A 288,358-nucleotide genomic window follows, 5' to 3' on the forward strand; every position below is an offset into this window, starting at 1 on the left:
ATATTTGCCAGTTCATCCTCAACTGACACACATAGACTTCTATTCTAGATTTACCAGTGTAACATGCAAGCCGAGCAGGAAACAAATGCTTTTGCTTTGGAGGAGGTTTCATTTCCCATAGTTGTTTGTTTCTACTCATCTACCACTCAATTTTCTATATTAAAATACTGGCCCAAAAAGCAAAATATTACATAATGTACTTACATTTCTCTCTCTTTCCTTTGGAAAGTACATCTGACAATTTGAATTGTTTCAAAGATCTAGAACTTGACTTATGAGGCATATAAATCTTATTTATTCCAACTGGGATATCTCATTTTGCCAAGGTTTCTTCTCTTCAGTTTAGCCTGGTAACTTGGAAATGTTATATGAACCAAAACAGAATTCTACCAGCATCACACAGCATTGAAAAATATGAGCTCTGAAGTTCTAGTCTTGGTTTGAAACCTATGTCAGCTCTGAGCATGCTGGATAAATTAAACAAGCCACCCTCTTCCAGCCTTGTTGGTTTAACATGGGGATCTTCACAATGGCCTACCTCACAGGGTTGTTGAATATGGTTTTGAGATTGTACATGTGGTATGTTCTGAGCAGCTAACAGGAAAAGCATACTGTACATAAAACATATACACAGTATAATCCTTCACTGAATAATGTACATTAGTATATTTAGCTGATGACAATGAATATTCAATCGTTCAGTTGACAGCTTTCAATAACAGAAAAGGAAAATGTGGATAATGAACCTCTGGCCAAATCTTGAATGACTTTGCAGATTGGTTTCTGGGATTAATTCTTACGAAGATCTTGATCCAGCAAGTAATAGGTAACCCGGTGGCCTGTGTACGCTTTGAGCTACGAATCTCATAATCCCAGATACCATGATCATTAGTCAGGAATTATGAAGCTTGTAGTCCAGAACACTTGAGGGCAGCAAAATGTCTAAACTGTTAAAGAGATCCTTAGTGGAGAAAGATATTTTGTAAATTTCACACACACATGAACCGCTGGTTCAGCAGTTGGTGCCAGTTCATTTCTTGGCCAAACAGGTGTTCTGCAGTTCCTAGCCCTGCCTCCTCTGGCAAGTGCCCACTCAAAGGCAGTGCCCGTAGGAGGCGGGTCAGGGGAGCCAGGCTGCTGCCTCCAAGTGGGCACCTGCTAGAGGAGGCAGGGCTTTGACACTTGTTCAGCTTCAAAATAAACCAGTGGTTTGTGCCCATGTTGTAGGTTTTTCTGTCTCATGTGCTCAAATAACTTGGCTGGTTTTGAGTACTATCCACTTTGACATGAGCGGGTTAATAGGAGCCCACTTGCAGTTCTGCCTTAGGTGACAAAATGGACCAGTCTGACCTTCTTCTATTGGATATAAAAGTGGCAGAGTGGATTTACCACCTTCTTCTTTCATGCAAAATATGTATGTACATACATGACATACATCCATAAATAAATAAATACATCCATCCATCCATCCATCCATATATATATATATATTTATATATATATATATATAAATCTTCTTCTGAGATTATTAAAATACCTGAGTTTGGGGGAATGAAATGTGCATTTGAGAATAATTGTTATTATACTACAAGGCCTGTGCACTGAACTGGATAAAGGAATGGATTACTTTGGAGGATCTAAGACTCTTAAAATTGGAAGGGCATGAATTAAGATTAGGTTGGCATGCATATATATGGTAGATCAAGGCCAAAGATCAAATTCACTTTTCTGATCACATTGTAAGGAGAGCTTTATACCAGGTTTGGCAAACATTCCAGGGGCAAATATACAAAAAAAATCCTGATATGAGTAGCGCCTCTGGAAGCTTTTACACAAACTTATTTGATCTCAAAAGAAATGAGATATACATATAAAGAGCTTCTAACAAAAGATCAACAATTAAAAAATATGCAGCTGAAGGAAATGGGTCTACCAATGGACTGGAGGTCGATGCTGAAATTAGAATCAAGGTTTAAGAAAGATAAAATAATGAGTTTTTATGAGGGGAAGGTACAGGTGGATGACTTACGAATTTAAAACAGTGATAAAATTATACAAAAAAGTGTACCTTTTTGTTAGAGTATAATTTAGAAGATGAAAGGGTGAAAGAAGTGATGATTAAATGGGCACAAAATTTTGCTTATAATATAGATATAAATGGTTGGACACAAATGTGGAATGACAACTATAAATGCATTAAGCCAGCAAGAGAAAATGTCTTAAAAGATGTTTTATAGATGGCATCTCACACCTGTAGAATTGGCAAAAATGGTGTTGTGGGCTAGCAACTCCTGTTGGAAGTGTGTTAAGCAACCTGGGGCTTTTTTTGTATGTAATGGACATGCAATAAAGTAAAAAGATTTTGGAGACAGATAAAAGGTATTACACAAGAAATTATACAATTGAAAATAGCCTTTCAACCAGAAATGTTTTTACTGAACATAAAGCCAGAAATTGTTGGGGGAAAAAATAAATACATGCTGATACACATATTTACAGCTGCAAGGTTGATCTGGACTCAAAAATGGAAAAATTAGGAAAACCCAAAGGTTGAGGAGATGATTAGAAAATCAGCATCTTAGAGTCTTGATCCACCCTAGCAATGTCATAAGGCATACATTTGCAATGGTTTGTTCAAGAAATCACACCATTGATGACTTCAATTTCTGTGCAAGTATTGGAAGTAATCCCAATTTATTGCTGTGGTCTTCAACAAATCTCCGTATTTTTTATTATTTCAGTAGTTTATAAAATCAGACATTTTTACCTAATACACAAAGTTGTATAAATAAATCTACAGGCTAGCCCATTGCTGTAAATGATTTGAAAGATTATATCAAAGCATGCACAATTAAATCTCTTAACAGGAAGAGTGAAGATGGTGTATCAGCCTGTAGAACATACTGTGGCCCAGATTAGAAGTACTGTAACTAGTTACAGCTAATGCAATGTAGTGTATCTAGTAACTTTTTAGTAACAGGTAATGTAACTAGATGTTAATAAGGTCCTTTTGTGGTGCGTTATTTAGATGTAATGAGTAACACATACTTAACTTTCAAAAGTTATCTTTTAACAGTGGTTTAGGATGCTTTTAGAAATGCTGGGGATTTATCTCATTCTTTTTCATCCTTTAGTGGCAAGGAAGGTATACTTTGTTTTTGCCTTTTGTATTTTTATAATTATTTCTAGGGTGTGATATCATAATTAGCTGTTACAGAAAACAAGAAGGTATTTCCATGTATCCTTTTGGCCTTTTTGGAAACCACAAGGCAAGGCACCAGCAAGAAGTAACAGTGTGAATGCAACAAGTCCTCTGAAAACCTCATGTTCTGAGCTTGGCCAGGCAGAATCTCCCAGCAAGACAGAAGACCTTCTGCAAAGCAGTGCCCTCTCTCCCAATTCATAACATTTTTTTAAGGTACCATTTTTCAGGGCTGTAATTGGGGCAGGGCGACTGGGGCTTTGACCCAGGCCACCCAATGATAGAGGACACCAAAGTCTGGCAGTGAATCTACTGGTGGGTGTTTGAAAAGGAAACTGCAATGCCTCATGCTCCTACTCCCTTGCTTTTCTTCAGATCTAAACTCCTGCTTTCCTTTAGAGGATACCACATTGTGCCCATGCATCAGGGCAGAGTGCAGGGGGAATTATGCTACCTGAGGTAGGTGCCAACATTATTATGTTATGGTTCTTTGATTTTACAGTGGACTCTTGACTTGCACACAGCTCCACTTACGAACTTTTCGACTTACGGAGTTCTCCGGCTGCAAAATTTCACTTCGACTTGCGACCGGAGAATCGACCTATGGACCAGAAGGGGGAGGCAGGGAAAGCGCCAAATTCAAATTTGGCGCTTTCCCCGCCTACCCTTTCCAGTCCGTAGGCCACCGATCGTGCCTCCAGAGGCCTTCCAGGGCTTATCCGCCACCATGGAAGGTCTCTCAGAGGCCCCCCCCGCCCCTGATCGTGCTTCGGAGGCACGATTGGCAGTGGAGGGGACCTCCGAGAGGCCTCCTGTGGTGCTGGAGAAGCCCTCGGAGGGCTTTGGCAGCAGCGATGGCAGCAGTGAGGGACCCCTTCAGACCGGTAAGGTGCTGCTTTTTGCATTTTTTCTTTTTTTTTCTTTTTTTGGTGGGGGGGTATTTTTTTTCCCTTAGGCCAGTTACGGATTAATGGGTTTTCAATGCATTCCTATGGGAAATGGACCCTCGACCTATGGACTTTTCGACCTGCGGCCACCAGTCCAATACAGATTAATTCCATAAGTCAAGGGTCCACTGTAAATGATACCGAAAGCCACTGAGATGTTTAATACAATAAACAGGACCGTGTTTTGCCTGCCTCTGTCCTTGCCTATGGAGATGGTTACCAACAAGGATGACCAAAGCCCAGTTTGGAAACAATTTTGTTTGTCTGCTTGTGTATTTGTTTTGCGGGACTTTTTGCAACCTCACCTGCTGGTTTGACTGGGAGGATCTTTCTGGGCTAAGGTGACTGTCAAACTATCCATCACTAATCAATCATTCTTTCCATGCCTCTGAATTCATACAGAGGCCCACCTCTGTTCTCTGTCTTCTTCCTCCTGTCTAGAGTCTGCTGAAAGCAACTAGTCTGCCGAGGTCTGTTCGTGAGTCAGCCCAGTTTGTCAGTTTGCTGTTTGATCTGTTCAACTGTAAGTTACTATTAATGTCTCAGAGTGAGTTACTGAGAAGGTAAGTGCCAGTTAATGAGGAAAAGGAGTGGACTAATCTGGAGAATTTGAAGCTATTCTGATCTATAAATCCCTGCATTTCTGTTGTGCAGAACCAAAAGTTCAAAATCCTGCAACATGTTTTTGGATCTGAGCCCATAGAGTAGCCAGGCGACAAGCCCACTAACTATCCTGGGTGGCTATATATCTGTGAAGATTCTCAGACATCCAGGTGAAGTTATCTGGAAGTTAACTTCTTTCTTGTTGGGTTGAAACATTTCACTACTCATCCAAGTAGCTTCTTCAGTCTGAGGAGAGCTGGTAGGAGATCCCTGATACACCTGCCACATGTATGGGCCTAATCTTTCTGGAGACAGATGAAAGCACAGTGAAGTGAAGCCAACATGGAGGATGTATTAGGGATTTCCTACCAACACTCCTCAGTCTGAAGAAGCTACTTGGATGAGTAGCGAAACATTTCAACCTAATAAGAAAGAAGTCCAATTGCCATGTCTCAACTTCCAGATATCCTGGGTGGGTGAGTCCTGGACTAGCATCGAAAAATGGTCTACCTCCAGACCAAACCAATATGAGGCCCAAACACTGGCTGTCCTGAGATGTGTTTAGAAATGGAATGGGATTATTGTACAGGAATACAGATTCCTGAATTCTAGCAGGAGTCATTTGCAGGATGTAGAAAAAACACAAAAGAAATGGCTCCTCTTGAGAAGCCAGTTGTGACGAGCACGCTTGAGCCTCTATTGTCTCAGGCCTCCAGGAGTGCTCACTCCTCTTCTCAGGTAGCTGCCACCACTATTTCAATTTCAATATCAATTACTCAGAGAGACCAGTGTTAATTTAAAACTTAAACTTGTTTATTTGATCAGTAAAATATAATAAGTAAATCACCAGTTGATACTCAATTTCTCTCACTCACTGAACTCACTAACACACAGCTTCTAACTCTCACTGACTTTCTGGCACACTGTCTCTCAGACTCACAGAACTCTCCCTTACATACTCCATACACTCCTTTATATCCCAGCCCCTCCCCCTTTTGCACCTCCTTCCGTTCCCTCATTGGCTCCTTTTCCACTGCTCAGCTGTGACGGACAGGTGAGGGCAGGGCTGAACGTTACACCAGTCTAACTAGGTTCCCCCCCCCCCCCCATTCTGACCTTTATCTTCCACCCATGCCATCAGGCTGAGGAAACTCATATGAATGTGTTCTGCGTTTTCTTGGTTTCTGTTTCCTTTGTGTTGTGATTTGAAGGTAAACATGGAGGCAGCGATGAGCTTGGTTTCTTTTTATATCAAGCCAAACAGAGGGGGTGGATTATCATGTGCTAAAGATTGGCTCCATGTACAGTACTTGCAGGATACATACACATGGATCACAGCAATGTTGGCTTAACCGTTTGAAGATGCAGCTCCAAAGAGGGTACGAAGGAAGATCTCAGTATCCTATCTAATGAACAAGAAAAGGAAGTCATCCAATCTGGCTTTAGCTTGCTATGGGGGTGTTGGTAAGTCTTTGGGTCCAAGTCAGAGTCTTTGGTACTAAGTCCTGAGTTCCAAGCCCCAAGTTAGAGTCCTTATTTAAAACAAGTGTTTTTCCTCAGAAAAAAAGGAGAGGGGTGGCTGGCTTCTGAGTCGCGAGTCAAGTCCGAGTCATTAAAAAAAACTTCAACCAAGTTGAGTCCGAGTCAAGTTGCTGCTGTGACCTTGAAAGCCCCCCCCCCCGCGGGTCCCCATCCCTGATCACCTCTACCACTACTTTGTGTAGAATTGTCTACAGCTTTCAGACTCATCTGACACTACGTGGTGTGCTCCAGCACAGGCTGACTTGCCAATCAGTCATCTCAGTGATAGGAACTCCTGCTTAGCTATAAGAACACAAGGCAGGGCAGGGCAAAAGTTGACTCTGGGAGGCACAGCTCTGGTCTATAAATAGCCCTGGGAGAGGCTACGTCGTTCAAATCAGATTTTTGAGCCACTGAGCATGGAGGCTTCTGTGGGTCCATAAGGTGGAGTTGTGTTAAGTCAGTGGGTGTAGTATTTTAGCCACACTAGAAATGTGGGTGCCATGGGAGGCCAGGGATGGGACGGCAAGGGCTGGGCAAGCTGGATCTGGGCTGACATTTTCTGCTTGAGGACTGCAACTTGCAAACATGGCAAGGGGAAGTGAGGAGGAGGAAAAGGCAGTCTCCCCGGCAGAAGGTTCACCTGTGCAAATGTTTGCGTGCCTCGTGCCCTGCCTGACGTGATTCATCTCCTGGTATAGCAAAGCTGATATGATCTTTACTACACAAAACATGGAGCAGGCAGGAGGCGAGAGAGGCAGTTTAATAAGCTAAGAAAATGAAACATTTCAAAATATGAGCTTTATATGAAAAGGAGGAGAGGCAAAAATGAAGCAGCCCAAAACAAAATCAGGTATTTTATCTGCATCATGCTGTATTCTCCCACTGGGAAGGAAATGAAATATAAAAAGAAAAAGGAGACATGTGAGAAGGGATATGCGAGAATTTACAGAGAAATGAACAGAGAAGTTATAGGAAGTGGTATGGACAATTTGTTTCACATTACAGGATTATTGTGTTTTCACTAGCAGCACCCTTTAAAAGGTGCAGATTTTCCAGCAGGGTGATGCCGTCCTAGGATGCTTCACTTGTTGAATGTCCAGCTAGTCAATACATACTATTAGAGATGGGCATGAGCCTCCAAACTGGTGATTTGTGCTGGTTCGTTTCTTGGCTGAACAGGTGGTTCAGTGTTTGGTGGTGCTCAGCCCCGTCTTCTCGGGGGGGAGCACCCACTCAGAGGCAGCGCCCCAGCTTCCCTGCCCCACCTCTTCCAGGCACTGCCTCTGAGTGGGTGCTTGTGGGGAGGAGGCAGGGCTGGGAACCATGAAACTCCTGTGTGGACAAGAAATGAACTGGCACAAACCTCCAGTTTGGTGGTTCGTGCCCACCTCTATATACTACCCTTACCAGGAAAAAAAAATGAAAACATTCAAATGAAGTTCATAAACCACGTGGGAAGGACTGGTACCATACGCTATCTGGGCCACATATGGCTGCTTTATGATGAGGGGTTTCCTATAAGGGCCACGATAACTCCCACAGATGTGCTGGGATGTGCATTATCATGGTCTCTGGCTACAGTTGATGACCCCATCGTGCCCTACTTTGGGTGATTGATTTGATAGTGGACACTCAATACAGAAATCCACTAATGTTAATACCCCCCGCGCCTTGGCGGGACAGGTGGTTCAACCCCACCTGTTTTGCTGGGAGTTCAACACAAAAGGCTTCTGCAATAGGAAACCTTGTAGGTTTAGACACCAGTGCTTCATATGTGGGGGAGCGCACGGTTCGGCATCCTGTTTCAGAGGATGCTCTGGCGCCGGAGGAAATAAGGAGCCCACGGCAGCGGCAGGGGCCTCTGCAAAGGGCCCCAGCCCAGTTAACTTAGCTGTATTTATTATTTATTTATTTTATTTATATCCCGCCTATCTGGTCGTGTCAGGACCACTCTAGGCGGCTAACAACATTAAAAGATAATACAAAAAAATATACATATAAAGACAATTTTACATACCAGAAATACTGAACAGAATGGGAAAGCTGAAGGAGAGGGGGGGGAAAGGGCGTCAGGAATTATCTGATGGGAAGGCCTGCCTAAACATCCATGTTTTTAATTGATTCTTAAAAATACCCAGCGAGGGAGCTGCGCGAATCTCAGGAGGTAGGTTGTTCCAGAGGCGAGGAGCCACCGCCGAGAAGGCCCGGTTTCTTGTCTTCTCCTTCCAGGCCTCCCTCGGCGTTAGGCTCCTCAGCCTCACCTCCTGGTGGAATGGTTGTGTGCTTATCTTGATAGAGAGGTAGCCTGTTACTTGTTGGAGGGTTTCAAGTTTGGTCTTCTAATTCCTGTTCGGGGTGCTAGGCAGGCCACTTCAGCTAGCAACCTAAAATCTGTTAGAGGCATGGAAGTCGTCGTGAGGCAAAATATTAAAAAAAGAAGTGGCAGAAGTCAGGGTGGTTGGATCTTTCCAGGAACCTCCTGTGCCTAACTTGCATGTTTTCCACCTGGCTGTCATCCCTTAGATGGTGACAGGGGAATACCGCCTCAGACATAACCTATCATATCTGGCTGAGGAGTCTGTGAATGACAGAATTCCACCGGAGCTTTGTAGAGTCCGTTACGCATCTTTTGACACTGCCATAAGAATGGTCAGATCTTGTGCCCATGGGGCTGAAATGGGAAAAGCAGATAATAAATGTACCTTTTGTCTGCTTCCAGTTCACCCTGACAGTTTTGAGTTGTTGGGTTTCCAATTCGAGGGCTTCTTTTATATGGATAGGGCAATGTCAATGGGATGCTCATTCTTGGAATGGGCCCTCAAGCGTAGGGTGGGGCTTTCATAAGTCGTTCATTATTTGGATGGTTTTTTTTATTTTGTGAGCAGCCAGGATCTAGGCAATGTGTGTCCCTTATGGTTACTTTTCAGATTGTTGCTAAGGAGCTCGGTGTATCATTAGCAACAGAAAAGACAGAGGGCCCAGCTACGGTAATTACATTTTTAGGGACTGAATTGGACACTATCCAGCAATCTAGCAGGCTGCTGGATAGTAAGTTGATAGATCTTAGGATTCAAATTCAGAACTTGTTGCAGTGTGCCAAAATTACATTGAAGCAACTTCAGGAGGTGGTAGGCCACCTAAATTTCACATGCAAAGCCATTGCCCCTGTAGAATCTTTTTGAGATGGCTCTGTGGGGCCATGAGAGGTTTAAGGAAGCCATATCATAGGAGGAGCATTTCAGCAGGCATGAGGGATGACCTGTGAACCTGGTTATTCAATGGATGGATTCAATGGCATTTCATTCTGGAGAGATGAACTGTGCTTGGGCGCGGAGTTTCAGATTCAGTCCAATGCTGCCAGGTCAGCAGGCTATGGGATTTACTTCAGAGGCTGATGGTGTGCCAGACTGCGACCGAGGGAATGGAGTGACCCCAAAGTCACCCGTGACCTCAAATATTTCAAATTTTTTCCCAATCCTTGCAGCCCTATGGCTTGGGGTGGATTGTTGGGCCAATTCATCAGTCAACTTTTGGTGTGACAATATGGCAGTTGTCCATGCAGTGAATGCCCTCATGTCTAAATCACCGAAAGTCATGCGACTGGTAAGAGCATTTACGCCGCAATGTTTGGAATATAATATTGTTTTCCAGGCTTGCCATGTGCCTGTTGTTGAGAATGAGCTGGATGACGCCTTGTCCCATCAACAGATCAACCAGTTCAGGGCGTTGGCCCCGGAAGCTCAGTCTCGTCCAGAGACATTGCCTCAGGAGGTCTGGAGCACTGGAGGAGTGAAGCCAGCAGGGCAATCTGTTCAGTGATCACTCTCAGAACAAGGTGCAGCGACGCAGCTGCATGTGAGGAATTTTTTGCCTTTTGCAGTGGGGTAAGCATGGGACATGGTGGCGCTGTGGGCTAAACTGCAGAAGCCTGTGCTGCAGTGTCAGAAGACCAAGCAGTCATAAGATCGAATCCGCGCGACAGAGTGAGCGCCCGTCACTTGTCCCAGCTCCTGCCAACCTAGCGGTTCGAAAGCATGCAAATGCAAGTAGATAAATAGGGACCACCTCGGTGGGAAGGTAACAGCGTTCCGTGTCTAAGTCGCACTGGCCATGTGACCACGGGAGATTGTCTTCGGACAAAACGCTGGCTCTATGGCTTGGAAACGGGGATGAGCACCGCCCCCTAGAGTCGAACACGACTGGACAAAAATTGTCAAGGGGAACCTTTACCTTTACCTAGGCATGGGACGGCCTATAACAGTTGATCATTTGCAGCAATACGGAGTGTATCTCCATCGGAAAGGTTTGGCTCCCCACGCCATTCAAGGAAAGGTGCCTGCCCTCTCTTTTTATGCCAAGGCACATGGTTGTCCTGATCCTGCCAGTCATTTCAGGGTCAGTAAAATGATTGAGGGTGGGAGCAAAGAAAGAGGTAGGCAAGAGGACAAGTGCACCCCAATGTCACCCAAAATTCTGTTTCAGCTGAATAAAGCTTGGGAAAAATGTGTACAAAACAGTATGAAGTCAAATTATTTAGGGCAGCCACTCTGGGTGCTTTCTTTGGGGTTTTACGGGTTAGTGAATTGGTAAGGACATCCAAAGAGGACAATTCAAGGATGGCGTTGTAGATGGATGACTTATTGGTCTCCGAAGACAGTCTTGTTCCATCTCTGCCAATCCAAGACTGATCAGTATAAAAGGGGCCAAATTATAAGCTTGGGAATCTGTTCTGTCAACTATCGTTGCCTGGCTAGAGCATTTCTGAATTCAGGAATAGGAGATCGCCCTGCTGTGTTGAATTGTCCAGAGGTATAGACTACTCCGGTCTGCGAAGGAGATTACACTATGTTTAGGCCCCCTTGTAGTTTGGGGGATTAGTTTAAATAGTTAATAAAGTTGTGGCCCAAGTTTTAACCCAACAACCTGTGTCTCACCTCTTTATTTCCGGGCTGGGAGGGCAAAGGTAGAAAAACATTGTATGTAGCAGGGATTTGCTGAACGGCAGGGGCCAATAGCCTGACTCTCTATAAAGCAGGTTTTCAAGCAGCTATTATTAACCCAACTGGTTTAAAATAAAAGACGTGAAGCTTTTAAAAGCAAATGACCACTCCCAGCAGTATTATCAAAATGCATTTCACTGCCACGTAGTTAAATATTGATTTTCAACATGCTGTCTTGAAATGACCAGAACATAGAACAATTGCTAGACACTGTAAAACTGCAAACAAAACCTAGGTCCTTGCCTGCATGATTACAGTACACAATAAGGTTGCCAACTTGACCAAGGAAAAGGCACCTTTCTAGCTTGGTCTTGTGCTTTTAGCAGGGGCTTGATCAGTTAAAATCAGCATGGTGGAGCTTCCAGTGGCATACAGAGATCTGCTAAAGTCATTGTGCTCTGTACGTTCAGTTCTAACAAATGCAAGCTTTTCATAGTATTTGCTTTTTAACATTTGATTAATTTTTTTGCAGTGAAGTGACAATAACTTTTTCTTGGAAGAGATTTTTAGGTATACTGTAGTTGCCTCTTTGGAACAAGGATAATGCTGACATATTTCAAATGAGTATATATAAAGATTTCTATGCCTTTCAATTAGGAGAATATCTCCCAAAGACAGATTTAGTTTCCTAGGTCTCTAGTGGATTGCTCTTCTGGAAATTACAGTTAGAGATAGCAATAAGAAACAAATGTGAAATATTTCAGAAGGAACGGAGTAGCATTTTGGTTGGAAGGGGAGTCCTTCAAGTTAAAGCAGCCCATTGGCTATCGCTCTTCTTCCCTCTCCTCTTGTTTTTGGTGGCAATTGGTATGAAAATGTCACAAGTCAAAGAAGTGTCTTGAATAAGAAAGCTGACAAGATGTCGGAAGGATAGGTGCAAGACACTACATCTGAAAAGCAGTATAAAGCTTTTCAAACAGCAAGGTATGATATTGGTGTTGGAAGAGGAGCCATCTCATTGTCTCAGTCTGTCCTTGTAAAGATTAAGAAAGCTAACAAAAGCAGAAAATCCCAATATAATACTGCCTAACTCCTTAAAATCCTAAATCAAAAGCTCTGCCCATCTTTCCCAAGCAACAGTGAAGTGGGAATCCTCATGTGTTTTATCAAGGGCATAACATCTCGCCAAAAGTTTATCAGTTGGAAAGCTCCTGATACAACATGCCCTAGGATTGAAAACATGTCTGTGAGCCATTCAACTCCTCTCTCCTCCCATTGGGGAGTTCTTACAGAAAGGACATTTAAATGCTTTGCTTTTCCTCCTGCTGAATACTAAAAAAACCCTTCTCATTACATCTATTAAGTCCAGAGTCTCAGCAGACTTATCGTCACCTCTGCCTTCTGCTTGGGCTAAGTTGAAAGTATGGGTTTTGATTTGCTTGAGTCATCTGAATGCGTTGGTAACTCATGATCTGTGCCTGGGGATGCATATCGGTGTCTATAAGAAATTGAATGCCCACCTAGTAAAGATATACTACCTCTGAAAAAGAGTATAAAATATCTGATTCAGTTACAAATTGTATGTGTGTATGAGATGTGTGTATATATGTGTGTGTGTGCACACATGTGTACACACACACACACACACACACACACACACACACACACACACACACACACACACACACCACATCTTATATATAACCTAGGAAGTTTATTAATAGCTCTCTGTTTAAACACAAAAAAACTTCTCAAAGAGGATTGAACCTCAGCTAGTCCATGTAGTGAGATCTGCTCTCACAGATCCCAGCAAAAATATGTCATTCCTCTTGAGATGACACAGGAGAGGAAGGAGTTAAAAATTTCTCTGACCTGTCCGTCTGTTGTTCTGATGTACGCTTTAGACATGTGTACTTCCTCCTAGCAATAAAAAAAGCCTGAATGTTTTGCCAGATGGTATGAGAATTAGCTCAGGATGCAAAAGCACTAACTTTACCTTTATTGATGGTTCCTGAAGGAAGGCTTTTGCTATGTTTCTCTCTCATTTTTTGGGCCGATGTCTTCTGATCTTGGTTTTGGCCCTTCTATGTGATGTGGCTGGATTAGTCTTCCTCTTCATAGGGCTCTGGGGCTTACTGAGCTCATGGGATTTCTTTGTTTACTCCGGAGTTCTTCTGTTGGCGTTTAGTCTGTTATTCTGGACTCTTTGGTATATGCTGAACATTGAAGTGCCATTCAAGGAACTCGTTAGTGGTTGATCTACAGCCAGGAGAGTGAACCCAACCATCAAGCAGGAAGAGAAGCTGAATCTTTTGGATGAAAACCAACTTTTCCCTGGTAGTGGAAGGGAACTCTGGCAAGAACTGCTAACACTCACCCTTTCCAAAGCAAGGTGAGTATCAATGCGAAGGTTTTGATAGATGAACATTCTGCGTTGAACAGCATTGCTGCCTTTACAGCAGGGGGTGATCGTTGTCCAGTGGGGCCCATGGGATGGAAAATGGTCTCACGGGAAAGAAAGACAACTACGCCCTATTTGCAACCCAGTCTTTTCTTGTGCAAAATTTCAGTTATATCTCAACTAAGGAGGAGAGTTAGGTGGGTAGGGTGCCATCTGTCTGAAGAACCATAAGGCTATTGAAGTGAATCATTAAATAATGTCACAGTCATTTTTTTTATTTTAAATGGGAGAGCCGATGGGGGCAGGGGAGGCTATAGAATGCAAGAGGGTGAATAGTTTATCTAACATCTTGCATACACGGGGCCAACTCAAGACATTCTGCCACCTCAGGCAAAGACTAAGATGGCATCTTGTCTCATGCCATGTGCAAGAGCTGACTGGATTAGCAGTTGAATATTTCTTCCGATACTGGTGATGATGAGAGTCTCTTCCAACACAATTGAAGGTATCAGGCTAGCTTCAGGGTACAAAACTATTTCTTCTAATACCTTGCTTCCACTATCCGTCATCGCCTGTCTGAGAGGACTGCCTCATTTTGCCTAGGCTGGCCCTCTGTGATTCTCAACTCAGTAGAAGTTACTAGACTTGCATTACCTTGAGGGGGAGTATCATTCTGTATCTTCTTACAGCATGTCATAATAGTGAACACTAATGCTCTGAATGTGGTCCCTGTGTCATAAATGTGGTTTCTGTGTCATGGAGATCAGCTTGTAAGAATGACTGGAGGAAGTTTGACCCTTCTATGCACTTGCCTAGAAGTAGGTTAAGCCCCGTTGAACTTAAAGGCATTTGCTTCTGAGTAGGCATGACTAGGAATGCTGTGCATGTTATCCTATGCATGCATTATCATAGCTACTGGTCATTCATTCATCTCATTGCTTTACTTGCAGCCTAGAGACAAGACAAGGAGTGAAGGAAAGGAATTGCAGAAATGCTCAACATTGACAATGATGTGTTTTCCCATTATGGAGTGTTTCCCACACCCCGTGGCATCCGATCAAATACTGCCTTTTTTTGCTCAAGAGTGTCTGCACATGGGCTTTGTTTGAATTCATTGTATACTAACCTCTGATGCTTTGTTTGCCACACCACGTTGCCTAGAACCGCCTCCCTTTGCATCCAAAAGGGCAAACACTAGGCCTTCATCCTAGAGCAGCAGTGGTTTTAAACTCAGGTGAAGGTAAAGTGAGTTTTCCTCCCCACTGGATAGATTGTGCTGCTTTCCATCCAGATAACTGAAGTCACAACAACGATACAATAAAAATGCCCAGTAAAAATGGCTCTTTCTAATAGTGCCATCATTAACATTAATCTAGAAGCATATTGATTGATCCATTTAAAATGTTTATATACCTCCCTACTGGCAATGCTTTTATATCTACATATTTGTAAACCACTGATATGAATATCACCATCTTTACAACAGAAATCTGTTGGCCAAACAGTGTCTGGATCCCAAAATATTAGGTTACAAACCAGTAACTAAACCTAAACAAGAAAAAATAAGATAAAAATTGACATCAGTTTATATTAAATTTTTAATATAATTTATGTTTTATATAAATTTGTGGGTTTTTTTTCATTTATTTGTACACCATCTAGAGTAGCAATTTGCTAGATGGGTGGCATTTAAATTAAATAAATAAATCTAGAATTGAAAATCTGGCAAAAAGTGGAGGCTGGCGTGTAAATGCTGCCAACTAGGATTTGGGGGTGGGGGAGCCTCTGCTCTGACAGTATTCTGAAGATGGTGAGTCACTATCACTTCTCCAGGACCCACTTGTCATAGCTGGAAAAGGCTCGTGGAGGATTATTCTAATAATCAGGCTAAAACATTTGGAGGAATTGCTTCTTCATCTAAATTGGTCCTGAGCCTTTTGTGTTTGTTCATTTTTAAGGGTGTTTCAGGTTTAGCATCAATACTTTGGATCTGACCCAGAAACTGACTAGTAACCGGTGTAGTTTGTGCAGCGTTGGGATGGTATGTTCAAAATGCCCCATCCCAGGGAGCAGCCTTGCACCTCTGTTTTGCCCTAACTGAAGCTGCAAAACCATCTTCAACGAAAAGGGTAGCCCCACATACAACACACTGCAAAATCCAGATGGAAAGTTACCATTACCAGAAGAACTGGAGCCAGGCTCTCTCCATGCAAGCAAGGCAGCAGTTGGTTGATCAGCTAAAGCTGACAGAAACTTCTCATGCTTTCCTGAAAACTCTTGGCGACAAGATTCTGGGGACAAAGCTGGATTGCTGAGCATGCCTACAAATGTGCTCCTTGGAAGGCAGCACAACCCACACTTGAGCACAGCAACACCACTTAGCCAAGTATGTGAACTACCTACTAACACAGCCTCTCTCCTGTCCTCCTGACCGTTCATTTCCCCAAATTTAAACACTGGTTTTGAAGGACTGTCCACCACAATCACCCAATCAACAAAACCCCAATCTTTTTTGGATTAAATTCCAGGTTGTTCACCCTCATCCTGCCCAGTGTAGATGCCAGTAACAAGTTAAAGACATTTTTAGCAACCAAAAGTCTCAGCCAGATATTACTAGAGAAAGGGGGGAAATTGAATACTATTAAAGGCCATTCAAGTTGTTTTACTCAGACCAAGACAGCAATCCACAATTCGAGTAATCTTTGTGGTGCATACCTGAGCTTAGTTCTGAGTCTCTCTCTCTATAGGTTTGCTAGTGTGCAGTCCCTTGCATGCCACCATAAAGGAAAAGTCTCATTCCGTTCTGAGGTATTGGATTCACCACCACACCATGATTAAATTTAATTGGATTGGGTCCCATTGCTATCAACACCTTGACCCATGCTTGAACTTATTCCCTTCTCTAAACTTGTGTATTAAGCCAAAAAGTGGAGTCAGCTAAAACTCCCATAATTCCCACTGAAATTTAATAAAGCTGAAAAGGACCAAGTGAGAAAGGCTGCTTCATGAGGTCATTGCCATTGTGTGCAGAAAACTGATGCTATAAATATTCCCCATAGGCTTTGCCTTCTTTAAGACAAAGTCCAAAGCAGGATTTGATGGCAGACAAGCCACAGATTTATAGCGCTGAAGTATTGCCCTTAGATGCTGTCTGTAAAGTCGTATGCATTCAGAGTCAGCATGAGCACATTGGCAGCACAATCCTATGATTGTTTACTCAGAACTAAATTCTACCCTGTTCATTAGCTTTCAAGTAAGCAGTTGTAAGATCGAATCCATGTGACGGAGTGAGCTCCCGTCACTTTGTCCCAGCTCCTCGCCAACTTAGCAGTTCGAAAGCATGCAAATGTGAGTAGATAAATAGGTACCACCACGGTGGGAAGGTAAAACGGCGTTCCCTAGTCACGCTGGCCACGTGGCAAAGGAAACTGTCTTCGGACAAAACGCTGGCTCTACGGCTTGAAAATGGGATGAGCACCGCCCCCTAGAGTCGGACACCGACTGGACTAAAAATGTCAAGGGGAACCTTTACCTTTTTTTAACTGTGTGTAGGGCTGCAGCCTTGAATGCTGATTTATTGCTAATCTCTAAAGTACTACAGCACTTCGTTGCTTCAGCTACAAAGGGTATATTTGGCATTTTCACACTAAAACTATACTATGACTGCTTCTGGATCCCATCCCTTCAATTTAGGCTATCTCATTTCCCGACTTTTGCTCACTACCCTCATCCCCATGTGATCTCTGCCATCAGCAACCAACAGATAGCTGCTTGTTAGGGAAGTCTTCCGTGCATCTGTCCTTGGATGTCATTTATCTGAAATAGCAAATGAGCATCTGCCCTTCTGCAAAAGGCTGGCAAAGCAAGGCAACTTATTCAGTCATCCAGCCGAGAACTCACATAGGCACTAAGGTCCATTGTTTAATCATTTACTCTATGCCATAAAGTTTCCGGATCTGTTGTCAGTGTTACTCCCTAGCTTCCTCCTCAGAGCAGCTGACTGCCAGATAAGTGGCTCAGAATGCTTTTTCATTGGGCGTTCTCTATAAGGAGCGTTAGCTCTGGCCAAGAAGGCAATAGCCTATCAGAGGCTTCTAGCATACATACGGTATTCCACACATGTCCCAGACACTCCTCATTCACTGTTTACTCAGAATGGAAAACATCCAAGTCTGCCTGACAATCTGAAGGAGGGATTTCATGCAGCCAGATGTAATGCTTTAGAATCTCCATTGGCTGTACAGTGAAGTGGTGATGGTGGGGGCTTGTGAATGGGTTCCACATTTCCTTCTTGAATATAATGTATTGGCTTATCTCTGCAAAACAGTTTCAGGTGTCCCCCCCCCCTTTTTTTAAATGTCTGTAACACAAAAGGCATTAAGAAAGTGGCTGTGTTTTAGACAGTCATTTTGTTGTACATACCTACTCTGAAGTTAGTCCCTTTGCATTCCACAGGGCTTACTCTCGAGGAGGTATGCACAGGGACAGAACTGACTCCTAGGTGTTATTATTACTTCTTCTAACATTGTTGTTCTGTGTGCCAGAGGAGAACAAATGCAACATCATAAGATTTACATTGTTGGAACCTTGATTAATTTGCGCTTTTGTCCCACAAAGCTCTAGAAGTGTTTCTGACATGAGATTTTGACTAGAGTGATAATCTATCAAAGGTATAAACTATCAAGTATTTAAAAAAAAAAAAAAGACAGGTACACAGAATCCTATTAGGTTTGTACAATGAGAACCCCACGTTCAGTAACTGGGGTGTGTGATTGTTCTGGCTAGCTGTCATGTGCTTGGAGATACCTAGTTTACCAGCTTGGTTGTACTGTGCACTTTTTTTGTATATCCAGGTGCACAACAGACAGACAGCAAATTGTGAAAACTCTTTGAGTGATTTTCTTTATACACATGTTATTCTGGCCAATGTCATTTATTATATAAAAGAGCAAGAGCCAAAACGGTTTAGGGCCTCGATAATTGGCGGAACGCCTACTCCCACCAAGACCTACCTGTGTCACTCGTGCGAGCCAGGAGGTGAGGCTGAGGAGCCTAACGCCAAGGGAGGCCCGGATGGAAAAGACAAGAAATCGGGCCTTCTCGGCGATGGCTCCCCGCCTCTGGAACAACTTACCTCCTGAGACTCGCGGGGCTCCCTCGCTGGCTACCTTCAAGAAGCAATTAAAAACTTGGATGTTTCGGCAGGCCTTCCCATCACATAACTCATGACCTCTTTCTTTCTCCCTTACTGTGCTATGTTTTGTGTTTTCCCATCATAATGTAGTGTTTTATGGTTTAGAATTGTTATTTACATGTTTACTGTATTATTTTTTAAGATTGTTAGCCGCCTAGAGTGGTCCTTGATTGACCAGATAGTCAGGATACAAATAAAATAAATAAATAAAATAAAAATAAAACATGCAGTAACGTGAGACACACAGAGCTGCATGGCCTCTAGAAGTGGTTGGACTCTGAGTCCCATCAGCCTCAGTCACAACAGCAAATGTAAAGGAGTTATGAAAACCAGATCCTGGCAACATCTAGAGGGACACAATTTCTCTCATTCTTCAGCAAATACAGCCTCTGGAAGTCATGCCAAGATACATCCTTTGCTATCTGGAAATGCTTATGAACAGTCTATCCTGTATAGGATCCCTAAAAACAAATTAATGACAGGAAACATATTTCTGTTTGTCTCGTATCTGCTAACATCATGTGCAAGGAAGCAGGTTCCGTATTACTAACTTTGTTGTCTTTCCCTAGCAGCAGGAGAGGGAGGTGGATGCAAAATAAGTTGAAACGGCATGAAAGTAGATCAGTTTTCTCCAACGTGGTGCCCTCCTAAAGTGTTCATCTGTCCTCTGTGCTGTCCTCTGAAGATGCCGGCCACAGAGACTGGTGAAACGTCAGGAAGAACAACCTTCAGAACACGGCCAAAGAGCCCAAAAAACCCACAACAACCATTAGATCCCAGCCGTGAAAGCCTTCGCGAATACATTGTTCAGCTACAACTGAAATTGTCATTGCACTTCAATAAATCTGGAGGGCACTGGGTTGAGGAAGCAGAGCATTTCATACAGCATTGGACTGAATTCAGCTTTATTTATATATGAAATATGCAGGAGCTCTCCAAGAGAAAGAGATGTGAATTCTCCAGAAGCCTCCTGTCTGAAGAAGAAACATGACTGGCCTTGAAACCATGCAACTGGAGTAATGGAGTGAAGCCTCTCCTCCTCTCACCTCCCATTGCTAACGTGATCATTCTAGCATGTGGTTTAGGCAAGGGAGACCCTGCTTCTCACCAAACTCCCTGAAGCTTCTGCGAAGTCCTTTCTACACCGGCTGGTTCCCTTACAAGCTGAGGGCAATGACCTTTGGACCAAGACAGTTTTTCCTTGTTTGTCTTCCTGCCCCCAAGACATTCAAAAGAGAATGAAGCCGAACAGGGCACTCCAGTACATTCTGGCTTGGTGATTTTATAACCTGCCCCACAGGATTCCCTGTTCCTCAGAGCCTCATGGTCATCATAACTGGTGAGGCCATGTGTCAAAATAACCAGGCCAACCTGCGAGGTGAGCAGAACAGATCACTCAGTACAGCTGGAAGGTAGCTCAGCACAAAGGGTTTCCAAGGATGACCGAAGACACTTTTGCTCTCTTAGGAAGCACAGCAAACAGAACCAGACACCCAAATCAAGGTACACCCCAAGCTGGGCACATTATTTTGGCTCATGAGGCAGAAAATTCCACAAGCTCCTTTTTCTCCTGCCCATATCAGTAAAAAAATGCAAAATAGCTAATAGTAAAAAAACAAAAGCAAAGCGTGCTGCTTATATCCCTCCCCATAGCACTTAAAGCACTCTCTGGGTGGTTTGCAAGTTAATTACGCAAGTTACACATTGCCCCCCCCCGCCAGCAAACTGGGTACTCATTTTACCCACCTCGGAAGGACAGAAGGCTGAGTCAACCTTGAGCCGGCTACCTGGGATTGAACCCCAGGTCTTGAGCACAGTTTTGGCTGCAGTACAGCAGTTTAACCACCGCGCCACAAGGCTCTGTAAAATACTCTAGTTTGCTGACTTTTCCTAAGACCCTCAAACCTGCAGCCTGAGATAGTTGCCTCCATAGCTTAAAGGTATGGCTGGCCCCTAATGATTTCTCAATGAGAAAAACAAAAGGCTATATTCAAGCACATGTTTTTGGGAGCGGGGAAGGAGAATTTGTTGGTAGCTAAGATTTCAGTGGAATGGAGGGCAAGGGAGCTTTGAATTCCAGCTCTGAGTGAAAATGGCCACCTTCACGGAAAGTGTTGGTTAGTTAGGAGATGTGAGTGGTAGAGTTATCCTAGCAGAACTTGCAAGTAGCTAGTTGTAAGTAACGTACAGTGGGGTCTTGACTTGAGAACTTAATCTGTATTGGAAGGTGGTTCTCAAGTCAAAAAGTCTGTAGGTCAAGTCTCCATTGACCTACAGTGCATTGAAAACCGATTAATCCCATAACAGGCCGTTTTTTTTCCATTTTGGTTTTTTTCTGGTCTGTAAGTCAATTCTCAGGCTGCAAGTCAAACCTAAATTTTGCGGCCAGAGAAGTCTGTAACTCAAAAAGTCTGTAAGTCAAGCCGTCTGTAAGTCAAGGGTCCACTGTAGCTACATGTAACTAGTTATTTCAGGTGACAATGATAAACTGAGCAATGTTTCATAAGTAACATATTGGGTGAAAACCTGTTGTGCAGCTTTGTGGCATAAAAAGGCGGATGGTGGCTTCTTTTGTGTGAATTAAACTTTTCCAGCCCTTCCAAAGGTTCCAAGACTCCCTCAAGATCACCTTCATACTGAGGAGGACTTTGGAGGCAGTGGGACAAGGAATCAAAAATTAACCCACACTGGAACTGGTGGTAAGACCAGGACTAGCAGTCACAATTTCCAGACAGTAAAGACTTCTCCCCTGCATCATCTGCCCCCAAAAGGCCTCCCCAGGACAAAAGGCACCCTAAGGGAGCCTTGGAACCTTCAGTGGGGACAGGAGGGGGTATGGTGTAATTTGCTAGAAAAAGTCACAGGAAGTGATATCATCAGCCTCACATGGCAAAAAGCTGTGCAACTGGATTTCAGCCAATAAGTAGATAACTTTGGAGGGAAAGGCATGTTTTGAATATTCTGCCTTGCTCCTGTGTTCTTAACAGCACTCAGCAGCTGAGTTCAAGAGACAGTGTTTCAATGTCCCACTATGCCTACGACATTGCTTTAACATGTCAAATGACCCCAGGCATTAGGGCTGGCCCTGCTAGGCCTACCCAAGGGATCCCACTAGCTTACAGTAGGTTTGGTGGTGGCTAGAACTTTGACACAACGTTTATAATGGAAGAAGGGACTACGCCAGAGATGGGCAACTTGTGGTTCTTCAGAATGTATTGGAGCACAACCCATGCCAGCCACAGATGGCATTGTGAATGAATGGTGAGGGATGGTGGGAACATGAGTCTATCAACTTTCGGAGGGCCACACACTAACCTCCCTCCCTTATAATAAGGACAACCAGCCCATTGAGGAATATTTTTTTGTCCAGGTAGTAACCCCTAAAATTGGTCAGAAGGGCAAAACTTAGGCAGAGAGTCTCTGTTCCTAGGGATTCAAGCAATCTCATGGGACTGAAGGATCTTCACAGCGAGTCACCTTTCTACCAAACTTCAGCTGAATAGCTCGATGGTTTAGGCATATGGCTGAGGCGCCAGAGGCTGGCAGTTTGATGACCCAGTGTGCCTCCCTGATAGGGGCTGGACTCAAAAGATCTATAGGGTCCCTTCCAGCTCTGCAGTTCTAAGATGATCATTACTTTTATTAAAGAGATGTTTGTGTACCATGTTCAGTGCAAATAAACGTATGTATTCATTGTGGGTCAGGCCAGGTGTGCCTTATGATCTTTCACAATGGCTGCTCTCCATTTTGATCATCTCTGAAAAGTAAATATTAGCTTTTCATGGGAGGGGACAGAAGCCCTGGAGTGAGCAAAGAAAGGGGAACAGCAAGGCTATTCCTGAATCCGTACCTGGACAACATTGAATTTACAGGTAGGCCGGTGGCTCTCTTTCCCACTATGGTAAGAAGCACTGCATTTGTTTTTCTAGGGTTGTTTTTTCCCCTTAATTGACACCTATAAATGTAAAGCAACATACACAAATATCACACAAACTGTGTTCGTCCCTTTCTAAAGTGATAACTGAACACGCTGCCTTTGGAACACACCTCAGTGAAGCAATTGATTGTAGGTGCAGTAAGCATCATCTCCCCTTACACAATAAGCATGGTGTAGCCTGAGATTCCCAGCAACAAGGTACAGGGAGGAAGAAGTGCACAATTGTATGGGGGGTGGGGGAAGAGAAGGGTGATGCATGCAGACAACCATTCCCTCACACTCTCTGTCTTCTCCATGAAATCATGATCCATCCAGGTCATCAGCTAAGCACAGTTCATGGTTATAGCCATAGGTTATAGGAGTTTATGATTTTGTCAGAACAATAAAGATCCACCTGGGCCACTCCCTGGCCCTCACCTGAAGGCCAAAGTGGACAAAGTGTTGTGGACAATCTGTGATCAGGTGATGGAGCTGACTTGACCTCTGGCCTCTTGACTGAGGGAGAGGAATCCTCTCCCTTGCACCATTCCTGCAGCCCAAATATTCACCCATTCGCCTCTCATTTGCCAAACTGACAGGTATACAGGGAAGCACAGTAGATACGGCAACAGCTGCCTGATGAAAGCAAACAGCAACTCTGGATGGGCAACTCAGCTCACAGAAAGGGGCACAGGAGAAACTGGTGATAACCACCTTCACCTCAGCCTTTGTTTCTCTGCCACTGCCCCTTTTTGCCTGATTTGAGCTCCCACCCTATGGCTGATACTAACGTAACATTTTAGTGCAAATGCATCTTCCAGCATCATGACTAATTTGGTCCTGGGTGCCGTGAAGCATGCATTAGAAAAGAAATCCAGAGACACCCTGCTTTGCAGAGCACAGCAGGCTCTGGACATTTTCAAAGCCGCATCTGACTCCCCTCATTTCCGGGGGGGGGGAGGGAATGTACTTTGTAGCTTCCTGGCCATATGGAGAAGCCCCTCTTGCTAAAGGTAAGTGTGGGGATGTGAGTGCAGGGTGGGGGTGGGGTGAAGGGAGGAAGGAAGGACTCATTTGCAATGGTTATTGCTTTATTCTGAATCAACAGTCCCATTCCACCCACCCAGTCCAGCCACTCATTCTTTTAAATTCTTAATTAAAATTTAATTTAATTCTGGCTCCTGGTATCAAAATTGGCCAATCCCATCTGAGATAACCCAGGAGCTATCCTTTCATATCTGTTTGCCAATGGCTGATGGAATGAATGCAGTGCTTTCCACCTCAGGATGCTGCTGTCTTCCCACCCACTAGTCCTGTTGTGTGAGAAGGAAATGCACAGCATGGCATTTCAGTTAGTCTAACACACAGCATGACACTTTGTGTGTCTTGGCCCAGCTGCGCTCAGTGTGTGCTGCTGAGTTTGGGAAAGAAACAACTACGTGGGAGAAGTCAGAGCCAGAACTTTTTAAGGCTGAGCTTTCAGGTTTGGTTTAGTGCACAGGATCACAGCCTTACGCCTGTTACAGTCATCATAAAGATCAACAGTCCTCTGAACATGAACAGAGTGTGCTTCCTCCATCATGAAGCAACCCGAGACATTCCTCATATCTCTGGCATTATCATGTAGGGATCGTGTGCTAGAGAATAGTGCTCATGAGCCTCGTGGCACAGTGGTTAAACTGCTGTACTGCTGCCAAAACTGTGCTCATGACCTGGGGTTCAATCCCAGGTAGCCAGCTCAGGGTTCACTCAGCCTTCTGTCCTTCCAAGGTTGGTAAAATGAGTACCCAGCTTGCTGGGAGGGGGCAATGTGTAGCCTCCATAATTAACTTGTAAACCGCCCAGAGAGTGCTTGAAACGCTATGGGGCGGTATGTAAGCAGCACGCTTTGCTTTTTGCTTTGAAGTGTAAAAAAAAAAACCACTAGGTCCTCTTCCTGTGCATACGAATTGGCAGGAGGGAAGAGTGGCCCTTTGGCATTTAGTTTAATTGTGCTGGTTACCATTTGCTTCAAGGTGCCAAATATTCCTTCTTTGAGAACATTCTTGTTTTCTTTAGGACTGCTGCAGTTCATGGTGGCTGTCTGTTCTTGGGCCCACTCTTGAATCCCACTCTTACAGGTGGGTCAGAAGCTTCCATGACTTTTTATGACTTCATCTGCCTGCCTTCAGTAAGGACTAGAAAGAAAATACTACAAACACCTACTACTATGAAACCTACAAACAAAGCTTTAGTATCAGATCTCATTGGCAGTCTGGGAACATGCAGTTACTGAAGACATAACTTGGAGATATGGATTTTCTTGTTTCAAAAATCTAGTCGCTTAGTTTGCAAACAATCAGGAAAGGGTGTGCACAGGTGCAAAGTTTGATCCAGAGTGTATTAATTCTGTTGTGTTGATCAGGGCAGATCAAAAGATAAAAGGGACGACTATTGCTGTCATGCTTTTCACAATTACCAAAGGAATAGGTGTAAAACACTGGCACCATAAAAAAAATTAAAAAGATTTTAAAAGTATTATACTATAATAACCTTCACTAGATGCACAAACTGTTATCCAGAATTTTGGACATATATGTAGTAGACAAGGGCCATGGGGAAGTCTGTAGACAGTGACACCAAGGGGAAATTCAATTCAATTATCCTTCATTCTCTCTCTCTCTCTCATTCCCTCCCTCCCTCTCCCCCCTCTCTCACACACACATACACACAGAGAGAGAGAAACATACAACACACCATTTTAATTTGTCACCCAAATTTATTCTCACATTGTGAGACAACAAGTATTCTTTACCTATTCCTTTTGAGTATATGGTGTCCATTGGGGACAACAGTCCTCCACTTGAAGGGCCACCTGAAGACAATCCTCCTTTTGAAGGTGTCCTCCAGTTGAAGGACTGTCCAGTTCCCCACCCTGCTTCCAACTGCACCTCTCCATGTCTCTACCCAGCCATTCTCTGGTTCTCTGTCTATAATCTTTCTCTTGATTCTTGCAACATGACTGAAGGGTGCCATAGAAGCTAAGCTTGGCAAGGATGCAGTGCTTATCTTTCTTAGTTCACTCTAGGTGAAAGTGTTCCTTCTAGCTTCTTTTGTTAGAGTAAAGAGTCCTCGGGGATGCTGGAGGGTATTGTTGGTTCCTGCATGTGGCCCACAGTCTGCATGTTGCCCACCTCCTGTCCTAGACAGACGGTTTGTTGTATGTCAAATGAACAACTGTTATGTAGACTGGCACCTAAATCAGGAGACCCTCTTGAAAGATACTACTCCTGTCTTTTCTCACCATCAAGCCAACTAGACAGGCTGCGATCTGAAACCCAAGAGCATCTATAGGGCCACAAGATACTAGCAGTATGATAAAGCATGGTGGGATTGGTTTGACGACAAATTAGAAGACATATCAAAACTTTCCAGACTGGGTCCAGTGGAACCTTTCTTCCTGTGCTTTGAGGGTATTCCCAGTCTCACTCTCAAACCTCTGCATGGTTCTCTAAAGCCATGTCAGAACTCTGACAATCTCCATACAAGTTCCTTCTAGAAAGGGGGAAGCAGCAGCAAAATGTTCTCACATAGTGATTGTACCACAGCAGATGCCTAAATCAATAAATAAAAATTAAATAAATAAATAAATGGGAAGACACTATTTCTAATGTCCAGAATCTTTCCCACTGTTTTCAGCTTTATGGTGCAATTTTATTGACCCAGTGAAGGTCATTGTGCTGATGACTATGAAACGCCAGCATAACGGAGCACCACCATGGTATGCACAGACTGTACTTTGCTAGCGTCAGTCTTCCAGCAGTAATCACTGCTCTTTCATGGAGGTCATACATCTTTCATCACCAGACAGAGCCCCCAGGGAGGTGATGGGTGGGTTGTTTCTTTGCAAGAGAGCCAAGAGCAAGAGCCCTCATCCTGGCAGGGATCCAAATGGGTGCTTAGACAATAATGCCAGCAGCTAATTGCTGTTCCTACGTAAGACTCATCCCCGGATTGAAGGAAGCATAGCGGATACAGTGAGGACTGCCAGAACTGTCCAAAAGCAGGGAGTGACTGAGAGAATGTTAAGAAGATTGGTAGGCATGTGGTTCTAGTTCAAACAAGGAAAAAAGAAAAGAAGAAGAAAAAAGAAAAAGAAGGCCCTGTAGGACAACAACGACAACAAGAATGAAAAATACAGCTCTGGTCAGAACAGGACTTGTGAATCTGTGTCACCCCCTAAATAAACACCCTAAATCCCATGTTGGTTCGTCAGGAATTAAGGGTCTTTGACCCTTTGAACAGGATTGTACATCATTTCTGCCATGCCAGAGCAGTAAGTAAGGACATGTTTGGGATTGTTTTTTTTTTCCTTTCCTAAGTATACCTGTATTTTTCCTGAGTGACTCTGCTGGAATTATTGGCATCCTAGTATGATTCAGACTGCGATCCTTCCTTTTGGCGGCAATGAGATTTATATAACTCATCTCCTCCCCTTCTGCATTGTGACTGGAAAGCCCTGCATAAAATGTGCCCTTGGTTTAAAAAGTAGCCGCCGCCGCCCCCCCCAGCCTCTCTCCCTCCAATCAGCCCACCTTCAATGTTTTCATAGAAGCAGAACTTCCTTACCCTTCCTTTCCATCTGAATCCTGAACCCAGTAGACTGAGTAGAAGATTTTACACAGGCTTTAATTTCAGCTCTGATCCCTTCACATTGGGAAACGCTAGAACCAGACCAAGGGGCCCCTGACTCAGCTCAGATTGTGAGCTCTCTCTGATGCATATCCTTAGCAGAATTGCTTCCAGTGAGAGTCTATTGCTGAGAGTTGCACATGGTTGAAGTCCCATGTTCCCTCAGTGGCCACCTCGCTTTTACAGCCTTGGTGGGGCTCTTCAGGAAGCATCTCATTAGGCAGGCCGAAAAGGATTTCGTTTTAGAAGAGCCTGAGCTGCCGTGCGGTTGGCCCAGTGGGCCTGCTGAGCTCCTGCTAAATTATTAAGCACCTGAGCTGTCAGGCCGTGCAATCCAAGGGGTGCCTCTGGCGTCTCTCCAGTGTATCTCTTGCCACTGAGCAGGCAAAGAAGCTCTCCCAGAAGCTTCATGAAATCCCAGATCTTCCTGTCATTCAAAGACAAAGCAACCCCTCCTCCAGATGCTTTCGAGATGCATGAGCCAGCCCTGCTCTGAGCCTGTTCGCAACATCTTTCTTGATTTGTTGCTAATATAGGTGTGCACACAATGCTGCCCCTCGTATGCTACAGTGACTGGACTTGCACATTTTCTACACACAAAACCTCAGCCTTCCCCTATTTAGCTGCTGAATAATTAGACCATGGGAAAAATATAGACTGCAAACAAACTGATAAAAGCAAGGAAGAAGGGGCCTGAAGTTGATATATTCACGGGCCATGTGTGGAGAAACTGGAGAACAAGCAATTTTTCTCACTCATCGTACTGGAACTGCCATAATACCAATGAAACAAAACAGCAAGCTATTCAGTACATCCAGAAGGAAGCACTCATTCACCCTCTATCGAGGTAAAGCATGAAACATGCTGCCCCAAAATGGTGTGACTTCCACCAATGGTCTGGAAGGGGGATTAGAGGAATTCGTGGAAAATCCTATAGAGCTATCCTTGTCTCTATGGAGAGCCCATCAGGGGTAGCATTTAGAGTGCTGGGTTAGGATTCAAATTCCCCCTTGGCCATGAGATCCACTGGGTGACCTTGGGCCAGTCCCATTCTCTTAGCTTGACCCTACTTCACAGCCATGTTGGAGGGGAGAGCTACATGCAGTGCCTTGAAGTTATCAGAAGGAAGGTGGGATATAAATGTTATAACTGCACAGAACAACAGCAATTATAAATAGTCACACTGGCCACGTGACCACAGAGGATTGTCTGCAGACAAAACGCTAGCTCTACGGGTTGGAAACGGAGATGAGCACCGCCCCCTAGAGTCAGACACAACTGGACAGATTGTCAAGGGGAACCTTTACCTTTACCTTTATACTTCCTCAAAGGTTGAGCTATGCCTCTCTATACCTGTTGCTTGGGGATACAACTAGGGGAATACAGCGCTTGCCTGTATACACACTGCCTCCCTGAACTTTTCCAGTTCCTCTCTCATACAATGCAAGCTTGTCATTCCCTTCTTTCATCTCACTATCTCTCATGCATGCCCATCCCTCCCTTATCAGGGGCTTTCCCCTTTTCCCACAATGCATCTCCTGTTCATAAGAACAAGACAATGTAGGTGACTGACTCCTAACAGGCTCCAGTACAGGAGTGAGCAGCCTGTGGCCCTCCAGCTGTTCTCAGATGACATGTTCCATCAGACCTTCCTTTCAGCTATGCTGACTTCACCTGGTGGAGCTGCACCCCAACAATATCTGTGCCTGGTGGGATTTCCATCTTCCCTGGTAGGAGTTTCCCTGCAGCTGTTTCTGATGGGACTTTCAACATCTGGAGGGCTAGAGGTGGCCCCGCCTCCACACAAGGGCCTCCAGAGGACTGGTGCTATCCCCACACACTTACCACAACCTTCAAGACACCATATGTACAAAGAAGTCTTGCAAAAGGAACAAACCATGTCCTTGGCGTCTTATGCCATCTCACCCCACACTGCAGTTTTCATCCGACATCTCACAGGCTTGAACTGTTCAATCCTGTGGATGTTGATGGTTGTCCACAGGGTGGTTGAGGGATTCTGGGAGTTGTAGTCTTCAAAAGAAATATTTCCAACCTCTGGGCAATGAGTATCCACCACAGCAGTGGTCCCCAACCTTGGGCCTCCAGATGTTCTTGGACTACAACTCCCAGAATCCTTCACCACCACATCTGCTGGCCAGGATTTCTGGAAGTTGAAGTCCAAGAACATCTGGAGGCCCAAGGCTGGGGACCACTGTACAGTATATATTTAAACCGGCTTTTATTTGTATTGTTGTATTCCATTTATATTTTATTTATATTGATGTTCAGCATGGTTACAACCTGTTTGCCTTTCCTGTTGCTAAAAGATTTATACTCCAGATTTGAGAAGACAAATATTCACCATCCATCATTCAAGAGTCACTAGATCTTACTACTGTAGCTACAAAATACTTATTCTATATATATCAATGCTAGGCCAAAAAAAAAAAAGTCAGTAGTCAGCTTATATTAATACATATAGCAAGCTCACAGTCTTATCTGAGATATTTTCCCTTTTCTATATTACTATCCCCCATGGTGGTGACAACAACAGCAACAGCAATAATAATTCTTATTCTTATTTTCTCTATATACTTGCATTTGTATTTTCAAAAATCCAGATATCTGTCTAGGTTAGTTGGGGAAGGCATACACTCCTTTTTTTCCTAGCACATCACATGATACCACCGTTCTCCAAACTCCTTGAAAAACCCATGAGAGCAAGACTAGGAAAGTTAGGACTGTATGACGTTTGCCCTGTAAATGCAGTCTGAGAGATCCTGGACAATATGAAGTGCTTCAGGTGTGGTCTTCTAGATGTTCTTGGACTGCAGGTCCCATCATCCCCCACCACATCTCCTGCTGGCTAGGGCTGAGAGGAATTGCAGTCCACCAGCAGTGCAGGGCCACCTCTATTTTGGTTTGGTTTGCTTTTGGAGTGGGTGGGTGAGGCTTCTCTCTGAATTGCCACATGAATCTACTCTGCTTATCACTAGGAGTTAAACAATTTTTACATTAAGATAACCCACAAGATGTGGACCCTGGGATTATGCTAGACACTCCTTATCCCAGTCTGCCAAATATGTACTAAGTCTGTCTGAGCAGAAAAGTTCTAGACAGATGGGAGTGTGTCAGCACACACACAGAAAGAGAGAATCTCTTTCCCCCACCCCTACTTCACATTAAGGCAGATAACTCAATCAGCCTGACTGGGAAAGGCAATTACCAGGCAGTTAATGACTTTATCCTGTTTTTGTACATAAGCTAATATTTCATCAATTGAGTTACATGATATGAATGGGGCCTAAGAAAGCCCTAAGCCATTTCCTGGGATTAATGATCTGCTGTCAGGGCTAGAGCACTAATGCTACCCATGCTTTGTCACATACCCATGTGCATGCCTCCACAAGCACGCACACACACACACACACACAGACAAACGCTTCGGCTCATTGGCCCACTGCCACAGGATGCAGCACTAGAGTGAGAGATCTGAGAGCCTGAGGATGGGACCTAAGCTAAACTCAGAGGAGATGTGTTAGCCTTCAGAGTGCGTTGGTCTTCTAGGAAGGACTTCGGTGATCCAAGTCCCTGCCAGGTCATTAGACTCATGGGTTACTTTGACCTGCCAGTCTCAGCCGAACTGACCCCACAGGGCTGTAATGAGAATAAAATGAGGAGGAAAGGCTTATACCCCAAAGTGAATTCACTGGGGAGAAGTGAGAAATAAATGTAGCTAATACGATAAAATAATAATAGCTAAGGAAAAAATGTGTGTATGTGCTGAGGTCTCTGGTCATCCTGGGGAACAAGGATAGCTAACAACCAGCCCCTTTGCACCAGGTTTTCATACTGCAAATCAGTCCTTTCTTGCTGCTCCTGCAGAACAAAGGGTCACCCTCTGTTTGTTCTTCTCCAAGCGCCAGCTCCCCAGGATCTCGGGGTTAGCCACGCTGGTCCTGCGCAGGGAAGAACTTCCCTTAACAGGAGATGCCATCCTCATCTCCTCAAATCCCGCTCCACTGTTAAGCCACCACAGTGCTTCTTTTTGGGTTAAGAATGTTAGAGGAACCTGCAGGGAAGGTGGGCTCTCACCAATGCGCAACGCTAGCCGTGCCGTTGGGACCTTGGGTCCCGTGCCTTCACAGTCTTCCAAGGGGCAGTTTTGTAGCCAGCATTCACATCAATCACTTACATCAGTAAAAGTGGCCAGGAAGACAGCTGTGCTTTGGTAAACTAAGCAGATTATCCCAGGCTTATTAGCATCCATGTGATAATCGGTGAAAAAGCAATTATCCTACAATAGGAAATAATATTGCCGCATAAGCAAGACTTGTCTGAGCAATACCAGACTGAGAGTCAGTCTGTGAAGCTCCATAGGTTTTTCTCTTCCTGCGGTCATACCTCCAAATTCCTAGGATAATCTATATACATTCACAACAATGCTCTGCTGCTCTCTCGTGGCCATGAAGGGTACTAGGTACGTATGTGTTCCAAACAGCTGGTTGAACAAGGTTGGGTGGGAGGGACGCAGTAGAAGTGGGAAACAAGCATCATTTCTAGGTGGCCATCAGGAGATTGAAGATCATGGCCCAGAAAGGGAAGTCTTGGGTGCTACTTCAAGAAGAATAAAGCCAATGACCTACGAAAGCCATTCATGGCTGAGCAGTGGCCTGATGATGCATGGGGGTTCTGGAGCATCATCCTGTTGCTACTGTTAGGGGTTACTCGTCATTATATTCACACTTCTTAAAAGTAACTTTTCAAGGCTGGAAAGGCTATGTCCAAGGCATCACACCACTGTTGAATCTATCAAATCAGAGACTTTGGACTGCAGTCTTAAGACAAGATAGATAATAACAGCAATTGGAAGATGACTGGTGGATTGTTAAATTCCACAGGGTGTAATTCTGTGGACTAAATTGACATTGGCTCCATGCCAGTCTACAGTGGACGCCTAAGATTTGCCCACCAGAGCATGAACAACATTCTGTACCGTCGTTTCAGAGATAACAGTGGACTTCATCCTTGTCTTGTGTTAGAAACATGATAACAGAAAGCAAGTCCCATCCTTAGCTGTCAGACAGGGTGCTTTTCATACCAGCCCCGTTCTTGGTACTGAACCACAAGATTGCTTCCATATCATATACATCAGTAGATGACAAGAGTGTCCAGGGTAGAAATCTGCCTTACATAAAGTGTGAAGAGATTAAAGACTCTGGGAAGATGAAAAATGAAATGCATCTTCTTGACTTTTGTCTGTGCTTGTAAAGGGCATGGGAATATGAACTTTCTACCCTTGGCTGGTTAGCACCCCTTCCCTATCTTCTGTCCCTGTCTCTCTTGTTCAGGCTGCTGAGATCAGGAGGACTGCAAGGAGGAGATTGCCACTTTAAGCTGTATCTTTGTATATCAAAGCAGATGCCAATTGATTGTATCCAAGAGTTAGGAAATTTGCTGCACCCTTGCCCAAGGGTATGCAGATTTGGAAGCTGGCTAGGATGCACATCAGAATGATCAAAGTGGATTGTTAGTAATTACATGATGGTCAGCCCAGGTGCTAATAGGTCATTCAATTGTATAAAAAACCTTGGGAAGGTGGTTTCCTTTGTCTCACTCTTGGTCCATTGGGAGGGAGCGATTCCAGGTAAGGCTTTTCCCCGCTCAGGTATGTTCCATGACTCACATGGAGAACTTTGTAAAGCTGTGCTGGAGAAATAAAAGGGTCTCCTCAGATTAGGGCTGACTATAGTTTGTTATTTTCTGGTGTGTCCCCATTTTGCATATTGTCATCCTGTACCAATATTTGTTCTTATATGTATGACTATTTTCTCCTTTTTGAATTGTTTGGGCTTTGTTTCTTTCTCTTTTCTCCTTTTTTCTAATACATTTTACAAATCCTTTCATGGTGGTGTCTGGAAAGGTGACTGAGAGGAGAGGTGTAGTAGTAAAATATAGAGCCTTTGCGTCGATCAAGCTACTCAAATTGGTAATATTGGAAGCTGGTGGCAGCTTGTCATACTTCTCGGAACCCTTGGAGCATGCATTGCCTCACAAGCTGAAGGTGTGTTGGGGAGTCAAAGAATCCCGGCCGGGACTCATAAGAGGTACATGCTTTCTCTCAAAGTAGCCTTTCTCTAGCAGAGGCATTACTTTTTCCCTACAGGGGAAAGCTGTGATTTGAGTGCAGCAAGCTACAAATATGACATGCCTCATTCTGTTAGGAATATTAGGTGCTTCACCTTTCAAGGGAAAAAAATGTGATTCTTCCCCAGCTAAGGCTTAGAATCATTATGTGGATCAGGGCTAGGCGACTGTCACAGGCAACCTTTTGGCTACCATTTTTTAAAGTAAGTTTTTAGTTACATGGGGGGGGGGATTCATGTCCACCATAGCCATATAGTCCCTTGTGTTGGAAAGCTTCGATTGCACTCAGTTTTTGTGTTCAAGAACCAGGTGTCTGCTGGGCTTTATTATTCTTAATAATAAGGGGGTCTCACAGGGACAAGGGGCCCACCAATATTTTTATTTTATTTTATTTTTGCTGAGGCACAATTATTTTTTGCCACAGTGGGGTGGAAGATTGATGTGCCCAAAATACTTGAAAGCTTAGGGGCCCTCCCCTGCACTGCCAACCCTTTTCAATAACAGCAGCACAACATCAACTATTGCCAATATTTTGGGGCAAGTTATTTCCACTTGCTGTGTTTACTGAGACAATTTGAAGTAGCACATTAGAGACCTGGAAAGAATTTAGAAAAGGAAAAAAAAAATCTGTGAATATGCAAAAAGTTGAGTCCCAACATTTAAGTATAAATCTAACTGCTAGCGCCAACTAAAGACGACTATCCATATCAATGGCTGAATGGTGAGACAAACCCATGTACTAATCCTACTCATTCACTGGGTCTGCTCTGATTTGGACTGCCCACCGGAACGAGGCCTTTAAATTGAAGGTTTACTACGCAGCTCTCAGAACAGGGAATTCCATTGTCCCCACCCCCCCATGCCTTTTGCTTCTATGCCCTGCCTTCTGCCTGTGGACCATCTCACAGGGTGCCAAGCCAAAGTGATGCAGCTCACCCAGCCTTCCCTTTGCAGCCTGATTAATTCCCCCAAAGCAAAGCATCTCTTTAATCACGGTGAAGGAATGGAGTATTGTGTTCCTAGCAGAGAACAAAAAAAGGCCAGAAATGTTTTAACACTTGAGTTAAAGTTCATGGAGACTGGTCCTTCAAAAAATAAGAGTCTAAGCTTGCCTAGTTGCCTGCTTTCACCACTAGCCTATGCACTGGAAACAAATACTTTAGAGCCAGATTAAGGCCATTCTGGATGATACGCAGTGTGCTTGGGAGTCACCTGCTCGGACAATCAAGGGAGAAATGTGCCCCACAGGCTGACAGCGTGAACATTATTACAAGGAAGGCTTATGGGCAGACAAGGAAAGTTGGACCATGGTTGTGTCTAGAAGGAAAAGGAGACTGAGTGTAGTGAGAGCAGAGGGATAGCCTTGCGCAGAATCGCTGAAATCCTGCTGCGCAGCTCTGTGTGTGCAACATGAAGCTGGGGAACCAGATCTGAAGCTCGCTGCACATTTTTATTATTTAATTTATTTAAAATATTTATAGGCCACCTTTCTTCTAAAGGATCCAAGGTAGCTTAGAGTATTCAAAGAAAGAAAGTTAAAAGTTAACATAATAAATTATTACAATATTAAAAAAAATTAAACAGGTATCATATTAAAATGCATAAATAAGAGCAATATTAAAGTACAAGCAAAACAACAGAATACAATAATCCCCCTTTTTAAAAATCCCCTTGATCAGTACTATTGGATGTGCTAATTCATTAAGCATTTACACATGTAGGTTGCAGAACCAATTGCACAACTGAATTGCACGATTCTCATTGCCTGGGCCTAATGCCCAGGACACCTATGAAAGCATAGCTTTACCTTATGAGATGATGAAGGGGATTTCAATCATTCATTCAAAAGCCGCATAATCTGTAGATGGTGGGCTTGGCTGTGCTCTTACCCAAGGTGTGATCAAGTCATGTGAACCTGATAGAAGCCCATGGGTTATTGATTCTCTAAAAACCTGGTCCAGCCTTTTTGAAAATGTTGGGATCGCCCTATCAGAAGCCAGAACATGAAAGAGCTTAAAAACCACATAGAATTTTTGGCCCTTGTTTCTCTCTGTGTTTCTCTGTCTTGAGAGAAGATCAGTATTAGGATTGTTGGGTTTTTTGGTTTGTTTGTGTTGTTGTTTTTTGTGGTGGTTTTTTTTGCTTCCCACAAGGACATTTGATTGATTTTCACAGATGAAAGAAGACAAGCACAGGAGAGCATTAAACATCTTCTCCCAGAATGCTGCTACCTCATCTTCAGTAAAGCCCATGTGATACTGCTGATTAGTTTTAAGTATATGTTTCTAAGCACCTAAAGTAGATCGTAATTACAAACCTCCCATGTTATGTCTAGTTCGGCTTCCCATGACATGTTAACTACAATACTAAATATTCAGATCTGCCAAACCGCTTCTTGCCATCTAGCAAATAGCATCAATGTATTTAACAGCAAATTGTGCTTGGTTGCAAAATAAAATCAAAATAAAAACTTTCCGCATATTGAAATTCCTGAAAGCCCTTGCCAGAATGTCTGTGTATAAAACCCAGACCAAATGTGTAGGAAAGCAGGATCCTCTCACACTTATTCACCACACATACACACAATTCCTTTCCTTTCAATATCATACTCTGTTGCGTGAATTGCCTCCACTGATAAGTATTGTTTTTACAAAATGAGCTAAAGTGTCATGAAACCTGTGCCTGCGATATTTGGCTATAATAGCTGTTACACAGCTCTTAGTCATCCTATGTGCACCATCTGAAACCACAGAGAGAAATTACGATGGTATGTGAACTCATTTCTACTTAGTTGTATACCACCACTGCATGTCAACAGTCCTCTCCATAACTGAGCATTTATCTAGGCTGAGCTTCCTCAAATCTGTTGCCCTCTAGAAGTGCTGGGCTGCTACCTCCAGCATCCCCCAGCCATCCTCTGGAGGATGCAAGGTTGGTGATGGCTGTCCTTGGAAGGTGCAACCCTCATGTTCTCCTAAGTGGACAAGAAGGAGCTTCATATCGACACAGTGAGATACCCAAGGACCCGCTCCCCCGTCCTCCTTGAGCAAAACCAAGGAAAAATAAAGTCTGAGAACTGTTCAGCCTGGGAATGGAGAAAAGACCTTCCAGCAAACCTGCTCTTAGGATCTGACATGGACCATTTCCTAAGGGCTACAACAACAAGTTAATATTTAATTAATTTTTACTGTAGGCTGTAACAAAAGTATAAAAAGCAGCAAAAAATGTACAGAAGATCCAAAAATTTAAAACTCCTTATAAAATACCCCACCATCGATAGATACTTTTTGACACATGGATGCTGTAACATCTGAAAGAAATCAATAACAATATGGAAGGTGTGGATTCTAGACACGGAAAGTGTGGAACCAAACCACCTCTCAGCTAGAGGTCGCTAGCCCACGGCTCCTCATTAAAAAGCAAGAGTAAACCTCCATCCATAGCTGGGGCAAGGCAGGCACTTTTGATGCAGAGACTGACAGTCCTGAGTTAGCCAGGTAGAACAATGAAATAGAAGGGCTGGCGTTTGGGTGGAATTCCCTTTGGGATAATGCTCCCCATGGCAATCTACCCAGGCTGTCAACATCATCTCTCAAAGACAGTCATTTATTTTATTACCCAGGGCAAGGCAAGGCAAGAGCGTCTGTCAACACCATCCTGTCTCCATGAATTCACTTTTGCCTCCAGAGATGGCTGGTGACTTTAGATATGGAAAACGTGGTTTCATATTTTGGATCAGTTGCAGAACTCACTGGCTGGCTTTTGGAAACATTGCAATCTCTCTGTTGACACTGATCTCCGAGGGGAGCCATGAAATATGAAAAAGTTCTTCTGAGATCCTTGGAGGAAGGACAGATATCCCTTTGTAGCAAATACATGAAACAGAAAGAATAGCCTTACAAGAATGATTATACCTTTTTTTTTTCTCTGAGACCCTCTTTGCTGCTCCACATCATCCCTGGGGTAAAAAGAACATTCCTGGGATAAAGGAAGACCAACATAAAGATCATCTCCTGTAGGGGCCAGTTCCCTTCACAGATCTCTGGTCCACCTGAACTCAGGAAATATTTCAGCTTTTACCGTATTGCAGAAGCAGCCGAGGACAAACTCTCTCATGAGGTAGATCCACAGGAAAGACAGAAGGATCCTGTATATTAGGCTTGTAAAAAAAAGCCATCCACCGTCTTCATATTATACCTCTGGAGAAGTTTATCAAGCAACGTTTTTGTAGGCCCATAAGATGTTCCATCCACCATGATTATTTATTGTCTCTCACAAGTAGTAGCCAGGGAAGCACAGCCCCCAACAAAGCAACAGCAGAAATAAGGAAAATTGCCAACATAATTGGTGAATGGAAGCAGCTCTTTATTCCCAGTGAACTTGAAGACGCCACTGACCCTGGAGCCTCCACGTCATTGTTCTGAGTTACCACACTAAAGTTCTCTTCAATCAGTGGCATTCCGCACTGCGTGATAATGAAGATGTGTGGTTCCTGCTCCAAGCCACCAGGTTGCCCGATGCCGGGGCAGCCACGCACACTCTGCTGGTTGTCATAACTGCAGAACGGTGTCAGGAAACGGCTAGGCATCACTAAAGTGTTTGATGGCCCTAGCAATACTCCACAGGGCAATGAAGAGGGTGACAGTGGTAGCTCCCGAGACGGAGGGTGTAGGGCTGGCTTGGATAGCCAGCAAGCCCTCTTCCTGCAGAGGAAAGTCACAAAGCGACACACGGGGCATGTGAGAGTGTTCTGGAACCGGCCTTCATCCCGTGAGGCCAGCAGACACTTGACCAAGCAGTCGTGGCAAAAAGTGTGCCCACAGCTCAACATCCGGCGTGACACTTTTGGAGACTGAAATGACTCATAACATACAGGGCACTCCGAGGAGACGGCAGGAGGGAGTTGCTTGCTTAATTTGCTTTGAGACATCCCTTCCTTTTTGATCACACCTGTGATGGCACACTGGGAAAGGAAAGGCAGGACATAAGCATTCACAGCAAGCCTATAGCAACAAAGCAAAGAAGAGAAAGTAGATGTCTTGGCAAGGACAGCTGGGATCTCAGCCTCCAGGGAGAGGCTCCTGCCACCCTGCCCATGTATTACTTACAGTGTTGTTGTAACAACATGGGGATTGTTTTTCCCCCCATTCCTCTGTGGACAGACAGGTTGGGCCATTTAGATGAGACTGGTGGTGGCTGAACTAAAAGCCTCCATGTTAAAACACCAAGGATATTGAGAACAACTAAAAGGAAGGACATAAAAGAGAGCCCTGTTTTCTTCTTCAGAAGAGCAATGGATCATCTAGCCTAGCATTTTACTCCAGTGCTGGCCAACCAAATGTCCACGTACATTACACACCAAGGTGCCTGCCTGTTTTGTGAAGTCCACAAGCAGGACGCAAGGGCAAGAGCACCTTCACATCAATGTTTGTCAGCGTTTGAACTGGCATTCAAAAGGGCAAACTGTATGGCTCCTGATATGTACTAGAGGTAGTCTATGGCCGTGCTGATCTGTTACCATTGGCCGTTCTGTTCCTCATTAATTTGTCTAACCTCCTTTGAAATCCATCCAGGCTGATAGACATCACTGCGTCAATTTTGCACTTTATGTATTTTGTATAATCATTGATTATGGTCCCTTCCAAATTACAGACTCTGACCCATCCAGACTTTGATCCCTTTCAGATTAGAATGGCCTCTGAATTTCAGGTTTTTTGAACAGTTACGTTTTACCACAAGTAAAAATAGATTGTTGCAATATGGGATGCACCTCCCCTTCAGTACATAAAATCCTCTTTTCAGAGGTACAGCTTATCACTTCGCAGCTGATGATTTCTACATTTAGACACAAATATCTAGCTGTAATCTACCACAAAGTGACAGGACATATCTCTAAAACAGATACATCTATATCTAGATTTCTATCTCGCTCTAGATACAAAGACACATACATGCCCTTCTGGATAGAAATACTGTATGCAGGTATTCAGCTACTGGAGTGATATAACTTGTCTCAACCTGCATTCAGGGCAACTAACAATTCAAGTACACAGCAATATCAGTGCTTGAGAAAAAAAATCTCTTTGGGACTACTACTGTGCAGGCTGAAGAGTTATAGGCATTGTCCAACAAAAGCTCTTAAACTTACTATTTTCCCAAATTCTGAAAAAGGCAACACTTCTGAAACCAAAAGGAAAGTCATTTACAGTATAAAACCCAAACGTTCCACCACCACCACCACCCCTAATAGTATCACTGGCTTCTCAAGACACCAAGTATTATGCAGTGAAACATACCTGTAGGGGATCTGTAGGTATTTCTCATCCATAGAGACAATGTGAGGTTCACCTAGTTTTCTTAGTCTCCTAGACTTTCTGAGGGATGCTCTTCAAGCATCCTACCCTCTTCCTCCTAAGCACCACATTCCTCCCACAAAGCCAGTGAGCAAGGGCTTCTTCATACACTCAGAGTTTCTGGGTCTGACCTTCCATTCCAGGCACACTATGAACAAGCCCTGCCTGTATAAGAAGGGGTGTTGGAGGGGTGGCTTACACTGTCTCCATGCCTTTGCATTGCGTCAGACCTCCAGAAATACCAATAGGCAGGCGGGTGGCTCCCAAGGAGTGAATGTGGAGAAACTTGTTTCTGAAGCGAAGGTTTTTTTTTTTTCTTCCCAATTTGGGACTCAGGGAGGAGTCACTGGGACTGAAAGGTTGAATCATGTTGCCTCGTATACACAACAGGAGCCTCTTCATGTGCCATCCAATGCCATGCATGGAGATCCAGAGGTTTGCTGATGGAGTGGGCTACTGGAAATGTGATGTAGATCTGTTTGGACTGACAACTTTTCCATGTCACCCTTCCTCTTAATTCCTTGAGAACTGCCAGTGTCTCATACAAATAAGAGACAACGTAGTGGTGGCAGCAGCAGCTCCAAAGGATGTTGCAAGGATGTTCTCAGCACCAGAAAATAATTTACATTATTATAATAAATATATATTATAAATATTGCCCTTCCCCTTGAAAGCTGTCCAGTAACTTCACAACTGGTGGAAGAGAGCCGGCGTGGTGCACTGGCTGAACTGCTAGAGTAGAACTTGCACAGACGAAGTTCATATCCCAATTCAGCCAAAACCTCATTGAGTGAACTTGGGCCAGCCAAACTCTCTCAGAATTCCCACCTCAGGGACTGGTCAAACCCCAGTGATACCTCTTGGGCCATTTTTAAGATTGTTTTGTTAATTTCAGGTCACACAATGCACAGTCATTATTGACTAATTTTTCTAGACGGCTGTTTATTTCTAATTTATTTCCCCCTCACAGGAGTTATTATTATTATTATTATTATTATTATTATTATTATTATTATTATTATTATTATTATTATTATTATTATTATTATTATTATTATTATTATTATTATTATTATTATTATTATTATTATTATTATTATTATTATTATTTTGTACCAATAATGAATCACTTCATTTCTTATTATTTCAGCCTGTGCGAACGTTGCTGTCAATTTATTTCCTTTGCAAAGGGATTCGGTTTCTGGGTGTTTGGGCCACTTCATAGCCACTTTGCTTGTACCTTTTTTCCCCTTTAAAGATATATTGCCAGCATGACTATATTGCTCAAAAGGAGACAGCTTGAAGGATGCAGCCTCCCCCCACGTTTGCAGGTGAAATAGGGCTTGAGTAGAGAGATTTCCTGTTTTGAATTGTAAAGAAAGGAGTGTTGCATCTTCTGTTTCTTTTTTTAAAAACTCTCCTCTTCAGGATGCTTTGAAAAAGGGTCAAGTAAAGGAGGGAAGGAAAAGGAGAGGAGGAGAAAAGGCTCGGACCTCTCTATTGCACTGTTGAGGTAATTTTTTTGTTTTTTTTTAAAGGGCAAGCGGGGTCTGATTTCCATAAGAAACTGTATAGAAAATGAACTGATGCAAAATTAAGAGCAGTATAGCCTGCTATAATGGTTCAAATAGGAAGAAATGAATTGATATAGTTAAAAACAATGTGAATGTTTGAACTTGTATTTATACCGTATGACCACAAAAATAAACTATTTGGTGGTGGTTTGGCAGGTGAGACTAGGCCCTCAGAGGGCTGTCAGGAGGATAAAATAGGAGAAAAAGAACAATGTATGCCACCTCAGTGGGATAGCCCTTCTCCATCACTTACTAGGATATAACAAAAGGGGTACAGTTATCCTATTCCCAATTGTAATGTAGTAGAATTAACTCTTCATTGTTGGAAAAAAAATCAGTCACTAAGTCCAGAGCTTGGAGATGCTACGTTTTGGACTACAACTCCCAGAATTCTCCAGCCACTGTTGTGAGGGGCTGGTTATTTTTAACCAGTGAGTCTGAAAGGAGGGATATGTTCTGCAGCCAGGCTTCTGGAATCTGTATGGCAATAGTCTTCTTTACAGTATTGCATCATTGTCAGAACTTATGAATGTGACTCAGAAACTGATGACAGTGCCCATGAGAAAAGCAATAGATGAACAAATGCAGCAGGAGATATCAACCTTTTCTCACACTTGTCTCCACTGAGTGGAATCACTGCCCCTACATAAGCTTTTTGAGGATCACCTTGAAAAGGCACAATGTCTCTTAAGAGACACATACATATCTTGATGTCACACTGTTAAGAGCTGGAAACAAGACAAAGTCAGTATATGATGGCTTTTGGGGTAGTTTTACATGGAATAAAGACAAACTGGGAGTTAGAAAAAACACACTACAATTGTGAATTTGCACTGTTTTATGGGTAGCAAATCTGGAAAAAGATATGTGGGCTTTGTTCCATGTTGAACAGCTATCATCCCTCACACTGGGCACTCTAACCAGCATGAAGTCAAAGTGGACATCAGGTAGGATTCCACCATGACGCTGCCTGACAGTTATGGTTCTTTTACCTTGAAGGAGTCATTGGGTGGAATGGGGCCTCTGACTCTTTTGTTGATCAGAGTAGTGGCATTGGTGGAACAGATCGATGGACCTTTCCCAGTGTTATTTTGCCCCATCCCAAAGCTGCTTTAACCATGCTTGGAAAAACACCCAAGTCCCTTGTATCATGCACGGGATACTATGCAAAGCTGGTGGAGGAAGAGCCTACTGCAGCAAAAACCACAACTCTTATGGTATCTTAAAGATGAAGAATTGTTTTCGTATACATTGACTTAAGCTTTCATGGATCCACTCTTCCAGATCTATCTGATAAACTGGGACGCAGAGTCACACATGTTTGTGTCAAATAAAACTTGTTCGGTTTTAAGGTGCCAGACAATTCTTTCTCGATTTGAGCACTGTTGCATCTGCAAAGCAACTCAAGTCCCCTGGTGCAGTGGTTGTACTGTAGTCAAGCCTCTGCTCATGATTTGAGTTTGATCCTGACAGGTTCAAGGAGCTGGTTTAGAGTTCACTCGGCCTTCCTTCCTTCTGAGATCAGTAAGTGGGGCCCCCCTGATTGCTGGGGCAAAGTGTTCCTTGCCTAATTATTTGGTAAACCCCCCAGAGAGTGTTCTAGCACTATGTCGTGATATATAAGTCAAAACAACAACAATAACTTCCTCCTCACTTCCAGCGATCCTCCTTACCCAGCACCCAGAATGTATTGAAAGGTTCTATGGAGCTTTTCTTTATCTTTCATTCCATTGCTCTGGGGAAAAGCCAGAACACCTGTTCTTGTGCCAAACAATGGGCAAAAGCAATCATTTTAGAGAAAAGCATTGCGATCATAAGGGCTTGTTTCCTCCAGATTACACTGCTTTAGACATTATATGAGAAACTCAGAGTCACCCCAAGATGTTCTACTGGCTGATTGCCCAAATGGCATACCTCCGCCCCCCCGAATCCCTGTCAAGGTGCTGTCAAGCCAGCCATGCTGTTTTCCCACATGAAGCAGAGGATCTCATAATACCCCTTCCCCTCACTGATGGTGATAATAAAATAAGTCCATATGAAATAAATACCAATTTGCAGCCCTTTTATGACTGTCAGAACTGGCTACCTAAGAGATCTATTTCACTCTACCTTTTGTTTGGTCCCCCAAGAAGTCTGTTATATTTACAGATGGCCCCATATTATTAAAAAAAACCCTACACATTATATGAGGATAACTTTCTCTGGACCTGCTAACTTTCAACCTATGAGCAGTTGTGTTGTGCTAACAGGCATCCACATTTGAGTGGAACATCTCTCTGATGGAACCTGAAGAGATATATCTGTGAAGATTCTCAGTCATCCAGGTGAGGTTATCTGGAAGCTGAGTCATGGCAACTGGACATCTTTGAAATCAGGTTGAAATGTTTCGTTACTCATCCAAATACCTTCTTCACTCTGAGGAGAGTCGGTAGGAGACCCCTCTATGTTGGTTTCACTTCCCCCTGGTCTGAATAGGCTCATTAGATGGACAAAGGACAGGGGGTGAGTGAAAATCCCACGTCCGCAGTCATTCTCTGTCCCCAGAAAAATCAGGATGACATCCACCAGAAAGACCACTGTTCGTCGTTGTTTAGTTGTTTAGTCATGTCCGACTCTTCGTGACCCCATGGACCAGAGCACGCCAGGCCCGCCTGTCTTCCACTGCCTCCCAGAGTTGGGTCAAATTCATGTTGGTAGCTTCAATGACACTGTCCAACCATCTCGTCCTCTGTCATCACCTTCTCCTCTTGCCTTCACACTTTCCCAACATCAGGGTCTTTTCCAGGGAGTCTTCTCTTATGAGATGGCCAAAGTATTGGAGCCTCAGTTTCAGGATCTGTCCTTCCAGTGAGCACTCCGGGTTGATTTCCTTCAGAATGGATAGGTTTGTTCTCCTTGCAGTCCAGGGGACTCTCAAGAGCCTCCTCCAGCACCACAATTCAAAAGCATCAATTCTTTGGCAGTCAGCCTTCTTTATGGTCCAGCTCTCACTTCCATACATCGCTACAGGGAAAACCATAGCTTTGACTATGCAGACTTTTGTTGGCAAGATGATGTCTCTGCTTTTTAAGATGCTGTCAAGGTTTGTCATTGCTTTCTTCTCAAGAAGCAGGCGTCTTTTAATTCTGTGGCTGCTGTCTCCATCTGCAGTGATCATGGAGCCCAAGAAAGTAAAATCTGTCACTGCCTCCATATCTTCCCCTTCTATTTCCCAGGATGTGATGGGACCAGTGGCCATGATCTTAGTTTTTTTGATGTTGAGTTTCAGACCGTTTTTTGCACTCTCCTCTTTCAACCTCATTACAAGGTTCCTTAATTCCTCCTCACTTTCTGTCATCAGAGTGGTATCATCTGCATATCGGACCACTGTTAAAAACTGTTAAAGACCCATGGCAATAGGTGGAGAAGGACTGCAGAAGTGGGATTTTCACTCACACCCACCCCCGAGTCCTTTGTCCATCTAACAAGCCTATTCAGACCAGGGGGAAATGAAACCGGTGTGGAAGATTATCAGGGATCTCCTACCAACTGTCTTCAGACTAAAGAAGCTACTTGGATAAGTAGAGAAATGTCTCCACTTAATAAGAAAGAAGTCCAGTTGCCATGACACAACTTCCAGAAAACCTGAAGAGATTTAATCCTGGAAGAGCTGGCCCTGAACTCAATCTTGTCTCTTACAATCTGCCTTCCTTGGAATTAGTACAGACGTTGTCATCCTTGACCCCATTTACAGAAGAGGAAATTAAAATACAGAGAAGGAAGAAGTGTGTCAGGATGCTGGACTTCCTACACTGTCCTCAGCACACTGGCATCTAAGAGGGCCAGTTCGATCATTAGGCAAAGTGAGGCGGCTTCTCAGACAGCAAATCCTGCAAATTATTTAGTTAGCTATTACTGTATTGTTGCTGCTAGAAATGTGGAAGTTTGCTCGAGAGGTTCTGTCTGTCTGTCTGTCTCCTATGCCAAAGTGACTTGGTTGTACTTGGGTATTAAGAACCTGGACGTGATACGGGCATAATCTGCTCATCCATCTCAGGTAGCAAAATGTCTTGGGTCCTGGTACTTTAACCTACCAGCAAAAATCTGTGTACACCAGAGCCCACTAAAGTTCCAAATCATGTAGAAATTCATGGAGGAATCAATGACAACTGATTCTGGCCAAGCGGGGCACCTATTGATTTAAGACACACCTTCTTTCTCAGTGTGGATTTGGGACTTGAGCAGCACATTTCTCATAATCCACATTCAATTCTTTCTCTGGTTTATGATCACTATTCAATGAAACTCTAAACCTTTGTCTTAATGAACCTAAATGGGAGTTCAAACAATGAAATACTTCATCATAGGGCTGGGGAGCAGGGATTTACAATCCCTTGGGCCATTATACAATCCAGTCAAGATTAGCGAGGGGAACTCATCTCATCTCATGGTCCATTTTTGACCAGCGCAAAGAGAGCTGATGTAATTACAAGGCTGACCTGGTATTTTTCTGGTAATCCAGGTGTATGGCCCCACTGCACTTTGAAACTGACTGTGGACCATGGGCTGACCTCTCATTTTTCAGCTTGACCTATATTATAGGCTTGTTATGAGGAAAAGTGGAGAGGAAGGAGCAGAGCCATATTATGTCGCTTTGCTCTCATTGAAGGAAGCACAGGATACAAAAATAGCTAATAAATATAATGAAAGTGGGGGGGATTTAATCCTTACAACCTCTTGTCATTTCAGCCTATTAAAACATTTTTTATCACTGTTATTTATCCTACTATGGACAACACAAACAAACAGATGTTTTAAAATTAAATCTTAAAATTAAAAGGAAATCTTGGCAGTGGCTTCCCAGATCTTTTGACCTCAAAGAAAACAGGCACATCAGAAGGAAGATGTGATGAGGTCCTTTCCTCTCTTTGGTCTGTATAGAAATGGATTTCTTGCTGTTGTTGTTTTGGCTGAGTGACATTAAATAGTTTGGACTTCACCTGCGATCTGAGGTTCACTGAGAACTAGGCCAAAGAGAAACTATGAGCTCACTGTCATTGCTATATATAGGCACCGGCTGAACAGGCTGGTTCTGGCTACGATGGAAAATGAGATGTTGTGGCAGGTCAGGTGTGTTGCTTCTTGTGTCAGCTGACTCATGTGGGTGGTGTGTCCCCATTTTCCAGTGAAGCGAGTGAATGCCCCACCTCTCTTCTAGAACACACATTTAGAGATCTGAGTAAAGCAATTAAATTAAGCATGTAGGTTTGGATGCCAATTGAAAAATCCTGTGGAATTCAAGCTGGCCTCCATCTTTCTTTTGAGATATTTTACAAAGTGGCAAAATCTGGCATAGTTTTGCCTTTTTCATTTGCACCACTCCACACACTGGATCTTGTCACGGCCTTTCTTAAAGAGGAAACTCAACCTGATCTATCTCACAGGGTTGGTGTGAGCATAAAATGAAGAGAACTACAGCCAAACACATTGCCTTGAGTTCACTGGAGGAATGATGGGATACAAATATAACTAATAAGTAATTAGTTACTAACTTGTTATATAGTAACTAATAATTAGTTATTGAATAATTGGAATATAAAAGAAATAAAAATAGTTTATGCAATGCTCATGCATGACTGCTCTCTTCTGAAACAGAAGTCCTCCTTGTCTCAAGTGTCAGTGGGAGTATGAATAAGTGGCACTATCCCATGAGGTATGTACATAGAATCCATTACACCTAAAATGAAATAAAATATTTCGATTGCACCTACTGAGCTTAATGTGTGTCTTTGCTGAATCAAAAATCATTCAGGGCTTTGAAATTTGAGCAAGAAAAAAAGAACTCATTAAGTGTTGATTATGTGTTATTGTCACAGCAGGAGGCTTTTGCTGCTTTCCTAACTTGCAGATTAGTTTCGTTTTGTGGTTGGTCTTCAGGCAATAATCACTTTATTTCTTTCCAAATCTGATTCCTCTATCATGAAAAACTGCTTCAGCCCTATCTCTTGAAGACAATTGCAGCTGTACTGATGGTTATCTGTAAAGTGTAGTTTGGCCCTCAGACAGTGGCTGACACCAGATAAATTCATGATAAGGTATAGGATGATTCAAAGGGCAACAACATTGACAACTCTGATGATCTTTGATCCAGCTGGAAGTCAGTATTCTGTTGTTCCCCTTATCTACCTGAAGAGCAAGCAAGAGAACAGACACATGCTTTGCATGTTTGGGCTGTGCCAGATCTGCTGGAAGTTTCCTCAGGTGTTGTTCTTCCAAAAAGAAGTAAGTTTTAACTATCAGGTCCACAAAACACAACCCTTTCAGATGACTTCCTGTGCCTCAGGCAATCTTGGTTGTACCATCTTCCACTTTTGTCCTTCAGAGCCCAGTAGTGTCACATTTTTCAGGTAATAAGGTTAGACTAAGTTAACACAGTTACAAATGACACAATATACCTTTAACATTTGTATAAATCTAGGGATCACCCTTCTTTTCAGGTTTAACCTTCTGAAGTCTATGTCTCTGACCAGATTGATTACAGGCCCAGCTGAATTTGACTCTAAAGAGTGTTCCCCAACCTTGGGCCTCCAGATGTTCTTGGACTACAACTCCCAGAAGCCTTCACCACCACCTCTGTTGGCTAGGATTTCTGGGAGTTGAAGTCCAAGAACATCTGGAGGCCCAAGGTTGGGGACCACTGCTCTAAAGGAAAGCAGAGTGACTCAAAGTCACCATCTTTTCCCAAGGGACACTGCTGTTTGCCAAGAGTCATCTCAGTGGAACCTTGGTTCACCTCAGGCTAACTGCTTCAGCCACTACTCTACTCTGCTATTGTCTGTTTATTGTTACAGCCAACAGTAGAGACATAGGATGACTCTGACTAGAATATCTATTGTAGTAATATTCTTCCTTCTTGGTTTTTTACAGACCTTTGAGAGTAACCAAACACAAATCATTTCTTGCTTCTAATTAGTTCCTTTTCGCTGTAAGTGAGGCATAATGCTCTTGAAATTCTGGCTTACACTGTGGCTTCTCACGCAGCTGCCTGTTGCTCTGGCATTGGTACTGAGGCGACAAAAAGGTGGACAAAGAGAGGGTATGTTTCCGCATCATATTAGCAACCTTTAGTACTGATATTATTTTTTAAAATTAAAGTACCCGAAAAAGTACTTGGTTATGTATGGGAAGCACACAAGTAGAGTTCCCTTTTAAAGATTTCAGTTGTAATAATAATTACTTACCTTTGAAACTGGCTGGATGGTTCAGTGAGAGTGGTTAGGAGTTCAATTCCCCATTCTGCTTTCTGACAGAAAATGTAGCCTATGTAGTCTTGAGCAAACTGCACAGTCCCAAGACATCACCAAAAGAAGGGAAGAGTAAAACCTCTGAATGCTCGCAATACTCTATGCCTAGAAAACTCTGGAAAGGGTCGCCGCCAGTCAGAACTTCCTGGACAGCATGAAATGATTATTATCTACCTTGGGGCCTTGAAAAGATAACTAATTACATTTTGAAAGTAACATTCCAAGCTCTAGCTTCTGACTCCCCAGTCAGTTGCAGAGTGTCTTGTTTATATACCTATAACAGAATACATAAGGCATTGCAGTGTGGTGAACCATAAGAGACTATGAGAGTTGTCTTCCAAAATATTTGTAGGCCAGACATTGCTCAGCCCTGATTTAAAGCACAGGCTTAGCAGACCTGTGGGGCAGTGGTTAAACTGCAGTACTGCAGTCAAGAGTCTCTTCATGAGCTGAGTTCGATCCTGACAGGCCCCAATAGCTAGCCCAAGGTTGACTCAGCCTTCTGTCCTTCTAAGGTTGGTAAACTGAGTACCCAGCTTGCTGAGTGGTGAGGACATTTGTAAATTGCATAATTAAAATTGTAAACCACCCAGAGAGTGCTTTATGCATTAGGGCAGTGGTCCCCAACCTTGGGCCTCCAGATGTTCTTGGACTTCAACTCCCAGAAATCCTGGCCGGCAGAGGTGGTGGTGAAATTGTAGCCCAAGAACATCTGTAGTCCTAAGGTTGGGGACCACTGCATTAGGGGATGATATATAAGCAGCACACTTTGCTTTCCTGTCTCAATGATGTTTCAGGCAAACCGGGGGGGGGGGGGGCATGGGAACCTGGCCCCTTTAGAGAATATTTCAAATTCCTTTTGCCAATATTTAAGCATCTTTAAAGAAAATACATCTGCCTATAACCTTTTGATTTGCACACAATTAACAAAAAACCTGTGTACAGTATTTCACCTAACTGCTCATTAAGATATAAATTTGCCCTCATCTTCTCACATTCTGGCCAATGAGTGCAAACAAGGACTAGAGAACTAAAATATGCCTTCTTTTTTCAAATCTTATAATTTTTTTTTGATATTTGCATCTGTGTATTGGGACTCTTGTGTTTATCTGCCAGTCATTTAACTAAAATCCCCCCTTCTTTCGGCCTGTTCACCTCATAATTTTGGCTACTGGTCTGATGGGACTCCATAAAGCAAGAGTAAAGTGGAAAGCAACTAGTTAGAAAGTCTGAAGTGAAATGAATGACAAAAGAAGATTTTTGTGACGTGAAATTATGAAGCGAAATATGTCCCTAATTTCATACTTGTAAACCTAGGAACGCTTCATATTCATCAATCCAACCTTCTAAGGGATGAAGGGAACTGTTTCCTGATTGCTTTTCAAATTATTCTGTAAAGAAGGCCACATCCCAACAATGGGTGCACTCTTGCCCCCTTTTCCAAGTTCCCCATCTATTTTGAGAGACTCAAATTAGTCAAGCAACGTCCAGTGATAGGGGGAGAAGAAGAGGTTGAAATCTGCAAGTAGCACTAGAACTGAAAAGACAGGAGTTCAAATTCTTCCTTTGCTATGGAAACTCATGGGGGGTGGGGAGGCAGCACTCTTTAGATATCTCACAGTCTTGAAAAACCAAACTAAGCTCATCATAAGTTGGGTGCAACTTGACAGCACACAACAACTTTTTTTAATGTTGTTTCCATGAAGTTCATTTTGTTCAGCTATCCCTGAAGACAAAAGTGAGCTAGAAATATCAGGATATATGTGCAAACCGGCTTGGTAGAGAAGGAAGCACTTACGGGAATCTATCATTTATTCCCTTAACAACAAGACAGACTAATGGAGTAGCTAATGTACCAGGGATGCTGTATGTGTGTGACAGCTATTAAAGCTGTTTCCTTTGTGACAAGGGATGGAGGGTAGACATTGGTTATAACTTGATTTTTCCTACTCATTTGCTGAACATAAAATGCTTTTATGATGCTATTATTACTGTTTATTTGAGCATTTTATTGTTAGGATAATACTTTGCCTTGTTCCATTATTCATATTTTTTGTCTGTAAGCTGCCTCAAATGTAATTTTTGCCTCACAAAATAGCTATCCACCCTACCCACTCCTCACAGTCTCTGATATTAAGATTTGTAAACATACAAGGAGACTAAAAAAGCCACCACAAGGAACCCAGTTTTCTTTCTTGTCGCCCCTTCCTTCTTGAATAAGCTTCCTACAGAGGTCTACTAGACATCATCCCTCTCTGTTTTTAGTAAGCTAATTAAGACAGAATCTTCATTCTACTAGTGGGGAATATTAACCTGAGATGCTTAAATGGATTTTAATTTGTGCATTTCTATTTAAAGGCAGGTTTATTGTTTTAGTGACAGGGTTTATTGTACCTTGTATTCTTGAAGGCTTTCACGGCTGGGATCCGATGGCTGACATAGGTTTTTTTGACTGTTCGGCCGTGTTCTTAAGGTTTTTCTTCCTAACATTTTGCCAGTCTCTGTGGCCGGCATCTTCAGAGGACAGTAGACAGAACTCTGTCTGTGCTCTGTGCACTGGCCACAGAGACTAGCAAAACGTTAGGAAGAAAAACCTTAAGAACACGGCCGAACAGCCCAAAAAACCTACAACAATGATTTATTGTACTTTCTTGCATTTTTCTTGTTTTTATTATATAGTGCTTTAATTGTATGATTCTATTGTATGTTGTGAACCACCCAGAGAGAGATAACACTAATGGGCTGGTATAGAAGTAAAAATAACAAATGAATGAATGAAAGAACAAATGAATAGACAAACAAACGAATGAATGAATGAATGAATGAATGAATGAATGAATGAATGAATGAATGAATGAATGAATGAATGAACGAACGAACGAACGAACAAAAAAACACATAAAATTGTTCTTGCCATAGAAAGGTAGGATTGGAATATCATGGTAAACAAATAATCATTATTATTATTCAGACTCAACAGGACAGCAACATTCCTCTGTTTGACTCCAGCAGCTAATATTCAGACAAAAAGGAAGTGCCAGGGCTTGGAATTTTGTGTGTGTGAAATGTTGGAGAAATGTTGGGGGAGATGGTTAGAAAAAGCAGTTCTGAAAATGTAAGTGTGATTAAAATTAGGATGTAACAACAGTTTACTATAGTAAAGAAAAACAAGAAGCTGAATGCTGTTCATATGAAAATAGTGTTGTCTTATTTTCCAAAAATATCTTATAGTCTTATAGTACACCCTGCTGGTGATCATAACAGTTCAATTTCGCAATGGTTTAGAGTTCTGGAAACTTTTTTGTTTATATGTTATTAGGATTCTGGAGGCTTGCAAATTGAATAGTAAAAATAAAATGAAAGTCATAATAATGGAGGTTAGCCAAATATAAGTTTACAGACCTCTGGAACTACAAAATCTGCAGGTACAACAGAGAATTCCACATAAGAATTTTTCATTAGAAAACCAGACTCCTGGACCTTCATAGTCTGTAAAGAGCAATGTTGACATTTCAAGAAGGAGAAATAAGAATGTAGATACTTGCCAGGAGAGGTAATGAGAAAGAATATCAGGAGAATATAATTAAAGGAGAGAAAACTCTACTGGGGTGATTTTTCATTTATGTTGATGAGCTTTCATAACTCTAGTGCAGATCTGATATAAGCTCTCTTTAACAAAGCCTGTTACTGGTTTTGCTAGCAACATGGAGGTATTACCTGGAGGCCCAATGACTCCCAGTACCACTAGTGCTCCCCAAATGCTGTACCTATACTGTATAGACACACATATCTAGATGTGAACTGAATTTGTATGCCCAGCTTTCCCATTTCTTTTGTTGTTTAATCATTAAGTTGTGTCCAACTCTTCATGACCCCATGGACCAGAGCACGCCAGGCCCTCCTGTCTTCCACTGCCTCCCGGAGTTGGGTCAAATTCATCTTGGTAGCTTTGATGACACTGTCCAACCATCTCGTCCTCTGTCGTCCCCTTCTCCTCTTGCCTTCACACTTTCCCAACATCAGGGGCTTTTCCAGGGAGTCTTCTCTTCTCATGAGATGGCCAAAGTATTGGAGCCTCAGCTCCAGGATCTGACCTTCCAGTGAGCACTCAGGGTTGATTTAGTTTAGAATGGATAGATTTGTTCTCCTTGCAGTCCAGGGGACTCTCAAGAGCCTCCTCCAGCACCACAATTCAAAAGCATTAATTCTTTGGCAGTCAGCCTTCTTTATGGTCCAGCTCTCACTTCCATACATCACTACAGGGAAAACCATAGCTTTGACTATGCTGACTTTTGTCGGCAAGGCGATGTCTCTGCTTTTTAAGATGCTGTCAAGGTTTGTCATTGCTTTCCTCCCAAGAAGCAGGTGTCTTTTAATGTTGTGGCAGCTGTCTCCATCTACAGTGATTATGGAGCCCAAGAAAGTAAAATTTGTCACTGCCTCCGTATCTTCCCCTTCTGTTTGCCAGGAGGTGATGAGACCAGTGGCCATGATCTTAGTTTTTTTTTATGTTGAGCTTCAGACTATTTTTTGCACTCTCCTCTTTCACACTCATTAAGAGGTCCCTTAATTCCTCCTCACTTTCTGCCATCAGAGTGGTATCATCTGCATATCTGAGGTTGCTGATATTTCTTCTGGCAACCTTAATACCAGCTTGGGATTCATCCAGTCCGGCCTTTCGCATGATGTATTCTGCATATAAGTTAAATAAGCAGGGAACCAATATACAGCCTTGTCGTACTCCTTTCCCAGTTTTGAAGCAATCAGTTGTTCCATATCCAGTTCTAACTGTTGCTTCCTGTCCCACATATGGATTTCTCAGAAGATAGATAAGGTGATCAGACTGGCTCAAGGTCAGCAACCACACTATCTGGGTTGTCCAGGATATCCAAATCTTTCTGGTATAATTCCTCTGTGTATTTTTGCCACCTCTTCCCATTTCTAGCTTCCTTAAATGTCAGGTGTCATGAGGGAACCGAACTGTCTCTACAGGCCAAATTGCCCAGATGACCAACTTTTACTTGGAGTCTAAGCCATGTTACCCAGTGCTTGTTTGTTTGCACCATTATCTACTACCAGAAGCCGGCATTAATTTCTTGGTGATGGTGGCAAGTCTATGGCTCTTAGAGTGACATGTGCAGGCTCCTATTTGCCCAGTTACTTGGTGGGAAATGAGCTTGCTATTGATCTGGGCTGTATCTATTTACACTGCAGCTGTGAATTTTTGGATGTGGCTGTTGGATAATTGAAGGGAAAGGCTGTGACTCAGTAACAGAGGGCAAGCTCTGAATGCCGAAAGTCCTAAGTTCAGTTGCTGGCATCTTCAGGCAGTGCTGGCAAAATTCCGCCTCAGAAAGTTATTGCTGCCATTCCTTCTTGACCAGGCTGTGCCAGAAGAACCAATCTTGTCATTTTCCACATTCTCCACTTTCTAAATCTTGTTTGCAAGGAGATAGATGTCCAAAAGAAAACATCTTAACCTTCCTGTGAACACACTAGTTTTCTAAGTGGAGGATTTTGATTTTTTTTTTTTTAAATATTGAGACAGATTAGCGTGGAAAGATTATCATCCTCCACCCTTCGCACAATGGTCATAAGATCTGCGACAACTAGCCTCATTTGAACAAATATCATATAGAAAGCAACTCCGTGAGGAGATCCATGTAGATATATGGAAGCCCTTCTCTGACTCATTGTAAATGCTTAAGATAGTTTATTGTGAACATACTCTGTTTCCCCACAAATAAGACCTGACCTGAAAATAAGCCCTAGTAGGATTTTTCAGGATGCTCGTAATATAAGCCCTACCCCAAAAATAAGCCCTAGTTAAGCCCGCCCTCTACCATTGTGCAGCAACCAGAAGATGACAGGACTGTATTTGAATAAATGTAGATAGTTGTATACAAAAAAATTAAAACATCCCCTGAAAATAAGCCCTAATGCATTTTTGGAGCAAAAATTTACATGAGACTCTGTCTTATTTTCGGGGAAACACGGTATACATTACCATATTATTTTGCATTGTATTGACCTTTTGTCTGTCTGTTTGTTTTGTTTTGTTCTCTTGGTTCTGTTTTGCTCATTTTAAACTCTTTTTTCCTTTTTAATGTAATTTAAGTTTATATTGTTATGTTAAACATGCAAAGAAACCAAAAATAAAAAGTAATAAAAATATATTGAGACAGATTCAGATATATTTATTTAACTTATTTATTTAAAATATGTTTATATCACCTTTCTCCTTAAAAAGAATCCAAGGCCCTATCCAGAAATAGGAAGTGGAATAGCCCACCCAGGTTTCCTCTTTTGATAAGATCAAAGTCTAAAACTAACCTTTATTTAAAGGTCCTGTTCTTATGCCTTTAAATATAACTAGGCACAACGAAATTCAGCCAGTAAAGCTTTTCTTGGAATGGAGGCCACAGATCAGCAGCTGTCTTCAACTGTTAAGTTGCAATAATTTATGCTATAGTTAATGGGCAAGGAACAGGTCAGCAAAGGGTGGAGCAAAGGCTCAAATGAAAATCTTTGTAATCTTATAATCCCATGGAAAAAAAACAACCAAACTGATACATTTTAAGCAGAATGAATGTGAATATTCTTTGCATCTCTATGGATAATCAGTCTGAGTTTGTTCTTATGTGCTGTCAACCCACTTCGAAATTATGGTGAACCTATGAATGAGTGACTTCCAAAAGGTTTTATCATCAACAGCCCTGCTCAACCCTTGCAAACACAAGGTTGTGGCTTCCTTTATTAAGCCAATGTATCTTTCTCTGTGGTCTTTCTTTTTCTCTGCTTCTTTCAACTTTTCCTTGCTTTACTGTCTTTTCCAATGAGTCTTGTCTTCTTGTGATGTACCCAAATCACAGCAACCTGAGTTTCATCATTTTTGCTTCTTGGGAGAGTTCAGAGTTGATTTCTTCTAGGACCCACTTGTTTGTCTTTTGGGCATTTGTAAAACTCTCCTCCTAAACTACATTTCAAATGAATCATGGTTTCCCCATCAGATTTCTTCACTGTCCAGTTTCTGTACCTAGAAACTGGGAATACCACAGTACAGAAGAGCCTCGATACTATCATGTTAAATGTCCACAAGATGGCACTACGGAATATGATTTGCAGAACAGTCAGCCTGTGGGCCCTGACAGTGTCAAAATAAAGTTTGTCGACTGGAATGTGTCTCTCTACTATAAAACTGCTTGGTATAAAAAAGCCACTTTTCACTGACATTCCCAATATAGTTTTCAAAAATAATCCAGTGATTAAATAATAAATGCAATATGTAGGTAAAATAAAAATGTATAGCCACAAAAATCATTAAAGCAGCATAAAAGGGAATGAAGGGTTAAAATGATACCTGAAAAGGCCAAGAAAATTAAAAAAACCTTTTCACTTTCTGCCATAGAACACAAGGGCAGAGACTATCAAGAACCAGAACAGAGACAGAACCGGCAGCCTGGAGATGCAGGGGAGCTGTCCAACAGCATCTAGAGCTGGATTAGCAAGACTTCACCAGGAGCTTCCTCACTGGTTGAGCACATCAGCCACTGACAGATGAAGACGGGTGACTTTCATGGCAGATCTGGCCCTGCAAGGCTTGAATGAGACATGTGCTAGAACCTCCTTCCTTTTCTCAAGTAGGGTGAAGGGATCTGAAGCTCTGGAGCTGGGCTGGTGGCTACATTGGGATGTTACCTTTCTGGGATCCCAAACTGAGCTAGGTCCACTTCCGCTGCTCCTTTCGGAAGAAGCCTCATCAAGCTTGGTGTCTTGGCCCAGCTGCGTCCTTCTAACACATCCTATACATCTGGTTACCTTGAAATTCTGCCGGGAGATGAGATCTTTCTGGCCTCCAAGGTTGGCCTTAAAGAATACTAGCTTGCATGCTACTGAGATGGTGGGAACACCAAGCAATGCTTGACTGCTTGGTGTTTGTTGAGTTTATTCTTTGCAGCAGTCTAGGGATAAGAAGAAGAAAAAAGAAATTGTGTTTAACTCATTTCAGCATTTTCCAGATTTGATATTATCCCTAACACCACACTTTTCATCAGTCCACTTGTACATGTGCCTTTCCCATTCCCAGTTAGATATCTCTTGCTCCAGAGAGAAGCCAGCAGAATATAGCTCTGATTTGGCACTACCAAGCAGCATGAGTGCTGTAGATCCATGTAAACCCTGGAAGCACAATTTGGCTACATGACAAAATCAAATATGGGATGGGGCCTGGAAGGTATCCCTTGCCCAGAGCATTCTTTATCCCGAAACAAGGTCAGGGGCCTTGAGATATCAAATTATGCATGTGCTGATTGGCATAACTATGCATAATGGGAACTTGAACAACGTAAAGACATTGTTGCATTTCAAAATCTCTAATGCTGAAAACCTAGAATTTGAGCATATTGTCTTACAATAATCTTAGAACTGCAGAGCTGGAAGGAACCCTGTGGATCATCGAGTCCAGCCCCTGTCAAGGAGGCACGGCGGGGAATCAAACTCCCAACCAGATGCCTAAACCACTGAGCCATCCAGCAGTTTCACCTTTAAAATGTTGCATCAGGGCAGAAGGAGGATAAACAACACAGGGGGACACAATGTGCTTTTGTGTTGGTAGGTCAATACCAATGGCAGGGCTCATTCATTTAATCTGGCAGTATAAATGATTAAGTAGCCCAGTAGATAGTATAGGATAAGGAGGTGAAGGGAAAGAGCAGAGACCATTTTCCTTCTTGACACTAGGGGGTCCTGACTGTACTGTTTTTGTACTGCATGATAATGTAGATACCATGAGTGGAATGTCTGGAGTACTGTAAGTGTCAAAATGTGTGCTGCTGTATGAACATTGGAATGCATGCATTTAACTGTCTTGTTTGATCCCCATTCAGATGCCAAGAGTAGCAGAAACAACAAATTGGTTCAAGAGCTTTGGTTTTAATGTTTGTTGTGGGTTTTTGGGGCTCTTGGGCCGTGTTCTGAAGGTTGTTCTTCCTAACGTTTCGCCAGTCTCTGTGGCCGGCATCTTCAGAGGACAGCACTCTGTGCTCTCCTCTGAAATGCTGTCCTCTGGAGATGCCGGCCACAGAGACTGGCGAAACATTAGGAAGAACAACCTTTAAAACATGGCCAAAGAGCCCAAAAAACCCACAACAACCATTAGATCCTGGCTGTGAAAGCCTTCGCGAATAGCTTGGGTTTTATTGTTTTGTTATTGTTTCTCTTTTAATTTTTGCTGAACAGATTTGAATCAGTTATCAACCACTTCAGACGAAATGGACAAAGAATAATTTATGTAATACTTTACAATGTAATCTCCTATGAGAAATGGTGACTTGGGAAAGGTGTGACAGTCATACTAGGATACACCCACCCGCCCACACATACACATTTAAATTTCATTTACACAAGCACTTTGTTAGCCATATTCAACCTGAATTTCAGTCTCCAGTGTATTCTTTCTAACATAGGAGCAGTAGAAAACACCCTTTATTTTCCTTTGTACTAATACGAGGATTATTGATAAATAAAAGACCCCACCTAGAGACCTTTGGGTAGTGTGAGTGGCATATCAATCAATCAATCAATCAATCAAGCAATCAATCAATCAATCAATCAAGCAATCAATCAATCAATCAATTAATTAATTAAATTGATGAATCTTTGGTGAGTCACCATGGGTTTCACTTACAGGAGCTTGGGTCACTCTGAAGAGCAGCCCAAAATTCTCATCTAAAGTAGCCTGGCATTTCTGAATGGGATGGAGGAAGGAATTGGCCACACATTTCTTTGATCTTGGAGAAGAAGTTGGTTCATGGAACCAGAATAAATTCAGCAGACAGGAGAACAGTTCCAGAGCCCCCTGTATTTCTTCCTGTGGTTATCTGGGAAGTATAATAGTATTTTCATGCATCTGTAAAGTTGGAGTGGAGAAATAGAGGGAGATTCTTTCATGCTGCCCTCAAAACAATAATGAGTAGTAAACTAAGGTAAACCAGGAGCTGTGGGACAAACCATTAGTCAGGATGGAGCAGTAGTCTGAAAAAGACAACGGAGAAACCATGGGTCAGGTCCCAAAGAACATGCTATATTCATATTCCCGCCTTCTTTCAATGAATTCAAAGCAAAGCATGTAACTCTCCGGTTCTTAATAATCTCATAAAGTAGAAATAATTGAGAGATTGTTATTGGCCTGAAGTCACCCACTGCATTTCATTGCTTAATAGGAACAGTACACACCAGAGCTCTACAAGTCTCAGCTGGAATGAGAAGCTCTTTGTAATTCCTTCTCACCAAAAAAAGATCTGATGGATGGATGGATGGATGGATGGATGGATGGATGGATGGATGGATGGATGGATGGATGGATGGATGGATGATTCTCCCCTGACAAGCTGCTAAGAAGTTTAAGATCTATTCTTCACATGGAAAATGTGCACACAGGTCTGTCAGCACCCAATATCTTCTGAACTTCTACTTATTTTGGAATTATTGCTAGCTTTAGACATGGGCACAAACCATGGTTCGGCCCGGTTCAAGAAGGCATCCACACAGGTGTTCTGCAGTCACCGCACGCTTCCATCCCCAACCTCCTCAATGGGAAATCATCCAGCATCATCCAGTCAGATTAGCAGGTGGGGCAGGGAAGCACACAGAACACCTGTATGCATCCCACATTGAATCAAGCTGAACTGCTGAACCTCGGTTTGTGCCCATCTCTAACGAAAGCATTCAACAGAAGTTAAAGCTGAGTCAGTTCTGGTTTGCTGGTAGTAGTAGTGGGGACCCCTTGGTTTTAGAGTTCTTGTTCAGACTTGATTCAGCTTTCTGGCTGAGAACCCAATGTTCTCCCAACAAGTTGTGAGGTGAGAAGAGAAACCGTATGCCCATTTCCTGTGGGAATGCATGTTCTTCTGTAAGGATGATGAGGCTCTGGGGCAATCAGAGACATTAGAGGTATGGCTGCTGTCGCTTTACTGGCTGTGCAAACAGGATATTTTGGCAATAATGTTTTTAATGTCATAAATAATGCTGCAGCTGTAGGAAAATGCTGATTCTTTTGAATTTCTGTTTACAGGACCATTAAAAATAGAGGAACACAGTTTTCTTTCTCATGTCATGTCACTTTCCCTCAGGAGTGAAAAAGGTGCAACTCTCCAGTTAACTTCCCTCAGGCCCAATTAGCCTTGAGGATGATGGGAATTGTAGTCCAGAAATATCTGGAAGGCGATAGAGTTTCCCCACCTATCCGGTGGCTGCTCCAACATGCTTTGAGAATGACTGTTTCCATGCTGAATATATTCCAGGTTTACTGGAAGTCAGGTCGTGGTGTCCACAGGCTCACCCACCTGGAATCTCACTCAGTTCAAACCCTGTGCTATATTTGGCATGGCTGACCACACCATATTGTCTCCAGTTGTCACTCCACTGTTTGAATTTAGTGATACTTTTCACAACATCTTTTCTTCCTGCATTTGAAACATACAGTCAGCATCTGTTACTAAACAGTTCTTGACTGCTTTTCTCATTCCTGTTGGATTAAGTGTTCTGGAGTTCTCTTTTTCAGTCCTACCCTATTATTTCTTCTGACTGTCATTGAGTTCTGTGGCATCTAAAAGCATCGATATTAGGTAGCATATTCTAATACGTATCATCTAAATCAGGTGTCATATTCTGATGACACCTATATATAATCTCACTCTCCTCATGTTCTCTTCCCTTCCATCTGTACTTTCCTCTGTTGCTTTTTAGACCAAAAAGATGTATCTTATAAACAAGAAGAGGATACAGTAATGGCTTTTTTTTCCTGCCCAAAGCAAGTTGATTTTGCCTATTCAAATCTAATGTAATATTTTCCCCATACTTCTACCACTGAACACGCAGCTGGCAATTGAAGGCTGTATGCTGACAGGCTACCCAAACTCACAACATGCAGGAGTAAGTATTGCATGATGGCATGGGCATTTTCACTGCCACACTGATGACTATAATGTATCTTTCTTCTTTATAAATTTGAGGGAAGGTTTTCATCTCGCTTTCAACATGCATTGCCTTGGGATTCAAGAGAGTGTGATTATTTCCCCCCCCCCTTTTTAAAGACTTTCTTGCCAGATTATTTCATGCTTTAAATGAGATTTATACTTACACCTGGTATCTAGGTCTCAAAATGGGCTCTCAGTTGGAAAAGACAGTGAGCCGTTTGTTAGTAGATGAACTGGGCATATTCTCCAGTTGCGTCATTGTAAAGAACAAGTGACCAACACATGGCCCTCCAAATGTTGATGAACTTTTATTTCCACCATTTCCCAGGCTGGGTAGAGCCTAACAACAAGGATGGGAGGAATAATTCCTCTGCTCTGTCGTAACAAAAGATTTTGGCAATGCCACCTTCAACCAGAGCAATACATTGAGATTTTGTGCAGGGTTAGACTCCTCGTGGAAATCATGTAATGCATTTGGATTTGATAGTCAACAGCAGTATAAATTGTTATACACATTCAGGAGAGTAAGCTCACGAACACAAACTGGCTTTGTTTGTTGTTGAGTGTGGGATGTTACTAGAAAAAAATTCAGAATGAAATCTAGCATAGCTGGAAACTCCTAGGTCACTAGAGAATGAAACAGTCATCTTCTGAAACAATTAAGTATGCCGTATTCTAAAATCGAATAACTGGGACAGCAGTTTCCAAACCATGCTGAATCCTGGTGATTCTTCTATGGAACCAACATCAAGGATCAGAAGTGCTCACCTTTTTGCTATGTAAGAAATTGGTCTTCATGATATATTAAAGCAATCTCCCCAAACCATTGCCTTCCAAATGGGTTAATCTACATCATCCCCAGCCTGTGTGGTCAATAGCTATGGTGTCTGGGAATGCTAAGAGGTGCAAACCAGGACAGGTGAAGAGCATCCATTTCAGGATGCTTGTCTCAAAGCAAACAGAGGTGAATTGCTTAGGAAACAACAGTCTTATCCCGATGTGCATCTACATTCTTCCTTCCACAGCTTTATGTTGGTGCCAACTGGCACTTGGAACTGGCAAGAAGCGGGAGCCCCAGGCGATCTCCACGTTGATGCAGGTGATGAATGCACCAGTTTCTTTAGGCACCAATGATCTTTGCCTACTGTTTTTTCTTCTGTGTTCCCTAGTTTTTGCTTAGGACAGAGCAGCTCAAAAGCAACATGTCAAAGCTTGGCCTGTATCCCTGCAACACCCAGTGCAATGTTGGCACAGGCAGCATTTTGATGAGCTCACATATTGTGCATTGTATTATGTGTCCAGAGGATCCCTCACAGTGAGAACTACAAAGTAGGAATTGATATCTCACTGATGTCAACAGTTCCAAGCTGTCCTCCTTGTATATAGGCCAAATCTGTGGGGTTAACAGCTGAATTATCCACTTCTCAAAGGCTTGGAACGACTTAGTAATCAACCACAGGAGAGTTGGTGATGGGGTTGTGTTTCACAATCTCTTCAAAGCCTTCACTGAAGAACTGGTGCTTTTGCTTGTCCAAGGAAGACAGTTTCACAGTTTCCATCTAATTTGGTGTCACTTTTAAAAGACGTTCTTTGCTTGCCCATAAACCAACACAGAGGGATCCAAGAAAAGGTACAAGAGTACCTTCTAGTTCAAAAAGACATACAGAAGGTCTGCAGAAATGCAGCATGAACTTTCTGGTGGAGCTTCTGATCCTCCAAAAACAAGGAAAGGTTTAGAGTGTGTGGGAACTGCAGAAGAGTATAGAGTAAGGAGACTTTGTAGATGGTGGTAGAGGAGGGAGGCATGTCTGTTCTAAAGGAAAATTAAAGAAACAGTAAGCTGAAGATGAGCTGCATGTGGAAATTATTCCTATGAAAACCTTTCTAGAGCAGATACGGTTGACCTCCAGAGAGCCAAAGTCCTACGCCTGAGTCTTCGGGAGCTGCATCTGAACCTGCTCCCATATCTCTGCCCATTTGTCCTTGCAAAAAAAGTGAATTTCTTAAACTGAAAACATCTGGGTAATGCTGGGGCCCTTAAAACATGGAGAAATTACCCCCCAACACTACCTAAAGGGCACTAGAGAACTTTACAATTATTTTCAAAAATAAATTTTGGGAATGTAAGACTGCAGCATTAGTTTCTTAATTATATTTTACTGCACTAAAGCTGTTAAATCAGCAGCTTCTATGTCCAAAGGAGGAGCAACCCTAAAGCCCCTCCAGGTCTGAAGACGGTGGAAAAGCAAGGACAAGACAATGTAATTTGTCCAAAAGAGTTTGCTCACTCTATCTTTCTTTTGCTTTTTCTCTCTCTACAAATAACAGTCTAACATCAAAGCAAGGGAAATATGAGTTCATGATATATTTTGGAAGTTGCACAAACTAGTAGGTCTTTTCAATAAAAGACAGTGGGTGAAATCCAGCAGTAAGTTGGAACCAGAGTAGATCCATTTGTATTGGTGGAATTTACAGAAGAGTTGACTCACCAAATCTCCACTGATACAATAGGCCTACTCTAGTTGTGACTTACTACTGGGTTTCAGCCAGACAGAGGTCATGAGTGGAAGTAAGCGCTGGGCTTGTATGACTGTGGGATTTAGATGCAGCTTCCCATTCTATAATTGGGCAAAAGGCTATAGCTCAGCCGAGAGGTTATATGCCTTGCTTAGAGAAAGCTCCAGGTTCAGTCTTCTCAGGAAGAACTGGGAAAGACAGATGCTGCCAGTCAGTGGAGACAGAATTGAGTTGGATGGACCAACAATTTGACCCAATAGAAAGCGATTTCTTTGCCCTAAATTATTCCTGGGCACTACTTTCTCCATCACATGACAGCTACTGGTAGTGACACATGCTTACAATATATTCCTGGGCAGGATATTATTGCTTGGCCTCTGTTCACAGCAGAGACCCTCACCAGCAGTGTTATCAGTGGGGATGGGTCTATGTCTGCACACTGGAGAACAGCAGAGCTCAGAAGAGTGCATGTCTCTGAGAGCACTGCCATGCAGAGAGCGTGACATGAGCATGATAAGGCCACCTTTCCTATTAGTACGTCAGTTCCCCTGTTATAAACCTATCTTTTCCTCCAAAACATTCAATGTATATGTGGCACTTTTCTGCCCAGGTTTGTCTCCACAGCCATTCGGTGAGGCAGGTCTGAGAAATGGTGCTGGACCCAGGGTTACCCAGAGGGCTCCATCGTCTGCTAAAGATTCGAACCTGAATGTCCTAAGTCCAAAGCCAACTCCCTGGGTGGTTTTAGGTCAGACATTCTGTCGAAAGTAGGGAGGACAGCCGGGTATACCACCATGAGCTTACTGAAGGAGAGGTGGTATATATTGTAAATCAATTAACCAATCCAATCATGAAAGCTTCACTGGAACAGCAGAGTCTCTTCCCCGTGTTTTATTTGTTGTGGTTGTAGTCCACTGAGTTCAAGGTGAGATACATGCTTCTAATTCCCATTTTATCTGGAGAGAATATCTGCAACCCAATGAGTTGGCTTAAGGCCTGGGAAATCCAAAGTCCGGTCACCACTGGAAAATGTGTTGGGTGGGTGACTTTGGGTCAGTCACCCACTGTCAGTCGGCGCTACCTCACAACATTGCTATGCAGAAAAAGTACCCGGAGTGCTTAAAGTGGCCTATGCTCTTCTTTCTGCTTCTCTGAAGTATCCTCATCGCTACCCTGTGAAACAGGTCAGGTTGAGGGTAACTGAAGTGCCAGGATTGGCCCAGTGAGTTTCATGGTTCATGGAGAACTAGAACCTGGATCTCTCAAATCACCACATAACGCAGTAACCTCTGAACCGTAATGGCTCCTGTTCCCTGCTCCACCACACACAATTTTTTTTTCTGGATAATATTTCTTTCCCCCCAATATTCTGAAACAAGTAGACATTGACTTGTTTGCTCTGTTCTGTTCCCCCATCCCAGCATCCTCCAGCTTTTCCAAACCAGAGGAACAGGCCCAACACAGAGTGGATTGCAGAGAGTCCGCTTTGCTCACAAGCCTAGCAAACCCCCCACCAGCTGCATCTTTATCCCTCACAGCCTGCTTGTAATATCTGGGAAGGAAACACTAAGCTAACCCCCAGCTGACCTATCTTTGGCCATCTGGATAGAAATCAAGCTGCAGTTGTCTAGTGGGGACATGGATCAATTTCTGAGGCTAAGGGAACTGTAAGGGTACACAGTTTTAGCTATTATACTTTGGGACCAAAATCACCTTTCATGAAAGGCTTGAAAATCAGAGTAATGTTCACCATTACTCACAATTTCCTCTTGATGGAAAGGGAGATTTCTGCAGAGTCCAACCCCCCTCCATCCAGCTCAGCAGAGATAGATGATGATGAAACAGCTGGATTTAGGGCTACTCAGCAGATCTTCAGTAAAGGTGGAGCTGCTGTGGTGATCTTGTTTTCTGAGTGGAGAGGTCACATTCTGTAAAATTCCAGCACTTCACAGTACCATGACTAACACTGGCATCACCATTTCCTCGCACATACTCCATGGCTGTAAATTAAAAATACAGATCAGCATCTGGAGAAACAGAACTCTTGTCTGCACTACAGAAGAGTTTAAGGATAGCAAAGGAGTGCAGGCAGCCGTCTCTCTGTGTGAAGGTGAATGCTCTGTGCCAACTTTGCAAGAAATATCTTTGATGAAGTAAGAGCCCAAACTAGGTTGCTTTAATCTGGTCTTGTGGGTAAAGCAGGTGTCTACTGCTGGTATAGCTCTGTGGATTGAAGTGCCTGGCTGTGGAGAAGGGGGTTGGAATTGACATGTCCACTGAGACTAGCTGAGATCACACAGAGCATGGCTGACTGATTCAGCGAAGTCCTTTGTCACCTGTGTGGCCCTTGGCAAGTGGCATGGTTCTACGGTGGCACTAGAAGGTACAACTGATAAACCACTCCTAATACCTAACCATCCGCCCTCAGAATGGTCATCATAAGTCAGAAATTACTTGATGGTGCAGAATTATTATTATGGTTAAGACAAGCTACCATGGACATTGTTTCTAGACACACACACACACACACACACACACACACACAGAGAGAGAGAGAGAGAGAGAGAGAGAGAGAGAGAGAGAGAGAGAGAGAGAGAGAGAGAGGACACTTGGCCAAACATTGGCCAAATCTTCCTGGTTACTGCACATGCTCTGTGTGATCTCAGCTAATCCCAGTGGGCATTTCAATTTCCACCCCCTGCTCCACAGCCAGGTGCTCCAGTCCATTGAGCTATACCAACCATCGATGGTGTAATGCAGCTATCATAAATTTCAGCTGTGAATTACTGTGAGTTAAAATGTTTGGGTAGTCCTTTGTTCTTCCTGTTGAACTGTGCAACTTGGGGCTCAACAGCTGATGCCTAGACAAAACCTAAACCGACTGCGCTATAGCAGCATTAAAAAACTAAACAGGACTTTGGTCATAAACTTGCAAGAAATAATGAAAATCAGGAGTAAGAGAATCTAATTACTGAATCTATCAGTAGTTGGTGCCCTAGACCCAAAAAGAAGGCCTTCTGCCCTTATGTTATATGTGTGATGCTTGTAGCTCACCACAGGGCAACATGTCTGACTGTTACAGGAAGAAGAAGAAGAAGAAGAAGAAGAAGAAGAAGAAGAAGAAGAAGAAGAAGAAGAAGAAGAAGAAGAAGAAGAAGAAGAAGAAGAAGAAGAAGAAGAAGAAGAAGAAGAAGAAGAAGAAGAAGAAGAAGAAGAAGAAGAAGAAGAAGTGGAGGAGGAGGAGGAGAAGGAAGAAGACCTTATTTGATCTGGCTCTTGTTCTTTAAGATGAGAACACTGGGAGGGAGAAGGAAAAAAAGGCCAGCAAAGACAAGGCATGATCCTCCAAGACAGGGCTAGTCCTAGGCATGTCGCTGCCTACAGCAAAGGAGACCCACCCTTCCCCTTCATTCCACAAAGGGAGGCTGCCAGGACTGGTTGTTGAATCCTACTGCAAACTGGCAGTGGGGCAGTGCAACTGATGGCAGCAGGCTAGCTGGGGTGATGCCAGACAGATGGCATAGTGAGCATATAGCTCCGCCATCGAACACCTTGTTGCTGTTTGCTTCCCACCCCCTGCAAGAACCTGCTGCCTGAGGTAACTGTCCTCACTCTGCCTAATGCTAGACCTGGGTATGCTAAAAGACAACTATGGGCCAATAATGAAAGCATCTATTTCCTTAGGCACCCAAAGGGACACCCCCCTTCCCATCTCTGAGATTCTGGATGCAGCCTTATACTAAGCCAACCTGGATGATCTGAGAGCAAAACTATATGTTATAAAAAGCATATCAACAAAAAGGAAAATATATGGTGGAAGATATCCAACTGTAACAGCACAAGCTTTTCACGCTGCTCATGTTTTGCAAATCAGCCTGTTTTCTGATTCACCTTCAGGAGGTGAACGTGGTCACTATTTACAAGTCTGATTTCTCAAGCATGAAGCTCTGCTGGGAATCACCTCTCCAGGAACACTTTCATGATTTATATACACTTCCATATATAGTCTGGACCACAGTAGTAGCTTCTGGGAAAAATCAGCTCAGGGAGATAATGGCCTGTGAGATCAAGAGCTATCCTCTGTGCTTTGTAGCCCTGGAAGATGAGAAGGAAAGGGGCAGCCAATTCCTTTAGTTTCTCATTCAGCCTTTTCCTCTGTCTTCTCACCTCATTATTAAGCTCAGCATAAAGTCTGTTTGAATGCTTATTCAGGCTTTGATGAGACAGAGCGGAGGGGTTAAGGAAGGCATAATAAAGCCACTGCTGGTTGCAACCAGCAGTGAAGATAAGAAGGCAGCCAGCTCCCTCCCTCTTCCTCTAAAATGACAAGATAATTGAGAGTGTGTCAGGTCCTCTCTTTGGCACCTCGCACGTGCTCTCCCCTGGCAGGCAAAGCAGGTAAGGGAGTTAATTTGCTCTCATAATCTACCGCTATGTCTACGTGCCAGCTCAGCAGCAGCACCTTGGCAGCAAAAATGCTGATGGTGTTAGAAGGAGCTGGGAAAAATCAGCAGACGAGATTTCAGGACACTCCATCTTTCTTGCCTTCTCTCCCGCCTGCCCTCCTTCTCTGTGCCTTCCTGCATAGACATAATTTTTCTTGAAGATGTCCAATAAACCTAATTTCTTCCCCCAAGATTTAGGTGGCATTATCTCTGATTATAAGCACAGGAAAGGTAATTCCTACTTAAGTCAGCATCTAGTTGAACCCTGATGGGAACTCTCCTACCAGCACCAGCTCTTCAAAGCACAGGAGCAAATCGGATTATTCTTGCTGGCCAGGGAAGAGCTGTCTGCACAGAAGGCAGCCTTTAGAAGCCCTGCATTCTTGCTTCCATCCTTTTTTTAAGACTCAGAAGCACAATAGGTGTTTCTTCTCATTCCTTCTACTCTGATAGGTGGGTTGTACACATATGTGTTGCTTCATAGCTGTGTCCGTGTCCAGCATCCCTCCTCACAGTAACACCGAGGGGAGGATATTTTATTAATTTTACTGCTCATTAACTATGCATATAGCCTTTATTCTGAGGATCCCAAGGTGTCTCTTTTCCTCTGAACTTTCATTCTCATGCAAGATCCCCAGTACAGATTATATAAAGCTAGCTGGAGTAACAAGCTAAGAGATTCAGCCAAACTTTTTAAAGAACTTCACGTGATTAAGCACTAGCGGGATAGCCACAGATGACTAGGAGATGTGTAAAATTTCATATTGGCAAGTGACTGGGCTGGTAGAAAAGGAATGGGGTACTTCTCTATGTTCAGCAGAGCAGCTCTGTAGCTTCTGAGAGTCGCAGAACTCTTCTTTGGGAAGAAGTGAGATTGCAAAAGTCTTCTGCTTCTCCTCAATATTGCTTCCCTCCCACACTACTTTGCTTGGAAGGGAAGCTACAAGAGGCCTCTGAAGAACCCTGCTCAGAATTCCCAACATGGCACCTTCTAAATGTTTTGGATGACTACTTCCCCAGTCTCTAGCAATCCTGGTCCTCAGCTGTTCTAGCTGGTAGCCTTGAGTTTACAAAAGTTGAGCAGGGCTGTTGAGGACAGGCCATCTTGGAGATCGCTCATTTATAGGGTCACCATGAGTCAGATGGAGACAGCAGTCACGAAATTAAAAGACGCCTGCTTCTTGGGAGGAAAGTGATGACAAACCTTGACAGCATCCTAAAAAGCAGGGACATCACCTTGCCAACAAAAGTCCACATAGTCAAAGCTATGGTTTTCCCTGTAGTGATGTATGGAAATGAGAGCTGGAAATAAAGCTGACTGCCGAAGAATTGATGCTTTTGAATTGTGGTGCTGGAGGAGGCTCTTGAGAGCCCCCTGGACTGCAAGGAGAACAAACCTATCCATTCTGAAGGAAATCAACCCTGAGTGCTCACTGGAAGGACAGATCCTGAAGCTGAGGCTCCAATACTTTCGCCATCTCATGAGAAGAGAAGACTCCCTGGAAAAAACCTTGATGTTAGGAAAGTGTGACGGCAAGAGGAGAAGGGGACGACAGAGGATGAAATGGTTGGATAGTGTCATCGAAGCAACCAGAATGACTTTGACCCAACTCCGGGAGGCAGTGGAAGATAGGAGGGCCTGGCGTGCTCTGGTCCATGGGGTCATGAAGAGTCGGAAACGACTAAATGACTAAATGACGACGATGAGTCAGAGGCAACTTGACAGCATGTAACAACAGTTTTGTGTGGAGGGAGACCCAGATGAAAAAACGCTTACTCAGATGGCACATCTAACCAGAGAAGACAAACCTACAGAAGCAGACAGGGACACATCCACAGTGGCGCAAGGACAATGTTCCTCTTCAAAAATAGCTTTGGCAGCATTTAATTGCTACTGGAGAGGTTACCTGCTTACTAATGATACATACATCTTATGCATGAACATTTATGCTATAGGCTTAAAGCTATTTTAGATAAGTTTGTTGTATTGTCCATCAACACCCCACTCTCCACAAAGAGCCCTGGGATATATAGCTTAATGGAGTGTTTTCCATTTCACCATTATTTTGAGAGAAATAATGCAGTCAACAATTCAGATTATTATTTTTAAGTATTTCTCAGGAGCTTGAAAATATTACTTTTTTTTTCAACCACAGCTTCCACAACCAGCACACCCAGCAGTCATTTAATCTGGAGGAGGCTGTGGGGATTGCAGTTCAGAAGAAGTAATTTTTCTGGCTTGACCATGTATGATGATGACTAAAGCTGTTGCTTATCCCATTCCTTGCATCCATTAGGTCATTTGGGCCAATATATGTAGTATATGAGAGCATGGGGGCATGTTCATGCTGAAAGGAGCGGATGTAGGGAGACAGAGGTGTCAATGGAAAATGAAAGACCATGTGAAAAGGTGCAGACCACATGAAAAGTTGCCACTGAAACTGTCTTTCAAACAGATTCCTAAACAGAAATTATGAAATCTCTGTGCAGACGTTTCCACTCTTGCTCATGTCCTAAGATCTTGCTATATCCACTTTTGTACAAGCAAAAGCCCCTCAACGGGATACCTTGCTCCCAGCTGTGAAGCTATTTCAGTTTCTTTCACCATGGGCTTAGCCTTTCCCCCATGTCATCTTCTGCACATGTTTACACCTCAACTCCCATCATCCACAGATAGCACAGTCAATGATCAGGACGGCTGGGGATTAAGGAGATGCACTCCAAAACATTTAGAGGGGGACAAGTTGGGAAGTCTGAGCAGGATTCTACCCAGATCTGTTGTGAGCTTGTGTTTGATTGCTGGCCCCCACTGATGCAGAAAGCCACCCGCTTCTCTTAAAAGAAAATTGTTACCCAGCAACAGGGAGGCTCATCTCTTTGGCAAAATCCCACGATCACTCCTATAGGGAGAATTTGCATGTGAAAAGTGAGCTTCCTTTCCTTTCACTGCTGTATTATCAATGGCTTTGAATCTCTTATGTGGAGACCTTTTGTGAAGCCAGTGCCTGGGAACTGGCATACTGCAAACCTGAACCAGCCCATTCTCTAGCCTTATAAGCCAGCAGCACCCCTACCATATGGTGGCACCGGAACCCACACCAGAGGGTACACAATGAAATGTGGGCTTTCCCCTTATAGCATAGCAATGCATGAGGGAGGTTGTATGCACTGGTTTCCTCTCTTTTTTGGCTGCACATGCAGGCACTAAGCACACATCCAGCTGGCACGAAGCCAAGGGCACTGAGAAATCTGCAGCTTTCCTCCTCTATTGTAAAGCACTGTCTGAAGACACATGAGACAAGTGGCTATGGCAGAAGCAGGGCATGCTGTGTGAAATTGGCCATCATCCTTAATTAGCAGAGTAATCCTGCACATGTCTACTCAGACATAAATTACACTGAGCTCAAAGCAGCTTACTCTCTGGTAAGAGAATACAGAATTACTTCTTAAATGTGTCCAATAACTGCTCTTTATGATGCGACAAGCCGGTACAGGCATGCCGGTACAAAACACATAGTACAGTACATCATTATGCATTTTGAACACCTGCGGACTGTAATATATGCAATCTGTAAGAGAAAGGACAGGATCAGTTAATTTTGTTTTAAAGAGAAGGCTAGCAATTGATACACATCACACACTTTCATCATCTCCATAAATGGTGGCTAATGCCTTGGGATGAATCAATAATACATGTGTCATCAGGTCAGTTCTGACTTATGGCAACACTTCCCAGGGTTTTCTAGGTACAGAGTGCTCAAAGGTTATCTGAGACTGTGCAGCTTGCTCAAGGCTACACAGAGTGGCTCTTGTCTTGGGGAGGCACAACGGGGAACTTAACTCCTATCAAACAAATACCAAACTCAAGGCGCAACTACAGTGGGCAGTCTGTATTACGGCTGACCCTGTGATCAATCCAAAGGGTCTGTGGATTGATTTGGGAGTTCACAGTCAATGTGAGGCACTTCACATTTCAGCCCACACCACCACCCCCTCATCCACCCGCCTGCCTGCTACTATATCTTGACTTCAACAAAGCTTTTTGTCCCATGATATTCTGATTAGCAAGTTAACTAGGTGTGGGCTGGATAGAACAACTGTCAGGTGGATACACAGAGGACTACAGAATCGTACTCAGAGGGTGATGATTAATGACTCCTTCTCAAACTGGGAGGACGTAACAAGTGGGGTACTTCAGGGCTCAGTCCTGGGCCCTGTGATCTTCAACATTTTTATTAATGGCCTGGATCAGGGGATCAACATCTCACTAATCCACATGCCAATAATTTTAAATTTTAAACTGGACTGGGCTACTATATTTCAGAATACGCAGAAAAAAATCAATTGTTTCTTATACATGGATGACCTAAAACTATATGCAAAAAGTTTGACAGAGATAGAATCACTGCTAAACATAGTGCAAATATTTAGTGAAGATATCCAAATGAAATTTGGAATTGACAAATGTGTAGCTCTGTCTATACACCATGGCAAGATCCAAAATCTAGATGGAATAGAGTTAAAAAAATGGCAATATTATAAAATCACTATCAAGTGATGAAAATTATAAATACCTTGGAATACTAGCCTGCTTGATACCATCATACATTCACTTGATGTTACCTGTGTCCGCTGCTATCTGTATGTGAGAGCAGAGCTGAAGCCAATAATCGTTAGAACATCTCCTGGCAGCTTCTTGGACTTTGCTATGAGCAACTCGAAGAGCCTGCAAGTTGTACTCACTGGGACAGGCTTAGTATGCTGCTAGAGCTCTCCTCTTTTCTTCGAAGGCTGGCATTAACTCCTCCAAATGGGCTTCGAACCAGTCAGCCGTGTTTTTGGTCTTCTTGCAAAATGTGGACAAGGTGGTGTTATAAACAGGGTTCTTGAAATGTTCCCATCATTCAGGTGCATTTACATCTACCAAGCCTGGAAGGATTTCCTCAAGCACTTGGGCAAATTCCTCTACTTTTCTTTGATCGCGAGTCTTGCTGATGTTAATATGTGGTCTTCCTTCCTTTTTGTTCACAGTTTTATTCTACTACACACCAGGGAGTGATCAGTATCTCAATCAGCACCCTGATAACTGCATGTGATCGTAATACTAGGAAGGCTAGAGCGTCTAGTGAGGATCAAATCGGGCTGATGCCAATGCTTGGATCTTGGATGTCTCCAGGAAACTCTGTGTTGAAGCTTTGTATTAAAGAACATGTTGCTGACACAAAGACCATAGAAACATCAAAACACCAGCAAGAGTTGGACATTTTTGTTCATCTTCCCAGTGCCAAAACAGCCTAGACAAGTGAGCCAAGAACTGTGATCAGCACCAACTCCACTGTTAAAGTCTCCGAGAATGAGCAGCGACTCTCTCCAAGAAATTGTTTTGATAATGGCTGCCAGATCACCATAGAATTTGTCTTTGACTTCTGTTGTAGATGACAGTGTTAGTGCATATGCACTAATGAGGGTGACCATTCCTGCTGATGAGTGGAGCTACAGAGACAGGATTCTTTCACTCCCCATAGTAGGTGGAACAATAGATCTCAGCAGAGTATTTCTGACTGCAAAGCCAAAACCATATTCCCTGATCTCATTCAATGGTTTTCCCTGCCAGAAGAATGAGAATTTTTTTCTTTGACAGATCCCATGTCTGGCAATCTTGTCTCTTGCAGGGCAACAATGTCCATCTACAGTCTACTCAGTTCCATGTCGATGACAGCTATCTATTTCCTGCAGGTCATCAGAAAAGCCAGGGGTTATTGTTCAAACATCCCAGGTGCCCAACATTAGGGCAGAAGTTTTCTTATGAATGTTGTATGGTCCAGGGTTATCGATCTGCTTGTTCGCTTTCACCCTAAACCCCATGCACCCTGTGAGGTTAACAGACCGTGAAGAGGTAGCACCTTACTGTCTGGGGGCTGCCCAGCTTAAGGTGGGCAGTAGCTACCTAGTGAGGTGGAATGCCCTGTCCCACTGTCAGAGGTAGCCCCTAGCATCATGCTCTACGCCAATCAAGTAAAGACTTATAACTGGTAACTGCAACTTCTCATGTTATCTCAACATTGTATGTGAAGCTGGAATGTCCTCTCCAGAGCACGAAGCCTGGGTAAAATAATAAGGAGGATAGCTGTTACCCAAGCAGCAAATCCCCCCTCTCCACATCACTGAAATAGTCCAATGGAAAAGCAAGATCCATCAACGCTGCAGGAACTGCCAGAATGGCACAAACTGCCTCTGGGACTCTGGCGGCAGATTTTGCCTCAAGGTTAACTCCTGAAGCCTTTTCCATCAGCAGATATAGCCATTAGGCAGTGGAGGTTTGAAATTGGAGTTTTCCTTCTCCTAGATGGGCTGCCTTCCAAGGCTGACAAACCTACAGGCATGATCATCCAGGACCGAGCACAGCAGATGGAACACTGGGTGCAGCACTATTCTGAGCTATATTCTAGAGAGAATGTAGTAACCAAAGAGGCATTAAATAACATAGAGTGCCTGCCTGTCTTGAAAGAGTTGGACAGCGAAACAACTTTAGCAGAAATAAAAACAGCCTTCGATTCCCTTGTAGCATTCTCTATTTATTAGGTCTATGGTTCATGTTATATTACGTAATGGTTTATGATTGTTATGTAATGGAATGGTTCATGCATATTAATGTTGCTGAGAGGCGGAGCCGAGAGAGATGCTATAAGAGGCGGTGCCTGAGTCAGTCAAGGGGAGTAAGTAAGAGAAATGTAAGAGTCAGGCAGTAGAGAAAAAAAGAGAGAGTAATAGAGTGTGTAGTCTGGGAAATTCTGAGGTGTGATTAGTTACTGAAGATATTCATGAATCAATCTCTATAATCAATAAACCAAAGTTTTATTTAAAGGAACTTGAAGTGTGGACCTGAATCTTTCTGAGGTAATGGTGATTAGTGATCACCTTGTGGCAGCAGTGAAAAGAGGGATTGTTTGCCTTCGTGTGCTCTGAGGCTTGACAGTCAAGCAAGGGGCACGAGGGTGAACACCACATCCCTCGCCTCTGGCAAGGCACCTGGAAAGGATAACACCCATGCTTAAGTGCTGTAAAGAGATCATAACCACCAAGCAGTATGAAGTCTTTTGTCTTTGCTGGAGAGACGGTGGAGTACCACAGGACATGAAGGATGCAAACATCATCACATTGTATAAGAACAAAGGAGACAGGGGCAACTGCAATAACTACCGTGGCATCTCTCTTCTCAGCGTTGTAGGGAAGCTGCTTGCCTGTGTTGTGCTTAAGAGACTCCAGGTGCTTTCAGAGAGAGTCTATCCAGAATCACAGTGTGGATTTCGAGCTAATAGATCCACCACTGACATGGTATTTTCCCTCAGACAGTTGTAGGAGAAATGTAGGGAACAGCAACAGCCACTCTTTGTGGCCTTCATAGATCTTACAAAGGCCTATGATGTGGTTATCAGGGATGACCTTTTTAAAATACTTCCCAAGACTGGATGTCCACTTCATCATGAAGTGGACATGAAGGGCACTGTACTTTTGGTGGCTCAACATCAGATCCCTTTGACATCAAAAGCGGAGTGAAACAGGGCTGTGTCCTCGTGTCGACCCTGTTTGGGATATATTTTGCTGTCATGTATGGAGAATTAGTGCAGGGAAGGCACCCCAGAGGGAGACCACAACTGCGATACAAGGATATTTGCAAGTGAGATCTGAAGGCTTTAGAAATGGGCCTCAACAGATGGGAAACTTTGACCTCTGAGCTTTCAGCCTGGAGACAGGCGGTGCATCATGGCCTCTCCCATTTTGAAGAGACCCTTGTCCAGCAGGCCGAGGCAAAGAGGCAGTCCCGAAACCAGCAAAATCAGGGAGCTGGACAGGGGACAGATTGAATTTTTCTTCAACATGGAAGGGATTGTCACTCTTGAATTGGCCTTCTCAGCCACACAAGACACTGTTCCAAGTACTCTATTCAGAGCACGTTACCATAGTCTCTCGAGACTGAAGGATGCCTAATCTAATCTTGGAATACTAGAAGCAGATATCATTGAGCACACAAAAGTTAAAGAACTGACAGAAAGTCTGTGGAAAATTAGGCAATATTAGGAGTAGTATAAATACTGTGCTGATATTTAACAGATATGTAGGTTTTTGGTTAAAACTTGTATCTGTTATATAATAACAGTCAGTTTTTATAATTTTGATTGACTTTACCTGGTGTTTTTGAATCATCATCATTATCAAATATCAGCACAGTATGTATGCTGTTCCTAATATTGTCTGTTCCTAACATAGCGTCTTATACACGAAAAAATACAGTATTGCTCTGACTGTGAAGCCTCACAAGCCTCACTCACCTTGGAGTGAGTGAGGCTTGTGTCTGGGATTTATATCTTGGGAACTACAAGTTAGCTCCAGGGAATTTTTAGACGTCAGGGGAACTATGCAGTCACACCCCAGGATTCTGTCCTTTTATTTTCCCTGAAATCTATTCCTATCCAAAGCCAGTCCCTACCACTGTAAGCATGTTACTCCCTATCTGGCTTATTCACATTCCCTTATAGTCTGGCAGAGAAATTAATTCACTTGTTTCACTTTGTGAAGAACAGGTTAGTGTGAGGACAAGAAAGTTATAGCTATAACTCCCAGGAATTTGGATGGTCTGTGCAAGGGCAAATAAAGAATCTTACAAACTTTAAGTTCAAAACATAGTTTGCAACCTATGAATCACTCTTTGTTATGGTTACTATGGCTAACATCTTGAAGATTCCAATTCTCAAATGCCAACATATTCAGCTACATAGTTTAGAATTATTATTATTTTACGAGTACTATCACCAGAATCCTTACCAATTGGGGAGCTTGAGAACTGCCATCTGAAAATATAACATTTAAGAGCTCCATGACAGAGTGGGATAAATTGCCCTCATGGAAATACTAGCAGCTTCTTAAAGACATCTGGCGTGACCTTCCCAAATCCACCTCTTCATGTACAATAACCACCCCATGTGCATTCCCATGTGACCAAAACAGAGAGAATGAATGTCTTGTGAGACTTCCTGACCCCAGATTTCATGAGACACTCCTTATGCTCTGCTCTCAGGCCCCTCCACGCTCCTGTCTCCCCACCCCCTGAGAAGGATCTCTCTTCAATAGAATCCATTATCTCTCTCTTTTCTTTGGCCTGCTTTTTGAATGGTCAACTTGGTCCTGCCTGGGAAGTGCAGCCCTATCACAGCTCAAGGGGAACACAGGCTGCTGGGTGGGGGAAAGAAGAATTAATGCTAAGTGACTGTGCCTTTGTGAATCGAAGGACTCTGAGCCTGTCGAGAATGCATGGGAACAACTGTGGATTACAACAGAATGCACGCAAAAGCCCCTCAAAACAAACATCGACTTTAAATCAGGGTTAACCAGACAAACCCTATAATGCAAGTTTGGAAACAGGGGCCCCAACACTGCCTTTGTTAATTCTCTGAAAGCCCTGTGAGTGTCGGACAAAGGCAGATTTGCAAGGGATGTTGCCATGTGTCAGGTGCAGCAGCTAAGAAGGGGGAATGCAGGGGAAATGAAGGCATAGAGGCTTACTGGATGGAGGCACATGCCATTGGTCCATCCATCCTTTACACACAGCTCATTCTACACCCACATTCTTTGAGAGTGAGATTACGATACAGCCAGCTCTGGCCAGAGGGAATGGTTAAGTGGAGGAATGTGCTAAGGAGAATGCAAGAATGCTGCTGTGATTTTTACAAGCATCATTAACAATTCACTTCTGTCCTCTTGGCTACTTGGCATCGTGGAGACCTTGTGGCCCTCCAAATTTTTTAAACCAACCCCCACCAGCCCCAGCCAGCGTAGCAAATGCTTTGGAATGACAGGAGCTGTGGAGTCTGATTTGAATGCAACACAATAGTCTTATCTAAAGCTGGGCATCCAGAGTCAAGACAGTAATGCTAATGTCTGACTTTCAGTAGAAGAGGGACAAGACGATAAATTTGATATGTAGGAAAGCACTGTTTTTTCTTATTTATTCTATTTGTATCCCGCTCCGATTAGTGTTGAGGCACTACTCTGGGTGGTTACAACAACACATATAATGGGGGCGGGGGCCGCGTGGGAGAGAAGGTAGAAACCTTAAAAGCAGGAACAATAATCCTAAAAGCAGATGGCACCGACTAATCATATAATTTAGGAAGCAGATTAGGAATTAGACTATCAAGATGATAATTTGTGTATGGCCAAACAAAGCATGTTGCATCACACATTAATAAAAAAGCCCCAAGACTTTGTGCTATCATGAGGACCACTATCATGTCAGATCAGATCTTGAGTTAGGTGCAGTTAGCCCCTAATGATATAACTTGGATTTGAATACCTTTTCACATTAATTTCAATGCAATCCAAGTGCAACTAATTTAGTCTGGATTAAATCTTTTTTAAATGGGGAGGGACTCAATCAAAATATTTGGAAAGTATATAGATAAAGCCAGGTGGGAACTGCATGACCTTGCCGATGTGTTTGGACTCCATCACTGTTTGGGGTTGGTGTGTGTTAAGAGTCCAACAATATATGGAAGGTCATAGGTTGTTGTTGTTTAGTCATTTAGTCATGTCCAACTCTTCATGAGCCCATGGACTAGACCATGCCAGGCCCTCTTGTCTAGTTAAGGTCATAGGTATCCCTGAACTAAAGGAACAAAATGCCCCCAATTTATTGATGTTTTCCATCTGCTTAATGCTGATTACATTCTGTGAGGGCAGGGTCCACACTGCAATAGCCAATAAAATGTCTGCACCGGTTGAATATGACAGGAATGTTGAAGAGGACTGGGAATTGGTGAGTGGTGGATATGGAGTAAAAGAGGAGCACAAGGTAATGCAACAGAACAGGCAAGGCAATGAGAATTTTGTTATGAAAGTAGGTCACAAGGTGGAAGGAAGGAAAAGTATTTACAAACAGGGAGATATAGAAGAACTGGCACTATAGAAGGCACAGAGGTCAGGCCACGAGAAAGCAAAGCATGGACAGAAGTTATGGGTGGTGGGGGAGATGAGAGAACTCAAATATCAGGAGAGGTCACACAGAAAGCTTTGAGCTTTAAGGATTTAGAACACTGAGGTTTGTGTGTTGCTCTGGAATCTTAAGATGGATCTATGTTTAACAGTTCAGAGAAGTTCAGATAAGCTCTCCTCCAACACCATATTTCAAATGAATCAATTTTTTCCTATGAGCTTTCTTTACCGGCCAGCTTTCACATCCACACATAATGATCTAAAATACAAGACTATGGATGATTATGGTCTTGATGTCCAGTGACATATCCATAGTCTTGATATTTCTAATTCCTTTATTGCTGCTCTTTTGAGTCTCAGTCTTCTTCTGATTTCTTGGCTGCAGTCTCCATTTGGATTGATGATTGAACTAAAATTGTATAAAGCTTTCACTATTTCAGTTTCTTCATTGTCAACATTAAAGCTGTGTACTGTAGTTATTTTCTTCAGGTTAAGGTGCAGTTCTGCTTTTGCACTTTCTCCTTTCACTCTCACAGAAAGTCATTTCAAATAATTGCCGCTTTATTCAAGTAAGATGGTGTCATCTGGATATCTTAGATGACTGACATTTCTTCCACCAGTTTTCACTCCTCCTTCATCTTAATCTAGTGTGGCTTTCTATATCATAAGTTCTGCATACAGATTGTACAAATAAAGGGATAAAATGCACCCTCGTCTGTCACTTTTTTCTATAGGAAACCATCCTGCCACTCCATATTCTGTTCATAAAAGTAGTTTTTTTGTCCACAATACAGGTTACACATCAGGATAAACAAATGCTGAAGCACACCAATTTCTTTCAGAACAACCCACAGTTCCTAATGCTCCACACAAAAAAGTTTAGCTGTAGTCTATAGAGCATAGACTGATCTTCTGAATTTTGGGGGTGCACTCCAGTAGCTAGCAGATACTGTACTTGCAATATGATTTCAAGTGCCTCTTCCTTTTTGGAATTCAGCGTGAACATCAAGCATTTCTCTCTCCATAAAGGAAAAGCCTTTGTTGCATACCTTTGGCATCACTTGGCTTGCATCATTATCATTTCCTTTCTTCGCTATTGGAATGTGTATTGAATGTTTGCAGTTTGTGGGACATTTTTTCATTTTCCATATTTGCTGGCATATGCTCGTTTGGATTCTCACAGATTCAGTCTCTGTGGCTTAAAACAGTATTCTTTCTACAGATAGTATGTACAATTCATTTCTTCCCAGTGCTCTCACAGAAGCTTTCACTTCACTTTCAAGAACTGAAAGTTCTTCATCCTAGGATTCCTCTCAAAGGAGTCCATTGTCTTTTTATTTCTCCTGTAAAGGTCTTCAGTACACAGTTTCCAATCACTCTTTATCTCTTTCAGATTGTGAGTTTCCCTGTTGATCTTTCAGCATTCCTAATCTAGTCTGAAAATTCTCTTTAATTTTTTTTATCTTTTGGAAGAGATCTATTGTTTTTCCCTTTGTATTGTTATTCTTTATTTCTTTCCATTAGTTACTATAATAGTTCTCTTTGTCTCTATGTAACAGTCTTTGAAAAGCTGCATTCAAGGTTCTGACCCTATTTCTGTCATCTTTTATGTTTCCTTCTCACGCATCCTTTATAATTTTTTCTTCCATGATCAAAACGGTCAGTGATGGGGCTGGATCAAGAGCTGGTAAAAGAAAGCAAAACAAAACATTGGATTTTTAAAGCACAAAGCAGATTTTTGGTTGCAGAAGCAAAGACAAAAAGTATGGATACTGACAACTTCGGGAACAGTTGTGACACAACTCTGTCTCTGAGATCTTTATTATGTTCTGGTTCCTCACAAAGACGCAAGCTGCATCTATCTTCCTCACACTGCCACCAGATGTTTTCTTTTAAACATCAATCAATTCAAGGACACACCATTTAACAAATACATTAAGTTTATTTATCAGGTTGGGGTTAATGATTGGTTGAAAATAACAGAGTTAATCACAGGAAGCAAATCACTTAAACAAGTATGTATTTAACTCCTTCTATTACTTCACTATACTGTTTTTCCCAATCTCTGATTTCAATCTACCTCAATCAATCCCTTTTGAACCTCTGATCTCAATCCTTATGTTTGTCCTCTCACTCTACTCTGCCTGTCTCACTCCTCCTATCTATCTCACACTCCACCAAAACTTATCTCCACAGAACTCTCTCTGTCCTCCAGACTCCTCCTTTTGTACCCCTCCTTCTCTCCTGCTCCCGCCTTCCGTCCTCCTTATTGGCTCTCCTGCCAAGGTTCCATTGTGACAGGCAGGTGCTGACTGGGGTACCCGCTACAACAGTGTTCCAATTATGCAGGCAAAATGTATGCGTATGTCACGGAGTAAACGCTTCCTTGACTCCTCAAGTTTAGTTAAGTCACTTCTTCCAACCTTCTAGCAAGAGTAGCTAAGACAAGCAGCACAAAAACTAAGGCGGTTGAGTTCAGCCGCCCATCATTTAATCTCAGCCACTGAATGGGGATGGGGAAGCAGTTGGGTTTTTGGAATCCTAAGAGATAAACAGATAGGAAGTTTTCAAAAGCACAACTATACAAAGAAATGAGGAATATCAGATTAGAGCAGACCATAAGCCTGTCTTATTTTCCACTTCCTTTCAGTCGCCTCCTGAAGTTCTACACACACCCTTTACATTGCTATTTCTGAAGCATACAAACAGTTTATCTCTGAAAGATCTAGACGTAGCAAAGAACTGAGGAGACAGAGAAGCACGGGTATGAAGTCACTCTGTTTCTCAGCTTCCTTCCTGCTCTCCATTTCCTGTGAACAAATCAGGTTACTCAGCCTGAGTCACAATGTTTTCGAACTACTGTAATCAGTGTGTTTTTAATGATGCAGTCTCTTAACTCAGAATACTTTCTCCGCAAATCCTCAGACTTGTGCAGGAAGACAACATATTTTTGCCCCTAGCTCCTACAGCTGAAGGAAATCACTTAGCATGAGGCAGTGCCTGAGGAGGGGGAAATGACAAACCTAGAAACTGCGTGTAGAAGGGCAGTGGTGCATCTTTAATAGGAAGCCCCCCTCCACTGAGCTCAGCAGGGCTTTCTTCCAAGTCCATTTTTTGTTTGCTACATGTGTAGGTTGCCTTTCCTCCCACAAACTCATATATGGGAAATATGATTCGCCTCCATTTTATCCTCAAAACAATTTCCATGAGGACAATGGACTCAAACCCGAGTTTCCCAGTCAGCACTCTCAAATCGGGGTCCCACCACCCCTTCCCCTTGGCTATCCTGACTCGGAGCCTCAAGTCCAGAACCGGACAGCCCCAAAGTCCCCATCCTTTCTCCAACCCTTGCCCCATACTGATCCACATGCAGTAAAACCGTCCCCAAACGGTGCCCCTCTCTCTGTAGTTCCAACCCAGCATCCTCCAGTCCACTTTCGGACAGTTGAGCATTTAGGAAAAGTATGCAGAATGGACAAGCAGGTATTGTCTATCTCTAGACAAGTGACCATAACATTTCTAGTCGCATCAAGCCCTCAAAGGGACCATGCAGTATCTTCTTAAAAGGGTGTGGCACGTGACAAACCGGAAAAAAAAACCCGAAAGCCCTTTACTTTGCGAATCTGATTGTTCTCCAGTGAACTGCACTGTACCAACACTATGTTCTTCCAGGAAATCTTTGCCATCAAGACTCTTTGTCATTCCGATTTAAATTCATCACCCAGGACACTCGTGGCCCTGATCTCGTCACTGTGACTCATAATGGCCAGACCGTGGGATTCCTGCGCACAAATACAGAATGTGGCACTACAGCGGGAATGTCCGGGGGCAACTCAAGGAACTTCGCAACCGCAGAAACAAAGAAGCTTTCGGCACCTTGAGGACTGACAGAGTTATTGAGCCACTTATATCTGGTAAATGGCACCTCGACGTAGCCACCTCGCCACGTGCTCGCTTGAGCAAAAGGGGCTGCAGTCGCCGGGCAGGCACGCGATTGGAATGCGGCTTTACCGCCTCTTTATGAAATCCCAACATGGACCTGGCGGCCCTCGCTCTCGAGCCCGCAACCAATCCTGCCCAAGCCGTGGTCAGAGGAGGACGGGGATTAAGCTGTCCAGACACGGAACCCGCCGCCTAATCTGCATAGCCCCACCCCCTACTCGTGGCACGTCGTTCAAGCGCCGCCGTAGCTCTGCCCCCTCCACAGGGGCTGAGCTTGGCCTGGTTGGGCCCCTCCCTTTCTGTGACGTAGCCTTGACGGCAATCACCCGGATGATTCGGAGCTGTGTCAGCGGCTGAGGAGGGCGATGTGGCGGCGCTGGTGGCCCAAGCATTAGCGGCCGTGACAGACGCCGAGCGCCGGGACTGGTAAGGACCGCGAGGAATGCGTGTGTGTGTGTCTGGGGGGGCTGTCGCTGCTGTGGTGGTGAAGGGAGGAGGTGCGCGCGAAGACCTTTGGGAGGGCAAGTGGGGCGGAGAGGCTCTAGGGTGCCGGATGTGCCTTCCCCAGCCCCCCCCCCCCCATATTCCTCCCTCGGTGGCGGTGGGGGGAAAACACTCCCGTTCCACTCCGTCCCTCCACGCTCGTGCCGATTGGTTCCGAACTGACAACGGGGCAGATTCCGCCTCCCTGCCGCCTCATGTGAGCCATGGCTGGCTGTGACTGGCTGAGGAGGTGCCACTCATCGAGTAGGGCGGTGGCGGGGCGGGGCCGTCCGGGCCCGACCGGGCTGGGCTCCCCCTCTGCGAGCGAGCGAAGAGGGCTCCTTGCCCGCCCTTTCCCGTGACCGTTAGGCCGGGTGGGAAGAAGGCCGGCGCCTGCCACTTTCTCCTTCGGGCCAGGGCTCTCTACGCCGTTTGGGGTCGACGACGCCGGTTTCTCTCAAGTCACGTCCTATCGCTCGGTGGTGGTTCTCTTTCGACCGGCGATGCCCCCTCTGGGCTCCGTTAATGGCCAAAGGCTTCCCTGAGGAGGACTTGCCTCAGGGCCCACAGGCTAGCTGCACGTTCCCTCCCTTAGGCTTCTGGTGGGCGGTAAGTGCTGCCTTGGGCTTTGCCCCGTTTCCTACCACCCGGTGCCTGGGCTTGGGCACCTTCTTTAGCTCGCCTCGCGTCTCTCTTTAGCCTCTCAGTCCCCAGCCTGGGCGAGGATCTCCCTTGCCCGTTCCGCCGCCAGTCGGTGTTGCCTCAGGGCTGGACCGAGAATAAATTAAGTTGATAATATTTGTAGTAGTGTACAGTACTTGATAATGTTGATTCAAAGTGAAATTCCTGTCTGCTGGTTTATAAGCAGAACAAATAACATCAAGTGGGAAATTTGAAAGGGGGTAGCCTTCGAACTAGCCGGAAGTTTATTTTTTGTAGGTAGTACCCAAACGACCTGTAAAATTTTGAAAAGTTGGTTGAAGACATGTACTGCTCTTTAGCTCATATTATTACTGTAGCAAACAATCAGCAGACATTGAACTACCGATCTCATTTGGCAGCCATGACATCTCAGTTCCCAGATTGACTGCTCAGTTTATCCTACCCTGGGGGCCAGCTTTCTAGCTATTCAAGATAGCTTTCTCTCCCTAGCAAGCTGTGCAAGAACATCATAGCCACACTCAAAGTTCTGATCCCAGAATGGCCAACCAGATGCAGATGGAAAGTCCATAGGTTGGGCTTTCCAGTAATTAAAATACAGGAACCAGCTCTGATATTGGAGGGTAATACATATAAGTACAGTATTAGATATCATGAATAGTAGCCACTCTTAATCTTATCCTTCACTGATTTTTCTAACCTTATTCTAAAGTAGTTCCAGTTGATGTCCAAAACGACATCTTTGGTTAGCAAATTCATAGTTTAACTGTGTGTTACATGAAGAAAATGTTCATTTCTATAGCTGCAGCATGTAAACCCTTAGATGATTTGGAATCCTGTCAGTGTTGAAGGCTGTCTGTATGAGTAGCTCTAGACATTCCTTGGATCATTTACTTACATTATTATGTTTTGGATAATATGTCATTAAACTCTTAGCATCAAAGAAGACCTGATGGGGATAGCCACGTTTATTTATTTACATTTTGCCTTGTTTATGTATCAGTGTTGTATGTGTTCCTAATATTTATAATTGTTAAGGAGTTCAGGAGAGGTGAGGTGACATTCATACTGATGTTTGCCTGCTAACAATGACTAGACTTAATGCTGATGTTTGATGCAGGGGTGTGCAGAGAGAGCCAACAATGATGGCGCATGAGTAGGGGGGCTGGAGGGGGAAAAGGATTTAGCTCTTCTCTCACCTGTACTACCCTTCTATGTCAAACTTATATTTCATTGTCATGCTCTGCTTTTTCTTTCAATGGGGCAGAGGACACCAGATGTTACTGTTCTCATCAAATGCTACTGAACTGAATATTTATTCTTCCTCATAACTTTTGTGTACGTGCTTCTCCACCTCCTCTGTAGCTCCCTCCTGCATTGATTTTTTAGATAAGAAGTTCCTTGGGTCAGGGGTTTGTTCTCTTGTTTATTAGCCTGTAAAGTACCAGATATATGCTTATTATTTTTATATTAAAGAAAAATAAGTATGGCAGCAGCACCTCATTTGTTAATGTTTATGTTTTGCTGTAGAACTTCTTTAGCTGCTACTGTTTTATGTTTGGAAAAATATATTTGGCTGTCAGACGGTTTCTAGGATACAAAATATACTGATGATGTCAGAGTACTGAGTTCCCATGAGTCACTAAAAGTATTCTCAGTGGAGAAATTGACAGGTGTGAGAATAGATTGCTGTGTTCTGAAATGGAGCTGTGAATTAAATGTGATAGATCTTGCAAAAAAAAAGTATTTGAAACAAAACCAAAATATTTGGGGCAAAGTTTTGGAGAAATACTTCCTCCAAAGGGTCTGTAGATTTGGAAAATTAACTTTCTGTTAGCAGTACTTGCTTTGAGAAGGGAAAATGTTGAGTAAAATCCATAATTGGTGCCATTCACATTGCACATTGTCTTGCAAGGACTAAACGTAGATAGCATGTGTAGCAGCATCTTTTACCTGATTAAATGTTAGGCATACTGAATTATCAAACTATGATGATTTAACAAAAGTTATGGTATTAGTCTTTGCAAGGACATCATCTGAATATGTACTTTGTCTGGTACATGTAGGATTCACAGCCAGAAAAGCACTCCTCACTGAGAGTTCATTTCTGAAACAGAACAATTGAGGGGGGCACAGGACTGTGGTTGCACTTTAGAAAGGATAGTTTTGGTATAGATTTCTCAAAACGGCTTGATAGGTTAAAGGCTGAAGGGATAAGAGTAAAACCCTTGATTCCATGTAATGAAGTGGCCTGTGGTCCATGAAGTGTATGCCAAAATAAATTTGTTATTCTTCAAGGTGAGACAACTCTCTGTGTTTTTATTCTTGAACCACATGCTTCCTCCAAAATTTTAAACATCAAGCAGGGCGTGATCTCCATTGTATTTTCAACCAAAGCCTTGTTTGGTTAGAACAGGATATCTTAGTCCTTGACTTCATGGATAGAACAATATTGTGTATGCTTTCTTGGAAAGTGGAGATGTGGCTGGTTTGGAAAGAGGGAAAATCCAGGCAATACTAGGACAGTTTCTGTTGCTTCTCTAGTTTTACAGAAAACTTGAGGCTGATACCTAAAATGCAGGGCTGGAGATGCTTTTTATCACTGTAAAATATCATGGATGGTCTACTTTCCCCTCCTTCTGTTGGTGCTTTGGGATCATGCAGTGTCCAAAGCTGCGCAGGCTGAATTTTTTCCCCAGGAGACACAGTGAATTGAACTTCTGACCACTAGTTTATTCATTCCTTATTACAAAGCAAAGTATGCTGCTCACATACCTCCCCACAGTGCTTAAAGGAGTCTCTGGGCATTTAATTATGTAGACTACATAGCCCTCCCTGCTCTCTAGTAAGCTGGATACTCAATTTACTGACCTCTGAGGGGGGTAAGTCAACCTTGAGCCAGCTATGTGAGCCTGTTAGGATTGAACTCTAGTTGAGCAGAGTTTTGACTGCAGTACTGTGGTTTAACCACTGCCGCAAGGCTCTTACAACCTCCAGTGGTTCACTGCTCCTCAATTAAAAAAGAAAGTAGAAAGGTTACACTTAATTTTGCCCTCAGTGTGCTGTTAGGGCTTGAATTAGGATACATTTTCTTTAAAAGTGTAGTCATTTGTAATGCATACCTGGGTGTAACCCAAGAACTGTGCCCAGATTTTCAGTTTGGAAACAATTAGAGGGAAGGGGAGGGAGTAGTCTGACTCACATCTGATGTATACCCTGAGGAAAACGAGATACAGCAGCTCTGAGGACATGTGAACTCAGTCTGAAGTTGCGTCATGAATAAAACACATGCTTTGTTAGCTGTGTATACGCTTTGGTGTATGGCAACAACAAGAACAGTTTATATTGATTTGTAAGTTAATGATAGGATGATTTCACTGGATTTACAGTAGTTCTTTTGTCCAATATTACTTTCCCAAGTAAAGAAGCAACAACAGACTTTATAACTTGGATATTAAAGGTAAAGGTTCCCCTTGACAATTTTTGTCCAGTCGTGTTCGACTCTAGGGGGTGGTGCTCATCCCCGTTTCCAAGCCATAGAGCCAGCGTTTGTCCGAAGACAATCTTCCGTGGTCACATGGCCAGTGCGACTTAGACACGGAATACTGTTACCTTCCCACCGAGGTGGTCCCTATTTATCTACTTGCATTTGCATGCTTTTGAACCGCTAGGTTGGCGGGAGCTGGGACAAGCGATAGCGCTCACTCCATCGCGTGGATTCGATCTTACGACTGCTTGGTCTTCTGACTTTGCAGCACAGGCTTCTGCGGTTTAGCCCGCAGCGCCACCGTGTCCCTAAACTTGGATATTAGGCTGAAGTATATGATAGAGATGGTTGTGTATAAATGCCAAGTTATTCTTAGAAAACTTCCGATTTTTAAAAAAATGGGGTGGAGGGGTACTTTATCTCCCAGAATTCTGCAAGAATTCCCCAGACAGAATTCTGGGAGTTCCAGCCCATAGAGTCACATCTATGGATGCCTATATTTTGCTTACTTGGAGAAGGGCCTAGTTCCAAGGCTGTATGACCTAGCTCTGGCCTAGCATCTTGTTGTTAAAGAAAAAAAGTAATCTGCCACAGTGTTTACCAGTAATTCTTTGGGAGGTATGGAATCTAAAGGGTAGTGATACTATGGATCCCAAGAAATACCCAGCTTCCCTTTTTATACCTAAGACCATGCAGCCTGATTGTTGAGTCATTCTTCAGGAAAGTGAAATATAGGTGTCCATAGTGTGGGTCAGCTGGAACTCCCAAAGTGCTCCCTAGAGAATTATTGGAGAATTTGGGGAGTTGGAGTAAAAAATAAAAGGCACATCCTTATTATTTTCTGCTGACTTCCTACACATAGGGGATTAAATGGTTAACAAACTGTTTTGGAAACACCATGTTCATGGTTTTATTTGTATTTCTATGGGGTAATTTGTAGTACAGGAAAATACCTCATATTTGCATTATTTATTTGTATTATATTGGGTAATTTCAGAAAATGGAACTTGCTACTGTTTATGAGTGACATACCAGAAGATGATTAAATAATATCCTGCCAGATAAATGATAAGGAATGAGTAAATTAAGTTTGGAAAACTCAGCAGTGGCCAGAGGATTGGAAGAGATCAGTCTACATCCCAATCCCAAAGAAAGGCAGGGCCAAAGAATGCTCCAACTACCGTATAATTGCACTCATTTCACACGCTAGCAAGGTTATGCTCAAAATCCTAAAAGGTTGACTTCAGCAGAATGTGGGCTGAGAGCTCCCGGAAGTACAAGCTGGATTTCAAAGGGGCAGAGGAACTAGAGACCAGATTGCTAACATGCGCTGGATTATGGAGAAAGCCAGAGAGTTCCAGAAAAACATCTACTTCTGCTTCATTGACTTTGTAAAAACTATGGCAAGTCCTTAAAGAAATGAGAGTGCCTGACCACCTTATCTCCTGAGAAATCTATATGTGGGACAGGAAACACCAGTTAGAACTGGATGTGGAACAACTGATTGGTTCAAAATTGGGAAAGGAGTACGACAAGGCTGTATATTGTCTCCCTGCTTATTTAACTTATATGTAGAGTACATCATGCGGAAAGCTGGACTGGAGGAATCCCAAGCCAGAATTAAAATTTCCAGAAGAAATATCAATCATCTCAGATATGCAGATTATACCACTCTGATGGCAGAAAGTGAGGAGGACTTAAAGAACCTATTAATGAGGGTGAAAGAGGAGAATGCTAAAAATGGTCTGAAGCTCAACATTAAAAAAACAAACACTAAAATCATGGCCACTGGTCCCATCACCTCCTGGCAAATAGAAGGGGAAGATATGGAGGCAGTGACAGATTTTACTTCCTTGGGCTCCATGCTCACTGCAGATGGTGACAGCAGCCACAAAATTAAAATAATTCTGCTTCTTGGGAGGAAAGTGATGACAAACCTCAACAGCATCTTAAAAAGCAGAGGCATCATCTTGCCGACAAAGGTCCGCATAGTCAAAGCTGTGGCTTTTCTAGTAGTGTTGTATGGAAGTGAGAGCTGGACCATAAAGAAAGCTGACCATCAAAGAATTGATACTTTTGAATTGTGGTGCTGGAGGAGACTCTTGAGAGTCCCCTGGACTTCAAGGAGAACAAACCTATCCATCTTGCAGGAAATCAATCCAGAGTGCTCACTGGAAGGACAGATCCTGAAGCTGAGGCTCCAATACTTTGGCCATCTCATGAGAAGAGAAGATTCCCTGGAAAAGACCCTGATGTTGAGAAAGTGTGAAGGCAAGAGGAGAAGGGGACGACAGAGGATGAGATGGTTGGACAGTGTCATCAAAGCTACCAACATGAATTTGGTACAAACTCCGAGAGGCAGTGGAAGGCAGGAGGGCCTGGTGCACTCTGGTCCATGGGGTCACGAAGAGTCGGGCATGATTTAACGACTAAAGAACAACAAAATTGATATTATACTTAAATGTAATATTGGTGCTAAATGTAGTAAATCACATTTAGAGTAGGCCTATTGGATCAGTGGAATTTGTGGACCAGTTAACTCACCAAATCCCTGCTGATTTAATAGGCATACTCTAATTGTGACTTACTAATGAGAAGCAACAGGACTTCAGACTTAGTTTAGGATCACTAAGAATATAGTTGCATCCTTTTAAACTAATAAAACACATCAAGAATCTTTCTCCAGAATTTGTTTTACTTGCGCTTCCTGATTGCATTTTAAAGTTATCATTATAAATAGAGTGTGATTACTGTGCCGTATGTCTTTACCAGTCTTAATGCATTCCTATGGGCTCTTTTATTTCGCATAGCGACAAATCCACATAGCAACGATTTTTCTGGAACAGATTATCGTCGCTATGCGGGGCACCACTCTGTCTGTCTGTCTGTCTGTCTGTCTGTCTGTCTGTCTGTCTGTCTGTCTATCTATCTATCTATCTATCTATCTATCTATCTATCTATCTATCTATCTATCTATCTATCTATCTATCTATCTATCTATCTATCTATCTATCTATCTATCAGTACTATTCTACAGCTTCTTCCTTGGACACATTGTGGAAATGCAACTAGGAAGCCATAGAAACAAAAGCAACTCTTCAAAATCAATATACTGCCTTCATTCATAAGCATCTATGCATAGTTTGATTTTTAAAAAAGAAATGGAGGACAAAAGCCTGAAAAAGAGGGAAGTATAGTTTATTTTGCCTTTCTGTTCTGCTAGAGGCATTTCAAATCAAGTTGATATAAATAACTGAGGGTAGAAAGACCATTTAAATTTCCAATTTAACTCAGATTTTCTGCTTTGAACACCATGTTTTACTGAATTAACATTACAGTATAGTTGCTATAATAATTAAAACACAGTTTGCAGCTAAGTAGGTTTTTTATTAATAGCATTAGTAATAATATATTGTCTAAATAATTAAAGTATATTGCTTGCACAACGTGCATTCACAAAAGACTTATAAATGTTTAGATACTAGAGTTAAATCTGTTTCATTCTTTCTACACCTTGCAAGAAGAGAAAGATTACTGTACAACCTTTTGCAAGCCTATTTGGAAGTACTGTACTGTAATTTGAACTGAACAAAGTGAGACATCATCTTAAGTAAAAGCATGCAGATTTTTGAGGTATGCCTGTACAGAGAAGTTTACATTTTGGCTTTTACTGTCTACTTTGTATTTCTCGGCTCATTTTACATGCTTCTGATGTTACCCTTGGGTCCTGTTCAGACACCGTGCTGGGCCATAACTAACATCTTATCCCACTTTACACATTCTTTTCCTCTTTTTAATTAATGTTAAGTAGGTTTGAGCATTCAAAACAAGAGATTGGAACTATGATTAGAAGCTGGAGTTATTAGTTGCTATGATGAGCTGGCTCAGTCATAAAAGGGGAACGGATGTTGCATTTGTAGAGCTTGTAAACCTATTGGCTGTTCCTGATTACTTTTAGTGTTTCACTCAGTGTAATGCCTAAACTAGCCCTTGATCATAGGGAGTTAATGATGTGTAATAAAGAAGAAGTGCTTCCAGACCAGGCTTCTACTATGCAACCTCACTGCCAGGTTTATGGGAAGTCCAAGCATCACTCCTTTGATTTGCAGCCCACTTCTTTTTCTTCATTATTTGTTTCATATTTTTTCTTACCTGAGAAATTCTGTTTAGCAAAACAGAAAAGAATTACAATGCATTTTAGTTGTGAGCAGTAGCAGTCATCTGTCTTCACATGCTCTAAGAAGGCGTAATAACGGACAGTGTAAAGTGCTATCCTTACCTCTGATATACTAGTTTTCAGTATTTCAGTGAAGAGAGCTTATTTTAGATTAATGACAACCCATATGAAAGTGTAATGTAAAAGACACTGTGTGCAGAATTTAATATTTCAAAAATAAGCATGAGAATTGGCACTGAAAATGTTATGTCCTGCAGTCACTACTTTAACACTTGTCCTACTTTCCAATTGAAAAACATTGCCATTCTTTGTTTCTGAACAAACCTAGACTGTTTAATATGACAGTAATTTGCACATGCTTTCTTTGTTTAGGAAAATTTGCACCATTTGCTGCATCCTATTCTGACTAGAAGAGAAAACAGTTTCCTAGACTTAGAGATAAGATATGTTGAGCAAATGTGAAAGTTTCAACAAGGAAAGCCTGATCTAGGACCTTAAATTTTGCCTTCTTGTGGAATAAGGCATCTCTTTCTGTTTGATAATGGAAAATAGAAAGTGGATATTAAATGTGCTCTGAGTAGCACAGAGTACTGACTCAGACTCTATGAATCAGCTAATTCTCGTCTTCTGCTATTTTAAGTCTTTTGGTCTGGTCAGCTTTTTGCATTCAGGAAGTGAATTCTTGCCCTCAAAATACACTGTCATCATTGGCCAAGACTATTTGCTAATATGAACAAAAGTCTGGAGGATCAAATAATGAATCTGATGTATATGTTTCTTTTAAGAGAGATAATCGGTTCTGTCTTGTGGTTTGAGAGTTTTTATGTTCTTCAAAAATAGGTATCAGAAGTTATATAGAAAGTGTAGTATGGCTATGGGTGGGGGATGGCTGAACAAGAAGACCCACGAGTAAGGGAGAAAGTGAATGCCGTCACTCTACTTTTAAGATGTGTTTTGATTTGCTATACAAACTTTTTAGGCATAAAGGCAGCATATACTTAGAACAGACAACTTCAGAGTTTGTTGATATAGGTAGATCTATAACTTTTCTTTGAGTTTAACAGTGGACTATGTTATGTTGGAACAGCATGTAGTTGGCCGGTACACTTAAGTATTGGCCTTTGGTGACTATGTGGTGAAACTGGGGAACAGTTTGAACCACAGGGAGTGTTACTATAAGCAACACTTCTTTAGATTTCATCTCTTCAAGGTTGACAGGAAATGAAGTGATGCCTCCTGGTTCATGAATGATGTACTGTATATGCAGCCTTATGTACAATTAAAAAAACCTTATATCAGAATTCATTGCTTCAGCACTTCAAAAACTAGAGCCTAACCAGTATGGAGTAGCCAACCAACATATTGCATTCAATAGTTAATCTACCCATTCTTAGGTTGTTTAGATCATGAAAACATTGAAAATTCAATCACCATTTTCAATAATGCAGTTGTACCAATTTCATTAGTTTCCCACCCCCTGCGACCATGTACACTGTGTATATAAACCTGTGGCCTCAATATTGTACTCCATGTGTTTGAAGAATTGGATTATAACCCATAAAAGGCCACACTGAAATAAATCTGGTAGTGTTAAAGGTGTTACAAGTGTTTCTCATTTTTTTTAATTGCATGTCAATCATTATTGAAAAGTTTGGGTTTGTGGTAATACCTGTGACTCCTTTTTGTTATTCTTTTCATTCATCTTATGTTTTTAACTTATTTTTGTTGCACTTCTGTGGCTTTTTGCCAAGCCTGGTTTGCAAAACCTTAGCCAGGGTGCTTGATGTGTGAAAAGTTATACTGCCTTTAAAGTACCTGCAAAACAATGATTGTTAATTCTTCTCATTTTTTGAAATCAGAGCATACTATGTGTGTTCAGATATCTCCTGATAAAGTTATTGAAACTAGTTTTATTTTGTCAAATGTGTTAGGTTTGTGCTTGAAGACAAACTCATGTTGTAGTACTTTGATCATGACACGTTGCAGTTTGCACATTATTATCAGCAGATTTCACCTTTCAGATGTAAATCTGTGTAATTTCTGTGGGAGATGTCCACAGGTAGTTCATACTTGAAATGGCCCAGAATGTTTTAAGTAGTGTTTTGTCACAAACACTAATGTTACCACATAAATAGGGAGAGAGGCAAGACTTCCAGAATCCAAATATGATACTCAGCCATTACATGTGTTCACTTCTCATGGTACTTGTTTATGTATGAAGGCTCTGGTCCTGATTCATGAATCCAATTTGTTGTATTAGTTGAACTGGTCATATGGCCAATGGGTTGAACCATATATGTGTGTGGTGGTGGGTGAGAGGGATCTAAGAACAGTGGACTCTAAGAAAAGATAGGTCTGTATTATTTTTGCTAGTACTGCTATCCTTCATCATACAGTCATTTTTCTGAGCAAGCCTAGCCTTTTAGAGTTACACCCTTTTAGATTTATAATTCTGGATTTTCGTGGCATTTTCTTTATCATTTTTTCAGTAGAGAAAGGCATGTGCATTAGAGTGCTTGGTATGTGTGCTTTGAATGGTCAAATCAGAAATGTGGGTCACAGAATTGTGTCAGTTTTTGTGCCTGGAGGGACAAAAATGGCTATTGATATTAATCTGAAATCTGCAGTCTTCTCTAATTGTGGCAAGTAAGGGACTTCACAAAAGGCTATGGTGAGTACAGTTTATTCCTCCTTGCATCCAAAATAAACTTTGAAAGAGCACCCAAAGTCAGGAAAATATGTCAATGATGTAGTAGAACCACAATATTGACCCAAATTATAGTTTTTCATAGGGTGGTTGGTTGGAGGAAACCTCTGGAAAGAGGCAATTGGCTTCTTTTGTTTGTTTATATTATTTATATGCCACCTTTCTCTCCATATGAGACACACAAGGCAGCTCATAGCACAGTAAAATTGTACTATCATGATTTTACCACAGTTTTAAAAATATTTTAAAAAACAGAACAGTTTGTTTTATTCTTGCAGTGTGCTCTGGAAATATGATTGTTTAAAATAATAAAATTAAGAAAGGGAAATTAAGAAAGTGAGAATCAGGCTAGGTGTGGTGTGCATGTTTTACGAATAGGGTCTTCCGAGTTAATTATTTTCAATATGCTAAAACAGAAAGAGTGGTGATGGTGATTTGAAATGTAGCACTTGAGGATGCTGGAAGATTTTCACTTCCCTGACTTCTTTATTTTTAAAGGATAAAAACAAAAATAAAAACAAAAGTAAGGGATTTATTCCCGTGTGACCTTTTGCGGATTATAATCTCCTTCCTCATTAATCTACAATACCCACAATGAAATAATTTTTTAAAATTTAATTTGGATTTTTATACATATGAAACAGAATGACATACCCTGTTTCCCCCAAAATAGACCTAACCTGAAAATAAGCCCTAGTATGATCTTTCAGGATGCTCATAATATATACACTACCCCAAAAATAAGCCCCCGTTAAGTGAAGCCCCGCCTTCCACCATTGTGCAGCAACCAGAAGATGACATGACTGTATTTGAATAAATGTAGATTGTTGTACATGGGGAAGGAAAAAAATCCCCTGAAAATAAGCCCCAATGCATTTTTGGAGCAAAAATTAATATCAGATCCTGTCTTATTTTCGGGGACACACAGTACCTCTGAAAGCTGATGCAATGGAAGGCATTTGAATTAAATTATCTCCCATCAGCTGTCAATCGACCTGTGTAGGAAATCACAGTTTTGAAACAGTGAGTTAACAGAGGAGCCTGGAGGGAAGGATTTACACACTTGCCTGTTTATTAATGGCTTTAATTCTTTCTCTGTCTTTCTCATACACTGTTTTTAAATTTGTCTCAAAGAGAGAAAGAAAATGTAGTAGAGACCTGGCCTTCAGTAACAAATATGTTGCTTTTTAACTTAGAGCATCCTTGGGGTGTTACTCTCTGTTTTCATAGGTATGCTAAAGTAGTTCAGGGTGTTTTGGAACCGATAATGTGGTCCTGTTATACTCACTGTGCTCTTTAACTACAGGAAAAGAGACAGTTTGAAAGGTGGAGCTAATGAAGCTATGTTAGCAAGTTCTTCCTTTTTATAGAGAAAAGATAAAACCTTGTGTAACTAAAATTGCTTTCAAAATGTGATCTTTACTTCTGTTCTGTTTAGTGAATTCTAGGAGTATTAATCTCAATAGTTGCAAGTTCCTCTTGGTAGAGATGCCTTCTAACGACCATCTTGCAAATTCCAGAGCCAGGTTTGCTGCAACTTTGCTGTTGTATGGAACATTTGTGGTATTTGTGTTTCTTCTTAAAAAAATAAGATGGAATTCAAAGTAAATGGAAGAGTAATTTAATTTATGTCTAGAATACTCTTGAGACTTTGATCCAATTCAGGATAAGATCCCTGGCTTCCTGACAGCCTTTAGTAGCTAATAAAAATAGGTCACAACAGTTTCTTTCAGGAATAGACTAGAAGGTGAGATGAAGGTCTACTAGGCTAGTACTTGCTTGTAGAAAAGCTGGTAGATTTAGGGTTTGCTTTACTGGAAATACATGGACATCTCAGAGACATCCTGTTAAGTTTTGTGGCCTTACATGTTCTAATTCGAATTTTGCAGGTGATCCTGATCATGGCATCTGAAGAAATTCCTGAGTTTTTAAGTCCAGAAGAGGAAGCTGCATACTGGAAGGGTCTCTCTTTGAAATACAAACAAAGGTATGCTGCTGGTAGTGCCCTGTGGAAAATATTATTTTGGTATATCATAAATGCATTGACATTGCTTTATTTGAGATAGCCATTTGTAGATGAAAGCCACATGTCTCCAGCATAGTTATGAGCTATGCTTGCTAGGAAGCGGTTATTCAATTTTATTTATTTTTAAATTTTTTTTAGGGTAACCTTGCATTGTTTGAAAAGTGTCTTTGTAAACAATGGGCCTTTTATCATCTCACGGATGCTGCTAATATTTGCCCTTGGCTGGTTCTGTCTCATTGCTTCCTGTTGATTTAATACTATATTTAACTTAGTTGCAGGATCTCTTTAAATTTTGTTTCACTGAAGTTTACTGATTACGTAATTTTAATGCCTATGTCCAGCTAAATGATGACTTGGATGCCATTTAAGCCTTCCATCTTTGAGTGCATCTAATCATATACATTATCTGAATAAACTAGTTGGCTACTTGAATGCAGAGTATGGCTTGTGTGGGCTGAAAGACAAAAATGACCCTTATGGGTCAGGAGAAGGCGCACCCCCTTGTGTTTCAGATAGTAGTTTCATTGTCTGTACTTGTGTACTTTTTATATAATCTCTTAACTGCTGCTTTTTTAAAATGCCAAAGTACAAAGCACTGCCAACATACGACGCAAAAAAAATTATCCACAAGAAACAGTGTTTTTCAAAAGCTATCAGGAACTAGTTAGAGCATACCTCTAACTGCTAAGAACTACAGCCTCCACCCTTGTACTACTTTGAAGGCAAATACACCAGCCTGGGGTGACATAGTTCAGACTATGCAAAATAGTAAGACATTGCACTCAGTGAAAGTTGTAGAATCATGTCTAGATGCTGAAAGCCAAACCATGTGCTAAAATCAGTTACCTACCAGGCATTGTACCCAGTGACATTTTGGGGATAGAGAGCAACTAACAGTGTAAATGACTCAAAGCATCTACATGACATGCACACCCATTGTTTGGCTAAATAGGCGAAGTACTATAAACACTATGGTTGTTTTTCTTTACAGTTTAATATGTTTCAGGGCCTGTGAATAAATGTGAACCTTATTCCCCTAGGTTGCCAACAGGCTGTAAAGCATGAATGCTTAGTTTAAAGCCTAGCTGTACTCTCTTCTAAGTATATTGGTATATAAAATGCAAATATGAATTAAAAGTCACCCTGTAAATAGATGGCTATTTATCCCACAGCAGTTTTTCGGTTGTGCTTTCAGAGGTTTGCCTAACAAATAGGATCTGATCTCCCCCTAGGGCAGCCCCTTAACTCCCTACTAGAGATGGGCACAAACTGCCTGGCTTCCCCACACCTCCTCCTCTGAGTGCTGCCTCTGAGTGGACACCTGCTAGAGGAGGTAGGGCTTTAAAGTGCCAAACACCTGTTCTGAACTGGCATGAATCACCAGAGCAGCGGTTTGTGCCCACTACATAGACCTGTATCAGGATGACTGTACTTGAAGATGATGTGCAACTGCTATTCTCTTTGCTCCTTTCCTACTGCAGTTAAAGATATATAAGAAAAGGAGGTAGCCTTTTTATTTTCAGTGTCTCTGTTACGATGTTTTCTTCCAAAGGAGAATTGCCTTCTGTTACATTAATAGCTTCTGTGTGCCAGGCAAAAGCATTTTTATTTACTCATACATTTTAACTATTGTGAGTTGAGATAAGTATGTTTTATTGTTTTATCTGTGATTTAATACATTAAAACATAAAGTAAAAACATGTAGGGAGATGTGACAGTATATTTCAGTTAAGGTTAAGGTAAAGGTTCCCCTTGACAATTTTTGTCCAGTCGTGTTCGACTCTAGGGGCGCGGTGCTCATCCCCGTTTCCAAGCCATAGAGCCAGCGTTTGTCCGAAGACAATCTTCCGTGGTCACATGGCCAGTGCGACTTAGACATGGAACACTGTTACCTTCCCACCAAGGTGGTCCCTATTTATCTACTCGCATTTGCATGCTTTCAAACCACTAGGTTGGCGGGAGCTGGGACAAGTGACGTGCGCTCACTCCGTCACGTGGATTCGATCTTATGAGTGCTTGGTCTTCTGACCCTGCAGCACAGGTTTCTGCGGTTTAGCCCGCAGCGCCACCACATCCCTGTTATTTCAGTAAAGTATTGAAAACAACTGGAAAGATCAGAGGGGCTATATTTCCTGTTATGGTCACCAGTTGAGCATCAGCTTCTATGCCAAAATATTGTATGTCATCAGACAGCAAGTCTTAATGGACATTGTTTCAAAACATCCCTTCATTTTAGCTTTGCAGAGTACAGTATTGGATTTGTTTCTCATAGGAACTTGAATATCTTTCTGTTCAACTTTGACAGTACAGCATCACAGTGACCATCATTTTGGATACACGTTTTCAAATGATAGATTTTAGTCTTTACTTTTGTCTCAAACAAGAAATGCATACTGACAACATGTAACAGTTTTATCAGCATATTTTCAGTTCTGTTGAAAGTTGGTCTAGCAGTGACGGGTCATGCATTTGCTAAGTACATTGAAAAGACAGAAATGTAAGCAGACCAATGCCCCTCTCATCACCACAACCCCTCATTCAGTTTTCAGGAGGCCCGTGAAGAGCTGGCAGAATTTCAAGAGGGCAGCAGAGAACTGGAAGCAGAGTTAGAGGCTCAGTTGGTACAGGCTGAACAGAGGAATCGGGATTTGCAAGCGGACAACCAAAGATTGAAACAGGAAGTGGAAACTTTAAAGGTACAGCAGTGTCAGTTATGGTGTTGGTGCAGATAAACCCGGGGTGGCATATATCTTGCTGATTAGCCTCAACATCGTCAGCTCAGCATTACATATTAGTCCTGAATGTAGCCCTGCTGAGTTCCCAGAGGCCATGCCTCATCCCCCCTCTTTTTTTTTTTTTTTTTGGAGTGGTTTCTCACCTTTTGTGTGGATGTTGAACCCATTTTACAGTCTGAACTACCTCTCAAAGGTTTAGTCAATGGCAATAAGAGCTTTTAAGTTGAAATATGTTGGTTATTAGGCCCCAGCTTTTGTTTTTAGTTCTGTCTGTCATTGGAATGCATCCCTTAGGAAGTTCTCTGAAGTTGAATTTGGCCTTTATGTTCTCCACCTTTGCTCTAAAGCCTACATTTCGGTTGCAAAGCTAGTTAATTGTGAACTATTTGCCCTTTGTTTGTTTTTACATTCTGAGCCTACTAGATGGTCAACCGCCACTTGCCTCCTCCACTTTATCAGAAGCCAAGATAATCACACAGAAGTAGCTTAGAACTGAGATAACAATATGTGTTAAAGGCTTTTAACAGTGAATTCTAGTGGCTTTTAAGTGAGGAGGGAACTCAGCACAGTGTATTTTAAGGTGAGAAGATATATTGGCATCCCTGTTTTGAAAAACTACTGGATATTATATCTGGCCAATTTTTGAACTATTTTCCTTAAACTGGAATTTCTTACCATCTTTGCCTGATGAGAGCTCTGGAGAATGTGAATGCTCCTCTCATTTGTAGCTTTTAGCCATCACATAATTATCCAAGTCAGAACTCGTTTTGAAAAGTGCTTGTACTGATCTTTGTTTAGACTGAGTATTAGATTGAAGTGGGCTTTTAAAACAAGGAAATCTATCAAATACATATTTACTTTGAACTGTGTATGCCTTTGAAAAATGGTATTTTGGAAGAAAACAAGTGGTACCATTATCTGGACTTTCTGTAGCGATGGCACTTTTGTTGGTGACTGATAACTATCTGGTATAATGAGAGTCAAATGTTTTATTGTGTGAGACAAGGCATACTTTATAAAAGACTGGTTTTATTAAAAGGCAAAATATGTATATAATCTGAGGAGAAATTGAAGTGTGTGTTTAAAAAGTCTTACTTCAGAGCCTTTTTTTTGACCATATGCTAATGTGAATTAAGAAATAAAATATGGCTGAGAAGAAAAATGTTTGAGGCATACAGGATGCCACTGTGTCTATTTAGTAGGGTTTCGATTGTGAAAGGTGATTGGGTCTGGATACTTCCTTTGCCAGCTGTCTGGGGGCTGGATGGTGTTGTGTGGCAAGGCTGTGCTTCCTGACATTTTTGTGTACCCATCCATAATACTGGTAAATTGAGCTTTTTCATCTGTAATTGAGCTCTCCGTTTCCTGTGTGTAAAACAGTTAAGAGGAGCAAAATGCAGTCAAGTAGTGCTTGCCAGTGCTGACTGACAAGACAGTCGACTCTGCTGCTGTTCCCCTCACTCACTATGTAAGAAATGGGGAGGAAAAGCAAGACCAAAAAAAGGATTCCTCAATATTCACAGAAGCCTCCAAGAATGGTGCTTGAGATGGGGCCTATCTGGAGACCATTACAGGCCTGATGGGGGGACCTCTGTAAGATGCAGTTTCTTTTGGTTTAGTTAGTCATGAAATGGAAGCAGAATTATGAATGATGATTGACGTACATCCTGAGTCAAATTGACAAAGTTCTTCACTGGTTTTTGTGTGTGTGTGCTTTCAGGAGAAGCTTGAGCTCCAATATGCACAGAACTACAAGCAAGTGTCAATGTTAGAAGATGACTTGAGCCAAACCCGAGCAATTAAAGACCAGCTGCATAAATATGTGAGAGAGCTAGAGCAAGCCAATGATGACCTTGAGCGTGCTAAGAGGTAAAGTGCTGGTGATAGTCACATCCCTGTTTGATGCAAGTGCTTCACTAGATACTTCCTTGTCATTCAGCTTGTTATTCCAGTAACTGCTAAAGAATTCTGTATGTCATAAACAGAAACATGATAATGATGCATTGGTGTATTAAAAGAACTGCCGTCCTTATCAGATTTCCAAAACCTCTTTCACTGGTAGTCTCAAAACTCAGCAGGATATATACCATAACTGTATTTTGAGCCAATTCCAGAAAGTATGTTTTAATATGAGGATAAGAATCACATTACCCTTTTGACAACATTTGACCAGTCTTCACACCCAAAAAACTCTTCTGTATAGTCTCTGCTAAACAAAGTCTGATCTCTCCTGTATATGTGTAGTAGCATCTGTGGTTAATGTTGTATTGATGCTCCCTGACAACTAGCATTCAGAATGTGTTGTGGACAAATTAATCAAAAGATTCTGTGTTTCTGAAGTTCTCAGGAGCATATTGGCCATGACCACACTCTTGTATGTTTCATTACTAAACAGATTGAAGCAAGGTGAATATTTTTCAGTGGGCTCTTACTCTAAGCAAATTAAAATATTATTTCCAGGTCAGCACAAAAAAGTTGCTCATCCCATTTAATAGGTAACTGTAAGAGGCAATGATGCCCTCTAAACATGAGCCTTATTTACGTCTGTATAGTGTGGAAATGGAGAGGAGTGAGCCTATATTAAGAGTGGTCTTAATCGACTAGATAGGCGGGATATAAATAAAATTAAATAAATAAATATATTATGTTGCATGTCTCTTTTGCTGCCTGGTCTCCTGTAAAGAGTCCAGATTTCCAGGAGGTCTTGCAGCATAACTGCCATTCTACTTTGCTGCAAGAAATTTTCTGAGTAGACCTGATTGGTGAAGTTTCCTGACTAGGAAAAATTAAATAAACTAACTATATTGTGGCATTTCTGATTTTTGCCAGCTTTGGTAGGCCATTTCCCACAAAGGGAAATATTTTTTCTAGTGTAGTGGTGTGCACCTTTTTGGCACCAAGTATGACATACTGATAAAGGGCTTGCATGCAGGACAGAATTTTAGATTTGACTGTGCCTGTTTATTGTAGCCCAAAAAGTATGGGGTAGGATTCATTTCAAGGTGTAGGGGTTTTAGGGCACCTGCTTCCCAAATGGTCTTCTGTTGAATCATAGGTGATGGGGTCTAGCTCAGTGGTTGAGTTGCTTGCTTCATATCCAAGTCACAGAGCGGGCCCATGTATTTCACTGAGTGCTGTAAAATTAGTCCCCCCCCCCCAAAATGTCCAACAGTAGCCACATTGTAGCATGTCTAATCAGTCAACAAGGGGCTGACTAATAGCTGTGTCCTTGCTCTCTGCTACACCCAAACCCTGTAAAGTATAGCCAGTTAAAATATTGTAGTCTGTTTCTACCTTTAATGAAACTGTTGTGTAATAATTTTGCCATTCTTCTCCCTGCATCATTGCTGCTGTGGGTGCAAGTGGATGTGATAAACTACTTGCTTGTAAGAACATTTTGGTTTTATATTGTAATTGCATTGCTGGATTTGGGGCCATGTGAATTTACTGTCCATTATTACTACTGTGGAGATCTGTAATCTTTTTGCTGTGAGCTGGTCAGCGTCCACTGCTAGCTCCTGAAGCCTTCATGAACACTTTTTTTTTCATTTGTTCTCTCTTGCTCTGAAATACTGGGACCTTTGTAACTGCCTAAATGTATACTGAGGAGCTACGTCCACTGTCTTTTTGTCTAGGGCAACCATTGTTTCCTTAGAAGACTTTGAACAAAGGCTGAATCAGGCCATAGAGAGGAATGCCTTTTTGGAAAGTGAGCTGGATGACAAGGAATCACTGCTTGTTTCTGTACAGAGGCTGAAGGATGAAGCAAGAGGTACTGCTTATTCTACAATGGTTGGTTATGTTCTTAATGAAGATGGTGTGGATGTCGGAAGTTGCAGGTTCACTTTTGGTGGTGAGATAAATAAGGCTGTATGGCACATCTATAAGCAAGCATAAATGCAATAATATATTTAGTCTTTGTATTTTTGTAAATGTGTCGTAGAAACAGCCAAACCAGAGTTGCAAAAATCATTTTCAGAGAAGTTTAGGTAAGCTTCTCTCCAAATTGCTTTATGTGGAAGACATGGTGCTCAAATTAGGTGTGGATGTGACCATCAGAACAAATATAATAAATTTCACTATTCAAATTGACATGTTCTGAATGATAAAGCAATAGATGGCTTGATGTGGAAATAATTTTGAGACTTCAGTGTACTTCTGTGGTCTTGGGGAATCCCTCACTTACGAAGTATTTCTGAGATTGAGTTGTATCAGTGTAGAGATTAGTAAAAGCAGAAGGCAGTATTTTGAAATGGTGTCCAATGTGTTCAGTGTCCATTCTTTGTGCAGTTTCCCTTACAAATTGAACTTGACATATTCTTCAGAGAGATATACACCCACAGGTAAAAACATCTCATCTCTGTCCCTTAGGGTGGCCTGTCAAAATGTGGAGGGGAAAGTGCAAGGCTCTGATGAAGGAACACTGGGAAGAGACTTCTCTCCCTACTTTGAGAGTCTGTATTCTGTGCTGTGTACCTGTTCCTAGGAAGACATGTTTGTATCAAGCAGCTGACAAGGCTCTAAAGGGATCTTACCATAGCTTCCTGTTTCTGTTTGAGTATGATTCTTGCCCCTACAGTGTGGAAAGTGTATACGCATAGACACAAACACACACACAGAGTGTCTTTCACTCAGAACACACTGGACTGTAACGGAGTGTGCAGATGCTTGATTGCCAGGGGATTCATATAGGCTTGTTTGTTGTCAAAGCTGCTAGCCAGATGCAACTATTCTTTCTTAAGGTAGCGTGGGGACAGAAGGACTGGTGATTTTACCTCATGGATACTTTGTCTATATTTAAGGGCTGCTAAATATGCTCTGTACTTTGCTTTGACGCAAAAATAGAGGCTTTACTATGGAGGATATATGTCTTGTTTTGGCTTTGAGGTGGAGACATGCCATTTCAGCCAGTGTTATATTTATGTCTCATTTGGCTTTGGAGACCTCATATGATGTGTGGAAATATGTACAGAACAAGTAATCATAAGGGTGCAGATGGAGGAGCTTGTTTAATGTGTTAAGATAGACATATTCACAATACTTTATCCTTCTGGCTTACAGATTTAAGGCAAGAACTAGCGGTACGTGAAAGGCAACAGGAAGTAACAAGGAAGTCAGCTCCTAGCTCACCAACCTTAGACTGTGAAAAGATGGATTCAGCTGTCCAGGCTTCACTTTCACTGCCAGCAACACCTGTTGGGAAAGGCTGTGAAAACAGCTTTCCCTCTCCTAAAGGTAGAACATACATGTGTGCATGTCACTGAGAAAAAAATTTAGGACTATAAAGCCAAATTAGATAATTCGGATTGGTGGTATATTATAAGTCCTGAAACATTTTGCACAGCTGTGGCTTTGTGTGTGTTTAGTCGTTTAGTCGTGTCCGACTCTTCGTGACCCCATGGACCAGAGCACGCCAGGCCCTCCTGTCTTCTACTGCCTCCCGGAGTTGTGTCAGGTTCATGTTGGTTGCTTCGCAGACACTGTCCAGCCATCTCATCCTTGGTCGTCCCCTTCTCCTCTTGCCATCACACCTTCCTAACATCAAGGTTTTTTCCAAGGACTCTTTTCTTCTCATGAGATGGCCAAAGTACTGGAGCCTCAGCTTCAGGATCTGTCCTTCAAGTGAGCATTCAGGGTTGATTTCCTTTAGAACTGATAGGTTTGTTCTCCTTGCAGTCCAGGGGATTCTCAAGAGCCTCCTCCAGCACCACAATTCAAAGGCATCAATTCTTCGGCGGTCTGCTTTCTTTATGGTCCAGCTCTCGCTTCCATACATCACGACAGGAAAAACCATAGCTTTGACTATTCGGACTTTTGTTGGCAAGGTGATGTCTCTGCTTTTCAAGATGCTGTCAAGATTTGTCATCGCTTTCCTCCCAAGAAGAAGGCGCCTTTTAATTTCGTGGCTGCTGTCCTCATCTGCAGTGATCATGGAGCCCAGGAAGATAAAATCTGACACTGCCTCCATATCTTCCCCTTCTATTTCCCAGGAGGTGATGGGACCAGTGGCCATGATCTTAGTTTTTTTGATGTTGAGTTTCAGACCGTTTTTTGCACTCTCCTCTTTCACTCTCATTACAAGGTTCTTTAATTCCTCCTCACTTTCTGCCATCAGAGTGGTATCATCTGCATATCGGAGGTTGTTGATATTTCTTCCGGCAATCTTAATTCCGGCTTGGGTTTCTTCCAGTCCAGCCTTCCGCATGATGTATTCTGCATATAAGTTAAATAAGCTGGGGGACAATATACAGCCTTGCCGTACTCCTTTCCCAATTTTGAACCACTCAGTTGTTCCATGACCAGTTCTAACTGTTGCTTCCTGTCCCACATATAGGTTTCTCAGGAGACAGATAAAGTGGTCAGGCACTCCCATTTCTTTAAGAACTTGCCATAGTTTGCTGTGGTCCACACAGTCAAAGGCTTTCGCATAGTCAATGATGCAGAAGTAGATATTTTTCTGGAACTCTCTGGCTTTCTCCATAATCCAGCGCAAGTTAGCAATTTGGTCTCGAGTTCCTCTGCCTCTTCGGAATCCAGCTTGTACTTCTGGGAGTTCTCGGTCCACATACTGCTGAAGCCTACCTTGGAGGATTTTGAGCATAACCTTGCTAGCGTGCGAAATGAGTGCAATTGTACGGTAGTTGGAGCATTCTTTGGCACTGCCTTTCTTTGGGATTGGGATGTAGACTGATCTTTTCCAATCCTCTGGCCACTGTTGAGTTTTCCAAACTTGCTGGCATATTGAATGTAGCACCTTAACAGCATCATCTTTCAAGATTTTAAATAGTTCAACTGGAATGCCATCACCTCCACTGGCCTTGTTGTTAGCCAGGCTTTCTAAGGCCCACTTGACTTCGCTCTCCAGGATGTCTGGCTCAAGGTCAGCAACTACATTGTCTGGGTTGTCCAGGATATCCAAATCTTTCTGATATAATTCCTCTGTGTATTCTTGCCACCTCTTCTTGACGTCTTCTGCTTCTGTTAGGTCCCTCCCATTTTTGTCTTTTATCATGTTCATCTTTGCGCAAAATGTTCCTCTAATATGTCCAATTTTCCTGAACAGATCTCTGGTCTTTCCTTTTCTGTTATCTTCCTCTATTTCTTTGCATTGTTCATTTAAGAAGGCCCTCTTGTCTCTCCTTGCTATTCTTTGGAAGTCTGAATTCAAGTTTCTGTAACTTTCCCTATCTCCCTTGCATTTTGCTTCCCTTCTCCTCTCTGCTATTTCTAAGGCCTCGTTGGACAGCCACTTTGCTTTCTTGCATTTCCTTTTCTTTGGGATGGTTTTCGTTGCTGCCTCCTGGACAATGTTACGAGCCTCTATCCAAAGTTCTTCAGGCACTCTGTCCACCAAATCTAGTTCCTTAAATCTGTTCTTTACTTCCACTGTGTATTCATAAGGGATTTGGTTTAGATTATATCTGAGTGGCCCAGTGGTTTTTCCTAATCTCTTCAGTCTAAGCTTGAATTTTGCTATGAGAAGCTGATGATCAGAACCGCAGTCAGCTCCAGGTCTTGTTTTTGCTGACTGTATAGAGCTTCTCCATCTTTGGCTGCAGAGAATATAATCAATCTGATTTCGATATTGCCCATCTGGTGATTTCCATGTATAGAGTCGCCTCTTCTGTTGTTGGAAAAGAGTGTTTGTGATGACCAGCTTATTCTCTTGACAAAACTCTATTAGCCTTTGTCCTGCTTCGTTCTGAACTCCAAGGCCAAACTTCCCTGTTGTTCCTTTTATCTCTTGGCTCCCTACTTTAGCATTCCAGTCCCCTAGAATGAGAAGAACATCTTTCTTTGGTGTCAGTTCTAGAAGGTGTTGTAAATCTTCATAGAATTGTTCAATTTCAGTCTCCTCAGCAATGCTGGTTGGTGCATAAACTTGGATTATTGTGATGTTGAATGGTCTGCCTTGGATTCGTATTGACATCATTCTATCATTTTTGAGATTGTATCCCATTACAGCTTTTCCCACTCTTTTGTTGACTATGAGGGCTACTCCATTCCTTCTACGGGATTCTTGCCCACAATAGTAGATATGATAATCATCTGAGCTGAATTCGCCCATTCCTGTCCATTTTAGTTCACTGATGCCCAGGATGTCGATGTTTATTCTTGCCATCTCCTGTTTGACCACCTCCAGCTTCCCAAGGTTCATAGATCTTACATTCCAGGTTCCTATGCAGTATTTTTCTTTGCAGCATTGGATTTTCCTTTCACTTCCAGGCACGTCCACAGCTGAGCGTCCTTTCGGCTTTGGCCCAACCACTTCATTAGCTCTGGAGCTACTTGTACTTGTCCTCCGCTCTTCCTCAGTAGCATGTTGGACGCCTTCCGACCTGAGGGGCCCATCTTCCAGCGTCATATCTTTTAGCCTTTTGTTTCTGATCATGGGGCGTTCTTGGCAAAGATACTGGAGTGGCATTGCCATTTCCTACTCCAGGTGGATTGCGTTTAGTCGGAACTCTCCACTATGTCCTGTCCGTCTTGGGTGTCCCTGCACGGCATAGCCCATAGTTTCTCTGAGTTACTCAAGCCCCTTCGCCACGACAAGGCAGCAATCCATGAAGGAGGCTGTGGCTTTGCTCTCCTAGAAATGTCAGACCAGTCTCATCCAGCACAGAAACTAGAGAACAGTTTTTTTGAGTCACATAAGAAAATAAAACCTCACCAGGCCTAATTTCTTCTTTGGCCCACTTTTGTGTACAAAAGAATGTATATAATGACAAGATAGAGACTGGGAGAATGTGAGATAAAGGTTTTGAAAGTTATTTGCTTTAAATATGAATATGGTGGTGAGAGATGTCCCAGAGGGGGCCCCTCTTAGAGAAGCTGGATTGGATAATATGCATGGAACTGCATACTTACTGGCACTCACCCATGTTCCTCCTTTTTTACAGCTATTCCCAATGGCTTTGGTACAAGCCCACTTACTCCGTCCGCCAGGATATCTGCTCTCAACATTGTGGGTGATCTCCTTAGGAAAGTGGGGGTAAGAACTTTGGCAACTTAAAGGGATGCTGCAATTTTTCCTACTGTTCTGTAGGTTTAGAAGAACTGCCACTGACTGGGTGCTATTTAGGGAATTTCTGTTTTATAGAACATTGGTCCGTCTTTATATTTGAAAACTGATTATTGCTCAAAGACATTATTTCTGAACTAAATAGCTATTATTTAGAATGTTGTAAAGTGTCAGATGATATTTAGATTTGCAATTAGTTTTGCCCAGAGCCACTCCTCAGACTTTTTATTGCATTGATTCTGCCTAATTACTTTATTGAAAAGCTTTACTATTTATTATTTTCTCAGGCCTTGGAATCCAAACTAGCTGCTTGTAGAAACTTTGCCAAGGACCAGGCGTCACGGAAATCTTACGTTTCAGGGAACATAAACAGCAGCATGATCAACAGTAATGGCATGAAGTTTTGTCATTCAGGGCATACAACATTCTACGACAAAGCGTAAGTTTGGGTTATGCTTGAGGTTTCAGGAACATCATTTGTAAAGATGTATTCTCATGAGTAATAGTTGTGCACCTTTGGCCCACACACATTATTCCTTTGAATGTAGGCTACAGTTTAGTGAAGCACATCACCCTCACACCTCTAATAAGCCAGCTAATAAGATATTTGTTTCTTCCAGGGTGGGAATTTAGCATAACAAATTATATTGTATCATTCAAAGAAATGAATCTGTTCAAACTAGGGAACGTGTTCATAGCAAATAGGGTCAGATCACCCCAGAATTCCTTGGTTTCCTCTTAAGAGAACCATCAGTGAAACTTGTGAAGTATTCAGTCCTTGTCTTCTTGGACTTCACATGGAGCATTCAGTTTGATACTGCTGGACTGGAGAGATTTAGGGCCTGTGCCAGTCTTTATTTGTAAGTTTCTGAGTAGAATATTGTTAGCTGTATTCCTACTTCTTTTCGTTTTCTGTCACTCATAATCGCAAGGAACAAGGTGAACATCTCCATGGAGGTTGTTCCACAGTTTTGATGCCACCTCAAAGAAAACTCCTGCGCTAACTCTCTTAACCATACTGAAGAGAAAAATTACCCCACTGTCGTAAAAACATAGAAGTGGTTCTTAAACTGTCTCAAGCTGGGTCTGCATAGATCCATTTCCCCTAATCTGATACCTCTAGATGCTTGTAGTACAGCTCCTAACACCTCCATTATGGACTCTGCTGATGGGTTCTAATGAGAATTGAAATCCAAAACACCTGGGGGGCACCAGCTTGGAGAGGCTCATTTAGTGCTTGAATATCAAAATTTCCTCCAGGGATGAATTGAGAGTGAATCAATTAAGTCCCTTCAAAATTGGTGCAGTTTATTCTATTCAGTTTAAAGTGGCATTTTGGATTCTGTTAGGGTTTCTTCTCAAACTCATGTAACATCTACTCTCAATGTGACTAAGGTATGACTATCCATAGGTAGGACATGTGAAGTAAAGTCCACAATAGAACTTTTACCTTTGAGAAACCAGGTGTAGAAGCTCAGTTGACTGTCTCTGTGTGTGGCTGAATGTTATTTTCTGTATAAAAAGTAGAGCAGCTTGCATCCTGGCAATTTGCATGGATAGAGTAGGGTATGAGACAGCTTGCAGAAGCAGTTAATAACAATGACAATACTTGCCTTTGTGTGACTTGCAGTAGAGCACTGTAGCGGGCAGGCGGGGGACCTGGCATAGCTGCTGCTTGTTCATGGCCTCCATGAGTCAAGCTTCTTAAAACCCACACTTTCTATCTTGAGCCATGCTGTGAACATGGAACAGATTTTAAGATGAAAATTGTTTCTCTTGTTCAGGTCCCAGGACAGTTGCTTCCTGGGGTTCTTTGTGTGATGCATGGTATCACCGAACAACCAGCATTATTGCTGCTTTGTATCATGTCCTTTCTGTTCTCCATAAACTCATCTTATACTGACCCAATTTCTGTTGCACTTTCCATTGCTTTCCACTTCTCTTCAGTGCAGCTTTTCCCAGTGCATTCTCACTTACCTGACCTGTGCTTTTGTACTTATATGAAATCCTCCTACAATGGCGCTCCGCTTGACGAAGATAATACGTTCCAGCAAAATCGCTGTACAGCGAAATTGTCGTCAAGCGGGAAAAAACCCATTGGAATGCATTGAAAACCAGTCAATGCGTTCCAATGGGGGAAATACCTGATCGTCCTGCGAAGATCCTCCATAGGGCGGCCATTTTCCGATGCCTGTAAAGCGAAAATAGGTCAGCAAAACAGTGGGGAGCCATTTTGCAAGCTGCCGATCAGCTGTTTTTAGAGTGTCGTTAAGCGAAAAATTGGTTCCCGAAGCAGGGAACTGATCGTCATGAAGCGAAAAAAACCCATTGAATCATCGTTTTGCGATCGCTATAGCGATCGCAAAAAACTCATCGTTAAGCTATTTCCTCGTCAAGTGGGGTAATCGTCAAGCGGGGCACCACTGTATTTGATTCTCATTATTCATGACCTCTCTACTTATTTTGCCACATCCTACATAATGTCAGTTACAGCAATGTGTAGTAACAAGCACACATTTGGTGCAATGTCAAATGTGAAAATGGCAGCATTAGGCCCATCTCTAGTGTAGTATTAAGGTAGGCAGAAGACTGTCAAGAGGTAGAATAGTTATTTTTTGTGAAACAAAACAGGTATGTAGATTGTTTGGGGTCTGTAAGGGCATTTAAGTGACTAGGAACTTCAAAGACTGTTTTTTTCTCATTTGCTTTTGCTTTTGGCTCTAGTGCTGATACTGTGCTATCATCCTCCTCCTCTTGTACTGCTTCCTCTTGTCTCCTCCTCATCCCTTCCCACCAGTTATATTCAAATATGAGCTATCGTCATACAGCTGAGCATCCAGTTATGAACTGCCTGTGGCCCTCTCATGGCCATGTTGCCTGGGGCTGGGCTGTAGTTCATCCTGGCATGGAAAATGAGCTCAGCCATGCCCTTTCTTCTCCTCCCCTGTCTTTCTCTTTCTCTCTCTCTCTCTCTTTAGCCCCTGTAGTCTTCTCCCTGCCCCAAATTGTCGCTGGATCCTGAAACAGCCACGTATGCTTATGGACCCAACCCAATCTGCTGCTGCTGCTGCCTTGTGAACGGCCTGTGGTTGGGTGGTGGGACTGATTGAGGTAACTCACTGCTGTATTGCTGGCTTTCCTGCTATTCTACTAGCTGCATTATATGCACTGTTGTCTCTCTAAGGTGCACTAAATCTGAGTGGCTGCTAAATTGGTCTGATGGGAAACAAAGTGTGCTGCTGCGTTGCAAGAACCCTCTTAGGAGTGGTTATTGTATGTGAAGCCTAACGAAGTCAGTGTAATGTCAAAACTACTGAGAGTTGGAGCAGACAGAACTTAAGTAGTTTTGGTAACTCTGGGCTGGATCCAGAGTAAATTTATTAAGTGAAATGATGTCTTCAAGGCTAAAATCTTCTCTGCTGGAGGAACAGGGAATGGCTACAATGACACTGATATCTTCTTTTAAATGTTGTTGCCAAAAAGAGCACATTTGAGTGTGTTCCAGGGCAAATGTAAGTGCTTGCAGTTCTGTTGCAGAATTACAGGGCCATCAGCCAAGTTAGAAGTGCATGGTTTCTGTTTTGGCCTTTGTATTAGTCTGGCATTAATGTACCACTTTCTCAAATACCACGAGATACCAGAACCAGGGGACACCCACTCAAATTGAGTGTTGGGAGAGTGAGAACAGACAAAAGAAAATACTTCTTTACCCAGTGTGTTGTTAGTCTGTGGAACCCCTTGCCACAGGATGTGGTGATTGGACAGATTCCTGAAGGAAAAGTCCATCGGAGGTTACAAGCCATGAGGGGGATGTATAATCTCCAGGCTTAAAAGGAAGGTCCTTCAAAATGGCAGATGTAGGGGAGGGGTATCAGGAGACAGGGATCTAGTGGTCTGTTGTGCTCCCAGAGGCATCTGGTGGGGCCACTGTGAGATACAGGGAACTGGACTAGATGGGCCCTTGGCCTGAATCAGCAGGGCTTTTACTTATGTTCTTATATAAATATGAAACTCAGCAGTCATGTTGACTTTATACTAACTGGTGCTAGTTTCTGATAAGCCTGTTCCAGACCAGTAATATAAGGCAAGTAACATTTAGGAGCAGTTCTTCCCTGTGCATCTACCCCAATAAGTCTGCACTTGTGCAGAGCCACCCCTTTGAAAAGTTCTAGATGCAGGGAGCGTGCATTGGAATGCAACTTATCAATTCTGTTCTGTTCACCATGGCAAAATATCTTCTGTGTGAGGAAGAGGCAGAAACGATTCAAAACACTAGTTGTTTTGCTTTCCATGCCTGATGTTTTATTTTAATTGTACAATTTTAAAAATAATTATTGCACTTTTAGTTTTTTTAATCTGATTTCTTCTGGAGGGCAGATTGCTATGCATTTTCCTACTCAAGGCTATTTGCCTGAAGGAGGCCTTTTTCAAATATTATGTCAAATGTAAAAGTAACGTTGTCCTTCCTGACCACCACAAGTGTCTCTTTTGTTTGGAGGAAGACCATGTAACTTCCTCCTTCTCCACCAGTCCACCATACCCTCTAATTTTCAGCCCTGCTGGGCAGGGCTCTGCCCCTCTCTTGCGTGGCTTTGCCTCTGTATGTGTGCATGGCTTCACCCCCGCATGCTGGGTTCCGTCACTACCAGAACCTAACATGATCCCTGCGCAGAGGAAGAAGACAGCTGCATGGAGGGAAGCAGAATCGGGCATGCGCACGCCCAGCTTAGCGGGAACCTTGCTCCTGTCACTTCTGCCATGACTGCCACTAATGCATTGCAGTCATGTGAACTAATTCAGCAGACTCAGCTTCACTTCCAGTGCCTTTGCCATCTGCCTCAGCTCAGCCTAGTAAGGTATCCTCAGAACTAAACCCATCAGAGGTTTCTTCCCTCCATCTCATGGCACTGACAAACTACTTTGACCAGATACTATATTCTCCATGGATATCAGCAAGGCGGCATCACCTCCTGCAGATCCCAGCAATTGTCTTCAAAATGTCCACCCTTCTAGAGAGTGCTTTTGCTTATTGACTGTGGCATTCTCCCTTTTCAGAGAAACAGCTGGTTCACAACAGTCCGCCTGAAGGATACTTAACGTCACAGAGCTGCTCAGGTTGAAAATATGTCCCATTCTGGCTTTTGAAAATATGTCCCATTCTGGTCTCTCTGTAGTCCTGAGGGTCCTCACCAAGAGTGTGGAGATGATTTCAGCTCACTTGAGGAAGCAAAACATAGGCCTTTACACTGATGATTGACAAATAGTTACCAACACCAGATCTTGACTTCAGTGTTATCTTACTACAGTACTATCTCTCCCACAGGATTTAGACCTATGTATTGATGTTAAATTTATCTGACTCCAATACAAAGCATTGTATTCATGTGTCTCAGGTTGCTCTCTATATAGGCGAAAGCTTGAAGAAAGAGCTCACTGTATCATAGCCATGTCTCATAACATCATGGACTACTTGATGGATGGCCAGGGAAGCAAAATGTCACATCATCTTTCTGAAACTGTTAGCAGTATTCTAGGTTTCCAACGGAAATAGCCTCTTTAATAGCTCCACCATGGAATGGTACATGAATAGAATGGCACAGTCCACTGATGGACTGTGTTCTTTCCCTGTGGCACTGGTGCATCCACCACAAGATATTCCTTATTTCAGTGCATGTTCTAGGACATGCCAATGACTTATTCGATCTGTTAAGCAAAGGACATAGATGTGGATGAATGGGGACTATACCCTTGTCTCCTTGAGAGACAATCTGTATGTGAGTTTGGTCACAAATTCAAAAGCACAGGTCATTTCTTTTCAGCGACTTGCTAAGTGGGGCATGAAATCAATTACCAGATGGCCAGGAGACCTTTGCCTACTACCCCTAAAAAGCCATTTCGCTAGGGCTATGCTTACTTCCTTTTAAAAAACAAACAAACAAGGAGTCTCCTTACCTGAATTGTGCTGAATTGCAAAGTAGTCTGAATTGTCCACTTCGTGTAGCATTACTGCCTGGTCACAAGGTCATGGGCGGATTCTGGTTTTTGAGGGGTTTTTTTCTTTTCTCTCTGCTGTGTTACAATGATTGTAGGTGCCTTCCCTCCTGCCTCTTGTTTTTAGTTTCTGGAGGCAAGCTCACTAGTCTCACCTCTCAGTGTGGATGCATAAAGACCATTACAAAAAAACAGAATAGATTGCTTTTTGCAATGTTTGTTTTTTTAGTGGTCATTTGTGTGTTCACACAACCTGCCCTTCTTCCCTCTTTTGGTACCTACCTGCTGGTTAACTGAACATATGTGGCCATGTCCTCAGATTTTTATGGAACTGAAGTCTTGCCGGGTACTGTGTGCATTGGAGATGGGAGGGGTGGCGCTGCTGTCATTCTCTCCATCCGCAAGATTTGAAAGGGGTGATTCTGCACAGGCACAAACCTATTAATGTGAGCACATTGATGGTCACTTGAAGGCCATTGAAAGCTACCTGGTTTTCTGGATTGGTTCCACACATTCACTGGTCGCTTCAGTTTCATTTTTAACTTTAAAAGATGCTTCTAAAGCAACTGATGGATTTTATATAAATTGTTTTCTTTTCTCCTCCCTGAATAGGTCAGATTCTCTGCGTATCTCATGGGTAATTGCAACTGTTTGATGTGATAAATTTGCTTGATGCTTAGGGATGTCTGTGTTGCCCATTATGGGTATGGGGCTGAGATACTAATCTTGTGGCTCTTTTGTGATGATTTTTCTGTCATGTAACTAGATTCATAGATTTTATATAGCAGGGACATCATACTTCCACTGGTCATAGTCCTCTTCCTTCATGGCACTTGAGTGGCCAAATGACATATATGACATATGTCATATCTGAGACATGTGGTAAATAGAGATCTACAGTTTAGAAACTGTGGGAGAAAGCTTCTCTATCCTTTTTTTCCCATCATGGGAAAATGGAAACATGGGACAAATAGAAGCACATACAATACACTTTTGATTAGTTCTAATCTCAATTTAATAACATGAAATGAATTAAAACCATACTATTCAATATTTCTATGGAACATAAAGGTACAAATTCCTGACTTACATATAAGCAGAAATTGCAAATTTACCCAGTGATGGAGTGAACAATCTTTGATAGTATTATTTAAGAATATATTTGTTTTGTGATTTGTAAATACAGGAGAACAATAACTTATACAGGAATTACCAACTTGGTAATAACCAAAGGAAGCTTATATTATTTGGGCTGTGAAACTATTTCTTGTTAATCATCCAGAAACTGTACATATCGTCATCAGTATCATGAAGCGACACTGGAATGACTAAGCACACCACAACCAGTGGTCCTTTCTTCAATTTCCTTTTTAAAAAAAAGGAACAAAGTATTCCTAGCCTTAAAAAATCAGTGTTAAGGATCATCCATAAATTTGAACACTGAGTTGTTTAGTTATTATCATATACTGTACATAGTAAGCACAGTTCTCAGGATATGACTGAATCCTGTGGAAACTGGCGTAGAGATATAGTAAGATAACACATCAGATACAATTTGCACAGTAAAAATATCACTATTAGAAGTGATTTCTTTAAGATTGCTAGATTGAGATTCTGAAAGTTCTTTTGTCTTCTTCAGTGAACTAGAGATATGCATGAATTGAAACAAAATGTATGTGTTCCTTTGCATGTTAGCATGTTTCTTGATTTGATGTGCACATTTTCTACATACCACAGATCGGCATTTGCTTAAGACGGAGGACTCTGCAATGGGCTTCAGAAGTTGTACATGTCTGCAGAATAGGAATTGTGGCTGCCTAATAGATTAAAAAGTATATTTAGGGAGTGAAGTACAAGTCAAATAAAACTTTAGAGTATTTCTTTCTGAAAGAAATCATTCATAAGAGTTGTCTTCAGTTTTTTGTTGTTTTTTTTTTTGAAATGCCCCCCTCCCTCCAGAGGAAGAAATGAATAGGGAGGAGAGAAGCTTGGAAAGGGGTATTTCCATCCCCCCCCCATCATTCTGCCTTCTTTGTCCCTTTAAATTTCAGAACATGGGCAGGTACTTAGAACATCCTGCATGTTGCTATTTTGACATTTTCAGTAAAAGAAGTATATCACAGCTGATAAGTGCCCAGCCTTCCCTTATTGATAGAGGACTTACCTCAATCATTTTACTACAGCATTAGGAAGACAGGGTTTTTAAAAAAATGATCATTCTACAAGAAAGCAGCTGCAAAGGTTTTCATGAAGCCACACACAGCCTAAGACATGGCTGGAGTCAGCAGCTGGGTGCATGCGGATGAGCTACTTAGACTGGGGTGAGCATTTCCTGTCCCTGTGCAACCCTTGGAGGGGGATGGACTATAAAGAAGTTTCCCAAGACCCCTGAGATCACCCTTCAGTCATAGGACGCTGTTCTCATAGAAACCTTCCTTTGAAAGAGCAGTTTGTGCCTCAGTTCTTGGCTGTTCATGGTAGCAACCTTCCTATGTTTCAGCAAGAGTAAGTCAGCCTAGTTGCTTTAGGCCTGCGGTGAAGGACCAGTGTTCTTTGGGTCTGTCATATTTATCTAACTGTCACTGAAAAGTCAACTGTACAATTAACCAGCATAGGCTAACTATATTAATTGTAGTCCGCAGTGACAGCAGAGCTTTCAAAATAGTGGAGCCACTAGATGCAGTGTGAACAGGCATAGCTTATATCTGACAGGCAGCTAGAATAATATTTGAGCAAAGCCCAAAGTTTCACTTAAACAGCAAAGTTCCATGTTTTGTTTCTGGCCAAGCCCCATACAGCAGATGTGTGCATCACAACAAGCCTGCAGGGCTGCATATACTACTGCTTATAGGGTTGTGAGCTTAGAACTATGCTTGACTTTGTTCATGCTGCAGCACTGGAGTCTAGCTCTTCTTTGTCTCTCAATGTCCAAAGTTCTAATGGCGCACATTTATGCAAGTGGAAGCCACTAATGTCATTATCTGGCACCAGTAAAATTTATTTTAAAAGAATTGAAAGCTTTCTATCCCTCTGCTTCAGGTTCTGAGGCTCTCTTGGGCTATCTTTTACCTCAGAATTGGAAGGGGAGATATTTTAGTAGCCAGACATAGCCACCAGATCACCATCGGCTATTTTTTTCCCCAACAGCAGCAATCTGATGGCTCCCCCGTCCATTGTGAGGCTCCCAAAGGCTTCCCCAGGGCAATTTATTTAAATTTTATAAGCACCAGATTATGATGGCACCAGCTTCTGCCAGTGTAAATGTGCAGAACAGGATTTTGCCTCAAATTCACAAGAATCCTTCAATCCCGACAAATTCTACAGATGATCTGTACAGATGTATACTGACCAGGCATTGCAGCTTGCTTTCTCAGCATTTCTCTGTTGCTTTTCCAGTCCGTTTTACTAACTTAGTTTGCAATCCACTACCATCACACAGATCATTCTGTCTCTGTCCCAGTAAAGAAAGGGGGAATGAATTGGGGGGAAAATAGAATAAAATACCCAATTAATTGCATGTTCTTCACTATGTAGTACTTATTCATTTGCCACATTTTATAGCCTGAATGAACCCCTTGAACAGCTCACAAAATACAGCAAGAAAAGAACAGTGTCTCTCTGTGGGTCATCTAGGTAGTCCTTTTGTATAATTTACCTTTGCTTTCCTTCTGGGATGCAGCAGGAGAATGTGACACGCTGCCACATACCCTAGAACTAGACTTCAGGGGAATCATAGTGTCAGACAGTGCAAGAGAAATTCATCTTGATTTGGTGTATGTGCATGTACAACAAGCAGTTGTGGGGAGTAAATGGCACTCTCCCCTCTGGATGGAGTACCACTTGCTCTGGATGGAGTACCACTTGCTCTGATTTCATAGTACTTCTTGCAGTGTCCAACATAGGAGGATATTAGAGTCAACATTTAGTTTGTGTTTGGTTGTGTGGTAATGCCAGTGTTTGACTAATGCATTTATATGACAATTGTGGATCAGCTGACCTGTCACCTGGTGACAGGCCTCTGTTATTTAATACAGTGGTCCCTCACTAGACGATTACCTTGTCAAAACGAGGAATTTGTTAGACGATGACTTTTTTGAGCGATGTTATGCTTCACATATGCTAATACCTTATGCTAATTACGGGAGGAACACCTATCATTAGCTAGGTGTTCCTTCCACAATCCTCTATCTAGTACACAGCATATGCTAATACCTTATGCTAATACCTGTGCACTAGACTAGAGGATTATGGGAGGAACACCTAGCCCCTGATCGGGGTCCCGCAAGGTACCCCAAAATACTCTTGGCCTCTGGCAGGACTGGGGCTGTGCAGCCCTGTACTGAGTGGGAGGTTCAGCCAGGGGGTCACAATTCAGGGAACAGAAGGGGGTAGGAGGTGAAAGGGCCATTCCAACTCATACCTTGCAGGGGAAATACCATGTCATAAAAGTGGTTTTCCCAGGGGGGAGGCTCATCCATTGCACTTAGGTGTTCTGCTGATCCCTATGATTTCCCCAAATATGGGAACTCATTTGCATAATTTGTGTTAATGGGGGATTGCCCTTGTGATTTCCCTAGTTTTTCTAGACTCCTTTTCATCTCTTTTTCTCCTCATCAGGACCTATTGCAAAGGCAGCAAGTCCTGGTGATGTCTTGTATTGCTTTCTCCCTCTTTTTCTCCTCTGTGGTAAAGGATCAGGGCAAAAGGAGTCACCATTATCAGGAACCAGGGGGCTGCTTTGACTCCTTTCACCCTCTTTCTTTGCTAGAGAAAGAGGGGGATGGCCATCAGAGACCCACTGCATTTCCAAAGGCATTGCAGGTGAGGGGATTGCTTTTCCCCAATATGGTATGGGGAACTGTGTTTTGCAAGATGATGTCTTCTATGGACAATTTTCGCAAGACAGTGATTTTCCCCCCCATAGATTTCAGTGCATTTCAATAGGGAACTGGGTTTCGCAAGACAATGTTTTTGCAAGACAGCGATTTCCATGGAACGAATTAAAATAATCTTGCGAGGCACCACTTGTATATTATATGCCTTTCTGCCACTGCCAGGTGCAGTTTGGCTTGTCAGTGCTACTTTCGCTTGTTAACTATTCGGATTTTTTTTCCCTATAGGGCAGTCAACGGCTTTGACCAAGGCCCACCACCAGGTCTAGGAGGGTCCAGACCATCATCGGCACCAGGCATGCTCCCTCTAAGTGTATGAACGGGTTGCAAGGCCACAATGAGACTGCAAATTAGTTCTCGAAAGAACAAGAAGAGCTGCTTGTGATACTTCCTGTTAGTGCCCCTTGCTGGAGACGAGTAGGTGCTGCAGCATCCAAATGCTGCCTGGAGAAGAACCCAGCACATACAGAGCACTCCTTATGTCAATACAGTCTATTTTCTTCTATTTCTGTCGTGGGCGTTCTTTAACGTGGTCACCGCTGATGTCTGCCTCACAGGATGCTGAAGTTGCACTTATCCAAACCACCTTCCTTCCCCACTCCACCATTGCTAGAGACTTTCCCAGGACTCATTGGCTTTGATGCTGGATGACCTCTTGGTAACTCCCTACATTTTTGCACTCTTCCCATTTCTCCAAAACACCCAATTAAGCACACAAGATCCCTGTGCTTTTTCTTTTCTAGATGAGTCCATTTATGTACAAGGAAGGGCCAAGTATGCTCTGGCTAGCCACTGGACTGGGGATACAAGTTGACCTTGTAGGAACCTTCCATACTCTTGCTTGAGGGGTCATGGTATGTAACACAGCACCCCTGCTAAAGATCTGGGAATTGGGCCATGGAAAATACCTAGATGTTGCCTCTCTTCTACTGAGCACAAGAACAGTTTGTGTTGTGCGATTGGGTCCGTTCACCAAAGCTGTCTGTTTCTAACTGGAGATTCACCCCAGTTTAGCAGTTTCTTTCCATTCAGTTTAATTCTGTGTAGCTGGTTTGGCCAGTTTAAACTGAATAAAGCTGTGGTTTGGGCTCTGTCTGCTTAGTGAAAACTGCCCAAGACTAAGAAAAGAGGGGAAGGGAAGAAAGACCATGGCTGGGGCTTATTTCCACCCACAGCTTGAATTTTGTTAGCCCTTTTCCAGTGTGTCCTTTGCTGCATTGACTGTTTACATTTGTTTTACTGTACATAATAAGTTTGTAAACATAATATCTTTGCCTAAGATATTTGTACATAACTTGGGCTTTGTAGCTTTATTTATTCAGAATCCCAGAGGCATGTTTTCCCTAGGACTGTGTATCAGATTTCTGTGGTGACTGCCATCCTGTGGTTTAATAAGACAGGTGGTCCAAAAATAAAGATCTTTTAATGTGGACACATTTGCTTTTGCAGAAAAGATGTTTCTGCCTCTGCTTTACACATGGTTTTGTGCTTTAGTTCCTACGTTTTCACTGGTGGTGCTGCCACTTACAAAAGAATTCAACAGTTCACACTATATTGGGCGAATGAATATGTAGCAAATGTACAGCAGGAACTCCTTTCAGTGATCTGGTTTTGCTTAGTGGAGCAAGCTCTTCATGTTGTGAAGGAAAGGAAAGCAAGTTTCTCTTCCAGATGTCACTGTTTCCTGATGGATAATTCAGAAATGGTTACTTGTTCTGCTAGTCAAATAGTTCTTGGAAAGCTGTGCTATTTTTGACACATTGAGAGGAAGAGTAGCAGGTGACAGGACAGTTGTTTCCAATGTGAACCTTGTTGGAGCACTAGTAAGACTAAGTTTCATTTGAGTAATCAAGAGCATTTGCATCTACAGCCTGTTCTTGGGTCACCTGAACCATCATGCTTTAGAGTGGAAGACCCAAGACTTTACACTTCAAGTGGCAAACATCTATGGTAGTATGATTTGCAAAATTGAGTTTCAGCATTTAAAACTTTATTGCAAGGCCCTTCAGCCACCATGTTCATCTACAGAATCTGAGTGTACCACCAGGTTGTTTCTCCCATTTTCAATAAGAAATCTGAAGAGAGCTGCATACCTTGAACATCAAGGGCACACGTCAAATGTAACTAAGCCACTACTTTTGTTCCACCTGCAAAGTAAATTGGTGCCTTTGACAGCAAGGCTAAAGGCACACAAGCTGAGTCAGTACTTTTAATGAACCACTTCCCATGGAAAAAACATCTGGAAATACACATGTTTACATCTGTTCATTATGTACTCTAATGTTACAAATGGTTTAAGTAGCTTTTGTATAAATTATAGCTGAATTCAAAGCAGCCACTTTTGAAGTGGATCCTAAGTGGTTCACTTTTTTTGTTGTATGAGTAGTTCTATAGCTGGTTCACCATAGCACTTTTTGCCTTGTCTGGAATAAAAGGGTGTGGGTAAGCTAACAGCCTGGCTATTTCTTCAAATGTGCTCCAGTTAGGATGACAAATGTGGGAAGTCTCAAACAGTACCTTGGGAAGGTGGATCAGAGAAAGTGGCCCTGTAATAATAAAGCCAGCTTGCCAACACTTCTGCCTCCTCCTAGGATAAAACTATCATCTGCTGTTAAAATGCCCCCAGGAGAAATCCTTGTGTAGGTCTGCTCAGTTTTAAGGGACTGAACCATATGCCTCTCTTCCCAATAAATAAGAAGTGACTAAATAAAAATACTTGGGCTACAGTTGTACTTTTTGACCAAAGCAAAGGGAAAAAATGAGGGTAATATGGGAAAATGACATTCTGGAAACTACACCATCTACATGAAACAGATGATCTACACTCTCAAAAGGCTATCGTAAAAATAAACATGAGGAGAACCTCTTTAGCCTGGGTTTTGTTCCTAGTGAAAACCAAAAAAGGTCAGTATCTCTCCCCCAGTTTGTATTACTCGAGACTGATTTAAGAATTTTCGTATTACAAGGGAGTGACAGGCCTCATAGATCATGCCATTCCAAAAACGATCTACAATACCACATGTATTGTGTCTACCAGGAAGAGTAAAAAGCATTACTTAATGATTTGCTAAGTGATATTTCTTTCACAGTTGTGCACACAATGGATGTGATTGTACAGTGAAACTGCATTTTTTTTGCTTCAGTTAGTTTGTCTAGACAGTTAAATCCCATACCGATGGTGTACCTGGATATTGGAAGCAAGGAAGCTTGAAAATCTCATTTGTACTTTAAGCTCTATCAATCAAGCTAGTTTTGAGGTTCACAAACCAACTAGTGCCCTCACTTGCCCCTCAACTGCCACTACCCTGGGCCCTCTGGCAAGTTACTTCTGTTTTATTCGTATCAAGGTGTGTGTGTGGGGGGGGGGTATGTCTGTCACACAAATTCAAAGCTATTGTTTACTCACAGTATACCCTACAAAAGTAAACAGAATCCATTCCAATTTGTATTTGATAGACAAATTGGATCTACATAAATTAGAATATATGAAATAAGTCTGTTCACTTGAGATGTTTCTGTATACCTCATTCACTAAACCATTTTAGGCAAATACCCTACATGATCATAGCAGTTCATTCTCCAAATGCTAGGGCTTGCCAGAATTGTGCAATCCATAAACAGAAAGGCACTGCTAGGCTTGAAGGAAACCTGAAGATTACAAAAACAGAAGTCTGAAGAGCAGGGACCTGTACAGTCTGAAGACGTTTTGAGTGCAGTGCCTGGTGGGGTGGTTAGATGCAAAAGTGAGCAAAGGAGAATGAAATGATGCATGTACTTCAGGAGGCCATGTCTGGCAGCTTGATCAAGAGTGTTCAACACTGGAACATTTTGTTGTAAGATATACTAATGTAAACAATTTGCTATTCCAGGCATCCGAAGCTCAAATCGTGCTTGCTGATCAGACAAAAGGAGTCTGTACTCCATTTTACCTTTGGTTTATTTTACTGTAAGGCAAAACACACACCTACCTATCTCCATGGATAGTATCTAGGAAAAAGTGTTTGGGCCATATTTCATTGCAGTCTTGAGAAAGTGGACGTAATAGCTTTATAGACCTCTTCCAACGCACTTACGCTATGAAACTTGAATAGACTGGTTTTACCTAGCATATGCTGATGTACTGAAACTTTCAAAATACTTATAACACAGCCAGATACCTTTTCTCACAAAATGGTGCAAATGATTAAAGCATTATTTTTTCTTTATCAGTCACTTGATGCCTGGTGGTCAACAACCAATTATGACTAAGGATGGAAAATGTCAACCCCACTGCCCAGGCCTGGTACTGATGTTTTTTCTTCATAAGCTATTTGCTTCGTTCTCATCAGTTACTTAGTTAAACATACTATTAGGGCAGAGGCATAGGGCAAAGATGTATGAGTCAATAGTTGCACTCCTGTTTGAGAAATGCACAGACAAATGTTTGCTAACCCACGGCTCTAGTAAGAATGCTGGGGAAGGAGAGACTCAGTAATCCTGAGACTAGCATTTAAAAAGAAAGATTTTACTTCAGTAGACTAACTACCATAAAATGTAAACTACTGCAGCCTCCGCTGTGAATTGTAGTTTTCTAATTAAGAACAGATGCAAGTGAAAACATAATTGTTGATTACCCTCCCATGTGTTTACCATACATTCTCTTACATTTTTAACCTTAGTAAGATAGTGTAGTAAAGAAATCTGACCGCACTTCAATGCATACTTAAACCTCATGTTCAAGTTCACTTAATCCTAGCCATGTTCCTCGCTTTGTCTTCCTGATGGTTTCAGGCCCAGTTTGGATCTGAACAACGAAATGGGTTGATATTATTAGTAAGGAGGGGTAACTTTGCTTCTCCTGATTTACATGTAAGACTGAACAAGTCTTTGTTTGGAATAATGGACATTATGCAAATTTGGGTTTTCCTATAACTCATCAACAGTTCTAGGAATTTTTAAAATTGGCTGTCCTGTCTAATAATGGCATAGAGAAGAAACGGGGGGGGGGATGTTTTAACCATGTACTGACTCAATCTAGAGGCCTATTTAGCTTCATAGGCTATATACCTGGAGTAACCCCACAATAAGAAGTTTCAAAAGTTTTTAAACATATTGTTCATTAAGTATTCTTTAGTGAAGAATACCATCCCCTTATCTTCCTGGCTACACCACTAATACGTACACCTTGTGATTGACAGAGTATGACATGAAAACGTGTTTCATTCTTCTTCGTGGCCTCTGTGAATACACACAAATGGGTTTAGTCTGCGCCTGCGCTGACATTCTCGGAGCATTCCAGAGCTAAAAGTAACAATTTTATGGTATGATTCCCCATGAGGCACAAGCTCCTCCCACCCAAGATTCCCCTCAGTTCCTTTTTTCCACCGTGCTGTAAAGTTCTACAGAGCATAGAGCTATTTCCACAGGGGTTTTTCCCCTTAGCTTATTGATCAATTCCCTCTAAATTGGATTCTTTCCCTTCTCAATTATCTAATCTATGATCCCCCGTGAGTTGTTTTCTTTTTTGCTTGCCAGCTACTTGGCTTACCCCCTCCCCCCACACACACTTCAACTGTTTACTTCTTTCTCCTTTCCTGCCTTTTTCGGCCTACTCATTTTGACTCTCAGGCACATTAATGATTTCCTGCCTAAGTAAGCTACATCTTACCCAGATAGGTGCAGGCCGCAGTAGGGGACCCGACAATGCCAAGGAGTCCTTAAAATCTAAGTCTACATCAACAGAGGAACCCTCAACGGAGGCTAGCGAATTTGCCTCTGAGGAGATGACGTGCCAGCTCTACCTGCACAGACTCCGGGATCTCCTGATAGCCTCTCTGCTCCAACTGGCCATTTAGTGACTGTGCTACTGTCCAGTCCGGCCGTGGCCCTTTTAGCCCTACATGAGGGCGGGCATTTAACGTTCCAGAGTTGGAGCTTAAGTCTCTCTATCTCATGAGGAGAAGAGAGTGAAAAGGAGGCATGTCTCACCACACCCTCTCTATGAGCAACCATGAGAGAGACTGGTGAATCATTGATGGATGATTGTTTCAAGGGACCCTGCAGGAGTTAGGGCTCTGTCGCCCTGTCCCTAGGAGAAGAAGGGCCTTCTGTTGCCCCGGTCACCTTCCCTGACTGTCAGTGATTCCTCCTGACATGGGAAGCGCCTCTGTGTGTGAGTGCCGCACACCAACCCTCCTTCGTGCGCCTGCTCATGTAGCTGTGACTTCTGGAGGGAGCTGCACACCGAGGTTGTAGATGTGCCAGCAACATATGGTAAGGCTTGGGTTTTCCCTTTGGGGATACAATGGGCCCCTTCAGCTCCTGCGGCTAGCCCTGCATGTCACTGCTTTGCCTGTCTGGGGTAACGCCCTTGGGTGTTTGGTGTATTGGGCCTGATTTATCAGAGGCCTTGTTCACGTGGCTGCTATTTCCAAAACCAGGTGCCAAGGCGAAAGCTTTCTGGCAGCATTTGACAGCCCTAGTTTGCCTCTGAAAGGGGGGAGCTGCAGCAACGCCCACCACTAGCCCTGCTAGTCGGTGATATTCCTGCCTGGGGTAGCACCTGCAGGTGGCTGTTAATTTGGCACAAAACAGCCCTCTTTATCAATGGGCTGGCTCACAAAGTAGCCTGCGGCCCTGTCTCAGCTGCCGGTGCCCGCATAGGCTCATAGGGAAAGGACTCACAAGGGTCCACCCAAGAACCCTGCCGCTGTCAGGTAAGTCTGGAGAATTTTCCTCAGGTAGGTCCTGTCACGCTGACAAGGTTGCGTAGGACCAGTCCCTTTTGTTTGGGATAGGAGCTATAAGCTCTTGGCCACCATCACCATCCCGCTCTACCTGGCATCGTTCTGACCCATGGGATATGGAGTGCTTTATGCCTCCACATAGGCTTCACAGGTGTAGTGCTCCCTCGAACTCGGTAGCACAATGTTCGCAGCTTTGACCGAACCTGCTGTTAATCCATTCGGCCTTCTCCGTTCTATGACTGTTGAGCCTGTGCTTGGTCAGGCTTGTGCTAGGTCAGTCTTCTCCCCTGTTCATCAGGAGGGTTTTCCTTATCCAGGATTGGGACTTACATAAGTCACGGGGGGGTGGAAGAGTTTCCAACCAATCTTCCTATACCCCTCTTGGTTGTCGCAGATGGTCGCACTCTTTTACTGTTAACAGATGAGGAGTTCTTTAATTGGCGTTGTTACTTGTTTTGGGGTGCCATTTAGCCATTTACTCCTCTGCCATGGGGGATTATCATCACCACTTATGGAGTTTGGTGGTGCCAACCCTGTGGGTAGCTCCTGTGCACCCTTACAATTCAGGCTTCCCACATCACTAGGAGGCACTGTTGCAGGTGCATCACGAGTGCACTGCTGCTCAATATGCCTGAAAACCAGTGTCTAAGCAACTGACAGGTTAGGACCTGCCATTTGTTGGTGTATGGCTTTTTAGCCAGAAAAAAAGTTGTTATTCTTTATAACCTGCTCAGGCTCTAGAAGGCGACACAGTCATTGCGCTGTAACATCTGCAAGAGCCTGAAGATGTTCCCATCCACCTACAGCATTCTGGGAACATTAAAAGCCTCAACCCCAAAGTTACCAGCCGCCGCCCCTAGACATGTGGGAGGCAGTGCCTTGACCGGCAGAACTGCAGGTAGGACTGCAAAACTGAGCGGTCTTTTTACTTCTCTGTTGTTGACTAATCAATCTGTTTGACTCATTTCTATTATAGCTACCAGCTTTGCCACGATCTTCGATTTATGTTGAATCCATTAGGATCGACCTCAACATGGAGAAGATTTTTGTTCTTGTTTTTTCTCTACCATATCTACACTTCGGCAGGAAAAGATGCTTTCCAAATTCCAATCCATCTCATGTCGAGGCCCATTATGATCGAGCACGACCTGTCCCGGCTTCGAATTGACTATCTGCCAATTCTGGGCATAAGCTCGGATCTCACTCCTTGAACGAATCTCCATCCAATATGATGTGATCCATTATCATCCTCTGTCACCTTCAGTGTGGTTCTTTTCATTTGCACAGGTCACTTCTCGGTTCACCGCATCCCGTCGATTGGGAATGTAGGAACCGCCTTTTCCAGACCCGGCCATCACTTAGCTGAGCACTTACACTTCAATCACTTCTGCTCCATGTGGCCAACTATCAATCACGATAGGCGCCTACCTAGAGCAATTATGGTCTAAGATTCTACCTCACTTGGAATCCATTAAAACAGCTTAGAAATTCTCACTCTGAGACCATGACTCTAGCAAAGCAACACAGGATTGCTGCTAGACACGCAAAGAGCTTCAGTTGCTGTCGCATCCTTAGTATCTATAGAAGGCTCGCCTAGTCAGGATCCACTGGCTCATCAAGAAGGCAAAGGACAGAATTGAATGTCTTCCATTACATGGTACCAGTCTCTTCAGTCTTAGACTGGTGACACTAGAATTTTTTTTTACACAGAATAGGAAAACAGCTAAATTATATACGGGCCAACAGCCCTTTCGTCCTTCTTTCGGTTCTACCCATAGTCCATTCAACTATATCTGGAGTTTCAGCCTCCCAGACATTTCGGTTCATAAAAAATGTTACCACATCTCTCAAGGTTACATTATATAATTGTCTTTGTTCCTCTTTGAGTAACGTTAGACTTACTCTTTTGTCTATATCCTCCAGGAAGAGACCTCTGCCTCCTGAACAAACATGCCATATTCCAAGTTCCTACATCTGGCTTATGCAATGGCTTCTACTTCTATGCTATTATATACATAGAAAGGACAGAGGCATCTGTCCCGTCCTTGGTCTCAGAAATCTTTTCATGTGTATTCTACCGTAGGTTTCATATTCCACCCTCAACACTATTATCTAATCAGTAATTCCTAAGGTTTCACTACCATTTGATTTTTCAACATCTGCAAGGTCTTTCAGATGGTACAGGGCATCAGTTTGATAATAACCTTCCCCTGCAAAATATGGACATCTACCTGTACTGGTACTATGGCATATATTTTTCTTTAAAAAAAAAAAAAAAGAACTAGCAAACATCTCCCCAGATTTATGACCTCCACGGCTTCAGTGCTAAAGCAATACAGACTCAGCCTTGAACCACTCCAATAGTGGTATCTTTTGCTGTTTGACCAAGTAGAGGATCCTTAATCCAAGTAACTGCAAGTTCGGTTCTGTCACCGTTGGGAAGTACCGACCTTCGATGTATTCACTGGGGTCCGTATGCCGACTACAGGTTTTATTGCTCCTGTGCAGGTGCGGATGGAAACACTGTCGGGGACATTTTCATATGGCAGTGGACAGGGAATCTGCCATAACTCTTCCCTCCGATACCTTTTATTCTACGGATTTTCCATCACCATAATTCCTAATCAAACATGATCCAAATATCTTTGATGACCAAGGTAGTCCTAGTTCGCCTGTCTCAGATTGATATAGACAGGCACATGTGAGTTCCCTCTGGTGACTTACCTCCTATCTTTGGAGGGAAGGATGATCTACCATCCGCATCTATTGGCCATGAACTTGCCAACCTGGAAAATACTCCCACTTTGGCATCAGTGCTCGATCAAGCTCGAAAACCATAAACTCGATGTCGATTTGTAAATAAATGAAATCTTTATTAAATATAATGAAACAAAGAACTACCTTACCAACTTTCTTTGAAACTGTTGCCTACTTGGCTTTCTATTTATGCTTTAACATGTTATATATCTGCTACTGCTGCCCATTAACCAGATGATTCTGGTACGTAGGACTTTTGTCTCATTCTAGGGTCAAACATCTTTTCACAGGACTCAGTACCACCTGTCCTCCATGTAAACACATTGTTCCTCAATGGTCTATAGATCATTCTAAATTCACTCATGTGCCCGCCATTCGAACCCATTTTCTCTTCAAATGCGAAATTACTTACTTTGAACAGCCTTCCTAGTGGCTGTCATATCTGCCAAGGGAACATGGGAAATAGCTGGATTGTGATTCGATCCACCTTTTATTCAATTTCCTGATAACGTGACTTCCTACCTTAATGTCTCATTTCTGACCTATTCGACTAGTTTTCATGTTTATCTGTGCTTCATCTTACCATCATTCTTCAGATCACCATCATCTCCTCTAGAGCACATGCTCCACAATAATTATGTAAGACGCTCACCAGCATTTTGTCTGGACACTGCCAGAGCTTCTAAACAGATGACAGGCTTTTTATGCTTTCATTCTTTTCATTTCGAAAGTCCAGTTTCAACCTATCCATCTCTAGATCGATGGTCCACACTGTATCTATGGCTTGCCAGTGGTCAGACGAGTCACCGTCTAATCAGCTTTAGCCTCGCTCCATGGAGTGCTGTCTACCTTGGCTGCATCCAGAGTAGAATCGAGATTGTTGACATTACCGTGCAGCAATATGATCCATGCCATCTACCTTTGTGGGGCACTACTGGCTACATGTAGGTACACGCAGTAACACTGGATTTGGCAGAAATGTGTTGACATCCTTCCTACCGTGACGTCCCACCTGCCAATAAGTAAGCTTGCCAGTCACCCATCTGTGTGTATTCACAGAGGCCACGAAGAAGAAAGAAAGGTTACTTACCTGTAACCATGGTTCTTCGAGTGGACCTCTGTGAATTCACACTACCCGCCCATCCTCCCCTCTGTCCGTCATGGGTATCTTATTGTTGTATAACTCTCGTGCCCGGCGGACAAATTGCAGGAACTGAGGGGAATCTTGGGTGGGAGGAGCTTGTGCCTCATGGGGGATCATACCATAAAATTGTTACTTTTAGCTCTGGAATGCTCCGAGAATGTCAGCGCAGGCGCAGACTAAACCCATATGTGTGAATTCACAGAGGTCCACTCGAAGAACCATGGTTACAGGTAAGTAACCTTTCTTTTCCCAAGATGAACGGAGTCCTTTATGTGTTACTTCTATTTTCCAAATCACAAATACATTCTCAGCAGCTCAGTCCCTCTGTTTTGATTAAATGGCAATAAATATACTAGCCAGTAAAATGATTCAAATAGTCCCTAAAAGCCTTTCACGTAAAAATAAGACTCCACTGGAACTTTATGTTGAGTAACTCAACATAAAGTTAGGTTCACACTCACTCTGTGTATAGAGGGAGTGTGAACCCATGAGCTCACCAAGCACAAACTTGGATATTTCATTGGTAATTTATACTTGAACATAAGAAGGAGAGAGCACATCTCTTTCCAAGTAAGCAGTGTAAGCATGAATGAGTCTCTAGAATGAATAAATTTATTGTCTTACAAAAATCATTGTCTAGAAATACGGGTACAAGGAAAAAAGGTATTTGCAGTCTGATGCCTGGTGGTCAACAGCCAGTTATGATTAAGAAATACCCAAATGCACAAAAACAAAAGCTTTGTAACATATGTTAAAGCTTTTAACCAAAGGGGAAAAAATACTTTTTCAAGCATGTTGCAAGAGATCAAGATTTCATACTTAACACTGATTCATCCTTATCACTGAATACCAATAATACCACTTGGACTAGAAGAGGTGTAACATGATATGAAAAACAAAAATTATTACATTAAATCATTGTTATAGGCAAATATATGTAACATTGTCTTAGTACTGTAGTGTCTAAGGCACTTTCTGTAAATGTCAGTTCCTAGCTACGAAAACAAGATACTAGCTAGATGCAATTAACACTGTCCAAATGAAGCTGAAAAGAGGGAGAGGGTAACTCCATTGGTGTGTTCATTTTACAGGCAGTATGAACGTGCTACCCTCTGACAGATACACAGATGGACACCAAGATAGCAGGCAAGAGTTTCAGCTCTCGAATGTTAACACTCCCGTCCCCAGTAATTCAGAAAGAAAAAAAGTCAATGCTGGTGCAAGAGGAGAGGGTAATCTAATTTCCATGCTGAGGCTATCCAGTTTCCACTGAGCATTGTGAGCAGGTAGAAAGTAGTTAGAAACCTAATTGGCCTCTCTGTCAGGACTTAGTAATCACCAAGTCAAGGAGCAGAAGAACAGAGGATTGTCTGAGGGTGGGATAGGATGCGAAGGGTTCAATAAGTATCATCAAAAATTGGCTGGTATGATACTAGTAGTTTTGCTCCTCTAATCCACAGGTTTTACCCCAGAAGCCCCCAGGGCATTTTCACAGTCAGTGAGCTGATTTAAAGTCGGTCACAGAATGATAGGAAAAGGGAGCAGCCAGGCCCTGCAAAGGAGCAGGAACAAGGCGAAAAAAGAAATGGAGTGCCATGGCTGTACAAGTAAGCATGCATAGAAAAAAGTCAGAGCCAGCTGCCAGGAACGTCTGTCCGGCACAGCATATTAGAAGGGGGGGGGAAGAAGCACCCTCCTGTCACCCAGGGTCTTAGAAAGTTGATTTACAATGGATACCTCAAAACAAAAAGCACTGAACAGAGACATTTTAATATATGTAAGAAGCAGTGGTACCTATTTCCCATACCGGGTACAACATGGCAAAGCCAGTCAGCAATATTCTGAAGCTGACCTGCAACGTATGACTTAGTACTGTGCCCATTTTGCCAAAGGCAAGTCTGCAGCCACAAGGCAATTTGGTGGCCAATAAGGTTATCATCCTCCCTTCCAAATGCATATAAGGAAAGGCCAGCTATACAACATGATGGAGCACTCTCTACTCTGTCTGCACAACCTGAGGCTCGGCGATATCACTGCCTTTACTCTCTGCGTCGTCATCTGAAAGCTCCAGGGAAGCTCCTTCAATGTGCAGTTGGCGCCTTCCAGATCGGCTGGATGAGAAGGTGATTGGCCCGCCCCTCCTGTAAAAGCATGAAAGAAGTGACTCCTGGAGTACTTCGTCCTTTATGCAGCGTCAAGTTTCATTCAGTAACCCACTCTTGTGCAGCAACAACAACATGAAGTAAAACTCCTGACCCAGCTGCCACAATGTTTCTGTTTGGTTCCTCCCCTCAATTTCTGAAGCACATTAGGGCAAACTGTCAGGGACCAGGGAAGAGAGAGAGAGGAGTAACTAGAACATATGGATCCAATAAATCCCACTAGGCTCCTACTCTTGATTTGGCTGTCCTCAAGGCACTTGCCCACACTCTCCTCTCTTCTGACTCACCTTAACCTGTTTTTCAGAGTGCTGACCTCCCTGCTAAGGCCCTCATTGGCTTCAGTGGCATCATCCAGTTCACGCTGGAGCTTACGGCGTGAGGCATTAGCACGTGTGGCTTCCTCCTCTGCCTCTTCCAGTTGGCGTTTCAGCTGTTTCATTCTAGCATTGGCCTTCTCCATCTAAGGAACACCACCAGAAACAAGGCCTCAATAAGAAAGCATCATTAAGACATACCAGGCAAGCTTAGAGCTTTGGTCAGCCTTCTGCCCCAATCTAAGCAATGCAGGGGCGTGTCTCTTCCTCAAGACATGGGACATTCAAGCTATATCTACCAAGGCATGCATGCCAAGCTGTTTTCAAGGATTTGTCTACCTTCATGAGACAACTAGTACTGACGAACTAGGCTGCCTGGGCATCTCATCTCAGTGAAGACAGAACAAAACCTGTGTGGGACACTTCTCAGGAAAACAAAGAGATAGCCCTGCTTCAAGCCAATGGGTAGGAGACGTCGCATGCTGCAGAAATGCTCACCATTCAGAATGCTTGTCATTTGCAAGTGATGTAGACATAGTCAAGTACAATTAACAGCAATACTGACAGTCATTAGTTTACACAGGCTTCTATGGCTCTAGGTATAACTGAATGTAAATCGCAGCAACAGAACAGCTGCACAGCATTCCCATAACTGATACTTGTGGCAGACTGCTTCAAGAACCACAGGGCAATGATGTGCACTAGCAATTACTGCATTTACTAGCTGGGTATGTAAATCACATGCAAGTTTATCAATGAATTAGGGAAACAGAGCAGCTAGTTCCTCACCTGTTCCTTGTATTGGTCTGCATGTCGGCGTTCATCTTCCACCTGCATGAATACTTCCTTGAGCTTCTTCTCTGTGCGGCGTACCAGCTTATTGGCTGCTGCTCTCTCTCTAAGGAAATTCAACAGAGACAACTCACTCACCCCAACATCAGAAAGAGGCCAGATTCTGTAGCAGGGGTGGGAAATATGTGAGCTTCCAGATCTTTTCACTAGAATTCCAAATGATGTTCTATCGCTAACTCTTCCTGCTATAGCTGATGTAAGCTGTTGTGAAACAACATCTAGAGGGCCACATGATCTCACACCCTGCTGTATGCATTCGCGCAGCCTGAATCCACATGTATGTCTATTGAAGCTGGAGTGCATATAGGATATCAGCCCTGGTAAAGTACTTGATACTCTGGTCTGGTAGGACACAACATCAAAAATAATTTCTAGCCAAGAGCAAAGAAAAATTACTAGGAGAATCCAGTGTCTTTGGGAATCTATAGGATCAAGTTACACACAAATCAGTGCCAGAACAGTAAACCATGCTGTCAAAAATTAACACCTGCACTCAGGAATGAAACCTTGCACTTTATTCTGATTGATGTGAAGTACACAGGTTTGGCTTTACCTCTTCATACTTGCTGAAGAAGCAGAGAATCTTCTAATATGTTTGCACACCCACCCACTTTTCTCTCCCCAGTTTTGAACCATGAACATTCTTAAGACAGAAGACCAGTTACCCAGAAAAACAGGTAAGAACAACAGCAGGGAAGTTCCTCGGCTATTTGGTGTTTATGGACTGTGATACAGGTAGGCATGTGCAGTCCACAAAGAGACTGTAGATGCCAAACTAAAAGAGGGGAAGGGGGCCACTAAACTACCAGATGCTTTGGACTTTAATTCCCACCAGAACCATTTGGCATGCTGGAAGCTTCCCCCTCACCTCTGAGTAAAGGACATTTCTGAGGTAAGTACCCATGTTTCTTTTCAGAGGCATTCAGCTTGAAATGTGAAAAAGCAAAATTATGGCCTGGGTAACATGAGTGCATGTTTCCTGACATGAGTTCTGAAACACTCTCCTTCCATGAAATGCTTCTACAGAGGTGTAACTGTCTAGCCTGCAATGTTCTTCAGCTTTGCTTGCTCAGGTACGAAACAGAACCTTTTTTGACACTTCACTGAACGAGCCACTGCTCAGGTGGAATATATTATAACGATGAGGGGACCAGACATACGCTGCCCTCCCTATGTGACAGCTGTCTTCCCCAACACAGTTGCTCTCCAAATGTTTTGGCCTTTAATTACCAGGATTCCTCGCCGTTGGGCAAATTCAGTGGAGGTGATGGAGAGGTTCCAGTCCAAAAAACTATTAGGTTAGGAAAACCTATGCTACAGTACAGAGACATTTTGCAACATGCTGTAAAATGATGTTTATTGTTTAAAACAACCCTTATACTATAGCAGTGCAAGCCTTGACCCACTGAGCAATGGCAAAAGTAGAAACCCTTTTCCCAGTGAAAGCAGGGTGAAGGCAGACAGAAAGGCTATCTGATTGTCTGATTATGGTTTTGTACTGAGTGCATAATTAGAGAGGGCTAGACATATTTAATCTGTGCTAGATGGGTTTGGAAGCTTTGAGAATTTGGAACAGAAGAAAGGAAAAATGAGTTTCTGAAATCAATGGCATTAATGAGTTAAACCTCAATGAAGAGTGTGGTCTAAAGATCATAATGTTCTAATGGAAAATATATAGCTGGGTCTTTGACAGTACAAGAGCTGGTCTTTTTTACGTTCTGAACTATTGGTATTGTCACTAGAAAACCACCTTGAGGGACAGTACTATTGACACCATCGGTTTTAGCAGCTTCAAAGGAGGCTTTGTTGGGTCTTAAGAAACTGGAAAGTAGCGCACATCTCCCCAATACATAAAGCAGGGATGGAAAGGACACAGATTAAGAACTACAGACCGATCTCTCTTCTGAATGTTGATTATAAGATATATCTGACCATCTGAGCAACTAGATTAAAGAAGGTACAGTGGTGCCTCGCACAACGAGTGCCTCACACAACGATGAATTCACACAACGATGCCTTTTTCTGTTAAATTTGCTGCCTCACACAGCGATGTTTCCTATGGGGGATTTTCACACAACGATCTCCCTTTTCGCTCCTGTAAAAGTGTCTTACAATGTTTGGACGCTGTTTTAAATGATTGCAATGGTTAGTCCACCTCCTGAAACCTATGCAAACTGATTTTGGTGTTGTTCTGACACTTCGTTAATTTATGATGATTTTTTGTTTTTTCTCCATAGGAAACCATTGGATGGTCTGTCTAATGGTTTCCAATGGAAAAAACAAAAAATCATCATAAATTAACGAAGTGTCAGAACAACACCAAAATCAGTTTGCATAGGTTTCAGGAGGTGGACTAACCATTGCAATCATTTAAAACAGCTTCCAAACATTGTAAGACACTTTTACAGGAGCGAAAAGGGAGGTCGGGAAAGGGCTCTTTGATCTCCGTTTGCCTTTTAAAGTTCTTCCCGACCTCCCTTTTCGCTCCTGTAAAAGTGTCTTACAATGTTTGGAAGCTGTTTTAAATGATTGCAATGGTTAGTCCACCTCCTGAAACCTATGCAAACTGATTTTGGTGTTGTTCTGACACTTCGTTAATTTATGATGATTTTTTGTTTTTTCCATTGGAAACCATTAGACAGACCATCCAACGGTTTCCTATGGAGAAAAAACAAAAAATCATCATAAATTAACGAAGTGTCAGAACAACACCAAAATCAGTTTGCATAGGTTTCAGGAGGTGGACTAACCATTGCAATCATTTAAAACAGCGTCCAAACATTGTAAGACACTTTTACAGGAGCGAAAAAGGACTTCGCAAAGGCATTGAAATGTATTGAGTCGGCTTCAATACATTCCAATATAGGAAACATTGTTTCACTCAACGATGTTTCCTATGGGGATTTTTACTGAACGATGGCAATCCGTTCCAATTGGAACGGATTAACTGGTTTTCAATGCATTCCTATGAGAAATGGTGTTTCACAGAACGATGTTTCACACAACGTTGATTTTTTTGGAACCAATTAACATCGTTGTGTGAGGCACCACTGTACTTACTGAAATGATACATAGGGATCAAACAAACTTCATTCCCAAATGGGAACTTACATCAAATATAAGATCAATAATAGACATTTTGGAATATTGTGAAACACATCCAGAAAAACAAATCATGCTGACCTTCCTAGATGGGGAAAAAGCATTTGATAATGTGAACTGCTAGTTTATGCTACTGCAATTAAAGAAGATGGGGGTAGGAGGAAATTTTCTACAAGCAATTAAAGCAATATACACAAAACAGAAGGCTAAGATCAAAGTCAATTGTCAAATAACTGAAGATATGCAAATCGAACAAGGCATGAGGCAGGGCTACCCTCTCTGTTGCTATTTATTCTAACCTTAGAAATTCTGAATAGACAAATAAGAGGAAATAATGGAATTAGAGGCCTCAGAATCAGGGAAGAAGAATATAAGTTACAAGCATATACTGATAACTTAAGCACTGATATTAGAAAATCCCCTGGACAGTATGGAAGAACTATTGGGAACAATATAAGAGTTTGGAGCTGTTGCAGGACTTAAAATAAACTACCAAAAAAACTAAATTTCTGACTAAAATGTAAATAGAGAGGATGTGGACAAATTGATAATGAAAACTGGTTTTGAGGAGGTACAAAAGGTTAATATTTAGGTGTCATTATTACAAAAAAAAACAAAACCCTTCACGGATTGCTGCCTTGTCGTGGCGAAGGGGCTTGAGTAACTCAGGGAAGCTATGGGCTAATCCGTGCAGGGACACCCAAGACGGACAGGACATAGTGGAGAGTTCTGACTAAACGCAATCCACCTTGAGTAGGAAATGGCAATGCCACTCCAGTATCTTTGCCAAGAATGCCCCATGATCAGAAACAAAAGGCTAAAAGATATGATGCTGGAAGATGGGCCCCTCAGGTCGGAAGGCGTCCAACATGCTACTAAGGAAGAGTGGAGGACAAGTACAAGTAGCTCCAGAGCTAATGAAGTGGTTGGGCCAAAGCCGAAAGGACGCTCAGCTGTGGACGCGCCTGGAAGTGAAAGGAACGTCCGATGCTGCAAAGAAAAATACTGCACAGGAACCTGGAATGAAGACAGAAGGGCTTGGCGTGCTCTGGTCCATGGGGTCATGAAGAGTCGGACACGACTTAATGATCAAACAACAACAACAACATATCTCCCCTTAGTCTTCTTTTCTCAAGGCTTTAAGAAGCTCTGTTGTACAGTTTTCATGCAGCTATACCTTCTGCTGAAGAGGAATAATGGTTGCGCTGAAGTTAAATATATTAACTCTGCGAATAGGGACATCTTGGCCAAAACAAAATAACAAGGCTGAAAAATAAGGGCTTTTCCTAGTGATTAGTTGTCTGAGAGGGATTTTTAAATGAAGTGTTGTGCCATGTTGCTTTATATGTGTTTTTGGTGCTGATTTTATCTACCACTTTTAATGTGATGTTTGTTTGGTTCTTTCTTAACATTTGTATAATACTGCTTTTAGCTTTTAAACACTGTCTTTTAACAGTGTAAGCAGCTTTGGTTCCTTTTTAAGCAAAAAGGAAGGACAGAATATAACAAACAAACAAACATTATGCTTCAGATCTTATGCAAGAGCTCTGCTAGACAGTTGGCAGAAAGGCCTGGGAATAGACTACTGTCACCAGATCTGCCACTTCTCTTCATTTTTGCTGGAAACCTAGGAAAGAACCTTGGAGTTTTGCCTTCATGCAAATAGTGAAGGGGTCAATGCTAAGGTAAAGGGGTGAAGTATTCTAACATAACTTTAAATGTAAACTGATGAACCTAGGAATATAAACAGTATTAAAAATTCTAATTGTAAGATTCCCCTGTCTCTTGAACACATAAGAAGAAACTACATCTACCCAGAATGTCTTGAACAACAGAAAAGAAATGGCAATTACCTCAAGATCATGCTAACCTCTACATTGGATCTTAACTTCTTGTGTTCACAGGCCCTTACTGAATGTCTATTTAGCTTTATTAATAGCTGCCAGAAAAGAAAATCTATTATCATTTCCACAAATTAGAAAGCTACTATTCCAGAACTGAATCACAATTCCCCCTCCTGAAAGCACTGTTTTCTGTGAGACTTGCTTACTTTGCCTCCTGTTCCAGCTGTTCTTCCAGCTGTCCAATCTTGGCCTCCAGTGCCGAAATAGTTGCCTTGAACTTGGATTTTACTGAACCTTCCAGTTCTTGCAGCTTGGCTTTCAACTCTTTGTTGTGCCGCTCTAGCTGCTGGCGTGCATTCTCACTCTTCTGGGCAGCACTTCGCTCTGCAGCCAGCTCAGAGTTCAGCGTGTCAACCTATAAGAAGGAAAAAACAATTATTTAGAAGATAACCTCTATTTACTTAGTTGTGTAAACAAAAGTTCAGAGCATGCCCAATGGGTTACCTGCAAAGTGGTTTTGCGAAAACGGTCATTGAGGAGCTCCATGTTGCTCTGCTCTTCCTCAAGTTCCTCCTCCAGCTGTGCAATGCGGGCTTCCAGGCGGCGTTTCTCGTCAAGCAAGGCAGATCTACAGAAAAAGATGTCACTGAAGATCACTACAAATTCAAGCCAAGAACTTCTGATGAACAGGGACAAGCCCCACAACATCTGGAGACACAGAATTCTTACACTGCACAATGGCTGCTCTAAAGACCATCTCATGCAACTTACTTTCCAGAGGCACTGTTGGCAATTTCATCAGCCAGCTCATCCCGCTCCTGTTCTGCGTGACGTCTTGCTCTTTCAGAGGCAGCAAGCTCCTGAAAATATATTTATTAGCATCTCACTGGTCTGGGCAAGCAAGAACATTTTCAAACATTTGATAAAAAGCTACCCCATCATTCTCAGTGATTACTCCATTACTACATGAACTAATTCTTCCCAGGGTATATTCACTGCTCCCCTTCCTGAGTGCACTTCCATCTCCTGGACCAAACTATCCTTTTCTTCCACAATGGGAGAGGGGTTGGGGAAGGGATTTGTTGTTCACACTTGATTGTATCAATTCCTTGAAGAGTGTTCCAATTAAAATAACTACTTCTTTAACTAACGTTTTCAATAGTTGAAGATTAAAATGTTCTTACCTCCAAAGTTCTGACTTTAAATTTAAGTATATCACATTAAATTGGTATTAGTATGAACATCCATGAGGTTCATTACACCATACCTCTTGCAGTTGAAGAATTTCTGCTTCTAAACTTTTGAGCTTCTTTTCATTTTCTTTTGACTGAGCAAAAATTTCATCTCTAGATGCCCGGGCCTCTTCTAGTTCACGCTGATAATCTTTCATCTGAGCCTATAATTTAAAGATAATAGAGATACATTTAAAAAACAAACCTGACATCAGCCATAGTACATTCCACAAATTCTGGAATCTGCTTTCATGAAATGCTATTCCCATATCCTACAACAGTAAGAAGTGGGAACCAATTCTCTTCTTTCCGTCTGTCTGAAGATAACACAAAGCTATTAGGAAAAATAGTTTAATACAAATGGTGTGGAGTTTTTAATACAGTATCTATCAAGATTTATAAAATGTTGCACACCTGCAGCTTGCGCAACTGCTTGATTGCCTCATCGCGAGCCTTGTTTGCAGCTTCAATCTGAGCTTCCAGATCTTTCAGATCTGCCTCCATTTTCTTCTTGGATGCCACAGCCAAAGCCCGCTGCTTCCTCTCGTCTTCCAATTCAGCTTCTAGCTCCCGAACCTACAGAGTTAAAAAAACCAAAAAACAAGCAAGACAGTAAGACATCGGAAAATGCCTCTAGCAAACCATGGAAGTGGCTGAAGTGAGGGATGCTTCATTTCCTACTTGATACATTCTAGCAATTTTTCTGAACAAAAACAAATATTATAGGCTGTTTTCCTTATCTGGAAGCCATAAGGAAAACTCTGTGACAACGCTCATTAGCAGTTCCAGAGACTGTGCTAAACGAAAAGCCAAGTACAAATAACATAAGGTACAATACTATACAATGGTGTAGGATAAAATGTTTTCACCTACTCGGGCATTTTATGAGCAGTTTTTCATTGAGAACTAGTTCTCCCTTGATCCATAACTCCTGTACATAAGCTAATCTTGCAGTTTATTAAATTGTTCTATGGCAAAAGCTATTAACCATAATTATTAACCTCATACTGAGATTAACAAATGGCACTCTTGTTCATGGTGCATGTGTTCGCCAAATGAAGACAATAAGGCCTTGTATCATCTCATTAGTTCTTCAAACAAAAATGAAAAGTAATTTACAAACTGCTATGCAAAAAAAAAAAAAAAAGCTAAGAGCTATAATGACTTAATAATGTGTTTTGCCACACAGTACAGATCAAAAAGCATCCAAGACTTTGGTGTATTTATTGAACTGGAACTCACAAGCCAGGTTTTTAAAAAAATTCTATGGGAAATAAAGCCTGTCTGTGTATCCATCCTTAGTTCTCACTTATATGAGATTTTGGTTTGGAAAGGGGGTTCAGAACACAATTAGAAATGGGCACCAACCTTGATTCGGAGGTTTGTTGACACAGCACCCCAGCCAGTTCCCCTACTCACCAGGTGGCATGTGCTGCTTTTCCCTCCAATTTTCACTACTGTTCAGTCGCAGCAGGAGTGCATGCTTCCTTCCTCCACATCCTCCACCAGCTGCCCACTCAGACAAGGAGGCAGGGCAGGGATTCCTACAGCACTGCCTTTGAGTGAGCAGCTGCTGGAGGAGGCAGAGAAGGAAAGTGCACACTCCTACTGTGACTGGACAATAGCACAAAGAGGAAGGAAAGAGCAGCAGACATCAGCTGGTGAGTGGGAGAGCAGGCTGGAGGGGTGGGTGAAGGCACCTGTGGTGCCGCACTGATGAATCAGCACAAACCTCGAAACTGAGGTTTGTGCCCATCTCTAAACACAGTTCTTAATGTCCTTTGTTAAATAATAAAGCCCCAATCTTGAATTGAATCCACAGAGAGATTGTTTACCTGCTGCTGGTAGTGTTTATGATTCAATCTGACCGCTCCCGTCAAAACCAAGCAGTGAAATTCAGAACCAACTAACATTTCTACGACTTCTTGAACTAAGATCTAGCCAGGGGGCCCTTTTGAAAGAGCCGTCCCTCAAGGAGGTAAGAGGGACGGCTTGTAGACAAAGGGCCTTTTCGGCAGCTGCCCCCAGACGATGGAATGCCCTCCCGACTGAGATTCGTCTGGCGCCGACACTGATGACATTTCGGCACCAGGTCAAAACCTTCCTGTTCCAGAAGGCGTTGAACTGAAATAATATTAGCTGTGGGTCCGATGGCAATTTTATATATATTTTAATTGTATTTTAATTGTTACAAATCTTTATTGTATTTTAAATGCTGTAAGCCACCCAGAGACCTTTGGGTAGTGTGGGCGGCATATAAATTAAATAAATAAATAAATAAATAATAAAATAAACTAAACACCATTAAAGCAAATTAAACTACAGACCATCTGAAGCATATTAAAGAGTCATGCAAAGATAGATTAAACTTGGTAACATAAGATAAAGCTGGTGAGAGGATATCCTAGACCACTTGGAGATCCAAAATCAGAGCTAGATCCAGAAATATCCCCAAACTAAGTTGCACACTTGAAAGGAAGCAAAACACTTCAAAGGAAGTGAAACAAAGCAGGATACACACCTAGTCTGAGTTCACTAGATTCCCTGACCAAGACAACCGTCATTTGGTATGGCTTAAGCTTTAGTCTGCTTGTCTCTTTTAATTCAAAGCAGTTTCTAAGTATCAGAACTTCCACTGCCTCCACCAATTGTATACATGGGACTGGCCTGGGATTCTCTTAGTTTCCATCTCATGTATTCATGCAACTGCAGATACACACTCGAGAAATGATAAGATTAGTGAACCAGAAGCCTGAAGAGGGAGTTGCAAACCAACAGTCTAATGCAACTTGCCCCTCACACCTATTAGGTCTAGGCTGCTACAGCACAAAAATGTCTCCTGGGCATAGCTGGGTGATCTACTTGGCAACTGTCCAATGAACGGAGCTCCTGCAACCTAGAATGATCACCAGTCATTTTGTTTCCACAGCTGTTACTGCAGCACGTTGCTCTGCCACTGCTTCCAAATCCTTGGTTTTCCCCACTTCTTTATCACAACCACACCACCAGAAGGAAAGCAATCTATCTGGTGACCCTGGCTCTCTTCTCTGCTTGCCACAGAGTTCTGGTATTGTAAGGCCCATCAACAGCTTTCTGATATCTCTTTCTTTGCATAAGACAAGATATACACTTGTCACAATCTGATGTTTGGAGAGGATTTCAGTTACTGCTGCTTCAAAAGAATAATCAGGCAGCAAATGTGCATGGAAAACATTAAATTGTAATGACTGGAGACCTATTTTAATATGGATCCTGGAAAGGAAAAAAATTGCATCACACAACCTTTGATGGATAATATTCCAGCTTAAGGGTTAATGGCACTGAACAACATATCCTTTGTTTGAAGAATGACAACCTTACTGGAACTTTTTAAGTGGCATGACTATATTTTGTTATTAAAAGCTGTTTATACCTGTTTTACCAAAAGCCTCTTCTTCTCTTCATTCTGTTCCTCCTTGGCCTGCAGATCTCTCTCAAACTGTGCTTTCATGGCTTGCATATTTACTTCTAGGCGTAATTTGGCATCTTCTGTGGCTTGCAGCTCATCTTCTAGTTCTTCTAACTGTGTTCGCATCTCCTCGACTTGCTGCTCCAATGTGCGCTTGGATTTTTCCAGCTCATGAACCTACAGCCACAATGAAAGGAAGACATTCCACCCTTGTAGTTATCCTGATAATAGCGACAGAAAGGGTGCAAGACATATGTGCAGTTCCTACAACCAAAACTGTGGGCATATAAATGAGGGAGTGTACACCAGGAACACATATGCTACACCAGTGACTCACGCCACATTTCCTTTTGTCTTTGAAAAGCATCCCAACGAACAATGCCATGAATATAAGAGAAGGTAAAGCCATATATACCCCACTGAATATAAGATATATCAAATACAGCAATGAGCCTGTGCAAGTTTAGCCTTAGGATTGCAAGGACTTATTTTACAGGCAACTTACAATACACACAGATATTAAAACATGTAGAATTCAGAGAACTGTTTACAATATTAGAAGAATGTTTTCCCCCAACTCTTCAAAGTTCCGTATAGAAAATAAAAGTGTTCTTTAAAATTATACTGCATTATTCCCAACCACAGGAACAGCAGAACTCACATTTTTCCCAACATCATCTTTTGAACTCATCAGGTCCTCCATGTCTGTCCGGAGCTGCTTGTTCTGCCTCTCAAATTCTTCCTTGGCCTCCAAAGCTTCTTCCAAGGCTCGTGCCAGGGAGAGTGCTTTGGTCTCTTTTTCCCGTGCCTCAGCCTCTGCACGGTCTCTTTCCTCTGCATAACGAGCAGATATATTCTTCTCTTCTGCCAGCATCTGCACAGTGCGACATGGGGATAGGGAACAGGATTTATAGCATCTACATATCAGGATTGCAATCTTGTTATATCCTCACTGGGCTTCATATTCACCACTTCAACCCCATCAAGTGATTGCCTTTGGGGCAACCACAGTGGGTGTACCCACGTCTCATGAAATGGGACATACCTAGTCTTACTCTTCAGTATCACAAAAAACCAAAAAAAACAAACAAAAAACACCAGGATCTTCTCTAGGCTTGTTAAGTAGCCAGATGAGATTTCGATACACACTTCAGCTGATACATTCCAACTGTTAACAGACTATGAAAAAAAAACCCTTATATGCAGGTCATAGGAGCCCACTGTTAAAGTAACTTACATGGAGGCTTGTGTGTCAACATTTTCTACAGTGGAAATAACTGTGATACTGTGTTGTATCACAAATTTCAATAGTTGCATACCTGATCAAATTTCTTCTGCTTCTTCTCTAAGTTGGAAACAATCTGGCGCTGATGATCAAGGTCCACCATTAAATCATCCAGCTCTTGCTGAAGTCGGTTCTTGGTCTTCTCAAGTTTATCATAAGCCATTGCCTTTTCTTCAAGACGCTGGTTCAGAATTTCCATGTCTTTCAATAATTTCTTCTTACTCTCCTCCAACCCTTCAATTGTCCCCAAGTCATCATCAATTTTCTTTTTGGCATCAGCCAGCTGAGTTTCAGAACAGAAAATATGTTAAATAATTTCCATGGCTGGCAAGACACAGTTGTCATGCTTTATGCATGTATATAACTGTCTAATTCCCACTGCAGTGGTAACAGGGGACAGAACTGACAGAAACACCCATGTTTGGACTGCTTCTTTCAAGCTATAAGTTGGGGCTCATATTACCTGTATGTAGAAACCCATCAGTATTTAATATACACATGTATGTATGTATGTATGTATGTATGTATGTATGTATGTATGTATGTATGTATGTATGTATGTATGTATGTATGTATGTATGTATGTATGTATGTATGTATGTATGTATGTATGTATGCATGCATGCATGCATGCATGCATGCATGCATGCATGCATTAGATTTCTATCCTGCACATCTAGGCCAAAGGTCTACTCTGGGTGGTTAAGGCGATGACTTCTGTAGTCCTGAAAGTGCTCATTCACAGTCTGCAGTACAGTCTACATGACAGTGCAAGGTAGCACCATTGTACAGTACTTGTAGAGGTTGATCTGCATTGCTGGTGGGTATCTCTTACTACAACACTTTGTGATGAAAAGACAAGCTGCTCTAAGGTGTTGTTGTTTTTCCAATTAACACTGTCTTTGTCCAAAATTCTCAGCTATTTTTCTCTGCTACTGTACTGGAGGAACAGCAAAAGCAGATCAGAAAACCCAACAGTTTTTAGGTGAACTTGGCTAGGGATGAGAAAAATGTATACAGTGAGGTAGCATTCAGCATATGCCATGGCCTCTCACCTGAGACTGAAGAGTTATCATATGTTTCTCCAAATTCTTTCTGGCCTCTTCCTCTTCTTCCTGCTGCTCTTGGAGATTGTTCTTTTCTTCCTCCAACTGCCGAATCCTGCTACTCAAGTTCAGTTTCTGGCGGGTCTCTTCCTGCAACAGCTCCTGTTCAGGGAATGAAAGATGCACTGGTATTTTATCACTCAGCCTAAAAAAAAGCTGAGACTTAACCAGATACTTAAAAGTTAAATTTGACATTCTTCAGGAATATTCAATAACATGGATATTTTTTCACTGAACAACAGTTTGGGCTAGGTAAGCACACAGATCAACTGCTGGTTGAACTGAACAGATCAGTTCATCATACTGTAATTTGATGAGGCAGCATCCCAGACATGAAAGCAGTTCATTAAATGAAAACACCACATTTAAAATGGTCATCTAAGAGATAAAAAAATCCCAGTAACTGACCACTAATTAACAGTATGAGATTAATTTCTCTAAGAGCAATGATCACACAAAAGATAAAAAGGTAATTTAAAATATAGTCTCTGTTGGTACACTACAGCAGAAATTAGGCATTATATTCACCGAATAAGCTGCTTGGATGAGTAGCGAAATATTTCAACCCAACAAGAAAGAAGTCCAGTTGCCATGACTCAACTTCCAGTTAACGACACCTGAACGACTAAGAATCTTCACAAATTCACTATACTACTATCTAAGATTCAGCAGTTCTTTAAAGCAGTCAGTTAACTATAAGCATAAAAATTGATATACAGATTTTGCGAGCAAGATCTTACAGTATCAGGCGTTTTTGCTAAAGATTGAAGCAAACCACTACAAGAGAGAAACCAAATCCTTTATTTTACACATATGCATACAACTGAAACCCTAATCTGTTTATCTTCAGAAGTACTCTGAACTGGGTTGCCTTTATTCCAACAGATCAATGTGTTTGTGCTGCTGCTTCACATTCCTATCTTAAAAGCACAGGTTATGCTATTGGTATACTATGGCTAAGTGATGCTTTTGAGATTAAGAGTTCTTGCTAAATTCTTTCAGAAACAATATCACATACAAGTAAGGTGTTGCTGGTATATCAGCAGGGACATGTACAGCGTTATGTTTATTGTAGTGCTTAGTCAAAACTAAACTTCTGTCAGACCAGAGGAAAGAAAACTAGCATGTGCATGTTTTGTGAAGGTGTTGTTTTGGAAAGCAGCACATGAGAAGCAGCCCTGAAACCACACACAGACCTCCACGACATCAACTGTAATAAGAGAAAAAACAGGACATTCCTCAAAGCCACCTTGAGGCCTGCCTGGCTCCAGTATTTTTAGATTCCTTCTGACACCCTGAGAAGACCTCTTTTTTCTGGTCCTTTTATCTAATTTTCTGCCCTTCTCTACTGATTTCATAAATCATGGGTCTGATTTAAGCTCAAAGCTTCTGACTGTAATTACATTTGTCTTTCACCAGGATGTTGTTTTGGAAGATAGATTGTTGGCTGTCAGGGCAGGGGTTCCTCATGGGTCTAGCAGAATAATATAAATGCTTTAAACAAGCAAACATGCATTCTAAACGTTTAGTTGTACCTGTGTATCTTGTAGCTGAGACTCCAAACTGGCAGCATCTTTGGCAAATTTTATGCCTTTTTTCTCTGCTTCTTCCAGGAGACTTGAGACATTGTCCAGCTCATTCTACAAAACAAATAATTTAGATGTAGCATATTGGCATCTTACTTGCAAGGGACAAGTGCTCAGCCCAAGTAACCCACAATGGCAGGAATCTAAGAGAAACTCAGAATTATTCACTTTATCCCCTAATGTTTCACTGTAACATTCATGGTCATTTACACTGGGCTCAAGACTAAAATTTGCAAACTTGAAAACTAACCTGTGAAAAAGGAACCTTTTGCTATTTACAGTTTCTCTCTTGAGATTTCTAAGTAATCTGATCATTATATTTCCTTCATCCTTTTGCTCTTTTTATGGTTCTTGTAAAACCATGTGCATTACCTGGTGTCATGTTGCCTCCAACCTGTGATGAAATTCATATGGTTTGCAAAATATTTAACAAAAGGCTCTAGTGAGTTTCTAGGATCAAGCAAGGTTTTCAACCCAGGCTCCCTGAGCCCTAGTATGAGTCTTACAGTTATCCAGTTAGAATGCAGCGGGGACACCACTCACCTTTTTTGAAACAACTATTTCATGTACGATTTCCCCCTGACACCACAGCTCAATGTAGTGTCATCTTATCTTTACACATATCAGTTCTGTGACTCTAGCTCTCCTGTCTAAATAAATTATGGTAACACAAAATTGGCCAGAACGCAGTATTTCAAGCACTCTATGAAGACTAGATGGTTGTGCATTTATACGGTGGCAGATTGAAACTGAAATTTCAAGTTGATTTTTTTTAAAGCTAATTAAACTAGAAAAGGATTGCCTGTTGACAGGATTCTCCTGTGTCTTCAGGCAACCCTCTAACACAAACTATTATAATCTGCACTACTTATGAACGTGCTTAATTTCCAAGAATAAAGCAAGAAACTAATTCACTCATCAAACTGTTATTATGTTAAGATGCTTTTATCATGTTAAATTTAAATAAAATATTCCACAAGTTAATTCTAGAGGCATCTGCAGGCACCAAAATAAAGCATTGTTCTCACTTCAGTGGCATTTGAAATTATTCTCTGAAAACTCTTGATTGTTTCTTTGGTGCAGAAATAGAAACAGTATGATGCTCAAATGAGGACAATTAGGACACAGCATTTGAGCTACACAGATAGCCTTATATAAGGTATGAAGGACAGATATTTCAAAAGAGTACATACAGAACCACATTCCACCCAGTGCATTAGATTATCTTAATTGCAAATTCACATCTTACCTGTAGTTTGTTGGCTTTTTCTGCCAGTTCTGTTCTCAATCTGTCTCCTTCTACAACCTTGGCCTGTAGTTCCTGCACCTGAGCATCAAGCTTCTTCCTCTTGTGTTCTGACTCAGATCTAACCTGCTGCAACACCTTCACCTCACAGGCCAGCTCTTTGTTATCCGTTTCCAAACACTGCTTGTTCTTTTCAAGATTTGCTTTGAACTAGAGAGAAGCAAGAAAAACAGATTACCGCTCTTCATTGGAAGTTCATCTGAAACAAGGTAAGTAAAGGTTCCCCTTGACAATTTGTCCAGTCGTGTCCTACTCTAGGGGGTGGTGCTCATCTCTGTTTCCAACCCATAGAGCTAGCGTTTGTCTGAAGACAATCGTCCGTGGTCACATGGCCAGCGCAACTAGACACAGAACCTTCCCACCGTGGTGGTACCTATTTATCTACTCGTATTTTGCATTTTGCATGCTTTCAAACCGCTAGGTTGGCGGGAGCTGGGACAAGCAACAGGCGCTCACTCCATTGCGTGGATTCGATCTTATGACTGCAAGTCTTCTGACCTTGCAGCACAGAGGCTTCTGCAGTTTAACCCTCAGCACCACCACGTCCCTTCCAAGAGTTGTGACCAATTGCTGGAAAATTCTCTTTGTACAATTTAAGCCAAAATTAAACAGTTTAGTCTAAGGTAACACAGGATTTATTTGACTGGTTCCCATATGATTTTATTCACCAGGAATTTGTATTTGTTTTACAAGTTGAACAAGGAGACTCATTATTACACTGCATAAAATGTAAACTTGTCCAGGTATTTGTCAGTAGGAGTTATGAATCTCATACTTCAGCAAGATGCAGTCTAACTGTTGCCAGCACTATGTAATTGACAAAATGGAGGGCAAAATGTTCATCTAAGCAATCAAAACAGAAAATAAGTGTCTCTAGTGTTATCCCATTTGCTTGATATTCTCAGATACACATCCAAGATGCAGAAATCATGCTCTTAAAAACCTGGTTTCTAAGCAAGCAGCCATGTTAGTCTATGCCAGCCTGTTGGCAAAATTAAAGAGATGGGAAGAGAGAAAGGCAAAGTACTGTGGCACTATGAAGGCTAGCAGTTTTATTTATAAGCTTTTGTGGATCAAAATCAATTTCTTCAGACACAAAGAGAGCAAATATATCCTCTGTACATATCCCTGTGATTGTGACCATCATGACAGTAAAGATACAAGTAAAAGAAAAATGACAATGCTTCATTAACAGAAGAACAGAGCTTATTAATGAAATTGTCACTTTAACTGTTATCTATATCTGCACCTGGTCATAACTCTCACCATGACAGAAGTATGTATAAATATAATGAACATTTGTACTTCTTATGTCTGAAGGTGATTTTGATCCACAAATGCTAACACAAAAATAAATCTGTCTTCAAAGTGCCACAGTATTTTGCCTTCTCTCTCTCTCTTTCTTCCTTCTTTTAAGTTTTCCTAACATTAGAGATCTTAAGTGTTCAACTACAAAGTAAAGAATGTGAAAGTGGCAAATGACATTTTGTGCAGGCACATTCTTTATGTATCCAACACAGACTGCTACTGCACATAAGATGTGTGCTCAACTGCCAATGTATTATTTTCACACAATTTAATATGTGAAATGGCCCCTCGTCAAAACAAATTGCAAGACAAATGTTTAATAGACTGTCAACTAACAGTGAAGTCAAATATATATACAGAGTTATACAGTGGTGCCTCGCATTACGACATTAATTCGTTCCAGTGAAATCACTGTAGAACGAAAACGTAATGCGAAATTAAAAAGCCCATAGAAACGCGTAAAACCCGATTAATGTGTTCCTAGGGGCTTGAAACTCACCGTCCAGCGAAGATCCTCCATAGCGCGGCCATTTTCGCTGCCTGTGCAGCGAAGAATCCGTCCCAGAAAAGAGCGGGGAGCCATGTTTTTTTACCTGGCGGCCATTTTGAAACCGCCAATCAGCTGGCCGAAAATCATCGCTTTGCGAGAATCGGTTCCCGAAGCAGGGAACCGATCATCGCAAAGCGAAATTCCCCCATAGGAAACATTGTTTTGTGATCGCTTTTGCAATCGCAAAACCTTCAACGTAAAGCGATTTCGTCGTAAAACGGAGCGCTCGTAATGCGAGGCACCACTGTATAGTGATTATATTTGTTGAATCTATGTATTATTTTAAATTTTATTGTGTTTTGATATTGTATGGTTTATCTTGTTGTTAGCTGCCCAAAGTGGCCTGGTTGCCAGATGGTGCAGGGTTATTTTTTATTTTTATTCTTATTTTTATTATTTTTATTATTATTATTGAGTTCTGTAGCACGTAGAAGGAAAATACTATTGCGTTCTGAGAAACTGGTAGAGAGACTGATACCTGCTCCATTCCAAAACAGGTAATTCATTTGCCTAAAGAAATGCTGGATTAACAGACTGGATCTAAGCAGATGTGCACTGCAATCTCATTAAGAAACGGTTTGTGATGACATGTTAATCTATTGCAAGAGAAACAAAAAAGAATTTTCTGGTATGTTAAGGACTAACTTTTTTTTTTCAGTATAAACTCTTGTGGACTGTAGCCCACATCACCCATGTATCACTAGGAAAGTACATATTATCATCACAACATTTTTCCAATGATAATCTGGCTTCAGAAGAACTCAACCTGAGGCATGCAAGGCTTCCAGAGAGTTTTCCATCCATATGAAATCCTCTCCTACTCTAACTGCATTTTTCACTCACTCTTTTGGCCTGTTCAAGTTGTTCTGAGAGCTCTTCCAAGGCAGTTGCATGCCTCTGCCTGATCTCCTGAATCTGAGCTTCATGATTCTTTGTTTCTTCTTCAAGTGCTTTTTTCAGCTCAGCAACCTCCTGCTCACGCTTTGTCCTAAAAAAACAGTCAGGAATGCAACATTTGTTAAGTGCTCAGTTTCCACAATTGGTTTTTTTTGGGTGAGTGGGGGTTGAGCAGGGTTGTTTTGTTATTTATGTAAGATCACCTTTTAAATAGTTAACAGCACAGCTCAATGGTTGAGATACCTCGTTGCAGGGCCAGAGGTTCAATTCCCCACTGTGCCTCCTTAACAGGGAATGGACTCAGTGGTCCCCATGGTCCCTTTCAGCTCTACAGATTTTAAGATAATGACGACGACGATGATGACCACCACCACCACCACCACCACCACCAATAATAATAATAATAATAATAATAATAATAATAATAATAATAATAATAATAATAATAATAATAATAATAATAATAATAATAATAATAATACAGTGGTGCCTCGCATAACGTTTTTAATTGGTTCCAAAAAAAAAACCTTATGCGAAAAAAACTTTATGCGAAACACCATTTCCCATAGGAATGCATTGGAAACCGGTTAATCCGTTCCAATAGGCACAGATTGGCGTCCTTAAGTGAAAAAACCCATAGGAAACATTGTTAAACGATACAATGTTTCCTCCATTGGAATGTATTGAAGCCGACTCAATACATTTCAATGGCTTTGCGAAGTCAATTTTTGCAAATTTAAGTGTGTCATAAAAGGGTCAAAAATGGTTTTAAATGCTTGGATTAGCTTCTGCACCCTCTAAAACGGATGCAAAAGTTAATTTGGCTTTGATCTGACTTTTCGTTAATTTATGGTGAATTTTTTCCCCCCAACTTTTGACAGCTGTCAAAATCTGACAGCTCCATTGTTTCCTATGGGGGAGAAAAAAATTCACAAAAAATTAACGAAAAGTCAGATCAACGCCAAATTAAGTATGCACACATTTTAGAAGGTGCACTAACGATTCCAAGCATTTAAAACTGTTTTTCAACATGTTAAGACACTTTTGTAATTGAAAAAATGAACATCGTTAAGTGAAGCAGGGGACCTAAAACAAAAAACGTTAAGCGAAGCATGGTCCCAAAATCGCTATGTGAAAATCGCCCATAGGGAAAAACGTTATACGAAGCACAATCTGACTCTGAAAAAATAAACGTTAAGCGAAAAAAACGTTAAACGAAGCAAACGTTATGCGAGGCACCACTGTAATAATAATAATAATAATAATAATAATAATAATAATAATAATAATAATAAATTGTTGTTGTTGTTGTTGTTGTAGGTTTTTTGGGCTGTCTGGCTGTGTTCTTGATCCAACCATTGGATCCCGGCCGTGAAAACCTCAAGAATACAACAACAACAGCAGCAGCAGCAACAGCAACAACAACAACAACAGCAACAACAACAACAAGAATGTGAAACAGGAGAGAACATTTATTTTGCTTATATAGAACCATTACATTGCAACTAATATATTTTTCCTAATGCTTTACTCACCTGAGTTCCTGCTGAGCTGCAGTGGTATCCAAGGTATCTTCCAGCTCTGTCTTCAATGCCTCTAGCTCCTCACTCAGGTCTCTCTTCTGCTTTTCTGCCTTGTTGCGTGATGCTTTTTCTGATTCAAGGTCCTCTTGTAGCTCTGCAATTTGAGCTTGTAGTTCTCGTATTAGTTTTAGTGCATTATTCTTTTGCACAGTTTCCTCATCCCCTCTGGAAACAAAATACAAAGAGAAACACTTCATTACAATAACCTATTCTTTGAACAGAGGAAGAAAGATTCTTGATTTCCGAAATTCTGCAAGAGTCACCATTATTGCTACCAATAATCTGACTTCAAACCAACAATGTGATACAAAAGGGAAATTGAAGTATGAACAGCTTGTGATTAGGTGTGGTGTTTAACTTCAGTGTGCCACTGTACCCATTCCAAGACATTTACCTAGGCCTGTCACAGCAAATCAAGTGCAGCTGGATGCAACATAAGCTACCGTGTTTCCCCCCAAAAAAGACAGGGTCTTATCTTAATTTTTTGCTCCAAAAATGCATTAGGGTTCATTTTCAGGGGATGTTTTATTTATTTTCATGTACAACAATCTACATCTATTCAAATACAGCCATGTTATTTTCTTCTTGTTGCTGCACAATGGTGGAGGGCGGGGTTTCACTTAACTAGGGCTTATTTTTGGGGTAGGGCTTTTATTACGAACATCCTGAAAAATCATACTAGGTCTTATTTTCAGGCTAGGACGAGGTCTTATTTTTGGGGAAACAGAGTAGATTGGGGTAAGAACTGTAGTTCTCCAGAAGTTTTTTTTTTGTCTGTAACTCACATCAAACATACAGAAACACACAGAAGGCCACAACTGTCCATCTCGAGCCTAAATAATTCTTTTGTATTCTACAGAGATGAATCTGCAAGAAATAAAGTAACCCAAAGACTTGAATAGTCCTAAGCATAGGGACAACTTGCAAAGATCAAAACACAAAGACATCCATATATCTCTATTAGCAATCTGTCATTTCTCCATTCCATATTCACATCCCCCATAATATGATCTACCATCTTCAAGCGCAATTTAACAGTTCATTCACAAATAACAAAACAGGGACAAAAAGCAGGGAAAGTAAAGGCAATTGAACTGTGCACCTACAGATTTTAGGATGTCAAAATAGTGATGTAAAGACCATGAAGGACTTCACTGAAGTGCCTTCCAAAATAACTGCCAGTAGAATATATGTTGTTTGTAACTGAACTCCAAATACACCTGGGTTTTCAAAAATTAGAACTATGAGCTGTCACTGTAACTGGTAAGTATCAGGGACTACATGAACAGGTGACATCTTCCTCAGTTACACAGCTGAGCCAACTATTCTGGAGATAAACATAAGCAGGCTTCTGGTAATTGATTGGCTGCTTAGGAAAAGAGCTCAATTAAAATGCGCATGGCCTTGGCTGCTACTCTGGCTGACCTAAACAAATTTCACAATACAATATGTTAATTTTGCAATTAAGGAGCTTATTTCATTCAAAGGTGGATGGAATGCCCCAAGAAAGTAAACAGTCACATATCTTAAAATCATTCTATAATGCCATTTCAATAACCAGTCGTTTCTTACCTGGCAAGGGCAGCTTGCAACTCTTCCTCCTTTTTGGCAAGCTGGATTTTTAATTCTTCAATCTGGGCTTGAAGCTCTGCAATTTGATCCTGCAGATCAGTGGTTTCACCATCAAGTTTCCTTTTGGCTTTTTCCAACTCTTGACGAGTTTTTTCTTCTTTTTTCAAGCGTTCTTAAGAGAAAAAGTAATAGTAAGAATTTTGCTTACTGATTGTTACATGACATGGAAAACACAGTACAAGCTGGCCAAAAATGAAAGAAGGTCCAAAATCTTGTTGCGCATCATCTGCCTGCACAATGGGAATGACGTTACTTGCAACAGCAGATTGCTGCTAAATAAAGGTGTCCTGCTGAGATTTCAGGATGCAGATTCATGGCACTGTGTGCAAGCCATGTGCACTCCAAAATCATGAAAGGAAACCTTTGACTGACCACAATTTGCTGCTACTGACAGTGTAATTTCTGTTGCAGAGACAGGACTGTGCAGAAGAATTTGGATCAAGGTGACCAGATAGTTAACTCAATATTGGGGGCAAAAAGTTAAATCAAAACAAATTATAAGGTTCTTATTAATGTGCAACATCAGCTGTAACTCTAAGTACACCACTTTAGGCAGCACATTAAAAAGGAAGCAAATTGTAAATGTTTTAGCTTGTTAGTTTTGACTTTTTAAAAAAATATATAATAAACAATGATCAACAATATGGCTTTTTGTGAAAGGCACTAAGTTGTTTTACCATGTCCTTAGAACCTAGCAGAGAGAGATTGGCTTAACATTGCTAAGAAGGTTTAATGCCCATCACAACTTGGAGACAGCTTGCAAAACAACATTCCGACATGGAATAATGGGAAATATAGAACAGAGTACAGTGGTGCCTCGACTTACGAACGTCCCTGTCACGCACCCCCAGTTCCCGTTTGTTTTTCTACACACCTAGGTTTCCTTTCAAGCATAACATGTACTTTTCACCACTTTTCGCTGCCACCAGAGGATATGTTCCTCTCTGTACCAAATATGACTATTAGATCAGTGTTGTCCGACATAACAATGTTTATTTATGGGTTAGTAGGTAAATCATATAAAGAAAATCATGGATGGTCTTTTATTATTCATTCAGTAAACGTTGCTTTGGTTACATTTATGTTTGCTTATGTAGATTCACTTTAATCATGGTATTACTATATTCACCTATTTATTTCTTAGCACTTTTAACTCTTTCCAATCTTAATCACACCAACTTTCCAAGTTCTTGTTTTCAATCTTTCCTTAACTTTTAACTCTTTCAATCCCTCTATATATCTCTGTCTCTTCTTCTCTCTAACTCTCTAACTGCCCTAACTATCCCAAACTGTCTTTTTTTCTCTTTAGTTCCGTTGATTCCGCCCCTCCTGTCCTGTCATAGGCTCCCACACCAGAGCTCTAAACTGATGAACAGGAGTGACGTGTGAGCTGTCCATCACAGTCCTGACTTACGACCATTTCCGGTCGCAAAATTTTGCTTCTACTTGCGATCGGAGCTTCAAGTTACAATTGCTTCTTTGTAGCTCTTTCACTCCAACAGTTAGATATTGTTCATCAGAGGAGGCTTTGGACTGCCTGGTGCTGCTTTCTGCTTCCGGGTAAGTACATTTCCAGGGTTTTGCAGGGTGGGTTTGAGCTAGGGGGGTTATGTTTCTATGTTGTGTTTGTTTATTTGTTTTTGTTTTTTGGCCCCAGCACCTCCGATGGGGCTTACTGTGTTGTTGGTTTTTTTTTGTGATTTTTTAAAAGCCCCATTGTGTTCCAATGGGGCTTTTTTGTTTTGTCTTTTGTTTTGGCGTGTGTGTTTGTTTTTTGGCCCCAGCCCATTCCAATGGGGTTTGCATTTGTATGGGGGGGGGCTTGCAGTGGTTTTTTTTGGGGTTTTGGTGTGCTTGTTTTTCGGTCCCAGCATGTTCTGATGGGGCTTACGGTGTTTTTTGGGGTGGTGGTGGTGATTTTTCCCCCCGGCCCCGATGCGTTCCAATGGGGCTTGCAGTGCTTTTTGTTTTGTTTTGTATAATTTTTTTTTTCCAGCCAGAACAGATTAATCACATTCCAATGCATTTTTATGGGAAATGGTGCTTCAACTTATGACCACTTTGAGTTATGACCATCATTCCAGAGTGGATTAAGGTGGTAAGTCGTGGTACCACTGTACAGAGAACTCAGAAGGGATCTGATTGTCTGGATCCCTCTGTCAAGAGCATGTGAACAGTCTTCTGAGAACAGATGTTTATCAAGTAACAACAAGAATTTGACTAACTGTGGGACAGCAGCACAAGCACAGCCATCTCATACTGAGATTTCCTTCTCAAATGAAGTCCAGCACACTTATAAAAACTAGCCTTCTCCACAGCAGGAGGAGAGCTGAAAGAAAGCTCTTAGTTGGAGCTATCTCTGACTTTTTGTAACAATAAGACAACTTAACTGATTTCATTTTATCATTTTTCCTAGAAACTAGACTGATCTTTAAAACCTAATGGGTAAACAGTGGTTTACTGATAATCTGACGTTATTTCAGTTGAAAATTTTTCCTAATGAACTGTTTTTCAAAGCAAATTTGCAGTTTAAAACAAGATAACATATTTTTGCTGTTTCTATCTGGAGCGATAGAAGCAAATCCTGTAAGTAGCTAAAGATTCCGTTGCAACACCATATACTGTATTCAAAAGAACCAGCACTCCACTTGGAACTACTACACAAGTACTTCTAGCTGTAGATTACTGCCTGGACATCCTGAAGAAAACAGAAGTATTAATGGAACTTTTTAGTACCGCCAGTATGAATCATTCTAGCATCAATGGTGAAAAGAGGTTTTATGGGGAGCTTGTCACATATAGGCAATCTACAGATTACTATCAGAGAGAAAAATGGGGTGAAAGGTGTGTTACCTTCTATTGGGATTACTTATTCCTCCAGATGTCACTGTGATACAGCATCTTTCATAACTAAACATGCTGGAGAGTGTGGAGAGCCACAAGACTCTCCCAACTGCCTAGTACAAACATGACTGCCTGTTCTCTCCCCTTGGCTGCTCCCAATAGACACATAGCATTTAGTTCCCTAGCAGATGGTGGGAACAGAGAGATGATGTTTCCCAACATGGGAGTTGTGACTCCCAAGGGAGTCACAAAGTGTTTTCAGAGGGGAGGTGTCCATGGGTCACCTTATGTGCTTTAGTCCTTGTTAAATCATTTCTTCATTTACCTTTCAGAGCAAAGTAGTCAAGTTAGTGTTTATGTGTATGTATGAGAAACACTGGGGGAGAAATAAGTCTTACTTTCAGAGAAGGGATGACTTTACTCCATTAAAAAAGTGTTGTTGTTTTTTAAATATAAATGTGGCGGGGGGCTCACAAGTTACTTGACTATTATAAAAGGGGGTCATGACTTGAAAAAGTTTGGGAACCACTGGAACAGAGATGCCAAAAGGTTAGACTAAATAGTACAGTACCAGGAAGACTGATGTCATCAACACTTCAGTTTTTTACTCTTTTGGTGGTTCTCAACATGAAAATGAATAGGAACATGCATTGGGCAACTGTGCAAAGTGTGGATTCTCTTTATTTTAGCATCCTACTGTTGACTAAGAAGGACTGACTGTCAACTTACATGCCTTCCATAATTAAGTTAATCACATTCATTCCTCCATTTCAGCCTATCTGGTTAGAAGTCAGGAATACCAATAACTCCATAAGCAAGACAGCAGCCACAGTTTTGTAGGTAAGGAACAATTCCCAAATTAGGACACAAACAACATTAACTGTGTAAAATTAGGAGTCAGCCAAGTCTGAATTCTACAAGACATTACATATTCAAGCCAAAAGCCAACACTGATGATGTATCTAAAACCAAGAAAGAGATTACAAATAATAGTTCTATGACAAGCAGAACACTGTAAACATTGCATGGTATTTCTTCTCAAAACATGATCTATCAGTGAGTGCCAAGATCAGAAGAAATGTTATAAACAGAACATTAAAACCAAGAAAAATAACTATTCAGGCATATATTAGGATAGCAAAACCAAATACTTTTCTGAGAAGAATTCTCAGGACTGAAACCCTGTTGTTTAGAGTAGTCAGTTGTGCTAGAGTAGGCCTACTGAAACAACAGGGATTTGGTGAGTCAACTCCTCTGAAAGTTCCATTGATGCAAATGAACCTACCCTAGTTTCAACTTATTTAGTATAGTAAGTCACAGTTACAATAGGCCCATTTGAATCAATGGAACTTATGGAGAAGTTGATTCACTAAATCCCCATTGATTCAATGGGCCTATTCTAGTGAAATTGGCTATGCTAAGCAACAGGACTTTTGCCATTATATATTCTTACATTATGGAAATGAGATTATTTTAAATTAATTAATTAATTTGGGATCTAAGCAGTGAATATTTTCCAAGCCAACCAGGAGATGGGAAAATGAAGATATAGAGCTTCTTTTAAAATCTAATAATAATAATAATTTATTGTCATTGTAAGTATATACACATACAACGAAATTCACAGACACCCAGAGACCAGACACATGCACACACATAAAATTCCCAAACACTCCCCACCCACTAAAAGTCCCCCACTAAAAATACAAACATCTACACCGCAGGCCAAGTTACACAGTCCAACTAATTATTCACTACTGGTGGTCTTTAAGCTCATTATTAATTGCAATTATAGCTCTGGGATAAAAACTATTGAGAAAACGTGTGGTCCGAGTCTTAATTGTTCTATATCTTCTGCCAGATGGTAACAGTTCAAAAAAGTTATAAGCAGGATGGGAAGAGTCTCTCAGGATGCTATGTGATTTCCTTAGACAGCGGGATGTGAAGATGTCATCCAGGGTTGGTAGCTGGAGCCCGATGATATTCTGGGCAATTTTAATGGTTCTCTGTAGAGCTTTTTTGTCCGCTACAGAGCTACTCCCAAACCATGCCAGAATGCCATAGGTTAGGACACTCTCAATGGTGCTACGATAGTATGACAGAAGTAAATGCTGAGATAAATTTAACTTGCCGAGCATTCTCAGGAAATACAGCCTCTTCTGTGCCTTCTTCATTAGCATGTTGGCATTTATAGTCCATGAGAGGTCCTCTGAGATGTAAGTACCCAGAAATTTAAAACTACCAACTCTCTCCACTTCCTCACCGTTTATGTACAGTGGTAAATGTACATTTCTCTTCCTCCTAAAATCAATTATGAGTTCTTTAGTTTTTTTTATGTTAAGTGTGAGATGATTTTCTTTACACCAAAGTATCAACCTTTGTACTTCCTTTCTATAAGCAGACTCATTGTTCTTATTTATGAGCCCCACCACTGTCGTATCATCCGCAAATTTAATAATTGCATTGGTGTTATACAGTGGGGTGCAATCATGTGTGTACAGGGAATAGAGGAAGGGACTTAGCACACAGCCCTGGGGAGCTCCTGTACTTAGTACCAGGGTAGAAGAATGGTGAGATCCCATCCTTACTGACTGTGGCCTATCTGTCAGAAAATACTTTATCCACATGCAGATCTCCTGAAGTAATCCCAGGTTGATCATTTTAAAAAACAACCTATTTGGTAGAATGGTATTAAAAGCAGAGCTATAATCCACAAACAACAGCCTCGCATAAGTTCCCTGATGTTCTAAGTGGCTCAATACAGTATGGAGTACAATGGACACAGCATCATCAGTAGATCTATTTTTCCTGTATGCAAATTGCCATGGGTCCAAAGAAGGTGGAAGACTAGCCTTAATGTAATACCCAGAAAGTTGTGAGGGTTCTCAAGTTACAAGTTACACTGAAGGCAATAATGAGTTGGATCAGGAATAATAAACTGAAGCATAATGTAAACAAGATACGTTTTTGATTAGGAGAGAGCTGAACCTTGGAATTAGAGGCTCTTCTCCAATGTTCTTCACTGGATGCTCTTTTTCAGAGTGAGAAGTTAAGCAGTTGCCAACTAGAATAATAGAAAAGTGAAGTTGGAAGGGACCTACAAGGCCATGAAGTCCAATCCCCTGCTCAATTCAGGAATACAATCAAAGCATATCTGCCTGGTGATTATCTAAGTTTTTCTTGAATACCTCCAGTGTTGGAGCACTCACCAACTCCCGAGGTAAGTGGTTCCACTGTTGTACTGCTCTAACAGTTAGGACATTTTTCCTGATATTCAACCGAAATCTGGTTTCCTTTAACATGAGCCCACTGTTGCATGTCCTGCCCTCTGGGATGATTGAGAACAGATCCTGTCCCTCCTCTGTATGACAGCCTTTCAAATATTTGAAAAGTGCTATCATATCACCCCTCAGTCTTCTTTTCTCAAGGCTAAACATGCCCAATTCTTTTGGCCTTTCCTCATAAGGCTTGGTTTCCAGCCCCCTGATCATCCTTGTCGCCCTCTAGAAAAAGAGAACTAGAAAAGACCAAATCTCATGTGAAGAACTTCATAAATGGAGTATCCTTCCCAAATAAGTTCACCCAGTACAAAACATAATGTCTTCTTCAAAAGGAGGGCGGGTCGGTGTTTTGCTGCTGTTTTTTGGATGGGTGTTTGACACAGGGTTAACAATTTTGGTGGGCTTGGAGGTCAAATTTTTCCTGATCTTCACTGGTGAATGCTGATTTTTGATTTTGTCCTAAACTGTGCTCTATTTGTTTCTTTGTATTATTTGAGTGTTTATGCTGTCCAGAGAAAAAGAAGGGAAGATAACAAATTATTTTTTAAAAAATTGTATCAAATCTCTTGATTACAATATCTGTGTTGTTCTAATACAGCCAACACTTTAAAACAAGCCTTTGAGAATACTTTAAAAACACTTAACCAAATTCTTTTTCGTGCCCAGTCCTAACAGCTGCTAGCCTGTCATTGTTATCAAATATTATTATATTCTTTGTCTTAGAAAATGATACATATTAGAACCGTAAAGATAAGCTTATTTCTAATATTCAGTATTAGCATACTTTTGGCTTATGGATAGTGCTTCTTCATTTGATAAATCCTAAAACTGCTAACCTTCCAGATCTGTGATCATCATTTCCTGCTTGTTCTTGAGTTTAGCTAAGTTTTTGGCCTTTTCTTCTTCTTCAGCCAGTTGTGAAGTACATTCTGCAATTCTATCCTCCAATAATTTCTTCTCCTAGTTGAGTAAGAGAAAGCAGAAATTAATATATATATATGGCCCCACAGCACTAGACTGTGGTCCGACACATATGAGTTCACACAATAAATGGTGACTATGATAAAGCAAGACACTCTTTTGCCCCTCATTTTACTGACCTTCTAAACTATTTCTAGAACAACTGCCCAGGGCTGGATGCGAAATGCTATACAGTTTGCAAACTGTCAATGTTTGTTGTTGTTGTTCAGTCGTTAAGTCGTGTCCGACTCTTCGTGACCCCATGGACCAGAGCATGCCAGGCCCTCCTGTCTTCAGGAGTTTACAGTAGTCAAATTCATGTTGGTAGTTTTGATGACACTACCCATCCATCTCATCAATGTTTATATATAGCTAATATATATTTAAACAACCTATGTATTTAGCAGGAAACCCTGCCCTCCAAAAAAAGGATGGCACTATACATTTATCTACAGATGTTTACAAAAACGCATAGCTTCCTAAACTACATTTCACCCATAGATGTTACAAGTCCTCAATCAAATGAACAATGCAGCACAGTTCAAAGAAAGGGCAGATAATCTGAAATGCTTCCAGATCTCCCCCAATAGAGGAATTCCAAGCAGATCAGGTGAAAATCTGAGGGTCCAAGATCTTTATGTATCTTTGATTAATATGGACAATTTACGGGTGACTAATTGCTTTTTCATTAAAAGATGCCTGCTTCTTGGGAGGAAAGTGATGACGAACCTAGACAACATCTTAAAAGCAGAGACATCACCTTGCCAACAAAGGTCCGCATAGTCAAAGCTATGGTTTTTCCAGTAGTGTTGTATGGAAGTAAGAGCTGGACCATAAAGAAGGCTGACTGCCGAAGAATTGATGCTTTTGAATTGTGGTGCTGTAGGACTCTTGAGAATCCCCTGGACTGCAAGGAGATCAAACCTATCAGTTCTGAAGGAAATCAACCCTGAGTGCTCACTGGAAGGACAGATCATGAAGCTGAAGCTCCAATACTTTGGCCATCTCATGAGAAGAGAAGATTCCCTGGAAAAGTCAGTGAGAGTAGGGTTCTGTGTGTCAGTGAGTTCAGTGAGTGAGAGAAATTGATTATTAACTTGTGATTTATATATTTTATTTTACTGATCAAATAAGCAAGTTTAAGTTTTAAAGTAACACTGGTCTCACTGAGTAATTGGTATTGAAATTGAAATACTGGTGGCAGCAACTGAGAAGAGTGAGCACCTCCTGGAGGCCTGTGATAATAGAGGCTTCAGCGTGCCCACTACATAAACTACATAAAGCTCTATATATCCTTTTCACCAACAGCAGGTGATGCCGTCCTGTCCCTCCAGCGCTGCCTGGGGGCTGTACAGCAATGGATGCAGGAGTACGGGCTGAGGCTGAACCCGGACAAGACGGAAGTTCTGAGGGTGGGTGGCCCTGTGGATGGTGGCTTGGGAAACTCCCTCATGTTTGGGGGGGTGGCCCTAGCCGCGAAGAGTGGGGTCCGCAGCCTGGGGGTACACCTGGACCCGATGCTCACCATGGAAACGCTGGTGGTGTCGGTAGTCTGCACTGCCTTTTTCCACCTTAGGCGGCTTGCCCAGCTGCGACCTTACCTAGACACGGGGGTGCTCACTACCTTAGTACATGCGCTCGTAATTTCTAGATTAGACTACTGTAACAGGCTCTACATGGGGCTTCCTTTGAAGCTGATGCGGGAACTTCAAGTGCTGCAGAATGTGGCGGCCAGATTCCTTACTGGAGTGAGAAAATACCAACATATCTCTCCTACTCTGGCCATGCTGCACTGGCTGCCCATCCGTTTCCACATTGACCTCAAAGTGTTAATGCTTACATATAAAGCCCTAAACAGTTTAGGACCTCGATACTTGGCGGAACGCTTACTCCCAACTAGTTCTACCCGTGTCACCCGCGCGAGCCAGGAGGTGAGGCTGAGGAGCCTGACACCGAGGGAGGCCCGGAAGGAAAGAACTAGAAACCGGGCCTTCTCAGCGGTGGCTCCTCGCCTCTGGAATAACCTACCTCCGGAGATTCGCGCTGCACCCTCGCTGGGTACTTTTAAGAACCAACTAAAAACGTGAATGTATAGGCCGGCCTTCCCTTCCAGTTAATTCCTGTCCTCTTTCCTTTTTTATTCTTTTTCTCTTTATTTGATTTATTTTGTATTTTTCCCATCTTGCAGAATCATTTAATTAATTAATTGTTAGAATTTTTTCTTGAACTTTTTATCCTTCATGTTGTAAGCCGCCTAGAGTGGTCGAAATGACTAGATAGGTGGGGTATAAATACAATAAATAAATAAGAAAATAAAAAAATAAAAGACCCTGATGTTGGGAAAATGTGAAGGCAAGAGAAGAAGGAGACAACAGAGGATGAGATGGATAGACAGTGTCATCGAAGCTACCAACATGAATTTGACCAAACTCCAGAAGGCAGTTGAAGACAGGAGGGCCTGGTGTGCTCTGGTCCATGGGGTCATGAAGAGTCAGACACAACTTAATGACTAAACAACAAATTGCTCTTTCAAGACCGTTCACAAGACTATTATACCTACCATTAAAAGCAATTGTACATGTCAAGAACTCAGCATGAAATTGTATATTTTGTGTATGTCTTAACATAAATTTATATGATAGTATCACATGATAAAGATTTGCAAAGATCATAGTACTGAATATGAACTGCAAAAAACACAGCCAGTTTACTCATTCTCCCTGTGTTTTACAATCAATGCACAGTTGATTGCCTATTGTGTACTCTTTTAATTGCATTTTGTGTGTTTTGACCATGTAGTGTGTTTTATGGATTGGCTATACACTTTTGAATTGCATTTTGTGTATTCTGGCCACATGGTTTTTTTGGTGAATTATTTGTATATTTTTAACTGTATTTTGTATGGTTTAGCCACGGATATGTTTCGTGGGTTGGTCACCTGACCGTAATAAATAAATTATGTTCTATTCTATTCTATTCTACAGCCAGTTTTCTCTTTGGGCAGCAGGTCAATGTATTTGGTGATTACAGCGATGATCTGTAGGTGGCAGACCCAGAGCACTAATGGGTTTTCACTTGGACAGCATAAATAACACATGGTAAACAAACTGTCAGTAGGTGAATGGATGCCAAATGAAATAAAAAAGCCAAGGTAAACCCTGGGTTTATCTAGCTACCACTTTGAAAACTATCAGATGCTGATTTCTGGATTTCTGGTCAAATGGAAAAATACACATTTTTTTTAATTGAGTGCATGCTCATTATTCAATTAATATAAAGCACTGAAATCGCTCTTTAGCTGTGACTGAATGCCATAATAAAGATTTCTCTTCCTAAATACCTAACGCTTGTTGCATGTTGTCAAATCAATTCTGACTTATGTTGATCCTTTTCAGGGGTTTCTAGGTAGAGAATATTCAGAAGTGGTTTACCATTCCCCTTTTCTGGGGGCATCCTGGGACTGTGCAGCTTGCCCAAGGCCATATAACCTGGATCTTCTCACAGGAGGAACAGTTGGGAATCAAACTCTGAACCTCTGGCTAGCATATATTTTTATCTGTAGATTTGAAATTTCCTCTAAGATAATCACTACAGTGAATACATCTGAACATTGGGCCTGAGCCAGAAGATGTTGATGCAGAAAACCCAATACTTCACCTCCTGTCTCTGCCAGCTGTTATTCTTTACCTTTAAAAATAATTCAGGGCAAGCATGAGTCCAATAGTGGTTGTTGTTCACATACAGTTCTCTACTGCTGACATGTTCGGTAGTACCAGTCGAATGTCACACAATCAGTTCTCACCTTAAGAAATTTAGAATTCTGGTCCTCTAACAATAAAATCTCTTCTTCCATCTTCTTTATTTTGGCTTCTGCTGTGACTTTTTCAAGTTGTAGCTTCTGCCGAGCCCCTTCTTCCTCATCAAGCTGCTCCTCTAGGTCCTGAATGAGAGAGTTCAATTTAACTAATTGGTAGTTTTACAGTTTTCGTGCTTTCACTCAGTTTTACTGAAGAGAAAAGTGCAGAGATCAGTAGACTGAAATATACCTGTATGTGAGCCTGCATTTTTTTCTTTTCATTTTGTAGGACTTGGTTCCTTTCTTCCTCCTCCTCTACTCTGGACTCTAAATCATGAAGAATTTCTTCTAACTCTTGCTTCTTGGCAGCCAGGCGAGCTCTCATCTCCTCAGCTTCTGCAAAAAGTTCTGTTTCTGCTTGCAACTGCTCTGCAAGAATGTTTTTCTCTTCTAACAGCTGCAAACATGACAAGAAAAGCTTGTGTCCACCAACCTTTTCTAATCAGGAGTCAAGAAACTACAATCCATAGGTAGCTACTTAGTTATGGAACAGTTTGATAGTTTAGCATACTGCAAAGATATGCTAAGAAAGTAGCAGACATTAATAATTATAATTATCTAGCACTAGCAGAGACTTTAAGGTGAATTACTAGAAGAGTGAATTTGTTGTGGCAGTGCCCTGTCTTGCTCTTTTAACTCTTCTTGCTTTTAATGGTAGAAGAACGAGTAAATCTGGGAAAAAGTGGTTGAGAAGAAAAAACTGAACTGAAACAAATGTAGTCTTCATCTATTTCAGACTCCTGCTGCAAAGCTTGTGTTCCTTTTATCATGGCCCAGCTTGTTTTTGCAATCAGAAGCCACAAGTAAAGAGAACATAAGGTACAGTATTACATATAAATGCTTATAAGAAGAGTGGAACATGTATCAAGTATTTAGAAATGACTGAGTTACGTTATAATGCATGCACAGGGAAACGCTTCAGCCTGTTTTCCAAATTAACACCACAAAAATAAGTTTGCTACCGTTATGTTTGTTTAACTCTACACATTTTGTTTACACATTCCATAGACACATCTAAGTAAGCCAAAAAGCTAGAACAGCCTTTCTTGGATAGAAAATCAAGTTATAAACCCAAGTAAAATTAGATAACATATTTTTAATCCCAATACTGATAAGGTCAACAAGTCATCTCTGTACACAGGTCAATAGCTATCCCATAATACTGAGAGTGTCTACAGACCTGCTGATGCTTTCTTTCCATCTCTTCAAGTTCTGCTTCCACCTTTATCTGCTTCTCCTTCACCTTTAGCAGCTCCTCATCCTTAGCCTGAAGTTCTTCCTCCTGACGAGTAACCTGAAGGAGAGGCTTCACCTGCAAAGTGTGGCATACGGAACAAGGTGGTAACAAAGCATGTCACTTTCTAAGTGTTGAGTATTCCAGCATATAGTGCAAATGGGAGGGGAACAATGGCAACATACCTTTGTGAACACTCTCCACCACTGCCAGTGCCTTAATTTCAGATAAGCAGCACAATTTCTCTGCAGAACTTTCAGTGCACTCAACTGCTGCTGCTTCTTAGCAAAGGCCCTATGCACAATCACAAATTAAAAGTTTGAGAATATTTGCACTTTAGCAGCTACATCAAAACATTTTATATACCCATAATGAAGCTAGTTTAGTTGCAAGGACAAATGACCATGGCTCCAACTCTGGCAGTAAGGAATCACCTCCATGATCCAGCTTCCGATCAGATATAAAACAATTTCAGAAATGTTAACAGTTTAAAAACTCACCAAGTTTGCTATGAACTAAGAAACCATGCATCCTATTCTGGATGCAGTCCTTCCAATTAAACTAAGCTCTTTGCAGATTCCCACTAAATCTTAGCTGTAAAGATTAAGGAGACATTTTTGACAAGGCTACTGTATTTACTTACTTTCTGGCAAGGTACCCCCTACAGACTGCCTGGAAGAAGATAATGATGTCTGTTATCTTCAGATCCCTTTCCTCCTCTAGATGTGCCAATACACCAGCTCGGAAAAAAATCTTGCTCTGTCCAATCCTGTACAAGTTGGGATCAAGCTCCAATGCTCTGATCTATGCAAAAGTCAAACCCATTTGTTTCACATAGGAAATACAAGCAAGCAAGTAGTTTTTAGCAACATTGGACTGCTTGTGAATGCCTCGTTTATTTCTTTAATTCCTATCCCCCCCACACACACTTGAGGGACTCAAGGTGCCTCACAAAGGATGTAAGAACAAATATGAATCCAATTACATATATAAAAATTGCGTTATTAACAAATTAACATATTATTTATAAAAAGCACTAGTTTAAACCCTGTTTTAAAACATTTTAAAAATATAAAATGCTTCACAATGAATTTGCATTAATTTGCTTACCATCCTTTCACATGCTTGCTTCCCATCCATAAAACCCTTAGGAATTGCATTAGGAGTCAGAATCTCATACCTACAAATTAATCAGAAATGAACAGTTAGCAAGATGGAAAGATAGCAATTTTCATTTTTCCTAAACCAAACCAATTTTGACTAAGTTACAGAAGACTTAGAAGAGGTGAGAAGTAATTAGTTTCAATTATGTGAAGAGACAGACCTCCCACAAATTCAATTTCAGTAACAACAAATCTGATTATTACAGTACCTCTGCCTAAATTCCTGGAATACTATTCTGTTTGGAAATCCTTGTCGACAAATCCTTATTCCTTCTAGAACACCATTACAGCGAAGCTGATCCAGAACTAAATGTGGATCCAGTTTTCCAGCCTAATTATTGAGGGAGAAAAAACCATATTGAAGGAAAATTATAGAAGCTGTTTGCAATTAGCCTATTACTTTTAGCATGAACCACTGATAAGGACCAAGAGTTCTACAATGTAGGACCAGCATTTTAGTATATCAGCAAATAAAGAAACACCAAATTTCTTAAACTGACCAAAAAGAAATCAGAAGCATCTTTTGTAAGTCAAATTAGAATACGCAGTTATTTAAATAGCACATACCCTTTTTTCATGGTTTGGAATGATACAGCGAACAAAATTTGGGTTAGTGTTTCGAAGTGTGGCCATCAATTTTGTGAGCGACTCTTTGTATAGCTGCCCCACTGTACGAAACATGCCCTTCTTGGTCTTGTAGGCTGAGCCAAATGCAGTCTCTGTTATCCCAGTGACTTGATCTAGACCCACAATACGGTCCACTGCAAAAATCAAGAACATAAAATTAAGTGTAACTCCTGTTTCAGTAACAGAGGCAATTTGAAAGAAGAAATAAAGGGCGCAGCCAATGCTTTTTGTGACAAATGGTAGGTGTTGTCTGTAGCAAAGCAACTGGCATGTATGGAAGCAGCACAGTTGAAAGCAACACACCAGGCAGAATATTATAGCTTTGGCATTTATACAGTAGGGAGCATAAAGTTGACAATTTTACTAAGTGCACCAAAGGCATTCCCTCTTCATATGTTAACAGAAGGTTTTGACCAAGAACCATGAGGAACCAAGTTTGGACATAGCATGAGCTATATGGAAGAACTTTCAATATAGTAAAGCACTTACCACTTACATTAGTAAATGTTCTAAAACTTTGCACTAGAAACCAGCCTTTACAGCCCTTACACAATTTGGTTGTTGTGGGTTTTTTCGGCTCTTTTTAACTTGATGTAAATATGGAATAGTTTCAAATAAAACTACAAGATTAAAACAAAATAATTTACCTTCTTCACTAAAATTTTCTCCAGTACATCATACTGAGTTCAAGTAGTGCATGCCTCTACGGTTTGTTGCACATAGTCATGGAGTTGAAATTTCTCTCCATATTTGACACTGATCAATTCCTGATCAGTTCCTTAGATCAGGGGGCCCAAAAATTGGGTAACACAGGTGTTCTTGGACTGCATCTCTCAGAAACCCCAACCAGCACAGTCCAAAAACACCTGGGTTACCCAAGGTTGGGAACCAATGTCTTAGAAAAGTGCTAATTTTAGTAAACTACTTTCTACAGATGATATAAATCAAATTCTAAAAAGCATCTTTGACAATTATGGAAAATAATCAAGTAATTGGGAGGTTGTGCTTTGGCCTGAAAGTGAGTCAGAAATGCAAATAAATAAACAGGTTTTAGGACAGTTGTTACGCTGGGTATTCCAAGAAACTAAACACATTAAAATCTGCAACTCATTTTCTTACTAATTAGCTCAGCCATTGCACAAGAGATCTTTAATACTCCTTCCCAGGAAGGCAAATCTGTGCCAACTCCTGAAATTCTTTAGCCCAAACATATTCCATATCTATCCTTTGAGTGAAATCTGAATAAAATATTTTAGTGTATTCTCGAAGGCTTTCACAGCCGGGATCTGATGGTTGTTGTGGGTTTTTCGGGCTCCTTGGACGTGTTCTGAAGGTTGTTCTTCCCAACGTTTCACCAGTCTCTGTGGCTGGCATCTTCAGAAGACTGGAGTAGGACCTCTGTCCATGCTCTGTGGACCATGCTCCTCTGAAGATACCGGCCACAGAGACTGGCCAAATGTCAGGAAGAACCTTCAGAACACGGCCAGAGAGCCCGAAAAACCCACAACAACCATCAAAATATTTTAGCTTTAATCAGTATAGTCTGTAACAGGCATAGAATTAAGGGACATTTGAAAAAGGTACAGACAGTACTTTTCCCCAAGCCTAAGACATATACAAATACAAAATGAAACTAGCTGACACAATACCACTTCATATGACTAAATTTTGTAGTATTTCCCATTTTAAATAAATTTTATTCTATCAAAATCCTTACTAATGCAAAATATATATATAAATTTATTCCTTATCTGTCAATGAAAAATGAATCAAGCTGTAACCATTTCCTCCAAATTAAGTGAACATTTGATAATGTAATGGGCGACTTGTTTAAATGTAAGTGTGATGATGCTCAGTTCCACATGAGACACAATTTCTATTAAGAGTAGACCAGAGGCTTATACCAGTTTCAAGGATGCAAAGCACGCAAGCAGATCCAATCATAAAAAGCAACAAGAAGGAGACACATGGCCATGCTTGGCTTTGCAACAATTCCAACACATTCACTCTGAAACATTCTACATTTGCAGATAAATTTACAACAAGAAAATTGTAAAATGTGCAATATTCTACCTTGGGGTCTTGAAAAACTACTATACTGCCTAGATTTTAAATGCTAGCCCAATTTGCTACAATGCTCAGTGTGACAGCACATCAAAGCATTCCAGAAAATGTAAGCTTGCCAGTAATTTCATTAACCATGAAATCTGTTACATGTTTACTCAGAAGTCATTCTTCTTATGTTCAACTAGGCTTAATTTCTAGGAGGGGGATTTTATAATTATAGTACAAGTGCAATTAATTAAAGTCCAGAGGTACTCTTAACAGAGAAAACATTAGCAGCTAAATGAACCTATCTACTTGGTCCAAGTACTGAAGAACCTCTCCCACAAATTATTTAAAATTCATTGATGGTAACAATTTAATTAAGCAGGTTATAAAATAAAAATCATTCAGCATGCTATTTAATATCAAATTCTAAAGATGCAATTTATTATATGTAGGCCACCAGCTTTGCATGTATTTTGTATACAGACAAGGTGAATATCTACAAAACATAATAAATCCACAACCCTTCTACTTTCAAATACCCCAAAGTAATCAGGGTATTGTGGAGAAGGAAGCCTGTATTTCAAAATGCAGCTACTCACTTGCAAAGCAGTGGCAGTGCAGTACATAAAATGAGACACTAGATGTATGCAGTAGCAACTGAATAATATGCACACAAGAAGGCGTGCCTTGTGGAGGTAAAGCTAAGGTCAGAATGAAATGTAAAGGGTTCATGCTGGCCTATAAGCAATAAATAAATAAGTAAATTGGAAATAAAAATTAAAAAATGGTTTTCCTGCAGGTTCAAGTCCTGTTTTAGGAGACCTATTCATTTTTTTCATTCATTCACCTGGTGCATCAGGAAGACCAGTAACATTGTCATAGAAAGAAGCTCTCTGAATAATGTGAATCTCTAGGGCACAGAAACAGCAAGAATAAAGAGCAGATATACAAGACAGTCCAGTTAGTAAAAAGAACACCACTTAGAATTGCAAGCAAGCTTTAACCAAGTACATGGGCCACTGTGGACCACAGTGCATTCAATCATGGACTCAAAGACTGAACAAAAAAGTTGATGGCTGACTCAATTTAGAAGTAAACTCTATATAAAACAGGAATTTCATGTCTTATAAGAAAATTTTACTGAAAAACATTTTAATATACAAGATTAGCAGTATTAACATATATTTAGGGCTGATTCATAACATCTTAGATATGAAACCGTTGTAGGACAGCAAAGCAACAAGCCCATGTGCACCTTCTGCTGTGTTTACACTATGGCATGGGCATACATGAATTTGTCCAGTCTTTATGATTATTCCACTGAGGAATAGAGAGACTGCAAAAATTTGGACACCAGGTAAGATGCCGTATACTCTCGGTAGGCACACATACCCTTGCTGCTCCACAGGATATACAATATTTCACAAAGGCTGGTCATTGCATAACCACTACATGTTCTGAATCTGGCTTTACAAATTTGCAAGTGTACCAAACTACTCTTCATCTGATTTATTTTCATTTATTAAAGCTGCCATTATAAAAATGATCCAAAGTAAAATTGCCAATATCACCCAGACTTAGAGTAACACTAGCACCACCACAAAAATATTAATATTAATACAACGTAATATTACAAAAGCAGGAAAGGGGGGTGAAAAGGCCAAGCAAATTGACCAGGGGAAAAGAGCAACTTTGCTACAACAAAAGGTTATAATTTGAGGACTTTACAATTTAGAAGAGAGCTAAGTAAAGGAAAACAATAGTAGTTTATAAAAATATACATCATTTGGAAAGGTATTTTTCTTCCTCTCTCATAGTACTAGAGCTTGCATAATGGGGGATTCAGGACAGACAAAACTACCTCACATAGCACATGGGAAAAATTATGGAATTCCCTACTATAGAATGTGGTGATGGCCATTAGCATAGGTGGTTTTAAAAGGACAAAAGATAAAAGCATGAAAGAGAAAGCTACCAATAGGAAGTAGTGAAGATGGGCATATGGAGTGGTCACAGCTTGCCTCTAATACCATATGAGGAAGAACAGCAGGACAGAGTAACAGCCCTCATGCCCTGCTTGTTGGCTGGCTTCTCAAGCGCTCTCTAGGGAGTTACTGTCGGAAATGGAGTATGTGCCTAGCTAGGTCTTTAGTATGATCCAGCAACACTTTTCTTGTATCATTTTCTGTGTGAAACTAAACAACAGAGGAAATACTAAAGGATATTAAATTACTGTATATATCTTGGGAACAAACTAAAAAAAGTAACTATACTTAGAAATGATTAAGCAAACCTATGGCCTATTATACCTGACAAACACAATACTGATACAAGAAAAAACTCACTATTGTAATATGTTATACTGACAACACTATGGAGAGCTGATCATGCTGGCCAGAAAGAATCCTACTGGTGTTCACATAAGTTTGCCGCTGCTAACTGATATGGTGGCAAGGATCGTCTTGGTTGCATGCCTGGTCATGAATCGAATATACAGCCAAGATGTAATCCAGCACCCCATCAATTAGCTGGAGTGCTAAATATGAACTCACACAGAGAAAATTGCAGCTTGCCTTATAAAATTTAGAGCAGATTCTTACCATCCTTCCAAAGCTCTGCAACAAATTTGTCAGATGACTGGTGCAGAAGAGTGGCTACATTGTCATTTAAAGGGTCCATATTCTTCATAAGCCACTCATCTGCTTTGTAGTCCACCTAGAATGCAGCAAATAGATGATATGGAATATACAGCCAACATTTAGAAATATGAACAGTTATTTTAGTCATTCTGTAAGCATTTACTGAATACCTGTTAGGCTAACATAGAATTATGGCATGAATACATGGAACAGTGATTTTGATCGGGTTTTGCAACTGTAAATGTATGCACTCAAAACAGTGAATCATTTCATAAGGTGCAGAAACTTTAGCAGTTACTTATTTTTACAAATATGTCTTTCTCCAAAAAAAAGTTCTGTTTTAGGGATTTCATCAAAGCCTACATCACAATATGTTATTCCTAAGAAAGTATCACTTATTTCACAGATGGTGGGGTCATTATAATTTGGGGCAGCGACATATTTGACAGAGACTATTTTCCTTCTAAGCCTGTGCAATTCTGAGCCAGAACAGAAGTTGCAAAAGAACAGGAGTTGACACTAACTAGTCTACATAATGTTTGAAAACAGACTTTGTGGGTTTCACTTCTGGCAACAAGCAGCAAATACATAACAGTGAACAAAAATGGCAAGGCTTTCTTGACTAAAAAGGTTGATTTATTCTATTCTATTTTAGATCTTTATTCAAAAAGCCCACAAAACAATGAATGGCAAGATGATTCCCCTGACCCAATAATTCCTTATCTGTAACAGATTTCTACTGAGATTTCCATTGGAATAAAGATTTACAGAAATACTCTGCAAAGACTGAAGGTACAGACACTTCTAACTTTCCTAGATACACCTGTGTACAAAGAGGGCTGTCTATTTAACATTTTGTTGCCTCAAATAATCAATCAATTAGTTACATTTATCCTTGGAATACTGATACACTGACTGTGCTTTGCAAAGCATCAAATGAACTATAGTTTGGAAAAAATATATATGCTATTTAGGGATGGGACTTATTATCAAATCACCTTACATTTTTTTATCCAACAGTGTTGCGAGGACTATCCCTATCAAACAGAATGCCTAGGGGATGGGGAAAAATTGCATCTGTGGAAGAGCCTGGAAACCAGCAAGGAGGTTCTTAAAGTTTATTTTGCTTTACAGGCTTTTGCTGTCTTTTTTTCTTGATTTTTTTGGGGGGGGATTATTTTTGCTATTGCCAGGCAACCTACTTGTGCCAGTATGTCTCCTTAGGATCACTGTCCAGATGCTGCCACCACCTCTGATCTCTTTAGGGATTTTTTTTTGGGGGGGAGGGGCTTTCTTTTCTTAAATTATTTTTGCTGCTGCTGCCTATTGGACTCACAGAAGAGATAAGACATCAAGTGGAGTTGGGGAAAGAGAAAGAAATCTTCTCATAGTTTAGTGATTTTTTTTTGCCAGGGCTCCGATTGTATTTTTTGTCTTTATTTTCTTGTTTCCTTTTCCTGGTTTTGGGAGAGGGGTTATGTGTGTGAGTTTTTTTATTTTGCTATTTTTCCCTCGGTGTGTGGTTGGGTGTTTTCCCTGTCTGACTGATTTTTAAATCATTTGATTATTTTAAATCTGTTTTTCTATACTGTTGCTTGCTTTTGGAGATGACTGATTTTCTGTTGCTTTGCCTCTCTAGGGTTTTTTTTTTTTGAGGGGGGGTAATTTTTAAGGATTCTTTAGGGCTCCTGCAGCACCAAAAACACAAATGGAAAATCCAAAACAAACACAAGAAGATCTGTGCATAAAAATATGAAAATGAGTCTTCCCCTACAAAAGAACATGAAATGAAACAAACAAAAATATTCACTGTGCAAACTCTAACGCTTCCCTCCAGTCATAACAAGTGATCAGAATCTCACAGGTAGTAATAGTTACTCTGAACCACAAAGTACATAGGTTCCTATGCACTCTGAACATTTCATTTAATGGGACGTTCTGAAAGATTTTTTAAAATGTAGGGTGCATAATTCTTACCCTCCCTGCATAATGAATGATGCAGAAATCTGCTTTGTCCTTCAGCTGCCGTGGCTTTTGGAATTTGGAATGAGTACCTTGTTCTTGGACCAGCTTTTCCACAAAAGTCTTGTCAGTCGCTTTAGGGAACCAACATTCTTCATCCAACAAAGCCAGTACACCAGGAGGATTTGCCTAGAAAGGATTTTTTATTATAATGATGATGATGATGCCACTACTAATTTCCATTTTGGTTTTACATTCTCCTTTCCAATATTTCTTTCACCCTATAATTGTTTCTTAAAACTGTACCTTAAGCAGGACAAGTATGGAGAAGTTGTAGTATATACAAGAGTAAGGGAGCCATGTCCATATTTCAACAAAAGATAAAGGAGAATATACGATTACCAAGTAATAAGCGTTGATTTCAAGTTACTCATAAACAGTTCCTGTTTCACAACATGTAACTATCTACCACATACATTAATTGTAATCAAAGCCACCTAAGCAGAACGTATTTAATAAGTATTACTTGAGACGAGAGCCATGTGATGTATTAGACCCTAAAGACCAGGATTCAAATATCCTATTTGGTCATGGAAACTCAGTGTAATCAGTGGGGGAGACGTGGCAATGATAAACTACTCTATAAACATCTCACATACTTGAAAGCCCTATTAGAGCTATTTTAAATCAGATGCAATTTAACAGCACATAATGCACACATGTAAGATAATGGGGGAGGGGGGACTCACTGACTCAAAAATTCATGGTTCCTCACAATTTCTTTTGTCTACAAAATGGGCTTTGACACATAAGTTTAAACACACCATGGGCATATTTCAGGATGCTAGTATTGTATATTATCTCCATAAATTAAGCTTAAGACCTAGCATACTTTCCACAGGTTCTGATTGTTTAAAATTTGCTATGTTAGTCATCTTGAGTAGCTCAATTTTGAATGAGAAAAGCACAATAATAAAAGCACAACTACGTATCAAAAAGGTAAGACTGCAAGATCTGAACAGAGAAAGAATAGCCAAACGAGTTGTAGTGTAGCAAAAATTTTACTTGATAGGGTATTCTGCTCAGTAAGCTTTATGGAATGACTTATACTGAGAAAATCCTGATTTAGAATGCTTTCAGCTGTTACAAGGTCATTATGAACTTACAGGTCTTTCAATTAAATCAATACAAGGTTGTAGATCCAATCCGAAGTCAATAAAGTTCCACTCTATACCCTCTCTTTGATATTCTTCTTGCTCCAAAATAAACATGGTATGATTGAATAATTGCTGCAGCTTCTCATTAGTGTAGTTGATGCAAAGTTGTTCAAAGGAGTTTAACTGTGGAAAACATCAAGAAAAAAGAGTCTGACCAAACATGAAAAAAGGTGTAAGTATCAAGTGAGACATACTACAACACAGAAAATACATCTAATTGTTTGAAAAGACTACTAAGGGCAGGACCAGCTTTTGGGGAATGTGACCATCTCTGCAACAGACTCTGTTAATGGCACATTTTCAGCACTACAACTTGGGAGTTTCCAGATTTGTCTCAAACTCACGTGCATCATGATTTAAATGATTACTCTCTGTGTGTGTGTGTGCCTATATATATACAGTGGTACCTTGACTTACGAACTTAATCCATTTTGGAACAGCGTTCATGCGTTGAAAAGTTCGTAAGTCGAAGTACCATTTTCCATTGAAATGCATGGGAACGAAATAAATCAGTTCCAGCATTTCAAAAAATTAGCTTCGGAGGTCTCAAAGGGCTTTCCCCCCAACATCGGAGAAAGGGCTGGAAATTCGAATTTCCTGCTCTTTCTCCCTGCCTTTTTGCCTTTGGAGGTCTCAAAGGGCTTCCTCAGATGTCAGGGGGAAGCCCTTTGAGACCTCCAAAGGTGGCGATCGCGGCGGTGGAGACCCCCAGGGAGGTCTCCCAGGCCTTGCCTGCCACTATGGGAGACCTTTGGAGGAAAAACATGATTAAAATTATGTGTGGGTATATATGTGTGTACACACTCTCTCTCTCTCTCTCTCTCTCTCTCTCTCTCTCTGTCCTGGAACAATTTACTAGCTGGGTGGTTTAGAGGCTGACATGCCATTAACGATGAACGCTATAAGCCAGATTCCTTTAAATGAAGAAGAAATCTAAGTACTCTATGGAGTTCCATTGCTTGAGCATGAGCCTGAATAGATTCTGTGAACTAAAAAACATTTTCTATTTCTAAATATAGAAATGCCTAGTGGATGGTTTCTTGGAGGATAGCAAAATTATCTCAAAGGAGAGTAAATCCTCCATGCCATCAGTTTTAACTTGTCCATGTCTGGATGTCAATCTCAATGCTCATGAAGCATTAATAAATCAACCCACATTGGAAGTACAAAACATTCAGATGCCATCAGCCCTAGGGTTGCAAACTAAAGTTACCAAGGCCACCATGGGTTTAAAAGAATTGCATTGGTCTCATCCTGAGTTATCTACATGATTACCCAATGAATGGGTGGGAACAGGGAAAACAAATACAACCAACTCCTATTCCAAATCTGGGTGAATGTATCCCTCATGGATGAATTCCTTTTCTGGTCCTGGATCAAGAGTTATGGCATTCCAATTGATCTTTGAAGCAAATATATCAAGAGTTATGGCATTCCCCTCCAGTGAGTTAGCTCCAGATGTTTTCAACATGATTTCTCCCATTCATGAGACCAAGGCTCCCTCTAAGCCAGGGGTCCCCAACCTTGGGCCTCCAGATGTTCTTGGGCTACGACTCCCAGAAGCTTTCACCACCACCTCTGCTGGCCAGGATTTCTGGGAGTTGAGGTCCAAGAACATCTGGGGGCCCAAGGTTGGGCTCTAAGCCATGCATGCAGGCACACGCAACTCCACCTCACTCTGAGCAGTGATCACATTCAAGCCCTTTAGTTCTGGGTCATTACGGAACCCTGCATGTAGAGGGAGGAGTTGCACATACATGCAGAGGTGAAGTCGTGCACACAAGAGGGAGAGCCCCGCCCAGCAGGGCTGAAAATTAGAGGGTATGCTGCATGAGACTGGGAGGTTTTACTGCTGAGACAATCCACTTTCTGGTTGTTGTATCCTGCTATGTCATCTCTATGATGTCCATGTGTCTGCATATGCACCAATCCCACATGAGACATGTAAGATGGAGAAGAGAACGGAATAAGTTCTCCCTTGCTTGTTTATGTAGAGAAGGGCTGCAGCATTTAGTCATAATCCGTACCACCTGACCTCTCACCAGAAGCTAATAAGCTTTCAAAATTTGAAGATGTCTAGGAGTATGAGATAACTGATGTAATTTTCCTTCTCTTGAGGAGACCACTTTGTATGAATGGAGGCGTTCAGGCAAGGGGCTCCCCAACCTAAATTGCTGCTATCCATGGTAAGTAGGATCAACAGCTGCAGCTGCTTAAAGAATTCCTACTGATAGACTGGATGGATACATCTATCACTGCAATTGCAAAATTAGTTCTGAAAGCAGTGCAAGTCTCTTGAGAGCACTATCTCTATTGATGTCGAAGTAGAGAAGTACCAAGTCTGCACATGTCCTCTGAGGAGCATGAGTTTCACTTGTATTTTTGTTGGCCAGCATACTGGAGGATGAAACCCAGTCTCTTTGTCGGTCAACAGAGTTCACAGCCTAAATATACTTTTGCCAAAGATACAATTTTAATTATGATTGCTGATTTTTTGGAGTGATCTTGATGAATGCCTTTCAAATTGAGCAGTTCTGGGATAAATGTGTCTTGCACACACACAGTAGACCGTCAGTGACTATAGGGAGTTTTCACCCCATGATCAATGCACTTCTCAAATGGTGCCAGAGAGACCATATATTTTGGTGAGGGAAATATATGGTGATTTGGTGATTTTTTATAATTAAAGACTACCCTCTTCCATCCCACAGTCCCCATATGTTCCCAACAATGGAAGGGATTACTTAGGACCATGAAGGCCTTCGGTTGGGAGGAGGAAATGTTTAATTTCTTTAAAAATGCTCTGCAGAATGTAGACATGATTTCAGTCCTTGTCTTACAATACAGAATTAGAATTTATAATTCTAGTCCATTATTACATATTTTAGCTATAATTTGAAATTAAAAGTACTGTCACAGAAAAACTACTGGGAGCTACATACAAACAATTCAGCCAGTTAAGTATAGTGGTACCTCAATTTACGAACTTAATTCGTATTGGAATTAACTTTGCACGTCGAAAAGTTCGTAAGTCGATGCAAGATTTCCCACAGGAATGCAATGAAAACCATTTAATCCGTATCTGCTGTTTTTCGTCCATACGTCGAGGCGCTATTCGTAGGTAGAGGCATTAATTCCATAGGAACTAATGCAAAGCTGGTTAATCCGTACTCTACCACTAGGGGGGGAATTTTTATTTTTATTTTTTCTTCTTCTGACCTAAGGTGAACTTAGGTAAAAAAAAGGGCAGGAAAGGGTTTTTTTTTGGGGGGGGGGGGGCGTTGTAAGTCGAGACTCCATTCGCAGGTCGAAGCAACCTTTTGAGAACGGAGCCATTTGTAACTTGAATCGTTCGCAAGTAGGGACATTCGTAAGTTGAGGTACCACTGTATTGGGAGGTTTGCTTGGTTGCTGCTTTTAATACCTCAAAGATTTCAAATCCAGCAATATCCAGGATGCCAATGAAGGAAGCTCCCTGTCGTTTGGTCCTATCCAGAGCTTTGTTAATACGATGAACAAGCCAGCGGAAAAGGCGCTCATAAGTAGCCTTTGCCAATGCCTCCACTGCAAAGTCTGCCTGAAAATTAAACAAGCAAAAGGATTATACAAAAAAAATAGGAAAAATGGAGTTATGACATATTGGCAGCCCTTTTCAGTCAAGCTGCACAGCCCAATGTCTGTTTACCTATCCAATTTTCATCACTGTTCAAACACTTCATTCCCTACCCAGCGCAATGGCATTCAGGCTCAAAGCAGCTGACCTGACCACCTACGCCAAAGTGGAAGTTCAGTTGGGAGACAATGATCCCTGCAGCAGCTACTTCTGAAACAGTAAATTAATGTGCCAGCAGCTCCAAGGAGTTTCAGATCAGATTCCTCACATACAGTTTTAGAATCACACAAAAGGTGCTCAATGACCTCCCAAGGTAAAGAGGTGTAAAATTTGCAGGCTGGAAGTTGATGGCTACGTTAATTACAGAAAACATCACCCTTGTGCTTGTGAGAACGTACCTGTTCTTTTGTTTGTGCTTTCTGTACATAGTCCCTGCCAACTTTAATACGTGGAGTGAGTATTGCTCGAGTAAATTCCATTACATTCATTCCCAACAGGTGGCAGAGTTTCTGTGCAACTATAAAAACAAACAGTGCTGTCGGTTACCAGAGCCTCTTTCAGCAAGGACTCCAACAATTCTCTTTTTTCCCAAGCTCCTAGCATCAAGGAGCCCTTTTCATGTAAACTTGTTTGCCAATAAACCTCAGCAAATATCTGCTACAGAACAATGAGTGCTGCTCATTTAACATTGTTAACTCAGGGCTCTTGGAAAAAACAAGCCTCCTCTGTCCGTAAAGCTAATTTTATTTATTTATTTATTTATTTGATTTATATCCCGCTCATCCGGTCATACGACCAATCACATCCCACTCTGAGCATTAGTTTTTAAAAATCTGGGCAGATGATGATATCTGCCTCTCTTCAGAAGACTCAGAGCAAGAAAGCAACTTAGCTTTGCAGAATTTTAAACTGTGTAGATGTCCTTGCCAGACAAAATCAAAATAATATCTAGATTTTTTTTTTTACTGATGTCAGAGGATTTTCCCTTCTTGATTAAATAGGGCAACAGGACAGATATTACTAAATGATAATGTCGGTCCTATGCATACCACCCTGTCATTTCAATAACTGGATTGTCTAAATATAGCACCTATAGTCTCCTCTTTCCAGAAAGCTGTGCTTGGCTCCAGAACTGATGTCCCTGGCAGCATAAACATTATATAGACCCAAGATAAATAAACTGTTTGAATTACACATACCATTTCTACTTGGGGCTTTAGAGACTTTGCTGATAAGCCCTTAATGAGGTTATAGTTCAAATACTTTCCCCAAAAAAATAAATACTTTGATACAGAGATTCTGCAAGCAGGCGTTTTTAGTAGCTCCACAGACAATAGCGAACAATACAAGTTTCACAGCACTTAAGTGATTATGTTATGCTTGCGACTAATTAATCTCCGACAAACAGTTATACAAAGGAATTTCAGTAAACTGTTTCAGTACTAAGTATTAAAAACCAGTAAGTAAGATCTACAGAGTAAGTACAGTTCTACTGCAATTGAAAATATATTTACCTGTATTTTCTGGCATAGATGCCTGGTCAGTATTTCGTTCTTTCTTGAAGGAAATGTTACCAAACTGTAACACTGAGGATACCACTTTCAACATAGCTATGCAAAACATAAGAGAAGCTGATAAGATTCATTTGCCTCCACATGCCATTATTCAAATTTATGATTATTTTGTATTATTAATTTTGCCACTGCAGGGAAAGTTAGTAAGATATGCATGCTAAGGAAGCTCTACCACAGATGCCTGCTTAGGACTTCTCTTAGCTTTTGACATTACACATATACACAGATGCACACTCAAATCATTTTTATTAATCCAAATTATCCAGGACACTATATTCACGTGGAATATCACACATTCCTAGACATACTACAAGACTCGCGTTCTGCTTTCAGTAAGACTGACAGGTCTTACAGGTAACAATGAAAAATCTCCAGCTGCAAAATTGAAACTTTTCAAACATACCTAAAATTTCATCATGAGAAAAGCCCATTATATGCATTGCTTCCATAGTCTCCTGGAAGTTGTCCTTATCTTGTTGGCCAGGAATGGGTATGTAGCCATTGGACAGGAATCTGTAGTTATTAAAGCCTTCAAGGAGTAAGTCAGCTGTAATGAGCAAGAAAGAGGAAACAGATTTTTTTCTCTTTCTCTCAGAATATAGGAAACAAGTTAGACCACTGTTTTATCTACCCTGATATTGTCAACTTTGCACTGATAGTGGCTCTTCAGGGCTTCCAACAGGATCCCTTGCTAGTAATATCAAGTTTAAATGATTCAGAAGAAGCTATGTTAGGACAGCACTTTATTTGTTAACAATGACATCATTTAAAACTTGACAATTTTCTTAGAATTAATCACTATTTGAAAAAAATAAAAAATAAAACAAAGCAGACAACACAATCCTGAAAACCAGACTCATTTTTGCACAGTGAGGTTGGAGGGAAAACCTTTAAGAGAAAATTATAGACAACACTCCAAGACAGACATATGGGTGTATCTATCAAAGGGCATCAAATGTATAATGGCAGTGATACTGAGAGGAGGTGAGACTGTTCTGGAAATAATTAGTACTTGTTCTAAAGTACAAACAACAAACTGCAATTCGGGAACAGAGCTATCTTTTTTCCATGGCATACATAAAGAAATACTAAACAATGGTGTCATTTCAGCTTCTGTTTAAGTTCTATTAATTTATGAATTAAGAATACTAATATTTGTGGACTTACCCTTCAAATGTTCACCTGCTCCTGCTAGAAGCTGATAGAAGATATGAAAAGTCCGTTCATCTTTGGCTTGACGAACTGCACGTGACTTTTCTAATAAGTCTGAACCAGGGTAGTTAAGGAATTTATTGAGCAAATGTGCATCTTGTCATGAAAAGAAAACAAACTAATCTTAAAATAACATCTTACCATTTTCTTCCTCTTCATATGCATCTTATGTTTATTATGTTTTTATTAGCACTAATTCTAAGAAGAGAACTTCTTTAAGCTACTGTTACTGTTGTCAGTTGTTGTTTAGTCGTTAAGCCATGTCCGACTCTTCATGACCCCATCGAGCAAAGCATGCCACACCCTCCTGTCTTCCACTGCCTCCCAGAGCTGGGTCAAAGAAGCAGCCTCTTCACCACCAACAGTTTGAATTTCCCGCCCTTTTCCCCCTGCCTCTTTCTGTTCTTAACTTGACGCTCTGGCCGCAAGTCGAAGCAAAATTTTGCAGCCGGAGCTTTTCGTAACTCGACATTTTCATAAGTAGGGACATTCATATGTCGAGGCCCCACTGTATTCCAAAACACATTTACTGTAGTTTGCTTCCTGCTACTGTACTCTTGTTCCAATGGAAATCCCAATTTCCGTATCGTTACCCTTAAATCTGGACACCTTCCCGTTTTATATAATGTACACTATACACTGCTACAGAGCTCTAAATATTATAGTTCTAAATAAACTCTGTTATGCCTTATCAAGTTGATCTGTTGCTCCTAAAGAAGACCAACTGAAATCATTACGGAAGTTAGTCCTGACTAACCTAAACCTCACTGATTTCAGTGCATCTGACTGTCTCTAGATAAATTCCTCAGCAACACTGCCCATAAATGCAACTGTCTACTGCATTTTAATGTAGTCATCAATATCAAATCATGGTTGAATTCATCAAATGAGTTCTAAAATAGGATACATGTTTCAATGTTGGCTCCAACAATGTAGCCAGTAACATCAAAATTTATTCTGATGAACTTGCCCTGCAGGGAAATAGAGGTGAAAAACCACCATATTTACTCATTTTCAGTGTTTATAGACTTAAGTCTCTACTCAAAACAGTGTTTCACATATATGCTGAATGGGGATTGAACACATTTCACTAAATGCTTACAAGGACAACAACAATAATAAAAACCTGAACAGCAATACAATAAAATTGGAAGGCAGAAGAACAGTATCAACCAGCTAAAAAGCCAAATTAAATTTTAAAATGTTTTAACGTAAGGCTATAATGTTAGTACTTAATATACCTCTTGCAGGAGGATATTCCAAAATATGGGCACCACTGCACAAAATAACTTCTCTTTTGCAGATAAAATTATATTACACATGGAATACAGAGAAAGACCTCCTCTGACTGTCTTACTATACAGACAGGTTGACATTTTCTCAATTGCATATAGGCTCCATTCAATCAAATACAAAGGCAAATTGTCAAACCTACATTCAGAATTTATCAGCACCATAGATGTTTCTCAGCAATAATGTTTTGCTGCATTCTTAGCATATCAATACAACATTTCAACAAAATGAAAAATTAGGGAAATAATTATTTCATTTCAAGTCAGAATTTAAAAATTTCACAGGATGGCAGTTATTTTTACACATAAATAAAACACAATTTAGTACGCATTAAGCTACTCATTAAAAAAATAATGCCAGAAACACTGCTCCGATTATGTTCACAACATCAATGCAGACTTGGGGGGGGAGGGATAACAGGAAACAGATGGCAAAATGTTTCACAGAAAAAGATCTTTCTTTGCATGCATGTAATTTTCAAGGCTTCCATAAAACTGAACAAAACAGAATATTGAGCAGCGGAATTTGTAAAGTTAATTGCTAATGGGATAGAGCTAGACCTAGATCTGGGCAGGTATAAGTGGGCTAGCAGGTGCAGACTTCTACAACATTTCCTGCTTTATAGCAATCCTTCCAAAAATGTCACAGAGCATCATGCTGAGCAGAGAATGAATACGTTCCACAAAAAATCAGATGAAGGCATATAAGATGTGCCTCAACTTGACCTGAGGATCCCATTCACACAGCCTTTGCTGTTCATGAGGACTCTTAAGCCCTCTGTGTAGCAATTCTGGGGATGCTGAATTGGGCCCTACAGGCAAACAGCTATCCCAAGAATGAAATCACAAGAGTAATCAAACCAAGAAAACAACACTGAACTAAAGAAGAAAAACAGCCACCCACAAGCATTTCTGGCATACATCAAAGGGGTCACAGACCACATGGGGAAACTTTTGAAAAAATACAACCTATGAATAGTATTCAGCAAAGGACCAAAGAGACACCCCTCACCACTGCAGGAGTATACTGGATACCTTGCAGCTGAGGCCAGGTATATGTTGGAACCACAAAACGAAGCATCCACACCAGAATCAAAGAACATGAGAGACACTGCAGACTAAAACAGCTGAGAAAATCGGCAGTAGTTGAACATGCCCTGAAAAAAGCTGGAAATGAAATCCTATTTCAAAATACAGAAGCACTGGACAACACCAGCGATCATTATGTTAGACTACACAGGGAAGTAACTGAAATCCACAAACAGCAGCAGAGCTTCAACAAAAAAGAAGAATGTCCAAAACTCAACAAAGCCTGGCTCATAGCACTGAAAAATACAGCCTGCAAAAAGGTCAACAAAATCTACCCAGCCACAAGGACCGGTGATCACTGCACACAAAAGACTAACTAACAACACGCATCAACCACAGTGACAGATCATCTCCTCCTTATCGCAACAATATACCCATAACAAAAAACACCCTGACCACCACAATCACCCAATCTCCTGAAAAGAACAAAAAGCTGATCCCACAGCTACAAATACTCAACTATCCCACACACTACACCAGAACACAGACAGAGTTCTAACTCCTGTCCTCTGAAAATGCCGGCCACAGAGGCGGGCGAAACATTAGGAAGAAAAACCTCCAGAACACGGCCAAACAAAAACCTACAACAACCATAGGATTCCAGCCATGAAAGCCTTCGAGAATGCAACTCTCCCCTTATTGAACACTTCTGTTGTTGTGTGACTAACAATACATCCAGGTTAAAACAGAACAGGCTGTGCTCCAGCACACATCTTGTTAATATAAATGTAATCACAAATTTAATAAACACCCTCAGCATGTATTTAAAAGCATATTTGATTTCATTTTAATCACATGAAACCTATGATCTGAATAGCACAGAAAAACACCCTCCTCAGAAGCACAACATTAAAATTGGCTGGAAGGAAGACAGGCATACACAACCTAGAGACCATTTCTGATCTGTTAATGTTAATTCCACTGTATTTCCAAACCAGAAAGTCAAAAGAGTTACTTTTTTGATATAGTTCCAGCCAACAAAGATTATGCATACAACCAAACACCTTATTCCTATGATAACATTTTAAAACTAAAACATATTTTATAATTACTTCTACTGTGGAGGGGAATGTTGCAGGTAAATATCAACAATAAATAGTATGAAGTAGATGTAGAATAAAAAAATAAATGGGAGTGTATATTGAAAATAACTTGCAAGTATATTTTTTATTATTTGCTATACAAACCACATGACAATATATTTTGTACATTACATGACTGAGTTACATTAATCACGACTGTTTGTATTTTTAGAGCATAAAAATTAGACGCAAAGCCCTTTTAATATTCTCTAGTACTTTAAAGTCATTTGAACTGTTTTGGATACATGAATGAAACATGTCCTATGTCTCTTACATGTATATCTATATCACCGGATACATGCTGCATGTTCATTAAGTGTTTCCTTGGGGGCAGGGGAGTTGAGTTGTCAGGCTTAAGCAAAGCAGGCGTGTCTATCCATATCCCTATTATGAAGCTAATAGGTTACTAGTTGCTGTGATTTCTCAAGAAGGGTTAAGGCAATGAATTGGGTTCCTAGAGAGGAAGGGTGCCAGGAGATGGGTAGGTAGACTGGGATGTGAAGTCAAAAAAAGTCCCTTCCTGTTTTTTCTTCCTTCAGAGAAACATGGGGTTTCTTCTCCCCTAAGAGCTGCCTCTCCCTTCTAGGATCTAGGGATTCCCTCCTCATTTGTCTCTGGGAGTGATGTTGGTGAGTCTGTACCAGCTGGGCTAGAAAGGAGGCTAAGAAAATCTGGGAGGGCAAAGTGGAAGCAGGCAGAAGCCAAACTGCAAGCCTAGCTATGCAGAGGGGAAAGCAAGTAGATGTATGTTGCTGCTGCTTTGAGGGGATTATGAATTGATGCTTTCCCACCCCTAAAAACCTCACTCCCCCTGGTGCAGTCTTATAAAATAAAAGCCATGGTTTCTCCATCTCAAGTTCTAACTTCCTCTTTTCCTAGCATTGTTGTCTTTTCCAGGGAAGTTTGTCTTCTCACAATAGTTTGCTCGATTAAAAATGCTTTTTATGCAGTGGTGTGTGTTGTCACAGGTTACTTAGCTATTACAAAAAAACTTTTAAAAGGTTTGGAAACACCGCTCTATATGCTATAACCTGTACATTAACCAAACACCATTATATAAGGTATGTCTGTCTCTAGTTCAACCCGTGACATCTGCATCCTTGATAAGGCAGAAAACTATAGGCTTATAAATATTCAAAATATATCAGTCCTCCCAAACAATAGTTTAATTTTATGTGCTCATTCTGACTGTAGTTGTGCAGGAACAATTGAATGTACCATATCCGGTACTTTGTTGTTTAAACTAACTCTTTCTGTAAACCAATAACATAATTTTTTTTCCAGTTTAGATTCAACAAAAATGAACTAATAGACTTTTGATGAAGTCTGAAAGATAAAGAGTTACTTATTCTTGTACTGTAAGTTTGGGTTATTTCCATTATGATTTACCCGTTAAGTGTAGAATTAAGTTTCAAAGATGAACCATGTATTAATCAACTTCTTAAAAGGGAGTTTGCTTTAGAAGAATTGCCAAGCATTTTATTAAGGATTTGGAGAAAAAAGACTTACAAAACGAGAAGAATTATCGTTTTTTACAGTCTTTGCATTCCCAAATGATTCCAGAATAGGATTGGCTTGTAGGAGCTGACGTTCCAGTTCACCCTGAAAACACACACAGAAACAGAAAATTATGCAAAACCAATCCAAAAGAAGCATACTTTCACAGGTGTGGTTTCCTTTTCCAACTGTCTTGATCCCATCTGTCTTCTCAATATACCATCTTCAAAATAGGCATAATGCTATTAACAGCTGAGAATGACTTATTAAAAAATAAGTAGTTGAACAGTATGGCATTACACTAAACACAGAAAAATATCAATTTAAAGTTAGGGCTAATGAATAACGCACAGGTTGACAAACTCTGGCATATTTCAGACAAAAAAAGTATTTAGAAATTGCATGCTCACCCTTTTACTGCAATCATAGCAATCTGGGTGGCTAAATGGTTTGATAAAAAAAAATAGGATAGTACAAAGGTCATCAGCAACATTTTACAAAGTGGGCACTGAACATTTTTATTTAGCACCTGTACAGAGCAACGTATGTCTGTTACTGTCACATGCAACTTAGATAGACCTGCTCATGAAACAGAGCTTGGCCTTCTGCCATCAGATTGGGCTAGAGCTGATACTCACTACGGAATATTATTTTAACTTTGCTCATTGCCTTAGCTCCAACCATTCTCATACTTGAAGTCAGAATGTTCTCACAAGAACATGGATGGAACAGAGATCTAATTTCATACATTGTTTTAAAAGCCATCCAAAATTTTTAAAAAGAGTCTGCTTTAGTAGAATAGGCATTTCTGGATAAAATCCCATGGCACATCTGGCCCGTGCTATCACCTGTGTGTATCCATCAGCCCAGTGAAGAGACAAATTAGTGGAAGATGTGCTATTGCTGACTTGTCTTATATACCCAAGGGTACAAAAGAGAAGAAGAATTATATCTGTGATATAATCGCAACATTACTATTAGCTCCACTAACGGGCCTGCTTTTTCCAGTCAATCTTTGTTTCTTATAGAACACAAATAACTCTCAAATACTTTCCATTTATTGAACTGAACTGACATTAAATACTGATTATGATTTACATTATGGTTGGTCATTCATTACAGAGGTATTACACAGTTTTGCCTATGTGTTTTTCATGTTCTCACATATGTTTCTGAATATAATTCTTGCTCAATCTATTGATGGAATATTCTTTCTTTACTAGCCAAGTTCCCCTGATTCATACTGGGAGAAGCTTCAATAGTTTAATTTTCTCAAATTTATTCATTTTTCTCAGAATATCCAATGGAACTTTAATCTGTTTAACAGTCATAATGTCTTAAGTGCAGCAGTTTTATGTTTGACTAAGATACTAACTAGTGTATCTTCAATATTAAAATAATTTGAGTTTGCCCAATACTTTATTAACATCCATGATCCAAACTTTCACACAGAGATAACATGTCATTTACTGCACTGTAACTCTGTGTGTCATATTCCTGTTAGCCCTGCTTCTATAAGAGATCATTGGCCTAATTTGCAGAGGAAAAAAGCCTTCCAAGTGAAAAAGCACAAAAATTAAAATACAACATAGAATCCAGTTAGAAGTCCAAACAAATAGTCCATTCATATGTGAACCAAATTTAAGAGATCAGCTCACATAGCAGCAGATCTGGACTGGATAGTAAAAGCATCTCAAAGTATAAACAGCATGAACTGTAATAATGGTCTTTTAAGTCTGGGTTGGAGAGTCTGAGGAAAAGGGGTTGATGTCCCTGGACAGTTCTAAAAACCTTGAGTAGAGCAAGTAAAATTATTCCATGGAATGCTGATGCTATCTCCTAATACAGAACAAGCCCAATAGCAAAACATGCCTTCAGTTGTCTTGAACAAGGAAATTCACATTTCAAACAAGTGAAATAGGAAACTCCTTCAGTACAACAAAAGGTCTGAACAACATGAAAGATTTAATCTATTTGTTATTTAATTGCCATGAGACAAAAGCCTGGGGCATGTGTAATTAATACTAACAATTTTGTGGTGTCATTAAGTTGGAGTGTCTGGAGCTAAAGAGTTCAGTCCCTGCACAGTTCCAGAGCACCACCAGAAGAAGTAACCTGTAAGCTACATTTAAGTATCTCGTGTCTAGAAATACCTGAAAAGTTCATATATAAACACAATTAAATATATTTCTCATGTGATTCCTATTTCATGAGCATCTATGGTGCCTGGTATACCCCCTTATTGTCGTAATTATGACAATCAAGACTAGATAATCTTAAGATCATCATTTTTGCAGGATTTCACAGAAGCACTAAACTAAACACAAGATTTGCACAATCTTCACAGTATAGATTCAGGGAAATCTTGGAAAAAGCATCCAAATATTGTGACTGTGTGATAACATGCAATATATTCATGCAAATCAACAGTGTAAATACAGGTAAAGAAGAGAGACATTGCTCTCAGCATCCCTGTAATTTGGATCATTGTGAGAGCGAGGTGAAGAGCTAAAAGAGCTACATGCTACTCACATACAATAGGGATCCACTCTGCAGTTTAAAATGACAATGAAACAGAATGTTAATGGTTATGAACTTATGACTGCTACAGAAACACATTGGGATTAAGAATTAAAAACAATTTTTGGGTTCTTATAGGACAACTTGCTTATTACTTTTTTTTAGAAATCCAGGTGCGAGCGTCTGACTCTCTCGGCTTTCGCTGTCGATGAACGACAGCAGTTTGAATTTCCCGCTTTCCCCGCCTCTTCCGCCCCTTTCCCCCCCACTTTTTGGTTCGTACGTCAATTCTCCGTTTGCAAGTCAAAATGGATTTTTGCGGACGGAGAAGTACGCAACTCAAAAAGTACGCAACTCAGGCCATTCGCAAGTCAAAGCCCCACTGTATGTCTTTACTACTCTGGCTATGTCACCATGAAAATCCAACTTCTCTGCTCTATACCAAGAATTCATTCTAGCAAGTTCCAGATGTTTTAGGCTGCAACTCAAATTACCCCCAGCAAGCATAATAAATGAAAAGGGGTTATAGGAGTTGTACTCCAAAAGATACATGGAAAAGTAGTCAGCCAGATGTCATATTGGCCAACATTAATCCATCAAAATTATGGAGAAAAGGTATTAAAAGTAATCAGTTGCTTCCTTGCTTCTTCACAGTAAATAAGTTACAATCAGCAGGTTTCCCCATTGCAGCCTGATAAACATATACTAGACCAAACAGTTTACCAATCTATCACCAAGCAAACCATGGCTGGTTCCACAGATGAATCCCCAATGTATATTCCCAGGAGTCACCAGACAGACTCCGATCCATTCTGACAGCAGCTCTTTCAGTTCCAGGTTCACAGTTTCTGCTGCATCTCATCATTTCAAGTAATTATACAGAATATTAATAGGGAGGTCTCATTTGTCTGATGAGACCTACCACAGTGGGGTAGGGATTATGAGGAGAGAAGGAAAAAGAATCAAGAAGGTTCTACGCAAGAAGTTATCCAACAGCCATGACTAACCAAAACATCTAGAAAAGCCACTGCAGTTACACTTCACTGGGCCTCATCCCAGCTTTACTCTGATATCACCTTTACCCAGGATCACAGGAAATCCTTAGGTGCTCTTGCACTAAACATTCCACTTTCCCAACAAAATTCAGAAATATTGAACAAGCATGCCAAGTAAGATTGGAAATTCACAGCTCACTGTTTTGTCACTTATATTGCAGTGACATGCTCTCTGAAGAGTAGTTATATCTTTGTGTTTCTGTACATATGCAATAATGAAATTTACTATCAGCTGCATGCCTGTACCAGAAATTACTTGTATATTTATACTGGATGTTGACAGGTAGTCTCCTAAAAATGTAAAATGAGAGAGCAAGATTAAGCCTATGTAAAGTTTAGAAGCATAAAAAAGACACTTGCCTGGTGCTTCACTGGCTTAGGTGACTCGGGCTGTTTGTTGCAAATAAACAAATTCACATGTTAGCAAGTCCGACCTTCCCTTCCCTCTCCCCATTCTGCAAGATTTCACTGTGTTCAATTTCATAACAAGAACTAAACTTTAGCCAGATAATAAAATGTTAATTTTTTTGTTCCAAGACAAAATAGCATCCCATGAAATACCTAAAAGTGCTCTTTACTATTAATTCATAGTTTAGGCATTACATTTATTAAAAGGTCTGACACTAGTTTCTTCAGCCTTAAATATTCTTAGTATTTCCAAGAGACCCTTATCAATCTGTTAAACTACAATATTCACTTTCTAGACTACAAAGAAGGTTTGGGTCTATTTTTTGTGAATGCCTGTAGCAGGATGTAGCAGATGCATACAACTGTAAGGTGCTCAGAAGCTACTCAGATATCTTTTATGAGACAGAAGATTGCAAAAGCGAGTGTGCTCCACACACAGATGAATCTCTAATTCTCCGTAGAAAATATAATACCAATATGCAGAGCTACAAATGTACTGGAGCTCTGAAGCATTCTGGATTTTTTCTTAAACCTGCTTACTATACGTAATTCATCATTTGCCAAAATAATGCTCCCTACTCCCCCCCCAGAAAAAAAAATCTCTGCCAGAAGCCTAGCAGTCACACTTAGCATTTTTCTCTGCTCTTCTAAAACAAACTTAATTATGTAGACTAGAGATACTGGAAATAAAAGGTAACTACCATAAAGAGTCACATGTCATAAAAAACAACCAAACATAATTTATGATGCAAATTTAAGCCCACATTTTGAGCATCTGAAATGGATGCCATTATTATATGGTTACTAAATGCACAAAAAAGTGTGGGGAAAGACCATACGCAGCAAATTCCAAAAAATAACAAGTCAACTGAAATAACATGTGGATTTTAATATTATAACCAAAAAGCAATTTTAAAAAGGCTGCACTCTTAATTATACCCTCTACTGCAAAAGGTACAGCTTCATGTATTTCCCATAGGCAGCAGAACTATATAAAACTATAGCAAAATCCTCTTAGTTATGACTACAAGTATAATTTAAATGGTGTAAACTTTGGAGACTAACTTATTTCTTAACCCGAGTCAATGTTTACTCCAAAAGTTAAGCCATTTGTGTTATGCCAATGTGAATTTTCGCCTAGGCTGAAATACAGCATGCAGGCTCTATCTCCAATGTACATGTGCCCAAACTATGAAGTATCACCAACAGAGAGCAAGCAGTTAGCTGCCAGTAACTGGTGGGTTTTGCCCTCAACTACACCACTGTCCCAAATATACAACTATATCCTGTCTTAAAACTTGATTCATAATCAGTTACTCAATTGCATTTTAAAAGTAACTGAAGCAGGACACTCATAGATACCATTCTGGTATGAAACTAAACTATTAGCGGAGAGTAAAGAGCTGTTTTGCACCCTCTTATCTACTGTGGATGCTGTGATGAACTCACAGAACTCAGATGAAAGCCTTCAGGATCTGGGATTCCATGCACAGCCCCTCCTTCAATCCCATTTTTGATGCAAGAATACAAAAGAATCTTAAGAACTAGCATTTATATTTATAAAAATTATGACAATAATTATTGCAATGAAGACATAGGAAGGCAAATGCCTCAAAGATTTTTTTTTATCTTCCCACTACAAATCACCTAACTGCATACAGTAGCAGCATAAACCACATGGCACGAGGTTATCAAGATCTGACTTAAATGAGTGAGGTTTTTTAAAGAAAAACTTAATAATAACAATACCATAGTCTCTCGAGACTGAAGGATGCCTAACTCAACCAAAAGGTACTACAGAAGTATATTAACTAAGTATCTGTAACACTTCAGTTGAGGTCTTATTATTACATTCTGAAGCATTATATTAAATTTGATTAGAGTACTTATATTTTCTATTCAGCTTATTAAACTCTATTATATTTCTAAAACATTGCATTAGATTTTGTAGTTACAATTTTTTAATATTCAATACATAGAGAACAATATTACACACATATATCTGCTTACATATGCTTGTTCAATAAACAAAGAAAGAAAAACTAGAGATTTTTCTGGATGCTCAGTTTAACTGACTTCCATGGAGCAAAGAACTTTTATAATGTCTAAAAGAAGAGAGTAAATTGTATAGGGTACAAATTTTCTTCTGGTTCATACCAGAATTAACCCTTTCTGGAATAAATGCTTGCTGTGATGAACACAGGCTGGACAGGGTTACATAAAACTTGCTTGTATCTTAAATATGCATCACAAGAATGCTTATGTCAACAGCAAAAGCATCAAGATATATTTTAACATCCAAGATCATTCAGAAGTAGAGAACTGGGCCTACAAAGAAATGTTATTCAATAATATTTAGAACCAATGATATATACAGACTAAGAATTCACCAAATTAGAAAACACTGTTAAATTTCAAATACATTTTCTATCATATTGGCATCAACTCATTTATGACTATTAGCTGCTATGAGATGTAACTATAAAAAAAATGGGGAAACATGTCATGTCATATTTCTTCCCACCCCCTGTATTCCTCCCAGTTCAGACTGCTCTTACCTCAACAGATAATGCTTGCAACAGCAAAGACCAACACAATGCTGGGAGTTTAATGTATTTTTTGCTCCATAAGACACACCTTTCCCCCCAAAAAAAGTGTGGTGAAAAGTGTGTGCGTCTTATGGAGCAAATACACTTCTGCAAGTGCTCCCTCTGATGTCGGGGAAAAGCCCTTGGAGACCTCCTGGGGGTCAGATTGCAGCGGTGGGGGACCCCCCAGGAGGTCTCCAAGGGCTTCCTCCAAGCCAGTGGAGACCTCCTGGGGGTCCCCTGCTGTCGCGATCCAACCCCCAATATTGGAGGGAGCCCTTGCAGACCTCCGAAAGCAAAAAGGCAGGGGAAAAGGGCTGGAAATTCACATTTCCCGCCCTGTCCCCCTGCCTTTTTGCCTTCAGAGGTCTCAAAGGGCTTCCTCCAATGTCGATAATTAGCTGCGTCTTATCCTCAGGTGCATCTTATGGAGCGAAAAATACGGTATGTATGTCAGGCATAGTTCAGATAGGGAACTCTCCTTTCCATATCCATCTCCCCTCTCACTCAAAAGCCCTGACCCTTGGAAACCAACACACACTATTGTTTGGCTCCCAGAGTCTTCTCAATTTTTCTCACACCTTAGTACTCTCAGAATGTTGGTTGTGCTACAATATGGATTTCCAAAATTCTTTCACAAGGCTTGGTGTATCTGGGCAAACTGAACTGGGACCCATCCTTGTTTCAAGCACTAAATGGCTTGTTTTTTCAAATGGTAGTTCTCAAGGAAGGAGGCAGGGAGGAGTTAGAAGTTAATCTCTCAACAGAATAACAAACTTAATTACATACAGTAAGTATTCAATAAACACAAATAATTAACCAAGAAATGCCAGTTAAAACTTACAGGAATGTTGTGGTCCTTTCTTCCTTTATGAGAAGAAGCAACATGTGCAAGATACTGAATGACTTTCTTGGTGTTTTCTGTTTTCCCAGCACCTGATTCACCTCTGCAAAAATATATATAATTAAAAGCCAGTTTTATAGAAATGAAATAGTCAAGCCTTCACAATAGTGTAACTTCAAAGGTCACATTTGAATACATATTGCCGCACAACAGATACTGATGGCATTCAAAAGTACTTTTCATTACTGTACTTTTGAATAAGAAGTCTCAAAAGCAGTTTTTTACAGTTAATTCAAGTAGCAAAATGTAGTTTAGCCAACTCTTAGCTTGCTCAGTAGTTTAAAATCTTCATCTGGTTTACCTTCATTACTGCTCTGTTGGGCACCTTACTGGAGGTATATACCACATGGAATACAGCGGAATGCAGAAAATGGCTAAATAAGGATTATTTGTCCACACTTATCTATTTCAACTAGTGGCTGCAGCAGAACTGTTCACTCCAAGATCTAAATGTGACATACTGTATATACAATCTGATCTATAAATCCAGACACATTGTTCTATTCTACCTAATCCATCCTTTGCACTGTATCTATTACACTGAGTCTGCAGAAAGGGACTCTTGTTTAAATTATCTGTAGTACTCAGGAAAAACTTAGGTGCTTTATTTAAAAAGATCCATTACCTCCCAGATGCAAGTACAGTGGTGCCTCGCTTAGCAATGTTAATCCGTGCAGGAAAAACGTTGCTAAGCGATTTCATCGCTAAACAGAATTAAAAAGCCCATAGAAACACATTAAAACACCATTAATGTGTTCCTATGGGCTTCAAAACTAACCTTAAGCGAAAATCTTCCATAGGGGTGGCCATTTTCGGTGCCTCTAAAGTGAGGACACACAGCAGACGGCCATTTTGTTTACCCGGTGGCCATTTTGAAACCACCGATCAGCTGGCCGAAAATGGGGGCTCTGTGATGATTGCTTCCCCGCGATCATCGCAAAGCGAATTTTCCCCATAGGGATCATCGCTAAGCGATCGCTTTTGCGATCGCTTAAACTCTGTCGCTAAGCGATTTCGTCGCTCAACAGAGCAATCGCTAAGCGAGGCACCTCTGTACATGAGAGCCATTCAGGAGGGCTCAGGCACATAACCTTTATGCAATCCTACTGTGATATACCTTGCTCAATCAACACACACAATATTCATGGTGTATTAAAATAGTCTTCTGGTGTCGCTACTGCTCGTGCTAAAAGGATTATTTTCACAAAGATAAATTTGTTTAGAGATTCTGCTACACCACAGAAGTATTCAGTAAGAACAAAGACTGACTGTATCTGGTAGGTATGGCATGCTATGTTCTCTTGTTTCACACACCACACCTCCTACCAGCTCTGGAACTGAAAAGGAGTCAAATTTACTACAATGGATAATCCCCTTTGGGTAAACTGTATTCTGTCAGTCAAAACCACCTTGTCATAAGAGCAACAGCTATTTAATAATTTTCAAAATCGTAGCTATGTTAGTCTATCCAAGCATTTCAACAAGAAATGGAAAACGAAAAAGAAAGAAAGAAAGATACACACTGTGAAACCGTAAAGACTAACTGCTATATGTTAATGTAACAGATGTAGTGACATCTGGGAGATAATGTTTAAATAAATATATCCATTTAACAGGATATGTAATAATAATAATAATAATAATAATAATAATAATAATAATAATAATAATAATAATAATAATAATAATAATAATAATAATAATAATAATAATAATAATAATAAATAATAATAATAATAATAATAATAATAATAATTTATTGTCATTGTAAGTATATACACATACAACGAAATTCACAGACACCCAGAGACCAGACACATGCACACACATAAAATTCCCCAAACACTCCCCACCCACTAAAAGTCCCCCACTAAAAATACAAACATCTACACCGCAGGCCAAGTTACACAGTCCAACTAATTATTCACTATTGGTGGTCTTTAAGCTCATTATTAATTGCAATTATAGCTCTGGGATAAAAACTATTGAGAAAACGTGTGGTCCGAGTCTTAATTGTTCTATATCTTCTGCCAGATGGTAACAGTTCAAAAAAGTTATAAGCAGGATGGGAAGAGTCTCTCAGGATGCTATGTGATTTCCTTAGACAGCGGGATGTGAAGATGTCATCCAGGGTTGGTAGCTGGAGCCCGATGATATTCTGGGCAATTTTAATGGTTCTCTGTAGAGCTTTTTTGTCCGCTACAGAGCTACTCCCAAACCATGCCAGAATGCCATAGGTTAGGACACTCTCAATGGTGCTACGATAGTATGACAGAAGCAAATGCTGAGATAAATTTAACTTGCCGAGCATTCTCAGGAAATACAGCCTCTTCTGTGCCTTCTTCATTAGCATGTTGGCATTTATAGTCCATGAGAGGTCCTCTGAGATGTAAGTACCCAGAAATTTAAAACTACCAACTCTCTCCACTTCCTCACCGTTTATGTACAGTGGTAAATGTACATATCTCTTCCTCCTAAAATCAATTATGAGTTCTTTAGTTTTTTGATGTTAAGTGTGAGATGATTTTCTTTACACCAAAGTATCAACCTTTGTACTTCCTTTCTATAAGCAGACTCATTGTTCTTATTTATGAGCCCCACCACTGTCGTATCATCCGCAAATTTAATAATTGCATTGGTGTTATACAGTGGGGTGCAATCATGTGTGTACAGGGAATAGAGGAAGGGACTTAGCACGCAGCCCTGGGGAGCTCCTGTACTTAGTACCAGGGTAGAAGAATGGTGAGATCCCATCCTTACTGACTGTGGCCTATCTGTCAGAAAATCCTTTATCCACATGCAAATCTCCTGAGGTAATCCCAGGTTGATCATTTTAAAAAACAACCTATTTGGTAGAATGGTATTAAAAGCAGAGCTATAATCCACAAACAACAGCCTCGCATAAGTTCCCTGATGTTCTAAGTGGCTCAATACAGTATGGAGTACAATGGACACAGCATCATCAGTAGATCTATTTTTCCTGTATGCAAATTGACATGGGTCCAAAGAAGGTGGAAGACTAGCCTTAATGTAATCCAGCACCAATCTCTCAAAACATTTCATAACAACAAATGTTAAAGCTACTGGTCTGTAATCATTGAGAGATACCACAGCTGACTGCTTGGGGACTGGCACTATAATAGATGTCTTCAGGCAAGTGGGGACTGAACACTGCAACAAGGATAGATTGAAAATATCCGTAAAAACTCCAGCTAATTCTGCAGCACAGCCCCTAATAACTCGTCCCATGATTCCATCTGGTCCAGCTGCCTTTCGAACATTAATATTCTGGAAAGCGCGTCTCACATCTGAAATCTGCAGTACTAGTGGTTGTCTGTTGATGGTAGATTCTAGTGATGTATTATAGACAGGAGGTGCTGTAATAATGGTTGTTCCTGTTTCCACCTCAAAACGGCTGAAAAATTGATTTAACTGCTCAGCCAAAAAATCACTGCTGCTACACAGACTGTTTTTGTTACTCTGACCAGTGATTTGTCTTAGGCCGTGCCACACTCGGCGAGTGTCAGAACTTTCAAGGTGTTGTTCAATTCTCTGGTTGTACATAGCTTTGGCATCCTTAATGCCCCTTTTCAGTTTAGCTCTAGCCTCTCTGTACTGTAGTTCATCACCAGAATGAAAAGCAGCATTTCTGGCTTTTAATAAAAGGCGCACTTCTCTATTTAGCCAAGGCTTGTTATTAGAAAACACTCGTACTTGTCTGGTAGTAGTAACAGCATTGATGCAGCTTTTGATATAAAACAGTACTGTTGAGGCATAAGTATCAACATTGTCCTCCTCAAACAGTGCCCAATCAGTGCTCCTAAAGCAATCTTGAAGTTGCTCAGATGCATCCACTGGCCACACTTGTATTTCTCTAATTGATGGTCTGATTCTTTTAACAAGAGGTCTGTATGATGGAATCAAAAAAAGAGATATATGATCTGACTGTCCCAAGCTAGGCAATGGCTTCGTCTTATATCCATGTATGATGTTACTATATACCTGATCCAAGGTATTTTCCCCTCTAGTGGGACAGTCCACGTACTGATGTAAGACACTCAACTAAAATCACATGGGAACAAATGAAGCACCACTAATTCTCTTTACTCTACTGCCTTAGTTCTAAATCAGAGAGCCTAATAAGGCATCTCATTGTCTCTAATAAATAAAAATATGTTCTTCAAGCTTCTTAGTTGTGTCCCAACTATGGAGTAATATCAGAAAAAGCCTATCCAAAAAAGGGTGTATTTTAGGCATCCTAAGACTAAATCATAGAAGAGTCTGTGATTGCCTTTGGTGAGCATCACCACCATGCACCACAACCACATGGTGATAATTAACTAGCTCAGCCCTTGGAAATGTCTATGGCTTTCAGCAACTCTTGAAAGAGTCAAGAGCTTGGCAAGAAAGCCCATGAAGCTTTGAAGAATTAAGCCACGCCTAACACGATCCAACCTTGGGTAGCAGCAATGTCAAAGACAAAGGATGTTGCTTGGTTTTTAATATGGAAAACTAAGGCATGATGGTAGTGATAATAAGAGACTGCAACACCAGCATGAGGAATGCAAGAGCAACCTGCTACGTACCTTCCACATATTCTTCTCAAGGCTAGACAGAAATGTGAAAAGGCCCTCATGGCCAGATCATGTTAAGAATCTCTGAATAAAATTTAGATGAGCAACTTCAAATGTACAGAATACGTTTGTGGAGGGGGAAATTCATGATAATGTAAAACAAATGAAAAAGATGAATGCTCTGATCCTTTGATCTGGCCAGCTACAGACTGATGGCATACTATGTTTTATTTGGGCTGTAATGGTGTATCACATGCCTTCCAGTTAATTGTGACTTTAAAACTTTTCAAGGTTTTCCAGGTAGAGAATATTCAGAAACAGTTTACCATTCCCTTCTTCTGGGCACGCCCTGGGACCGTGCAGCTTGCCCAACAACACAGGTTGACTCTTCCTCTGGAAAGCACAGTGGGGACTCAAACTCCCAACCTCTAGCTCCGCAGACAGATACCTAAACTGATAGCTCAGTGGTCTAGGTACAGTATCTGGTTGAGAGTTCAATTCCCTAATGTGCCTCCTAGAAGAAGAGGCAGCTTGTGTGGCCTTGGGTAAACAGCACAGTTCCAGGGCACTCCAAGATGAGGAGAATAGAACACCACTTCAGAATATTCTCTACCTAGAAGTCCCTGGAAAGGGTCGCCATAAGTCAGAATTAACTTAACAGCACACTATTATTATTAATTGCACATTGCATCATTATGGAGTTACAATCATCATCATAAAAATACGTTAAAAAGTTTGTTCCATTTACAGACCAGGTAATGCTTATCTAAATAAAAATAAATCCCACATATGTCAAAATCATGCAAGAACACACCGAACAGTTGAGAAAATATAAGAAAATGGAAAAAAAACTATAAAGAATTCAAAGTCACTATAAAACATACAAAAAGTATGATCTAAATCATATAACAAAGCAGTTTAATTTTTTAAAAAAGGCAAAAGAACCTGCCGATTTTGTACAAACCTAGAGAGGCTAGGAATACAAAATAAATCTGGAGAATAAACAATACAATTTTGTGGAGAAGAATTTACAGTTACCAATATCACATTCAAACTATCACCAAGGAGACTGTATACACAGACATGACAAAGTAAATATTAGAGCTAATGGAAGAAAGATGAAAATAGGGGAAAAAGATACCAAACACAGAGAATTATACAAAAACACTGAAAACAAAATTAGGAATGCAAGAGTGGTTCCAACAGAAGCAGAAAACTTGGAGATCTAATTCACTTTATGTGCATATAAAGATGGAGTTAGTAAGCAACAACATCCAAAACTGATGGATGAGAATAACTCCTTGATACTCAACATCAAAAAGTAAAATCATAACAAAGGGTGACTGCATTAATAAGTTGGTTGATGGTAACAATCCACAACAAACTATCATACTAAGTATTGATAAAGTATTGGAAATAAGTAAATCTGAAATCTGGACAAAATCTTGACAAAAATTGGCAGAACTCCTGGGTTTGATGCTTTCAGAGAATTTTTAACAGTAGAATCTAGCCAAGACAGACCAAAGAAGGAAATTTTAAACCTTAGAGTTACTGTGAAACAATAAGCTTAATTAGGCATTTGCTCAATTTTTTAAAAGATAATGTACATGGTAACTGTACTGTCTGTAGCTACTTGGGCCTTCCTCTCAGAAAGATCACAAATGTGAGATACTGTACTCCAATAAACTGAAGTGAGAGTGACATGCTGCTAAGGACAAAGTGTTATGAATTTGGTGACTGCAGCAATACATTCCTGAACAAATCAAATTAAATTAAAAATCAAAGAAGCATTCATTATAAGTCCAGGTGTGCAGAACTCTCCAAACCCACTTTGTAGCCAAAAAAAAGTAAAGACTGAAACTGGGCCACCATAAGCTCTCTGTTTAAAACACACACACAAGGGGGCGGGGGTTGTTACAAACTGTTATAAGTTAGGAGGTTACACAGTGTCTTAATTGTGAGACCTACCCACTCAAAGGCTATACAAATACCATCCTTCTACAATCACACACACAAAAACTCAATCCTGAAAAGGCTTTGCTTTCAGAAATATATTCAGAAAATATAACAAATCAAAAGAAAAAAGAAAATTCCAGAAAACAAAATTTCCACCGAAACAGAGGTGCAAGTCTTTCGTACTGTTCTACAAAACAGACAGAATATTAACTGCAAAGGAATATACATACTTTGCACAGACCTCAGTCTGAACTCTTTTTAGTGCCCCAGAGTGTTCAGGGGAGATCTCGGGTTTTATTATAGGGTTCAAACTGTCACTTGCTTTCCCCTTTGGCACTACTTTAATCTACTGTATTATCTTTAATTTCACCTTTCCTTAATTCAAACTGGTGAGCATCTCTTTAATCTTAAAAATGCCAAGTGGAGTGCAAAGGTTCCATTGAGATTAGGTTCCTTTCCAAGGGTAAACAGTTCCGCCCCATAGGTATCCAAGAACTGATCTCTTCCATTTCTGCACACATGTCCAAAGACCATGTAGATTTCTAGTTGTGATCATCATCAATAACAGGGAAGTTCGAATGGCACACTCAAACGTAAACTGACTTCTGATGCCTACCACAGCAAGTCCAATTGAAATGAATGAGGTAAGGCAAGTAGTCTGCATAGAACATGAAATAGAACATAGAACATAGAAATAAATAAATGGGTGCCATGAACTACAACTGGAAGACCATCATGTGAAGAGAAGCACATGGAGCTACTGCACTGTTGGAAGTTACAAGACCAAGTAGGCATTGAATGGTAAGTGCTGTAGAAAGAGATCGACCTGCCACCTAAAAGAGCAAGGAAGAAAGTACTTGTGTGCCTTTCTTGGGTAGGAACTCAGAAGTCATATCTGAACTGAGAACTGCTCCTAAGAACTGAATCGGGAGAGCAAGGGCAAACTGAAATTTTTGGTGTGAGTTTGCTACGTATCGGTTATCAATATTCAGCTGACAGTGTAGTGAAAGATTGTTAGGCTATAAATGCACTGGCAGGTTGCCACCAGTGCCATGCATTTGATGAATACTCAGGACAACTGTCAAACCAAAAGAAGCAATGAAATATTTTTTGTTCTATCATGAACCAGAGAAACCAGTAATGACTTGGCCTTTATGGAAATATGAAAATATGTATTCTTCAGGTATATAACTGCAAAACCATCTTCTCTCTTTTTTTGGCGGGGGGGAATCAAAGCCAACATTACCATCCAAAATTTCTTCTTTTTGGTATATTTATTGAATCTTCTGAGACAGGGAGACCACCATCTTCCTTTGAAACTGTGAAGTATTGGAAGCAATATAACTGTACCTCTATCAACAATGAACAATCTACACAGCAGTCTTCTGAAGACGAGTGGAAATCTTATATTCAAGAACTTTCAACAATGCAGTGGTTTGAAATGAAACTGTCCTGCTGAAGGAAGAGAAGCAAACTATCACATATCCATGGGTTATGATGACCAGTACCCATGAGTCAGCGTGATGATATGCCAGGTAAGGTGCTCATATCTCCCACTGACATGGGAAACATCTTGGAGTGTACTAGAAAATCTTCATGTCACAAAAAGCAAACATTTTGCTTGGAACTGTGCTTTCTCTGAAGAAGGAATGAAGGGTCAATGTTTTTACTTAGTTGTCTATTGATGTTGGTATTGTAACATGGAATGTCCAGATTAGTAAGATTGCTTCTGATGCTTACAACAATGATTCAGTACAAAGCAATGGTTTCTGCCAACTAGTTTTAAATTGTTTTGTTTGTTGCTGCTGTTATGAACCTATTCCAGCTTTCTGTTCTAAACTACTGGTTAAATCTAAAGGAGCTGGCCTTATCAATGTGTGCATTAAAGAAGTTTGCGGCCTCAAAATTAAGTTATTCGAGTTCTTGTGTCCTTAATCACTCCTCTTGACTTTAGTTACACACAGTGCCACAAGGCAATATCTGCAAAGATTACTTTCAAAGTACAATCTGCAACAGGGGATGCTGAATGTTATTTGCTGTGCTGCTAGGAAGTGTGGCTCCTGGATGAAAGAGAGAACTGGAACTTTCTGGTCTTCTACTAGAGCTGCTAGGAAATACCTTAATTTCACTCAGAGGAATTTTTATTGATATGCTGTCTTGGCAACTTGGAAATTGCTTATGAGAATGCCCAAGGCAAAGGAAGATTAGAACCATCATTTAATTCAGTCAAATTTCTTCCCCTCATTGTTAAGAAGGTGGTCTGCACTCTATCCAAGAATGGGTGAGGACTCTGAGGAGGGTGAGGAGATTGCTTGTTAATTTCAAGTTGACTTGGACATTCAAATGATCTGGTCACTATATGACATAATATCCTCCAAAGCAGATAGTGGTATTGAGACATTCAGATGTGAGATTCATACAAGAGCTGAAGGAGAATCTGGTATTGAAACCGAGTCATCAAGATGGATGCAGGAATAGTCAGAGAATTGGTCCACATCCCAAGTTAGCAGTGAAGGACCAGAATCAAACTGTAGTGCAGAGTACTTCAGTGTAAAAAGCAAAGTACGAAGATCTGAAAGCAGGTGTACCAATGCAGGAAGTGCCACCACTGTAAGACAAGCTGAGATAGCTCTGACTTAAAGACTGGAAGGAATCAGTGTAGATGGCTCAACAGTTGAAGGAAGATAAGATGGAAGTAAATTCTTTCAGACTAATACTGCTGAAGAGTCCGCTGAGGGGAAAAAACATGAACTGTCAAAACTGATCCTTATGTCAGCACTGAAATCACTGATTTAGAGATGGTAACAGATAGAAGTGGTTGAGCCTGTTCATAGAATCACAGAGTGGGAAGGGACCACAGGGGCCATCAAGTCCAACCCTCTGTCATGCAGGAACTCCATCAAAGCACTCCCGACAGATGGCCATCCAGCCTCTGCTTAAAAACCTCCAAAGGAGACTCCACCACATTCGAGGCAGCATATTCCACTAACTAGGGTATTTCGATGTTGGCTAGGGTATTTTTAGCAGCTCCAACAGCAAGCAGCATGCCTGCTTATTGAAGCGCAAAATTCACAATAATCTCCCCTTAATGAACTAAGCAATAACCAACTACTGTACAATACTTCAGAAAACAGTAACAAGACAAGACATCAAAGTGAGGTGTAGCAAGGTGTGATATGTACTCATATGGTAAGCTCAAGTAGGACTGAAACCAACAAGGTGTTCTGGATTGGATTCTTTGACAATCTTTCTGAATAGATTTCCTCAGACTGCTTGGACTCAGATGAATATCTCTGTTGAATTCAAAAATGACTCTTGAACGTAGCCTCAGTCTGTGCTGTGCACCGAAGACCTTTAAAATTCACCTTCCGAAGAACCACTAGAGACTAGAAGGTTCTGTGGCCCTCTTGCTGCTAAATCACAGTAGTGATTGGGATGATTGTAGAATATCACCCTATAGTGAAATCTGCCTCAGTCTTGAATTGAAAAGGAAGGCAATGAAGGAGTCTGAACTGATGAAGTCAACCTGATCCAAGGAAACATATCTCAAAGGCCAGACTGTAATAAAATTAGAACCTACCAAGGATACCTGTGACTATGGCAAAATTTTAAAGGACTGATACAAAAACTCAGGGGAGGAAATGGGAAAATTCAGAAAAACATTTTTAGTCTGTATTTTATTTTGCAAACAATAAAATTAGACATGGGGATGTTCGTATAAGAATATGAATACCCCAGCGCAGGTGGAGATAACAAGGGTCCAGCCAGATTGTCCACTCACCCTTCCACTGCTGCCGCAGGCTCCGCACTCCCTTCCTATCAATCCAGCGCTCACAGTTGGCTAGTCACTCCTGGCAGGAGGCGGGACGACAAGCCTCCCTGCCAGGTCGAAGAGTAGATCACAGACGTGGCGCTCCAGAGCAATTGGAAGGAAGCGTGGAGCTCCCGGCAGCAGATAGCGAACCCCCTCATTATCTCCACCTGTGAGGGGGTATTCATATACGAATATCCCCATATCTAAATAAAATGTTTAAAACATTGCACCGGCAGAATAATTCTGAAGAATAGTTCTAAAGTACAATAAGGTCCAGGAACAGAGTATGGGATGTCTGCATTCTTTTCCATAGTTATAATGGAGAAGTCTACAAATTTGGAATGGAACATAAAACCTAGAGAACTACAGTCATACTAGTCTTACTTGAGTATCAATTATTTTGCTTTCATCTAGCCATCAACCATAGCATGTCAATTACCACTGAAGCTAGAGAAGATGGCAGTTTATAGTTAAGATAACAGAGCTTATCAGCTGTATGGAGGAAAACAGAAGTATGGAAAACAGCTGAAGATCTCCAGAGAGATAGCTATGTTAGTCTGTTGCTGCAGAAACAATGAATCTTAAAGACTAGGCAGTGTATTATGGCATTAGTACCAGTTCATAAAATCTGTTAAACTTTAACTTGTCACAAGACTTTTTGTTGTTGTTCTAACTGAATAGTAGTGCACTAGGTATCTTGCTGTCTTCCTCTCCTCCCGCAAAAGTTTACTCTTCTACTCCATGCCTTACTTCTTAAAGAAATTCAGGCACAGTTCTTTGTTAGATTATGATAATATTCAAAACACCACTGCTGCTCTAAAGGGGGGGGGAAGGCTCTCACTAAATTAGATTTTTAAAAACTGGTTTCTTCTGAACCAGGACCATAAGTCAAATTCAGTGGTGCCTCGCATAGCGATCACTTGGTTTTATGATGAAATCGCTTTGTGACGCATTTTTTGCGATCGCAAAAGTGATCACTTTGCGATGTTCTCTATGGGGGAATTTCGCTTTGTGATGATCGGTTCCCTGTTTCGGGCACCGATCATTGCAAAGCGATGATTTTTTAATAGTTGATTGGCGGTTTCAAAATGGCCACCGGGTTAAAAAAAATGGCCACCCGCTGTTTTTTGGGACGGATTCCTCGCTTAAGAGGCACCAGAAATGACCACACTATGGAGGATCTTCGCAGAATGGTGAGTTTTAAGCCCGTAGGAACGCATTAATCACATTTTAATGTGTTTCTATGGGCTTTTTAATATCGCATAGCGACGTTTTCATTCTGCAGCGATTTTTGCAGAACGAATTAACGTCACTATGCAAGGCACCACTGTATTAAAGAGTTTTTACACCAGACCTGAGCAGGAGATATATGTTTATTTCTAAGAGTAAGTGGTTGATTTATAGAAGGGGGAACCAACACACCACATCAACTCAAAAAGCAGACTCCATGCCCCTGTACATGGAGAAGAGAGGCTACTGGGGCAAGGGTGGGATCATGGGATTTATCCCAGTTGAAGCTGGGTCCACTGGCAAGTGCAATATAATGGACAATACTGATTAGGAGTATGCCATTTCGTTTTCTTGGACTCCAAATTTGGGGATTTTCTTAAGAATGCTCCAAGCACAATTGTTGGCATTTCTGCCAACAGACACACACCTACAGGTTCTGTCTTCTAGGCTGCCTCTGACTTATCTCCTATACAAAAAGAAAACTGCCCCAGCATTTCCTGGGAGGCCTAGGTCTTTGTGCCAGACACTGTTTTTAGAGCGTGCTCTAATGGTCAACAAAGCTACACCTCCCACAAAGACCTTGTCTTCTCAGGAAGCACTACGCAATTTCCTTTTTCTTTCCATAAGGGTTAGGCCCAAGACATGGCAAACGCTATTTTTATTTCTACAGTGTTCAGCCTTTGTACGATCTAGAACTTTCCTGTTTGTTTCAACAGTCCAAGGTGCTTTTAAAGTTCTCCTCCTGCACCATATTTCAAATGAATCAAAAAAAATTCTCTGTTGCATTTCTTCACCATCCAGTTTTTATATCCATATACAGCAACCAGGAAAACTACAGCATGGTTGATCTTAGCCTTCATCCTCAGTGACACATCCTTACACTTGATAATCCTCTCTGTTACCTTCATACAGTAGTTACCTTTGCAAGTCTCAGTCATCTTTTGATTTCTCAGAGATACACAAAGTATAAAAACCTCAATTTCCTTGAGGTTTATCCATCTGCAGAAATCTGAAGTTTATGGACTACATATCCCAGAAGTCTGCAGGAATTCCCCCAGATAGATCTCTAGTGGCTTTAATAAAGAAAACATATTTCTGACAGGTAATTTTAAGTTCCTAAGCTAATGAACTCAGACTGCAGAAGCCATTTTCCTCTTGTGGAAGAGACAGAGGAAATGTGCAGGCGGGGGCTAAAATCTTTGGGAGTTGCAAGGGGTTATGGGTGGAGTAATCACTGCCTATTAAGCTCTGTACAGGCAACTTCTATTTAAAAAGAAACCCTACCAGATCCTTAATGCTTTATAGTCTCGTCAGACCATCCACAGTGGCCAACTGGCTAGTGGTATTCCTACAGACACCTTCTGCCCTTTTTCCAGCTTCATTAGGAGTTGTTTCAAGACATTTATAATCCGCCACTTAGACACCTTTTCCTATGGGAATCCATTCTGTTTCTCCTTATTCTGTTATTAGCATTTTCTCCACAATATAGGTTACACATTAGGACAATCAAGGCATGCTCATTTCATTTAGAATAATCCATTGCATTTCCATAGAAATGCAGCATACAATTTGGTACCATGTTTCCCCGAAAATAAGACAGGGCCTTATATTAATTTTTGCTCCAAAAACACATTAGAGCTTCTTTTCAGGGGATGTCAATCTACATTTATTCAAATACAGTCATGTCATCTTCTTCCGGTTGCTGCACAATACTGCACAATGATGGAGGGCAGGATTTTACTTAACTAGGGCTTATTTTTGGGGTAGGGCTTATATTACGAGAATCCTGAAAAATCACACTAGGGCTTATTTTCAGGCTAGGTCTTATTTTTGGGGAAACAGGGTAGTAATTATCTCTATTCTCCATAAAATCATTGAGTTTGTTTAATGAGAAGTTAACTATTTTGGGAAGTGTACAAGTTGATCTATAATACAATAGTCCTCTTCAAAATATAATCATACAGAAAAGGTGAGCACTAAAATATATTTACTTACGTGCAAAGAATTGATTGATCCTCACGATCTGTAAAAGGAAAAAAATAACATTTTCCACATATCATTCAAGAATATTTAAGTACATAATGAGCATGTTCACAGTTCATGACATTAAAAGGATTCTAGACCACGATATAAATTTTCTGAAAACGGTTATGGATTGTTCTATTACAATATTTAAATATGTTTTAATACAGATAATGTCTAGATGGGCGGCATATAAATGCAATAAATAAATAAATAAATAAATAAATAATGATAGGGACTCCTATGCACTTATACTTTGATAAGTTTTAAAAGGTGTTTTGCTTATAAGTTACCTAGAGACAGAAGATCTGCAGATTTTTCAAAGTTAAATCATGACCTCTTTCTACTTTATCAAATCTACTTTTTCCACATATTTTCTGTGATGCATGCAGAGAAAGCAAATTAAAGAAAATTCTCATTATCTTGTTGAATTCTATACTGGAAGTTAAAAACTAATGCTACATTTAAAAGGCCCTAAGATAGCTCCCATCTTCAACTTTTTCTTTTTATGGATATAAACACTGCATACTACACTCAATTCAAAAATATGCTAAAAGGCTCCAAAAACAATTACGGAATTCAACTGTGAACTAACACATCCACAACTACACAGTCACAATTCCCTCTGCCAACTAATACGAGTTTGTGACCCGATAGCACCCTCTATTGCAACCGTTTTCATTTTCAGATGTGAAAACTATATGTACTTTCAAACGTTCAAACTTCACCCAATTCCCCCAAGATTTTTTAAAAATATGTAGCCATTTTCTTTACTACAACAAAAAAAAACCCTCACAAAAAGCACAGCTACTCATTCTGATTTTGACAGACTCCATCAACTCGAAGGGGCAACTATGCTACTAAACTTCATGTAATTCTATCAAAAACAGAATAGCTGCTTATTCATTTCCTTTAGTTTTCAAAAGTAAGGCTCTGCTTTTAACCAAAGGCAAACCCAGTCAAGCCTGAAGTAGCCCAAGTTAAACACATTCACTTTACAAAGCTGGTCAGTCTTACAAAGGCAATCTGAATCCGTCTGTGTTGCAGACTCTTAATCCTGTTAGTGCAACTATGGTTGTGGAAGGCTGGTGACATAATCAGAGAGGGTGATTTATGGAAATTGAACACTTCCTACTTCTGAGCTGTGGCTCCCATTGCTCCTGTGTAATCCCTTTCATCATGTGGAAGCCATGGGAGCCAAGGTAAAAGAAGAAACATGAGAATAGTCATAGACACAATGAGAATCAAACACCCATGGAAAATAAAGACAAAAGATGAGGAGCAAGGAGATTTCTTTTTTTTTCTGCCACAGAGGAAAATGAACTGAGCTAAAGTAAATAAGGCGGACCTAGTAATGTGCGTGGAAGAGAGCTGGGCTACCACCAGAATGCTTATATTCAGCCCTAGAAATTTCCAGAGTGTTTTGCATAGGCAAAGAACAAGTCAATGTGTGTGAATCGCAGAGACCACAAAATATAAACACTTTGGGAGACTGATCGTTCATGATGTCTAAGCAAATGGGTACATTAACAGAATCCAGATGTTTATTCTCCATGCTAAATGTACAGTAAATTTATGGCCATCATCTTTCAGGTTCTGAATGTGTGGTATAGTGGTGCCTCGACTTACGACCTTAATCCGTTCCAGAAGATGGGCGTAACTCAAAATGGTCGTAAGTCGAAGCACCATTTCCCACAGGAATGCATTGAAACCCCATTAATCCGTTCTGGATGATGATGATGATGATGATGACGACAACAACCACCACCACCACACAGCCAGCTCCATTCAAACGTGCAATGGGGCTGGGAAAATAATAATACAGTAGGGTCTTGACTTGAGAACTTAATCCGTATTGGAAGGCGGTTCTCAAGTCAAAAAGTCTGTAAGTCAAGTCTCCATTGACCTACAGTGCATTGAAAACCGATTAATCCCGTAACAGGCCGTTTTTGTTCCATTTTGGTTTTTTTCTGGTCTGTAAGCCAAATCTCAGTCTGCAAGTCAAACCTAAATTTTGCGGCCAGAGAAGTCTGTAACTCAAAAAGTCTGTAAGTCAAGTCGTCTGTAAGTCAAGGGTCCACTGTAATAATTAAAAAACCCACACAGAGAGCCAGCCCCACCCGAATGCGCAATGGGGCTGGGGAAAAAGTAACACACACACACACACACACACACACAGAGCCCCATCCAAACGTGCGGTGGGGCTGGGGAAAAAAAAAAAAAAAAAAACCCCACAGCCAGCCCCACCCAAAAGCATGATGGGGCTGGGGGAAAAACACACCAAAACACAAAAAAACTTAAAGAGCACAGAAACATAACCCCCCCAACCCAAACCCACCCTGCAAAACAAAGTAAATGTACTTACTCAGGAGCAGAAAGCAGCTCCATGCAGTCTGAAGCCTCCTCCAATCGCACTCACTCTAACCACTTAACTACAAAGAAGCAGCCCCTTCGCCTACCAACAGTTAGCAAATTTAAATTTCCCGCTTTTTCCCCTGCCCTTTTCTGGTCGCAACTCAAAACTCCGGCTGCAAGTCGAAGCAAAATTTTGCGGCCGGAGCTGGTTATAACTTGGAATGGTTGTAAATAGGGATGTTCATAAGTTGAGGCACTACTGTATATATCTTACTCATTGAAATTTGTTGGTGTGGGTGGACAATTTATGATTTGTTGCTTATCACTTATTGCATTTTAGTCTAACTGTTGAGAGTAGTGTTCAGCATTAAACAGGGAGGATTTGATTTAAATGAAATTGATATAAGTTTTAAAAATTTGAAATTTTTGACAATTTAAATCAACAAATCAGTTCTTTAAATTTAACTTGTGATCTGAGCAATAACAAGTTTTTAGTTATGTAAATCTGCCATAAACATGTGAAAGGTTCTAATACGGAAGGAGAAAAGCAAAATAATAGGCTACACTTAGGCCACAAAGAGCAAGTGCAAACAAATTTAGTTATTTATTTATCTCAAATAGTTTTACCCCACCTCTCTCCTAAAAAGGACCCATGGCAGCTTACATAACTACAAACACAACATTAAAAGCTAAAAACAGTAAATTATTCAAATATTAAAGAAGAATTAATAACATATTTTAAATGTTAAGTTAAAATGTTACAAACAATAGATTTAGAAGCAACAAAATATAAACCATCCTGTTCATTGTCTCCTAGACCAGTGGCCCCCAACCTTTTAGGGACCGCGGACCATTTGGGGGCCCCTCCGCGAGCGTGACGCACCCACCATGCATGTGGTGGGGCGGAGATCCATCTCTGCAGCCCAGTTCAAGGAAGCCCAGACTGGCACCGGGCCGTGGACCGGGGGTTGGGGACCTCTGTCCTAGACAGTCAGTTACTAAGGAAAACCCTGCCTGAAGAGAAAGATCTTCGCCTGCTTACAGAAGGAGAGTGAAGATGGGACCAGCCTGCCCTTCTGTGGAAGGAGTTCCAGAGTCTGGGAGCAGTGACAGAAGAGGCCCTCTCCCACGTCCCACACCTGTGAGGGTGGTCAAATTGAGAGAAATGCCAGCAAGGCTCATTGAGAGAAATACAGGAAGGCTTCTTACAAAAAGCGTGAGGTGCAGCACAGTGTCAAATGACAAATACGGACTGCACCTGACCTTTTGCGTGCACTGGCACAGACAATACTCTTCTTTTTGTTCATTTTTACTGCTAAACTCCACTCATTTCATATTCCTAACACTCTTAAGTCATACTACCTCAAATACATACTTCAAAATACGTAACAAAATGTTGAGATTCTTAACAATCCAACACAGGAAACAAACTGCTTTTCGAACATTAGTCTAACGGTGATGGTATTGGAACAAGGACATGTCGACAGCCCTATTCAGGAGTTCAGGAAAGGGTTAATCCAAATGTGTGAGGAAGATGTCCTGCCAAGATGATCCTAGGCCAGGCACTAACTCCTACCCTAACTACTTCATAGTAAATATTGGGAAGAGGAAGTGGAAAAACCTCATATATATTTGACCTGAGCTCTTTGCATATGGGCAGTACCTATCCAAACTATTATGTCATTAAGCAAAACTGTATGCATGTATTTTTGGCTATAGTCACTGACAACTATATATCAAAGAGCAAAAGATAACAATGATGCATTTTAAATTATTTATGAGCCCAATCTGATGATGTGGTTTATAGGAAACTAATTCAATATTAACATATTTCTGTAATAATTAAGACTTTGAGCATGCCCAAGAAACATATACAAATTCCTGCAAAATTATGCCACTGTTTACAGAAAGGCAACTATTACTACTAAATCTAAAAAAGTTATCAAACTGGTTATAGAGGTAGAGGTTGGGAGTGAGTATCCGCTGTGCCTCCTTCACACGACTCAATTATGAGAATGATTATCATCATCTACTTCACCGAGACAGACATTCAATCATGAGTAAGACTGCAATTTTCACACTGAAGCAATTTTTCAAGATGCAACTCTAGGATCTGATACATACTATTCCATATTCTGCTTCTCAATTTTCATGCATCTAGAAACACACTCACATGAAGCACTAGAAAGCTACAAGTCATCAGCTACACACTTAGGACCTTCCCTACATAAGGAGTATGACTAAAGTTCAAAAATGCTTCAAATCCAGCTCTTTATGGACACAGACCCCATACGTGGAACTGTACAAAGACCAGAAAGGCACATTTTCGATTTCTTTCAACTGAACATTCTATATTAGAAACAGTTGACATACCAGCCAGGAGAACAGCCAAACTCTTGTTCTAGTTGCTCCATACTACAAAGACATGACTCATTTGGCATTTTCCAGCTCTTCCATACATATTTGAGAATCTAGTCTAATTCTAATTCACAAGTACTCTATCATTAAATTTTAAAGAAGCAGACTTTGGTTATTAATTCCTATACACTGGTGCATACATGAAATTGCTTAGCGATGCTGTTTTTGCAATTGCAAAAGTGATTGCTTTGCGATGGTCCCTACAGGGAAATTTCGCTTTGTGATGATCGCAGGGAAGCGATCATCGCAAAGCTCCCATTTTTGGCCAGCTGATTGGCGGTTTCAAAATGGCCGCCGGCTGTTTTCAGGCATGGATTCCTCGCTTTAGAAGCACCGAAAATGGCAGCGCTATGGAGGATCTTCGCTTAAAGGTGAGTTTTAAGCCCATAGGAACGCATTAATCGCGTTTTAATGCATTTCTATGGGCTTATTTTCGCTTAGCAGCGATTTTTTCTGCACAAATTAACATTGCTAAGCGAGGCACCACTGTATTCACTGACGTTTCAATAACTGAAGAGGTAAATGAGGCTTCAACGAGGCTGGAAGTCTAACAGCAGCCAACTGAAACTTACTCTCATGTATGGAAAATAACATGGAAGAATGGAGAAAGCTTGTAAAAACAGCTTTTAAAAGAGATTTTTAAAGAGATCCTTTCCCTGTGGTAGATGTTTTTTATGTTACCAGCCTTAGGCTGTTATTTTGTTTGGTCATTGCTATCAAGGTTTTCCTTTTGGTTTGGATTATATCTCTCTTCAGGGGGTCAGGAGTTTTTTATTTGTTGTGAACTGACCAGAATACTGAATTGCCACTTGATGGCTGGTATATAAATGTGAGAAATAATTTTTAAAAAAAACACCCTCAGGTTGGTCTGAGAATTTTTAGGTTTCTGAAAAGTAAAATGTTAGAAGAAGCACTACTAGTTGATTTCAAAGAAGCAATATATAAATATAATATGCAGAATATGTGCAGCCCCAACTCATAGAAGGAAGCAACAAATTTAGTTAATTTAACCAGTCTGTGGGATTAGTAACTCTATTTAAATGTCAGTACTGCTAAATTCTTCAAAAAACTGAATTTGATAGCAAGCTTACAAATCCAGTCAGAACTTTATAAGGAATCCAAGAAGCAAGAACTTAGCTTACTGAATGGTGATTCTGTGTCAGTGTAGCTTAAGTAAGGTAAAGGTTCCCCTTGACATTTAGTCCAGTCGTGTCTGACTCTAGGGAGCAGTGTTCAGCCCCGTTTCGAAGCCATAAAGCCAGAGTTTGTTCGGAGACAGTTTCTGTGGTCATGTGGCCAGTGCAACTAGACACGGAATGCTGTTACTTTCCCACCATGGTGGTACCTATTTATCTACTCATATTTTTACATGCTTTCGAACTACAGTGGTGCCTCGTATAACGAGTGCCCCGTTTAACGACGAATTCGCATAGCGATGGCATTTTTGCCATCGCTTTTGCGATCGTATAACGAAGGTGCCTATGGGGAAAAATCGCTTTGCGATGTTTTCCCCGTAAGCACCATTTTCCCCCAGCTGAGCGGCGGGAGCCTCCAAAGGAGCACTCCCGCCACTCAGCTGGGGGAAAATGCCTGCGGTGGCCTTAGAAGGACCCTTCCGAAGGGTCCTTTTGAGGCCACCACGGGGGGAGGGCGGGGGGATCCGATGCCTGTCAGGCATCCCGGGCTTGTATCCCACCCGCCGCCGGTTACCCAGCCTTGGGTAACCGGCGGCGGGTGGGATACAAGCCCGGGATGCCTGAAAGGCATCCGGATCCCCCCGCTCTCCCACTCTCCCCCCGCCGCCTTGGATCGGACCCGCGGGGGCTAGCCCTGCCATGGCTGGACTCCCAAGAGTCCAGCCATGCCCGGGGTAGCCCCCGCGGGTCGGATCCAAGCCGGATCCAAGCCGCGGGGGGAAGGTGGGGAGACCCGATGCCTGTCAGGCATCCTGGGCTGGGCAGCGCGGGGCGGCAGGGACAGCGTGGAGGGGTCCCGAAGGTTTCCAGGCTTTTGCCTGGAAGCCTGCGGGATCCCTCCCCCACCCTGTCCCCTTCGCTGGCAGCCACCCCTCGCTGCTTTCCCCAGGCTGGATCGGGCTCCTGGGAGTCCAATCTGGGCTAGGAAAGGCAGCGCGGGGCGGCGGGGACAGGGAGGAGGAGTCCTGAAGCCTTCGGGATCCCTCCCCCACCCTGTCCCCTTCGCTGGCAGCCACCCCTCGCTGCTTTCCCCAGCCTGGATCGGGCTCCTGGGAGTCCAATCTGGGCTAGGAAAGGCAGCGCGGGGCGGCGGGGACAGGGAGGAGGAGTCCTGAAGCCTTCGGGATCCCTCCCCCACCCTGTCCCCTTCGCTGGCAGCCACCCCTCGCTGCTTTCCCCAGCCTGGATCGGGCTCCTGGGAGTCCGATCTGGGCTAGGAAAGGCAGCGCGGGGCGGCGGGGACAGGGAGGAGGAGTCCTGAAGCCTTCGGGATCCCTCCCCCACCCTGTCCCCTTCGCTGGCAGCCACCCCTCGCTGCTTTCCCCAGCCTGGATCGGGCTCCTGGGAGTCCAATCTGGGCTAGGAAAGGCAGCGCGGGGCGGCGGGGACAGGGAGGAGGAGTCCTGAAGCCTTCGGGATCCCTCCCCCACCCTGTCCCCTTCGCTGGCAGCCACCCCTCGCTGCTTTCCCCAGCCTGGATCGGGCTCCTGGGAGTCCAATCTGGGCTAGGAAAGGCAGCGCGGGGCGGCGGGGACAGGGAGGAGGAGTCCTGAAGCCTTCGGGATTCACCCTCCTCCCTGTCCCCTTAGCTGGCAGCCACCCCTCGCTGCTTTCCCCAGCCTGGATCGGGCTCCTGGGAGTCCGATCTGGGCTAGGAAAGGCAGCGCGGGGCAGCGGGGACAGGGTGGAGGGGTCCTGAAGGCTTCCAGGCTTTTGCCTGGAAGCCTTCGGGATCCCCCACCCACCCTGTCCCTGCCAGTTTTTAGTCAATTGGAACGCATTAACCAGGTTTTAATGCGTTTCAATGGGCTTTTTAATTTCGCTGTACGATGTTTCCGTACAGTGGGGTACCACTGTACTAGGTTGGCAGGACCTGGGACAAGCGATGTGAGCTCACTCCATCACGTGGATTCTATCTTACGACTGCTGGTCTTCCGACCTTGCAGCACCGAGGTTTCTGCAGTTTAACCCGCAGCACCACCATGTCCCAGTGTAGTTTAAGTCCCATTCTACTGGGCCACAGACATTAGCTCGGAGGTATCCAGGCTGTGGTGTATTACCTACCACACAGCTAGGCAACATTAGTGGGCCAGAGCCACACAAATAAATACCCACAAAAAACAAAACAACCCCATCCCCATAAAATTCCAAATTAGATGTCAGTAGAAGTCCACTGAAAACCGGAAGAGCTGGAAGACACTCTATAGATCATCAAGCCCAGCTCCTATCAAGGAGGCTCAGAGGGAAATTGAACTCCCAACCTCTAGCTCTGCAGCCAGACGCAATCCTCAGAATAGTTTAGGTTTCTCAATTTTTTTTTTTCTAAGTGCATGCTCCTCTGAGCTCAAGGGTTAAGCTACACAGAGCACAGCCGCCCTCCTTCCCTTCTCTGTGCACGAGTGCCCAATAATAACCACAGGCAGATGCAGAGGGAGCACTGCTTTTCAGTGCTCTTCCTTTCATCTGCCAGAAACAACAACTGCAGTTAAAATAATGCCAAACTCTTAAGTAGAGCAACTGCCAATGAGTTCATTCTGTAGCTCTTTATTCACTTGGCAAATTGAAGAACATTTATTCATTGAAAGCCCATTGTCCAAAAATATATTCTTATTTCTATACAAAAATCCAAAAGTCAAGGACCCAATTAGTTTAGTTTAGTTGATTTATAATTAATGTCAAGCATTATTTATTTAACACAAAATTTAGTATACCCATGCAGTCATTCTTAATGTGGCACAATCACTGTTCTGGATTACAGCTTCCATCAACCATAATCAATGAAAATCCTAGCTTCTCATTTTACATGGATGAGGCCACTAACATCTTATGAGACTTTTTGTGGATTACCTAGCTTTTAAATAGTTTTCTGAGGACATGAATAACTCAGGATTGCCCTGAGCTTGCTTATACTTCTATGGATGGACAGTGCAGTCTTTACCACATTTATGCTGAAGTATGACAAGAATATAATATATATTTAAATAGAACATATTAGGTCCTGCAATAAAATGTTGTTGTGTGGATTTTTTTTTCTGTTTTAGATTCCAGCCACTATTTCTTTGTTTGGTTATGGATGAAGGTAGATACATTCATATCCAACCTCAGTAACAATAAATTCCCAATTACTCCACTGAGGTCTACAGGCATCACACCTAGACCTTCAGGGCGCGCCGTCCATCCTTCTGTGTATCTGTCCCTTCTTCCCTCTTATTTGCCAAGCCAATTCATTTAATTTCTCCTCCCTCTTGGTCATCAGCTCTTTCTCTCTTGTTCTGTCAACATTTCATGGTTTTAAAATAAGCAGAGCTTCTTTTGAGACCAAAGTACTTGGGTTTTGGAGTGAAATGGCAATGTAACCTGCAGCTGCAGCAGAGTCAAAAACCATACGTAAAAGCGACCTCAAAGACTGCTTGTGCCTTCCCCATTTTCTCATGATGATGTTAAACACACTACAGAAAGAAAAGGAAAAAAGAGGAAAGGAGTGGAGAGGGAAGGAAAGATTTGAGGGCAAGCAAGAGATGCATCCATCCCTTAAGACAGTGATACGTCTTGCACCTCAGAGAGTATTTGTAAGTGACAAAGAACAGAGGAATGGAATACATTATTTCTCTTTTCTTTAGTTTTAATAAAGTCAGCTAATGCACAGGGAAAAATCAACCTAAATAGTAGGTAACGTGATATTCATTTTCAATAAAAAAATCTTCAGGTTTGCCTTGTGTTAAGAGCTTTCTATGTTCACTCAAACTCCAAAATGCCACAGCATTGAAGTTGTTAAAGGCCATGCATATAACAGTTGCATTATTTAAGCCATATGCATAGCTCATAGCATTCTGTACTATGATTTGAGCTAGACAGCTAACAATAACTGAATGGTGAGCATATGTGTCAGATTTATCTGTTCATAAAAACAAATGTACAGTGTTACCCAACTGAAGCTGTTATAGAACATAAGCTGACACTCACGTTATCAGTACTTAATTGGCAACCGGTATCTGTGATATACAACAAAAAGTTTGAGAAAAGTGAGTGTAGGGCAGTTTCTTCTATATGTTTCTAGATGGGACACTGGATTCCAAGGTATCTGACAAAATATAAGAAATACTGGGCTCAAAACTTTATCGTGGTGCCCTCTCTGTCTGGAAACACTGGAAAGACACTTTGCCATGCTCAGAAACATTCTTCTAGCAATTTTCAAAGACTGACAGGCAGTAGAGAGAAAGGGAGATAAATGCTTATATTTGAAGCAATCGACAGAGAGGGCAAAAAGAAGAATAATGTCCCAGCCTAATTTTGGCATCATTAGCACCATACTCTCAACCAGACATTCTCTAATGTCTGGTTGAGAGTATGGTGCACAGAGTGCTGTCCTCTGAAGATGCCGGCCACAGAGACTGGCGAAACGTTAGGAAGAATTTATTTATTTATATTTTATTTATTTGATTTATATCCCGCCTATCTGGTCCAAACGGACCACTCTAGGCGGCTAACAACCATAAAGATAATATAAACAACGAAAACAGACAATTCTAAAAAAAGAAGGCACTACATTACATCATATAATATACAAAACAGAAAACAAAAACAAAAAAAAGGGGGGTCAAGAGGAGTATGATGGAAAGGCCTGCCGGAACAACCAAGTCTTCAATTGCTTCTTAAAGGCACCCAGCGAGGGAGACCTGCGGATCACAGGAGGTAAGTTGTTCCAGAGGCGAGGAGCCACCGCCGAGAAGGCCCGATTTCTTGTCTTCTCCTTCCGGGCCTCCCTCGGCGTTAGGCTCCTCAACCTCACCTCCTGGCTCGCGCGAGTGACACGGGTAGATCTTGGCGGGAGAAGGCGTTCCGCCAAGTATCGAGGCCCTAAACCGTTTAGGGCTTTGTACGTGAGCATCAACACTTTGAAGTCGATGCGGAAACGGATGGGCAGCCAATGCAAGGCGGCCAGAGTGGGTGAAATATGTTGGTATTTTTTCACACCACTGATTAATCTGGCCGCCGCATTCTGCACCACCTGTAGTTTCCGCAGCAACCCCAAAGGTAGCCCCACGTAGAGCGCATTACAGTGGTCTAATCTGGAGATTACGAGCGCATGTACCAAGGTAGTGAGCGCCCTCAGAACATGGCCAAAGAGCCCGAAAAACCCACAACAACCATCAGACATTCTCTAAGTTTGTACCACCAAGCCCTCCCCGCTGAGGGAGCTGAAAATGATTTTGAGACCCCAAAACTTCTAAATAATCTTCTAAGTCACAGAACCTGATGGTCTGCCCCTACCTTAGATTTCTTGTTGTAAGGGCAGAATCACAGTTCCTCTAAATCCCCCTTAACACTGGCCTGCAACTGTAGCCCTATAATGACTCCCACAGCATAGTGCAAAGAGCCTGAATGTTTGTGTTTGAGTCTTAATACATGTATCTCAGTTTTCATTTTTTTTCTACAACTAGCTGGGATAATAATGGCATTCTTCACAGGATTTTACGGCCTGCAAATAGACACCACATACTGTATGAAGCACTCCACATACTTGAAACTCAGAAATGTAGATCATAATTAGATATCTTATGAATAGGAGAGTGCAGGACTGTTCAATATGATTCTCACAGAAATAGATAAGAAATCCATAATCATTTTATGTTTACTAGAAACTCTAAAATGGAAGACAAAGTGAGTAATAGAACATATATATCTGTGTCTTACCTTGCAACATGCATCTATATGCCGATTCAGATATTGCATAAATGTGTGGAGGCATCTCGTGACGTTTTTTCCCCCTGTACATTTCAATAATATTCTCAGAGTAAATTGGGAGATTCTTGTAAGGATTTATCACCACACAGAAGAGTCCAGAGTATGTCTATAGGGAGGAGTGGGAAAAAGGAAGGTTAGCCTCTTTCACTGCATTCAGAAATACATACACTATTAGCCCACATGATACTGGAGTGGTTCTTGAACATAATCCTGGAAATAAAATGCCTCTTCAGTTGGAAGCATAATAGATTCTAAAGTAGAAAAAAAAGGCTTATTAATTGCTCATTGAAAGCCAGCTCCAAGAGGAATTCTAGAGCAGAATTCCCTGTTCAGTGCAGTAGCACAAATCAAAGGATATCTGCCAGGTGGTTGCCTAAATTCTTCTTCAATGCCTCCAGTGTTGCAGCACTCTCTACCTCTTGGGGTAAGTGGTTCCATTGTCGTACTGCTCTAACAGTTAAGAAATTTTTCCTGATATTCAACTAAAATCTGGCTTCCTGTAACTTGAGCTCATTGTTATGTGGGATGATTGAGAACAGATCCTGCCCCTCCTTTGTATGAAAGCCTTTCAAATATCTGTAAAGTGCTATCATACCTTTCCTCAGTCTTCTTTTCTAAAGGCTAAACATGCCCAGTTCATTCAGACTTTACCCATAAGGCTTGGTTTCCAGCTGCCAATCCTTGTTGCCCTAATCTGAACTTGTTCCAACTTGACTGGTAACTTGACTTTAATTTCCTATTACCAAGATGTAGTTGTTTTGTACCGTATTAAATTTAAATTGATTATATATAAGAGGAAAAGCAACTGAAAACTGCTGACATTAATTTTAGTAAATGCAGTAAACTGTATAGGACATGCAGCTATTATGTACTCATTTACATTCAACAGTTTAACTGTCTTCCTCAGAAATCACTGGATCACCTCTATTTTCACAGTCAGTGTCTGCAGAACTACTAATTCTATGTACTTCAGTTTCAGACTAGCATAGAACTGTTTTAAAACAACTAGAATGGATTACAGTGATGCCTTGACTTACGAACTTAATTCGTTCCACAAGATGGTCGTAACTCGAAATGGTCTTAAGTCAAAGCACCATATCCCATAAGAATGCACTGAAATGCTATTAATCCATTCCCGGGGGGGGGGGGAATCACCAACAAAACAAACAAACAAAAAACACTGCAAGACCCATTGTAAACACAATGAATCCATTCCGGCCAAAGGGGGAAAAAACCCAAAAAGCAAACAGAGACAGCAAGATCCATTGGAAATGCAATAAATAAATAAATAAATAAATAAATAAATAAATAAATAAATAAATAAATAAATAAATAAATAAATAAAATAAAAAAGCAAACAAAGACTGCAAGATCCATCGGAAATGCAAAAAACAAACAAAAAAGCCAAAAAGCAAACAAACCCTGCAAGACCCACGGTCTGCGGCCTCGGCAGGACCAGGCCGCAGACACAGATCTCCTGCCCCCCCCACAAGCACACCACCCTGCGAGTGTGCTGCACGCATGCAGAGTGCCCCCCACAAGCACCGTCACGTCCATGCGTTCCAGCACACCACACCCCTGTGAGCATGCCACCCCCCCAAAGCAGTCCACCGTTGGGAAAAGGTTGGGGACCACTGGTTTAAAGGATAAGGCCGGAAAAGCAGAGGAGTAGAGAGAGGAGGAGGGGGAGTTGAAGGAGAAAGGACATGAAGATGAAATAAAAAGGAGAGATAAGCAGAAGAGTCAGAGTGGACTGAGAGAAGAAAATTAAAACGGTCTTGCTAGAGGGTTGGGAGTGGATTGAACTTGAAAACCCTTGGACAGGAGAATGGGAAAAGATGATGGTGACCAGGGAGAAAACCAAGTGGAGGAGGAGAGAGAAGGTTCCTTGGAAGCCCTCTTATGGGGGTGAGGGGGAAAGAGAAGCCAAAGGAGGAAGAGACAGCAAGACTTGGCACAGAAAGAAATAAGGAGAAGGACTGTGAGCCAGAGAATAGATTGAGATCAACCACGAGGGTCCAGGAGAATTATGAGAAATACCAGGAGATGATGAGTGGCGGAGAAAGGAACCAATGCAATCAATGCTACTGCCACTAGAATCAACACCTGGAACGATACCCCAGGCAGAGGAATCTTGGACTGTTAAAGAGGGAGAGAATGTAAAGTAGGAACTAAGGTCTTGGGGCCTTTCTTTCCCAGCTGGAGGGTTAGGGGGTTACAAGTAGACAAGATAGCTATTGCCCTGCTGAGCCGTTTTAAATAAATGCTGATTGTTATAAGCAAGAAAACAGTATTGGAGTGATTACATGAGGGGAGGGGAGAGACCGAAGGGAGGCCACTCATATACCACTTCACAACAGCACACAATTATTATCATCTGTGGACAAGGGAAATGGTGCTTTGCAAGCTTCTTCAGAAGGAAGAGATTTGAAAAGAAAAATAAACTTAGGGTTATAGTCGTTTGTTAGCTTCCCTAGTATTAGACAAATTCTAGTAGTGAGTCACAGCTAGAACACACCTGCAGAATTAGTGGGGATTTGGTAAGTCAGCTCCTCTATAAATTCCACTGATTCAACAGGCTTACTCTAATTATGATTTACTACTAGTTTTCAGGCACTGTATTGCCATCCATTCACTATTACTAATCAATGTTATGAAAAAATATTTCTGTTTTTTTTGGGGGGGGGCGAAAATTTTTCCAAGTACATTTTCTTCAGAAAAAAATTCAACCTTGTGACCAGCCCCTACCCAGGCTTGTCACTTTTTAAAAAACAACCTTCCTTTAAAGCAGGCTTGTCCAACCTGCGGCCTGAGGGCCGCATGCAGCCCAGGTCAGCTCATAATGCGGCCCAGTGGAATTTTTTATTTTTAAAGAAATTCCAAAGTTTTAAGTTACACTGCTGCCGCTTGCGGCCAGAATGCGGCTGGGGCATGTTGCAACAGTAGAGGGGGAGAGAGGGAAGGAAGGAAGGAGCGGGAGGGGAGGGGACAGGGGGGCTGCGTGACTGCATTGCGCCATCCCTGTCAATAGGTGGACCCCCTCTCAGCCCCATAAAGCCACCGGAGTTGAAGCTGGCAGCCTCTGCTGTCTGAGATTGCAGCTGCTGGTAAGCGCGCTTGGAGCGGAGCCGCGGAGGACGGCTAGGGCTGCCCCCCCCATGCGGCCCAAACCAAATTTTCATCTTCTAATGTGGCCCAGGGAAGGTGAAAGGTTGGACATCCCTGCTTTAAAGGGCTTGACTTCAGCCATATTAGACCAAGCAATTAAAGAATGAAACAAATGATATTACCTTTATTACAAAGTAACCAAGTACAGTATAGGGAAACCGATTTCAAGGTCAACTTTTCTTCGGTTACAGCCCAACTGCCCAAAACACAACCTCCCCTCTTCAGGTACATTCTAACTCCTCTTCACACCTTCCAGCTCTCCAGGCTCCTCCTCCTCCTTCAGGCTCTCCTGGACAGGAAGGGTACCTGCACACACACCTAGACAACCACCTTGTTTCCCCTTGTTATCATGCAGATTGGGCAAAGTTCTGTCACAAACCCACATCATTAAGCCAGGGAGGGGGGGGGAACACAAGGATGTCATCTGTCGTAAAAATATTTGCTGGAAAACCACGTAGAGATGAAGTTTTTAAGAGTTCAAAAATTGAATTTATGGGGTGTCCACCCTCTTCTTAAAGCAACCCTCTTTAAAAATAAATTGTTTATCAGAGGTAAGGATGGGGGTGGGGAAAATGACTAGCAGCAACTAAATTTCTACAGCCCAATATACAACAGCAACCACATATCCCATATCTAAATCCATTCTAGGAACTTTATGTTGCCCAGGAAAGCACAAGCCTAAACATCCCTCTCAGCGAGGAAACTATATTTTATGTGTCTGTAACAGCAGGAGTGTATTACCATCAGCGGTGCAATACAGGAATACTTTTATTCACCTCTTGTAAGCTTCTGATGAATTAAGCTCTTTTCATAGTATGTAGGCCCATAACTTCAACTGTCACTCAGTGAAGAAAGGTACTTTGCTGAGTGACAGTTGAAGCTATGAGTGTAAAAACTCAATTTTAGGTAATACTTCTGGAACCAATCAGACTCTTAACTGGTTCTTCCACTTGGTGAGAGAAAAGCAAGCTCATATAACCATAGCATTATATCAGAAATTGGAACCGTATAAGAAATTTTATTGTGTAGTATTCTACAAGTTAGGTCATTGTAATAATTTAGTCTTAAAGGACCAAGAAACATTAAGAGAAGAACATATCAAAGTACATATCGAAAAAGTGAATTTGCATAATAAGATATGAGAAAGACATTTTTTTGAAATGTAACTCAGAATTTAGCCAACTCCTGCCGGCATTAGAATAAAACACTACTGGACAGATTTGCTTAGTAATCTGAAGTTTCTGTGTTTTCAAGCCCAGAAAGCATCTGGAAGCATTCAGGCAGGACACTGTTAGTGTCCTGAAGGAAACAACTGTATAATTTATCACAGTATCACTTGAGTGTGTTTGTGGAACCTTATCCAGAGCACATTCCAGCATTCCTTAGCTCCCTTTGAGCAACAAGGCCTATGACCTATTCTTCAGGCAATAGGAACTATCAACCAATTAAGTTTTGCAGAGTTCTGTACTTGCTATCATAAAGGCAGGGAAAAGATCCAAGTATAATTTTGAAACAATTTAATAATTTCAGAACACAATGTTGTTATAGAAAATTATAGCATTATAACTGCATATCTATCCTAGCAGCAGCTGTACTTAAAGACTATATTCAAGCTTGCTCAAGTTAATGAATTTAGTGACTGCTTCTAGGAGAGGATTTCTACAACATTTCACATTTTCACTGCAACCTACATTTGAACCCATAAACAAGTTCTAACATGTTTCTGAATAATAGCCTTTCTTACCAAATGTCATAGAAATCCTCTTCCTACTGCAATGGAATCAATAACCCTTTTTTAAAAAGCAACTTTTTATATCATAAAGTTTATTTTCCCTACATAATTTCACTAATTTCCTAAAAGATATCCTCTAACCCACTATGTACATACCCATTAGCTTACAAAGGACATTCGGTTCTGGACAAATAAAACCAGAAGAGTATAATATAAATAAACCCCTTTTTGATTCCACAGTTTATTCTGAAAAAACTTTCCCAGTGCAGAATTTTGATTCTTCACTTCATTTTGATTCTTGTATTCACTTCATTTTGATTCTTGTGTTTCTCCTATAACTCCACTTTCAAACACAACTTTATGTGCTAAGCACATGGTTTCTCATTAACATTAAAATTTAAATTTCAAGTTCTCATGTGCTTAAAATGTTTCCAAAACTGAAGACTGCTTGGATTGCTAGAAATTTATCTTTTAGGTGCTATTTGTGTTGCTTAACTTCTCAATCCTTAACTTCTACACCAGTATACTACACAACAACTACAGTACTTTGTATAAGATGATAATTCACTCTGAATTAGACTCCAAGCACAAGTTTTGTATACAGCACAGAACATGCATATTTTGCAAATATTTACTCCTTTTGAAAAAGTAATAGTGAGAAACCTTTTTAAAAACTAAACTGTCTTTGTTTTCAAAAGATTCCCATTCCGGAATAATTTAAATTAAGAAGGCAATAGAATTCCAGGAATTCTTTTTAACTGTAATATTACTATCTCTAGAGTATTGATAAAAGTGCTGATTTATGTATCACCACAGACTCAAGCAAACATGTTTTAAACAAGGATCTCTGCATCTGAAGTTAGCTTAATAGGATGAGAGTAGGGGTAGGGAGAGAGCAAAAGACTCTCATCTGCCAGCAGGGTCAAATGAATTTTATTTAATCAAATCCACCCTGTTTGCCAGGGAACTTTTACTGTGGTGGACCTTAAAATGCCATGTGTTTCTCCCAAACCTTACAAACAGTAAATTTTGTAGCTGACCTGTATGGAAGCTAGTGTCTAAGATGAATATTTAAATTAAAAAGGCAATAGAAATTTTGAAGGAAATGACCAGAACACAGTCTTCTTAGAATTAAGACAGTCCTGTTACCACTCAGACCTTATGTCTCAGCTGCCTCTGCCTGTATAATACAACATACATATAACCCAGAACCTTGATGTCAAGGAAGGATCATATAACTCGTTTCCTACTTGCTGCTACTTCATCACGAATCATTCCCTTGTCAACCTACTTTGCAGCTCTCCAATAGAGACATGGCTATCAGAGCACTGTCTGCCATGGAGCATGAAGTTTTGATGTAATACAATACAAAGTACAGTGGGGTCTTGACTTAAGAACGGCTCGAGTTAAGAACATTTTGACTTAAGAACCACTCTCATAGGAAAATATTGACTTGACTTAAGTACTTAGATTTGAGTTACAAACTGAAAAAAACCCATGTGGGAGGCAGGGAAAGTGCAAAATGTGAACTTTCAGTTAACTGTTGGCCAGTGAAAAGGGTGCCTGTCTGCTTCCTCACTCCTCCCAGCGTTTAGAGAGTGGATTGGGAGACAGTCTTCAGACTGCGTGGTACTGCCTGGACTGTATTTTCCCTGCCTTCCCTGAACCTTTCTTGACCTAAGGAAAAAAAGAAACAAAATATCCCCCTCTAGTGGGCGAAGGCGGAATAGCAGCTTCCCATGAGTTTCTATGGACGGAAAAGAGCAGATACGGATCAAATGGTTGTCAATGCATTCCTATGGGAAATGCAGATTTGACCTGAGAACTTTTTGACTTGAGAGCCGCCTTCCAATACGGATTAAGTTCTCAAGTCAAGACCCCACTGTACACATACCCAGAAGTAACTTACTGCAAGACAGACGCAGAAGACAAAATAGTAGAACACTGCTAGTTGTCACTTAGTGTCCACAACTAAGACCACTCACATGTATTTTTAGTGGTTCCCAACCCATCCTTGCTTAGAACACTTCACTCTCCAAAGCCCTTGGTGGGAGACCCATACTTGCCTAGACAACAGCAACATGGACAAGGGGACTAAACTCTGCCACAGACCCAGATGCCAACTCTGTCAGGGGAAGTTTCCTGTGAATTTGGTGTCTCCACATATTTGGAGGGCAGTTTTATAGGGTTTTAAAGTAAAAAAAAAGTAATTAATTAGATTACTTTTTTTACAATTAGAAAAAATTGTTAAATTGTAGTTCGTGATTTGGTGACCTTGATAAATCACAAATCAAAACGAATCACCATTTTTCTGATTCATGCCATCTCTAATCATTACCAAGTGTAATCATTCACCTGTTATCTATTGCCATTGTTGCTTTCTTCATAAGTACTAAGCCCATCTCTCACTGCAAGGTAAAAACTGTCACTATTACCTACATTAACATGCGTGATTCCTCTGGTATCTTTTTTCACTTTCATATGTACTTTTATATAGTGGTGCCCTGCATGACGACGATAATCCATTCCGGGAAAATTGCTGTTAAGTGAAATTGTAGTCATGCGAAAAACAATTCCCCATTGGAATACACTGAAACCCATTTAATGCGTTCCAGTGGGGAAATTACCTTGTCATCCAGCGAAGATCACCCATAAGGGAAGCCATTTTCCGAGTGCCAATCAGCTGTTCAAATGGCTGACCTGCGAAGCATGGGTCCGGAAAACACAGGGCAGCTATTTTAGGAACCCAACGATCAGCTGTAAAGATCATAATCTTGCGAATAAACGGTCCGCGAAGCACAGCCCTAATCGACGTCCAGCAGAATTCCCTCACAGGAATGACTGTTTTGCGAATTGCTATAGCGATCACAAAAAGCCACCAACCTGTGTATTTGTTGTACAGCGGGGTCATCATCTAGTGAGGTACCACTGTATTCTTTTTCTCATCTCTTGAGTTTTAACTGAGTCTCCAGTCTTTCAAATCTAAATACACCCCTCCTCCCTCTGCTCTCTTTCCCCTCATCTTTGCTCAGGCCTGGTGTTTGTTTTCTGTCTCCTGGAGGAATATGTTTACAACAGTACTCTAAAACAGTGGTTCTTAACCTTGGGTTACTCATGTGTTTTTGAACTGCAACTCCCAGAAGCCCCAGCCAGCACAGCTGGTGGTGAAGGCTTCTGGGAGCTGCAGTCCAAAAACACCTGAGTAACCCAAAGTTAAGAACCACTGCTCTAAAACAACATAGGTTAAATTATTGCATGTAGATATATCACATTTTTCTGTTTAAGACAACCCAATGTATAAGACGACCCCCACTTTTCCAACCCCAGATAAGAAAATTTGATCGCTGCTTTCCCCCTCTATTTCCTAATCCCCACGAAAGCAGGATCAAACGGCAGCAGAAGTAGAGCGGGAAAGCAGCGATCTTAGGAAGTGGAAGGGTAAAGCAGCAATGAAAGGGCTGCAGGATCACAGCCCTTTGATCCTGCAGCCCTTTCATTGCTGCTTTAGCCACCCCCCATTTCCTAAGCCCCGCAGTGTGCATACGCACCTCACTCTGGATTGATTTGCAGGCGAGGAGGAACAGCACCTGCTGCTTCAGATCTGTGGAGCAGCAGCAGCCACAGAAATGGAAGGGGTGAAACCCGGCACGGAGATGCCTCCAGCCCCCAATGATGAGCATAGGGTAGGCAGTTTTGTTACCACACAGTTTTCTCCTTGACTTACTTCCCTGTAAAAGACTCTCAATTTTTCCTCCAATGATTTTAGGGAAAAATACTGTCTTTTACACTGAAAAATAGGGTACCATACACTCAAGAGCTAATGATTATTTAGAATGTTCTAGTCATGGCCATAAATATTGGCACCCTTGCAATTCTGTCAGAAAATGCAACCCTTCTTTCAGAAAAGTGTTGCAGTTGCAAATGTTTTGGTATTCACATGTTCATATTTTTTGGGGTTGTATTTGAACAACAGAAAAAACCGCTTGCGGCCATTGTCCTTTGCACCATGCCAATCACTGAAGCAGCCCAGCTGGGGCTTCCCTGCCTTCCTCCATTGCTGACCAATCAGCAGCTGAGCATGGAGGCTTGTCATCCTGCCTCCTCACAGGATTGGTCAGCAGTGCAGGGAAGCAGGGAAGCCCCAGCTGGGCTACTTCTGCAATTGGTGCGGGACAAAGGATGCCGACCTCGCATGCCACAAGTGGGAAGTGGACACCCAGTTTGGGGGGGGGAAGTATCCAATCAGACTGGCCACCTGGGGTGGCGAGCTTCGTATTCATCCCAGGAGATGACTATGAAGCTCCCAACTCTATTCCCAATGCCCAGCTCTTAGGTTCTTAAGCAAAATAATGAAAGCTCAATTGGAATGAATGCTGCTGGGGTTTGGGGAAAAGCAGTGACATAAGCATGGTTAATAATGCATTTGTTGTTTTTAAAAAGGTGAATTCTATTTTGGGATTTACGAAAGGGACAAAAAAAGACCACTAATGAATACATAATGCAGCCACATTTGGAATACTGTTTATAGCTGTGAAATACATCTTTCTATATATCTCAGAAAGGGTATCACACAGTAGGAAAAGTACAAAAGGGGGCCACAAAATGATCAAGGAGGTTGAAGCAAGCTCCTCTGCGCAGAACAGTTGCAACATCTGGATCTTTCTTGCTTAGAAAGATATAATTATGGAGACATAATACAGACATATAGAATTATTAATGGTAAAAAAATTGACAAAGAGAAGTTGTTATCCTCTCCAAACATATATTTCTTATAGCACTTTTGAACTGTTGAATTTACTAGCAAAAGATGGCTGTAAACTTGGGTGGCTCTAAAAAGAGATTAGAGAAATTCATGGCAGACATAGCTATTAATGGTTACCAGATATGATGACTATGTATCACCTCCAAAACAGTAGCATTATGTATCTGAATAAGAACAGAATGAAATTTAACAGGAATAAGTATAAGATTCTACACCTGGGGGGGGGACCCAAATGCACAGTTACGAATGGTGGATACTTGGGTCATTAATACAAGGGAAAAGGCTCTTGGAATTGTTGTAGACCACAAACTGAATATGTGGTGCAATGTTGTTGCAAAAAAAAGGCACATGCTATTTTAGGATGCATCAACAGATGGATAGTCTCCCAATCATGTGAAGTACTAGTCCCCCTCTATTTGGCACTGGTTAGACCTCATCTAGCAGACTGGAAACCAAGCCTATGAAGAAAGACTAAAAGAAGTGGGTATTTTTAGCCTTGACAAAAGAAGGTTGAGGGGAGATATGATAACACTTTTCAAATATTTTAGATGTAGTCACACAGAGGGGGGACAGGATCTGTTCTCAATCATCCCTGAGTGCAGGACATGTAACAATGAGCTCAAGTTGCAGCAAGCCAGATTTCAGTTGAATATCAGGAAAAATACCACAGGATATATAACTGAAAACACTGCTACAACACAACTACCATGCACATCCCAGTACTTCAAAAATTCCACATAATAAACTTGGAACTGCAGAACTGGAAGGGACTCTATGGATCATCAAGTCCAGCCCCTGTCAAGGAGGCACAGTGGGGAATTTAACCTCTGACTTCACAGCTAGATGCCTAAATCACTGAGCTATCCAGCAGTTAAGCAATCAGAAAATCCCCTATGTATTTCTCACCAGCTGGATAGTTCAGTGAGACGTTGGTATCTACCTGCAGAGTCACAGGCTGAGAGTTTGTTTGCCCACTATGCCTTGGAGGAGAACAGTTAGCCTGCATACTCTTGGTCAACTTGCAAAGTCACCCTTAGATGAAAGGAGCAGTAAACATATTGCTGAGTACTCTACACCTAGAAAACCCTGGAAAGGATAACAGTAAATCTGAATTGACTTAATGATACATAATTATACATTCTATTTCTCATCAGATTTTTTTTTCTGGCAACAGAAAATTCACATTATGAGAGATAACACAAAACAAGCATTATATTGTTTGACAAAAGAAAATTTAAAAATGTGTTCACGAACCAACTTCTACAGCACAAGTATGTAACTTTCAAGGGTTAAAGAACCATTTGTGTCTTCCTCTAGACCAGTGGTTCTCAAACATGGGTCCCCTGATGTTCTTGGACTGCAATTCCCAGAAATCCTGGCCAGCACAGCAAGTGGTGAAAGCTTCTGGGAATTGCAGTCCAAAAACATCTGGAGACCTTAGTTTGAGAACCAGTGCTCTAGACTAGTCATTCCAACCTAGGCTACCTGTACTCTCAGGGGTACAAACCAGGACATTGAGAAAAGCCACATTCCCTCCATTTGCTATTTTGATGAATGATGGGGAGTCCATCCATAACCAATATATTGCAAACATGCCACTTGAGCGCTCCTGGTCAGTGACACAGCCCTTACAGATTGAGCTTTCATTCTCTACTTTGCAAACATTCAAATGGTGTTCCACCAGCTCTGGAATATGTATAAGAAGACATTTCAACCAATTTTGTGAGTCCAGCACAACATAAAGGGTACAATTTATCAACATGGGCTGCCAAAGGGTACACAAGTGAAATAAGGGTGGGAACCACTGCTCTAGAGCTTGAGGAGCTATATATCCCCAATGACCATCCCAGTCCACCAGAACATGTCTCCCTCCACATTTTTGTTCCAAAATGAAAATTATGCCCCTACAAACAGGGGGAAATGTGCATTTTAAATCCTATTTTGCCCAATTTTAAGCTTCAACACGCCTTTGAAAAAAACAGGAAGCTACTAGGTGGCCATTTCTAATTTTTCAAAAAAATTGCTATCTCCTTTCGCTTTGGAATAATGGTGTCAAAATGGTGAGAAGCAAGAATATTTGTGTATTAGCAGAGCAGATGCAGGATGGTTGAAGAAGCTCCCATTTTCAATCAGGTTGGTTAGGGCACCCCAACAAAAGACTGAAGTTTGCTTCCATGTTTTCAGGAATACTGTCATTTGAACAAAACCACTTGGCACCAGTTGCTGTAGCAGAAAAAGGAAACCCCAAAGCCGAAAGAAATTGACAGCCGCGACTCCTAACTATTGAGCTTTGGAAAGAGCTCAGATCAACCACATCTTCAGCTGGTATACCTATATGCAGTTACTACCCTGATGTGGAAACATTGAAAACACATCCTGCTGATCCCAGTTTGGAGGGAAAAGGTAACACTGTAACACCAGGACATTGGTGACATCGACCACTTATCTGAGCAGTCCTGGCTAGTCACCTCAAACAATCCACAGGGGTCATGAAAATAACAACAGTATCACTGACAGGGTAGTACTGAAAAGGTTTCAGGCACACAACCAATAAACACCCTGGCTTTCAAAACCTGCATTAAATGTATTTTTACATCAATTTCTACACAATCCAAAGTCATAGTTAAGCATTGTACCCCAATAAAAAGGTACTATGGGGCAGAGAAAAAAAATCTAATAAAGGGAAACATACAATAATCATTACAAGAAAGACACTCAAACTTTGAATGTCAGCCAGATCTGAAGCTCACACAGGCACTTCCTTTTTCACATTTTAGCTTTGTCTACTGCTCTACAAAGTAAAACAAACACCAGTCAAGTAATTGTTACTTACATATATGAGTCCAGAGTAGTATCGATCCTTCAGGTTATGCAGAACTGAAGCCTCATTTAAGCAGGTTAATTCTGCCATATCTTCCACTTTGGAAAATTTGGGCGGATTCATCTTCTGAATATCATCTTTGCTGACAACTGCTTTCTTTCCATTCTCAGCCAGTTCAACCAGCACTTCATCTCCCCTCTCCTCTTTGATGCTGGCAGCCTCAAAACCATGGCGTTCTGAAGGAATCCACACCAACTTTTTAGCAGTCCAATCAGCCTGGGTAGCTGGATTGTAAATTACTGCCCTGTCCACAAAGAGGTATCTCTCAGGGTCTTCCTGTCCTGTCCTCTGTGCCATCATTTGGGAAATGTTCAACAACTGTCACCTAATAAAATGAAAGCAAAATTGTTATCAGAAATAATGACCCAAAAACACAAATAGTTTAGCCTCTCATTCAGGATGGATTTGATTTAAATCATTCTTCCTGGTATTTATAATCTTTAATATTTACAACCAGATGATGTCATATTTAGAATAATAACGTGTCAGATTAGTAAAACAGATTAGAACTGATTTTAGTTTAATAAATTAATCACTCATATTTGGACAGCTACTTAAATTGTTTTATTCCACTACAACAATAACATTAGATAGGATACATATTCTTGTATTTGCTTAACCATCAATATTTATAAACTGAAGTGTTTAAACAAATATTTTTTTAAAATGATCTTCCAAACAATACTGAAACCTAGCATTTAAGGTACAGTAGGACCCTCCCTATCTGTGGGATCCCAATCTGCTGATACACATCTGTTGCGGAAAATACCGAATTCCACCCTATCCCACCGCCGCAAAATATGTATTTATATGTAGTTCCAGGGTGCATTTATCAGAACTGGCCACTAAACACCATGTCATGTACAATGGTGCCTCGACTTATGACCATCCTGGCATACGACCATTTGGAGTTGCGACCAGCTCCGGCTGCAAAATTATGCTTCAACTTATAGCCGGAGCTTTGAGCTGCGATCAAAAGAGGCAGGGGAAAAAGGTTGGGAATTGAAATTAGAGGGCTAACTGTTGGTCGGCGAAGAGCTTCTTTGTAGCTCTTTCACCTCAATGGTTAGAGTGTGTGCGTCGGAGGAGGCTTCAGAGTGCCTGGTGCTGCTTTCTGGTTCTGAATAAGTACATTTACAGGGTTTTGCAGGGTGGGTTTGGGCTGGGGGGTTATGTTTCTGTGCTGTGATTTTTTGTGTGTTTTTGTGTGTTTATTTTTTCAGCACCTGCGCCTTCCCATGGGGCTTGCTGTGTTGTTTATTTTTGGTTATTTTTTTAAGCCCCAGCGCCTTCCCATGGGGCTTGCTTTTGGGGGGGGATGGTTTTTGTTTTTGTTTTCCATTGCATTTCAATGGGAAATGGTGCTTCGACTTACGACTATTTCAAGTTACGTCCATCTTCTGGAACGGATTATGGTCGTAAGTCGAGGCACCACTGTATAGCATTCACTACAGCAGCATTTTTCAGCATCTGCAGGGATGCTTGGAACCAATCCCCCATGGATACCACAGCCCTACTGTAATGTGTTCATTGTTTGTACATAGATCTGAAGAACAACAATAGGTTTAAGGACTTTTCCTGAACGTTATTTATTCTATACCATTTTTATTGTGGGGAAAAAAGCAGGTTATCTTTGCTTGGATAACATGGATTAACTGAATTACGTTACCAAAAATGTAAATATTGCTTGAATAACTAAGCTCTATTTCATACTGAATAACATTTGAACTACAATGTATTTTAAATAGATTTTTGCTCCAAAAGCATTTCATTAAAATAAATCTGATTTAAATTTTAAAAATCTAATTTAAATAAAAAATCATTAAATTTTTTTAAAATACTCCATTTTAATCCACCCCACTCTCGATACTCCATATATTATAGATAAACTAGCTATTGTAATGTGATGTTGAAAATAATCCAATGGGAAAAATTCAGCATTATCTACTATAGTTTACCACTTTGAAAGCAGATCATACTATGAAAGCAGATAGGTTATGAAGTTTACACGTCAACACTACAGCAAACGTAACTACTGCAACACACGGCTTACTAAGAATCCAATCTGTAGAGCACAAAATGCTTGCACATCAAGCCTGTTCTGTCTCACGTTTTTCCACTATGTTAATATTCTCCCTCTACAAGTTTAGTCAAAAGCCAGTTTCAGTAGATCCAGTGTTGCTCTCTAATGCACAGGAACACAGCTAAATCTCTCATGTCAAAATACTTATGCAGAATGCATAGATGTGTTTAACTTTATATTAGACACATCCACAGCTGGACAATTTGTTTTAATGCAAGAAGAGAAAAATAATAATTCCACAACTTCCTCTCCAGTTCACAATATATAGGACACTTCATCAAAAAGCACTTTCTGTGCTTCTGACTTTCACAAACTTTATTATATGGTATGTATTTGATACATCATAATATTTATGTGTCAACAAGATTATTCTAATTTAAATATTCATTCCCCCACAAAAAATATACAGTGGTGCCTCGCTTAGCGATTGCCTTGTTTAACGATGTATTTGCTTAGCGATAATGTTTTTGGAGCGATTTTGCGCTCCGTTTAATGATGTTTCCTATGGGGAAAATTCGCATAGCGATGTTCAGGACTTTGCCTCGCTTAGCGATGAGTTTTAGGTCCCGTTTCACTTAGCGATGTTCCATTTTCGCTATTTTTAAAGTGTCTTAAAAGGTTCAAAAACGGTTTTAAATGTTTGGGACCGTTAGTGCACCTTCTAAAACGTGTGCAAACTTAATTTGGCTTTGTCCTGACTCTTCATTAATTTTTGGTGAATTTCCCCCCCCCTGAAATGTACTGAACCCGATTTTGACAGCTGTCAAAACCGGGTTCAATGCATTCCAATGGGGGGGGGGGGAATTCACCAAAAATTAATGAAGAGTCAGAACAAAGCCAAATTAAGTTTGCACATGTTTTAGAAGGTGCTCTAACGAATCCAAGCATTTAAAACAGTTTCTGAGTCTTCGTTAATTTTTGGTGAATTTTTTCTCCCCCATTGGAAAGCACTGAAGTGCCTGTTTGACAGCTGTCAAAATCGGGTTCAATGCTTTCCAATGGGGGAGAAAAAAAATTCACCAAAAATTAACGAAGAGTCAGAACAAAGCCAAATTAAGTTTGCACAAGTTTTAGAAGGTGCACTAACAATCCCAAGCATTTACAACCGTTTTTGAACCTTTTAAGACACACTTAAAATTGCAAAAATGGACATTGCAAAATCATTGAAATGCATTGAATAGGCTTCAATGCATTCCAATGGGGGATACATTGTTTCGCTTAGCGATGTTTCCTATGGCCATTTTCGCTTAAGGACGGTAATCCGTTCCCATTGGAACGGATTAACCGGTTTTCAATGCATCTCTATGGGAAAACATGTTTCGCTTAGCGATGTTTTCCCATAGCGATGTTTTTTGGAACTAATTAACATCGTTAAGCGAGGCACCACTGTATATTTCATAACACTGATTAATGAATGCCAGTACAGTGCCTGAAATCCAGTAGTAAATCATAATTAGGGCAAGCCCATTGAATTACAGTGGTGCCCTGCTTGACGACGATAATCCGTTCCATTAAAATCACTGTTAAGCGAAATCGTCGTCAAGCGAAAGTAAAAAACTCATTGGAATGCATTAAAAACCGGTTAATGAGTTCCAATGGGGGAAATACCTGCTCGTTTTGCAAAGATCCTCCATAGGGGAAGCCATTTTCAATTGCTGTCTTCCAGAAATAGGTCCAGAAAACAGCGGGAGGCCATTTTGAAAACCCGACGATCAACTGGAAAGATTGTCGTGAAGCGAAAAATCAGTTTCCGAAGCAGGGGCCGAATCCACGTTAAGAGAAAAAAACCCATAGAAACATTGTTTTGCAATCGCTACAGCGATCACAAAATAATCATTGTAAAGCAATTTCGTCGTCTAATGGGGTAGTTGTCAACCGGGGCACCATTGTAATGAAATTTATAGAGGAGCTGACTTACCAGATCCCCACTGATTCCATGGATGTTCTCTAGCTGTGAGTTACTACTGGAATTTGGCCAATATACTAGGCAAGCTAACAAATGACTATACAGTAACCCTAAGTTTTATTTCTTTGCAAATCTCTACCTTCTCAAAAACCTCGCAAAGCAGAATTTCCTGGCCACAGATGATTATGACAATCATGTACCATCAAGTCAATTTTGACTCACAACAACACTTTTCAGGGTTTTCTAGGTAGACAATATTCAGAAATTATTCCCTTATTCTGTGGATATCCTGGAACTATGCAGCTTGTCCAAGGCCACATAGGCTTGCTCTTCTCCCTAGCAGCACAGTGGAGAATCGAACTCCCAACTTCTGGCTCCACAGCCAGATACCTAACTCACTGAGCTATGTGATTTATAAACAATCCCTCTGGGGAGAAAAGCACAAAAATCAGATTTTGCCTGGACTGAGGTATGCTAAGAGCTTATCAAGAAATGGAACCATCTTCTGTGTTATAAAGGGAAGAATTGGGGAAGACTTTTCAAGCAATTTTTTGAGGAAGGAGAAGCTGTTTGCCTTTTGAAGAGCAATCTATAACTTCTCAGTTAGGTCTTGCTAAAAATAATGAAATGAAAGAGTTTCACTATTCTGATCAAGGGTTAATTCAAGAACAAAAAAGAAAACCATATGAATAACAATTTCATAGTGTTTCCAGGTGGGAAGGGTGAGAACATATATTCTCCAGTATCACTTACACCTAGAAAAAGATGGAACTGTAGTCTGTTAAAACTGGAATTCCATTCTTTGAAATCTTCACAGCCTTTCTTCAATTTACTTTTCCCCACTGCTAAGTATGTATTGCTCTGTTTTCAGCTGTATCCTGAATGGGACAGGTAAGGAAAACTGAGACTTCATCGCTCAAAGATGTTAAATGGAATTCCTGTACAACACAGATCACACATCTTCTCAGTTCAAGCCCCTTCCCCTCTAAATAGAAAACGCGCAAATGACCTTTTTAATAAATTCTTCTTCTGATAGCACTGCTCACTATCACTACTTCTTAAACATCAAGTCAATGTCTCAAATAAAATCCCTGTAAGAGCTGTTTAACTGTAAATTTTACAGTGTGAAAAAAGTGCTGAAATAAACGCAGATCACCAGTTATTACTACAACCCAGTGCAGTCTTGTGGATAGAGTTTCAGGTTAGGAATCAGGAGACCTGGAGACTTTTGGGGGTAAGCAACAGTAAACCAATCCTTCAACATCTCATAGACCTCAAAAACCCTAAGTATAGTTGCCATAAATCAGAACTTATTTAATGGCACATTAGAACAACAGCTATTACTGTAAAATGAACCCTACGGTATGAGGCACTGAAATGTAGAAACAAAGGAATATTAACCTATAGCAAAACATTATTTTTGAAAAGAATACATAATTTTCAAATGACTACTGAAGAAATATTAATGATGTTTATACATTCCAAGATTAATCACATCAAGAAATGTAATCTGACAAAAAACCCTCATAGTCCAGAATAATTAAAGTAATTTTAATGAAAAAGGATATTTTTCAATAATATAACCAAGACAGATACCACTTTAGAAGTTTATCACTGTCAGCATGGCATCAACTTCAGTGAAATTTAACACATAATCAAGCCAAGTTTTGCTGATCTTGAACAGTAAATTCTGTCTGCACAAAAGATCAGGTCTGAGAACTCTGTTATGAAATCAAATTTAACAGTACAGAGGACATTATCTAAACTTACTAGCAAAAGCACTGCTTAATTTAATTTGTGCATTGCACAACTATGATATCTAACCATGTGTTCAAAAACACAATTAATGATAACATGGAAAAACAATCCTCTGTGAAAGAGATCACGAGTGGAAGGTTTACTAATCATGCAACTTTGTTTTGCTGGTTATGTCTAGTTGGGACAACCTCCGAATGCAGCAATTTGCTAAGCTGTTCTTTTCATATAAGATCCATCTACAGAAGTACACTCACTAGAACCAAACGGTAAAATTTCATATTAAAAACTGTTCTCCACAACATTCATTTTACATATCTGTCATGTATTCTAACAGGCAATTAGCTGTAAGATAACTACAGTATCTACATAGTGTGCCACATTCCCTGCAGAATTTCCTCCACTATCTGCTTAATCTTCAACAGAAACAGGTACAAACTCAAAATCTATGCCGTGCAGGTAATTTATGGCAAACTGATTAGCTAAACAAAGTCTAGCCCCTTAACATGAATAGGGAACAACAGTCTTTTAAGGAGGAAAAGGTACGTTAATTATTTAATAGATGAGACAACGACATAGGAAAAGTTAAGGCTGATTAACTGAAACAACATTCAATGCATTCCTTCTCAGGTGAGCATTCAGTAACATATATTACTAGCATCTACACTGATAGCACATCAGCCTGATAAGCCACTAAAGTTTAACAAATGCAAAGCAAGCATGAAGTCATTCAATCCACCAGGGGGCCGTGAAGTCGCCATCCTCACTTGCTGCAAAACCGGTTGAATTCACATCATTAGACCAAAAACCGATTACAGTAAGATGGCACAGGGCTTTAAGAGATACTGTCTACAAAGCCAGACCCAGAGAGGAAATGAAGCATTTGGTGATATTGCTATGGCTGCCACCTGAACCCAAAGTAATGTACAAAGCATGAGCCATTTACTTCGAGATGGAAACAAAAATGGATGAAAATATACCTGAGAGCAATTTAAAGAAATTGATAAACATTTCTACAACAGAAATGTCTTTACAACAAGACTTTGTACATCTGGCTGCCCTTCATTAATCTGCTCTTTATAATACACACTGGTTAGCATCTTTTTCTCCTCTCTGTCTAAACACCGTATCACTAAGACAGGTCCAGGTGTCTTTTTAGTCTCAGAATGCCACATCTGCAGTGAAAAACAACTTTCTTTCTCTAAGGGTCCCATCGCTTTTAGTTTCTTGCAAACAACAAACAAACAAACAAGAAGCCACCACCAAGGCCTACAAGAGCATACAGTACACAGCCACATCCTGGTTTCTTGCTCTCCGGATTACCTGGCAATCTTATTTGAGTGCAATTCAGAAAAGCCCCCTATCATACAGAAAACGTATCAGAAAGCATTCTCCTCAGTTAAACAAAGAAGTGTTTAACTGAGTTGTTTGGCACACTTCTCAGTTCTGGAACAAAAGTGTCTAGAATAAGGAGAGCGCAGAAGTGGCGATGGGAGGACACTAAGGAGCTGCTCCTCCAAAGAGATAAGCATGCCCCCTCATACATCTGAAAACATGCCACGTACACAGGCAGCACAAGGCTATGCCAAGACATTCGACAGATTAAGCAGTTTTGCTGGTTTGAGATGAACCGGCTAGTCTCGGAAGGAATCGGCTAGACGCAAGCTCCAACTTTAGGGCCAGCTCTGACCATCGCCCGCCTTTTGAAGGGCAAGAGAGCGGCGGTGCGACAACTTCCCAGTCTCCACTGCGGAACAGACGGGAGAGAAGCAGAAACCGCGAAAGGGCAGGGAAACCAGGGAAATAATCGGGGGGAAAGAGAGGGATACGGCAAACCCACAACAAGCCGAGATCCCCGATAGCTCCATAAAGGGCGAGCGGGCAGCAGCACCTCCGGCCCCAAACCTCACCCTGCCGTGAAAGAACAATGACCTCATTCGGGTGCAAACCCAGGGAGCGAGAGAGGATCTGGTCACTACCACCGGCCCCTGATCCATCAGACAATCCCACCCACCACCCCCTCCCTTAAACAAAGGGACACGTGCAGTTTTCTTTTTTCCCCTGCGACCTGGCCAGGGCGGCCAGACAGCCCTTTGATAGACACACATTGGCTCTAACCGGCGGGGGGGGGGGGGAGAGAAGAGGGGGGGGGAAAGGAGCCACCATTACAACCAACGCCATTCAGCACAATTCCAAGAGGGAGAGAAGGCCCATTCATTTCCCTCAGTCTCAAACGACCCCTTCCAAGGAGAAAAGGAGGAGGGTGTGAACCATGGGGGCGGGGAGAGGAAGGGGGGGTCGCACTAAGAGAGAAGTTAAAAGACAGAAGGCGACGATCAAGGGGCAGGGAAACCACGGCACAAGACGAGGCTCCCGACTGGGCGGGAAATGGTGGGAACAGAGGAGGCGGAGGGGAGGCTCACAGAACGACCGTTAACGGCGACCCTCCCTCATCCATCCATTCATTTCCCCCCCCACACCCCCGACGCACAGACACAGCTTATGGCTTTCTCTCCTCATCTCTCACCTGCACCCTGCGCGAGCGAGCGCGCGCACTCCGTCTCAGGCACCCGCCGGGTTCGGCTCTTGCACGGAGAACCCCCTTTCTCCAGCGCGCGCTCGAACCGACTCGGCACTAACCGCCCCGCCCCCCCTCCGGGCGCCTTTAGCGCCACACAGAGCAATTCCCCACCTCCTCTCCGGGCCCGCCTTCTCCAGGCGCTCCTGAGCTTCCTACTGGTCGCTTCGCCCACCCATCGACCTCCCCCCCCCCACTTACCTCCTATTGGCCTCTTCGCAGCTCCGCCCCAAGCCAGGATCATAGCAACCTTCGCAAACTACTCCGTTGCTCCGCCTCCGTCTTTTCTACAGAAAGCTCCGGTTGGCTGCCTTTTCATGCCTATCAAGAGGATACTAGTCTCCCAATGGCGGGCCCCTACTCTCGTCCCTACTGCTGGGAGAGAGAGGCGGGAACAGCTGCGGTCTTCTTTCCATTTCTCCCCCCCACACACACTCTCAAAGGTACTGTCCTGGTCAGGATCAAGGGTAGCCCAGACCTGGATCGTGCCACGTGAGGGCAAGGGCAGCATGGCGCAAGCTAGAAATCCATGTATGTGGACTTTCACCTCGCGAGGAGATGCATGCCGTACCCCGCCCACTTGCAGCGCAATGGGAGCTGCAGCTGCCGCACCCGAACGCCCCCCCTCCCTGCTTTCTGCATCATTAGGGACGAGACCACCGACTCTTGTGCTATACCTATGGTGTAAATCTGCATTGAGCAAGGCGTGAGAACAGCCGTTGCCAAGTGCTTTCTCCCCGGGGAGGAGAGGAGGGTGGTGGTGGGGTGAGGAATAGACCACCCTTCCCACCACAGAAAGGCTGTGGCGCTGCAGTTGGTCAGATCCTGCTTTGGCCACACCCTTATGTACAGCTCCCCTCGTTGACGCACTATCTGCACTGGCCCCCTTCCTTGTATCCCGTCAAAGCGCCTTCCAGAACCTTACTCGGTGTCTTAAAATAGCATCCCACCTCCAGTTTTACCTTGGGGAAGAGCACCTCATTTCGTTGCACCCACTTGTGAGCGCAATGACAAATAAATTTCTTATGTCTTATGTCTTATGTCTTTATCTTGGGTAACTATGCCTTGCAGCTCACAGGTACTACGGAGGACTTCAGGTAAATGTCACGCGGGCACCATCATTTCCTCTGCGACATTTTTCCCCCCTCTTAGCGTCGGGACCTACGCCGAGTTATACAGGACGTTGCACCTGCATTTGGAACCGTCTGCACACCTCAGATGTCTTTTGACGGCTGACTTCTCGCTCGCTCTGTGCCAAGTGGGCAATGCATACACATCATCTATGTTCTGTGGCTGAATGCTGGCGTTTTGGTTTGAAGTGATCGAAGACGATTGATTCTAACACTTTAAAAAGACTGTTCTGCTTTCAAGACACACTGCGAACTGAAATAGGTTGCAAAAGTAACTGATCTTTAAATAGAGAGAAAACAAAAACATAGGCAAATGCCAGGGAAAAAAATACTGTGCACGAAGCACTGAGCAAGAGTATGTTCTTAAAACGTAATGATCATAACATTGTGACTAGTAGACTGGCAATGTGATTGGCTTGTGTGAATGTCTGTTTAGAAAGGACTTGAGCTCACTGTGAGAGTTCACAGGGCTAATTGGATCTGGCTGTAAGAAGACAGATCAGATGATACCTATTAGCAGAATTATATGTACACAGAACTAAAACAAAAATCCAACTTATCCATATTCTGCATCTACAAACATCCAAATACTATAATATCTATAGATTATACCAATATGTGTATATTTGCAAGTATATATATATAATTACACACCTGTGTAATATGCATGCTTCTAAGTAACAGAAAAGACAAGAAACTATACAGGACACTGTGAAGTCCCAGCCCTTAGAAAGCTCCCAACCATTTTCTAAAATGTGCTATTTAAAACAGCCACGGTACTTTCTGCCTTGATAAATATAGATGCTAATTTAGGGGAAAGGAATAAATTCATCTTTCATTTGAGTATTAAACATTTGTTGCTAAAGAAACAACCTGGCAGGGGGAGGGGGTGGGTGGGAATGGAGTAGCATTGAGAAAGGCAAAGGGGACTACTTCAATGAAACAGATCTGGTGGCACATAAAACCTACCCCATTACTTCCTAGCTTTGGAGCTACGATAAAATGCTAACTCTGTCTGCAGCCGGAACTACATTTATGTGGGAGTAAGTAACATTGAACATGCAAAAGAGAAGGGATACAAACTACTGTTTTCATGTAGCTGTCTGATAGGCCATGCAAAGGGTTATAGGTCCTGCTCCCCCCAGCAGAGAAGGAGATCCACTGATGCCACTTCTGATGCTCAGGCCCCTGTCTCCACTGATATCAACCTGCAGCACAGACTAAAACAGAGAAGCATTTTAGTTTGGTCAAGGATTCTTACAAGAGCTGAATAAAAAGCAAAAAACAAAGTGTGCTGCTTATATACCGCCCCACAGCGCTTCAAGCACTCTCTGGGTGGTTTACAAGTTAATTATGCAGGCTACACATTGCCCCTCCAGAAAGCTGAGTACTCATTTTACCAACCTTAGAAAGATGGAAGGCTAAGTCAACCTTGAGTTGACTACCTAGGATTGAACCCCAGGTTGTGAGCACAGTTTTGGCTGCAGTACAGCAGTTTAACCACTGCACTATGAGGCTCTTAGAATACCCCCTCATTTTCCAACATGTTTCCCTCAAAACCTCACCGGTCCTGGAGCTGGTGTCATATTTTATCTCCCTTTGGAATCTGAAGCAAGGAAAACAAAAACATCTGGCAGGGCTTTAGGTATAGCAGCTGCTCCACCACAGATTTCCTCCTAACACCACCCTCAACACTCACATCACACACTAGTGTGTCAGAGACTGGGCTGCAAATAAGGAAATCCCTGGTTTGAACTCACTGGGTGGTCTTAGACTCATATTCTCCACTTAAATGTATAAATGACAATACTGCTGCCCTACCTTACAGGCTGGTTGTAAGGTTCAATTAATAGTTACATGCTGTCAAACCAACTCTGACTCATGCAACCAAAGTGTTGAAATATAGGCAAGGACTGTTTTATTATTCACTTATAAGACATTAAACAACCAATATATACATTAAACAAAGATGCATTTAAAATACAATGGCTTAATTATATATTAAAAGAAGTAAATGCATGTGGACCAAAATTATGCTGTGTCAATTGCATTATCTCTTCCCCTGAAAAGATTTTCTTCCATTCACATTGCAGGACTGACAGAGTTGTTGTGTGGTTTGGTTTTCTCCACATTCACATGTCGTTACTACAGCTGATGAATATCTTCATTTATCTAAATTGTCCTTGGATCACCAAAGACTTCTTCATAATCTGTCCAGAGACGTCCACAAATCCCATCTAGCATTATATGCTGGCACTGGCTGCTCAGCTGGTTGCATCCTTTCCATTAAATGGGTAGTTCTAGCTCTCTGTAGACTGAGTCTGGCCTCCTCAGGTCCAGTGGTTAGTAGCGTAGAATTTAAGAAGCCCTTTCTAGACTTCAATCTTCTTATTGGAAGATGAGCTGCATTTTTTGCTACCTCGCTTCTGTCAATATTTGCTTTCACTTCCTGATGTATTTAGTCAGCAACAGTACCCATCAGATAATATACTTTATAAATAGGGGTTGCGTTCATACACCCAGTAATAATACATATCTTATTTAGTCTTGTATCTACATGATTAGCATATGCAAATTTGTACCACACCCGGATGAGCATATTTAGCAGCAAATATTTGCAATATATATAATATTGCTGCCAAATATATGTATATATATATAGTTTAAGAGACTATATAGTTTAGGTGCAAGCCTCCCTGTTAATTCCAGAAAAAGTTCTTGATAGGCTATTTCTGGCAGTGATTGGATGCTTGATGTTCAAGCAATGTTTTTTATATGTCAATATTTGGTCTAAATGAATGCCTAAATATTTCAAAGAGTAACCATGCTGTTCTTATATACCAAATGACTTCCAATTTCCTTTCTGCTTTTTTATTTCTGAAGTAGAAAAAAAACTGGTTTATCTTTCCATTCTTCTGGGGGGCTCTCCATGAGTCTGCGGCTCACCTATGGCTACACAGACTGGTGAGGTATTCCAACGCACTAAGCTTTCCAGCCAAGACAATATATGTGGAGCTAATATTCATCATTAGTAGTTGACTCTTGGTCGAAGCATAATTTTGCGGAATCTTTGTTTTTACAACCTCCCACACTTGACCTGTTGATGATATTTTGGACTAGAACAATTGAGACTAACAAAAATGAAAGAAATGAAGAACAGAGCTTTTTTGAATGAAACATTCCTGAGAGGGTATGAAGTGACACAACAGCTTTCTTTTTCCATTTTTGTGCGCCCATAAATGCTAAGGTGTTGGGGTTTTTTTTAATACAATGTTGATTTCAGCAGGAGTTTTCTGTTTCCAGTTGGAATGACAGCTACCTAGATTTATCAACCAGAAAAAGCAAGAATGATAGAGGAAATCATTGCAAGTTGTGTCACTTTCTTGTAGAAAGAGATCTGTTTATCTATACTAGGGTACAAGGTGAGGGGTTGCAGGGCCACCCGTGCTAGCAGGCAAAATAAGTTGGCTTCTTCAGGCAACTGATGTTGAGTTTCTTGAGAGGGCTGCACATTTATTATTATTGTAATTTACTGTTATGTTGGGCCGGATTAGTAGAAGAGCTTGTGGCGTTCTCTGCTTCAAGAGCTAAAAGAGCATGTCTGTGAGTACTCTGTACTTGCAGGGTGGGGGCATTTGCTTCTCTACTGTCTAAAGCCAGTCATAGGTGAAGAAGCAGTTGTGCTTGATGCAGAAGCTGACGGGAAAAACTCTTGCAGCTCCCTGATTGAACTAGGGTTTCCTTCTCGTCACATTCCAGTGCTGGCACCATCATGCAGACCCTGGAGACCAGTAGTGTGATCCCTTTGGATTATGATTAAATTGGAGACTAACTTACAGGAAGTTTATTAGAGATAAAGGGCTTAGAAAAGCAGAAGGGATCTAAGCTTTGTTAAATTCCCTGTGCAGTATACACGTTTGTTTTGTGGGACAGCCAGAGATGAATCCATGAACTGAGAAGATACAAAGTAGACCCAACTGGATGCACTGTGTTTTCATTTGTCCAAAACAGTTATATTCTCATAATATTCTTAATCAAGTTTCGATCAATGTGTCTTCCTCTATAAGAGTGTAACAGGAGAGAGTGGTAGTCCCATAACTGTCCATTTCCCCAGGTTTTCCCAGTCATATTGACTAGTACCCTTGCCAGAAAGCTACTTTGTTAAAATAGAATAAAACTATTGAGAAGCATGTCTGGCACCCACATTCATCTGTGCTTTTCATATGGTTCTGGAAATCGCCACTACCCCTACATTAAGGCCACTAAAAATATGCTTACTCTTTCTAGGAAAAAAAGAGAAAGTAGTTAAAATGCTTTTTGAAGGAGAGTCCTTACAGACTAAGTTCAGTGAAAAGGCTATCTCTTTAACTTGCCAAGTTTGATATATTCCTGTTCTAATACATGGCTCATCACATCAAAGGTACTTATAACCTCATACACACAGAAATGCAGACTCTCAGTCTTCAGTTATTGAACTACTGTAGTTATAATAACCGAGTTGAAATCATTCTGGAACTAAACAGGAACGGCCTGTCCTCAGTATGTTGTGAAGAATTAAGCAGAGGTTACAAAGCGATCGAGGGGATCAGGATTCGTGGCTTTGTCATGACTTGGTGTATAAGCCCACGTGAGTCACTTTACTTTTTGCTCCACCAATAGTTTCTTTTCCTAGAATGTTGAATCACAAGTATTAATTCAAGATTATGGTGCAAACTATTGGAATGTTTTTATGCTATTTGTGTCTCGCAAGTGATCAGGTCAGGATGGGGCTTGCCCAAGAGAAGATTTGGATGGCCATTTTTGGCTTTGGAGTAAGACACATTGCTAAAGCAGGTGGGCAAAGTGCACCTTTCCAGAGGCTGCTGGCCTGCAACTCTAACTGTTTTTCACTTATTAGGAACATCAGATAGGATTTTCAGACCATTGTACCTACAGAACTACAATTTGCCCAATCCTGCACCAAAATATTATAAAAATACGAGGCAATAGGATTTCACATTACAGACTGGGAAGGACTGGAATTTATACATCCTCTCTCCCTGTACACCTGAATGTCCGACTTGACATCTCTCTTCAGGATAACTTAGATATCATCAACTTTATTTCAGGACTTTAAGCCTGTTCAATTTATCTTTGCCCTATTGTATCAAATGGGAAATATTTGAGACACCCTCCTCCTGGTACATTCCCCGAAAGTTTGCATAACAACTAAAACAGGAGTGGAAAGGTTGCTTCTTGTTCAAGCCGGGGATTGCACAATAGCAGTGGGACATACTTCTGCAAAACTGAGGTCAGATTGGCAAAAATAGCACACAGGGCAAGCAGGCAGTGAGTCAGGGTAAAAGCAGCAGGGGCCAGAGCATGGAATTTCACCGGAGTTATTCGTCAGTGGCAGCAGTTGCCCATTGTTGGATGTCAGCTGCCCAGATCTGAACATAAATGTCCAGGCTAGGGCATTTCCTGGTCATACCCTTGAGTTGCATCTTGCTAATGATATGCATCCCTAGCATGCCAAGCCTACATGCACTCTGAGCCACTCTCTTTTCCATGTTTTGGAAGGGACAGATTAAGTGGCCACTGGCCAGCTCTTTGACTGTGCTGGGCTTTTTTCCAGGCAGGAGGTGCTCCAAGACCAAGGCTTTTACTATGCAATTGCCCTCTTTCATTCATGGAAAGTTAAAGGCATTCCAGCCCTCATCTTCTGCTTCCAAGTCTCCTTTGTTTTCTTGCTGTTTCTTCTGCCTCTTTTTCTGTTTCCACAAGAAGGCCCAATTCCTCTTGCCTCTGATGGATTGTGCTGGGAGCTGTCTATCTAGAAGCACCCTAGATTGTGCATTTTGCCAACAGCATGACGAAAGGACCAGAGGCTGCTCCCCAATACCAGTGTAGATTTAATCTGGAGTAAATACTTAATTTGCATATGGTAAATTGCCCAGCAAATTTATTAATGGGTTGGGTGTGGCTCATTTGTCCCCAAAGTACTGACAGATGCTAGCTTTGATCACTAGAATCTCAGCAGATGCCTCTCTTGGAAATAAACAACCGAATAAGAAGGCAGCTGCTGTCCCCAGACTCTGGAACTCCCTTCCACAGGATGCCAGGATGGCCTCATCGTTGCTGCCCTTCTGGAAGCAGGTGAAGGTCTTTCTCTTCAGGAAGTCTTTTCCTTATTTGTTTCCTTATTGTAATGCTTTACCTAACATTTTTAATATAATGTTATGAATCCATTTAATATTTGAATAATTCACTGTATTTAGCTGTAATGATGTAAGCTGTCTTAAGTCCTTTCTTGGGAGAATGGTGGCAGGCAGGCAGGCAGGCAAGGCAGGCAGGCAGACAGACAGACAGACAGATGTATTGTTTTCCAAAGTGGAAATCAGTATCCTTGATCATTTGATTAACTGTTGCCATGTACATAAATGGCAGTGACAAATAGGGCTGGATCATTTGTCAGGCATAATAAGTAGTGTCAAAGGCTGATGAAGTGCCCCAGTGCCTATCAAAAATCAATTCAGTTGATATGTTGTTTGAATAAAGTTTACATTATTGCTACTCAGATTATAGGTATTGTGATCTAAATCCAATCACAGCTTCCAACTGGAATCCATTCATTGAATCAGTGGGGTTTTCACCAGTGTTGACTTACCATTCAACGCAGAACTCAATAGATCTATCTGAGACTGATAATTTAGGGTTTGTTGTTATTATGTGCCATCAAGTTCCCTCCAACTTGTGGATATACAAGAGGGTGAATTATTGTGGCCTCGGACACATCCTTATACTTTATCGTTTCTAGTTCGATAACTGCCGCCTTTTTGTGTCTTCTAGTTCCTTCTAGTCTCCCTTTGAATTCATCATTGAACCAATGTACCCAAAGTCTTTAACAATGTCAGTTTCTTCATAAAGTGGTGTCGTTCTTCAGTAGTCATGATTTTGCTCCTCTTAATGTTCAACTGGAGTCCTGCTTTGGTAGTTTCATTTTAATTTGTTTCTGCTTTCTAAACATCTTGAATTATTGATTAATCCACCATTTCCTTCTACCACTCCTGCTTCATCTGACTCTAGTCCTATTTCTCATATATGTTCTACATACAGATTAGGCAGTTAAGGGGATGAAATGCACCCTTGTCTGATACCTTTGTAAACACCATTCTTACCATTACTGTAAATTGTTGTTTTTGTTGGTGTTTAGTCTTTGTTAAGTCATGTCCAACTTTTCGTGACCCCATGGACCTGAGCACGCCAGGCCCTCCTGTCTTCCACTGCCTCCCGGAGTTGGGTCAAATTCATGTTGGTAGCTTTGATGACACTGTCCAACCATCTCATCCTCTGTCGTGCCCTTCTCCTCTTGCCCTCACACTTTCCCAGCATCAGAGTCTTTTCCAGGGAGTCTTCTCTTCTCATGAGATGGGCAAAGTACTGGAGCCTCAGCTTCAGGATCTGTCCTTCCAGTGAACACTCAGTACAAATGCTCAAATATATGAAAATGGAACTTCAAGCTAAAATTGAGTCATATCTGTGGCGATCCCCTCTGAAGCCCCTATTCCCTCAGGTCTTCATGAGGTTCTCGCTCTTCTTCTTTCTTCGCTGCACCAGGTATTGCTGCTTCAATATGATTTAATCAAGGAGACGTGTGCTTTTAAAACTTAACTCATTCATTAGATCAGGGAAGTTAACATATGATTTATATTCAATAGGTAAATCACAGGTTGCTAATCACTTGTATTTGAATCAGTTCTATTTTAACTTTAAAACTTCTACTAACACTCTCTTTCATTCAGAGTTCTTACAGATCTCTAACTCACTCTAAGTTCACTTTTAAGTTTCACGTTGTCTCTCACTCACAGAATCTCTCTCTCAGACTCCATACACCAGCCTTTATATCCAGCCCCCTCCCCCCTTGGCTCCACCTTCCATCCACTCATTGGCTCCTTCTCCACTGCTCAGCTGTGACGGACAGGTTGAGGGCGGGGCTGATCGCTACAATATCCAAATCCAAAATATAGGCAAAATATAGTACAGTCAAATTCCGATTTGAATTCTTGAATCATTTGGAAGAGATATCTTGTTTTAAAGTTTTCGTTGTGCTCTTCTATTTCTTTGCACTGGTTATTGTAATACTGTAGTTCTCTTTGTACATGAAAGTTGCTGAAAAGCTGCATTCAAGATTCTGACCCTATTTCTGCCAGCTTTTATATTAACTTCACCTGTCCTTAAAAATTTTAAGTGTTTTTTCCAGGGTCTTTTTTCTTCTTTTTACTACAAGAATTGTCTTTTTGTATTCTTCCCTAATAAGAGTTCTTGTTTCAATCCCCAGTTCTTCTGGTTCTCAGTCAATTTAATTGAGTGATGCAAATCTCTACTCTTATGTGGACTTTAAATTCATCAGGATTGTTGTTTAAATTATATTTTGACATTAGGATTCTTTTAGTGTTCTTTTTCAGCTTTGCTCTAATATTTGATATTAAAAATTCATGATCAGTATCACAATCTGGCCTTATTTCGGCAGAGAGAATACAGCTTCTCCAATTCCTACTTCTATTTGATTTCTATATTGGCCATTTAGAGATGTCCATGTCTATAGTCAGTTGCTTGAAGCATGTATTTGTGATAAACAGATTGCTGGCTTCACAGACCTCTACATTCTCCTGTTCATATCTGACCTCTCAACCAAATTTTCCAATGGCATTTGGTTCTCCTTTATTTCCTACTTCTGCATTCCAGTCATCTATGATTATAATCATATCTTGTTTTGGTCTGTGATCAATTTTCATCTGGATTCTTGCACAAAAGTGTTCAGTTTCATCTTCTTCAGCATCTGTAGCTGGAGCATAGACTTGAATGATGGTTATATTAATAGGTTTTCCATGGAGTCTTATCAATACTGTTCAGTCAGATCTTACACGATAGCCTCTAACTGCCTGTGCTGCATCTTTCCTCAGTATTAGAGCCACTCTAATTTAAATTTATTTACACTCAAACTTATTCTGAGTTTGTCATGTCCTGAGTAAAGCACTTTGTAGTTGTGTGACTGAAAATGTCCTATTCCAGTCCACTTTAGTTCACTGACACTAAGCTCAATATATAAACATTCCACCTAGAGTGGTCTTAAGTGACTAGATAGGCGGGATATAAATAAAATAAATAAATAAATAAATAAAATAAATCTTTCATTCCTGTTTCCAGTTTCCTTTGATTCATATTTCCCAGGTTCCATCTTCCAATTATATTTGTTGTGCAGCTTCAGAGTCTCCTTTCACCTCTGTGCACATCAGCCAGTAGATGTCCTTTTGGTTTTAATCTGGTTTTGTCATTACCAGTAGTGTTATTTGTACTTGTCCTTTGCTCTTTTGCAGTAGCTGATTGAGTGTTTTCTGACCTGGGAGTCTCACCTTCCAGCACTATCTCTTGTTTCATTTTGGACTATCTCATGATAGAACTTTTGAGGTAAAAAAAAGGCTTGTCAGGGGTTTAGCATTGCCTTCTTCTACGCAGTTCTAACAAACGTTAGTCTGAGTGACACTGACGTCATCTGTGAAAGAGCTTCTGCTAGAATCATCTTCAGGTACGCTGCATGTGTTCAGCACTAGCAACCCAGCTTTGAGGAGGCTTCTGGTGGGGAAAGTAAGGCTTCTCCTTCTCCTTTCACCCTTTATTTATCTGGCGGCGGTAGGAGGAGCCAGAAAGGGCCACTTGGACTCTCTGAGTTTCTCCTTCTCCACCTCCAGGGCTCTAGCCACTGCCATGGGCAAGACGGTTTACATCGGCAGATACATTCACTTGCCACAATTATTAGAAATAATGTGGTTCTACATCCACAGCAAAACGAACTCCCCTCTGCTGGCATGGTAAAATACCACCATTCAGATCCAAATACAGTGGGGTCTTGACTTAAGAACGTCTTGAGTTAAGAACATTTTGACTTAAGAACCGCTCTCATAGGAAAATATTGACCTGACTTACGTACTTAGATTTGAGTTAAGAACTGAAAAAAACCCACATGGGAGGCAGGGAAAGTGCAAAAAGTGAACTTTCCGTTAACTGTTGGCCAGTGAAAAGGGTGCCTGTCTGCTTCCTCACTCCTCCCAGCGTTTAGAGAGTGGATTGGGAGACAGTCTTCGGACTGCCTGGTACTGTACTGCCTGGACTGTATTTTCCCTGCCTTCCCTGAACCTTTCTTGACCTAAGAAAAAAAGAAACAAAATATCCCCCTCTAGTGGTCGAAGGCGGAATAGCAGCTTCCCATTAGTTTCTATGGACGGAAAAGAGCAGATACGGATCAAATGGTTTTCAATGCATTCCTATGGGAAATGCAGATTTGACCTGAGAACTTTTTGACTTGAGAACCGCCTTCCAATACGGGTTAAGTTCTCAAGTCAAGACCCCACTGTAACACAATTTCCAGGCAAATAATCTGCCTGTCCATTTGCAACATGTAGTTCAGGATTTTTAAAATCGATTTTTTAAAAGATAAATCTGAGTCAACAGCATTTCTTACTGTCATTGGAAACAGGCTCTCTCCTAGGAGCCCAGGCTGGTTATGGGAGTCTAGCCCCAGATGGCATGGCTCTCAGCTTTTCTGATACGTTCAAACCCCGTCACCACATTAAGGTGTGCATTCAAGAAGGGGGATATCTCTTTATGTAATGGTGAATTCACCTTTAACCTGAGAGGCAGAATAGCAGCACCTGTGAATAATGGCTATCATGAAATAGTTGACAAAAGCATTCCCCCCCCCAACCATTCATTTCTATGGTGGAAATAACATGGAAACCAGTCACACAGCAGCTAGGGCCATTATAGGATTTGCTTAGGGTACTCTAAGAAGTACTTTAGTCGTATAACATCTTGAAAGGAACATACATGGTTTGTTGTAGTAAAAATGGAAAAATCCCACAGGCCTGGTTTTGAAATATTTAGCCAACGAAATTATCCTGACAAAGACCCTTGCCTTTATTGGAATGAATTTTTGTTCTTTCACTCCTACCACTATCACATTTTTGGCAGGAATGAAGCATTATTTTTTTTTCCTACTTGGAAATCAAAGGCAGAATACACACACTTCAATGTGCAATGGATTCTTTAACAATGAAAATGTCATTGTAATGCATCTTTGAAGCCAGCCAGAACAAAATATTATACATATTCTAAGTCATTTCATTTAAAAAAAATATTTGTAAAGGTCAAAATATTTTATCTCAGTGTTTTCCCATCAGAAACTTTTTGGAATCTTCCGTTCCACAGAAAGACTGTCTTCCTCTCAAACATGTTCTCATAATATTGTGCTTCTCTAGAATATCATTATTTCACCATCTGCTCTATTTTAAAGAGTCCTACACAGTTTATGATAACATTGAAAACAGCCATTCCACACTGCTTCCCACAAAAGGCTCAGAGTAAACTAAGGTGTTGTGTTCTGGTCTTATGATATAAAGGTACTTTGTGGTCTGTACTCATGAAAAGAGTACATATTAAACTTTACAAATCAAATTTTCCAGACTATGGCCACTTATGATAAGGACCAGTTTAACAAGCTATAAACCCTGGTGTCCTTATAACCACAGATCCTTTAGAAAAATCTACCAATCCATGTCAGTCATGGAGAAAATATGATCACTTACACTCAACTGAGAATGACCTTTTGCAATAACTAAATTGGAAGATGTAATCCCTGATTTTGTTAACCCTTATCTTTAAGACTTAGCTAGCAAACTTTGTCCTTTTTGAGTGGATGTAATTTCCTTTGGTGGGGACATGGTGGTACTGTGGGCTAAACCGCAGAAGTCTGTGCTGCAGGGTCAGAAGACCAAGCAGTCATAAGATCGAATCCACGTGACAGAGTGAGCGCCCGTCACTTGTCCCAGCTCCCGCCAACCTAGCGGTTCAAAAACATGCAAATGCTAGTAGATAAATAGGGACCACTTCAGTGGGAAGTTAAAAGTGTTCCGTGTCTAAGTCGCACTGGCCATGTGACCATGGAAGATTGTCTTCGGACAAAAATGCTGGCTCTATGGCTTGGAAACGGGGATGAGCACTGCCCCCTAGAGTCAAACACGACTGGACAAAAATTGTCAAGGGGAACCTTTACCTTTACCTTTAATTTCCTTTGAGATCCAGATAGAATTGGCCTGAAGAATAGGGTGTGTATGGTAAATTCAAGGTGAAAAATGTTAGCATTGACTGCTAGTTATTTATACAGCAGCCTCTATTTTCTTCCTCTTATTTATTACACTACCCAAAGGTCTCTGGGCGGCATATAAGTTAAATAAAAAATTCTTCTTATAAAAAGTTATTCAGTAAAGGCAGACTTGTATTTCACAACATTGATCTCTGTATGTTCCTATATTTTTCAAAGCAGAGGAATTCTAAAAGAAGGAGGGGAGGCTTAAAGCAAAGAAGTTATGGTGAAATTATAGCTCAAGAGTTGAGAAATACGGGCCACAAGATCAACACCTACCCCCTTAATAAATGCTTTTAGTACTTTAACTTTTACCCCAAGTAACCGCTAAAGGTGAGCTCTGATTCCCCAAATAGAAAAAAAGGTTTCCTATTTACTTAGAACTAAGCCATTGAGACTAAGCCAATGAGACTCCTAAACCTAAGTAAGGATAAATTGAAGTGGGGTAATAAAGATCATATAACTGTGGATAGGACTGTGCTGCAAAGCTGTGACTTTTGGATGTTGGTGCTATCTGTTATTTTTGTGGGCATCAAGTGCTGGGCTGTGTTCTGAAGCCAGTCCAATTAGAAAAGAGAGCTCATCAGCATTGGTCAAGTCGAAAAGTCTTTTGCAAGTAATTCATTGCTTTAAATTGTAGGGAGTGAGCAAAAGCAGGTCGCTAGACAGTCCAGGTCCTAAATCATTTAAAGGAATATAGGTAAAACAAACAAACAAAAATGGTACAAGTGACAGGATGTTAATGAGCTGTTTCCTACAAACTAACCGATCTAGCTCACAGAATGTAAAGCTCTCAACATGACTCTCCCAGACATCCAGCCATTTCAGTTCGTTATCAAGAGACATAGAGATGCTGATGCTGCTTTTGCTAAGCCTTTGTCTTTCTCTTGGCCAAATGTCAGGGAGCTGAAGAGAAATCCCCCAGTACCAACTTTGTAAGAATGAACAGAACCACAGTACCATCTGCCATCCTCTTCTCATCATCTGATGTCTGACCAGGAGAACTGACCTCAGCCCTTCTCTCCAATGCTTCCTTGGGGATGCTGTCAGCTGGGGGCCACTAAGTTCCTCCTATTCACTGGCCCTCTCTGACTGCAAGATAACCTCTCCCCTTTCTAAAGCTGACTAATCAAGGTAAGGCATGTTGCTAACATTTTCTTTCAGTTCTTCCACACCAGAAGGAATGCCCTATGTATATGGAAGAGGGGCAGCAAGAGAGATTGTGCTTTAGTGTTTACCCGGGATGGAAGTTATGGTACAAAAGAATTGAATCAGTTCGCCAATTTTTTGACTGTGTATTTGGAGAGCGGTAGATTTGTAGCTTGAATTGATTTACTTTGAGGGTCATAACTTTTTGCTTTAAACAGAAGCTTTTTCCTCTCCCTTTGAGAATAACATTTATGTTTGCTGCCCAAGTGTGGGAATGAAAAATGATTTTCCCCAAGAAGATTTATCAGTGAGGTTTCATACAATCCTTAGAAAAGGGACCATTTAAGGACTGTGCTTATTTATGCTATCTAAGCTGTTGTGCCATATTCTAATCCACTAGTGGTGAAGTGTCCATATAAGTGTGTTCCATAATAAGAACAACAAATCCACTCAACTGATTTTAGAATGATATGTAATGACGCGCTACCATGTGGTTTGTTATTGTGATGGATCTTCGCTATGACAGTGTTGCTATAATCACAATGGAATCTGGATTGATTCAGATGAGTCTATGTAGATGCTGAACTCAGTACAGTAGTGGACTGGATGATAGCCGAAACTGCAGCTGAATCCCAACAAACTGGAAATACTGAGGAGCAGGCAATGCCTACCTCTAACAAGGCAGATTGCTATTTTGGTTTGTATAAAATAGCATTCCCCCCCCCCCCAAAAAAGCAATTTCACAGCTTGGGAATATGCATGGATCCAAATTCCAATCAGCCTATTTCCATCTTAGACAGATAGAACAGCTGTATCCTTACTTTGACAGCATGTTCCTAACCACATTGGTCCATGCACTGTTAGTCTCCAGGACTGACTACAGTAATGTGCTCTGTGTGGGGCTGCCCTTGAGATGGATCCAGAAACTTCAACAGGTCCAGAACAAAGTGACCATGTTAGTTAGGGGAGCAAATAAATATCAACATACCTCCTGGATTCTGGCTGCTTTACACTGGTTACCTATCCATTTCCATATCAGGTCCAAGGTGCTGGTTCTGAACTAAATGGTTTGGGACCTCCATACATGGCAGAACGTGCCCATCCTGTGCATCTCAGGCCTCGCTGCTGAGGGTGTTTATCCTTAGCCTGGGAGGAGGAAACAAGGAACTATGGTTTCTCAGCAGTTGCTCTGGAATGAATTGCTCCGTGAGATCCATCTGACCCCCTCTCTGGAGAGTTTTAAGAACAATTTAAAAACATTCTTATTTTGCGGGCTTTTAAAATTATTCCATCATTTAAACACTCTGCTTTGAGTTGAATTTAACTTCTACAGCAACTCGATTAATTCTGGAATTTGGTGTTATATGGGTTATTCTATGCTGCATGTTGTATGGTTTTCATACCTATATGTTTTGAGATATTGTTTCTATTGCTGTATACTACCCAGAGTGATCATGGGTCCGATGGGCAGTCTAGAAGTCTAAAAGAATCAAATCAAATCAGAAGTGGTCATCATGGCTTAGAGAAGCTTTTGCCAAGTTTGGCTGATGTCCCAGTTGCAAATTTTCCTGAATAGAGACAGCCTGACTTTGGTAATACATCATTTTCAGATTGCATTCTACAGGAAACAGGGCCAGCCCATTCCCTTCTGTCCTTCCATCAGCAGGCAAAGACCTTTCTTTTTAAGGCAGGCTTTTAATAAGGCAGTTGCTTCTAAGGAAGTGGTTTCATTGGAAGAATTATCTTTTTTAACTTTTAAAGTGTGTTTCCAAATTGTTTCAATTAGGCTTTATTTAGTCATCTTTTCTGACCTATATGTTGGTGGGGTTGGGGTTGGCGGTTGGATTGATACTGTATTGTATTGCATTTTAATTGTTTTAATCATCCTTTTGTAAAAATTCTTTATAAGCTGCCCTGGGTCCCTCTGCTGGAAAAAGGGTGGGGTGTAAGTTAATAAAGAAAAATCAAACATTATTGAAATTATTATAAGTTGAGGTGTCCTGAAGATGACTCTGAAGCAGCAAGTGGTACAGAATTTGACTATTAAATTTTGGACTGTTACAATCATATGGCAACAGTTCATACTGATCTTTAAAGGCTTACATTTGAGGCTCCTTCATTTCCAAGCCCAACTCAAGAAGTTGGTGTTTACCTGTAAACTCTAGATGGCTCGGGGACCAAGTACAGTATCCATGGAAGCCTCTCTTCCCACATCAACATGACGTTTGGCAGAAGCACATTTTGCATTTCCAGAAGACTAGGCCTTCACTGTGGTTGTGTGGTGATTCGGAATGCCCGTCTCAAGAAAGCAGCAGAAGAAGAAAACATTGTTTTTATCTCATGTTTGCCTTGGTATCTTAAAGTGATTTCAACATTTTTAGCTAGTTCAATAACCATTTTAAAATGCCTCTCCCTTATACTGGATGATAATCCCATTTGTCTTAAGCGAGGGATCTGAAATATTTCCCATTCTTTTCACGAGAAGGCAAAGCTATCCAAGTGGGTGGAACTTCAGGTTCTTGAGTTTTCCATTTGAAATATGAGCTGACAGCAACAATTTAATTCAATTTAGCTATTGACTGAATCACATCAGTTTAATTAGCAAGCCAATATTTAGCTCTGGGCTGCGCACTGTCTCTACAACGGTTTTAGAACAATGGTGGAGTGTGACAGGGAAGTGGATCAAACAGTACCAGGCCAAAAGTTATTTTATTACTGCAGAATTATTAGATTGTGTTTGACCTTTAAAATCTTTCACTGCTTTCTCCCCCCCCCCCCTTTTTTTTTTATTTTCATATGAAACTATTAAAGGTTTGGCTTAAGGTAATAACTCTGCAGAGCCAGAGATTGGAGCTTGATTCCCCCACTGTTCCTGCTGGGAAAAGAAACAGCCTGTGTTACTCCCAGAACAAAGAAATGGTGAAACACCTCTGGATATTGTATACCTGAAAAACTCTGGAAGGGGTCACCATAGGTCAGAATTGACTTAACAATAATTACCTGAATGTAGGTACCCAGTGTGGTGTAGTGCAGTGGTCCCCAACCTTGGGCCTCCAGATGTTCTTGGACTTCAATTCCCAGAAATCCTGGCCAGCAGAGGTGGTGCTGAAGGCTTCTGGGAGTTGTAGTCCAAGAACATCTGGTGGCCCAAGGTTGGGGACAACTGGTGTAGTGGGTAGAATGGTGGACTAAAATTCAAGGTTTTCTGAGCTGCAGGAGAGGGTAGAACTGGTAAAACTATATTTTAAATATCTCACTTACTTTGGAAACTCTGTTAGAGTCACTGTAAGTTGGTTCCAGCTTAATGGCACATAAGACACACAATGATAGAAATCCTGTTGGTTAGCATAATAAGTAACGACAAGAGAAGGCTCACTGAATTAGTGAAACTTATGGGGGAGCTGACTGATTCAATGGACCTACTCTTGTTGAAACTTTCTAGGTTAAACAACAGAATGTCATCTAATAATTCTCATATTAGATCAGGACCTCCAGTGGTTAGAAGGCAGAATGACAACGTCCTGTCAGTCAGAATTAAGCAACAGCCTACTGAGGCGATTTCTAGATGGAAAATACAACACAGTCTTGCCTCAAACTTATCTTTATCATGATGTCTTCTTAGCCAACATTTTAGGATGTCTTGTGTTCGGAAAGGTGGAAAGACCTAAATTTCTTGATAATAGTTCATAGTTTTACTGTCTGTGCTGTGCTCGCCTTACCTTTCCTTACTTGTGCTTACCAGCGTCTTGCAATGCCAGTTAGGCCACTTACCAGGATTTCCTTTCAGTGCACCAAGTGGGTGAGAAGACAAAGTATGTAGATGTGAGGATGCCAATAGCGACCCTGTGCTCTGTCTGTGAGATATCTACCAGGCAACTGTGGTATTCTCGATGCCCATAATAGATTTTTGTCCGTTGCCTGATGCTGCAAACCAAAGACGGACCTAGAATCAAAGAAGGCCAATGTTGTTATGTTTAGAATACTGGAAACACTTGATGGAACATGTGAACTACATCTGTGGCAGTGAAATGGTCCAATGGCAGTTCCTCAGCGAAATGGTTATCCTTGTGGTCCGTGTGATGAAGAAAGTGGCCATTGATCTGCATTAGGGGAAATGAGTGGCATTTTTTAATATCCACATACATGTCAAGAATTTTATTTTTCCAGTTCTGTTATTTTTAATTTAACTTCCCTGTCAGGGTCCCAAAGAGGCTGTTTGCCATCCCTAGCTGAATGTATATGGGATCTGCAATGAATTACTGCTGAATCCCTGCCAGCCCCTTTCTGGTAACATTTAAGACAACATTTGGCTGTGGCCCAAACCTCGACTGCTAGAAATGCACGGTTAAGCTCTGACAGGAGTTAAGATACAGCAGGATGTGTCTGAGACTGAAACATGCTTGGGGAGAAAGAGCAGCAGTAAGCAATGTCTGTGCCCAGGAGTCAGGTAATCCTGTAATGGAAAAGAGACTTGTGAACAAAACACCTTGCCAAATATATCATTTAAGGTAGCCGTAAGGCAGGGCCTGGCTTATACCCCTCCAGTTGTTGAAGCCTCAGTTGTGCCAGCTAAAATTATCCACACAATACCTTCAACCTAACTTTTCTTCTGAATATTTATGTCCAAAGGTTCTAGAAAACAGCTGTTCTCCCACAGACTAGAAATGATTACAAGGGAGTGTGAAGGGGCTAGCAGTTGCTCTTTACTTTAGAAGTCAACTACCTTTTACTGCTAATAATTATGTGCCGTCAAGTTTATTATAAATTATAGCAATCTGTGCCAAGAGTTTTCTGAGGTGTACTCAGAAGTGGTGTACCTGGCTCTGGAGCCAAGAGTTGTCCGTTCACTTCCTCATTGTGTCTTGTGGGAGAAGAGCCAGTCTGTAGGATGTAAGGTGAGCAACGCAGTCTAGAGTATTTCCTGAAGGTGGGAGTGGTAAACTACTTGTGAGTACTTTATACCTAGAAGCCCTTAACAGACTGATGATTAAATTAAGAGGATAGGTGTAGGCTGCAACCACATGGTCAAATATTGTAAGATTTGCTCTGTTTGTAATTTGAATTCAAACTATTTCCCCCTGATCATATGACACAAAGGGCAATTGAATTGATCCAGCCCTTGTTGATCCCAATGTGACTTTGTTTCTTCTTTCTGTCACAGGGTGGAGGGGTGGGGTCCTACTTTTTTCAAGCCAGAACAATTCAGACAGATGTGATCCTGTGTGATCAGTTGATTAGTTCTTTTAAAGACAAAAATCATATTTCTGGATGGTGTTTTAGTAATGTAGGCAGTTTAGGCCTGGTGTTCAGGACTGCAGGAACATCTGTGTCCCCCCCCCACCATTCTTTCCCCCCAAACATTCTCTGAATTTTTAAAAAAGTGTGTGTATGTGTGCGTGCGTGCGTGCGTGCATGCGTGCAAATCTCATAACTCTCAAATGAATCCACAGCTCCCATGCAATCACTTACTGCAAATTCAACCATAATACAGGCTGCAAATGAAACTAGTGTCATTGCTGCCTTACACAGTTAAATGAAGGGTCTTCCAGAGAGACCATTTATGTTGCTTTGTTCTTCTCTTCTTCATGTTGTTCAGTTTTGAAAGAGCACAGGATTGACTGGGATTTGCATCCAGATTATTGTGTAGCATTAAATTGCTTCACCACACAATGCATGAACTGGGGTGGCTGGCTTGAAGTTGAGAAAAGTGGAGGAGAGGCAGCAGCGACTGTACCTGTTCTGGGCAAAAGCCACATTTCCGGAGAAAGCAAACGGACAAGAGGGTGAGCCAGAGGAAGCAGCTTCTACCCATCTCCTCCTCATCATTGCCTTGCAGCCAAACATCCAGCATCTGCCCTGATATTGTTTTACCTTTGTCATCAGCTGGCATTCATCTCAGAATGATTTCCTGCCGGTTCCATCTCAGTTGATCCATGTCTTTTCGTCTCCCATCCAGTTTTGTTTTTAATTGGGGACTGCCTGAGCCAACTCTCTTTCTCATTATACTTAGGTCCTGCCTCCCTGGGATAGGCCATAAGTGCTAGACATCTCCCCCTCCCACTGCACTGCATATATATTGTTTATATATATATATAAACAGACCAAAGGTTTGGGGTGCGTCCAAAAGTTCCAAAACTCTTTTTTAAAAAACAAAGTGGTACAAAGTTCGATAAGAAGAACATAATCAGGAAGGGGGGGCTTCAGTTTAAAAATTGGTACGTAGAAGGATACAAATATTCCATTTGGAAGAGCCCCGAGATACTAAAGTTCTGAACAAGAAGAGATAAGTTCTCAAAGTGCGGTGCTTTGCAGAGTTTTGCAGAGCCTTGACTGCTGCCTACCCACCCCCACCCCACCCTCAGAGTGGGGATGACTGAGTGGGTCTCCTGAACCATCGGCTCCATGAATTCTTGTTGCTGTTGAAGCTTGTCTTTATTAGGGTAGGGGAAGAGTTTGATTGGGCACCTTGTACTTTCCACCCTGACGATCCACAGGAGTGGGTCAGTGACCTTCATGTATTCCCCCATTGCTCTCTGTCTTCCATCGGGCCCCAGTTCTGCTCACTGGGCCACCCGTATCTCTAGTCTGGGGCAGGGGTCCAGTTCCCGACACTGATCCCAGCCAACTAATGCTCTTTAGGGAGCGAAGGTAATGCCAAGCTGATGCTCCTCCCCCATTTCCTTTACCTGAGGTGAAGAGGACCCACTTGCCTGTTCATAGGTCCTGGAGCAGCAGCAGCAGCAGCTGGTACTCACCAGGGGCGCAGAAGGTCGGAAGGGGCTCCTCAGAGGCTTCAGCCCAGCCTTCTGACTCTAAGTCTGAGGAGCATGACAAGCCCTCTCTCTCTTTTTTTTTCTCTCCTCCCCCTTTAAATCTGTCTCCCACTAACCATCCTGGCTCCAACCGCACCCTCCAAGGGTGGCTCATCCAGCTTTGTACAGCCACCTGGGGCCCTTCCCTTGGTTTCCACGTCCTCAGGCCACCCTGCTGCCCAGGGGGGCTCTGGGAAGTGCACCAGGGAGCACAGTGTTACATACAGCACTGATGTTACCTGTCTGTCATGGGTTTGGAGGGAAAGTTCCATCCTATGGGGAGTGGAAGGCGGGACATCAGGAGGAGGGGCTGTACTGTATATATATGTGATGCGTGTGTGGAGATGCTAAGAGACACACTGCGAGACACTGGGTTGTGACGAAGCAGCAGCTGGGAAGGAGAAGCTGTTGTGGGAGTCCGTGTGTCAGACAGGGTACTTCTGTGTGTCAGAGTACCAACCTGATAGGTTCAGGTGTCTGTTGGTTAGCCAGAACTGATAGGTTCAGGGTCTGTGCTTCAAGTTAAGGGTTCTGTGTGAACCAAACTGTATGCTTGTATGAGTGAGAATAAGCCACGTTACTTTATATTATTCACCTGATTGTTTATTTTTCCCTGTGTGTATTTAAAATAAACCTTATTCTTTTTATTGTTTGAAAATCCATCCCTGGTCTGTGTGACTTCTTAAAGGGAATGGTTGGTGGCAGCTTAGTGTAACTGTGTGACATATCCCAGTAGGTCTGGGTTTGTCACATTGATTGGTGTCCAGCGTGTGGGATACGACTGGTCCAGTTGTCCAGCGGTCCAGCAAAGCCTTGGCAAGTGTGCCCAGAGCAAGGGGGGTCTAGTCAGGGACAGTCTGAGGCGCGTAGGTAATCTTCTAGGTGTACCTCACGGGGAGGTGCGCTAGTAGAAGAACGTGCCAACTGGGGAGACTTAGATTAAGGTGCTCTGAGGCAGCCTAGTTTTGGCGGGAAAAAGCTGAGGCAAAACTGCGTAGTAACAGTGATCTAGCTTGCCAGCTGAGAGGCCCAGCAGAGGGGGGTAGGCTCTGACTCGATACTGTTGCAAGTTAGTGCTGAAGAACAGCAGCAATCTCTAGGGAGAGCTGGTTCTGAGGCAAGAAGGAAAAAAGTGGTCGTTTTATTTTGAGGCTTGACTTTTTAAAGCAGCCTGTTCTGAGGGGGGATTATGCCCTTGACTCGAAGCCAGATGGCCGAAATGAGTGAAGTGAAAGACCCCCAGATTGACCAAGGTTCTGAGGATGAATTTGGCTCAGTGCAGGGTGACAGCACAGGAGAGCAGAACCCAGAACTTAGAAAATTGCTCATAGCCCAACAGCATGAACTGAGGATGAGGCAATTTGAAATGGAGGAAAGGGAAAGAGAAGAAAGGGAAAGAGAGAAACAGAGACAATTTGAATTGACATTGGAGAGAGAGAAAATGGCGTTTGAATTAAGAAAACTGGAACTGATGAACCAGAACAATAATAACAATAGGGATTCTGAGGGAGGCCAATTGTCTAAAGCTGACCTGAAGAAATTCCCTGTGTACCACAAGGGAGATTGTCCTGAGGTGTTCTTTTCCTTAGTGGAAAGAGCGTTTGTGGACTTCTCAGTGAGGGAAACTGAGAAGATGACCATCATGCGATCTTTAATCAGTGGTAGCCTAGCTGAGGTTTATGCCGAGATGCCTGAGGAACTGATGAAAGATTTTGCAGAGTTTAAAAAACTGGTGTTTGCCAGACATGGGATAAATGCAGAGCAGCTGAGACAAAGATTCAGGTCCCTCACCAAAAAACCAGAGCAGACTTTTACCCAAGTGGGGGCCCAATTGGTGAGGCTGCTTGGGAAATGGCTATCTCAGGAGGGGACAGAGACCTATGAGCAGCTTAAAGATTTGATAGCACTGGAACAGTTCTATTCAGTCCTGCATGGGGAATTGAAATTCCAGGTGAGGGAAAGGAAACCTAAATCTGTGGCAGCAGCCGCAGAGATCGCAGATTTTATTTCCCAAATAAGAAAGCCCTTGGGTGAGGGGAAATCTGTAGGTAAACCCAAAGAAACCTACAGCAAGTACTCTCAGGGACCAGGGAAAAGCCAGCAAGGGGGAGGGGCCCATGGTGAAGGGAAGCCCTCAGACATGAAACCAAGACCTCAGATTTTGGAGGGAAAACCAAAACAAGATGAGAGAGAATCAAAATACACCAGAAAATGTTATTTCTGTCAGGGAAAGGGTCATCTAATCTCAGAATGTGAGAAATTAAAGCAGCTAAAAGGAATGGTGCCTCAGAATGCTAGTGGGACCAAGCCAAAAGCTGTGTTCTGTGTCCAGAAAGAGCAAGGCTCAGTGTCACTGAGGGAGCCTGTTGCCATGGCTACTCAGTCTGGAACAGCTACCTCTGCTGATCAGGCTGAGGAAAATGGTCCTCTTGTGGAGGTGAAGCGCTGCTTGCTGGTGAAAACAGATTCTCAGTTGTTTGAGACAGCAGGAGTGGACGTAGGAATACTTGACCGTCAGTATAGGGGGCTGCGGGACACTTGTTCCCAGGTAACCCTGTGCCATCCAGATATTATTCCTAGGGAGTTTATAATCCCAAATGGGAGCATAAAGGTGGCAGGGATTGAGGGGCAGGTAATCTCTCTGCCAGTAGCAGAGGTACCTGTCAATTTTCAAGGCTGGAGGGGAGCTTGGCGGCTAGCAATTTCATCGACTCTGCCAGCAGCCGTGCTCGTGGGAAATGACCTGGCTGAACATGTGAAACGGGTGCTAGTGATTACACGCTCACAAGCCACCACAGGGACAGTTCAGGGGGGTAATGATGAGCCAGAGACGGAAGCAGAGGGGAGTTCAGAAGCTGTGGTGGAAACCTTAACCACAGACAGCAGATTTGGACAGGAGCAAAAGGCAGACGCCACTCTCCAAAAGTGTTTTGAACAGGTGACTGACGCCCAGCTAACACCTGAAACCCCAGTGAGATTTATGGAGAAAAAGGGGATTTTATATAGAGAAACCCTGAGGAATATCTCAAAAGGGGGAGATGGGATCAGAAGTCAGCTGGTGGTACCTGAAACGTATCGCCCCAGGATCTTACAAAGGGGTCACTCTGACATGTTTGCTGCACACTTAGGGGTGAAAGGGCCCCTTGATTTGATCAAACAAAATTGGGAGCAGATCACCCAGGATGACCCACAAGACGTTGTGACTTACATAGACACCTTGATGAATGACCTAAGGAGAAATCTAGAGCTGGCAGCAGAAAACCTGCAAGCTCAGAAGGTCAGACAGAAAACATGGTATGACCACAAAGCTAGAGAGAGGCACTTTGACCCAGGGGAGGAAGTGCTTTGGCTTAGGCCCTGCAGAGAGAATAAACTGCAGCTCAAATGGGCAGGACCATATAGGGTCATTTCCAAGATGTCAGACCTGAACTACCTAATAGAGCAGGAGGAGAACCAAGCAAGGGGGGTGGTTCATGTGAATGCCCTAAAACCCTACTACAGAGGGGAACAGAGGGTTTTATTCGCGATAAAAGCAGCTGAGAGTGAGGAAGCTGAATTACCCTTCTGGGAGGGTAGAGGGGAAGTAAAATACAACCCAGAGGAGGTAAAGATCAGTCCTGCACTCACCCAAGACCAGCAGCAAGAACTAAAAATGCTGCTTAGTAAATATCAACAGGTGTTTTCCAACAAACCGGGGATAGTGAAGGGAGTGATGCATCGGATCCACACAGGGGATGCACCCCCGCAGGCAGTATCCCCATACCGAGTAACGGGACCCTATAGGGACAAGGTGCGGAAGGAGCTGGACGAGATGCTGAGGGAGAACATAATCGTCCCCTCTTCTAGTCCTTGGTCCTCTCCGATAGTCCTTGTGGACAAGCCTGATGGGAGCATTAGGTTTTGTGTCGATTACAGGAAATTAAACCGTGTAACCACTCCTGATGCCTACCCAATGCCCAGGCTAGACAACCTGATTGAAACCATAGGGGGTTGTCGGTTCATCTCATCATTGGACCTGGTAAAGGGATATTGGCAATTAAGAATTGATCCCAGGGATCAAGAAAAGACTGCCTTTTGCAGCCCTTTTGGTCTCTATGAGTTTCGAGTCCTGAGCTTTGGTCTCAGAAATGCACCAGCCACATTCCAAAGGCTGATGGACCAGACCTTGGCAGGGCTCAGTGACTTTACAGTGGCCTACATTGACGACATAGGGATCTTCAGTAATACCTGGGAAGATCACCTGTTACACCTGGAGTTAGTGCTGCAGAGGTTAAGTGCAGCAGGGCTAACAGTAAAGGCCAGCAAGTGTCAGCTGGGTAGCCCAGAAATAAAATACTTGGGTCACATGGTAGGGGGAGGAGTGATAAAACCCCTGGAGGCCAAAATAGAAGCTGTTCGTAATTGGCCTAGACCCAACACCAAGAAAAAAGTCAAATCATTTCTTGGGTTGGTGGGCTACTACAGAAAGTTCATCCCGAGGTTTAGCGAGATTGCGGCTCCGCTGACCGATCTGACGAGGAAGACGGCTGATGACCGCATCCCGTGGACCAGCGACTGTGAGGAGGCGTTCCAGAGGTTGAAGGAGGCGTTAATCAACTATCCTGTCCTGCGTGCTCCAGACTTCGACCGGGAGTTCATCATCTACACCGATGCGTCTAACAGCGGGGTAGGAGCAGTTCTGTGCCAGGAGGATGAGAATGGTGACCAGCATCCAGTGTCCTACCTGAGTAGGAAACTTCAAAAAGGTGAGAGACATTTGGCAACCGTGGAGAAGGAGTGTTTGGCCATAGTCTACGCGATCCAGAAGGCCAAGCCTTACATCTGGGGAAGACATTTTATTCTGTGTACTGACCATTCACCATTGCAATGGTTAAAGACAATGAAATCCCACAATAGTAAACTTATGAGGTGGGCTTTAAACCTACAGGACTATGACTTTGAAGTGAAGGTGGTCAGAGGGTCAGTGAACTGTGTTGCTGACGCCTTATCAAGAAGACCTGAAGAATGAAGACGGCGAAAGAAACATGGACTATGTGTATATAATGATGACAAAAGTAAAATGTACCTGGTTTTGAATTTGGTTTGTATGAATAAAGGTAAATTGATGTAATGTTAATGGTAAATGTTTAAATGCATAATTGCTATGGTTAACTTAGAGTGTAAGGATAAGTAAGTATTATATGGTATGTATAACTGGTTTTGTGTATTTTATACAGGTTGTTTTTTGGTGAAAAGCACGTTAGCTTTCCCCCTACAAAACAACTTATAAAGAGGGGAGGTGTTACATACAGCACTGATGTTACCTGTCTGTCATGGGTTTGGAGGGAAAGTTCCATCCTATGGGGAGTGGAAGGCGGGACATCAGGAGGAGGGGCTGTACTGTATATATATGTGATGCGTGTGTGGAGATGCTAAGAGACACACTGCGAGACACTGGGTTGTGACGAAGCAGCAGCTGGGAAGGAGAAGCTGTTGTGGGAGTCCGTGTGTCAGACAGGGTACTTCTGTGTGTCAGAGTACCAACCTGATAGGTTCAGGTGTCTGTTGGTTAGCCAGAACTGATAGGTTCAGGGTCTGTGCTTCAAGTTAAGGGTTCTGTGTGAACCAAACTGTATGCTTGTATGAGTGAGAATAAGCCACGTTACTTTATATTATTCACCTGATTGTTTATTTTTCCCTGTGTGTATTTAAAATAAACCTTATTCTTTTTATTGTTTGAAAATCCATCCCTGGTCTGTGTGACTTCTTAAAGGGAATGGTTGGTGGCAGCTTAGTGTAACTGTGTGACATATCCCAGTAGGTCTGGGTTTGTCACACACAGGTCCAAGAGGGAGGGGTGGTCTGCCAGTGACAGCCGGAGCATCTTCCTCTCAAATCAATATCTATTCCAGGCCCCGCCATATTTGCAGAATGACCCCTTGCTGTTTGCCCTGGGGGGGAAACAGTTTCACTGTCCCTTTCACAAAATCATTCCATACAGGTATGTCAATGTATTCATAGCATTCCTGTCCTGTTCCTCTGCCAAAATGTATCTTGGAGCTGCATGTGTACAGCCCTTTAAAAAAGGACAGCCCTTGCCCTCAGGCTTACAATTTGAAAGGGTAAGGGTGGCAATCAAGGCAAGAGTCCCCCATTGCCTCCCTTTTTTGACATCATCCCTTTGCTTTGAAGCATCCTTCCCACAGCTGTTTCAGTTGCAGTGTGATCTCTTTGCTCTCCCTTCTCCCAGTGCTAGTCAGGATGGTGCTGAAGAAGCCATGCCCTCTCCTCCTGGCTTTCTAGAGCCTGGCTGGAGAGGGCCAGGTCTGCTGCCATGTGAATAAATATTTGCTGTTTCACATCCCTGCTCAAGGTCAGCTGCCATCAAGCACTCCGGTTCATCGGTGCAATTCTACCAAATTCCAGCCTGATCAAATGTTATGCTTCTCTGTCTTGGAAAAAGCCAGCAGCTTAACCATTCTGATGCCAGCTCCATGCAAATGTACAGGTTAAAGCAATGCCATGCTTATGCCTGTGTGTTGCGAAGGGGTTAATAGCCTGGGTGATCCTACGAAGGCAACTTGTCACTAGGAATAAATCAAGCACTGCCTATTTAACATAGGGAATCACTGAAGGGCCAGGCACAGCACAAGCCCAGTGCAGAGCTGAAAGAAAGATCTCTGGGGTGGGTGTGAGCGATCCTGTCCAGCGGCTTGCTAGGGCATGATGGTGACATTATTTGGCTCTCTGGGGTCACAGAAAGGCCCCTTCCTCTTATCAATGAAATTGTGATACTTAGCCTGATGAAATGGAATATTCTCCACAAAAGCTTGCACTTCATTTGATTTCTTAGTGGTCAAATAAAAAGTATCACCCACTCTTATATTTGTGTAGTCTTAAGGACCACCCAGCACTTTCCTAATTCTCAATAATTAGGTGTATCCAGACAGAGTATTTGCTCCTGTAAACATACCTGGTTCATCATTGGTGGTTTCAGTGTTTTCCCCACCATACTGACAACATGTATGTCTCAATCAAAATCGTGACAAATCCATGCCTTCCTGTGCCTTTTTCTCCTCCCCCAGAGGAAGCCATATGTTCCTGCAGTCACAGCCTCTGGTGGGAAGGAACAAGGAAAAGGATGTGTTTTCCCTAAGATTACAAATGTATGAGTGGGTGATACTTTTTATTTTTAAAACAATTTAAAAAGGATGGGGTTAGCACTAAACCATTTCCTTATACACTAACGACAGGGGGGGGACTGAGCAGTGGTGGGATTCAGCAGGTTCGCACCAGTTCTACAGAACCGGTAGCTAATGTATTATTGGTTCTGCAGAACCGTTTGTTGGCCTGCTGAATCCCACCACTGGGACTGAGGATGCAATCCTCATCTACCTAGCTGAATTTTTCTCTGGCTCTTGCTGCTAGGAGGCCAACATAAATTCTTAAGAATGACCCCCCTTCCTGAATGTTTCAGATGGTCCTGAGGAGAAGCAATGACTTTCTACAATACAATATGGATGTTAATCCCAGTCTTTCTTTCTTTATCCATATTAGAGTGTAGCACAATTTAAAATTATGGACATACATATATGAAATATAGATTAAAATTTTAAAAATTAAAATATTAAAATAATTAAACTATTTTTGACCAGAAACAGACTACTTCAATAGCTTTCTCTTGGCCATTTACTAGGTCTTTTTTTGTACATGTGATGAGACATAAATTGGACTCACATAAATGCTGCATTGACTTAATTTCGCCACAGTCACAGAAAATTTGTCCTGTACCTCAAGTAGCCCTATTTTACTTGATTTATCATTGGTCTTCCTACTTCTCTTTGAAATCTGTTAAGTGACTTCCAAACAGTCCAGCCAGAGTCTTGTCCTGGTGGGAGACACTCTTCAGTATTCATCCATTTTGCTTTCTTCCATGTTGGACAACTATCGGTAGTGTCAAATGAGGGTGGAACTTTTGCCCCATCTGGAAAAGCCCTCAGCTATTTAATTCACTTTTGCTTAAGCATCTGGTAATTGCAGCCTGTTGGATCAGTATAGACCCAATCATCATTAGTTGCCATCAGCAGATGGTCGTCTACCAGAAATTGGCTGAGTGCCATGATCTACCTTCATTCTGCTCATCTCTATTGTAAAGAAGACCCACATATCTTGAACATAAGGGCTTGGGCAGCATCAAGCAACCATCAGGCCAAAGGATTAAACTAGACACTACATGAGTGATGTGGCATGCAGAGGAGCTTCCCATGTTTTGTTTATTGCCAAGTAAGTATTGATCTGCTTTATGTCCTGCCACCAGCAGGTAAAGGAAGCTTTAATTTTCCTCCCCAGAAACTCCAGCTCCCCCAATTCTGTCCTGTGTCTAGCTTACCCAGCTGAGATTGGAAAAGTAACCAGTGACTATGCTGGGTATAGGAGTCTGTGGACGTTGAGCCAAAAAGTCATTTTTCCATGCTTTGTGGGTGAGCCCATGGCACACTTATATGGGATTTATGAAGCAGACAAGGATCTCTTGCATGCTGCTGCAGCATAGTTAAGTAGCATCCAGTTTGCCTTGAAGAGAAGTCTACCTTGTATTCGTAGTGCTTTGCATTGAATGTCAAGGTAAGGCTTTTTTGTTGTTGTTCTCCCAAGACTTTTAAAACCAAGGATTAGCTATTTGTAGCTTGATTATGTACCTATGTTGTTACACAATCTTGGTTTAATTAATTTAGTAATGAAGTGCCATCAAGTCAGTTCTGACTGATAGAAGTTCAGGAGTCTAATAAGTGTTTGAAAACAAAAATATTGACCTGCTTATGTGTCCTGACCTAGCCATCCACAGAAACAGAGTACTAGAAGTCAGAATACATGCATTGGTGTTGTCCAGGTTCATCTGGCACACTGGCTATGGCTGTTCCCAAACACGGGTAGTTTGGCCATGGTCTGGTAATCTCTTGTTGGGTTTATTACAATGTGAAGCTGCTCTTAAATATTGGAAATCAACAGCTGTTTAATGGGGCCGCCATGCCTGAAATCCCATAACACCTGAAAAAAAGTGCCTGTTTCCAGGCTGAATTCAAGGGGCAACAAAGTCCTGAATAATGTTGTAAATGATCGGGGAATGCCTCTCTTTCTGTCTGACCTTCCCTGCCTGGGCTCTCAGATTTTGGCTGAGAACTTAAGTGTTCTATCTTTATGGGAAGGACATCAGGTGGTGACATGACCTCCTCCATGAGAGTGGCGTGTCTTTGGAGGGATGCCTGGCACCAAATTTGTTGACATTTTGGCAGCAGGCTGAGGTTCAAGCAGGCATTTATGAACTGTTAATTGCCACAGTAACTGAGTAAGCCTGGAAAGACTGTTCATCATTTTCTCCTCTCTACCGATTGGTGCTGCTTCCTTTTGTTTTGTTTTATTACATGCCTGTTCAGTATATTTTATTGCTTTCTTTGTTTATTTTATCACTTGTTATCTCTCCTGGGATACTGATGTAACGCGAAATATAAATAGAATGAATAAAACAAACACATACATTAAGAGTAACTATCTGCTTGGTATTTGCATCTTGTGTATTGTGTCCAGTTCCGAACACGGCACTTTTAAGGATGCCAAGAAACTACAACAAGTTCAGAAGAGGGCAGCAAGCATGATGATCAGGAAACTGGAAACCGAGCCCTATGAAGAAAGATCTGAGCATGTTTAGCCCTGAGAAAAGACTGAAGGTAGATATGACAGGATTCTTCAGGGATTTGAAGAGGGACAGAATCTGTTCTCAATCATCCCAGAGTGCAGAACATGTAATAATGCCTCTTTGCGCATGCATGTGAGTGCACATGCGCCCACATGAGCACCCCACCCCTTTGTTCATGTGCACAAATGCCCCCGAGTGCCCCCGTGCAAGCACCCCCCGCTCCTTCGCACATGCTCATGAGTGCACATGAGCACAGAGGTGCCCCGCTTTCCTCAACCAGTCCACAGTGTTAAAAAAGTTGGGGACCACTGCTGTAGAGGACCCTGGGATTGAAACCTATCTGTTGGAACTAGTGCTCAGGGAAGAGACTGAACCCCCAAAGGAACTGGCATTTGTGATTAAGGAGGACCCATGGGTCCCCTTAAAAGAAGCAGAAAGGCTATGTAAAGCCCAGATTCCTCAGAAGCCTTCCTTCCGAGGAGAAAGGAAGATGAAAGAGAGAAGATGCCAAGCTCAAGAAGTAACAGCCAGAAAAAAAGCTTGGTGCTCGGAGTAGACCATGGACGGATATCAAAAAGAAAGCCTGCCAGACCCCTTAGGAACAGCCACACTGGAAGAGTTGTCATAAGGAACCAAAGGTCTGTATGCAGTGAGGGCATGTAAGCCATCACCCCATCTCACTTCCAAATGAGGGGAGCATTGATAAAACTTGGGGGTGCCAAGCCTGTAGAGGATCCTAAGATCAAAGCCCTCCTGTTGAAGGAACAGGAAGGTGAAATATATACTCAGGGCTTACTTATTGCTGGTTCATTGAAAGTTCAAGTTGGTGCTACTACTGATGTTCCTGTTTATTCAATAAAACCTATTTGTTTGAATGAGCTCAAGTCTCTTTTTATGGAGCAAGTAATGGAAGAAGAAAACGCAGCAGCCCCTCCCCCCCAGTCATGCTATGGTTTCCTGGTTTCCAAAGTCCTTGCCAATGAATACAGCTGTTCTTTGCAATGTAAGGGCTGTCTGCCACCCAAGAGATTTACCCACTTCTGTGCATGGACTGACATTGCCATACCAGGCACTTTGTAAAATGATACCTGAGCATATCAGTCTCTCCTGTCTTACACAAGATGTGCTCACCAACATTCTTATATATGACAGTGAGCAGATATAGTGCATGAATATTTTATTATGGCACACACATCTAGAAATGTATTTACTCTTTACATGTGTTGCAGTTTTGTAGTCACACTGTTCTTTTTAAATGCATATTAATAAAAGGAATTCCTCAAGTGCTTGGGCAAATTTCTCCACTTTTCTTTGATCACGAGTCTTGCTGATGTCAATACGTGGTCTTCCTTCCTTTTTTGTGTGGTACAGTCTCTTTGTTCGCTATTTTACTCTACTGCACATCAGGGAGTGATCAGTATCAGAATCAGCACTCTGGTAGTTGCGTGTGATTTTAATGCTGGGAAGGCTTGAACGTCTAGTGAGGATCAAATCAAGCTGATGCCAATGCTTGGATCCTGGATGTCTCCATGAAACTCTGTGTTGAAGCTTCATTTTAAAGAACGTGTTGCTGACACAAAGAACATAATAACAGCAAAACTCCAGCAAGTGTTGGACATTTTTGTTCATCTTCCCAATGCCAAAATGGCCTAGACAAGTGGGCTAAGAATTGTGGTCAGCACCAACTCTAGCATTAAAGTCTCCAAGAATGAACAGTGGCTGTCTCTCAGGGACTTCTGTTGTGGATGACAGTGTTGGTGCATATGCGCTAATGAGGGTGATCAGTCCCGCTGATGAGTGGAGCTGCAGAGACAGGATTCTTTCACTCCCCATAGTAGGTGGGACAATGGATCTCAGCAGGGTATTTCTGACTGCAAAGCCAACACCATATTCCCTGGTCTCATTCGGTGGTTTTCCCTGCCAGAAGAATGTGAAGTTTTTTTCTTTGACAGATCCCTTCCAGGCCCAGCTGAGGCAAATGCACCTGATCATTGGGAACATTTCAAGAATGCTGTTTATAACACTGCCTTGTCCACATTTGGCAAGAAGACCCAAAAGATGGCCGACTGGTTTGAAGCCCACTCAGAGGAGTTGATTCCAGCCATCGAGAATAAGAGGAGAGCTCTAGCAGCATACAAAGCCTGTCCTAGTGTGTACAACTTGCAAGCTCTTCGAGCTGCTCGTAGCCAAGTCCAACAGACTGCCAGGAGATGCACCAATGATTATTGGCTTCAGCTCTGCTCTCAGATACAGTTAGCAGCGACACAGGTAACATCAAGGGAATGTATGATGGGATCAAGCAGGCTTTAGGTCCAGTACAGAAGAAATCTGCTCCCCTGAAGTCTGCTACAGGCATGTTCATCCAGGACCGAGAAAAGCAGATGGACCACTGGGTGCAAGACTACTCTAAGCTGTATTCCAGAGAGAATGTAGTAACTGAAGAAGCATTAAATAACATTGAGTGCCTCCCTGTCCTGGAAGAGTTGGACAGTGAACCAACCTTCACAGAAATTAAAGTGGCCTTGGACTCCCTTGCTCCCAGCAAGGCACCTGGAAGGGACAACATCCCTGTTGAAGTGCTGAAGTGCTGCAAAGAGACCATCACCATCGAACTGTATGAAATCTTTCATCTTTGCTGGAGCAAAGTTAGAGTACCACAGGACATGAAGGATGCAAATATCATCACATTGTATAAGAACAAAGGAGACAGGGGTGACTGTAATAACTACCGTGGCATCTCTCTTCTTAGCATTGTAGGGAAGCTGCTTGCCCGTGTTGTGCTGAAGAGGCTCCAGGTGCTTGCAGACAGAGTCTATCCAGAATCACAGTGTGGATGAGGGAATGAAAGGCACTGTAGTTTTTGATGGCTCAACATCAGATCCCTTTGACATCCGAAGTGGAGTAAAGCAAGGCTGTGTCCTCGCCCCGACCCTGTTTGGGATCTTTTTTGCTGTCATGCTGAAGCATGCCTTTGGAACTGCAACAGAAGGTGTCTATCTCCGGACTAGATCAGATGGAAAGCTCTTTAATCTCTCTAGATTGAGAGCAAAGACCAAAGTTCAGCTGAAATGCATGCGGGACTTCCTCTTCGTCGATGATGCAGCCATTGTTGTCCACTCTGCCAAAGACCTCCAACAACTCATGAATCGTTTCAGCAGGGCCTGCCAAGACTTTGGACTATCAGCCTGAAGAAAACACAAGTCATGGGCCAGGACGTGGACTCACCTCCCTCTATTACCATCTCCATGCAAGAATTGGAGGTTGTCCGTGAATTTGTGTACCTTGGCTCAACGATCTCTGACACTCTGTCCCTAGATGTCGAGCTGGATAGATGCATTGGCAAAGCAGCTACCATGTTCTCTAGATGCACAAAAAGAGTATGGCTCAATAAGAAGCTGACAGCATACACCAAGATCCAGGCCTATACAGCCTGTGTCCTGAGCACACTCCTGTACTGCAGTAAGTCCTGGACCCTTCATGCATGGCAGAAGAGAAAGCTGAACACATTCCATATGCGTTGTCTCCGACACATTTTTGGTATCACCTGGCAGGACAAAGTTCCAAATAGAGTAGTCCTAGATGGAGCTGGAATTTTTAGCATGTATACACTACAAAGGACCCTCTACTTATGGAATTAATCTGTATTGAAACGGTGGCTGCAGGTCGAAAAGTCTGTAGGTCGAGTCTCCATTGACATACAGTGCACTGAAAACCGATTAATGCCGTAACTGGCCATTTTTGTTCCATTTTTGTTCCATTTTGTTTGGGTATTTTTTTTTCCTGGTCTGTAGGTCGATTCTCTGGCTGCAAGTCGAACCTAAATTTTGCGGCCAGAGAAGTCTGTAACTCGAAAAGTCTGTAAGTCGAGCCGTCTGTAAGTCGAGGGTCCACTGTACTGAAACAGCGACGCCTACGTTGGCTCGGGCATGTTGCAAGAATGGCTGATGGTCGGATTCCAAAGGATCTCCTGTATGGAGAATTAGTGCAGGGAAATCGCCCCCGAGGGAGACCACAGCTGCGATACAAGGATATCTGCAAGCGGGATTTGAAGGCCTTGGAAATGAATCTCAACAGATGGGAAACCCTGACATCTGAGCGTTCAGCCTGGAGGCATGCGGTGCATCACGGCCTCTCCCAATTTGAAGAGACCCTCGCCCAGCAGGCTGAGACAAAGAGGCAATCATGAAAGCAGCAAAATCAAGGAGCTAGACGGGGCACAGAGTGTATTTGTCCTAAGTGTGGAAGGGATTGTCACTCTCGAATTGGCCTTCTCAGCCACACTAGACGCTGTTCCAAGTCCTCCATGCAGAGCACGATACCATAGTCTCTCGAGACTGAAGGATGCCTATGAATAAAAGGCATGCTTTTTTTTTTTTTTTTGCAAAAACCAATAAGCCATGTTTTTCAGGCCTGTTATTTATACATAGCTCAGATCCATAAGCAGGAGGATAATAGTAAGAAATTCTCAAAGTGCATATGTTATATCCCTCTTCTTGCTTGGAGATATACTTTTATTTATTTATTTATTGCACTTATATGCCGCCCATCTAGATATTGTCTACTCTGGGCGGCTCTCACAACAGACAAGATAAAAACAGTTACTATATAGTAACAGTTTTACAACAGTATACAATGAAAACAATAGTTCAAGACGGGAAGAAGAAATTTAAGTAGTGCCAGAAGGGAAGGTCTGTTTGAATAACCAGGTCTTAAATTGTTTTTTAAAAATGCCCAGCTGTATTTGCAATACAGCATTGTGTTGCAAATTTCTTCATTTCCTCAAATTCCACTGTTAAGTAATGAACGACCATCAGACCACATCCTTCAGTACTAGTTCTTTCTTTCTTTCTTTCTTTCTTTCTTTCTTTCTTTCTTTCTTTCTTTCTTTCTTTCTTTCTTTCTTTCTTTCTTTCTTTCTTTCTTTCTTTCTTTCTTTCTTTCTTTCTTTCCTCTCCTCTCCTCTTTCTGTAGTCTGTTTAACATCATCATGAGAAAATGGGGAAGGCACAGGCAGTCTTTGAAGTCACTTTTACCTATGGTTTTCGACTCTGCTGCAGCCAAGCAGAAAGCTTGTGGGTTGCATTGCCATTTCACTCCGAAGCTCAAGTGCTTTGGTCTCAAAAGAAGCCCTGCTTATTTTAATGCCACAAAATGTTGACAGAAGGATGGATGGTGTACCCTGAAGGTCTAGTAATTGGGAATTTATTGTTACTGATGTTGGACAAGTATATCTACCTTCATCCAAACGCAAACAAAAAAATAGTGGCTGGAATCTAAAACAGGAAAAAAATCCACATGACAACATTTTGTTGCAGGACCTCATGTGTTCTATTTAAATATGTACTATATTCTTGTAGTAAAAAGATAAAGGTTCCCCTTGACAATTTTTGTCCAGTCGTGTTAGACTCTAGGGGGCGGTGCTCATCCCCGTTTCCAAGCCATAGTGCCAGCATTTTTGTCCGAAGACAATCTTCCGTGGTCACATGGCCAGTGCGACTTAGACACGGAACGCTGTTACCTTCCCATCGAAGTGGTCCCTATTTATCTACTTGCATTTGCATGCTTTAGAACCGCTAGGTTGGCGGGAGCTGGGACAAGTGACGGGCGCTCACTCCGTCATGTGGATTCGATCTTACGACTGCTTGGTCTTCTGACCCTGCAGCACAGGCTGTGGCGGTCTCCTCTGAAGCCCCTATTCCCCAGGCCTTCACAAGGTTCTCGCCTTTCTTCCTGCTTCCCTGCCACCAAGTATTGCTGTCTCAATACCATTCACTCAAGGAGATGTGTGTACTTTTGAAACTTAACTTATTTATTTGATCAGGGAGGGTAACATCTGATTAATATACATTAGGTAAATCACAGGTTGATAATCACTTGAATCTGAATCAGTACTACCATTCAGCGTTCTCACAGATCTCCCAATCACTCTTAGTTCACTCTTAAGTTTCACACAGTCTCTCAATACCAGAATCTCTCTCACTCACAGAAACTCTCTCACTCACTCACTGAACTCTCTCATACCCCATACACCAGCCTTTATATCCAAACCCCTCCCCCCTTGGCACCGCCTTCCGTCCACTCATTGGCTCCTTCTCCACTGCTCAGCTGTGACGGACAGGTGAGGGCAGGGCTGTTCGCTACATAGTAGGCTTCTGCGGTTTAGCCCACAGTGCCACCCACGTCGCCATATTCTTGTAGTATTTCTGCTTAAATGTAGCCAAGACTGCACCGTCCATCCATAGAAGTATAAGCAAGCTCAGGGCAATCCTAAATTCTTCATGTCCTCAGAAAACTATTTAAAAGCTAGGTAATCCACAAAACAGTCCCATAAGGTGTTAGTGGTCTCATCTGTGTAAAATGAGAAGCTAGGATTTTCATTGATAATGGATTTCCTTCCTTCCTTCCTTCCTTCCTTCCTTCCTTCCTTCCTTCCTTCCTTCCTTCCTTCCTTCCTTCTTCAATTTTCAATTGAAAATAACTGTGCAAGGGGTAAGGAAGTAATCCCCAAACACAGCTAGCTCCATGGTTAATATCTCCCTCTCCTAGTATTAGCTGTTGGAAGCCCTAATAGCTACATTTCAAAAGTGGTCCCTTGAGGATAATTTTCATCTCTTGAACAGAGATTGTTCTGTTCAAGAGATGAAAATATGGAGACATTCATGACATGACATGGATCATGTCATGAATGTCTCCATATTTTTCCCCGTGAGTCAGAACTTTGGGAGGGGAGAGAAAGTGGGCGGGTATAGGGTTTCCGTGTCCCTTCCCCTCAACTCTAGCACAGAGTTTCAAATCAAACCTTTCTGACACTGTCTCCTCTCAAGCCTGCCTCCTCTCACACTGATTTTACCTGATACACAGCTGGTGAACTATTGTGACCATGCTATACTTATAATATATTTCTGATACAAAAGAGTAATTAATGTTTTTAATTATTTTCATTTACCCATCAGCCCTCAATATCAGAGGTGTGCAGAATTCTGAAACTGGACATAAAACTCGATGGGCATTAAGTATCCCGGAGGAAGAAGGCTTCTTTTTGCTCGGGTCTCCCCTACACTAGTTCCTTATGCACAGGATATGGGGATTTATTTATTTAAAATATTTTTACCCTATCTTTCCCCTTTAAAAAGGACCCAAGGCAGCTTACATCACTAAAAGACAATACTGTATTAAAGCTAACAACAGTAGGTATATAAGTATTTAAAAGGATCAAACAAATGCCATGCTAAAAAAAGAGAGTATAAACATAAATTTTATGCCAACCTTAATATTTCTTTAAAAACAAAAAGTAACAATTGAAAGAGTAATGACCAATAACTATAAATTATCTGCCCTGCACTTTAATGAGTAACTCAAAACAAATTATTTTTTAAAGTAACTGGTTACGTTCTGACTGCTGAAATTCTGTTGCTGCTTAAGTCTGAGGACATCAGCAGTGCTGGTGATTATTTTCTTTTCTTTTATTTTATTGAAATCAAACCTTTCTTATGTCTCTTCTAAACCTCCCAACATCAGGAAGTGGTGGGAGCTGAGCGATGGGGGATGTGGGGGGGGGGGGCGGCAGCAGGGAGAAGTCCTCCACCACCAAAAATTGGTCCAAGCGGTAAAGTCATCCCAGCAATGGCAACTTTTAGTAACCAAAGACTTCAGCCTCCTATGGCACAGCCTCCTGGTGACAAAAGGAATGTTTCAGGGTAAATATTTTTGAAACACAATTCAGGAGATTCCTGTCACTTTGTAGTCCCAAGTGGGGAAAGTGCTGCCCCCAAGACGCCTAGGAGCAAGAGAGAGGGAGAGATAGATATACACAGGAGCCCTCCAACATCTTATGTCCCTCTAGATGTCATTAGAGGAGAGCTCCCATCATCCCCCCCACACACACACACACACTGAATATGCTGGCTGCCACTGCCTAATGGGAGTTGCAATCCAGCTACATTTGGAAGACCTCACATTGCCCAGCCTGGGCTTCTGGTTCTGCTGGTTGTGAAAATTGCTTCCTTTTTCCTCCATGCTGATGGAAATAAACAAACCAGCTTAGGGGTGGGGGGGTGGGGGTTTCCAGGTCTCTCCCAGTGCTTAGCAGCATCCATCCTACCCTGTCTCTGCTTCTGTGACTGATTTAGACTTTTGGTGTCAGGAAGGGCCCCAGCTTCACTCTTATGGCAGAGCGCGCACAGTTGACGGGGAGGTATTGTTCCCTTTGTTCTCACCAGGTCAGCCAGATGCTTCAGCTCTGATTGTGTCCAGATGTGCATTCTTTTTCTCCGATTATTGTGGGAAGTCAAAATTCTGTTTCTTATGAGGCACCTATAATAAGTGGAATAAATGCAAAGTAGGCAGGGTATTTGTCAAGGGAGTTTCCTGTTATGCAGGATCGCTTACTGCGAGTTCAGCCAGAGAAATCAAGGGACTTAAGGGCTGTGGTTCATGTGCGAGAATTTCCCAGGGGCCTCAAAAATCCAAGCAGTCTCTGTATTGCCACCAGAAGCCTGAAATATACCATGCAATGTCCTGTTCTCTCTTCTCCTTCCTCAGAGCTGAGCACACGGTGCAAATGGATGGCCTTTTAAAAACAGATCTAATACCCCAGCATTTTTGTTCCTTCCCACCCAATACTTTATTAATGCAGAGATGTGAGGAACTCATCCCTCACATGCCAAAGAGCTTTCCTATTTCTAAATGTTCACTTGGAAGGAGATCAAGGATTTAAAATGGTGGAGGATTCAAGAATCACAGAACTGTAGCGCTGGATGGGGACCCCAACGGTCATTGAGTCCAACCCCTTGCCAGTGTAGCAAATGCACAGCTGAAGCATTCTCGATCGATTGTCATCCAGCCTCAGTTGAAAAACTCTAATGAAGGATCACCCACCACCACTGTTTCTAAGCATGAAAATGGGTGTGATTTTAATGTTTCCAGAGTTCTGAGGTGAATAAGAGAAGGTACCCAAGCCTTGCTTTGTACTGTATTGTGTTTCCATTCATGACGTTAGTCTGGGTATCGGCTATATCGTACTCAGAGTTCCTCTTCTCAATTCTGTCTGGCCGTTGGGAGGATTATCATCACTCTGTCTCTTGGAGCTGGGTTGTACAGCAAAATAATGCACGCCCAGCCAACACTGGCATCAGGAATCTCTGAGAGGCTGCTTGTGGACAAAGTTGACTGAAGGGGCTCCCAGATGAAGGCTTGATTGTGCAGCCATCTTGCCTTTTTGAGGGACCTTCAGGGAGCCCAAGGTCATCTTCTATTTTTATCCTTTCTGCATTTTTATTCTATGGCTGCATCCATCTTTTTTTTTTTCTTACTGAAGCAAACCTCTTCAGGAGAATAATACGAATGGGTTCCACAATGTTTTTTTAAAATTGATAGTCGCTGGCTCCAAAGATCTTCTGGGAAGCCCAGTAAGAGAGACGCCTAGCTGACATGCACATGAAGATCCACATGATTTGTTTAAAAACTGTATTCTAAATTAGTAATGTGACTAATTAAGTCATAAGCCAGTAGTGCAGACCTGGGCAAAGTGCAGCCCGAGGGCCACATACGGCCCACGAGCCTCTCCTGTCCGGCCCGCGGACAGTTTTGAACATCAAAACCATTTATAACTTTTCGTCTAAAGTCAATCAGTTGCTTATCTTTAACATACTACAAAAAACCTCTTTAGTATTTGTGAAGATTAACAAGTTTAAAATTAAAAACAATCATAACATCACTGTTTCATTTTATTTTTAATTAAAATTGGTTCGGCACCCGAACACAGTTCAGATTTTTCATGTGCCCCCCCCATAGAAATTAATTGCCCGACCCCTGCAGTAGTGCATGGTCAGTTGAACGTTAGAGTTACGCCACAACAGTTATTGGGAGGTAATGGTACTCAAACATATATCGGGAATGTGCAATAGAACATGAATGGTTGCACAGAGATGTGTTATATTTATAGTCAAAGCATTTTACCCTGCAGACAACTAAGTAAACTAGGTGGCTTCTTACTCATAAGACAAGTATGGTGCCATCGGCTGCAAAGGTAGCAGGCTTTTGCTGTTGCAGCCACAGCCCTTGCTCACTGTGAACGTCTGCACAGGCTCAGTGCAATGCCTCCTGCTTTCTCATGACATTCAAAGGCAAGAGTCATACAAATGCCACAGGCCCTGCTGCTCCATGTACAGACAGGAGCTCTCCACACACAGCCTGGGAGATATGATTTGTTGCAGCCTGTGTCTCTGGGTGGTAAAGTGAAGTAGTAAACCCAGGAATGTGAGCAATCCCAGCCAGCTATTGCTGGAGGCTGGGGGCAGGTTGGGGGGGGGGGGGACATGGAAGAGAAAACCAGAGGGGGGGGCAGGGTTGCTGCAGCCTCTGCTTCAGAAAGTTGTGGCTATAGGGACCAATGGCGCTGCATAAGTCTTATGTCAATATTGTGACTGGCTTCTCCTTGGAGTAAGATAAAGGAAGATTTTTATCACATCTTACAGAGAAAGCACAGCTTTCCTGGCCCCCAAATAGCTCCTCAAGGCAGATTCTTTGGGTGATTTAATATAAGATGAAAGAAGCCAGACTGCAGCTCCAGACGTGAAAAGCTGAATAGCAGCAATACGGAGCCAGCCCCCAAAGTCCCAGCTTGGAAGACCCCAAAAGAGGCAATGCAACACCACCAACACCACCACCCCAATAAAAAAAAAGACTCTGTGTATACAAGTCCACAAGAGCTTTTGGCAAAATCCAACTCGTGTTATTTTTTTAAAAAAAATGTGTCACAAACAATAGCTTTGAGCTGGTCCAAAGTGCCTTCCTTCTGTAAGAGAAGCAGCTTCTGATCTAAAAGTAGGTCTGAGAAGTCTCCAGATGCTCCCCTATAGCAAGGCTATGGGTCATCGGCACAGAAAATCCCAGGTTCAAAGCCCTGCCTCCCCAGATAAGGTTGGGAAAGAATAGTGTCTGCAGCTCTGGAGGGCTTTCGCTCACCCATGTCAGCCATACTGGTCTAAATGAACGCAGGGTCTGACTCACTAAGAGACACCTTTCTGTGATACAGTAACCTAGAGATCCTCCATGCCCTTTTAAATTCACAGATTAATCAAGAAATGCCTGTGGCATCTGCCAGTTTCTACGTGGCCTTTGTATTGCCCCTCAGCTGCCTGGAATGCTATGCACAACACCATTTAGGAGCAGGAAGCAGACAAGAAGTCTATAACGGGCTTCAGTGATAATGGTCTTTATGTGTCTTCCTCCTCCAGCTCCTCTCACAACTGTACCTCTGTTGCTCTAGAGCAGTAGTTCCCAACTGTGGGTCCCCAGATGTTCTTGGACTAAAACTCCCCAAAGCCTTCACCACTAGCTATCCTTGCCCAGGATTTCTGGGACTTGTAATTCAAGAATATCTGGGGATCTAAGACTTGGAACCCCTATCCTAGATGGTCATCAAAGGACATCAGAGCTATATTCATCCATCCATCCATCCATCCATCCATCCATCCATCCATCCATCCATCCATCCATCCATCCATCCATCCATCCATCCATCCATCCATCCATCCATCCATCCATTCATTCATTTCATAAATTTCTGTACTGGTGACTTAGTGCAAAACACTACTCTAAGCAGTTTGTGGTAATACAACAAAACCTTCCACCCAACATACCAACATGAAACATCTGTAAGAAGCTAAGACAATAAATAAAAAGCCCAAATAGTGGTGAAACAGATGCAAAACTAACTTAGATGAGAATGTCTATGAAAGCCTCTTGAAACAAGACATTCTATAACATCCTCCTAAAAGATGGGAGGCAAGTGGCCTGACTGTGTCGACCAGGTAGCTGAGACGGCACAATATCTAGTGACAGTCTTCTTTGCTTCCCTCAGCACGGTGGAAGCCAGGTGCTTTCCTTCTATGTTCTGTCAGACTCCTCAGTGCTTTCACAAAATTCAACAAGTACAAGCTCCTGTATTTTAATACAAATGCTATTATTTCTAGAAAGAAATGGGATTCAAACAGACATACTCGAAATTGCTTTTGGGGTGTCAGCACTAAAGTCTGCTTTGTGGACCAAAGAACTGGGTGAAATGGGGAGTCTAAGCCAGGTCTGCTTCATCTCCAGATTCAGCTGTCAGTTTTTAAAGGCACAAGAGGATCTTTCTGGATCCCAGCCTCAGAGTTCTAGTTCATAGTACCTGTAGTAATTTACTTCTCTTTAGCTATAGGCAATCAAAATTTTAAAAAGAAAACAAGGGAGTCAGTTTATACAAAACATTTATTTTTCACAAAACATCTGTTTATGTTTCTTTCCAGCAAACAGAGTCACCAGGTCATTATTTTTGGAGGTGTGGCTGTGTCAGTCTGTGCAAACATTTCAACATGAAACAGAAAACAAAACAAAAACAAAAGCAAAGGAAATATTCATGGGCAACATTCCTGTGAGCCAAGGCGAGGTGACCCGCTTGACACAGATGATCTTCCAATGCAATTAAAGGGTAGCAAAAGGTCCATCATTCAAATGGTTATCACACTTTAATTATTTAATTATTGGGGCTATGTTTAGATCACTTCAAAAAAATCTCTCAGACTTGTTTTTAAAGTTATAGGTTTTCTGTCTCACAAGAGTTGGGTCAAAGGGAGAATTTCTCCATGTGTCTGTGAAAACACACACAAGCAGTACTACCTGTTCTGGAAATGTTGAGGAGAATCAGACTTTGGTTGGTCCTATAAAGTTCTGACAGGTTGACAAGCCTAGACCTGAGGCAGAATCACAGCTGGCCAAAACTATGAAAGCATTAAGGATCATTTTGCCACACATTCATTTTTTGTTTGTTTTTTAGCTTCCAACAGTGCTTGTCTGAACCCTCAACAGTTCTTCAGCCTGTGAACTTTTTCCTGGCCTTGCTGCTATGTCTGTAATATTCACCTGATATGAAAAAAAAAACGTGCATTTCCTTCATCACTTTTATCTAAACTGTTCTCTTTGCTGTTAAAAACTAAGGAGCAGAAGAAAAGTTTAAGAAACAAATAACAATTCTGCTAATATTGATAACTGCTCTCTGGGTCAGATCACATTGCTTGACTCCATTGCCTTTCCTTCAGCCCAATGTGTAGAAGGAAGAAAGCTATCAGCTTGTCTGAACTTTAAGATCTAAAGGAGAGGATCCCTTAAAAATACCCATGGTTTTAGAGGTCTGGGAGAGGGTCCCCTGTGTAGCTCCCAGATTAATCACAAGTTGTGGTTTGTTTCTTCTCTAACTGATTGTAAGAAAAGAGTCGAAAACCCATCTTTTTAGACTGGTTTATGATGTCTAACCTGCCCTATAGGATCGTTTTAACCTTACTATTTGTTTTTAATGTATTTACTTGATTTTAATGGTTTTACAGTGGGGTTGGTTGTGTAATTTTATGATGTTTAGCTAATTGTGGTTGTGACATTTGCCCCTCATGGCCCCTGTTTGTCTTCCAAACACGGAGCACACAAAGGCAAACAAAAAACAAAAATAAAAACAAAACACCTTTTCACACGCTGCCACTAGTTGATTACTAAATCAACGTACTTTACTTAGGAAAGAAGAAGGTCCATTCTTCACCGTCTTTTGAATAAAACAGGTTTATTAATTACAGATGTTTCTATAATAATTCATATTTTCATCAGGTTCATCAAGCATCAATAACAACCTTCTATATTATCTTACAGGTTACAGTTCACTCCTCAAACTAATCACTCCTCAGATTCCCAAACTAACTCTCTCCCCGACCCCTTCAAACTCAGATCCAGACTGTAAACTAAACTCCTCCTCTCTGGCTCTCCACCTTTTAACATCTCAAGTGGCCCCACCTCTCAACCATATCAGGATAAAACATGAATAATGCATGACTTTTTTAACATAATAAGGGTGAACGCCACAGGGGTCTTATCTGTTTTTATTGTTTTAAGACATTTGTAAGCCATCTTGAGTGCTATCTTTCCGTGGAAAGCTGAGGCATGTACGTATATATATGTATGAATGAATGGATGGTGTGTTCATCTAATTCTTGCCTATAGAATATGCTCTCCCAGCCTTTTGCTATAGCATGCGCATATAGTTTAGCCCATGTAAATGTGTGACATGTTGCCTTTGTTACTCACAATTGAAAACAATATCCATGGACCACGCGGTTTCCCCATCCACAGATCATACTTGGTTTATAAATAAGCTGCATGTGGATATTACATAGCAGATGCAGAGCCTTGCCTCTCAATGTTATGTTTGTTTACTCCTCTCCATGCGGTGATATGGCTCAGGAGAGATAGTTTGAACCGGCTCTCTGCAAAATCTAATAAAATCTTGTGCATTCCATATGACAAGACAGCCAAGGGAAGCCAAATTGCTCCTAGTTGCAGTGAATTGACCTGGGTGCCTCAACCATTAAGCAGAGCAAGGCAGGAGGTGCTGGAAGGGAGCAACGAAGTACTAGAAAACTGAGCTGTGCTATACAATGGGCACTGCAGCCCCTCAGCTCAGTGGTTCCTGACCTTAGGTAACCCTGGGACTGCAGCGCTCAGAAACCTTCCTCACTAGCTGTGCTTGCTGGGGTTTCTGGGAGCTACGGTCCAAGAGTGCCCAGCCTCAGCTGATGGTGTCACTCTCTGATCCCTTATGTTGAAGTAAAATGCAGCTGCTTATCTACTCAGCTTTTGAACAAGGAACAAGAGTTTGCCTTGGGCAACAAAATGAGTTGGGTTAGCTCCGGAAATGATGACACCATCGATTATTTGCTACTCATATTAGAAGGTCCTACCAAGAGGGCCCACAGAACCCACAGAAAGCTGGAGGGCCAAGTGGAAAGGATGAGTCTGCTCTGCTGTTCCGGCATTTGCAGGCCTGCCATTGCTCCCACACTCTTGTCTTTGCAGCCTTCCTCCTCTCTCAGGTGACCTTCTTTTCTCAGGGACCAAGGCTTCTAATGTGTTCTTTGCATATTGATGGGGCCACCGCAGAAACTGGCCTGGCTGCCGTCTCCTTTGCTGATGTTTAAGCAATGCAATGTTCTCAGTGCAAAAAGACAGGTTTATGTGGAAATAACTCTGGCACGAATGGAAATAAAGATGATGCACACCAAAAAGAATCCTCCACAGATTCCAGGCCTGGTCTAGACATCTTGATGACGCAATAATTGAAACTGGTCTAAGACAACTGCATCTCACACTTTAAAAACCTTTTGCAGCAAAATAAGATTTTTAGAGGACGCCTTATAAACTGTGGACTCCAAGGTCAGTCCAGTAGTTTGTGGCAAAGCTAGAAATAGCACCCACATTGTCTGAATGCCGGGCTCCTCCTTCCCAGCCATGCCCCACCCTGTTCTGACCCCTGACTCTTGATAAGCAGCCTGCCAACTTAACCCTTTTGGCTAGTTGCCTTCCCTCTCTTGGGGTGCTTTTGCTTCAGCTGCTTGTTCTCAGACAGCCCTTCCTCTCTCCTCCCTTCTTGGTTTTGCTCTTGGGTTCCAGAAATATTCCTGATAATACACGCTGCAAAACTGGCAACCCTTAATAACATCCTGTTAAGACAAAGGAAGGAGCAGCCACAGGTCATCTATTCTTTTACTTTGGCCAGAAATCCTGTAAGGAAGGGATAAGCAGAGAGATGCTGATGGAAGGGAATCGGGGCATGAGCTAGGAGGAGTTGTACTTACCCTAGGGTAATGCTGTAGAAATGCTGCTGCTGATCACAGCATTTTAAGAGCCCATTGGGGGAAAAATCCCTTTGCACAAGAGGGCGCAGCAAGCTGTCTGCACAGATGGTCAGCTTACTGGCCTGCAGACACTTTGGCCGCTGGCAATGTATAGAGATGACCTTTCTGCAGCAACCCTGTGTTCCTACCTAATACTGTATACCTCACACCAATAGACAAGTCATCACTTTAAATTCTCTAGCATATTTCAGAAGGGATAATAGGAATGCTCTGTCCACATGCCCTGTGTAACAGATATCTGTTTGAAGGCGTGCTCTACTTGTAGGTCTATCCAGCCAGAGTTTAGAGAGAAAGATGCATACAAAGTGGAAGCAACAGAGGCCATCAGCAGCCAGCACCTGTACCAGTGACAGAGCATCACAGATCACTCAATCTCATCCTTCAACACCCTGGTTGAACTGTAGTTCTATTTACATTACATTAATCACCCCTAAAATTGTAGTTGTACATAAATATGCATGTGCTGCGTGCAAATTAGCATTCTTCTTTAATTGTCTCTTTTGAGTGATATATTATCCTCTCTCTCTTTTTTTCTTTTTCTTTTTGCTGGCATATAAATGGCCAACTTAGCCCCTATTGTGCATGGATTAAGGAGCAGAGCCTGACCTGGAGGAGAGAGAGACCCAGCAGGGCCAACATTAATATGGCTCTAACCTGCCACTGAAGGAAAATGGGAACTAATAGTATCAGGCCCAAAGGTCTATCAAAAGGTGAAATCATTTGTATAAAAGAATTACAAACAAACACACCTTCAAATATTATAAAACACATTAAACAGTACACCACAAAATAAAAATCCCAATTGATATGAAGTCAAAGCAGTTTAAAAGAATGAAAAGCTTTCAAGGTTAGCAGCCATTTAAAGGATGTTGTAATGGAAAGATCTTTGCTTGACCCTATTGTGAGAGCAAAATAGGTGCCGGGTGACCTTTCAGGAGAGACAGCCACCACAGTCATGCCATCTCTCGGATTGCCACTCACAGGGAAAGTGAAGAGCCTTTGATATGTGGTAGATCTCAGTGCACAACTGGGAGAAGTGAGTCCAGCTAGGTACAGCTTTAAAGATAAGCCACACTGGTGCTTTAAACGGAGCCAGGAAGTGAACAGGGAGCCATTGAAGTTCTTTCCAGCAGATGTGCTTTGAACCAGAGGTTGGTGAAATTATTATTTTTTCTTTACTAAAACTCAGCAGGGTTACTCAGGCTGAGCAAGGGATTCTGGGA

General features: G+C 41.6%; 3 protein-coding genes, 1 long non-coding RNA gene and 1 other non-coding gene across 13 annotated transcripts; 2 read left to right on the forward strand and 3 right to left on the reverse strand.

Moving 5' to 3' along the window:
* Positions 1 to 33,244: 33,244 nt before the first annotated feature.
* Positions 33,245 to 40,132, reverse strand: RNF222 (ring finger protein 222). The gene is made up of 2 exons (XM_020796302.3): positions 39,842 to 40,132; positions 33,245 to 38,508 (listed from the first exon to the last, which is right to left on the reverse strand). The coding sequence occupies exon 2, from the start codon at positions 38,473 to 38,475 to the stop codon at positions 37,804 to 37,806; it is 672 nt and encodes a 223-aa protein (XP_020651961.2). The 5' UTR covers positions 38,476 to 38,508; positions 39,842 to 40,132; the 3' UTR covers positions 33,245 to 37,803.
* Positions 40,133 to 82,911: 42,779 nt separating this feature from the next.
* NDEL1 (nudE neurodevelopment protein 1 like 1) lies at positions 82,912 to 120,256 on the forward strand. 6 transcript variants are annotated; one of them, XR_013541975.1, is made up of 11 exons: positions 83,442 to 83,715; positions 96,027 to 96,124; positions 98,706 to 98,859; positions 100,619 to 100,767; positions 102,534 to 102,670; positions 103,960 to 104,133; positions 107,799 to 107,890; positions 108,208 to 108,359; positions 110,899 to 111,031; positions 114,524 to 114,548; positions 119,032 to 120,256. XR_013541975.1 is itself a non-coding variant. In XM_020796300.3 (10 exons), exons 2-9 carry the CDS (start codon positions 96,039 to 96,041, stop codon positions 110,996 to 110,998), a joined length of 1,044 nt encoding a protein of 347 aa, XP_020651959.1. In that variant the 5' UTR covers positions 82,912 to 83,049; positions 96,027 to 96,038; the 3' UTR covers positions 110,999 to 111,031; positions 119,032 to 120,256. The 6 variants fall into 6 exon arrangements, 5 of the variants coding, with proteins under 5 accessions (XP_020651959.1, XP_078242029.1, XP_078242028.1 ...); XM_020796300.3 differs by lacking the exons at positions 83,442 to 83,715; positions 114,524 to 114,548 and adding an exon at positions 82,912 to 83,049; XM_078385902.1 differs by lacking the exon at positions 114,524 to 114,548.
* Positions 114,903 to 117,365, reverse strand: LOC110080413 (uncharacterized). The gene is made up of 2 exons (XR_002300781.3): positions 117,261 to 117,365; positions 114,903 to 115,728 (listed from the first exon to the last, which is right to left on the reverse strand). It is a non-coding gene; the product is annotated as an uncharacterized LOC110080413 (long non-coding RNA).
* Positions 118,324 to 118,488, forward strand: LOC140705106 (U1 spliceosomal RNA). Its single transcript, XR_012084638.2, has one exon. It is a non-coding gene; the product is annotated as a U1 spliceosomal RNA (small nuclear RNA).
* A 9,763-nt stretch (positions 120,257 to 130,019) lies between the features above and the next one.
* Positions 130,020 to 240,562, reverse strand: MYH10 (myosin heavy chain 10). 4 transcript variants are annotated; one of them, XM_020796349.3, is made up of 43 exons: positions 240,430 to 240,562; positions 232,111 to 232,483; positions 219,565 to 219,721; positions 207,875 to 207,902; positions 194,246 to 194,348; positions 190,766 to 190,795; positions 189,363 to 189,380; positions 186,843 to 186,935; positions 182,778 to 182,841; positions 181,826 to 181,924; positions 181,062 to 181,205; positions 180,599 to 180,694; positions 179,483 to 179,601; positions 178,896 to 179,048; positions 175,421 to 175,594; positions 174,270 to 174,443; positions 172,254 to 172,368; positions 167,542 to 167,735; positions 167,184 to 167,305; positions 166,922 to 166,991; positions 166,455 to 166,615; positions 165,997 to 166,105; positions 165,758 to 165,889; positions 164,768 to 164,974; positions 164,524 to 164,661; positions 160,598 to 160,721; positions 153,577 to 153,748; positions 151,957 to 152,169; positions 150,368 to 150,512; positions 147,610 to 147,816; positions 146,310 to 146,414; positions 144,724 to 144,876; positions 143,703 to 143,951; positions 143,045 to 143,257; positions 142,348 to 142,560; positions 139,350 to 139,511; positions 138,971 to 139,099; positions 138,475 to 138,563; positions 138,208 to 138,331; positions 137,910 to 138,118; positions 132,695 to 132,803; positions 131,879 to 132,051; positions 130,020 to 131,570 (listed from the first exon to the last, which is right to left on the reverse strand). In XM_020796349.3, the coding sequence occupies exons 2-43, from the start codon at positions 232,456 to 232,458 to the stop codon at positions 131,426 to 131,428; spliced, it is 5,982 nt and encodes a 1,993-aa protein (XP_020652008.1). In that variant the 5' UTR covers positions 232,459 to 232,483; positions 240,430 to 240,562; the 3' UTR covers positions 130,020 to 131,425. The 4 variants fall into 4 exon arrangements, with proteins under 4 accessions (XP_020652008.1, XP_078242027.1, XP_020652010.1 ...); XM_078385901.1 differs by lacking the exon at positions 240,430 to 240,562 and adding an exon at positions 235,850 to 235,961; XM_020796351.3 differs by lacking the exon at positions 189,363 to 189,380.
* Positions 240,563 to 288,358: the final 47,796 nt, after the last annotated feature.

Source organism: Pogona vitticeps, chromosome 2 (assembly GCF_051106095.1).
Source record: "Pogona vitticeps strain Pit_001003342236 chromosome 2, PviZW2.1, whole genome shotgun sequence".
Lineage (NCBI taxonomy): Eukaryota > Metazoa > Chordata > Lepidosauria > Squamata > Agamidae > Pogona > Pogona vitticeps.

Coding starts and splice junctions, on each gene's coding strand:
- NDEL1 (XM_078385902.1), top strand. CDS start 83,632: ATGGCCAAAGGCTTCCCTGAGGAGGACTTGCCTCAGGGCCCACAGGCT. Junction 83,716..96,026: donor CCTTAGGCTTCTGGTGGGCG/GTAAGTGCTGCC, acceptor CGAATTTTGCAG/GTGATCCTGATCATGGCATC. Junction 96,125..98,705: donor TCTTTGAAATACAAACAAAG/GTATGCTGCTGG, acceptor CCCCTCATTCAG/TTTTCAGGAGGCCCGTGAAG.
- RNF222 (XM_020796302.3), bottom strand. CDS start 38,475: ATGTCTCAAAGCAAATTAAGCAAGCAACTCCCTCCTGCCGTCTCCTCG.
- MYH10 (XM_020796349.3), bottom strand. CDS start 232,458: ATGATGGCACAGAGGACAGGACAGGAAGACCCTGAGAGATACCTCTTT. Junction 182,842..186,842: donor ACGATAATTCTTCTCGTTTT/GTAAGTCTTTTT, acceptor ATTTCCCTGCAG/GGCAAGTTCATCAGAATAAA. Junction 166,616..166,921: donor AGCAAGCATGTGAAAGGATG/GTAAGCAAATTA, acceptor ACTTTTGCATAG/ATCAGAGCATTGGAGCTTGA.